Source organism: Amblyomma mixtum, chromosome 3 (assembly GCF_055824585.1).
Source record: "Amblyomma mixtum isolate Tamu chromosome 3, ASM5582458v1, whole genome shotgun sequence".
NCBI lineage: Eukaryota > Metazoa > Arthropoda > Arachnida > Ixodida > Ixodidae > Amblyomma > Amblyomma mixtum.
In genome coordinates, this window is record NC_143014.1 from 165,984,950 (window position 1) to 166,228,742 (window position 243,793).

A 243,793-nucleotide genomic window follows, 5' to 3' on the forward strand; every position below is an offset into this window, starting at 1 on the left:
AACGTGGAACGTTTGAGACGGAATGAAGGTGGCAGTAGAAAGGATGGCTCGAGCGACTGGGCGAATTTCAAGGTCGGCAAGAGTGAATGCGCGAAGCTCGGTAGCCATGTGTACGGGAACAACGGCCTGTGTTGTGAAGTTATAATTCTTTGTAATGCATTTTTGTTCGTGCTGTGTTTTTTCCTTCGAAATGCGCGTCGATCCCAGCGGAAGCGCCTTTGCCCTTGGGGCTCGGACCGGCGCACGTATACAGGACTTGCAGGCCAGTGGCCTTGGCCGCAGAAAGCCGGCGCGGTGATCGCATCAAGCTTGATGGCGGGTAGGGTTCATATTGCGGTGTAAGGAAGTGACAAACACCCGTCACCATGCTTGGTGTGAAGGAGACGTAGAGGGTTCGAAGAGAAGCGAGGAATTTTGGTTGCCTAGTTTGCCGATATTGACTGCCCTAAGTGCTGGTACAGAGGCGTGTAAGCTATGCTGCCCGATGCATCTCAATGAGATCCTCGAGTCTGCAGGTGAGCCGGAGTTCAAGGAGTCTGTGGACGGAGGTGTGGAAGGGAGGCCCAGAGAAAGTGTGTGCGCACGATGCAAGAGAGGGGACATTCGGGCCATCTCGATCCGCGTGAGGTTGGCGTAAGTGATATGCTGCAGCAGGCGAGAGTGTACCAGGGGTCACTAACTGAAGAGTGTGGACTTTGCGAAGACCACGTCACCGATTCTTTACGCGGGCGAGCTTATGCAGCACCTGATTGCACTGGCTGGTGAGGGCATGCACGATATGGTATGTTGACCCGTGTCCCCAGGATACGAATGGAAGACTGGACAGGGATGGATTCACCGCTGAGGGTGGCAGACGAGAGGAGGCGGAGGGCCGCGGCCGCGCCTGAAGACCACAAGAAACTCCGATTTCGCGGGGAGCCGGTGAGGCCACCGCACAGGACATCTATCTCTGTGCTGCAGGTTGCCTGTTGGAGTTTGGTCTAAATGTGACTGACCGAACCCCGAGCGACCCTCATCATGATGTCGCCGTCGGTAAATCGCGTGGCGAATGTCCTCGATCCCACCAAGGAGGGGTCAATGAAGCGGCGCGGTTGCGCAGGAAGCTGCGTACATAGTGCACATCCTTTCGCCGCAGCTCGCAGGTGCCAACTGCTCAAGGACCAGGCCGTGTGAATGGTACGACCTGGCCGATCACGAGAATGACGCGAAGTTGGGCTGAGTTGGGAGAGTCAAGAATCTCAAGGTGGAGTTGAAGGAGAATGCTCTGCATGGAGATACCGCGCGCTATTCGTACAAGGTGTCAGGTAAGGCGTGAGTATCGCGCAGGAATTTGAGAAGGTGGGTTTGGACGACCTTTTCAGTGTGTTTTCGAATACAACACTAAAGTGAGATCGGACGGAGGTTGTCTAGTGGAATGGCTTTGCTAGGCTTGGGAATGAGAATTACGGTGGCCTTCTAATTTGAAGACAGGATTCCCGTTTTCCAAACCTCGTTCAGGAAGGCAGTGAGTTGCTGGAGGTCGGGTTCGGTAAAATTGCGGAGGAAGTGGAACGGACTGAATCGGGACCCGGAACGGTGTTGTGCTGGCTGTCCAGTAGCGCCGCCCGAACCTCGGGAAGATTAATAGGAGAGTTCAGGTAGTCGAGGTGATTGGAAGCGCCTGAGTAGTCAGCGTTCAGCGTAGTTCGGGGTGTCGGGGATAGGGAGGTAGCGGTTTGCAAGCTGTGCAAGGCACTGGTCGTCGGTGAAGGCAGTGGTGCGCAGGAGACAGTGCACCTCGCGGCCACGTGTGGGCAGTGCTTAGTAAGCTGTTAAGCTTTTCGCAGAGAGAATGCCAGTTGTTGCAAGTAAGTTGGTCTGCATATAAAGTAAGCTCCTGATAAGGAGGGTGATACATTTCTTGAGGTGCTTTTTGCGTCGCTGACGGCGTTTGGTTAGCACCCGCCTCGCCTCCCACAAGTGGAGGAGGTGGGGATCCATGTCTGGAGCTTCCGGTGTTGCCTTAAAGGGCACCTGCCCAGGGTCAGGACATTTTTTAAAAACAAGCCCACTGCATAGATGAGGCATCGAAGATAACCTCTGCAAAATACTAGGGCCATGCGCGCCCCGAAAAGCTGCAAAAATTCAAATCAAAGCCCGCTCGTTCTTTCCTTCCTCAAGCAAAAGTCCACATCATCTACTCCGGCTCGTTTGACGTCTTACGGGCAACTATCGCTGAAGGCATTCCATTGGTGCATCGTTCTGACTGACGGGAGAAGGTTGGGCGTAGCCGGGGCGTCGCGTCGTCTGCGCAACGCTTTCCGCAGCACCTTCCGTTTTGGCACATGCCTACAAACCCGCATGAAGGAAAAAAAAAAACTGGGGAGGTAGCATCCGGCGACAGCCTTGAACCTAGTCATAATAACTAAAAAATAGTAGAACTGAGAGAGTCGGTCCCCCCCCCCCCCTCCCCGCCGTGATCACGTCACGAGATAGAAGAAAGGACAACACATATGTTGTTCGTTTTACTCTTTGTCTCCGCGCCGTTGCTTGAATAGTCACTTATGTTGCTGCTATGCTGTGCTTGATTGGCTGCTGTCATGGAGGGAGTTGTGCTGTTTGATTAGCTACCGCCCTCGTAGGAGGGGCTGCGCATGAGGTGTTTTGAAGGCGATGCTGGAGAAGAAACGACGCTCTGGGCCCTGGGAAATAGGCTCATCCAGCCGCTAATCGCAGTGAACTCTTAGCTCTTGTCTATTGCTCTTGAAGCTTTTCATCGATCATGTGAATAAGTTTCCGTAGCGGCGCCACTAAACCTTTCGTTTCCTCGTTTCAAAGTTCCAGTCTTTCCTGAACCCGAAGACCCAGACACGCTACCGAATGGAGCCCCCGCTCGAACTACCCTGAGCACCACGACGCAAGGGACGATTCTGTCGTTGTACGCGACTGTACGCGTGTAGCTCTCTTCGGCTTCATCAGGCAGAAGCGACTCGATGCAGCGTCCACATTCTTTAGCTGCGTCTGCAGGGCGCCAAATCTCGTTGACAGTATACGTACAGTATTTTCATTCGCTTGCGGTTCTAGCGACGAATCCGCCCTAGAAACCAGTTTAGTCACCTGCGATCCCAAAGCACCTGCCATCTTTGCGAGCCGACCCATTGCAATCCCGTCGTAGTGACAGTCATGGCCGTAGCGTCAAGCCATGGCTGCAGGTGTGAGGTCTCTAGGCTTCGTCTTTACAGCGTCGGAGTGGCTTTTCCAGGCTGCTTTTATGGACCCAAGGCGGCTGCACCTCGAAGTATCGTTGCAGTGATGGCCCAAAATTCTTTGTGTCTCCGACGCTTGTGGGGACGCCTTCGTCCCCTGCGTTCACTTTCCCGCACTGCACCCCACTGTTGTTAGCTGCCCCCGAAAAACACTCCCTTTAGTTTGGTGACTCTAGCTAACAGGGGAGGGCGCTCGCGTCGCAGCGACAGCAGCGCCACGGATGGCGTGTTTGGCCGCTCGCGCGCGGGGGTAGGCTAGGTCTCTTCTGCTCGGCACCGGGGATAGCTCGCGGACGTTTCGCGAGCCGCTCCGCTCTGCGCCGGCTGGCGCGAACCCTCGTGGGGAGGAACGTTCACCCCGCATCTCGTCCTGCCCGGCCTCGGATATTCCCTCTGCCCTACCGTGGGCGAACATTCGCTCGTAACCGTGCTGGTGAGTCGGACATCCTAGATTCCTCAGTGTATTTTGTTGCTAGCTGGCGTTATTGTTGTTATAGCAATAAATGCCTTGTTTGTGTCAGCCAGTGTGTCGTTCCTTTGTTCCCATAGAGCACGGTCCGCCGTGGTCGGCGTGCGCTCAGTAGCGTACGCGACCACGGAGTGGGGTCCGCGCGGTTTTGAACTGAGTCAGCCGCGCTTAAACGGGGAGAACGTATTTATCTCCCCTATTTAAACCCCACAAGCTTGATGGAGTCCATGTTACAACTTTTTAACTTTTCAGTCCCGGGTTTCGTCATGAATAAAGTGTGAAAACTCACAAATTAATGGACTATCGTGTTTATTGTTACATATTTTAGATTAAAAGCGAGAATTAACAGTTTATTCAAGGACTAAAAATGAATGACCGGCACACCGCAACTGCGCGTGCTGGGCCTGCATTTAACAACACTGAAACCTCTTGAATGACGCGGGAAGAGTGTCTGCGAAGGCTTTGCCACGAGCGGCAATGACGGGTGGATTTGTATACACGACTTCTGTTGCGCATTGCGCTAGTGGTTGTTAGTGGCACGATGTTCTCCTTCTTTCCTTTTGTAACAGCAGCAGCTTTACAGGGAACGCTCTGTGGGGTGAATGTCGCCGCAGTCATATTTTATATTCTATAACTCCCGCGTCCACCTGCTGAGCAGACAAAATGCTGTCCATGTGGACTGGTGTACGGATGCTCTCTAGTAAGATTTATACGTGAGTGAACGAAGCTGGCTGTTAGTCCGAGTATTGCAGCGTTCGGAAAATGCTACACTAGCTTTTCAGAAACGTGCCGAGAACGAAATTAGGCCTACTGCCTGAAGAAGAACTTATGTTTATGAGAAGTGGTTTCCCACTTTGTATTGTTTTTGTCTTCAGCAAGGCTCTGGGAGAGAACTGTCAAGGTTTTGAAATTGGAATCTTGAGAAGTTTGGTAGCGCTTGTACCATTCGGTCCTGCGGTCCCTTCTTGAATTTTGCAAATTCTGGGATCTTGTGGTCCAGGTGGTCCTGGGAGTGTGCGCACCCAAGGCGGATGCGATGCAGCGATGGTTCATTCCTCTGACGAAGGGCTAGGAACACGGGACTTCGCAGAAGTGTGGATGGGCCCACTTTTTCCGCAGATAGTCATATTCTGAGTTCTTTCAGCCTCCGCTTTAAAGTGCTACTGTTCAAAGTGTTCGCTGTTCTCGAAAACCGGGCGCTTGTACACTATAAGGTACTAAAGCTTGCACACTAAGGCAGAGAGCACTTGTTCTGTTTTTCTTCGTCTCTGTCCTCGTCGTTGTGATGCCTCAACAGCATAGATCCGTACCAACTCGCCCAATTTTCCACCATTTTGCGAGGTACTGAACAATGTACAAATTGCAAAATCGCAGGAAAGCTGACGTACAGGAAGGTTTCTTCGAACCAAAAACCCTTTTACACAGAACGCGTTTTCACTTCCTGCTCTGCTGCTGACTGAAGGAGTCAGCTCGAGGGGAGATGTGTCAGTTGCCCTGCACTGCATCTTTCTTCGAAAAGGTGAGGGCGACAGCCCCTTAATCTGCGTGAACCTGAAGCTCCACTGGTCGCCACCAGCTTTCGAGATAGAGTGTAAAGGAAAGTTGTCGAAAGGTTACAATGTTGCATTCCCTTGTCGAGTACCTGTCTCGACCCTCTCCTCGCGTTCGCGCCCCTGCTCAATTGTGTGTTTTCAACAACTTCCCTCTCATACAGATAAAGGGGCATCACCCGACTCCTTTTTCTAACAAAAATGCGAGATTGCCATCTGCGAAAGAGGGTTTCTGGTGAGAAAATTATAGAGGCCACTCGGATGTTCTGCAAGGTGTCATTTGCTTCAGTATGAACGCATGAAACCTTTTTGAGGGTGAGGCCTTGATCCGCTCGATGGAAATATACTTTACACAACACGTAGGGCTTTGAGATGAAACTGAGATGGATGTTACAGTTCGCCCACTTCACGGTCTTGCCCAAAACGTTCTGTAGAGGGGCATGCGGAATATCACGAAATCAGGAGTAGACACGCAGTTTGGCAAAGAGGGAAACACAAATTCAGGCCAAAGCTTTACTGCAAGCCGCCTTAAGGAGATTTATGACCGGGGTGCTCCATCTCTCGGCCTGTATTAGAACAAGATACAAAGGTGCCGGGCGGTGTTCCTTGGTTGGTAAATGAGGTTGAAGCAGAAGGAGGTGAACCCTGCTGCTACCTCGATGGAAATTAGGTTGTTTCCGCTCGCCGAAAGCCTATAGATGTGCACCGACAGGGAAATGTGAATCCTGAATCAAATTGGGAAGGGGAGTCACCGTATGGACTTCGCAGTTCTTAAAGCAGAGTAAAAGTAATGCATCTTCTGGTATTGCTGCGAGAGCTTTCGGCCGCATCTGCCGCTACCTGCTACTAGAAGCAGCGGGAGCTGCATCATTAGTGAGGTTATGCTAACCGAACGTCCGCTCAGAAAATGACTTCGCAGCTTTGAAATGCTAGACTGAATCCTGTACTTAGCGACGGCTGAAGTGATATGAGCCCGTGTGAAAATGGAATTCATACTTTTCAGGCTTGGACTTTCTACTTCAAAATGAGATGATCACGCGCAGCTCTTGCTGTGGCTTTTTAAAGTCCAGTTCTCATGCGTTATTTTTGCTAGCAAATAAACGCCCGCACTTCTCGCCCTCCACTGAGGCAAAGGACTGGCAGCGGTAACTGTACCACAGCCCTGCCCCCACGAGTGCAGCCGTTCCCGGACCCGCCTGGGCATCAGTCTATTTGGGCGGCAGCTGCATGCGGGAGTTGACGACACCCTACAATACAGACGCCGTTTACCTGTTTAGAAAGTCGCTCATTGGGCTGTCGCCGCAACATTTTATTGTTTCAAAATGAAAATGGCGGACGCTTTCGTGAAAAAATATGTGGACGCGTCCACGTGTGCATCTCACAGCCAGTGCCAATAGCGCTAGGCACTTCGTTGTTAGTTATTTTCGGCCCCGTTAGGTTTGTCGTTCGCAGGAACGCATATTGGCAGCGCGTGCTCAGACCAGCGGTTGCCCACGCAGAGGATCCTCTCGATGGGAGGCTTCAGCACAGTTCCGTTCCTGCAGGAGAGCGTGATGCTGTCGCCCAGGTCGTAGACGTCCTTTTTCCCTTCCACTTTGGGTCCACCGGGCCAAGTGTCAAAGTTGCCGCAGCCTTCAATACCTGAAGGTGGAATGTCGATTGCGCATAAGGCATGCAATATGCAACAACTGACAACATACAAAACATACAACAGGTACTTTAAAGATTCTAGGGAAACAGCAACCAGAACGCACCACCCATTTCTATAGCGTGGGACGCATTTAAAGTAATTCATCGACGTTAACAGCAGCTCGTGTGAGGACGGGTTGTGAAAAGGTTCAGTGCGAAGTTCGAAGGGAGTTTTTGCTCCACTCTCTAGCCAGAGTTGGACGTCTTGCGCAGAGCTCGAAGGAGTAATTCAGCAATAGAGTTAGAGGTGCACTAAAGAGGAATCTGAACTCGGCTTTTTACCGCGGGAACTCAATAAACAAGTTCCGAGCATCCTTAAAAGCTTCAAATTATTGTCCCGTGCGGCCGATTTCCCCAATTTAAATCGGATTAAACGTCCCGGCTCCCGCCTTTTTTGAACTCATCGCTGACGGTAGGATGTGTCATGCAGCCTTTCAGCCAATCCCGCGTCGGCTTGCCGCTCTGCCATCGGCGGAGTGATGCGTAGCGATCGGAGAAAGCAAAGAGTCCACGCGTATTTTTATTTACGTGGGCCTAATTTGCAGTTATGTTGTCTCTCACTGGATCTATTTATTTACGGGAACCTAAAAAAACAAAATAAAAGCGAAAGCGAAGCCGCCACGCGACTGCCTGAAAGCCACTCCACGCGTTAGTTGACTTCTCCTACCTTCAGCGGTGAGTTAAAAAAAAAGGCGGGAGCCGGGACGTTTAATCCGATTTAAATTAGGGAAATCGGCTCCACGGGACAATAATTCGAAGTTTCTTAGGATGCTCGGAACGTGTAGAGCGAGTTCCCGCGGCAGAACGACGAGTTCAGATTCCTCTTCAGTGCACCTTTAAGGCATATATGGTTACAATTAGGCAAGAGTGAGTTAATGCATCAGGAAGAAACGACACCATCGAGAAGAGCACATTATACAGGAGGCAACAGGCAAAGTATCTTTCTCAGCAAAAGTTATCGGAAAGCAGCTGTATGATAAGAACATGCTAGTATAATTTTTTGTGCTCTCAAGGCACACATTACCGAAGGTGTACTGCCGCCCACAGAATTAACACGAATGACGGAATGCGTGGCCTGGACTGTTGTCAGCGCCACGAAGCGATAGTCATTGGCGCGAGATAATGCTCTCGGCATGTTTACAGCCGCTGACGACAGCTGGTGCGCAGCTCGCTTTGACTACTTTTTTCGCTTCTGCCTGATCACCGCGGGGACAGCGTGCTCGTCACGGGGGCGTTCCTGAGCATTTTGCTCGCCGCTGCGGCTGCCACGACCCCCGCAACGCTCTTTGCAGTTTTCTTATCGCGGGAACCAGAAATTGCGCGCTAAGCTGGCGAGGTTCGCACCAGCTATCGTCAGCCACCGTAAACATACCGAGTGCATTATCTCGCATCCGAAGACTATCGCTTCGTGGCGCTGACGGCAGTCCAGGCCATGCGTTCGGTCATTCATGTTAAGTCTGTGAGTGGCTGTACAGTTGATTAAAATGCCCTGAGGAGTGCTGTGCTCTATAGAATGGCCTTTTCGGTCTTGGGTTTCATGTTGACTCTGTATACAACACTGAGGGCGCGCAGTTTATCAAAAGCAACTAAAAATACGCTGTGCTGTTTATATATGTAGCTGGCCACTCCATATCTGCGAATTGTGAATTACGTCAGTCAAAGCGAGAAAAAAAAGAACCTTTGACACGAGAAGGACACAGAAAAAGAGGTGTCTCCAGAAACAAACCTTTAAGCAGATATTTGAAGAGTCATAAAAATCCTTGTCTACAGCGGTATTGGCGCTTGATGGAACAGTTAGTTTAGTTTCTTGGGGTTTAACGTCCCAAAGCGACTCAGGCTATGAGGGACGTCGTAGTGAAGGGCTCCGGAAATTTCGACCACCTGAGGTTCTTTAACGTGCACTGACATCGCACAGCACACGGGCCTCAAGAATTTCGCCTCCATCGAAATTCAGCCGCCGCGGCCGGGATCGAACCCGCGTCTTTCGGGCCAGCAGCCGAGCGCCATAACCACTGAGCCACCGCGGTGGGGCGCTTTATGGAACAGTCAAATAAAGAAAGAGTTACCAGTTAGGAAGAATCAAATCTGAAGTAATTAATGGAGTATGATGACCCCTGTCTCACACCAGGCACTGGTACTTATATATTAACTATAAGCTTCAAGGCACTGTATAACGTTCAAAAGACGACGTTTGACGAGCCATTGATGATTAGAATATATATGCCAGGTGCGCAGTGCGACCCTCTCATTCTAGAATATGCGTTACACATGAATAAGGAAAACTCCGATAGAGACCACATCGCCCAACGTTTCTGGGCCACACGTACGAATCGCTTCCTGAGTCCCATGCCCATTCTTCGTTTGTCCCTGCAAGCTATACGGGGAACAGACAGTGCATATTTAGTTTCCAAAACACCTATAAAAAAAGCGGACGATCAGACGCCAGATGTACCAATTCAGTGAAAGTAGTTGCATTTACTCTCGATGATTACTTCGATGCTCTTATGGCTCATTCACACTTGGGCACTCGGCGGCGAGAGCGAGCGAAATCCGCCGCTGCCTCACTTACTCGCACAATTTTCGGCCACCAGGTCGCTGCTTCGACTGCGAGCTCTCGCGTTAAACGTGTTCCTCCGTGTATCGTTGTCTGCTTGTCGTCTACTCGCGGCGTACACAGGTGTGGTCAGAAAAGAGTGTAAATCGACGCTATGTACTATAAGCGCACGCATGCTTACTGCGCTAAACGCAAGAATTTTACTGGGTGTTACGCCGTTTGTCACGTTCGCGATTTTAGTTGAACACATGCAAACCAACCGCCGCGGTGTCTCAGTATTTACGGTGCTCGGCTGCATACTCAGAAGACGCAGGTTCGATCCCGGCCGTGGCGACTGCGTTTCGATGGTGTGAAATGCTAGAAGCCTGTGTATTGTGCGATTTCAGTGCACGTTAAAGAGCCCCAGATGGTCGAAATTACCCACAGCTCCCCACTACGGCATCCGTCACCACCTGAGTCATTTTGGAATATTAAACTAAACTAAACTAAACTAAACTAAACTAAACTAAACTATGCAAACAGAGACGCAGCGATCAGCTCAGCTTTGTGGCTCCATCCGGTTGTCAGAATGGGAAACATCGTTGCCGACAAACTGTCGGTCCTGTTCAGGCCTAGAAGTGTCAGAATCGTCACTCTGAATAAGAAATAAAAGAAATTTATAGCTCATACGTTTTGCTGTAGGTGAGATGAAAGGTTGGTTGGTTTATGGGGTTTAATGTCCCAAAGCGACTAAGGCTATGAGAGACGCCGTAGTGGAGGGCTCCGGAAATTTCGACCACCTGGGGTTCTTTACCGTGCACTGACATCGCACAGTACACGGGCCTCGAATTTCTCCTCCAAAGAAATTCAACTGCCGCGGCCGGGATTGAACCCGCGTCTTTCGGGCCAGCAGCCGAGCACCATAGCCACTGAGCCACCGCGGTGGCTAATGAGATGAAAGGAAGCGTAAGTCTTGTGCCCCATTTACGGCCAGTGACGCTACTGAAAATGGCAGTAATAACGACGAATTTAGTCCACTTTTAGGCCCTGGGGCAATAAATATTGCTTCACTAAAATTCAGTCAAAAGTTAGGCGTCCTGCTTTAAAGGGCACTGCCATGGATGTCATGGCGGGAACGCAGCTCCCTGCTTGCTTTCCTATAGACCTATTCAAGACCCTCGGGAAAACAGGTTTTCTGGGCTGTGGGGAGAATGTGGTTGAGCTTAACCCTCAACTCTTTCCTGTACTACGAGTACAGCCCAGTGCCCAATATGGCGGCGCCCATCGACCTCGTTTTGAAAAGGTCTTTAGGGATATTCAAAATTCCGCAAGTGCGCTTTCCCGCATAACGATGTTGCCCAACAAAAGATGGCTGACCGTGCGTTTCCAGCGGAAACAAAGCAAGAAGGACTAGTTTTTAGTTCGATTCTTCCAAAATACATTTCTTACATTCTATCCACAACCTTAGCGCCTGTCCTGAAGCCCTCGGAAGTTTTTAGAGCGCAGCTCTTTGGCGTCCGTTCCTGGGTTTCGCGTCGTCGTCGGCGTTGTCGTCGGCGTCGGCCTCGTAACCAGCTCCGCCCCCCTTTCATCCGCAGCTGGGGTTGACTCACTATCGGCGTCAGCGGCATCAGTCAGTCGCTGCTATCTCTTCCCTCCTCCCTTTATCGTGTTGTCCGCGTCAGCGGCATCAGTCAGTCGCTGCTATCTCTTCCCTCCTCCCTTTATCGTGTTGTCCGCTTGCTGCGCGCGCTTCTGCCCCCATCGTTTGCCGCTGGGTGTACACGCCGCCCCCCTCCCCCCTCTTCCTGCGAGTCTCCGGTTGTCAAAGCGCCGGCTCGAACTTAATTCCTTTCTTCGCTCCTCCTCCAATGCAACCCCTGTGCGGTGGCAATCAGAGAGCCAGATCGGTGGCGGCGGATCTGTATATGTGCACCGCCCGAGCCGAAATTGCCGCTGCCGTTCGCCACTGCGAAATTATCTGCCAGTTCTTTCTGAGCCATGAGCGAGACGACCGATGGAAGTCCTCCGTCTGCTAAAAAAAAAATTCTGTGATAGCGCATACATATGTTGCTCGATTTCTTTGCCTCAATCTATCGAAAAGGTGAAACAGCTTATTTGCTGCGCTCAAATTTCGCATTAGGAAGTAACGTAATCGTCGGTAATTTTTTATGGAGATGTCGGCCATCTTGCCTTTGGCAACCTAGTTAAGAGAGAAAGCGCACTTGCAGAATTTCGAATATCGCCTATTGGCCGATGGAAATCGGCGGCACTTTTCCGGCAGCAGAAATCGGTCCTGGACCGATTGGACTTTCGCTGGGTATTTCGGCGGAACTTCACAACAAGCGGGCGTGAACTTCCGGGGCAAGCCTTCATAAGCAAGCTGCGTTCCCGGACCTCATCACAACTGCGGGCAGCTCAGGCACACGCGCCTCGGCACCTTACGTCGTTGACCGAATTGATTTCTTTGCGCAGATCGCTGCTCATCGCTCGGTGAAAATTCCATCTTCATGGCTCTGCGATAACTTCGTCACCTTGAGCTGGGACCATTATCAACTTAGCAAGGTGGAAGCTGCAATCAAAAGACCGGAACAGGACGGAACCACGTCCCAACAAGCGGGCGTGAACTTCCGGGGCAAGCCTTCATAAGCAAGCTGCGTTCCCGGACCTCATCACAACTGCGGGCAGCTCAGGCACACGCGCCTCGGCACCTTACGTCGTTGACCGAATTGATTTCTTTGCGCAGGTACGTGCTTTTCCTGAGTTTTACACGAGCGCGTTCCTGAGCTGCCCTGAAGTGTTTTCTTTTTTTTTTGCCTTGAGATGGGTGATAAACAGCCATCAACTATTAAAGAAGTAGCAAAGATGCTCTCAGAACTTTCCACAAAGTTTGACGACCACAAAGCTAACGTTGTGACAGAACTGCAAGACATCAAACAGTCACTCTCGTTCATAAATGATAAATTTGAAGAATTCAAGTCCACCGTAGAAGACATGAAGCGGGAACAACAGACACTGAAAGCAGAAAACAAAAATCTTAGAGCAGCCTTAGAGAGTGCAAAAACTGAGATTGTAGAGTTAAAGCAGTATTCAAGACAACAGAACATCGAAATCAAAGGACTACCCCTCAGGACTGACGAAAAACTTGCTGACGCCTTAATACAGTTTGGTGAAACGCGCAGTGTTCCAATATCCAGCTCTGATATTGATGTGATTCATCGCGTACCCGGAAGGGCAAGATAAAACCAAACGTGATCGTGAGGCTCACATCTCGCTCCGTGCGTAGCAGAATACTACACGCAGTGCAAAAGATCAGTTTGTCTCCGGTGGGCTTTGGCTACGAAGGCACAGACACAGTCTATATTAATGAGCACCTCTGTCCTGAGTATAAGGTTTTGCTTGGAAAAGCAATTGCACGAAAGCGAGAAAAGGGCTGGAAGTTCACCTGGGTCGCTAATGGAAAGATCCTTGCTAGGAAGGCCGAGAACTCGAACGTGATTCAGATCCGTTCCGAGGCCGACTTAGCTCTGATCTGTTAAACCAAAATCGACAGTAAATCATGGACAGTGTGCAGCTAGCAAACCAATTTATGAAAAAAAAATGCATGTGCCTCTCTGCTTCATTGCAATGTTCGAAGCTTGAATAAGAACATAGATAATGTCTGCTGTCTAATGGCTGAGCACTCATTTACGTTTGACTTCATAGCCGTTTCAGAAACTTGGCTACATGAAGGGGATTCCACAATATCCAAGGGTTCAATTTTTTTTCCTGTAGTAGAAAAACCTCTACGAGAGGCGGTGGAGTTGGCCTATATATAAAAACATCGTTGCATTCCTCCCTTCTTCCTGGGTTGACAAATTCATATTCTGCTGGTTTTGATTTTTTGGTTGTTCAGTGTATGAACCTTACAATTGCTGTCGTATACCGTGCTCCAAATAGCTCTCTATCACTCTTCCTTGACCATTTTGAATCGCTGCTCACGAACTTATCTAATCTAAGAGTCAAAGTATTAATCTGTGGTGATTTAAATATTGATTCTTTAAGTGATAACAGTGTGGTATCCCTATTGAAAAATCCGGTATCGCGGCAAACCGGATTTTACCGGAACATATCGGTTTCATACCGGTCCGGTATCACTCTCATACCGGCGAGACCCGTCCGGTTTGATGGTTATACCGGTTCATACCGGTCCGGTATCGATCCCAAACCGGACAGACCGCTCCGGTACGGAGCTCATACCGGACAGTCCATTCCCGGTTCGAAGCTCAAACTGGACAGACCAGTCCGGTACGGAGCTCAAACCGGACAGACTAGTCCGGTACGGAGCTCAAACCGGACATACCAGCCTGTATTCAGAGCGATATGTGCCGCGGTTTTGGTGCTTGGTCTGCAGATTGACTGTTGTATGCCAGCAGATATTTTTTAGGGGAAAGGTGGGGGCAGCGCGCGCATAAGTGCGATAATCAACACATACACGGTTTTGTTGAAAGGGCTAGGAAAAGAAAAGGGCTAAGCGTGAGCTTCGCAGTGGCAAAACATGCAGTTTGTGCATGATTTGGTGATTTGAGGGCAACCGCCATATTGGCTTCCCGTGCAGCACCCTGACAAAGTCAAGGCGGCTGTGTGCGGGCACACGGCTAGTATATATCCGCCAGCAGCCTTCGTAAGTCCTGCGCAGATTACTCTGGATTTCACAGTGCAGAACTTCACGACTGGCTGATAAACATGGCGAGCCTCCGGTGACTGCGCCAGAGGCTCCAAAAGGTTTGTTACTGTCGCGTTCATTGCAGCAGCTGTTCGCTAGCGGCAGTCTGTAGCGACGCATCGATGAAGAAAGAAAATTCTTGGTTTTCGTGCAGGAATTCTTTGCACTTCTTCTTCGTCAAGTGATTGCCCATTGATAACGCAACTTGTCCAAGTGCCATCCCGAGCGGCCCCACCCTTCACTTTATCAGGAAGGCATACTAATCACAAATCGCCCAGAACATTTCTATCGACGAACAAGATATCAACGGAGCCGGCAGCTTGCGGTGTTCCCTTAAGGGCGACGCTTCGTTCTAGCTAGAAGATATAGCGCTCGAGAGAACAAAATAAAAACAAAAACCACCTGTAGAAACCTTACACGAGTAACCCGTCTTTACGCAAATTTTTTAAAGCTTTTTTTTTTTCTCTCATCACCGCCTTCTCTGCTTTTCCTGGGTCTGTCACAACAAAAAAACCGGCGCATTCCTGGTCTTTCTATCGGGCTTTGTTCCTTCCCCTTGGGCTCCTCTGTGTCTGTCAACCCACGACCGAACATTTTAAGCCGCCCTCCCGACCACGCTTCCCGCGACTTCCATGAAGTGGCGAGGAGGTTCCGATTCTACTTGTTCACTGTCCCCGGCCGCTTCGCGGTGACTTTTTGCAAAAGTGCCCCCCCCCCCCCCCCCCCCCCCGCCTTTCCTGCGTTTGCTTGGAACAGGTTTTTACTTCTCTCTTGAGGCTGGGTTGAGTGTCAAGCGATGAAGGTAGCTGGGAAAACACGCTGGCACTCGCTCGTTGGCGTTGAATTTGTGTTATACAATTTTTTGCGACTTTCTTCGTGTTGCCTTGATCAATCCATGATCAAAGATGACATCGCCTTTCATGCGTACGTCCAGTGCAAATATGGTGGAAGCCTATCATCCTTGTCTCAGTGATGAATGACTTCGCTCCGAAAGACGTGAGTGGTGAACATTTGACCGGTGGAAGGCGGATTTCATGACGGCGACGTCGTGCTGCTAGGACGTAAGTACGCATTTTAAATCACTCTGTTCTTTAAGTACTGCCTCCGTCTCGGTTATATGCTCGGCGTCAACAGAAACGTTCTAACTGTTCAGTGTCTTTTTAACTAAAACTTTGTAGACTGCACAGCGTAGAGGGACGAAATAGCGCAAAATTTTCTTTCAGTTACATACCGAAATTGCTTGTCCTTCATGATAGCACGACTAAAATTAGTTTTTGTTGTGTCCCCGTATTGCTTTTGTGTGTGTGCGCCCCCTCCTAACGACCACTCGCATTCCCCTCCTAACGACCACTCAATCCTCCTCCTAACGACCACGACAGTTGCCCCTCGTCGCACGCTGTCACCAGATGCCCCCCCACGGTGCGTCCCCGCACCCTCCTCCTGTTCTGGGAAGCCACTCCCTCCCGTGGACGCTTCTCAGCTCCCTCCTTTCTTCGGGCGGTCAGTTCGGCTCCTGCCTCGGTCGACGCTGGTCGCACCCTCATCGGCTTTAAATAAACGAAGTCTAAAAGTACCGTGTGCGTCTTTCGCTGCATTCAACACAGCGACCGGACACGACAGTGGCGACGAGAAAGTGGATTCGACCCGCGCTACGCAACGCTATTGACAAGCCATGGCTACGCGAGGGTTTCCCAATCAGATACCAGAGTTCAACGGCTCATCGTGGTCATCGTGGGTTGGACGCCTTCAGTTCTACTTTGAAGCTAACAACATCACAGACCCAGCCTTGAAGAGGGCCAACCTGCTGACGCTGTGCGGGGAGCAGACCTACGATACTGTCTGCGCCCTTATTCAGCCAAGCACACCAGCGGCAGTGTCTTACGGCGACATCGTAAAAGCGCTGCAAAAGCACTACGACCCAAGGCCATCCGAGGTCTACAGCCGGGCTCGCTTCCAACGACGAGATCAACTGGGAGGAGAAACTGTGAGCGCCTACGTAGCCGCGCTCAAGAAGCTCGCTGCCGACTGCAATTTTGGAACGCTGTCGACAACAGCTACCGGGCAGGAGGGAGACGCAGCTTCTTCTGCTAACACCACCATGCTTCCCTTGGACGTGATGTTACGCGACAGATTTGTGTGCGGACTGAGTGACGAGTCACTGCAGCAGCGCCTGTTCGCTGAGAAGGACCTCACATTCAGCAAAGCTTACGACATCGCCGTTCGAGCGGAGAGCGCCGGTCACCAGCAGAGAGGGATTCGCCGGAACACCGAGCCGGTACACCAGACAAGCAACCAGGTGCGCAAGCCTTCTGTTGTTGTAAAATCGGTCAAAAAGGCACAACGCTGCTGGCGGTGTGACGACCAACACAACCCCCAGGGATGTCGATTCCAGTCAGCCACGTGTAATTTTTGCCACAAGCGAGGGCATATCGAAAGAGCATGCATTACGAAACGGAGACTTGCCAAGATAAAGTCACCTTCCCAGCCTAATCACAGCGTCAACGCCTCAGAGAATACGCCGCTATCTGATCTCCATGGAACAACATCAGCAACACCATCTGTGTTGTACGACCTGAACACCATGAATCTCGGCACGCGACCGAAGATTTTTACAGAAGTAAGCGTACATCACCAGCTGATTAAGTTCGAGGTGGACTCCGGCGCAGCCTGTACTCTGATCAGTGAGGACACGTTCCGAACTTCATGGCCATCTGACGCACCAGCCCTGCAACAAGACGACACGCACCTGCGAACGTGGTCAGGACAGAATCTGCCACTATTGGGCTCTGCCAACGTGCAGGTTAACTACAACGGCCAGACCCATACGCTACCTCTGCTTGTTGTGAAGGGCACAGGATCAAGCCTTCTAGGGAGAAACTGGTTTTCTCCACTAGGCGTGATGATATGCGGCATACACCAGACGCCGAGCCAGAACATGGTTGAGCAACTGCAAGAGAAATACGAAAGAGTATTCTCGGAAGAGATTCCAGGAAACGAAGGGCCCCCGGTCACACTGGAGTTGTTGGACAACGCGCAACCCAAATTTCTGAAGGCCAGGCCGGTGCCGTTTGCTCTCCGAGATTCAGTTGAAAAAGAGTTGGACAAACTGGAGCAGCAAGGTGTCATCGAGCCGACGCAGCATTCCATCAAACTCTCAGCGTACGACTACGCTCTGGTCTACCGCAATGGGAGTAAACATCAAAACGCCGATGCGCTAAGCCGTCTGCCACTAGACGCAACTGTTGACGAACCATTTCCACCAGGAGACGTTCTGATGTTCGAAGCACTGCCAGAACCTCCGCTTACAGCAGGCACAGTTGCAGCATCTACGCAGAAGTGCGCAGCTCTCCGGCTAGTTTACACAGCTGTTCAACAAGGCAACGTGCATAAACTCAAAGGGGACAACTTCGACGCTTACCGCAGGCGAGCTACAGAGTTGAGCACCCATCGCGGCTGCATCATATTTGGGTCCCGAGTTGTGATGCCGAGAGAACTACGCGCACAAGCTATGTCTCTCATCCACGCCGGACATCGGGGCATCGTTGCAATGAAAAAGTGTGCCAGAAGCTACATGTGGTGGCCTGGCATTGACAACGACATCGAAACAGTGGTGCGAGAATGCAAGCCTTGCCAGAGCAGCCGGAGCGCCCCGCCGAAAGCTCCTGTCCCAGAATGGGAAAAGCCAGACACACCATGGCACACACTGCACATTGATTTTGCAGGACCAATTGAGGGCTGCACTTTCCTTGTGGTCGTAGATGCCTACACAAAGTGGCTTGAGATAAGGCAAATGGGACAGACGACTTCGGCAGCAGTCATTGACAACCTCCGATCACTATTTGCAACGTTCGGCCTGCCGCGCAAGGTAGTGTCGGACAACGGAACACCGTTTGTGTCTGCGGAGATCCTCAAGTTTTATCGCGACAACGGGATCTCATCAGTTACATCGGCCCCCTACCACCCAGCGACAAACGGACAAGCCGAGCGCTACGTAGCCGAGCTAAAACGCGCCCTTGAAAGAGATCAGACAGGCTCGCTGCAGCGCCGCCTTGCGCGCTTTCTCTTCAAGCAGCACACGACGGTTCAGAGCACAACAGGCGAGACCCCCTCGAAAATGATGTTCGAGCGTGAAATGCGAACCCAGCTCACAGCCATCCTCCCCGAGCCAAAGGCAGAGACGTTCCGGGAAGAAAAAGCAATTCCGCGCTGCGGCACGCTTAATGAGGGGCAGCGCGTCCTCGCCCGACAGTTTCTGAAAAAGCCACGCTGGGAGGAAGCTACAATTGTCAGACGCATAGGCCTGCGCTCTTGGCTCGTCAACATACATGGCACAGTAGCACGCCGACATCTCAACCAGCTGCGTAGATTTACGACGCCGTCTGAGAGCTGTCCGCCAGCGGAGAGAACACGTGCACCATTTTCCCACATAGCCTGGCACCTCTTCCCGGAAGAAGAGACTTCGCCCAGGACGGACCTAGGAGACACAGCGAACAACAGCCAGCCTACAAGTGTTTCTCCCCCGAGCGCACAAAGCCAGCGCGCCTCCACGCGTGAGCGCCGACCCCCTGCACGATACCAGGCAACTTTCTAAGGGGGAAGGAAGTGTTGTGTCCCCGTATTGCTTTTGTGTGTGTGCGCCCCCTCCTAACGACCACTCGCATTCCCCTCCTAACGACCACTCAATCCTCCTCCTAACGACCACGACAGTTGCCCCTCGTCGCACGCTGTCACCAGATGCCCCCCCACGGTGCGTCCCCGCACCCTCCTCCTGTTCTGGGAAGCCACTCCCTCCCGTGGACGCTTCTCAGCTCCCTCCTTTCTTCGGGCGGTCAGTTCGGCTCCTGCCTCGGTCGACGCTGGTCGCACCCTCATCGGCTTTAAATAAACGAAGTCTAAAAGTACCGTGTGCGTCTTTCGCTGCATTCAACACAGCGACCGGACACGACAGTTTTATAGTTTGTATTATTTCTTTACAGAGGCACATGGTGTATACGTGCGAGAGCAATCATTGATAAGCGTCCTGAGGGGGAGCGGCTCAAGACCTTGAACAAACATCACGCATCGCATCAATGCTGCGGTATGTGCCGTAAATAATGGAGGATGACCACGCAAGCATCGCAATCGTCTGAGCAACCTGTTTACACACCAACAATGTTACGACGCAGATTTGCAATACATTATTGATTCAAATATGGAAGGCGGTAGGTGCATTCACGATACTGAGCATTGCCAATGCTCAGGGCCTGGCGTCTTGAGACGCCTGGCTTGTCTGTGGCTTGTCTGGGCCCACGGGGGCCCGCAATTCAGAGCCCCGTTTGTGTTACTGGGGTATGCATTTGTTATTGCATACAGGTCCACCTCGGGAATGGAATTTTTATTCCTTCGGCAACGTGCGCAGCAGTTATGGTGGCACCCAAAGATTCGCGTTTCTGTAAAGACGCAGCCTTTGGACGACTCCACAACTCCTGGAAAGGGGCGTTACAGGGCAAGCTTACCATCGGAACCTGAAGTCAGAAGCCTCCACAGTGGGCAGAAAGTAATGACCCCTGAAAAGCTACAAGCCATTGGCCGTAAGTTGCATGTCACAGTGCTCAATGCATTATGTTGTGTGTCAGTGCGCAATTAAATGATAAGCTGGGGGCATTATGTACTACCAATCATATTTTCTTTTCTGCAGGTGCTTTTGACTACTTCATTGGCCAGCACCCTGTAGAGACCCCAGCGCCGGTAGATCGTCGCAAAGAGTTAAATTATTACCTTAGTGAGCTGGTTCAAGACATGCGGAAAAAATAAACATCTTTTGGAGTTTTTGATGCATTATAATACTCACCAAGCTACCAATACTTTGGTAAAAGGTGGGAGCAAATAACACAATGGCACATCGACTGCAATGCGAGTTGCTGATAATCGCAGATTACCAGTTTCTGAGGCTCTGTATATTTCAGCTTTTGGCATGTACACTTATGGCCCCAGTTTTTGGGCAGATTTAGTCCAAGTGGGATATATTTGAAGCATTTTATTCTGCCTTTGTCCTGTGATACAGGACCTCCTGTATAATACGGGCCTAGCCTGTTTAATACAGGACTGTCCTGTATTCCGGTATGAATTTTAAACCGGAACCGCATACCGGGTTATTGTACAGGATTTGCGATACCGGAGTATCCTGTACAAAACAGGAGAGTCCTGTATTATACAGGACTGTCCTGTTTTATACAGGATATTCCAGTATTCCGGTATCGCGAATCCTGTACAATAACCCGGTATGCGGTTCCGGTTTAAAATTCATACCGGATTTTTCAGTAGGGATATACTAACTTATTACACTCATATGGCTTCAGTAATGTAGTTATAGGCCCTACACGTGTGACTCCTATTTCTTCGACGTCATTGGATCATATACTCTGTAATTTCGACACATCATCTAGTTTGAGCTCCATATATAAAACATACCTTACAGATCATTATCCTGTTGCGATATTTTTTCCTCTCGAACAAGCGGCTCCGGGTAAAACATCTGACCCCCACTGCAGAATCGATGTTATTCAGTTAAGGGAATGTCTTCAAGCGGTAGATTTTAGCTTGATCAACTCAGCTCATGTTAACGACGTATACCAAGAATTTAACGACAGGCTAACCACGGCAGTTTTGCAATCTTCTACACCTCAAATCAAAAGATACTATAGTACGCCTATCTGTCCCTGGATGACACAAGCTATTATGAAACTTATTAAGGAAAAAGATCACTGGCATACCAAATGTAAACAAAAGCGAGGTAATTCATATTACTTAGTAAAGTTTCGGAGAGCAAGAAACTTAGTTACTGCTGCCATAAGGTCCCGCAAGAAAGAGTATTACTCCCAATTAATTTTGAAAAATGCCCACAGTACGAAAGTCACGTGGCAGATCATTAACTCTGTTATTAAACCCGTAGCAAATCGTTTTATTATGCCTGACATAGAAATCTTGGGGATCTCCATTGAAAATCTAGTTACAACGTTCAATGTATATTTTTCCACTATTGGTGCAAGTATAGGAAATACTTGCCCCTGCACTGAGTACCTCCCTCCTCCGCAAAACATTGTAGTGACCTTTGCATACCATGATATTACAGTGGATGAGATTGTATATACAGCTAATCATTTTCCATCGAAATTATCTACTGGATGTGATGGCGTTGCCTCTATTGCGCTGAAGGAATGCATTGATATCTTATGCCAGCCACTTGAAAAAATCTTCAACTTTGCCTTCTATTCCTCCACCTATCCCGATCTCCTTAAGCTAGCTAGAATAGTACCGATTCACAAAAATGGTGACCGTAACCACGTTGAGAATTACCGCCCAATTTCCATTTTAAGCTGCATAAACACACTTTTTGAAAAACTCGTTGCAAAGAGAGTGAAAATATTTCTCGAGAAAGAAGCCTTGCTATGTCCGCAACAACACGGCTTTAGACCAAACAGATCAACTGGTACGGCCGTCATATCGCTAACAAACACGATCAACACTTTCCTAAATGATAATAAAATAGTCTTAGGAATTTTTTTGGACATTAAGAAAGCATTTGACACTGTTGATCACGAAATTTTACTGAAAAAGCTGGTGCATTACGGGTTTGGAGGTATTAGTTTAGAATTCTTCAGAAGTTATCTCAATAATCGGCGGCAAATGATCCAACTTAGTGGTGTAAAATCTGACTTTGAAACAGTTACGGTTGGTGTGCCTCAGGGTTCAGTCCTTGGTCCGATTTTTTTTACCTTGTATATTAATGACCTGCCGCATTTCACACAACACTTCTCTGTTTTTATGTATGCTGACGACACTGCTCTTCTATGTGCTCATGAATCTACAACGGATCTTATTAGCACCCGCAAACCGAGAATTGGAAACTTTGTGTAGCTGGTTTATTTCAAATAAACTTGTTGTAAATGTTAAAAAGACAAAATGCATAATATTTATGGGCTCCAGAAAAACAATACATGAAAACCTGCCTTCCGTGCAATGGCTGGGAACACCTATGGCACTTGTCAATAACATCACTTATCTTGGAATAATTCTAGATGAGAACCTGCACTGGAAACCATACATTCAGGCGCTTTGTAAAAAGTTAGCTGCAGCATGCTTTGCACTCTACAAATGCTGAGATTATTTTGGTAATGACATACTCAGAACTATTTATTTCTCAATTTTTCAAAGCCAGTTATCATATTGCATTGAATCATGGGGCCACACCTACCAATCTTATTTGGAACCACTTAGGGTCTTGCAAAAAAGGGCAATTTGATTCATTTCACATTCAGGATACAACGCCCACACTGCTCCTCTTTTTAAACAGATGGATATACTGCCACTACAATCATTACTTGAATACAGGACTGTCTTGACAATACACACATGCCTTACAGACAATTACCCGTTACACTCATCGCTATTCTGTATCCCACCACTATGCACTCGCAACGCCAATCATAGAAATTTCCTTCTTCCGAAAACAAAAAATGTCTATGGAGAAAGAAGGATGGCCCATGTTGGTATTAAGCTGTGGAACAAGCTTCCAAGTGAACTCAAACATTGTAAAACTTTTCCTGTGTCACTGAAGAAATATTATAAACAATGAGTGAAGCCACCGCTTTTTTTTTCTTTTCATGTATTTTTGTGTGTTTGTATCTGTTTGTAAAAGAGGCTTGGTGCTCTGAATATTGTTGCTCTATGTACCCATTTATGTCTTTCTAATTACATGAGCTTCTATATGAATGTAATTAATTTTTGTTATGCCTGCAATTTTCTTTGAAACTGAATTGCATGGATCCCAACTAGCTTCCAGCTAGGGATCCAGATGTTTTAACAAGCATGCCTTGTATGAATGTTGAGAAATAAAAATTGAATCAATCAATCAATCAATTCTGCCGCGGTGGTGGATTCCGCTCGCTCTCGCCGCTGAATGCCCAAGTGTGAACGAGCCATCGCTCTACTGAATGCTTTTACTTTAAGCCGAAGCTTAACACACGCGACAGAATTATTTTGGAGGTTGAAATTGGGCGGAGGTGAGTCGAGGTAGGCGGTTGGTGGGTGGCAGCCCCCAGCTAAGGGGTGGTGGGTAGTCCGTGCTTCTGGAGGGCAGCTGGATTTACCACTATGTCTTCGAATTCGAAATCGCCATCGCTTTTTCGTTCCTATGCTGCTGATAGTGGGTGGGGGCTTTATGGAAAGGGAAGGTAGGTGGGCTGGTGGTGGGCGGAGCTTCTCGAGGGAAAGCTTCGGCAGGCGGGTGGTGGACGACGCTTCTGGAGGGTGAAGGTAGGCGGAGGTAGGGTGGGACGGTGGGTACAGGGTGGCAGTGATTGGGTGGGCCGCACTCTAGCTTATAGGGTGCGGTGAGTAGGTGGCTAGTGGGTGGTGCTTTTGAAAGGTGGCAGGTAGAGTGGAGGCTTCTCGCCAGTAGGCTAGCGGCTCCACTTCAACAGACAAAAGATTTCCGCGAGAGGGTTGAGCGGCTACAGCAGCACTATTTTCACGGTAAAAAAAATAATTTGTAGTGAAGAACCTGAGGCGGGCGTAATGCTTGTCAAGCAGGAAAAGCGCTTAAGTTGAACGCAGTCAAGAACAAAGACAAAACAGATGAAGAAGGACTAAAAAGAATAAACCTCAGGAACTATACTAAAAGCCAGCATCGGGTTGAGAGGTTAACATTGCTCCACGGGCTGAGTGGATTTCTCCTGACTGGCATTAGTGCACGGAAACCTCGCCAAGTCGGCAGGTCACGTTGGGATGGTACGAGCAGAAATAGGTACAGACCTTGAACTTCGATACCGCGTGAACGCGCCAAGATTGGGAACGGAGTTTGTAAGCCCAGAGTAACCTTCTTGATCACAAGTGCCACAGTCATCACGAGTGGCTTGACACGGTGGAATGAAGTTGATGTGACTTGGCGGTTCTTATATCGGGATGACCTTGGCTGGCACGTCCTTTTACTCGACTTAGTGCTGTCGATTTCATGTGTGCTAGCGTAAAAATGTTTATACTGAGTTCAAGTTAAACCACAGTTTTCTTGTTCATGCATGCGCAGCCTTTAAAGATGCACGGGGCGTGGGTTTGTGAGGTTTTGTGGTTGGTTCAACTTCCCGCTTTCTGAAAAACTCTCCGGCAGTTCACTAAGTGTGCAGCTAAAATAGCGTGAGTTGATATTAAGTTTTCTTTAAAAGGATACTCACAACTTAATAGGTGCACTTGTGGTTACTATTCATCACTCGTCACCACAGTCTGGTGATTTAATTACAGAGCTCGGTTGTTAATCGGTAGTAGCTCAAATGAAGGCTCACACAAATGGGGTGCATCAACACGGGGCAAGTGTTTCGTGGGTATGCACGGGGCGCATTGCTGTTATTCGGGTTCCCGCTCGCGGTATTCTTGCTTGCTGAATTCTGTCACCGCAGAACCTTCGCACGTGTTGTACCATTGACGCCTTAGCCTGGTTACTTGAGTTCTTTTTTTACGTGACATACATCGCATTACTTTATAAGCAAGCTTTGTTGAGGTGGGTTGCTTTGAAGGCATGTTTTTAAAATTTTGAAATATGCAAAAAAGGAAAGACCGAATAATGGACCTCCTGGTAGGATTAAAGAAAATGTCGCCCAACTAAAAACATCCACAGATAGGTCGTGAAAGATATATCTGGTTGCCATCACGACTGTTGAGGTTACCATGAACGTAGTGAAAATGGTGACAAGCCGTTGACGTCGTTTTCTTAAATTACCACTGCTCATTGAAGTGTGCACGGATCACAAGGTATGACTAGCATCTTTCGAAGCAAACGGAGATTGTTGCACGCTTCATGCAGGGTTCTAATTCCTTCGATTATTCTTGTAACCAATTGGTACAACTGAAACTAGAACACCCACTGCATGGGTACTTCAGACAATTTTACATACATTTTTAGGAAGCGTTCGGGTCTGACACATGAATGTGCCATCAAGTGTCAAAAATTGTTTAGAGTGAGAACAAGCGGTTATGTATTTGTGAAATCGCTATTATTCCACGGCGCTAATGTGTGCTCGCACGCGAAACTGCGAAGCCTAAGGACTGCATCTTTGAGGTGTCTGTACTCTTGGATGAAGTTCATCACAGCACAGTTGTCTCTTATGGTAATGGGCGATTCCTCTTTTCTCTATTTCTACATGTAGCATATGCGTATTTCGCTCGACGATAAACTCTAGCCGCTCTGACGCCAATGAAAACCTTGATTCCTGAAGGGGCTGGGAAACTAACTTTTTCTTCAGCTTCCTCGAGTGCAGTGCCATGTCAGGAGCTCCTTTTCAACAGGTCTTTCTTGCTCAGCTTACCAGCCGTCCTGCCTCGAGTTGTCGTTGCTTTCAGTTTCTCCTACGGGGGTTGGGGCTCCTACTTTGACAGCCGTTTCACGAAGACGCCAGAATGTATGCAGCTTGGGGTTGATATTGCAACGAACAGGACAAAGACGAAACGGCCAGTGTCGCGAGACGGAGCGCTCGCGCTAGGTCTGCAGCCATTAAACCATATTTTATCCTGTTATCATGTCGTCCCATTCTTTGGCTGACCATACAATATTTAGTGGAGGTGCGGATGTTCATTATCTTCCTGACCCTGGAGTTTCGATGCCTTCCAGGGCATCGTGGTCGTTGTCGTTGAATGGGAGCCTCTGGATCCTGCCGCCCGGCACAGCCACAGCCCGACTTAACCTGACCTGACCAGCCGCTCTCCCTCCTCATCCTCAGCTGCGTCCACAAGGCACGAAGACCAGGAGAAGACGCAATTCGGCCAGACCCTTATGACCTCATAATGACGACCTTACCAGACGATGACATGGACCTAGACGGCACCCTCGCCCAAGCCATCCGGCGCATCCGTGGTCCTTGGCCTACGGCGCATGGCTGGACATGAAGCTCTCCAAGCTTTCCATTCTCTTCTGTCCTTTCCTGACCATCCCTACCGTCACGCCATCCCTCAAACGCTAAGTAATCGATCGGGACGATCGCTGAGTGGCGTCGGGTAATGTCACGAGCATGACAACGACGAAAACTGCAGGGGCGCGGGACGGAGCGAGTGCGCTATAGGACCGCAGCCATTGAACCACATTTCATACCGTCATCATGTCGCCCCGGCCTGTGACTTGTCACCGGGCAAAGATATTTTTCGACCACTGCGATCGCTGATTAGGTCTTGGTATCACTTTATCAAGAGCGCTACCGGGGGGGGGGGGGGGGGGGGGGCTCATTCGTTCGCAATGGCAGTGTCAAAGACGTGGCCAGCTTCACCTCCATGGAAACGCGGCCGCGTTTCCGTGGAGGAGAAATACAAAAGGCGCCCGTGTGCTGTGCGATGCCAGCTAACATTAAAGAACTTCAGGTGGTCTATATTAATCCGGAGCACTCTACTACGGCGTCCCTCATAACCCTTGTGTCAGTTCGGGATGTTAAACGTTACAATTGACATTTTGTTTTTCACTGAGATGCAAGCACGCAGGATGGTTTTTTTGGGTTCCTCAGATGTCAGCTTCCTTTTTAGTGGCTTGGTAGGCCATAAATAGGCGGTTAGAAGGCCGGTGACGTAAAGGCGATACGCAAGGTTTCCGATTGAGACTGGCAAAGTGCCTTTGGCTGCACACTGCGGCGGTGTAAATAAGGTTGCTGGCATGCCATGTGACTAGTATTGGTGCTTCGGCTGCGCTTTACCAAAGCCTAGTGCACTTCTTTCCGAATGGTGTAGGAGGCCATAGGTTGAAACGCCGGACGCATTTTCTGTAGCTCCTTGTGTAGTGTGGGTGAGGGCTGAAACACCTTACGCGATGTGTCCACCACCGCCAGCACATAGGAAGTAGTAAAAACATCAAGGCAGCGCTCTGGCAAGATCTGAGGCGACCTGGTGTAATCTGGCGTGTATGTTTAGAACCCTTTTAATCACTAAAGCTTCGGATACGAATTTGTCCACCGTCTTTGATGTGTTGCGGATATCCGCAATTCCTGGGAACATCTGTTCTCTCAGGCTTGTCATCAACAAATCCAGCCTTTTGTCCTTAGCCATGTAGGGATCTGCGCGGCGGAACATTTGATCGATTCCTTCGACGAAGATTGCAACGTCCTGATTCGGCTGCTGTAGACTTGCTTGGTGTGGCACTTCGGACGTGAACAGATGTGAATGTTGCGTACAGTTGTGTTTTGGATGACTTTCTTATGCAGCGAATCTGTTCTGTCGGTTCTCGATAGTAAACACGCCGGGGGTTATATTCGTCACTACATTTACTGAGCGCTGCTATGGTCTCAAGAACGCTGCAATCAACTTTTAAGCTATACGCACCGATGCCCACGGAATGCTGGGAAAACTTGCGGTTGCCGCAGTGTAGTACTGCAGCTGCCAGCAGGGCCACCCGGTTGTGCACTGTGGTCGGGGCGGAGTCCGCTGTGTCGTATTTTTTTTCCCGAAGACGCGAATGTTGTGTTGATAGCCTTCAGACGTTTTGCACGCATTGTCACTGGGCGGTAGCTGAGCGCTGATAGGCGCGGTATGTTCAAAAGACGTACTTCCCTGCGTGTGTTCTTTATTTAACGTGCTTTGATCTGAGAATGATAACTTTCTCCTCTTGTGCAAAGTTTTTCCAAATGAAGTTTTTAATTGGAGTCCGTCGTTTAGGTACACCGGTTCAAATTCGCGCAATTATTCAAGTAACTGATCACGTTAGGAAGAAGTAACAGTTACCCTTTCATGTTACACGCGACAGCCAACCACTTCATCCACATCTCACAGCCGCAACATATATTGTTTCTCTTCTTAACTACCAGTGCTTGCGTTGCGTCACTTGCATGGCATCTTGTGTAGTGCACCGACGCAGATGCGGGAAAAAATGATGCGCCTATTATTCGACGTGCTCGAACACAATCACTGCGGGCATGACACTCACAACCAGCAGTAACCCCGACATGCACCGAATGTGAGCAGTGTTCACGTAAGCATACAAATTCTAAAGAGCGAGATGTGTGTATGTGTGCACGCCGACTGCACGCAGTACCATCAGGCCCCGTTGTAGGAGCAGGGCAGAGGAATGTTTTACATCGTTGCACAGAGTAGCGCGTTGGCACGATCTCAGCGTAAGCGAGGAACGCAAGTTGCCCGGCACGATGCGGTAGCTAGATATATGCAACGTACTCAGCAGTGGGACCACGCACCCATTATTTCCATGCTGCCCCGTTTAGCTGCAGTAAGTGCAACTGTAGTGTCCTAAACGACACGGGAAATTTTAGAACCTAATAGCATTGCCACTACGTGTTTGGTTGCGTGCAGTCGTTTTTGCACAAATATTAATCGAAATTTTAACTCAGGTACTTAGGCAAGGTTAGTTGTGTCGTTTAAGGAGCTACAAGTGCTTAAATGGAGTATCATAGGGCTCAGCGAGGTTAAGAGGGCAGATGAAGCCTACAGGATGTTAAGGAACGGGCACTTATTCTGTTAATAGTGTGTACAAGACAGCAGAGAACACAGCGTCAGGTTCTCTTTCAATAAAAGCGCAGAAGGCAACATTCGTGAATTCGTCAGCATTACGAAAGGGTGGATGTAATTCCGATCAAGCCTAATGAAATGTATAAATAAGGCTTGTACACGCCTTTGCACCAACAGCTAGTTGCAATAACGATAGGTTATATGAAGATGTGCAATCGGTGGCGAAGGAAGTAAAAGCAGAGCACACTGTTCTAGTGGGCGAGTGCATTGAAGGTATATGGAAGAGACAGACGGGCAGGCTAGCATTGGGAAACTACGGCACATATTCCGGGAGCAGCAAGAAAGAACTATCAGTAGAGCTTGTAGAAAGGGATAAGCTACTTATCACGAATACACACACACAAAAATGTTGTTCCACAAACATAAAAATAAGAACATAACAAGAACATAAGGCTGGACATAATAGATAACAGATGTATTGTCAGGGCAAAAAAGTGGATCCCAAGGAAGGCAACACTTTTTCGAGTGCAGCCGAAAGTCGGGTATTGAGATGAGGTGAGGAAGCTGGATGGGATAGAATAGCCGTGTTTAGCGTACGTAACAGATAATTGGAAAACACTGGTAGTGGCGTTTTCACGCATTGGATGTGATGTCGCTGATCATGACGGTGATGATAGCAAACCAAAACTTCAGTGACATTTGGGTCATCTGTGCCGAACTCGACCTCGTTCTTAAAAAGCGGACCTGGATGCTTAAAATGCAAAGAAAGGATTAGGACTGTGTACGCTCGAACTATTTTTAATAAAATTTTGTTTCCTCTACCCGGATGCGTGCATTGTGCGGTAAAGCATGAATAAGTGCCAGCAAAAGTGGCGTATTGAGCAAAAAAACAGCTGTAGTGGCTTACATTTCATGTGGGGCGGAATGCTCCAAGAGCCGTCGGGGAGGCAGGTTACAGCGCTCACATTTCCCACCAAGGTAGAGTTGACTTCGCAGGACGCCCAGAAGGTGCTGTTTTCCGGTACTCGAGTCTCGTCGTTCAGAGTAATGACTAGCCGAGGAGGGGCAATTTCGGAGAAATTTTTCCGCGAACAGTTGTTCTCTGAAAAAAAAAACAACAACAAAAAAACAAGGACCCTGCTTACAAACCTAAAAGCATGCCGTGCGAACTTTCCTCGCCCCGGCGCAGGTGACCTTTAGACCTCCTGACTTAGCACCCATAGTAGCGTCCCGCAAGCGCCGCCATTCAGTGCAGAGACGCTATTTTTGTTCGAAGACGTGGCCATGCATCACTGCGCTACTAAGCGGCACTACTGGCTCTGTTGGCCAGGCCGGCGTAGTGAACGTTTCTCCGTCGTGGCGGAAATAGAAAAAAAAAAGACCTTTTTTACTCAGATGGCGCATAACAACGGGTTTGGTTTGGTTCCGACTCCGGGCAAAATACTGGTACGGTTTCGAACCTCGGTTCGGTTCCGCTTCCAGTGCGATGATCTGGTTAATTCGATTCGAAAAGGTTTAACGTCCCAAGCGACTTAGGCTGTGAGGGACGCTGTAGTGGAGGAGTATGGACAATTTAGACCACCTGGGGTTCCTTTACATGCACTGACAGCACAACGCACGGGCCTCTAGCATTTCGCCTCCATCGAAATGCGACCGCTGTGGCTGGGATCGAACCCGCGTCTTTCAGGACAGCAGCCGAGCACCATAACCACTGAGCCACCGCGGCGGCGGAATGAAATAACAATTTACTTATTGCTTATTGCAATTTACAGGGCATTATATCAATGAGGTGTTGTAAATAATAAAAATACCCTCGCCTTGGCTGACAGTCGCTTCATGTTAGTAGGATTGAGTCTTTTAAATGAATTTATGTATTTAACGAAGGAGTTAATTGAATGATGTCTGTTTGAGTAGCTGAAACCAGGCGAGAACATTACTGAGCTGCAAATTTTCAGAATATGCAAAGAAGCCACCAGTGGCGCCGTTTTCCCGAAGACAGCTTTATTGCCAAGCCTTTCCAAACCCTGGACAGGAATACAACGTTTACGCGGTATCAGAATGAATTTAGGGAATCCTGCACTTGGCATTAGTGTATCAGCGCGCCGTCTTGGTGCAGCAACAGGCACAGCAACTGTAAAGGTACCAGCGCTTACTAGAGAGCGTAATTTCGCATCACTGAATGGTTTTACGCGCCTTCCGCATGCTGTAAAAGCTTTATAATTAATAAAGAAGTGAAAGTTCAGAATGGCGATTTCTTTAGATATTACGGCAATTCGTGGTTCTTATACAACTCTGACTTTTAAACTCATCGCTCATATCTGGAGCAGTGGGAGGTGACGCTGACCGGCGGCACCCTGGGAGACCAGGAGGCGCTAGTCGCCATCGCCAAACCGACGGTGGAATATACTGGAGTCCTGGACTCAGGACCCCACCCACAATCCACTCTGGTCTCCTTCTACATAATGAAGTTTTATTCTCTCTCTCTCTAACGAATGATAATATGTTATCTTTAACCAACTTGCAGGTTAAAAAATAGATATACTACAGTTTGCGCGACTTTGTACACCGTAACGACGCGACAGCTAACAGAACTGTACAGCTTTGTTCTTGTACTGTATCATCATCATCATCACCCCCTGACTACGCCCATTGCAGGGCAAAGGCCTCTCCTATATCACTCCAATTTAACCTGTCCTTGGCCAGTTGCGGCACACTATTTCCGCAAACTTCTTAATCTCATCCGCTCACCTAACTTCCTGTTGACCCCTTCTACGCTTGCCTTCTCTTGTAATCTTCTTTGTTGCACTTAACAACGATCAGTTATCGTGCCTTCGCTTTACATGCCTTGCATAAGCCCATTTCTTCCACATGGTTTCTACTAGGATGTCATCAACCCGCGTTTGTCCCCTCAACACTCTGCCCGTTTCCTGTCTCTTAACGTTAAACCTGCAATTTTACTTTCCATAGCTCGCTGCGTTGTTCAACCTTTTCGTTAGCTTCCATGTATTTGTCCATAGGTAAGTTAGTTTAGTTTATGGTGGTTAACGTCCCAAAGCGACTCACACTATGACAGACGCCGCAGTGAATAGGTGAGTACCGGTAAAATACAGTTGTTGTATACTTTTCTCTTGATGGATATTGGTAAACTGATAATCATGATCTGAGAGAACCTTCCAAATGCGCTCATACCCTTCTTACTCTTCTAGTTATTCACTCTCGTGATACGGATCAGCGGTCACTGCCTGCCCTAAGTAGACGTATTCCTTTACCACTTCCTGCACCTCGCTACCAATTCTGAACTGCTCTTCCCTTCCGAGACTTTTGAACATTACTTGGGTTTTCTGCATACAAATTTTTAGAAACACTGTTCTGCTCTGCCTGTCTACGTCACTGATCATGATTTGCCGTTCAACTCTTGTGTGACTTAGCAAGGCAATATCATGAGTGAATCGCAGATTACTAAGGCATTTTCCATTAACTATTATCTACAACTGGTCCCCATGCAGACCTCTGATTGTCTTCTGAAACAGGCCATGAACAGCATTCGGGAAATCTTGTCTCCCTGCCTGATACCCTGCCTAATTGGACCTTTATCGCTGACTTTATGGATGACTATGGTGGCTGTGCACCCGTTATCGATATCGCCGAGTATTTTTACATAAGGTTGGTTGGTTTATGGGGTTTAACGTCCCAAAGCAACTCAGGCTATGAGGGACGCCGTAGTGGAGGGCTGCGGAAATTTCGACCACCTGGGGTTCTTTAACATGCACTGACATCGCACAGTATACGGACCTCTAGAATTTCGCCTCCATCGAAATTCGACCGCCGCGGCCGGGATCGAACCCGCGTCTTTCGGGTCAGCAGCCGAGCGCCGTAACCACTGAGCCACCGCGGCGGCTTTTTAGATAAGGTTTTTTTTTACCCCTTCATTCCGCAATGCCTGCATGAATACTGAGGTTTCGACTGAGTCAAATGCTGTCTGGTAATCTATCACCTAGTTGATAGCGTGAATATGGTCTATTTTCAAGTAGCCTTTACGAAACCTACCTGTCTGTCTGTTCATTTGGTTTACTTATGTCTGGCATGTTCTTGACTCTAATAGAGATTACCTTAGTAAGTACCTTTTACGCAACGGGCGGAGTAAAAGTTCTCAAAAAGGTTCTTTGCCTCTTTTTCTTTCTTGCACCAGGGGTGCCCCGTCGGATACGGCTTTTGATGTCTTGAAGGCTGAAGGTCTAGCAGACAATACTCGGCAACAACAGAGAACTTGCAGAGGATATGAACTGCTGCTTTATGTACAAGGATTTACATATTTACAACGAGTTGAGCAGTGAGCACAACATGGAACTGGCTAACATTAGGGGAGGCCCCTACTCGGCATAGCCGAAGATGCATTACATTTCACCGTAGCCCAGAACCCTTTTCCCGGGCTCCGGGACCCAGTTTTAAAGACATATGGGCTCAGCCCACATTCTTCAGCATCCAATCGTGTCAAACTCTTAATACGATTGGTTATTAGCCGTGTTGCCTGCCCTCCAGTTTCCTTAAGGCACATAACCCTCTCTCAAATTTACATAATGTAAAAACGACATCATTTTCATTTCAAAATCGTACGTTCCGAGAACGGACACACAAACGGATTGGCTCCCTGGATTACGTGCCACGCCCCACACTTTCACCGTATTAGACAAACTCTCTCCCCTATGGAAGAAAAAGCAAAACACACAAAAACAACATAGCAAAACACTTCCATGGGTGCGCTGGTCTCCCCAGGAACCGTGACCTTGACGGCTCTCGGAATTAGGGTAATTATCGGTCCCAAACGCGAGCCACAACCGTCGCGCACAACAAACGGGAGCGCCGAACACCGCCCCATGCGAGTCAGATTACCCTGGACTGCTGACCCAGCAGCCGTCACCCTGGGTCCGGGCGGTGCCATAACTCAATTGGCCGTCACTGTCTTTAAGCAAGCGGTGGCCTTTGCTCTGTCCGGTGGCGTCTCCTGCGCACGCCCGTTTCTCAAGAACCGCTGATGTTCCGACTTTAGAGCATTGGCGCTATCAGCGAACTCCAGCCAGCCGCACTCTCGACGACAACTCCTATTTATATGGGCGCTCCCGTCCCCACTTCGTCTATCAGTGTTCCCTTTTCAAAAGAGCTGTGCAACCTTCGAACGAAGCGTTCGCAGCTAGGTTGAACAGCATCTGGTATCCGTCAAGACGCGGTGCGCCGTCGGCGTGCGACACAGTGTCGGCGCTAACACTTTTATAGCCCCTTGTACGTCTGGCGCGACGCGGCCCTGTCGCGAAACAAACCCGGCGACTCGTGTCTCTCACCGCGTCTTTACCCGAAAGGGGACAAAGGGAGGCTTGGGCGAGCTGGCCGCTCCCTCTCTGGCTGCTGCCTGCATTGAGCGCTCCTTGCCGCCTCCCTCCGGGGGGGCCTCCGGTAGCGGCGGGACACAGGAGAACGAAAGGCGGACGCTCGTAATGATCTCCGAAAGCCTGCCTGCAAACTGCCTCCCTTCCTATTTAGGTCAACAATATGACGGGTGCCAGCAATCGTCACTAACGCTTTCTTCGGATCGGCCGAGGCCTGCTGAACCCTCACAGGCAGTAAGGTTTTTGGTCTGTGAATCTTAGTCTTTGACGCCTCCTTTCTTATGAATTAAGATGATGTTAACGTTCATCCAAGAGTCTGGTACGCTCGAGGTCGTAAGGCATTGCGTATACAGGGTGCCTAGTTTTTCTAGCATAATTCCTCTACCGTCCTTCAACAGATCTGCTGTTACGTGATCCTCACCAGCTGCTTTCCCACTCTGCATTGCGCCTAAGGCTTTCTTTACTTCCTCTTTCGTTACTGGCGGGATGTCCCATTGCTGTGTGTAACTGCCTCTCTCATTAACGTCCAGATTATATCGGCTACTGTATAGATTTCTGTAGATATCTTCGGCTGCTTTAACTATCTTGTCCATATTGCTAATGTCATTGTCCTCTTTGTCGGCTAACGCATACATCTGATTTTTGCGTATGCCTATACTTTCCTCTTCACCGCTTTTAGGCAACATCCCTTCTTTAGGCCCTAAAGTTTAGGGCATGCTCGATTTTCTCCATATTAAACTTCCTTGTGCCTGTTACCTTGCGATTAGCATTAACTTTGACAACTTTGCCAGTTCTATTCTCTCTGTGGGGTTAGATACTTTCGCGCTTTTGCGTTTCTTAATCATATCTTTCGTCTCCAAGGAGAGCTTGCCGGTATTCTGTCTAACCATCCTACCGCCTACTTCTACTGCGCTCTTCGAAATAATAGCTGTGAAATCAATAATCAGTGCTCGTACATTAATGTCGCCGTCCTCAGTTGAAGCCGAATATCTGTTCTACAACGAGGTCCTGAATTCCTCTGCTTTCTCTTTTACTGCTAACTCGTTAATGGGCTTCCGCCTCACTAGTTCATTCCGTTCCCTCTTTAAGCCTAGGCTAATTCGAGGCGCATGGTTCAGAGGACCTCCACATCTTATGCCATAGTCACCTACTGCCTGGTTTCCAGCCTGCTTCTTGCCTACCTTGGCACTGAAGCCGCCCATCAGTACAGTGTGCTGTGATTTCACTTTGCTTATTGCGGAGGAGCCAAGTGTGGTGAAATTCGGTGCTGTGTAAGGGTAGTGACATGTCGCACGCACCAGCCGTCACCGCGAAAGCGAATATACTTATTACCCCACAGGTATCGCCCCAGGGCCTCATGATCGAAAAAGCCTCTCGATCATGTTGGCCATGTCATGTCGAATGTCGTTCCGCCGGCTCCACGCAGTCGGCCCCTCCGCCGACCGCCGGCGCGCGTGGGAATTCCCCGGTGGGCAGAGACAACGCCTCCTACACTGGTTTGACGTCGACGGCGCTGGCGCGGCCAACCAATGATGGCATTCCGCTGCTAACGTAAAGAGCGCTACAAGACTCAATGCGCGTTGATTAGGGCGAAAGCTCGGCACCGCTGGTCGCCGCGAGGTTCGGAAGCGGGAGTTCTTAAAATTGTGTAAATTATCGGGTCGCTTTTGAGGTCTTGTACGCGGCATGAACGCTCGGTGGCCTGTACTCTACATAATGCAAGCATTTTATAGCAAACCTCAACCACCGCTTTCTGGGGCCTTTTAAATGCCACCAAAGATTGCTGTTCACGTGTAGCAGAGCAAAATAAGCCTTGCTGCATGCAACACAGTCTGCCAGAGAATACAGAAAAACAGGTGTGACGGCGTACTTTCCGTCGATTTGGGCTTAGCCAACTTACCATTGGATGACAAATGCTTTGTGGCTTCAGCCGAAGTGCTCATGGTAGGTTGGTCAGTAGCCGTTGTAGGGAGGGGCTGCTCCCCGTGCGGCTGCTGTGTACTAAGCTCCTGGTGTCTCGAAGGCTTCTCCTGTACTTGAGTCGTGTTCGCGTCTTGTCCCGGTCTGCCCGTTGGGGGCTCAAGATCAGTTGCACTGCTGCCTGAGGAGTCAATTGTGCTTTCTTCGTCGCGCTCTGTAGAAGCGCTTACATTATTAGTAGTAGTACTGCGGCCTACCGTGAGTTCTGCATCACGAACTCCACCACCTTCTACTGATGGGCCATTCCTGTTTCCATTATCGCTACAGCTGCCTGAAGGGGTATTTTGCCCACAAGTATGTGAGTTCACGGGTTCAGAATTAGATATTTGGTCGGCGTCCTGCGACGGCGTCCGATCTCTCCGTCCAGGCATTGCTTTCGGTTCCATCGTCGGATCAGTGTTGCTACCAGTATTAAAATCTTTAGCCACTCTGCTTTGTGCGTCAATTTTTCTTTGCGTAGAATGCGGATTACTCGAATAAGGACTCTCCGTCGCTCTGTTTCCATGCTGTCCTGTACTCTTTCGCGCTTCGTTTCCGTTAACTGCGGGTGCACCTGACGTATCGGCATCAACTTTGGCAGTTGTCTCAGGGGGTCCAGCTGCCGCACCTTCTCTCGACTGCGAGTCTGCAATCAAACAAACAAACAAACAAACAAACAAACAAACAAACAAACAAACAGACAGACAGACAGACAAAATTTCATTAAAACGTAAACAATAAAAAAAGAGTACTTGTTCACGCTTTTCAAAAAATTATTTGTAGGGGTGCGCGAATATTCGAAGTTATTGAATACATATATTGAATATCCTCCTATTAGATCAGCTGAACAAATCAAATGCTGTAAGTTCAAAATTACTCGAAACAAATCGAATCTGCTCTCAAATTCTCGAATAGTCTTCGTGTGATCGGCACAAAGTTCGATTAAGGCGCGCCATAATTTTCCGCAAGGAGTGCTTCAAAAGCGGGGTTCATTCCTAAGCCAGACAGTATGATGCTGCGCCCCAGTCTGCGTGGGATGGAGGTTTCAGCTCCGTGACGCGGTTCATCCGTGTGGCGGCGTTCACACACTCACACAGGGCCTCCAAGACTGGGCGACGTGGAAGCACTGAGGCAATTTTAGCAATCCGTTCCTTGATGCCCGTTCTCGGAGACCACGACTCGAATGTAGTTCCTGCCCCTCTCGTCTACTGAGATGTGGCGCTAGTTTACCAGCTGTGGTCGTCAACAACAAATGCTTTCTTGTAGTAATGATAAGATGGTCAGACACTTCTTAGTTATTAACTTGGCTTAGTGTTGCGTATCCCCTAATGGAGATGACTATTGCGTCTTTTGACAGCAATTGCTATAACTGGACAAGTTATAACACTGTACCGCAGCGCCACCGCTAGCTCTTCGCGGTTACGCACGAGTTTTCGTTTTGTACGAATATTCGCACAAATAGCGAATATTTGTAAAACACTATTCAATTTGTGTTCGATTTGGTTCTCTCATTATTCAGTTCGTATTCTATTCGGTTTTTAGCTACACTATTCATATTCGATTCGGTTTTGTACTGCTCGCACATCCCTGGTCATTTGAAATGAGTCAGCCGGCTTAACATAACAAACGTAAGCATCATTTGTGAAGGCCAATAGAATTCTCAAAACACGTTCTCTTCCTAACAGCTCTTCGCAGATGAATTATGCCGTTGCTTGTTCTTACTAAGGTAGAATTGAAGGCGGTTCATCCTCGACTCGCTTCCTAACTGGGTAATGAGGTGACGAGTTAGCTAATCGATCTTTTTTTTTCTAATGCAGTGTTTAGGTCTGGAGAGCTCGCTGCGACTATGTGGCTCCTTTAACGGCGGTTCTTTTGCGGTAATTTCGGAGCTTTGGTTCCGGCTTCAGGAAAATACGGGTGCTTATGAGCGCTACAACTTTCTAGCACGCTTATCTGGCCGCCGGCAACCGCTCCCTTCCCCTAACTGACCGAGCAGAGATTGTGGACACGATGACACTTTTTCAGTTATTGTGCCAGGTAGAAAACGCCGTAGCCTGCGCGTGAGCGCAACGGCACCCAACGCTGAAGGAGTGCGGGAGTGCTGGGAGCGCCTTTCGATGAAGTGTACGCTTGTCCCATGTTCCACTCCTTCTTCCTGATCAACGCGCTGCTGCAGAGTGCACGCCACCTGCAGGAGTGGATATACTCCTTCTATTACGAAACTGTTGGGGAAAAAAAAGTGCTCTGGAGCGAGGAACTGAACCACGAACTGTGCGCTGCACGCCGGGCGCACTATACCTCTCGACTGTATACTATTGGGAAGAGCGTAGGTGCTTCTGAACACTTTCATATGCTTTCATCCTTAGTTCAGAGGCGGCTTCCTGCATACATTTCACGAACTTCTGTCGTTCAATTTCACAGATCACTGCCACATTAGAGTTGGCACAGCTCAGTAAACGATGAAACAGTTCAGGCAAGAGCTGCTCGCCACAGATAATCTTCGCTCAGAACCAATTTTATGGTGCACAGTATATTGAAGACTCGCTCTTGGTGAACGAGATAACTGGTGCCCCGTTCAATGATTTTTTGCATCAAAAATGATGTGTAGCTTCACTTGAGCATTGGTCGAGCATTTATACACAGTGTAAAAGCACTACAATACGAAATGTATAGGCTGTTCGCAGCGAATCGAGATGGTTTACGGGGTATCACAGAAGCACCGCTCGTTTCTGCGAAGCGTTTTTCCTCGGAAGATTGCTGTTTTGAAACAAATGTGCTAGGACGTGAATGGCGGCTCTGGAGGGCATAAATTAATTCGAGTTAGTGACAGAGCTATGTTTTGGATAAATTGCGACAGTTACAAGACAGTTCTCATACGCAGTGATGTGATTGGCCGATGTCACTTTGGAACAGCTTTTGGAGCAGCCAGAAGTGCTTTCTGGCACAGAAAAACGAGCGTGTGGCGCAGGTGCATAGTATATTTTGCCGTGTATAAGTCGGGTTTTTGTTGCTATTTTTTCGTCGGTGCGACTTATGGTGAAAAATTACGCGCCACCGTGCGCATTTCTTGCCTTCCCCAGTAACCATATCTGAAAAGAGAATCGACATGTGGAAAAGGACTAGAGTCGAGTTATTCGAAAGCTTATGGTGCAGCGCGATCCGCCACCGTGATCCGCTTTAGTGGAGACCCGTTGCACCAGCTCGGGGTTCACACCTGCGGAAGCGGTTCACGGCAGCAGAACGCGGATCAAGCTATCCTAAACTGTGTTTTTAAAATGTTATCTTACGGGCAAAATGGGAGTAGTCTGGCAACAGCCGGGCAAAATGCGGCGGTGGCACGAAGCGCGCGCCGCTGCCGCATCCAGTAGCGTCATATTCTCAAAAGTTTTGATTTCCGCGTCGTATTCTTATGGCGTCTCGTGCCTTGCTTGTTGCTTTCAACGTGACGCCGCCAGCGAGGCGAAGCTACGATGCAAAACTGAAGTTACGTGCTGTTGAATATCCGCTGCAGAATGGGAACCAGGTAACAGGGATATAGTTCGACGTGAGTGAAAAAACTAACCGGGACTGGAGCAAGCCCGCAAGATTGCTCTTATCGATGAAGCCAGCAAAAAAGGCGCGCCTGGGGAAGAGTTGAGGTACGCTTGTCAGGGCTCGAAGATTGTCTGCGCACGGCAGCGGCCGCTCGCGCGTGTCTATTTTGGTCACTTTCACCTCCGAAGCGATCCTCACTGCGTTTTCATAGCGCTTACCGAATTTTGTCGAACGCGTTTTTTTTTTTTGCCGCGAATCATAGAGGCTAAGCTACCCAGCCATTCCCTTGAAATCAGTGGCACCTCGGCCTTTTATGTAAGGGCGTCAGAAGTTTGAATGAACTAGCGGCAACATACTTAGAGTTTTGTCGGTGATTAATGCGTCTTTTGCTCCCGGAAAAATGAATAGCCAGAAAGAGTCACAGAATCAACTTTTACAGAGAACAACAATTGGGTGTCGTCCGGTGTGTCCCTTTATATTGGCTGTCCATCGCTAGACGCATGCTCGCCACACACGGCTTAACCGCCTCTTTTTGATGGGGCAGCGAAGCGAGCCCCAAAACCGACGCCCATTGAGCACTTCGTGGTAGCGTGTAGTTTCCCCATTCCGGCCGAGGAAGGGCGTTAAAGTCAAGAGCGGCGCCATTTGTGAAATTTTGTGTCATGAACATTTTCCTGTACCCCACGTGATGAAGAGAGTAAATGCCTGCGTGCTGTAGGCCTGTTTCGCTTCTGTTTTTACGAGAGAGCTTAAGGGCCTCAATCTGCAGAAAAACCAGCGTCGGCGTTGCCGTCGTTGTCGTCACCGAAAAATTCCGGTTGGTCGAAAAGGTCACTGTTAGAAGAGGCTCCATAGATGGCGCCAGCAACACTAGCGACGCATCAGATCTTCAACGATCACAGCAACCGCGAGCAACGCTCCAAGCGCGCGGGCCGTCGGCCGTCATCTTCCTCCTAACCTCATATAAACACGCAGTAGACGACGGCTCACGCTACCAGCGTCGCCTCTCAAGCTTCTACGCAGCAGACCCATCGCTGTACCCCCGGCCTTTGGGTTTCGAGTCAGACACGCTATACCGCTAACCACGCAGGCACGTTTGTACGGCTTGGCTAAAACGGGGTTTTATATGTATGTCGTGTTTTCTTCCATATATTATTCCGACGCACACTTAGCCTCCACCTTTCCTTTCACTAAATTACTTTCTCTCTCTCTCTATGAGGCGGAGTATAGTTAAGTCAGGAAGACATTGCTTTTAACTTAAAATGTAAAGACGAACATGTGTCACAAAGACGAAGATGAACATGCGCACCAGCAGCATCGCTATCGCCGTGTGTTTTCGGTGGTTAATCTGGATGATCTCGGACTGCTTTGCCCTCTGCTCCCGCCGTACCAGTTCCTTTAAATAATCCCCCGCCTTAAAAAATAATGTAATTTTGTAATTTATAACCAACAAAGCGGTACAGTGCGTTCATATTGCGTCTCTCCCGTCTTGTTTGCCTCTTCAGTCATGGCAAACAACAGCAAGCCTCGCCTTACTCCCAGGGGTTGTTGGTCTCCATGGAAAAAAGGAAGCTTATAGAGAGGCCCTCGGTATCCGATGCGAGCCAAAAAGTGGGCTGGCAATCACGCGCTTTCGCGAGGACTACTGCCAGTTTTTGGCCGACTGCGCAGCCAGTAGTATACGTTGGGCGCAGCGGCGATCTGCTGCATTTTCTGCTGCGCATACGGAAGCGTGCTGAGATGCCGGCCAACTCGCGAGGGGGACCCCTCACGTCAGGCTTCAAAAAAAATGTGACGTAACGGTCTCTCCTAAATTCTTTCCTTCCTCTATGGTCCCTCTTCCTCGCCAGGGTTGCCAGACGACTCCACTCTTCCCGCCGTGTGTGCTCGCCGCGCATCACGCGGCGGAAGCTAACTAACATCGTCATTCTGGCTTCTGAAGCGCCCTCGATTTCTCCCGATGGCTCTTCGAAGTCGTCAACATGTTGGTATGACGTGGACCACGCTTTTAGCGAACTGATGTGGGCCGTTGTGGCGTAGTGCTGCTTCGTGGCCCTTTCAGTGTCGTCACTCCATAGGTGTCGCTTGGAATAACTTCGATGCCGACTAGAGGATCTTCGTAGCGAGGCTGCGTCGTTGTCGGTTCGCCGTTATGCTCGGGAACACATCGCGTGACGACTACGTCGCCAACCTTTAGCGCGTTCCGACTGCAGCGACGCATGTCGGACCGTTTATTGTACGTTGCCTGAGAGTCCAGTATTCGTGATGGCACTTCAGCTTAAGTTGTTCTAGATCCATCCATATGATATTACCTCCTGTCTCCGCGACCTTGCGCAACGCTCTGTCGTGGAATTTCGGGTTGTAGCCAAGCAGAAATTCAAACGGAGTCTTTCCGGTCCCCTTGTACGATCTGAGGAGGAAAGTTCCGACAATTTTCAATCTTATCTCCCTCCCATTCTCGCTGGTCGTTCTCGCCCATGGTCGTCCTGACGGTCGGAAGAAAGGTTTGGTTGACTCTCATAATTTGAAAGTTAGCGCGAGGGTGTCTTGCTGAGTTCATGACGTGCTCGATTCCCCTGGCGTTGCAGAATTCTTCAAATCCTTTTGATGTGAAGCACGTTCGTCATTCGGTTATTACCCTTTCTGGCAGGGTGCATCTCTTCGCAAGACTTGATCACACTTTTTGCTGAAGTGTCTCGTGAAGGGAAAAGCTTCACGTAAGTATTTTGTTAAGTTGTCGACGATGACAATGATGTACAACAAGTACATCCTTGCTCCTTGCATCTGAGCCCAGGCGATCGGAATGAACAGTCTCGAACGGTTGTCGTCCAGGATTGATGGGGTGCAGGAGTATATTTTTTTTTACCACTTAGAATCTTGCAGATAAGGCACTCAAAGCATCTTTTGACGTGCACATCGACGTATCTGCGCATCCCCAGGGACCAGTATGGCTCCGTAACATATGCATTTGCCTGATTAAAGCCGAAGCGGCCTTCCGAGTCATGGAACTAACTTACAGGGTTCTTCGCATAGATTTTGGCATAACGTAGAGCAAACTTTTCTTGACGTTTCCCTCTTATTTGCGAAGCAGTCGTCCCTCCTTCAGCCCGAACTTAGTTGTCAGGGCGCATTCTGCTGCAGTAAAATCGCCTGACCGCTCATGCGTGGTAGCGATACGACGAATTTCTTCGTCTGACCTCTGAATGATTAAAGCTTGGTCCTACAAACTGATCGTCAGCTATATATCTAGCTTGTCGGTGATGATGTTATTCCATAGGCAGCTTCAGTCTTCAACTCCAGCACGACTCATTGCGCCAAAGTGCTCCATCTCCGATCCCGGTTGATGGTCTATGTCGAAGGTGCACTCCTGAAGCATGTCAAACCATCTCACTATCTGCGGATTGAGCGTCTTCATAGCATTTAGGCAGACGACAGTCTGTCCCAATGGTGAACTCTATTCCAATCAAGAAGGGTCTCAGCCTCTCTACGGCCCCACGATGGCAAATAGCTCCAACTTACTCGAATCGTAGAACCTTTCAACTGTGCGGGCCTTCTTTCTGGCTTACAATAGATATAAGTCAGACTGGGCAAGGAAAAGAAAGAAAAAATTGCCCGACTGAGATTGATTATAAGTGTGAGTACAGTGCGGGTCCATCTTGCGTTTGCCTAGTCTTGCTGTTAGGGGTATGGCTCCCACTTCCTTGCCAGGGCTACCAGACAACTCCACTCTTCCCGCTGCGCGCACTCGTCGCGCATCGCGTGGCAATGGCCCGCTAACCTATATGTGACTAACTGGACAAAGAGCGAACAGCCTGTTTTCGTGCCGCGTTCGCGGTGGAAACGTCGCCGGGCGAAGTTCCCTCGTTATTCGCAGGTTTTTCGCTCCATGGAGGTCGGCCTTTGCGCTGCGATATGCGAGTGCGATGCAAGTACGTACGCTGTTCTGCTGCGATTGTCGCAGAGTGTTTCAGAAAATTTATGCCGAGGCGTTAATAAACCTCAAGCGCTTTGTGCCGGTCGTATTAGCGCAGCAGTGTTCAGAACCCCATGGTTCAAAATATTTTATGCCGATTCGTCGAACTGGCTAATTCACAAGCAAATAATTTGCAATTTTTTAATCATTTGTGCTCAAATCTTCTAACAGAGAATGCTGTTGCTCGTATTGAAAACAATCATATCGCGTCCCTTCCATCAATGTTAATATCGTCTGGCTGGTTTTTCTGTGCACGCAAAATTAAAAAAAAAACATGAACGAGTCTAGGCGCTACAGGCGCCATTTTAGTGCCCTCAAATGCTTTGAAGGAACGCGCGAATCCTCTTGCGCGCACCTGATGACGAAGCAGGGTTTCGGTGGCTGCGATGGATACGGGTGAGGGCCAAGGCATACCGTTTTGTCACAATAATGAATCCGTTGCCGAGTGAGCGCCGCGGCGTGCGATGGCAATAACCCACTGGCAGCAGCAATTGAAGCACCTTTCGCGTTTTTTCTTATCAAGCAGCGAAGACGACGGAAAGGCGAAGACGACAGCAGCCTTTTCAGCGGCTGTTTCAGGATGGGCTATATGCATGCTTCATGCTTCCAGGATAGACAACCAGGGTCCTTAATTTGTAATAATTCACTCAGCCTTGCATTTCATTCGGCCATGACGTCAATGTGACGAAACTACAGCAGGTAGGAAAGTATACTACTAACCACAGACACAGCCGGTCTGGTCGCGGCGCCGCCGCATCCGGACCGGTTGAGTCACACGAACTCAGTTTCTTTGCCGAGACTGCATTAGCAGTGATAAAGCTCGTCGGGCGCGTCAAACGTGTCGTCGTCCTTCGCCACTCGTGGGCGTCGGTGCCGGGCAGTGCGACATGGGTTCGAGACGCGTTAATTCAAGCAGGTGGCATCTTGGGCGTGTGTCTGTGTCTGTCACAACCAGCATGACGTCTTGTCTAGCGTCCCACGACAATGGAAGCAGAGACCAGTGGCAGTGGGCAAAATGGATTGTAAAGGAAATGGATCTTTACAGAACATGGCCCCAGGCCGAGAAATGTCCGAGTAAGAATCCATCCTTACGATACCAGAACGTACGGGCATGTTTGTTGGCCTCGACATAGCGAACGGCGATATAGAAGCAAAACGGCACAGATATTTCACAGTGGGCAAGCAGGAACTCCGGCAAGTGGTATGCCATACTCCGCAACTATGACACACTGACAGAAACTGGTAGCTTCAGGAAAGTATACGCCAGCGCAGTATACGGGTGTCAGCCTAGGAAGCGACGAAAACCGCTATTCTGGCTTTCATGCAAGCTCACTTCCCAAGCAAGTGCGCTTAACGTGACCACCCACACAGAGTTACGTAAACAAGCGTGTGGGGAGAACTCTAGAGAATATCACGGGCATTGCATACGCATTTAGAAGAGAGGGATTTGCAAACCCGCCTTGACTACTTGAATTAAATCTTCATAAACAAGAGAGCAATCTGACGTCCTGAAAAGTGTAGTGTGGTCAGATGACGGGAGCTTTTCCCGCATTGCTCAAGACAATCTTCGGAGTGCCAACTAGGAAGGCGCCTCAGACTCAGCCTCAGGTGCTCTCCGCTACATCGCGTGCGGCTGCGTCTAGCTGCAATACACACGTACGGTAGAAATGGGCTCTGTGGGTACGAAAGAAATGGCGTGAAATTATCAACGACAGTTGCAGACTGCAAATTGCTGATCGCGTTCTCGCGCCTACACAAGATGTTTCACCTAAAATTGTCAGCAATTTTTAAACCTGAGCGTTTTGAGTTAGAAGAGCGCTTTTTTCGGCATAGCATTGTCTTTGGTCAAATGTTTAGGGGAATCCAACAAAGGAGTAGATTTGTAATAAGGGAGTAATTACTCATTGGAATCCACCCAAGCGCAGCCATACGGCTACAAAGGGCATCTATACAGCTTTCTCATTAACTTCGCAGTTAGAGAATAATTCGTCCTGGTCCGAGGTCCGAACCCGCGACCACTGCAAACAAGCTTGAGGCGTTACAATACTCCAGCTTATTATTTCGCCTTGTGATACGCTTCTTGTTTCGGTCCCAAGAAAACTTTTTAACAAAGGGCTGCCTTTTTCTCGCGAAGGAATTCTGTGTGGTGATCATAAATGTTGGCGGAGCTCCACACATACTTATTTTATCCGGCTGTAGTTCGTCTCGCTCTGAATAAAGTCACCAGCGCAACAAGACAGGCCCGATATAGAGAAAAAATTCAGGGGGGCACTTCATTGACCTAACGTGCGGTGAGGCGAAAGCCTTAAGCGCGGTGTTGCTGCTTGTGTCACTGATGCGTTGTTAAGATGTTAGGCTTCACCACTAAGAGTGAAACGCGACAGCGTCTTACAAAGCTGTCAGGGAGTCCATAGAACGCCATCGCCCGTTCGGTTCTACGCCCTGCTCGTCGGTAAATTGGTTTTTGAGGAAAGGAAATGCATCTGTCTCGCATATCTGAGTGGACACCTAAACCTCACCGTAACGGGAAGGGAGGAAGATGGGAGGGAACGAAGACACCGTATTGACTACGCGCCTTTGTTCATTCCAAACCATCGAGCTAGCATGGCGGAGTGGTTAGCATGCTCGTCTCGCACTCCGGAGAACGGGGTTCGATTCCGGAATTTGACCAATTTCCTACTAGGTTTTATTTATTTATCTGGCCTGACTAGAATGGTTAATTATGCTAATGTGGTAATTAAGCAATTAACTAAACTCGGTCCCGCTTACTTGGAGCATCACTATACGATCGCTTTAATTGGTTGCATGGTTACTAGCCTAAGTAGAATTGGTCCCATTTGAAATTCGCGCACTGTGACGTCACGACCGTTTCGACCAATTGAAAAGCGTGACATTTCTGTCGACAAGTCCTGCTTACAACGACGAGGCATTAAAGGCTTCCGCCTTAAAATGCACTACGGCTGCTGACTTCCAAATGTTTAATCAAACAAAACAAGAACAAATTTATGTATAGGAACACATGCGTTCCCGCCGGCCGACTTTCCTCGCTGTTGAACCAACTAGTCCGCAAGCCCTTACTACTAAATGGCATTTTTTTTTCTGCTCGGGAGTGTGCACCGAGTATGAAAGCTCAGCAGGATGCATGGTTTGAAGGAGAGGAAGCTCAAAAAAAGAAAAAAAAAGCAGAGCGCACAATCACCGAAAAACTATGCCACAGGAGCATGTCCCATCGCTTTTCCTCTACAGTGTGATGTCTTTTTTTTCTTTTGCGCTTCGTCTCCTCCAAGATATGCACCAATTTACCCTTCAGCTTGTTTAATTAAGGAGGATGCACCTCTCATAAATTTGAACATCATTACCACGGCTATCTGTCAGTCACGCGTACTGGCGTGCGCTACAGCGAATCATGTGGATGCTTGCGGTCTTGGATATTTTTGTTTTCTGTGCGTATATAGCTGCGCGGCATGTCACTCACCGGTTCCTTCCGGAGTCGAAATGGCTGCACCCGATGGTCCTGCCGGATTCGGGGTCTGCGACCCAGTCTGCTCACTTTGGGGCGAGGCGGCATGAATAGTTGAGGCTCCCGATTCGGGCTCGCATCTGGGAATGTCACTGCTCCATACTCCGTGCCCAAGACAGTGCACGTACTGTTTTCCGACTATTTTGTACCCCTCCACGCACGTGAAATGGTATGTGTGTGGATTCCTTCGCGTTATTTGGAGGCCTTCCGCATTGCTTGTGATGGGGGGACACCTATAGGAGTCTAGCGCAATGCAGAAAAAAAAAGAGAAGAAAGACATAACGGTTAAAAATAAAAGACATAATGGTCTCAGAATCATAACCTTATAAAAGAACTAACTGTGCAGTTCAGGCTTGTTTGTTCGTTATGACGGAAGCGTACAGCGGACCAAGGGGAGGAGGACACAAGAAAGGCACAAGGGGCACACGAGCGTTGACTTAGAAAAACTGCTGTAAGTCAGCGCTCGTGTGTTCCTTGTGTCTTCCTTTCTTGTGTCCTCGTCGCTTGGCGCACTGTACGTCTCCGTCATAAAAGGAGCTCTGATTTACATCACTACAAAGATAATTAAAATCGTATCAGTTCCACATCTGCTCGAAGTACTGCACTGCCAGCGGTGTCTGGGAAAAAAATATTCCACTCGATGGTGAAATTCAAGTGGGGGGTGCCACGACATGCATAGTGCTAATGCTAACGAACGAAGAACGTTTTGCCGATAGTTCACACATGGGCTGCTATGTGTGAATTACAAAAAAAAAATGTTGCGTTACCATGTGCAGTATCTGTGTACATAGAGGGACACGAGAAACGGCTCTTAACGCGAATATAAGTAGGTTTCACTGTGAAGCGGACAAAATGCGCAGAGAGTTCAAAAGGAAGAGCCTGAAGCCATACTCCTACTTCGCGGTGAAGCCTGCTTCTCTCCGCGTTAGGAGCCAGCTTAAAGGGGCTCTGAAAGAGGCTCTCAAAAAGGTGCGATATTCCTGGGATGTTAAAGGACGCCGCTTCACGAATATACTCTAGCAAGAATTTTTTAGATGCGCTTCGTAGAAGTTGAGTTATCTCTAGTCAAAATTTCTATTCAAGACGGTCCTCGCGCCTTGCCCTCGCGTCTCATCACTTTTGCATGAGCAAAGGTCGGTGCTCCTTGCGCGGGAATTCCCCGGGGAGGGGAGCTTCGTGACCTGCCGGAGCGACGCTGCTGACTGGCCGCCGCCACGGTAGCTGCGTGACGCCTGACAGGATCTAACCAATGGCCATACCTGAACCGAATTACGCAGGTGCGTGCGACGGAGGAGGGCGAGCACGAAAAAGACTCCGGAAAGGATGTCTGCTGCGTGTAGGCGTGTATTGTTTGGCTCAGGCGTTCAGGACGAGAGAAAGGAGTGGTTCGGCCAGTTTATATACTCTCTTCAGAACATGTTTAAGAGTACCTTTAACCATTTCTCGTGTTCCCATGAAGTGTGGCATAATCTACATATATTGCAAAAATTTAATCAAGTAAAGACTAAAAGTCAGCAGTTTTCTGTCGTCGTCTATTTTTTCTTCATCGCTGTATGCGCTTGCGCTAGCACAATGCAGTCTTAGCGAAAACTGACTGCTTGCCACTCTTATCGGCAGAAAAGACGCACGTGAACAGGAAACGCGATATCTGCAGCTAATAGATGGATGGAGGGAGCAGCAACGTTGTAGTATTTGGCTGAAAAGGTGGCGCAAGTCGATTCCGACCTAGGGGGTTGTTTTGTGCGGAGAGAGCAAACTGCAGAAATGACAGCGCAACGGAGCACCATAAACTAGTACTGTGGCGTCCATCATACAGGCTGTTTCAACGAAGGTGACCAAGCATATTTAAATATAGGCTTTTCGAGGTGCAAGGATGGCGCCTGCGGCATTGTAATACCTGTACTTGTGAACATAAGAAAATAGGTGAATCTTGTCAACTATTAACCTAGTTAACTGATTTTTAATTAGTCAACCGCAACATTCCGGCGCATGGTTGCAATTAGAGCTGTGTAGCTGGCAGTTAGTATTAGAGATTTCACTTTATATAGTTTCAAAAACGCCATTATCTTCGGCACTGTGGCTCAACAAATTATGGCCTTTGAGTGCGTGCTTCAAACATCGCACGTCTTTGGCCCCCAGTGTTTTTTCCAACCCCTGCTGCTACAGGGCTCTTGTCTGCTCGCTGCTCCAGAGCAGGCTCGAGACAGAAGGTCACGTGACGCGTGCGTCACGGACTGCCGTCAAGCGATGGGCGGTGCAGATGTGCAGGGACACTGAATTACATTACGTGTGTGAATGCGATAGCCCAGAGCCTTGTCTACGAGCGCGGGGATTCCCTACTACACAAGTCGGTCTTGCTTATGGCTCCATGACAACTGTATATGCGGAGCCGTACATCTCCAAGCGCCCCTTCCGACTGTCGCGGTGCCGACTCGCCCGCTGCGGAACCGCCAGAGCTGCTGCAGCCGCCGTTGCGAGCCTACGGTGATCACGTGAAGCTCACGTAACACCCTGCGCCAGCCATTGACTTTCCAGACAGTCGAGGCTCGGTTTTTGCTCCGATGGTGCTAAATTTTTTTGAGGCACAGAGCTGAAGGTGTTCGCGCATTCGAAATTTTGTAAATGAATGAGGCCATTATTACCTGCGGCCAGCTACATATCTGCAATTGCTATCTGGTATAGTTTAAAAGTTGATTGCTAGAAATTAGTTAACGAGGTTACTAAACCGGATTCACCTGGTCTCTGATGCTCGCCGACACTAGTACTGCAATAGTACAACTAGTACTACTAATAGTACTAATACTAATAGTACTAGTAGCAATAGTATTAGTATTAATAGTACTACTAGTACTACAATAGTAGGACACTAGTACTAGTACTACACTAGTACTACGCGTCAGGTGCCCATCGCTATATCTCAAAAAGCCGATTATTAAATATTGACGCGACAGCATTACCTTGCTCATTGTGCGAAAACCCCGCCGTCATCAGAAACCCGTGGTTGAAACGCGGCACGCAAATGACGTCATCACCCCTCCTGGAGCAACAGGCCGGCGACGTCCCCACCGCCACATACCTCAAAGCGCGACTGAGATGTCCACTGACCCAGGGAGCCAGTTATGCGCCTTTCTTTTCCTAGAAATCAACTGAGTCTAAACCATCCGCTTGTTTTGAGATAAGGAAGGGCGCATGACTGCTTCAATTTGTAGGTGGACGCCACCGCCCACTCACAACACAACTGAGGTTTCCGCTCACTCAGTGAGCCACTTACACTTGCTCTCGCATTTACACATCGTAAGAATTGCTTAGGTCCCCACATCATTTTTCTGGTTCACTTTCGCTGTAACAGCCAGTATACCTTTTGGTGTAAATCTAAGACGTTCATTTCATTAGACTGCTACGAATATTTTGGTGCGAAAAAAGGCTGGCGACGCGACCGCTGACAGTAAAACTAAAGTCCCTCAATGAAGTAAAAGTAGCGAAAAGCTGTGAACTTTCCGACACTCCTCCTCTCTTAACGCGCCGCCGGGAAATCGAGCCTCTCATTGGCTGAGGCGCCGTGGTCACGTGTTAGCGCGCGCTTTTTGGCTCCGCAGCAGGCGCCGGCGCCATCGTCGGGGGTAGAAATCGCGCTTCGTTTCCTTTTGGTGCAACACACTTTTGGTGGAAGCGTTTCCCCAGCTTTGATGGTGTCTACACTCTGCGGCGACGCCAAGCGTTTGTTGCGCTTGCGGGTACAACAACCGAGGAGGCAGTGGGAAAGCTTTTTCGTCATTCTCTCTCTCTCTCTCCGTCCACAAAAAGCAATGCGGCTCGCCGAAATGTTTGGCTGCATAGGATCGGCCGGGAAAACATTGATAATGAGCTGGATCCGCATCTTTTCGATGCGAGTGCCGCTCTCCATTTGTGAGTCACGCTTTTTTCGGAGGATTTGGTGTGAAGCGCGAGCGACTGCAGTCTTTCTTCGCTGTTAATGCCGTTTGGCATGGTTGTAGATTGATTCGTTCGCTCGCGGGCTACAAAAGCCTTGCTTTTTGTTGTCTTAGCCCCGCCGTTCACTCTGCTGGCTCTGCTACGGTCTGCAGGCGTAGCTTTGATGTAGCGCGCGTTACGTGGCGTATTCGTGGTTGCAGTCAGACTCGTTCGCGGGCTCGACACAAAACTTGCGCTTCATGTTGTTTGAACTCTGCTGTTTACGCTGCTCGCGGTGCAGTTCTAGCTTTCATGTTGCGCGCATCGCTGGACGTATTTGTTTTGTTACAGTTGGACTCCTTCGATCACGAACTCGATACCAAAGGGGCGGTTCTCTCTGTTCATGCTGCTCGTGGTGCAGGACTAGCATTCATGCTGCGCGCACTGCTGACCGTGTTTGTTCTGGCAGGGTTCATACCAAAATCGGTCGTTAGTGTGCATAGGCATAGTAACCGTACTATCGCTTGAATACTCGATATCTGCTTGGTAAATACCTGAGAATGCATGCGAGGACCTCCGTGAAACATAGTTGCCCAAAGCGATTAGTGAACTGCGGCAGTCCAGACTGCTACACATTATGCATGGCAATTACACGATTGAAGACAACGTCCTCTTATAATGCTATTATTGCGTATGCTGACCCAAGATAACAATCACTTAAACAAACATTCTAGTGAGTCGTGCAGCGCTGTAGCTGCGCCTGATGCAGCGGTTAAAAGCCTTTTTGGGTTGCTGTTATGCACCCCAAACAATTAACCCTACATTAAAATTCTTCTGGTCCCAACCGCGTTACAGTGCGTAACTAGGGCACCGTAATCACGTAGTTATTTACAAACAAACAGTAAGGGACTACCGTCAGTCGGTTCCTTTTAACGTTAGCCTGCGAAGTGTCCGAGATATACAGTAATTTCGAAATAATTTAAGCTTTCCTGCACTGAAAAAAAAATTAAAACTGCGACGCAGAACCGATTGCACGAGCAAACGCGCTTTCGAGAAAATAATATATTATGGCAGCATTACGCCGCCATCCATTCATATAAAGCCTAGGCCGCACGTCTAGTCGTATGTCGTACCACTTCCTATTGGCGAACTTAATTTTTGATTAAGATTTGGCAAAAGACGCCGGTCGAAAAACAACATTCCGAGGATGTTCACTGCTGTGCCTCGAGCTCGCTCGCGCATGCTATTTCCACTGTTTGCGCCGCAATCAAAGCAATCGCAGTACAAAAAGTTCCGATGAAGGAGTGCAACATAGGTCGGGGCAGTTGTTTGAGTATACCTATAATTTGTTTAATCTCCCGTACCATGGTCGCACTGCGGCTGAGTGGAAGGCCGAAAATGGAAACAACTGATTCGAGCCCGCGGTCCACTGCGTGCCAAAGCGCGAGCGTTGGGAAACAACACTCTGAGGATATTCTCAACCGCGTGCGCCACCACCATCGCTTGCACCAAATCAAATCGATCGCAGCACAAAAAAGTTTCGATAAATGAATCCAACGCTGCTGGGGGCAGTTATTTCCGTAACTAATTTTTTAATCTCCCATGCCATGATCTCATTTCGAGCGAAGCCAATGCAGAAAACGCACGCGCCGTCTACTGCGCGCCAAAGGGCGAGCGCTGGGAGCGTCTGCTAGCTTCACACGGCCTAGGTGCCGCCACCGTCGGCGCCCGGGAGGAGCCGAGAGAAGGAGCGCCGGCATCGGAGGAGGAGGGACGAGATGTCGTTGCATTTAGTTTGAGGGGCTTTAGGTAAAACTAGAGTTACTGTATATGCTACCAAAGGTAGCAGAGTTGCGCGTCTGTTTTCAAAACGCCGCTCGCGACTCCATTGGTAGAGCGCCATCACGTGGTGTCCAAGCAACCGTGTACTGCGGAGAAGACGACGCTCGATGGGCAAAATCGTCCACTTTCCGGTTTTACCGGTGTCGAGTGCTCTCCCGCCGCCTCTGTTCCCCGATTCGAGACGGCCTGCAGCCTTTCTTCTCCCTGTAAGAGCCTCCTCGGTACGGTGCATGTTTTGCCCATCGGACCAGAAACACGTGCGCCGATGACGTAGGCCGGGAGAGGTCTATTCCCGACGCCGCCGCTGCAGCGAACTGGATTGACAGCCGGCCAAGTTCGAAGCGGATCCACTATATCCAACGGCTGTTTACGTTCGCTGCTGTGGGGTGTCTAGCGTGCGTAGCTCACGCCTTTTTTTGTTTTTTTTTTCCCCTAAAAGTTGCATTGAGGTTTCTTTACCGAAAACAGGCTGGAGTTGCGGATCTGCGCTTTTTCGTGTACACTGTTGAAACACTAAAATAGAGCTCCGCGTTGCGTATTTATCCCTGTTGGCATAAAACCTGAATGGCAAACAATTTTTAATCGAGGGAAACATGTTTAGGCATCTGATTGTTTACTTCAGATGGTAACGTTCATACAGTTTCGAGTAAACTGTATTTTGGATTTTTATACTGTCCTTTCTATAACTTTTTGCAGGGTTTCGTATTTAGTAAAGGAGACTATAAACAGGTTTTTTAACGCAGGTCCGGTGAATAAATGTTGCCGCAAAGATGAATGAATGCTGGATTTGCACGGCGTATTTAGAATACTGAGTCTGCCCTTAGGTTATCGGGTAAATAGTTCGGGGAAGTTGACTGTGGGAATCGCTTGCTGCCGCAGCTCACGTAACTCTAGGTAAAACTGCACCGCCGCCCCATCTAACGCGGCACTTGTGGTGCGGTCGCCTACGGCAAACGAGCTGGCGACATGCAGTACCAAGCGCGAGGGGTCGCTGTTTTTGGCCATCAGGTTGCGTGGGCACTTCGGCAGGTACGACGGGCGTTAAGGTTGCGGTGGTTAGGCAGATAACGAATCTCACCTGTCCCTGCGACGAACAGGCGCAGCATGCATTGTTGCCTCGACTGATTGCTGTTTACCTGGGCTGAAATAGAGCGCCTTATCTACAAATAAAAGCCAGCACTCCGAAAATGAGGCATTAAGGCGAAAAACGTTGTTTCTTTTTTCTCGAATAGTCACATATATTTTCGAAGCTGCGGGTCGTGAACACGATTCCTCCAGAGTAACGGGATCGCGTCTGGCGAAAATGAACTGCAATGCGTCCCATGTGGTTAACAAAAAATATGGCCACTTGCGAGCGACGCTATACACTAGCGTCAGTGAAAGGATGAATGTTAGAAAACGGGATTTAGTCCGAGTGGAGGTTGGGGGAGAGGGATGACGATCAGTAGTGTGTTCGATGTCTTTGACTAATTCTCCCAATCGGTAATTCGTGTGACGTAGACGCGGTTCCTGCTGGGAAGAGCGGGGTTTCTATGGGGATGGGGGGCTGTTTACCTGCAGACGACTCGCGCCATACAACTTGGTAAGGGGAGTGCGGGGGGGGGGGGGGGGGGGGGGCATAACAGGTATGGGGGAGTGAAGAGCAGTGGAGGGAGTGGGAAGTGGTTATGTGTTCGATTTGCGTGACTAATTATCTCGATATCATGCCTCAGAATTCTCAAGATGTTGTGACGGCTTCTGTGGGAGGGAGAAAGGGGTGGTCGTTTTATTAGTGTCAGCCAGTCTACGCTGTAAAATTGGCGTGAAATCTATTAACAGCAGGCGGACGCTGTCAGACATAGGACAGCCTGGTGACAATATATCATCTACTGTTGCGAATCGGGTCCGGAGTGGTTTCCTCGCAAGAGCAAGGACGAGGAGTCAGGGAGGTTGAGCAATAAATCAACAAGGCATATCTGTTTACACTAATTACATCGTGTAGCAAATAAAGAAAAAACTGTACAGGAAGAAACGATATGATGAAGGAAATACGACGGACGAAGCAGTCGGGCGCTCTCAAATAGCCGTTTCGTCTGCACTTCCCGCCTTTTCCGCCAATGAGCAGGGCTCCTTCGTGGGCGCTCCCTTTGGGTCGCGACGTTTAAATTTTTCTCAGAGCTGTTGCTGGGGGGACTTCCTTTTTTCCCTTGACCTTCGAGAACATCCGGCATGAATCAGACGCGAACGCAGTGGTTCTTAGATCCGCCTCGAGCCTCCAGGAATGGCAGCACCACGGTGGTTATCTAAGCAATGCCATGGGTGGTTCGAACAAACCACAGCTGTAGGACGATCAGGTGACGGCGGGCTCCCGGAGAGGGGAGGGGGGGGGGGGGGGGGTACGTTGTCATGTCTCCCGAACCCAGGCAGACACGGTGCGTCAGGCATTCGCTGCTCGTTAACTAGCCTGTTCGGAGATTAGCATACAAAGGAAAGAAAAAGAGGGGCTCTTTGTACATGACGGAAGCCAACAGTCACCGAGACCATGGAGCATAGAGGATGTTTTTATTTAATTTTTATTTTTATTTGTGGTGTTTATTAATGGGAGATTGATAGGGTATTTATTTTTAAAGATAACTGATTAGAAACCAGAAGAAAAAACAACCACATGCCGCCTGCGTGGAACCGGCGCCATGAAATATGATAAAAAACATCCCCTTTCCTCCTTGGTCTCAGGTGACTGCTGGTCTGAGATGGGCTCTCGTGGCTGTATTAAGGCGAAGGCCTTTAATGGCTCATACTTTCGTCCATTAACAAAGCTTGTCAAACGCGTTTAACTCGCGAACTAAAAAGGATAGAAGAAAACCAATGGTTGCTTCAGGTAGAGAAGGAAAAAATGAACCTAGAAGCCAAGTTTTGATGACTGTCGATTAACTAGTTAATTAATTATTGGCAAAATGTCAAAATTGCGTCGAAATAGCGCAAACGATGATATAGCCACGGGGACGGTGTTACGTCACATCCACCGGAAGTCGTGACGGCATAGCGTCCTCGGATTTCGCCTCTCAGCAGTTAAGTTGCCAAAGTGTCCTCGCAATTTTTTGTGTCACTCCTCAGGTGCAGAAATCTCTCGGACGCTTGTGACAAGCGGGTTTTTTCGTAGAAGCGGTCCCCTGTGACTCGCCAGTCGTCGGCTAAGTGGTTCGGGCGTTAAGGCAACCCGGATGAAGGTAGGGTCACAGCGCTACCCACACCACAAATACACACCACACACACCACAATGCGAAGAGGGCACGCTTCATCGCGCGTTGTGCCTCGCCGAATTGCACCCATGACATGGTGCGCTTATTGTTGGATATCAACGACTTGCTCGCCGGAAGCGCAGAAACACACACTGCTCAACACCACCCAACACCACAGTGCACTGTTAGAAGCGCGGCGATGCAGTTCTGCCTCTTTTTCACAGCTGTTGCGTACCCCGCCTTATTTTGTGGCCTGTTTTATGTGCATTCTCCTTAGATATCGCAGGTAAACTCCGGTTGCTTGTTACCTTCTCGCACGAATCCAGCACACTTGATGTATGTTGGACTGCTCTAAAAAAAAAAAATACTGAGACTCATTTCGGCACCGCACGAATGAGGTGCACAGACCACACTAGGTATGTCCCTGTTATGTGTGAAGAGTGCAGGTAGACGGGGAGAAAGACAGCCTGCTTTGTTAAGAAAACAAGTCTTCTGAACGTAATTGACTCTTCACCCTTAAGCTATTACAAGCCCACGAAGTCTGCCGTTTCCCCAGACTTACCTGGACACGCCAGGATCTCAGCGAAGATGGGTCGTACCCACATGTCTGCATGCCTGAGTGGGGCTTTATTGATCTCATGGTAAGTCGCCGAAACAGCATGGCTGGGATACTGCGCAGCCTGACGCATCTCTGCAGTTACCGGGGGTGCCTACGGACCACCGTGTCCAGTACTGCTCACGTTTGTTAACGTGATGTGATCAATGAACAAACATGATATCAATTTGCTCCCGTGGAGTGTCGTTGCTCGCTCGAGCTACCCCCTCCTGCACCGTTGGCCTTCTGGCATGCCACAGGGACCTTTCACCACGCTCCCCTCAGCTCCCGCTTCTTCGCTCCCGCGACCTGTGCCGCCATGCTTTGCGGCGCGACGTCGGCAATGATCCGCCGCTGTGGTGTGCCTATTGCATGTTAATAATTATCTACCATCGTCATCAGCCTAAGTACATCCACCGGAGGAAAAGGCCCCTTCCACTCAGCTTTAATTAGTCCCGTCCTATGCCAACTGTTGCCACCTCATCACATCCACGCAGGCTTCCCAATCTCGTCCGCTCGCGTAACTCTGCATCCCCTTGCTACGTTTGAGTAGCGACCAGTATTGCCTAGAAGGATTCAAGTTACCCGGTGCGTTTCTGCTCAAAAAGATTGACTTCTTGGTACGTCGTCCTCTCAAAGCTATCGTTACCTGTACAAATAGTGAAGTAAGGTGTAAAATGATGTGCATACTTACGCTGACCCAGCACAGTGATTTGCCGTGAACCACTCGTCGCTGTTACGTGACGGTGACGGCAGGTGATGTTAGCCGACGCGTTCCAGGTAAGGCTGAATTTCATCCACACGGTATTTTTTCCCTTCCAGGTTGGGAAAGCTACAGGAGAAGCAGGTTTGTTCAAGCATAAGCAATAGTCCACTTTAGAATAAAAATAACAAGGACATGTCAATGACCCCCCCCCCCCCTCCATTCAGACAGATATGTACAGTTGAACGTCATTACAACGACCTTATGTGACAGTGTTTTCAAGTTTTTTTCGTCGTGACCGTATCTTGCGTACTGATGGCGGGGTGCTGATCGCTGCACGTGATGGTTGAGTTCTTGTATTTTAGATATGCCTTTGAAGTTAGAAATAGTGTGTGTACGTATCACTCTCAATTATCGCGATTTTATTTTTCTCGTATATTATCGCCCACTCAATACCTCTATAACATTATTTCTGAGCTACATGAGGTATTAAACCAGATGATTGTCCCATTCCATTCAAGTCCATTCTTTCTTCTTGATGATTTAAATTTTCCAGCAGTTAACTTGGATGAACCTCCACCCATATCTGACGGTTAACCCGAGTGCTTGTATTTCATTAACTTCTGCCAGTATTTTAATTTTAGGCAGCTTGTTGTGCTACACAGCATTCTGTTAACGTCCTTGATCTCATTCTGATTACTACACCTCACCTTGCTTCGTGTGTAAGGTATATGACTAGTTTAAGTGATCACTGCCTCATTTATTTCGAACTGCACCCTTCTGTTCTCGCTACCGAAACGCTAAAACTTCAACGTCAGACTAACTATATACACCGCGAACTGATGAATTTCATCGCTGACTTCATTCCAGGTTCCCAGGCTCACTCTGCCGAAGAAAATGGGGCTTTGTTCAAAGAAAAATTAAATTTCTTGATTAATAAATTTATCGCTCAGACACGCATTATATCTACCTTTGATGCTTTGGCTTAACGCGTGCCTGCGACGCCTGCTGAAGAGAAAGCAAAGACTATATGGGCGGGCCAAGGCAACACAAACATCTGATCGCTGGCAAGGTTATTCTGCCGCCAACACGGAGTAAAAGAAAATTGTGCCTGAGAGAGAAAGAATTCCATCAGCTCACGCGCCTTTCTATTCTGAGAAATAATTCATGAAAAATTTGGAATGTGGTCAGCGCGAGTAAGAAGAATACAGCAGATCACTGCGATCATAGGAACTTTTTGCCTCGTGTCTTTCATCCACTTAGCCGACATTTTATCCTCGTCCTTGTACTTCCGACTTTCTGTCCATGAATCTGATAATCATCGACTCCAGTGGTGGATCATGTTTAATTGAAAGAAGATTTCAGCTTGCTCAGGTATCGATGGCATAACGACAAGGAGGAGGAGGAGGTAGAAGAGGAAAGGCAGGGAGATGCAAAATTCCTGAACAGCGCATCTGCCGGCTCGTCATTGACTCTTCGTGAAATCTTCGTACAACCATTAGAGTTGTTCCTTCCCTCTTGATTAGAAGGCGGGCAAGGTGTTTCCTTTACATAAATAAGGTAGCACTGATTCAGTACCTATTGGCCTATATCGTTACCCAGCGTGCTCTGCAAACTTCTTGAGCCCACAATTTACTCTTACCTTTCTGCTTTCTTTGAATCTCGGAACTTTCTCAATTCTTGTGAACAAGGCTTCAGATTTTTTTTTCGTGCGATACACAACTCTAATCTTCCTCTAATGATGTATTTCGCGCTATGGGTGCTAACGTTGTTGTGAACTGTATTTTTTTTTCAGATTTTGCTAAGGCGTTTGCCTCTTTTTCTCATGATTTGCTGCAATTTAAACTCAGTGCTTTCAATACGGACGACCAGGCATTAGGCTGGAAAAAGCAAGAAGTGGTAGGCGTTTAAGCACGAAAGCAGGTGTTAATTTTTTTCAGTTAGAGGGAACACTTTAGCTCCGCCTTAAAGGTAGGATGCAATCTTGGTTAATGCACATATATGCAGAATTGGTCATTCTCTACTTAACATTCGTAGATGGCGGCGAGTCCTCACCTGACTACCAGCGCAGTGGCCCAGCAGTTAAGCGATGCGCCACTGTAGTGGTAGGTGACTGTTTCTATCACAGCCGCCGGTCGGTAGGGGAACTTCGCGACCCATGTTGCTCTTCCCGAGCAGCTTTTCGCGCCGCTGGCGCGGCGCTGCTCCGAACATACCCGAGTTTACCCGAGTTACTACCTGACCTTATCGGAAGCTCGGGTAAGCTGCGTCCCTGTTGCTGGGCAACGGCACAGGAAAGAAAGATCGGACGGTTGACAAGATTTTCGGTCGCTGTTGGTGAGCGTATGAGCGCTATCGCACTAATATTTCCTTTCCAACCGTAGCCAAGAAGTCTCAGTTAATGATTATGACACAGCTATTTCCGCTAATTCTGGGGTACCTCAAGGTTTTGAATTATGTCCTTTCTTGTTTCGAAATTAACATTGAATGATCTACCTAATAAAGTTATCTACCGTATAAAACATTTCGCAGATGACTGCGTGCTGTATCGTTTAATTATTAATCCCTGCGATGAAGCATGGTTACATCCTGAGAGAATTTCTTCCCGGTGCAGCGAGTAATGCAAATACATGGGTATTTCTGGGCGCCCTCGTGTTAACACCTCTCACTGTCTTCTTAATGGCACTCAGTTATCGGCTGTTTCATCGTACAAATATCTGGGTGTTCACATAACACACTACCTTTCCTGAAAGATGCACGTGAGCGTATATAACCAGGCTAACCACAAATGCGGATTCTTGCGCCCCCATTTAACAGCTGCAAATAGCTTCGTGGAGATTAAAGGGGTGGAGACACCAGATTTTTGGCTGCATGGCGTGTTCTTTGTTTCAAAGGTTGCATATTGCCCTAGGACGCGTGCTACGCAGTACGCGGTTCATATATGCGCGGTAAATAATTTACTGTAGCATTTTTTACACTGAGCGATTTCGGTTTCGGTTTCTGAGTGCCGGGGTGTGTTACGACATCACGACGAGGGAAGAGCAGCAACCCTGGTCACATGGGCCCCAGAAGTTGTGACGCACGAATTGCTGCGTCGTCGGCTCTCGTACACATGCTGTGCATACCAGCGGATTTAGAATGCCCCTAAACTTGGTCGGTACTGCGACATGCTGAGAAAAGCCAAGCGCGCGAGGGACGTCGCAGAATTCTGAAAACAAGCGGCTCGCTTCGGCCGATCTCAGTCGGCATACCGGGTATGCCAACGCGGTTTCCGCGTTGTATTTCACTTTGCCCCGTTACGTCGACGCTGATGCTTGGCGGGCGTCTGTGTCGGTAGCTGCCAGCGCGCCAGTCGGCCGACCCCATAACACTGCGACACAAGGCCTCACTCTTCGTACCGACCAATACCCGTCGCTGTCTTCACTTGGCTCCGCCCGCGCATCCGCGCTGCGAGACTGCTCAGGGCCCCGTGGCTGCAGATTACGATGCATCGAGTGCCTTAAGTATATATCTACAAGCTAATTGAAAAACCGTTCTTCGCGGCAATGAACACCCATGTTAATTTGTCCACTCCATTATCAACTAGGCGCCACCACAGTTCAAACATTTCTCCACTTTACGCGCACTGACACGTATAAATACAGCTTCTTCCCAAGTACCACCGAATGCTGGAATTCCCTGCCCTGTGAAATTCGTTCACTTGTATTTCGGCAATTTTTTGCTGCCACTGAACGTCACTGACACCCTGTTTTGTTCCTTTTATATCGTATTTTGTTTGCACTTTTTTATGCATGCACGCTTGTATTTCACCAAACATTTTACACAATTTTTAAAGATATGCTTTTTCAGTGAGAAGTGCGCTTTTTCCGGCATAACACTGTCAGCGGTGCAGTGCACCACAATATAACTAAGACGTGCTAACCAGCAGGCTGGTTAACTTATATTCAATAGTTCACTTTTTAACTATTCTCTTAGGCACCTTAATATTGACAGGCGTGTATAGCCAACCGTAAGCAATATTCATATCACTTTCTATAATTTCGAAAACGCGGTTATGCTCGGCGCTGTTGCGCAACAAATTTTGGCTACATCGTACCTAAATACATGCGCTTTCGAGAAGCTCGCAGGCAAAGCAACCTCTCCAGTGCACATAAGTCGTCGAAATAGGTGAAATTTGTGGGAACACAGCGCCGAGGGTAAGCATGTTTTCGAAATTCTAAAAACTGATATAGATATTGCTTGCGGTCGGCTACAGGCCTCTAAATAATTAAGGAGCCCAACGGAATGGTTAGAAGTTAACGATTCAATATTAGTTAACCGACCTGGTAGCTCGCACGTCTTAGCTATATTCTGATGTATTGGACCGCCGACAAGACACGCAAAAAAAAGCACTCTTCTAATTCAAAAAGGCTATTTTTAAAAACTTTTATGCAGTCTTAAGTGAAACCCCTTGTATACACGTTTTCATGTATTCCATATCCCTGCTCCTGCCATAGCCCCTGCGGAGTGGCAGTATATGCGAATAAATAAATAAATAAATAAATAAATAAATAAATAAATAAATAAATAAATAAATAAATAAATAAATAAATAAATAAATAAATAAATAAATAAATAAATAAATAAATAAATTGTTGCTTGTTTAGCACACTCTCCATGTATTCGCTAAATGCGTGCCTCAAGTTAATTGTACTGGATTTAGCATTTGCCGCGCGAGTACCTACCTCCCCCAGGAATCCGCCTATGACGACGGCTGCATCTCAGCTCTGCTTCTGTTTACACATCTAGCTACGCCTGTAAAATCGGCATGAATTGTGAGCTGCGTTTTACTTAGGTGAAACAATCCGATCTGTTTTGCACCGGTTGTGCGTTTACTTGTTTAAGCAGTGCGATACCTCGGCAAGAATCACCGAAGAATGCGAGCTTCAGCCTGTGGAACGCTTCATAGCCAGGTTGTTGACAGCGTAAGAAAGGCGTTTCTCGCCCGTTGTAACTGCGTTTTGCGAAGTGTGCAACACTTGAATTTAAATTGGTTTATCTAGAAGTATGCTCGGCGCCCATTTTCGATGCTTAAAATGGCTTAATTTGTTGTCCTCAAGCGACGCCGGCGACTGCTATAGCTGCAGCCGCGGGTGCCTGCAGCATTGGTCGGCAGGCTGGGTCACACCGCCTATCAGCGGCGCTTCCCGCTCGATGTATTTGCGGCTTAAGATGCAAGCGATCCTCGATTTCATGCCATTGTTGTCAAAAATATGCTCGATGACCATTTGCATCCGCTAAAACTTGTGAACTCATTCTCCACAATCCCCGACACTGCACAAACGAACGCCGCGGACTCTCCATGCCTATCCATACCGCTGGTTAGTGTCGAAGAGTGAACACATGAAATGTAGTCGATCATTTCGCTTATTCGCACTACGGAGAAGGTGTGGACAAGAGCAACTAGTAACCGTCTCATCGACGTGAATGTTTCGCTCGGCCGCGCGCCGGCTGGTGCCGCAGCAACGGCATATTTGCCGGAATTCAATAATAATTAGAATGGATTGGAATAGATTGGCGAGTGGGACAAGAATGCTACTGCATTTCTTTCGCATCAAGCCTTCTGATCGCTCCGAATTTTTTTCCCGATAATTTTAGCAGGAAAACTTCGCGGAAAGAGAATTGTCTTGGGTTTTCAAGGAGTGTGAAAATCCGATTTTTTTTTCATTTTTTCCAGATTTCTGGACTTTCTAAACTGGTGCAAAGTACTGAAAAAATTGCCAGAAAGAGAGAATCTGGATTACTGCATACAACATCACTGAATGTTAATGCGAAATGTATACAATGAACACTGTAAACGCAGATTTTTCGTAACACGTCGTATGATCACCCGCCAGTTTTTTTTTGTTCTTTTGTTTTTTTTGGTGGGGGGGAGGGGGGGCGATATTTGGGCTACTTTGTTTTTTGGGGTTGTTTCCGTTTGCGCCTGTGCAAAATGGCAGTGGAGTTCCACGAAAACTGTCAATGTTATTTGGCCTAAATGGCTTAACGATACATTCGAATATTTTGGCGAATTCGAGCTTCATATAAGAGAAGCGTAGAAAACTCATTCATATTCGAACACCTGACCGCAGGAATGCGCTTAAGGAAGCAACGAACCTGCAGGAAATTTTAGTGACATCAAGAATCCCGGAAACCGGTGGTCTGATCAGATTCGAAGTTCGAACATTGTGGTGCTTTGTTCTACACCGACAGCGGACTCGATTTCGGCCACGTCTGCAGTCCGTGGAGTCGAAAATATAATCGCACAACGAATCGCACAAAGCTACGAGAGAAGGCATGCGCACGAGATGGCCTGCTCACACCCGTTTTTTTCACTGCGGGGCACGTTCAGCCTCGCCAGCAGGTGTTGGCAGACTGGCCGGCCGCCTGCGCAGCATTTCACTCCGTCAGTCGCGATGGGAAAGCCGGCGGTAACAGAGACTGCCGCAACATATCAATTACGACGTCCTGGACACCGGGAAATAAGGCAGCGAGCCTGCCAAGACCTCGAACTTCGCGCAGAGCACAGTGCGAGGACAATAGGCGTCGGCGTCAAGGCCCCGTTGTGCGCGCCGCACAAGCCGAGCAAGCAGGCGTCGACGAGAATATGCGGAAGCCAAAGGAACCGCGAAGGCGTTTCCCGGCACAGCCCGTTTTCTTACAGGGGGATCGCCTATATTTCCGCAATGACCTCAGGACATTACCACTGACTGACGACTCTACTCCGCTAGAGCCGCTTCAAAATATTGCAGTTTTGTACCACCTGTCGCTGAACATCGCGTTACATTGCAGTAACCATGGCGTGAATTTCATGTGAACAGTAGGGTTTTGTATTGGGCTGTGTTACAGTGAAATGTGCTGTTATGCTGCAGGTTATCATTGTACCGCGTTAGCACCGCGTTAACTACGTTGAGGGCTGCAGTTCGAATCTTCATTTGTCACTGAGGTCTTTTTATTATTTTTACTCGAGATCTTCTGAGGCCGTGGTTTATCTTTTCGGCCTGATATTGATAATAACGTTCTCCCGAAAAGCTGGACACGTTTCGGCCTCGTTACCCATTAAGATTCTTTACCACAGGGAAGTACGCTTAGAGACGAAATCCGCAGCAAGCATCACGAAAAATAAAAAATGGAAGCTCTGCACTTACCAATCGGTTGTCCAGCCGACACGAAGGAGAGGTAAACTGGGGCATTGCTCCAGCACTGCACGACAACTTCCGTATTCGGCTCCATGTATAATATACCACCGGGGGCAGTGTAGGCAGCGTTAGGAAAGCGTACGAAGATCTCATATGGTTTTAAGTCGTAGCAGTACGGATCCTGTGGAGGATCCCATTTTCCATCGATGCATCGAGCTGTGCGGGGCCCTCCGAAACGCAGCTCCCCAACAGGTTCACAGTGAAACACCAGCTCGGTTCCATGCTTGAAAGTAGCGTTAAGCTCCACGGGAATGCCTTTGTGATGTGCCTTGAAGCGCTTCTGTCTTTCAGAAAATTTGCAACCTTTTCTCTCGTGGTAGGTTTCATCATCTGCAGAGAGAAGGTTACAGTCTTCAGTTAGTACCCTGCCGAATTTGCTCTCCTGGGTATATGCGATGTCTGAAGAGGCAAACAACAAAGAGAACAACAATTCATTAATAGAAAAAATGATAGCCGATTTGCTTATATAGGCGAAATGCGAATAAGGTGAGCTAGCAGTTTGGTTTTCACCTCGTTCCGATGTTCAGATCGAGTGTTCACGGACGACAGTTGTTCGGACAATGATAATGGGTTAACGGCCATATATGTGGAATTGGCCATTCTCTCTGTTGATACAGTAAATATCTTAAAGTATTCCTACCCCTCCTGGAGCAGCGGTCAAGCCGTGCCCCACTGCCCTTCTTTGCCAGCTGCTTTCATCGGTGGGACTTGGGTTGGGATGCGACCCAGGTTGCTCTTCCCTGGCAGACTCTAATGACTGAGTTGCCTCCTGACACGGAGGGCAGACGAGAGAAGAGAAATGAGGAGCACGTTAGACATACATATGAAGGAAGCCAACATCCACCGAAACCAAGGTGAATTAGGGAAATGTTGCTATATTTTTCAATTTGGGGTTTATCAACGAGAAATATTACTGATTAATCTGTCACTTGAAGACAAAATAATTATGGTTCAGAAGAAAAAAACTACTGCGCCACCGGTGTGGATCAGAACCCACGACCTCTGAGCTGCAGCGATGGCTGCAGCGACGGCTGTGCAATAATCTGCTTTCGGGGGTATTTATGTGTTGCGTGTAACCGAACCTTGAGAGTGTTCACCCGCCGGCGGCAGGTTGTTTTTCTTCTGCTTCATAATTATTTGTCTTTAAGCGACAGATTAATCGCAGTATTAATTTCCCATTGATCAACACCACAGATTAAAAATATCGAAACATTTCCCTATGCACCTTGGTTCCTGTGCTTGTCGGATTCCGTTCGATGACCGTTCGATGACGTTCGAGGACCGTTCGATGACGTTCCACGTCACACACGCGGTACTACCGGACGTACTACGTCCACCATTATGGACGAGGGCGGCGCTGGCGAACACTCTCGAGGTTCGGTTACACTCAGAAGCATAAATAATCCCGCAAGCAGAAGATGGCACAGCCGTCGCCGTAGCTGAGTTTGTAGAGCTCGGGACGCAAAATTCACAGGTCATGAGTTCGGTTCCCAACGGCCGCATGGTTGTTTTTCTTCTGCTTTATAATTATTTGTCTTTAAGTGAGAGATTATGTTTAAAAAAGCATATAGTTAAGTGCACGCTTCGCTAAAGAAAATATTTTTATTTGACTGGTCGTTTCCATCGGAGGCTCGATGTTCTTCAAGAGTGATTTGTCTTCGCTGCGGTTACCCAATTTATAAGGGTTGTACAGAACAGGCGAGCGAGAAATGGATAAAGATTACAGAAATAAGTAGATAGAAGTAAAAAGAAATAAACACAAGTAAAAATAAAGAAATCAACTTGGATACGAAACAGCAGAAAAGGGGAGCGGGAGCCGCATGAAAAAATGGAGAGTACGCAGAACATGTGAGGAGCAGGGAAATACAAAGTCGAGATGTATCAGCCTATTCGCCACGACGTTATTCTAAAACTCTCTACTGACAGGCGTGTTGACCTGGGCTGAGATGGGCGACATAGTGACCGGAGGTGTAGCTACCTTCATGAAAGTATGCGGGAAATTCTCTCTCCTTATGGCCGGGAGGGCGTTGGGGAAAACAATCTCGACCCAACAAAAGAGAAAGCAGGGAAAAAAAAGAAACGATAAAGTAGTGTGTTTTCTTTGCATTGGGCAAGATTGCACCCGCCGCATGGTTTAACCGCTTAGGCTGGACCGCGAAAGGGAGAGAAAAAAAAACGGGGCGGGGGGGGGGGGGGGGGGGGGGAGAAGGGTACCCGAAGGAATCGAAGGAATGTTACCAGTATAAAAGACGAAAGGATGAATGGTAAAAAAGAGAGAAGGAGAGAATTAGAGCGCCCATGTGCCCTTCTCGAGACCACAAGATGAGCCGAACGGGGGCGGAAGTAACTGTCCAATTCTGGCATGCAAAAAGGAATATGGCATCACACGACGCAGTCAGTGGCGTGCGGGACCGGGCTGAGTTCGCGGCCTTGATCACATTGTGGCACCTCTAGTGCTGTGAAACTGTGTTAGGAGGTGAACCTGAGGTGTTCCGCAGGGGTCTCGGGCCTTAATATGCGAAAAAGTGCAGCGAAAAAGTCGGTTTTCCAAAATCACATTCTCGGTATGCTTACACATTAAACTTCTGCTCAAACAACATCAGTAGATAACATATACCCAGTAATACTATTCGCTATTCGGTCAGCTCTTTCCTTTCCGATCGCGGCCATTTTAGACAATTCAAAAGCTTGCATACTCCGCCATGTTTTGACTGCTTGGACCGTGTGGGCGCCGAGAAAGGCCGTGCAAAGCGCAAGCGACTCTTCTTCAGGCAGCCGATTCACTCTCCGCGGCTGTGGGTAAACGAAGCCCTTCTTGCTTCTCCGGTTTGCACCTTCGCGCAAGTCGCTCGGGGTTCCCGGGCGAGCGCGCCGTCTGCTTCGTTCGCTGTTGTTTTCACGGGCTTTTTCATCCCGCTTGCTTAGCTAAGTTTCTCATTATGTTCTTCATGTTTTTTACGCTTCTTTGGTTTTCTGCGTCGCGTACTTTTGTGGGCAGGAAAGAACTGATGGCGGTGCCAGGGAGACGCACTTTTGAAGACTTGCGATGCGTCATGCATGCGAGGAGAGAAAGCGCCGTACGCTCCATCGGAAGTCGCGTTGTATGGTTAAGGGTTGTTCGATGCCTCCGCTAGCGCCGCCTGCCCCTTCAGCTGATCAGCCTCACCTAATAACCGATGAATTACTAATAAAGTGTTGCCATCGTCTTGACTAGACTTGCAGCCGAAAATTTTTGGTTAATTCCTAATGGCATACTATTTTGGACGCAGATAGTCTGTAGTATCTTCAGTTTCAGTTGAGATACTCAGGCTACAGTTTTGGAAGTGTGAAGAGCATATCAATCTAAATGGGAAATATCGCAGTTTCAGTGGGCCGCATTTTATAGCCTTTGAGGTCGCGCGATCACAGTGTTCCGGAGGACGCCCTAAGTGCGGTTGGAACCAAAGCCCTTGGTGAGGGCTACTGGAGACCGGATGCTGGGAACACGTGCGAGTCTTCGCCTCTGGCCGGAAAACAAGTTTGACCAGAAGCACTACGCACGTGCGGGGATTTCTGAGTGTTGACACCGGTTGGTGAAATGTGGCGCGCGAGTAGTTGTGATTTTATCAGTTTTCCTAATGTTTTATTTCTTCGGGAGAGGGTGGGATTGTTGGACTGTAAAACATTTATTTCGTCGGAAAAGGCCAAATGCAAATGATCCTTGCTAGGCGGCTATTCGACCATTCCAGCGTGGCGCGCCGGCAGTTCGACAAGGCGGACGAAGCGGTGATTGCGCCGCTGCCTTGGCGTGCCCATAGTAGAAGCAAAGCGGCTTCTTAACGTTGTGGCATCTTTCGTGGGAGCTTTAGCGCCTAGATAAGCAGCCATAAGTCATTTGCAGTTATTAATAGGAGCCCATTCTTGAGTTTGGGTGCATTACAGGCTCGAAATAAATTTTTATCTATATGAGCATGAGCATGGAATTACTATTTCGCAAGTTCTGCAAAAACTTCGTCAGCGTTGACACACGCACCAAACTCTGCATCGTAAAGTGCGGCATACACTCTGAAATATTTTTTCCCGCGCTTTCTCTCTTTTTTTTTATTTCGGCGCGTTTCTGTGCGGCGATTACCGGCTATACATAGGTAAGGGCCTGACTTTTATTCGCAAGTTTCGTTGTTTTCGGCGCCAATCCGAAAGGGGAATTCTACAGTACAGTTTTTAAAATAGTGTCTGAAGAATCTACTTTAATGACCCAGATAGGCTGGCGCTATACTTGGTGCCTACACGAGTGCGGCCCTTACAGGCATAAATACGGAGAGCATTTATTTCGCGTTGATCTTTAAGAACACTATTGAAAAAAAAAAACCGCAGTTAGTAACACTGGGCACTTTCTGCGGCGTACTATACTACTCCACTTACCAATTACAGCTGCAATCAAAATCAGCATTTTAATGGTTGGTTCTAACAAACAAGCCATATACATAACAGACTTGAGCCTACAATTTATGTCTTGTAATTAGCTGCTTGTTTAGGTAAAAAGGAAAGCTTTCGAAGCAGTATACTTTTTTCCCACGGAGGAATTCTGTTGGGCGGTCCTGAATGTGGGCGGAGCTTCTCTGCAGATTGAGTTGTGTCCGACTATAGTTTATCTGCAGCGTGCGTTGTATACTGCTACGCAATATATACTGTTGTTTGAAGCGGCAGCCAGATGGCCATTTCCGCTTAATGGAACAGTCGAAACTTGAGCTCAAAATGTATTTTCGACGAGCGGAATAAAAGCGCTGTGATAGAGTGAACTGTCGAATATTGTCAAGAAACGTTCGGAATTATTCAGGCACTTTGCGCATTACATCCGAAAAAGGTAGTACACATTGTGAAATTCCTTTCATTCATATCGCCATTCCGCAATCGCACTATGGCCAGAAAGCCGTGCTTGATCCAGACCTGAATGAACTGAAGCTCAAAAAAAAATCTTCGTTTGCTGCAAACGTCCGCCACAAAATATAACCAATATACTTCCCATCAGCTCAGCCTTTAAGCAATGCACTGCTTTCATGAAGCTGCGTTACGCTATGAAGGGGGTATAAACAAAACAGCCGCCGCGGTGGCTCAGTCGTTATGGTGCTCGGCTGCTGACCCGAAAGACGCGGGTTCTATCCCGGCCGCGGCGGTTGAATTTCTTTGGAGGAGAAATTCTAGAGGCCCGTGTACTGTGCGATGTCAGTGCACGTTAAAGAACCCCAGGTGGTCGAAATTTCCGGAGCCCTCCACTACGGCGTCTCTCATAGCCTTAGTCGCTTTGGGACGTTAAACCCCATAAACTAAACTAAACTGAAAACAGGAACGCAATGGCGACGTGGTGTTGTGGTACCAACAAAGTACGTCACTGAGGAACACCCTTGTCATGCGGTTGAAACACCTTAATCGGCCGAACACACTTACTCACTGCTTTTTGCATTCTTTACGTGTTGGTAGAAATAACATGTCTGCTTTTTCGAATGTACGCACATCGTAGAATAGCATAATATTCTCATTTCTGACGCGTATCTTCACGCTCCAAACCACTGCGATCGCACGCGCCACGCAGAGAGATCACCGGCTGTCTGCTTCAGGAAGAGGCAGCGTGGCGCCGCCACCATCGCTGGAACGACCGACTCAGTCCACGGCTGACAGTGACCTGAGTAGCCAATTCAATGGCCCGGGTTTGAACGCCCAGGTCTGAGCTGACCAACACGGCCTCCCATTGCTCGAGAGTAGGAACTTGTATCAGAAATTCCGGTGGCGGCTCCTGTTTACAGCTCTACAATGTGTGATCATTAGAGCGGGAAGACCAGTGATTGGTTAGAAGTGAGAAATTGGCGCGAAATGGACGGAATGCACGCGCTCGGGAGAAAGCTAGAGCATATGTGTTGCGGGGGCCGAATGAGACGGTCCGATCCGGTCGTGACTCAGAGGCTGACGGAGATCCGGCTTGGTGCGAGTATCTGCATCGGAAATCAATTTCTGTTCGGTATCTTGTACCGGTATCGGCAGTACAGTTTTTGAGTCTATCGGGTATATTATTGACGGCCAAAGTGAAATCAAAGCGTGTACAATGAGCGAATAACAAAAGTGTGTCGCACGCAAGTTTCGCTGCAGCGAAAAGTGTTTCTACACATAGTGTTTTACACACTCGTCTACAGCTCGCGAACGGTGTACTGCGGAGTTCCATGGCGTTAATTACCAGCGATCCTTGGAATGTAAGAATACGTTGCAATGCATGAGTTTACGTATGGATCCAGGCTTACCTCAGATGCCAAAAAAATTTTTCTGGCCGATCACTCGGATTGATGTGGACGAAATGTGACAGTATTCTTCTTTTACCCGCCAATCTTTCCAGTTCTTATTCTATGGCAATTTTGTCATCTCCCCACCTCCCATTGTGCCATCTCCACCTGTTTGCTAAATCCGGCTGAGGTAATTACGCAAAGCATGTCACACTCATACATCATGACGAGTACTCATAGCACTACCGGAGCAGATGTGCAGCGGTTAAGTGATGCGCCACCGGCAGGTGGCTGCTTCAAACACAGCCGCCGGTGGGACTTGTGAGACCCAGGCTTCTCTGCTCGAACAAAGCAGAGAATAAATACCTCCCGCAAGCCCAACAGCACTTCCACTGAGCCACCGCGGCGAGTACGTCCCTGGAGCTGTCTAGAGCGTTATCTTGGCCCGTAAACGAGGGAATAATCCACAGGTGTGGGTGACATTGCAGCCCTAAGAAAATCAAAATGGAATCTCCTTCCTTGAAATGATTATTGGCACTTTCAATGTTATGGCCTCTGTGCGATTGGCTTGGGAACTTTTAATATACCGGAGCACGAAGCAGACGTTACTTGCTAGACATCAATGCTGACGTCACAGGGCGGCCGTTGCTTGTGGGAAAGGAGGCAAAAAATGGATAAGAAAATATCATTTCAGAATACGACTCCAAGCGATATCATTTTATGGATTCCCCAACTGGTGCTGGAATTGCTGTTACGCTTTCCTTTTTCAGTGTTGGATTTGGCTACATATGCCCAATAATTTTATATGTCACCTTATTTTCGATTAAGCATTTTAGGGGGGAACACCTTGGCATGCCTTCTTCGTTTCTCCTGCACCACTTTCCCGCCAAGGATAGAAACATTCGGTATGCTTCATCGTTGTCATCAGCCTGACTACACCCACTGCAGGGAAAAGGATTTTGCAATGTGAATCTATATGGTACCCTGGGCTGGCTGCGTTAAGTAGTTGCGCATTTACGGATCTCGAATGCACTCGTACATATTACCATCAGCTCGAGACGAGTTTGAAAATCGGAAAGTAGTGAAATCTGGAAGAGATCACAATTGCCAGATTCATTAACCAGTCGGCTGTACCGTCAATAGGGATCCAGAGCTATAATGAACTTGCTGATACTTTCCTAAATCTGTGAAGAAAATATCATCGTAGGGGCTGTTAACGAGCAGAAAATAGGCGTCAAAGGGAGTCAATGTATTATCCAAAATTCCCGTGTCATCACTGTGCGTGCTTTTTCATTCCTCACAAGACGGTCAAATTTTAGGTCACGCCTAGCGGTAGGTTTGCACAAAAGAGTGATGTGGTCGTACTTCCCTCAGTAGTTGCGGTCGCTTGCAAGGCAGCAAGGAAATATTGACAATATGTTTGCAACGCAGTGTGGTTAACCCGTAATCTGAACCAAATAGCCGTGCGCCAACGTGTCTTATACTGAAGAAAGGTAGTTTTAAAATGGCATTTTTCTGGTGTATATCCTGTGATACCAATTTAGCGCCTGTTCAGCAAAAGAAATCTGCGCGTGGATTCATGAAAATTTGAGAACTTGCAAGAATTGCGACATTTGTGGTTGCAGTTTCTTCTGTATTGGTAACCTTCTTTTCCTTTTGATGGCTGCGGCGCATATGGGTGCCCTGGTCTTAAAAATGATATTAAATGGTATTCGATGTTTGCATCTCTTCTTATTGAGAGTTTGCCTTCATATGTTTTTTGTAGTTTGACAGCGTAGTTGCACAAGGGCCTTTTTACGGCTATTCTGAAGTCTGCCCTCAGTGCACCCGTTGGTGGGGTACAATTGGACTATAAAATAACCCAGGGAACTTAAGGCTACTTACGTACTTTGAATGCGAACGCATTGTCGCTTATTTTTAAGGCGTAAGCCTTACTTGCCCCACTGAGCGAAAACCCGTCTTTCTCCTTCACATTGTTCGTGTGTGTTAAAACTCGATGGCATCCATAAAAGATGGCGTCCTCATGCAACCTGGCAAGTGGGGGTTTAATTAATGATTGGTCGCGCGGGGTTGCCCGTGAAAAGCAACCTGGATCGCACAAGTCCCACCCGTGGCAGCACGTGCCAACCAAGGGGCACCACTTAACCGCTGCGCCACTGCCGGTAAGAGGACTCCCAGGGATCTATGAATATTAAGCAGAGAAAGAACAATTCTGCATATAAGGTCATTAAGCCATTAGCTATCGCGTAATGCCATTGAGGCGGTGAGGAGGCAGTGGTACGGCACCGACTCCCTCCACGAAGTTAGCGCGCACATCAGAAAGGGTGCGGCGGCGCAGCGGCGGCGGCGGCTACATAGAGCTATGCAGAGGTAGAATTGCCAGCTGCGTGGCAGCGGGTTACATCACGCCGCAGCGCTCGGCGATTGCGTTCACAAAGTGAGCGGGTGGGCTTACGCCTTCTCACACGTAAGCAGTCTTAAGTGTCTCTGGCGATTTCTTATTTCCTTTCTAACTTTCTTTATGCATTTCTGATGGCACACATATTTATTACAATACAGTCGTAAGGCAGCGCATATATTACGTTCAGCTTTGTTAGCCAAGAAGCAACGCGGTTTTGTGGCCTATTGCGCGCAGTCTGTGTTCCTCACCACTAAAATTTATTACGTCCTGCAAATTTTTTATTGCTCAAGACCTTATATCCAACGTTCCCACGGAGTTTTCGCAACTTTTGGGTGGGATTCGCCTTTTGAATCAATGAGGCGCGATAACCTTTTCCGGCCTGTCAGCGCTTGCGGCCTTGGTTTAGTCCACCTGTATATCCGGCAGATAGTTTCACGTTTCATGTTTTCCCGGGGCACTACACACCCAATAGTGCGTGCATTCTTGCAAGTTAATTTAGTTCATGCTTTATCCAGCCTCATTGTGTCTTCTAATATTTCTGATCGTCCCTGTTTGTGGGGATCCATGCATTAGGTTTATTTGGCTTTCCGTTTCCTACTTGTTCGTTCTCCCCCTGAGTTCCTTCTTTCGGAGTCGAGGAGGCGGTTGTAGAAGTGCTCAGTTTTTACGCTCTTCTTTCAATTAATGTATCACTCAGTGTATTTTGGTTTACCGGGGCATGACGTACTCAAGGGAGTACGTAAAATGCCCCTCTCGCCATGTACAAAAACATTTTTCATGAATCTACACACTGAGACATTACCAATTAAAACGTAGCTAGAGAGAAACTGTACTTTTGTGCGTACATTTAATTGCCGCCGCCGCGGTGGCTCAGTGGCTATGGTGCTCGGCTGCTGACCCGAAAGACGCGGGTTCGATCCCGGCCGCGGCGGCTGGAATTTCTTTGGAGGAGAAATTCTAGAGGCCCGTGTACTGTGCGATGTCAGTGCATGTTAAAGAACCCCAGGTGGTCGAAATTTCCGGAGCCCTTCACTACGGCGTCTCTCATAGCCTCAGTCGCTTTGGGACGTTAAACCCCATAAACTAAACTAAACTAAACATTTAATTGCCGCCTTTTTGATGCTCCTGAAACGACTGAGCATTATTTCATCAATTATAAAGATGCAATACTCTTCTGGGACATGACGCAACGGACATTTAGAAAAAAGGCTCAATTTCACGCCGCATTCTGTACGATATCTCACTGCACTGCCATTTGTTGAAAAACTCTCAGGTATGTTATATTAATTAGATTACACACCCTCTGGAAAACATCCATGATGGATCGATATGTGAATCTGTTTATTCTGCTAAAGAACATTTCAGTACAATGATGCAGACCTGCAAGAATTGCATGCCTAGACCGAGTTTGAACCGGAGTGGCACTCACTCTTAGTGATGTGCTGTTCATTGCCTTTCTTCTAGTTGCTTGCTGCTTAGATGTGTCGTATTATGATGTACTGGCTATGTGCTCTGCATCGACTCTTTTCTCGCGCTTGTTTGCTTAGATGTGTTGATCTGCCACTGTTTTCTTAATGTTTGTAGATAGCTAATGTACATAAAACATCGCATCATCTTAATAAATATCGTGTTGAAAAAAAAAGGTCTTGTGGCCTATGGGATGCGTGCGCGCTTCGCGATGTGAATGTTCTAAGGTCAACTCCCCGCAACTTTGGAAGAAGTCTTTTTTTTTTAGCAGGGTGACGTGAGTTTTTCGGCTGCACTTTTTCTGGACATCGGGTTTCGTTGCCGTTGGGACATACGAGTGTACTGCTTTCGCATTAAAACTCACGCATTAGCCTGCTGGCTAAAAAGGGCGTGACGAAGGTGGGCCTGAGTATTGTATTTAGAGGAATGGGTGCTGTGATGGACAGGGTGCGGTACAATTGTCGCTGTCACCTGTTTGCCTTTTGAGGAGGTCAAAAGGCAGAGTTTTCTTTCTACGCTTTCGCAGCGTTGTGCAGTTGAGACTGACTTTGCATGCATTCGGTGCTACCTTAGAATAAATGTTCACTTGAGAGTGGAGCTCTTGGTTCCTCTCTTTCTCTCCGCTTTCTCTGTTTTATCGGGCTGATCCGCTTCCTGGATCAGATTACGTTAAATCAGATTATTATAGGTCAAATACACCTCGCAGCAGAGAGCAGACGAAGGCGCTGACTGGTGGGCGAAGTCTGCTTTGATTCCTGCGTTTGCTATACTAACAGTTATCTAATGTGACCACGTAGAAATCATAGCGGAGAAAAAGCAGCGGATACTGCGAGGCTCTTGAAAAGAAGAGGCAAACAGCAAACGCGGTACATAAGCATAGCAATACCGTATCAAGCTGGCTCGCTGAACAGGCGTCGTGTGAGGCTTGATAGCAGTTCAACAAAGCCGAAAGTCACTCCAACTTTACGTATTGCAGATAGCTGTAACCTTACGCTGGCATACTGAGAAATACTGCGCAAAAGTAAGTGCAAGGAGTCCACAATATGTGCCTCAAAGGCAAGGAGGTGGCGATTATACTGAAAGAGTCTAGCATTTTCAACGTGACGTAGGGCTTATAACTGCGTGCGCAAATGTGCAGGCTGGCTTAGAATTCTCTTAGTTCTTATCTCACTTACGACTTGGCTAATCATCCATAACTTGTTATAGCACATAAGAGGGCGATCACTTCGCTATTCAGCAGGCTTCTTCTTTGGTAGGCAACCGACTTTCACTTATTCTTTATCTACTGAAATTTATGATCTCCGAACTCATGTACCGCGATGCATTTGCTGAATCAAATGTATCCTGATCAGGCTTCAACACTACTTGCTGAAAGAAGTGTTGCGAAAAAGACATTGAAAAAACAATCTGACTAAACTAGGCGACGGGTAAGTTAAAGCATTATGCAAGAGCCTTTATTGGTCGCAGCTGGCAACTTGCAAAATTTCTCAGCTTCAGAACACTCGCTCAGAGACTCATTTTCACTCCTTGCAGTTCCCGCCGAAAATGGTTACCGCGAGGAGAGATGCCCCAGTCCCCGCCATAGTATCATTTTTTTTTAAATAAAAGGCTTGCTCTCTCCAAAGAATATCTTATTTGATAAAAATTTTAGAACATGAAGTGTTTGAATATATTTTTTATAATTGTAAGTTTTAAATGGCATTCGAAATTGAATTTCACTTAAAACATGAAATTGCTAAGTATAAAAGTTTAAAATTTGCACATTACTCTCAAATAGCAGTCTTTTATTTTACTATAAATTTAATTTGAAATTAAAATCTCAGTATTTCATGCTGCAATATTTTAAACGTTTAGATCTTAATTTTCAGCTCAATTTTAAAATATAATTTTGATTTTAACGTGAATTTAAATTGGCAAAAATCAAACTTTAGAATGAGGACATTTAAATTTAAATGTATATTTATTGTAAAATTTAAACGTATATTTCACCTAAAATTTAAACGATAAATGTTCAGTTTTAATTAAACGACTTAAAAACTGCCAAGCAGAAAGCCAGATCGCTGCCCCCCTGTCAAGGATTCGCAATTATCGACCGATCAGGAAGGCTCTGTAAAATGCTGTCAAACACCCCGCAACAAAACAGGCGACATTTCAACTCACTTGAAACACATGATGGCGCCGGGCCACGCCAGAATCCTTGCTGGCAGCGAATCCTTCCTCCCCCTTCAAGTTGAAACGGGGGCTGGCATTCATACGTGCCCAATGAGTTGGGCGTGACGAATTCATCTCCTATGGGGCGGCCGTTCTTAACGTGAGGCAGGTCCACTCTGCGACAGCCATCTGCGGGGAGAAAGAGGGCCACACAACGATCAACGGTCCACTGGAGTTGTCAGCACTCCACTCTAACACACTCCATTGACACAGGTCTCTCCCTGGCCTCCTACTCTCTACTGGGGAAAGGGAAGAAAAGAAAAGCGGTCTTGACTCACTATAATCACGAGAGGCGACTGTACACATCGACGAGGTTTGAGGCTGATCCGACTTCTGCTCTTACTTGATGCAGTCGTCTGTACAGTGTTTTTTTTTAGCGAAGTTTATTGCCTCAGGGCATAAAACAGTATGTAATGATGGATGACGAGGATGCTTAAATAAATGAGAAAAGGTTCCCTGATCTAATGAAGTCGAGGAGTGAATGATGATGTGGTTCCTGTGTCCAAGCGGTGTATGATGCAGGATTGTTCGGCGAGAGACCCGCTGCCGCCAAGTCCCGAATTCTTGTCGGCTTCAGAGCCGGGCAAACCCACAGCAGGTATAGAAAATCGGCCTCAGTATTTCTATTCTGGCAGACTGGACACCCAAGGCGGGGATATGAGCCTTCAAATTGCGGCCACTTTCTTGTCACGGCTGGAGTTAGGGCAACCCCGACACGGATCCTCCGAAATGCAACCTCCTTTGCTCGGGTAAGACCACGGGGGAGGGTTACCGCACAAGGAGGGATGAGAGCACGTGTGCGGCGCCGGAGGTGTTCCTTTATTGTTAAAACGAGGGTGGTGTCATTCAGAGTGAGGACTCGATGCAAACACGAGGTTGGGGTCGCTAGGCGGGTCGCAGAATCTGCACGGTTTGTGAGATCAGGAGGTCCCGTGGGATCAACTCAATACGGATTGGCTGCGGCATGCGTGCCGCCAGACGATGGATGGATGGATGTAGTGTTGTCCTACGTTTACAAGAGAAGGACAGACGCTAGCTGCCAGTGATTTGGTAGCGAGAGATGCGTCTGCGATGTCCCTCGAAACCGATGCGAAAGTCTGTCCGCAATCGATGTGATTCCCCCCTGCACGTGGCTGCATTCGTCGTCTTCGAGTGGGGGCGCGCTCAACCGTGATCAAGGGACTATGCGTAGCTCTTCCCAACGATCAGGTGACCAGCCCTTCGATGCGTACCATACCTCGCACCTACCGCAACCTTCGTTGTCCTTGGGTGAGACGCGCTCTAGGAAGATGGTGCCAAACTCTTCGAAACGCCTATCGCACGCTCTCTGCGCGTCTGTGCTGGAGTTATAACTGGTTAAAAAAAAAGTCGCAGTAGCAGACTTACAGGGGATGGACACCTGGATCATACCGTTTCGCGACATTCACAGCATGGAGTAAATATAGCCAATTTTTTAGGTTTATTTTATTTTTTTCAATGACAGTATTTAGCTGGATAGAACACTGATCAACCGAAAAAGAAATTGCCGACTATTACGTTACTTCCTAATGTGAAATCTGATCGCAGCTCGTCAGCTGTTTCAGCTTTTCGATAGATGCAGGCAAAGGATTCGAGCAAGACATGTATGTACATTACAGACAACTTGTTATTTTTCACACATATTCCTGCGTCAACAAACACTCCACTAACAGTTCTTGACTGTCATGAAGGAAGCTTTGTGGACGGAGAAATAGATGGATATATGCTCGACTCGCTATACTAATGCCTGGCTCTCAAAGACGAGGTCTGCGCAAGTATTTCGGGAGGTTGTCACAGCTGTGGGAGCCGTTACGAGCGAGAGGAACGGGATGTTCTCCCGCAAAAGTGGTAAGAAATTCCCGTTTGTCTTTACATCTACAATAATTTCCCCAATCACATTGCTAACCTGGCAGGTGGCAGCGTTTCTGGCACAACGTTGTCAATGCCAAAGCATGTAGCGCACATCCGTCACTACCGCCACGTAGCTTAAAGCACTACTGAGGTGTCCACTGTTTCAAGAGGGCAGTTATGCACCTTCCTTCTGGTACAGGTGTCCACCGCGATATGTGAGACAGATACTGCGCATTTCCTTTCCACAAAAAACAATTTACAAATTTTACCCCCTGCTTTCCAAGCCCTCGCTGCTCAATGGGTTTCGCATTGGTGGGAGACAGATACTGCGCATTTACTTTCTTCAAAAAAATACCGAAGACACTTTGGAAATTCTAAAGTTTGCTTTGCGAAAGCCTTGTGGTCAACCCACTGCCGCTTCCCCGAATCGCTTGGCGCGGAAGCACTGGGCCGCTTCGGAGCCATGCGTCTCACTCACTCGACTGCAACGAGACGTCTTGCGAAGGAGCGGCGGTGTAGCTGCCACCGCCGACGTGCGCACGCTCGTTCTACCGCTACTGGGTGACGTCACGGTTGCTATGCACAGCTGCGCCACCCATTGGCGCGCCGGTTGCTAAAGAGGGTAGGAGGCTGCTCTTTTACCCTCTACTTTCCAAGCTTCCGCTCCACTGCTTTCGCACCTTAAAGGGTGTCCACCGCTGGTTAGAACGGACAACGGTGACGGCGACGCCGCGAAACGCATAAACGGGCGCCAAAGAGCTGCGCTCTAAAAAGCACTGCAGTGGAAAGGAGGACGGGGGCATGAAAAAGGGCGCGTTTCGAAAGGAAGCACATTCCAGGGCACCCTGGATGTCACGTTCTATTGCGGCTACCTCTGTGCTCCTGCTGTTTGTATACTGTTCCTTAACACCTTTTTACACGGCCTACAGGCTGTTGCATAGCTCAGAGCGCCTGATAAAATATTTCTCACGGCTAAACCACTGGTATGTTCGGACTCAGATTTCGCACACCGTGCGGATTTGGTCGTAATTTCCAAAGTCCGTATCGCATGCCCCGATGCCGGGCAGAAGAAGACGCTGCCCCAAGAGTTGTACCGGCAGCGACATTTCTAGCACAATGAGGCTTGGGGAGCCCTCGTCGCTTCGCCTCTCGCGTTCGTGAGTTTCCGTCGTTCTGCTGCTTAGAAGATTTGGGGCTACCAGTAGGCTACCATTACAGCTGTTGCAAAAGCGTCTTTTTTCGCCGCATGCGGTATGAAATTTACCATTTTTTGTCAATAAAACAGGCAGTTACGCGACCCAAACAAATTCTGACGCGAAATGACACCGCCATGCGGAATTTTAACGCAAAGAATCGAGCTGTTTAGGCTAGAGCAGCATTTTATATTGCGCTGTTAGCGACGGAACAGCACATATATATATACAGGGTGTCCCAGCTAACTTGGACAAAGATTTAAAAAAAACTTAAGCGTTCTTCAGCACTGAAATCGCGTGGATGTTGTTAGGGTTTATCTAAAGTTACAGCCCCATTTTTTCGCTAGTATAATTTGAATAATTAGTCGAAATAAATAAACGAACTTTTTAAATATAGCTTGAAACTTCCAGGTGTCAATCGAAAAGTTCTGGAGCTCCACAAATATTGTCCAACCCAGGCACTTCCAACGACATGGCCATTTTTATTCGGGAAAAATGAAAGCCCGCGGAGTTTCAAAAATACTGCCGCGAGTCTTTGTAGGGTTTGTTTGTTGTGTTTATTTGTTCATGCTTCAAGGCTGCCGGCACGCCGCTTTATCGCTTCGTTTGTGACGCAAGACGCGCCTAGAATTATCTCGATGGATCGCATCCGGACGGAGCCGACTCTAGTTTGTGCCAGAATGTTCTAGTAACTTCTAAAGCTTTATCTCGAAGATTCGCTATCGGCTTTAAAAAGAGCACGGCCGACAGCGGCGGGCATTCTGTCCGACGACCGCCGAGCACGCTTGTTGCTACGCCGCCGCCGAGTGATTCAGTTCTTTGCGGGCGCAAGTGAGCCCGAATAAAGAGTTTCGTTTCGAAGACGTTCTCGCTGTTTTTCTGTTCGCCGGACTGCAGTAACCACTACGTGACAATACCACGTGCAAGCGCGCTCCGAGCGCCCGGACGCGCAGCGATTGCAGCGCTCTCATCCGTGTTTTGTTAAAAACATCACTCGCTTCGAGCCTTTCGTGCTGCCCACTAGCGCTTATCTTTGAATCAAGCGCGTTGCGCTTGGTTCTAAGCTAAGCGCTAGTGGGTTCTGGTGATCGTTGAAGGAAAGCGCGGCTCCCGTTTCTGCGGCGATAATTGCGCTCTCACGTTAGCAGAATGCATGCGGAGGAACGACGACAATCTCATGAGTTCGAATTTGGGAGCAAGATCCCAAGAAGCAAAGACGCATACGACAAGGTTGATAACGTCGTGTGAATTACGCTGAAAAACGGGAGCCGCAGTTTCTTTGAAATGCCGCCCGAACCAAATGGGGCTTTACTTGGAACCCAGCGCAACTCGAAGCCTGTCTTTGGCTGCACGAAAGGCGCGAAGCGAGCGATGTAAAATTTTTAAGAAAGCACGGATGAGAGCGCGGTAATCGCTGCGCATCCGGGCGCTCGGAGCGCGCTGTCACGTGGTATTTTTTAAACTCCGCGGGCTTTCATTTCTCCCGAATAAAAACGGCCACGTTAAGTCTGTGTTGTTGGAAGTGCCTGGGTTGGACTATACTTGTGGAGCTCCACATCTTTTCTATTGACGCCTGAAAGTTTCAAGCTATATTGAAAAAGTTAATTTATTTATTTCGACTAATTATTAAAATGAGACGAGCAAAAAAATGTTGCTGTAATTTTAGATAAACCCTAACAACATCCACGTGATTTCAGTTCTGAAGAACGCTTAGGTTTTTTTAAAATCTTGGTCCAAGTTAGCTGGGACACCCTGTATATAAAACGTAATTCGGTTGACACACGGTAGAAAAACAACAACTTTATGAATAAAGTTGCCGTTTTTTTACCGTTTTTCTACCGTGTGTCAACCGAATTACGTTTATGTTCTACCGGATCCATCCGATCTTCACCCCCTTCTTATATATATATATATATATATATATATATATATATATATATATATTATGGGGTTGAAAATGGGGGAGATAAACACGTTCTCCCCGTTTAACCGCGGCTGACCCAGTTCAAAACCGCGCGGACCCGAACCTGTGATCGCGAGCGCTACTGAGTGCACGCCGACCACGGCGCGCCTGCTCTACAGGAACAAAGGAACGACGCACTGGCTGACACAAACAAGGCATTTATTGCTATAACAACAATAACGCCAGCTAGCAACAAAATAGACTGAGGAATCGAGGATGTTCGACTCACCAGCACGGTTACGAGCGAACGTTTGCCCACGGTAGGGCAGAGGGATAAGCTCCGAGGCCAGACGGGACGGGGTGGCGGGAGCGTATTCCGACCACAAGGCGCCCGCGGCGAAGAGCGGAGCGGTACGCGAAACGTCCGCGAACGTTCCCGTTCCCAAGGAAAAGAGACCCGGCTATCCCCCGCGCGCGCGCAGCAAAACGCCATCCGTGGCGCCGGTGCCGCTGCGACGCGTGCGCCCTCCCCTGTTAGTTTTAAAAGTAACCGAACCGAGAGGAGTGCTTTGCGGGGCAGCTAACCACAGGGAACTAGTGCGTTGCGGGAAAGCGAACGCAGGGGACGAAGGCGTCCCCACATTCCCCCAACCTTAAATAGACCCCCGCGCCTGCAAGTTACATGCTCTTAAGGAGTCTGCCGGTCTGCATGCGCTTGAGGCAGGTCGTGCAGCGGAGGGCACGCCGACAGCTTGCACGCAGTCTTCCGCGGTATTCCGAAGGCGGCGTGAAGGTCTCCGCTGGGACGTCTCGCTTGGCCCGCGGACTACGTGTCCGCAGGCCCGCGAAGAGGAGGGCCGGTTGGAAACTACAGGCCAGGATCCTGCAGTAGTCGCCACGGTAACAGCAGCCGGAGGTGGCTGCTGTCTGGTCTCGCCACGGCTGGCCCGGATGGATGCGGCGAACAGGATACAGGCCACTCCGTCGCAGAAGGCGGCAGCGAGACGATGTGCACAGGACAGCAAGCCGGAGTGGCTCCCCTGGATCTGCAAAATTTCCGAAACACACTCCGCATGCCTTTAACGTAGGTCACGGGAGGAGAAACGGCGTACACAAGGGCCTCGTGGCTCAATGCTCAACTCGCTAGCAAAACGTGTCGGGCGGCTGTAAAACGCAAAGTTCGAGTGAACAAAGCCCTTTCTTGAGTTGAACGAGAATTCTCGGTTCATGCGAGGTTAAAAAAACGGGCGGCCAGCAAAGTGCGCCCCCTCTCAACACCACGGTCCGGTGGTCGTGTCACTTTTGACATGGTGCAGGCAGCTCTGAAAAGCCTTAAGCCTCACTGCCATTGTGACGGTCGACGACCCCCAACAAAAGAAAGACCCGAAACGGGTTTCGTGCGCGCAGCCGCGAGGAGACATCAGCTTTGTGGAATGGTCCTAACCCACTCACTGCACGAAGCAGCTTCTGAGTGATCGGCACCCACCGTATCGGACGGTGTCGGAGCGCCCGGTGCCGAGCTGCAATACCAGCGAGCTCGTAGCGGCACCCGTGGCCCCAGGCTACCTGGCTCCCGGAGCCGCGACTCCCAGAGTCGAAAAAGAGACAACGAGAAAATATATGCAGAAAACTCGGACCACCCACGCGGCTTCCGTACTGACTCGCTTCGGGCTCGGCAACTCCGAGGGCGCTAGGCCTCGCGCTCCCTCGATGCGGACCAAGTGGTTCTCGTGCTGAAGAAACTTAAGAAAACTTGACGAAAACATGCTGAGCATGTCGAAAAATTCAAACATGCTGCAGCGCAATACACCTCGCACTCAAGAAAGCATGCCGCAGGTCCTAGCGATCAAAATTCACACTAGGCCTACCACTTGTCAAATCCGGACAAAGAGCGTTCCTCGAACCGAACAGACAGTCGTCCAATGTTCCAAGAGCAGGCCCCACGTTGGGTGCCAGATATCGGGTTGAAAATGGGGAAGATAAAGACGTTCTCCCCGTTTAACCACGGCTGACACAGTTCAAAACCGCGCGGACCCCACCCCGTGATCGTGAGCGCTACTGAGCGCACGTCGAACACGGCGGGCCTTGCTCTACGGGAACAAAGGAACGGCGCACTGGCTGACACAAACAAGGCATTTATTGCTATAGCAACAATAACGCCAGCTAGCAACAAAATACACTGAGGAATCGAGGATGTCCGACTCACCAGCACGGTTACGAGCGAACGTTCGCCCACGGTAGGGCAGAGGGATAAGCTCCGAGGCCAGACGGGACGGGGTGGCGGGAGCGTGTTCCGACCACAAGGCGCCCGCGGCGAAGAGCGGAGCGGTACGCGAAATGACCGCGAACGTTCCCGGTCCCAACGAGAAGAGACCCGGCTATCCCCCGCGCGCGCAGCAAAACGCCATCCATGGCGCTGGTGTCACTGCGACGCGAGCGCCCTCTCCTGTTAGTTAAAAGTAACCGAACCGAGAGGAGTGCTTTGCGGGGGAGCTAACCACAGGGAACTAGTGCGTTGCGGGAAAGCGAACGCAGGGGACGAAGGCGTCCCCATAATATATATATATATATATATATATATATATATATATATATATATATATATATATATATATCAAGCAAACAACGGAAACGCAATGAGGGGCTCGTTATAAATATGAGAGAAGCCAACAGCCACAGAAACCAAGTGGCACAGGGCATTTTTTTTAATTAATTAATTTATTTGTGCTATTGTTCGATTTAGAATATTACTGCATATATCGCTTAAAGTTAATTGATTAGAAAAGCAGAAGAAAAAACACCCGCATGCCGCCGGTGGAATCCGTACCCACGACCTCCGAATTACGCATCCGGTGCTTTACCGCTGAGCTACGGCGACGGCAGTCAAATCTTCTGCTACCTAGCCTTGAGAGTGTTCATGAGCGCCACCCACGTTCTTAAGCGGCGGACGTAGCACGTCCGTAGTTACCGCTGATGTGACGTAGAACGTCATCGAACGGCGAGGGTGGAAGCTGTGTGAGAACCCTCTTATGCTTCCTCGACAAGGCTGCCAGAACCGAGGCCCTCGCTAAGCAATTAAGCAAACAACGGAAACGGAATGAGGGGAGTAAATTTCAGGTTCTCTATCTTCCTTCCTCGCACCAGAGGTGCCCCGCCAGAGACGGTTTGTTCACTTGAAGACTGAAGCGTTCCTTCGCACCAGGGGTGCCCCGTCAGAGACGGTGTCGCGATGAGGAGTTGAGATGCAGGGGTAAGGCGAATACTTGAAGTTTATGTACAGCTATTTACATTGCATACAAGTTCAGGCACTAGAGACAAATTAACAGTAAAGAGATACACAACAACAAAAAGGTGGAACTGGCTAATACTAGGGGAGGCCCCTACTCGGCGTAGCCGAAGATGCATAGCATCTCACCTTAGCCCAGAACCCCGCTTCCGGCTCCGGGGCCCGGTTTTAAAGCCCTAAAGGCCCGGCCCACATTTGGTAGCTTCCAATCATGTTGCCCTCTTAACATAATTGGCTCTTCAAGGGCATGGCCAGCCCTCCGGCTTCTACAAGGTAAACCACCCTCTCTACCACAAAATAAAAATAAAAAGAAACACAAATACACATTCGTGCCGGCACGTGCGCGAATCGGTAACGCGGGGCGGGGGGACACCCGTAGTTCCCGGCGCGTTCGCTAGCGGCCGCGTTCCAAGAAAGGAGACGCTTCGCTTTGAGCGCCCCCAGCCGCGTTCCGATGACCCCGCGTACACTACCGATCCCTTACACGCCCTTCCCAAGATTCTACAAAGGGCTCAAATGCCACTTTTAGAATTACAACAAAGAAGGGATCGGTACGGGTCACAAAACTACCCTGTGGGTGACATCCCACAGCTACACCAGCACTGGCATCAACAAAACCAAAAGCAAAAAATGCACACGGGCACCAACACAACATTACGCAAAATGCTTAGGGGCACACACAAAACATAAGCAAACATAATGAAACATAAGCAAAAATTCAGGGGGCACTTTGACTGTCTAAAGTGGGTAGAGGCGAAAGCGTTTTCCGCACCACCTTCGCTGTTTCTGTGGCACCGGTGGCGTCACATATAATTGAGCACTAATTACTAAGTGATGACAAATCACTAATTAATGGTTAATTACTGATTAATGCCTGAATACTAATTAACTGCTAATTAATGACGCTTAAGCTTCGCTTTTAGGAGTGGAACGCGACAGCGCGTTGTAGCACTGCCAGGGAGTCCAGGGAACACCACCCGTTCAGCGCGATGCCTTGCCCTTTGAACGCAACGCTTTTTGAGGAAAGGAAATGGCGCAGTAATTCTCTGTCATCTCAGTGGACACCTGAACCGCACCGTAGAGGAAGGGAGGAAGTGGGAGTGAAAGAAGATAGTTAAAGAGGAGCCGTAATGAAGAAAATGAAAATTGTATTTGAGGAAAGGAAATTACGCAGTAACTGTCTCACAAAATACAGGGGGGCACTTTTTTGACCTAAAGTGTGGTCACTGATGCCCCTAAGAGTGGAACGCGACAGCGTTTTGCAACGCTGCCAAGGAGTCCATAGAACGCCATCGCCCATTCGGTTCTACGCCTCGCTCGTCAGTAAATTGGTTTTTGAGGAAAGGAAATGTATCTGTCTCTCATTTGTCGGTTGACACCTAAACCTCGCGGGAAGGGAATGGAGGAGGATGAGAGTGAGTGAAGACACCGTATTCACTAGAAGCGCCTTTGTTCATTCCAAACCATCGAGCTGGCATGGCGGAGTGGATAGCATGCTCGTCTCTCACGCCGAAGACCGGGGTTCGATTCCTGAGCTCGACCAATTTCTTAATCGGTTTTATTTATTTATATGGCCTGACTAGTAAAGCTAATTAGGCTAATTGAGTAATTAAGCAATTAACTGAGCTGAGTCCCATTTAATTGGAGCATCACTATACGATCCCTTCAATTGGTTGCATGGTTACTAGCCAAAGTACAATTGGCCCCGTTTGAAATTCGCGCACTGTGACGTCACGACCGTTTCCACCAATTGAAAAGCGTGACATTTTCTGTCGACAACTGCTGCTTACAACGATGAGACATTAAAGGCTTCCGCCTTAAAATGCACACTCAAATACACACAGTGGCATGCCTGCCGTGCGCCGTAAAACGGCGTCCAAGTTTGTGGGTTGCACCCAATTCACCACCTCCAAGTACACACTCGTTCTCGCGAATGGGCACACATGCACAGAGACACTCGCAACCGGAGCGTTCATTGGCACTCATATTGGGTCCGCAAGCGGCCACGTGAGCCTCCTTGGTCGCACCGCGCGTCTCCGTGTGCGTTCGAGCCACTACGTGTTAATCAACCCGATTAACGCCTGATGGTCACTCACTCATTAGGCTGGCGCCACAATGGGGTGATAACTAAAAACTTGCTGCCCTCCAGGATCGAAAACGTTGTGGTACTCGATGGGTCCAAATCCCTGATCACGCGACGCCCTTGAGGGCACGCTCTCTTCGGCGCACCAATACGAGACGCGTGCTGCGTAAGGAGCATAGCCCCTGTCCAGTCTAATCATATCAGTGCGGCCGCTTTTGCCACACGGGATTTGGCGTACTGCAGCACGGAACGTACTGCTCCACACGCTAACTTTCAACGTGAAGGCCACGCACCTGCCTCCAGCTACTCTGCCTCACTTGGAGCCATTTGTACCGTTCCTGCAAGGGCAAACATTGAAATTGCCGCTCCCTACTTTATAGGAGCTTGCCGGCTTCACGGCATCATCTGACTCTGAGGCTGTATGAGGTGACTCGTAGTCACTTGATCCGAATTTGCCTTGAGTCAAGTCGTCACGTATTTCCTTCTCCTCGAAGGACCTGGTCGGACGCCCATCGGGTGCATTCGACAATTGCGCGGCCCTCCGCCCGGTAGGCACAACAGGCCCACCTCCGTTCTCTGGCTCGGATGGAACGCTCCTGCCATGACTGACGCTACGAGGCACTTCCTGCCACCTGCCCGACACCGTCTGCCGTTGCGGCAACGTTATACTTCCTCCTGACACTAGCTCCGTGTCGGAGGTCACACTCTCATTCATAGAGCCTGCAGGAATTATATCGCAGCCCTGATTGCTATCGGACAGCTTGGTCTCGATTGCCCCCGGAACATAGGAATTTGGTTGTTCCTTATCGCTGCTAGCCACTCGCGGTGGCGGAGGAGCTGTGACATTTTCGCTCCCTTCAGGAATCTTATTTTCACTTCCTGCGCTTTTCGCCGCCTTTCCTAGCGAAGAGGCGTTCTTGCATATCGGCTTCTTGTTTGCAGCCACCTGGCTGCTGCTTCCTTCACCTGTGCTTGACGAGCACAAGCCTTTGCCTTCCAGCGCAGGCTGTCTGGACTCGGAGCAGTTCCCCCTAGCTAGTTCACTAGCTCTCCTAGACTCTTTCAGCTTAGCCAGCTCGAGCTCTAGCTGCTGGCGCCTTGCTTCGAACACCTGCAAATCCGGAGGTTTTTCCTCGCATAGCGGCGCCTTTCCATTCACTTTTGCAAGTTCAGCCTGAAAATAAGCTAAGCGCGCCTTCGCCAGTTCTACTCGGTACCTCACATCAATTGAGGGCCGGCATGGATAACTCTCCATACCGCCGTCTGTATTCCTCAACTGTCCTACCGGCTCGAACACATGCACAGGGACGCTAACAATGCGACGAAGGAAACTCAGTTTCGATGCGTCGATCCGCATTGCCAGCTCCTTGGCGTCGCAGTCCACCGCCACTTTCACCGGACGCTGCGATGAGTTGTCGCACGCCGCTGGTCCTGTGCACGTTGTCGTCACTTGCTGTGACCCGCCGGTGACCGTCAAGTTCTCGACGCGCTCCTTTCCTTGACCGGATGCAGTCCCGCGTCGCTGGACTACTGCCGTGGTCCTTGCGTCCTTGCCGCCGTCTCTCCGCAGGTCCTTTCTCGAACGCTGCTGTTGCCTGATCGTCGCCTTTCTCCCTGCCTTCAGTCTTTTTCCTGCGCCGTCTTCTGATGGCCGCAGGATCCTCGTCGACTGCGCCAGGTTCTTTATCCTCGCACCAGAGGTGCCCCGCCAGAGACGGTTTGTTCCAACTGGAAGACTGAAGCTTATTTCTTCGCACCAGGGGTGCCCCGTCAGAGACGCTCTCACGATGAGTTGACACGCAGAGATCAAGGGAAACTTAAAGATTTATATACAGATATTTACAGCATATACAAATTAAGGCACCCGAGACAAATTAAACGGCAAAAAGAGACAAAACAACAGAAAGGTGGAACTGGCTAATACTAGGGGAGGCCCCTACTCGGCGTAGCCGAAGATGCATAGCATCTCACCTTAGCGCAGAACCATTTTTCTGGCGCCGGAGCCCGGTTTTCAAGCCCTAAAGGCCCGGCCCACATTTGGTAGCTTCCAATCATGTTGCCCTCTTAACATAATTGGCTCTTCAAGGGCATGGCCAGCCCTCCGGCTTCTACAAGGTAAACCACCCTCTCTACCACAAAATAAAAATAAAAACAAACACAAATACACATTCGTGCCAGCACGTGCGCGAATCGGTAATGCAGGGCGGGGGGACACCCGTAGTTCCCGGCGCGTTCGCGAGCGGCCGCGTTCCAAGAAAGGAGACGCTTCGCTTTGAGCGCCCCCAGCCGCGTTCCGATGACCCCGCGTACACTATCGATCCCTTACAAGGGGCGCGTTATAAATATGAGAGAAGGCAACAGCCACAGAAACCAAGAGGCACAGTGCATTTTTTTTATTTATTTATTTATTTTGTGCTCTTGTTCGATTTAGAATATTACTGAATATATCGCTTAAAGTTAATTGATTAGAAAAGCAGAAGAAAAAACAACCGCATGCTGCCGGTGGGATCCGGCGCACCACACCCCCACCGCACCACACCCGTCGCCAGGTCGATTCTACTTACTACCGAAAATCCACAAAAAGGATAATCCTGGCCGCCCTTAGTATCTTGCATTGGCACGATTACGGAACCAATTTCCAGTTACATTGACACGTTAATCAGGCATATTCCAACAACACACCCATCCTACATACGAGACACAAACCATTTCCTTCGCGAAATAGCAGGCCTTAAACTTCCGGAAGGAGCCTTTCTGGTAACATTAGATGTAATCTCACTCTACACTAACATTCCCCATTCCGATGGCATCAGATCTCTGACCGAAGCATACAAGCAAGATAGAAAAGAGGAGTCCCCTGCCCCACGTGTTTTAGAAATACTTGCGAAAATCGTACTCGAATACAACAACTTTGAATTTAACGATCAACACTACTTACAAATTAATGGCACAGCCATGGGTACAATGATGGCCCCCACCTACGCCAACATCTTCATGCATAGTATTGAATATAAATTTTTGCAAGATTCTCTCATCATCATCATCATCATTTTATTCCAACATCAACATTACAGATGCTGAGGACCGTGAACAAAAAGCCTCTAACTGGGCTTGACGGTGTTCACGGCCCCTAAAAAGATGGCATTGGCAACAAAACTAGAATACAAACAACGCATCAGACATGGGAGGATGTGGCACAAAATCAAGACATAAGCAAAGACAATTACAAGATTAGGAGAGTGTTTAATGAAGTATACAATGTACGGTGCAATACAGGAAAAGGTAGAAAGTGCAATTATTGTGGCTGTGACATATTCACAAAAAAAAGAGAAAAAGACAGTATTGTGGCTATGAAACAACTCGTTTGTTTAGAAGCGACGGGAGCATATTACGTAGCATCTGGTAACCATAGTTAGTGCGTGCTCGAGGTATTTCCCACAGTTCAGTACTGCGGGTATTCCGTGTTTTTCGTTTAGGTATGAGGTTTGCTATGCCGCCTAAAATGTTTTTATTCTGTTTAATTCCGTTAGAATAACACTTAAGGAGCATTGTTTTATAAATGTCAGGAAGTGCGATAATGTTTAGTTCCCTAAAGAGAGGTGCAGTGTGACTATCGTATGTAGCGTTTGCAACTATACGAATTGACTTTTTTTGTAGGATGTGAGGTTTAGTAATATTTGACAAAGTAGTTGTACCCCACACTAGGTGACAGTAGTTAATATGTGAAGTAAAAAGGGCACTGAAAATAAGGCGTTTAATGCAAACTGGAGCAAAATAACGCAATTTGCACAGGATCCCTGTAATGAGAGAAATTTTAGTTGCAACTGCATCTATGTGAGCATTCCAGGTCATATTTTTTTCGAACAAAACGCCAAGACATTTAACATGCGACGCTATCTGGATATTTGCAGTGCCGAGATGGAGTATGGCCTGCGTGTGTATGCTACGGTTTTTCGGGCTGAAAAAAACAGCTTTTGTTTTACTGTTGTTTATGGCAAGCGAATTAACGATACTCCAAGAATGTAGTTTACTTAGAAGTACATTTGCGAGTGAGATAAGAAGCTCGGCATCAGACCCTATTAAAAGTATGCTGGTATCATCAGCGTATATGATGAATTTTGCTGTGTTGTCAATGTTTACCAGATCATTGATGTAAAAAGAGAACAGCAGAGGCCCCAAAATACTTCCCTGAGGTACTCCTGCGTGAACTGCTCGTACATCAGACAAATGATCATTGATAATGACTTGCTGGCGGCGGTATTGAAGACAGGATTTTAGCAACTGAAGAAAAACGCCCCGGAAGCCATAATGTTGCAACTTTAATAACAGGGTATCATGGTTAATGGTGTCGAAGGCTTTAGAATAATCTATAAATATGCCTAATGCGCACATTTCTCGCTCTAAAGCGTCTAATATTATTTCCTTCTGGGTCCTTCTATTGTGCGGCCAATCTTAGAATATGCCGTAATGATCTGGGACCCATATACCAAGATTAACATTAACAAATTATAAAGGATTCAAAAGAAAGCAGTAAGATTTATTTATAATTCCTATGGCCGCACCTCTATCACTAATCTTATTAAAAAGAGTGGCTTACCAACCGTTACTGATAGAAACCGTATCTGTCGTTTGAAATTCTTTTTCCAGTTAATTCATGGGCAATACAACATTGACATCTCGAAAATTGTTAGTTACTCTAGTGGTTATGCAACACGCCTGAGACATTCTCTTTCCGTAAAACCTTTATCCACAAGAACGAACTGCTACAAATATTCCTATTTTCCGAGAACCATTACCGAATGGAACAACCTTGCTGGTCATATAGTCGAAGAGAATAATTTGTCCCATTTTGAGGAGCTGCTGCAACAAGTGAAGAAATTTTGAATGTTCGGTTGATGAGTAATTTGTTTAGATTTACTTAATTATATGCTTGGCTCTATGACTGCAGTATATATATTCTGAGGTTGTGAATTGATACAGTACAGTGTGATGTAGTAATTTCGTTGCTGTGACGCCTTTTCTGCTGTATTTCCTTTTCTTTGTCCTTTGGTGTTACACAAATCATGTACCCACCTGCGATGGTCTTGTAGTTCAAGACCGCAGTATTTATAAATAAATAAAATAAATAAATAAAAAAGGGCTGTCTCGGTAGACAGCCCTTTCATAAACCCAAACTGCGCATCTGTGATTAGTTTATGTTTTGTTGCGAATGACATTACGCGAGAATGGATTATTTTTTCGAGACCTTTTGAAAAAACTGGCAAAATTGAAATAGGCCTGTAATTTGTGAGTTCGTTTTTGTTACCGCCTTTGTGCAAAACTGTTACCTTTCCAAGCTGCAACTGTTTAGGAAGAATCCCATACTGAAAAACGAGGTTAAAAATATGTTCGAGTATAGGAGAGATTAGGTCTAAGACATGTTTGACCGGACGTATTTGAAGCCCGTCAATGTCACATGAGTTGCTATTTTTGGCTGACATGAAAGTGCTGAAAACTTCATTTGTATCAGTTGGCGCTAAAAACGCACTGTCGCTCGTCCCTGCACCTAAATATTGCACGCAGCTTGAATCATGAGTACTGCTTGATAGCGATACGAAATATTCATTGAATGAATTTGCCAAACGTGCGTTTGATATTACTTCGCCTTCTAAAGTAATCGAGTGTGTTTTGCTTGCACATTCAGGGCTACGATTGAGAACGCGATTAAGGTGCTGCCAAACGAGGTCAGGCTTTTTCATTACTTCAGTATTGAACAAGTTGTGGAAATACCTTCTTTTTTCGTAGCGCAGTAGGCTGTTTACTTTGTTTCTTTGTGCTTTGAACTCTTTGAGCTTTGAACTCTCATCATGCCCATCCTATACAAACGCTGTTTAGATGACATTTTTTTAATTTGGACTGACATTTTTAATTTATTGAACAATTCAACCTTGTCCACCCCAACATATCGTTCACTCACGCGTACTCCCACACCACAATTAACTTCCCAGATGTCGAGATTTCGGTAAAGGAAGGCTCACTTAACACCACCGTATATAGAAAACCGACGGACCGTCAACAATACTTACATTTTCAAAGTTGTCATCCTCGTCACTCCAAAACAAGTTCTCAGGCACATCGATTTAAAAGAATCTGTTCACAAGATCAAGACTTCGTGAGGAATTCCAATCGCATGCGAGAAGTCCTCACCAAGCAAAGATATCCCCCCGCCATTGTCGACGATGCAATTCAAAGCGCATCTAAATTGAACCGAGAGGAAATACTAGATGGACGTCGACGCAGTGAAGAAACAGATCACCGGGCAAACTTGGTACTCACCTTCACAAATAATCCCCCCAACGCAAACAAAATCCTTAAAAAACATTTCAACATACTCGAACAAAGCGAGCGCCTCGCCAAAATTTTCACTACTCCCCCCCCCCCCCCCCCCCCACGTAGTCTACAGACGACCGAAAAACATTCAAAACATTCTCGTACACTCAAAAACACATAAGCACTTGGGGTTGGGTTGCCGACCCTGCGCCAAAAGTAAATGCCAGGTCTGCAAACATATGCAAACAACAAGCTGCGCAATAAGCACAGCCTCAGGCTTTAAATGGAAAATCAACGGCGACTTTAATTGTGACTCCTGCAACGTTATCTACCTCCTAGAATGTGGTGTGTGCAGTATGCAGTACATTGGACAGACGGCTAACCCTCTACGAATTCGCTTTAATAACCACCGCGCTCATGTCCTGTCTCTACCTAACCTCCCCTTGTCAAAACACATTAATGACAAAAAACACCCATTTGAAGCATTTAAATTAACAGTCTTACAGGGTGGGTTCAACAACACCCGGGAACGGGAGCAACGCGAGTCGTACTTTATTTATAAGTTTGGAACAATCGCCCAAGGCATTAATGAGAACCTGGGCGCTTTGTCTTCAATACGCCCCTTGCAAATCCAGCACTGACCTTGCAGTGCCGGCTTGACAAACCTCGGCCGTTCCTTTCCCCCATACGCTTACACCGATGTCTTCATCGCACACCGCGCTCTTACCTTCCCCCGTTCGATCATCTTGACGAGAGCGGCACAATGAAAGAATCTTAAGCACTCCCGCCATTCACAGTGGCCCCACGCGACAATTCTCCCCCAAAGTCGCCTCCGTTTCCGGCCTTTTCTTTTCCTTTCTTTTTTTTTGTTGCTTCTGTGGGTGTGCGCATGTGAGCGTATCTACACCCCACGTGTGCCTAGTTGAATTCCACTTTTTCCGCCTTGACTCATCCTGCCAAAGGAGTTACACATGGCGGAAGTTCCCCCGCCCCCCTCTTTGCTTCTTTGTATTTGTTTACTCGCTTAAGTGGACAACATTTGAGTGCATCTCAAATCTATTCTGTGCTTCGGGCACTGTCTGTCTCCATACATTTTACTAGCTGCTCGCTGTGTTGGGACTAAGTTCGCCGTCCATTCTCCCCTCCCGCTTTTTTAAGCATGAAATGCTTTTAGCTCCCGTTGTCGGCACTGTGGTGACGTCACGCCGAGACCGAGAGCCATCATCAGGGCTCCGAAACGAGAACATGCGGGCACCGTACGCGACTTGCCGAGATTCAACGAGACTCTCCAAGCCCTCCTACGGGACCGGCATGCAAGCGCCGGTTGCTCTCCAAACGAGTCACAAAAAATAACTGCTGCCAGTGTCTTCTCAATGTTTATCAGATATCAGTCGAGCTGTGCATTTGATAATGCACGGAATTATAATTTCCGATTTCTAATAACGCGTGCAAAAAAGCATTTACATGCCACAATACACTTCGTTGTCATACGTGATCTGTTAGGGGCTTTGAGAGAAGGCCGCTTAGAGAAAGAGGGGAGCTCGAATTGCTTTCGTGCGCTCCCCAAGGATGGCGCTGCGGTCCTACACTCACGCATGTAAAAGACCGGCCGCAGGGTCTTCATGCCCTTTCCCCTTCTGGCAGGCAGATGTATATAGAGCACTGCACGGGCCTCAATCTGAGGCCCGAGCCCGGCCCGGGCCCGAGACCTGAAGCCCGAGCCCGGCCCAGGCCCGCGGCTTCAAGCCCGGGCCCGGCCCGGGCCCGCTAAATTATCGCTCTAGCGAGCCCGGCCCGGCCCGTGAATCCCGGAGTGAAGCCCAGCCCGGGCCCGGCCCGGCCCGTTTCACAGTAACGCTTCAGGTATACTGCTCACTCTGAGCAAGTAGACCGCTACTACACCGATAAGAAACTGGCCGACAAAGGTTCTGAAACCGCAGTTTGGCTTTCAGAAAGTTGGTTCTTTTTAACCCAGAAGGAAGTGATGAAGAGTAGTGCTCGCCAGGCCCGTCTTTTGGACAGTGATCTCGTGTAGGTGGGCAAAGATAAACTCGGAAGTACCGAGAGCTAAATAAAAAGGGCCGCATACACTCTTAGTAGTCTACTTTGCGTTCCCCCCTGATTTTAATCAGTTATATTCTGCCGCCCGCAAGGTATAAATATTAAAGCTGCCTAGAAAGCAGTGGGATCACATTTCTTTTAGTGAACGCGACCTCATAGGTTAACCTCACAGCCGAACTGGTCGCCTTTCAGCAGAAACGAAAATCTAAAAGGCTTGAGTATTTCACGGTATGTGCTTAAAGACTATAAGCGTCCTAAACTGATACGTTCTTCCCGAATGCATTTCTAGTAGTGTATAGGTATGTTTTGGGATGACGAACGATCAATGGTCAATTAAGGCCGGTTGAATTTTACTCGTTCTGCACCGCGGCGTGGAAATAAGGAAATAAATAAGTCAATGAATAAAGCTTAGTTTTTTTTTTCTCGGCGCGTACTATAACCCATAGCTCATCCGTGTCGCTGCTTTAATGCCGCAGTTGTGCACTTCACTCTGCAATAGCGAATGAAAAGTAGGACACCAGCCGTTTCTGTACGAACCAAAGCCCGACTCGGGCCCGCAGCTTTAAGCCCGAGCCCGGCCCGGGCCCGCAACTTCAGGCCCGGGCCCGGCCCAGGCCCGGCAATATAAATCACGTCCCGGCCCGGCCCGGCCCGCGGGCCGGGCCCGGGCTTTCGGGCTGGCCCGAGCCCGTGCAGTGCACTAGATGTATACACGCTCGCGGAGTATTCGAACGCGCTGCATATACGTTCTTGTCAGGCCTGCGTCTCGTCGTGTCCGCGTACGCTTCTGCATCGTCCTGGATTTCAATGCCGCCACCGTCAAAGCTGCTTAAGCCGAGCAATGGATCCTGTGTTAGGCCCGTAAACAGTTCATGCTTACTCTACTCTCGGTTACGGGAGAGGCGCAATTTTTTTTTCTCACTTTTCTTCTCCTTTTTTTCGTCCTTTCTCCCCGCGACCGCATACGTGGGTGGCGGGCGGCGACATTTACTCTCCCCCCCTCCCTGTTCCGTTTGTGTATTTTTGTTAACTTTTTCTTTTCTTCTGTCCCTTGAGCCATTCTTCCTCCTGCATCGTCTGCTTGTTTTGGCTCATGTGTCGAACACCTGTACAGATGAAGACCCTTTAAGAAGAGAAGCAAGAACCATGTAACTTCAGTCTTGAAAAAGGACAGGCTCTGTCCGAAACGCCGACTCCCAATAAATGTTTACTTAAAAGAAGCGTTTCTTAATTTCCCATATATATATATATATATATATATATATATATATATATATATATATATATATATATATATATATATATATATATGTTTTATTCGATCTGTCGTATTCTCTCAGACTGCCTGTGTCCTGTCTTCTACTTTTTCCGCCGCGGGGAGTGCAGGCACCCAGCGCTCAGTAAGCCAGTTATGCTGTCCGTAACCAATTTACTTCTTTAGTCCTGAAAAAAAAAAACTACTATTGGACGCGCCAGGCAGACACCCGGAGCTGACGAGCGCACGCTGCAGAGGCCTAGGCACACGTTACTCGGCGGTGCACATGTCGTGTGGTCTTCTAGATCTGTTACGGACAGGCTGGAGCACGGTAATATAGGTAATATAGAGCAGCGGACAGCCATTCGGGCTCTTCAGGGAAGGTCAAGACTAATAGCAATGGTATGTCTCAAGAACTATCTTTTCACTTCAGAAAGCCCAGTATTTCAAACTACAAATTCGTTGTAAATCTTTGAAGAATTATTCTTCGCTTGACCTAACAGCTAGCGACTAGCTGAAGCAAAAAATGCCAGCAGTTAGTCGAGGTCACCTGGCCAGTTTGCTGTGGTCTATGGTCGATATAAGGTTATTCGTCCTAGTCTAATGGCGCTACGGTACTGGCACAGTCAGAATACTCAAGGAAGCGGAAAATCATTCGATACACTTTCGAAAGAAATAGCAAGTGCAACGTAGCTCCTTCAGTTTTGCTGGCCTTCATAAAAGGTTGGTTGATTTGGTTGGTTTATGGGGTTTAACGTCCCAAAGCGACTAAGGCTATGAGAGACGCCGTAGTGGAGGGCTCCGGAAATTTCGACCACCTGGGGTTCTTTAACGTGCACTGACATCGCACAGTACACGGGCCTCTAGAATTTCTTCTGCAAAGAAATTCACCCGCCGCAGCCGGGATCGAACCCACATCTTTCGGGTCAGCAGCCGAGCACCATAACCACTGAGCCACCGCGGCAGCTCTTCATGAAAGGGATATATCAATAGTTCAACAATGGTAATGACTGGTTATGGTTATTAGGAAAGGAAATGCGCAGTAACGGCCTCACTCAGGGAGGACACCGGAAGCGCGCCGTGTGGAAAGGAATATAGGAGGGGGTGAAAGGAGGGAAAGAGAAATAGTCGCCTTATAGTAGAGGACCCTAGATTGATTTCGTCAACTAAGGGTTCTTTGAGGTGAGTAGAAATTGCCAAAATATGTAGATTTTTGGTTTCACGCCACTCTCGAATGCCGAAACATTCTTGAGCATCATACAGTGACTCACATCCTTTTCCGCCAAGTAGTGACACAACAGCGCGGGTAGGAAAATAAGGTGGGAAGCGCCTTTCTTTTTTGAAGCTCCCTCTCACTCGCATTTCTGCCGAGAGAAATACCTTGGGATTTTTAAAAGCTCAGCTGATTCTTACAGTTGTAAGGCAAAGCAAGAAAGATGCATGGTAAGTCTTACTAAAACCTGCCGCGTTTTTACTCTGTGCTCCTGCCACTTGGGAAGCACACGGCTTCTTCCAACATATGCGGTTATTTTATGTTTTTTTTTTTTGCTGGAGACTTAATGAAACCTGCGTAAGGCTCTTTTAGCCATGCATTTCACATGTTAGCTACCGACATCGAACCTTCTCACGAGCTGTGCTCGAAACGCTCGGACACTTGGCGTGCATACAACAGCTAGATGAAGAATGACTGACCAAAGCAGTTCTTCGTGTCATAAAGTGGGTTTTTCAATACTCAGCTCAACCATCGCTTCTGAAGAGGTGTCTCCACTGAAAACGAAAATTCCAACGAGTCAGTCAACCGCGTAATATGGGAGCGGGCAGCAATGAATACCTGCCTTTGAATGAACATCCACCTGTACCATTTTTAGACGCAGCACTCGCAGTCAGAGAAGGTAGCATGGCTCGGCTTAACGCCCTGCGATATCCCAAGGCATTTATAATATGCTCGGGATGCTACATTAGGGAGATTTAGCATAGCTGAGACCAGTGGCGTAGCCAGAAATATTGCTCGGGATATTTTCCATCGAAAAACTTTGTTAGATAACGCTACGGACTTTGTAGACAAGTGAAGTATATATTTTTTAAAATAAAAGAATGCATTCGTATGCCTTAAAAGCCGTGGCAGACATAACTGATACCAATGCTTCTATGCTTTTGCGTATTTAATAAATAAAGAAAATATCACACGAAGTCTAGAACTCTATCAGCGCGAAATCTGCAAAGCAGTGCATGTCGCTGTTATGAAAAACGTAAAGGCCATGAAATTAGCAAGTATAGAGGACAAATAATTTAATGAATCTTTGTCGTTCAAGAGTCTACATTTTTGTTCATATGCAACGGCAAAAAAAAAATCTCAATGACGCTGTCCTTCGTTCCAGTGTGCGCAATACGACAGCGCAGCTGTCGTATTGCGAGTAATTGCACCGAAATTTCAGTCAGAACAACGAGCACATGTATAAACGAGGAGTTCGGCAAAATATGCATTAGAAGTGCGAAGATAAAATGGATCATTAGAAATGCGAAGATACTACTTCATAAAGGACAAAAAAATTGGAGGCTTATCAAGGTTAAGCCCAGTGGATGCGAAGCATGCCCTTAGCGTTTGGAGGCATCTTGACCGCATACACGCCCGGCGCAAAGACGCTGGCGCGGTTGCGGGCAGAGACTGACGCGACGGCGGGCGCGCGCCGCATCATCCCTGGCGTGACGTCACATATCACGTGATGCAGCGATGGTGGCGCCACCGCCGCGTCGCCCGCGACGGCGCGAACCGAAGCGTGGAGGCCTCCGCCGGGCAACGTCCGACGGCACGATATAAGGCCCCATCTGCAGCCGGTGTGACGTCATCACGTGACGTCACATCATGTGATCTCACTTCAAGGTCAATGGTGGCCACCGCCGGGAGGCGACCGACGGCGCGATATGAGGCCCCATCTGCAGCCGGTGTGACGTCATCACGTGACGTCATGTCACGTGACCTACTTGAAGGTCACTTGAAGGTCAATGGTGGCTACCGCCGGGCGTCGAGCGAAGGCCCGAAACCTACGTTAATATGCTTCGCATAAAAGTGTCAGTGGAAACAAAGTCATTGTATGTACGAGGTCTGTTAGAAAAGTATCCGACTTTATTTTTTTTTTGCGAACACCTGATGGATATGAAACAAGCGCGCTTACAGCAGCCGACCTTGAACCCTCGTGCGCATGCACGAATTTTTTCCCGCCTGCTGATAGCGTCAGTCGCTGGGAAGCAGCGTTTGAGTGAGGGAGTGCGCAGTGCTTTCGTCGGTTTTTTGTTGCAAGGAAAATGGCGGAGCGAGAGGAGCAGCGCTACTACCTCAAATTTTGCCAGAAACTTGGCGATAGCCAAGTGGAAATTATTCGAAATGTTCAGACGGCTTTCGGTGATGATGCTATGAGCAGCACACAGATTAAGCAGTGGTGCAACTGGTTTAAAGACGGCCGCACATCCGTGGAGAGAGAGCCACGCTCCGGCCGGCCATCAACATGCCGAAATGACCAGGTAATTGCCGAAGTGAACGCTGTGGTGATGCGGGACTGTTGTGTGACTATCCGAGAAATTGGGGAAGAGGTGGACATCAGCAATTTTTCTGCACATTCCATTATCACCGAAGATTTGGCCATAGAGAGAGTTGCGGCGAAATTCGTGCCGAAGCTGCTGACGGTGGAGAAAAAGCAGCTTCGTGTTGAAGTCTCACAGGAGATGCTGGATTCCACAAACAGTTACCCTGACTTCACCGACACAGTAATCACTAGTGACGAGTCTTGGGTGTACGGGTACGACCCGGAAACCAAATCCCAGTCGTCACAGAGGACGCATTCCACGTCACCAAGACCAAAGAAGGCCCGACAAGTGCGCAGCAATGTCAAAGTGATGCTGACTGCTTTTTTGACTCCATCTGTGTGGCACACCACGAGTACGCACCCCACAGGGTCAAAGAATGACTAAACAGTACTACAGGGATGTCCTCCATCGCCTACGTGGTGCTGTGCGGCGCAAGAGACCGGAATTAAGGTCAACAAGAAATTGGCGCATCCCTCGCGGCATTGCTCCTGCACATTCCTCGCATTTGATTCAGACTTTTCTGGCGAAAAACCAGACTCCTGTAGTTCAACAGGCTCCTTACTCTCCTGATATGTCCCCCTACGACTTCTGGCTGTTTCCTAAAATCAAGAGGTCATTGAAAGGAGCGCGATTTCAGAAAAGAAAGGACATTATGGCTGCAACGACAGCAGAGCTAAATTCCATTCCGAAAAGGGCCTTTTCGGAATACTTCCAACAATGGCAGCACCGCTGGGAGATGCATATGGAGCCCCAAGGAGACTACTTTGAAGGTTATTAGGTTTCTAACGCTCCAGTTATGCCAGTTTTTTTTATTCGGCCAAAGGTCGGATACTTTTCTAACAGACCTCGTATACAGAAAACCTCGCAACAAGATATTTAAATACACGCATGTCTGCATTGAATCTACGTATCTAAGCAAAATTCACTCTAAACAATGCGTCAAACAAGGCAAATAAACATCTTGCGCAATCACAGATAGTAAACTTTACACACGGAAAGGCAGACAATCCAGGCAAGAATAAAATATGATAGCTGAAGTCGCGATATGTACTTGGGCCATGCTGCGGGCGCGACAGCACCATATGGCTAGAATAATAGAGGAGCAATGCAGAAATCCATAAGAAAATACGTATTTTTTAGCTGCCTGCACGGCAACAATTATTCTGTACCCATAATTACCGGAGGGTATTTCTTTGGTTCAAAGAAAAAGGAACAGTAGTTAGCTAAAAACGAAAGAGAAGGACAAACGAAAGCCACGAATGCTGCCGCAAGTGTCAATAACCAATATCTGAATGCGCATGTTGCGAAACACCGCGTGGGCAGGGCTTTCAATAAGCAAGGTCAATCAAGATCGGTTATTGATGTCCTCAAAATTTTCATATTCGCATGGTAATTTTGATCATGATGCTAATTGATGCATGCGTTACGTGACTCCAGGTGCATGGGCGTTGCCAAGAAATCCAACCCGAGTTAGCAATGCTCGCGCCAAAATGTCTTTTCCAGTCTGAAAAAGACATTGTAAGTGACAAAATCCAGAATGACTTCCGGCGCCGGTGGTTGTTTTGGTCAGCGGTCAATGACAGTTCGAAAAAATTTCAGGGGGGGGGGGGGGGGGGGGGCTCAAGCCCCAATACAGCGAGCTGTTAAAACAAGTATACTGTATATGTGTTTGATCTGCCCGCGCACTGAAAATATTATTTAAAAGTTATGAACTTCCAGGATATCAACACAAAAAGTTCTTTTCCTGCGGAAATGCGAAATGCGAAAAAAGAACGGGACATTTTTGCGAAAAAACTGACCTTAGCATACCTGAATTTAACTAATTTTGATCATGTCCAATGAGGATAAACTTGAAGCAAATACTCCGGCGCTTGCCGCTGATCATGAGCGAAAATCTAATATACTCCCTCTCCTGCCAATGTAGCATTACGGCCGAAAAATTTCTGGGCTGTTTTGTCGTTAGGGTTAGTGTTTGCAAGAATTTAGCTTTTAGCAGGCCTCCTGCGTGCATCTCTAGCAGCAGACATTCTGACTTTGCTTAGCAAAAAATGTTGAAAAAAAAAAGTTTTCTCAAGCATGTTAGCAATTCATGTAATTCTGAAAGAACAAATGAAAATTATTCAGATGGCGACATTCTCTATTGCCGTTGAAACGCCCGGAATCGCTGGGTTAAATATGTTAAAATATTTTTTTGCCACGTTTGGCCCATTATCACAAAAGCATGAATCTTGAAAGCATAAAAGCATGAAAAGCATGAAATATTAGGTGCGTGTCATTTATGTGAAACACATTTTGTGTTACTTGACGTCAAACTTTAAACTCGAAGAAAAAATTGATAGGGGATTAACATATGAGGTCTGTTAGAAAAGTGTCCGACCTTATTTTTTTTTCGAGCACCTGATGGATATGAACCAAACGCGCTTGCATCAGCCGACAAAGAACATTCGTGCTCATGATCAAATTTTTTCTCGCCTGCCGATAGCGTCAGTCGCTGGGACGCAGCGTTTGAATGAGGTAGTGCGCAGTGCTCTCGTGGGTTTTTAATAGCAAGCAAAATGGCGGAATGACTGAAGCAGCGCTACTGCATCAAATTTTGCCAGAAACTGGGCGACAGCTAAGTGGAAACCATTCGGAAGATTCAGCACAGTTACCCCGACTACATGAACACCATAATCACCGGTGACGAGTCTTGGGTGTATGCGTACGACCTGGAAACCTAATCCCAGTTGTCAAAGCGAAGCATTCCACGTCACCAAGACCAAAGAAGGCCCGCCACGCGCGCAGCAACGTCAATGTGATGTTGAGTGCTTTATTTGACCCACGCGATGTGGTACGCCACGAGTACGCACCACAGGGCCAAAGAATCACCGAAGAGCACTACACGGATGCCTTCGTCGCCTACGTGATGCTGTGCGGCGCAAGAGACCGGAGTTGTGGTCGACATGAAATTGGCGCATCCATCACGGCAATGCTCCTGCACCTTCCTCGCACTTGATTCAGACTTTTTTGGCGAAAAACAAGAATCCTATAGTTCAACAGCCTCCTTACTCTCCTTATATGGCCCCTGCGGCTTCTGGCTGTTTCCCAAATTCAAGAAGGTATTGAAAGGAACGCGATTTCAGACAAAAGAGGACATTATGGCTGCAACAACAGCTGAGCTGAACTCCATTCCGAAAGAGGCCTTCTCGGAATGCTTCCAACAATGGCAGCACCGCTGGGAGAAGCGTGTCGAGTCCCAAGGAGACTGCTTTGAGGGTGATTAGGTTTCCAACGCTCCAGTTATGCCAGTTTTTTTTCTTCGACCAATGGTCGGATACTTTTCTAAGAGGCCTCGTAGTTAAACCGAGTAGTCCAGCGAAAGCAGGTGTTCATTCTTCAATTGGAGGGGGCACTAAACTCCTCCTTAGTTGTGTGGCATGATATCTTTAGTGGCTTAATGTCCATGTATGCTGAATTGGTAATTCCTACTTAAGATTCATAGATGGCGGCGAGTCCTCATATACCACTACCAGCGCAGTGGCGCAGCAGTCGTGCGATGCACCTCTGCACTGGAAGGTGGCTGTTTCTATCCCAGCCACCCGTCGGGATTTTGCTCTTCCCGAGCAACCTCTCGCGCAGATGGCAGCGGCGCGGCGCCGTCTGTTGGAGCGCAGCTGAAGCAGTTGCTAGGCAACGGCGACTCAAGGTCGTTTGGTAGCCATGGCGCCACGAGCATACGCGACGAGCCGAGCTGGGCTCCAGTAGTGTTGCTTTCACAACAAAACTTCTCGCAACAATAATCGGATGCTATTTCGACGGTGTTGTACAGGGAAGGCATGAAAGACACTATTGTCGTCGTCCATTGCGCACTGTCCTCATTTAGGCAGCTGACAATCAAACGTCCGAGTTCAGCTCGGAATGGCAGCGGTCCAGCCACAAACACTGCCATAGATAGCTCAGTCGTGTTTCTTGCACCTCTCCGCCCTTTCAGAATCGGAAGGGGAAGCGTTCTTGAAAAATAGCGTCAAAATTAAGCTGCTGTCAGATAGCCGCGGGTGAAAATGTAGCTTCACCGGGGTGATGAAGCTAACAACTGAGCATGTATGCAAACGTCTCGCATAGAACCGCGGAAGTTAATAGGTCTTCAGTCGTGAACACTCATGCTGCGCATTTGTTTTCTAAACGCGGGCATTTTTGACGGGATATCTGCGACAGAATCTGCATAGTTTATTAGTTTAAGGATTAGGTTTCACGGGCACGCCGCTGCTTAGTTTGGTGTCAGTTGTTTGACAGCCCTAATGGAGGCTGGCTTGACTTCTAAGAGGCTGCCTACACGTTGAAGTTCATGCGAACAGTAATCACGCTTGCTGAAGACCACTGAAACCACAGAGCCGCTGTGGACCGATCCTGCCAACAGGGAAGGGGGGGGGGGGGGTGACGGCGTCACTTTAGATTTTTCGAATCGAAATACCCCCACCCCCCTTACCCCCTCCCCTAACCCCCCACTTCAGGCCTCGCGTCCTTAAAAAAAAAACGGTGGTTAGAATCGAGTAAATACGGTAGTTCTCCCACAGCGCTACGGTGAATCTTCGCGACCAGTAGAAGTATTGAACGGTTTTGGCATTCTCGTTTTTGTTGTAACGAACTGACTCACCTTCAGTGCACCAAGGCGGTGGTGGCTCCCATGCACCATCTTTGCAGGCGACTTGAGCCTCTGCTTGCGCGGTGTTTAATAAGTGATACCCTTGTGTGCAGGTCACGAAAAGGTTTCGGTCTTGTTCTGTCACTTGTGTATGGGGCGCAACGTCAGTTCTCCGAAAAGCCTGTGAGTGAAGACATGACAAAGAAATGAAGCTTGTAGCAAGCATGCTTTGTTTCTGAACGCTAAAACTGAATAGTACCTAAACAGGTCCGTCAGTTAGGGAATGCCAAACTGTTGCTTCCAAAATAACGTTTTTGTGCCTATGCGACACGGTATAAAAAGGAAAACGACAATCAACCCGCTAATTACATGACTTCAATCGATTCAATGCTTAGCTGCTGCAGTGAACACTAAAGTAATGCAAGAACAACACAAGAGAACGTGCTCCTATTAACAAGTTTAATTTTGTCGCTTTTCATATCTATATGTGGCCGTTTGAAGATGCCCATTGTGGATGAGACTGCTTGAGAAGACACGAAACGACAGGTGGCGGCCGCCTCCTACCAAGTGATTTTATTGAAGCTTGCAGACGGTGAATTTATAGCAGGCCATCACCACGTGGTAACCAAGCAGCTATGAAACGGCAAGAGGCGAAACAAGCTTTATTTTTTTTTTGTCAAACCGAATGATGACAGTACATGAGATACTGTGTAATCCAAACGGCCAAGGTTGATAATAAATGGCAGGGTGGAGACTGGAGAAAAGCCGGATCAAAATGACAAGCATAAAACAGGATTTCTCCAGGAAAGTGGTCTTTAAAGAAGCAGATCCGCGCTAAGCACGGATTCAGAAATCCTTGAATTAAAGAAAAGCTTAGATAGATAAAAGAAGGCTAAAAAGGTTAAGCGCTACGGAGCGGATACGCAGGCAATGTATCATAGAAAACAAAAACCATATCAAGCACAGGATGGACAGAGCGCACGGGTAAAAATATAATACAGCAAAGTCGTAAGTAAAAAGGGGTGCAATCCAGAACAAGGTGAACATGAAGCATCAAGAAACGTAAAACTACAGGAGTAAAACCGATAACAAGCACGGCGTGTATACAGCCCTAAGGTAAAAACAGTACAGCGGTGACACGAAGTAAAAACGGGTAAAATATTTACAACCGAGATTAACATGAAACAATCAAAAACACAAGGCTGCATCAAAAGGTACACTACAAATGGCCTAGAAAAGGTACACTCCAAAACAGGCAGCCAGTGCTGACGCACTCGCTGCCTGCTTTATTTCTGAAAAACGCTTCGATAATTTCTCTTTCTGTTCTGTCATAAGCCCACGCCAAGAATGTAGTCGTCGGTGAACGTGACCTGCATGTGTTCTTGCGATCATATCGCTTGCAGTGCTCCGACAGATTTCTGCTTGCGTTGTTCCGGATTGTCACTGACTGTTTTTTTGCCCTTTCGTTGAAGCTACACCCCCCACCCCGCCGCCGCGGTGGCTCTGTGGTTATGGTGCTCGGCTGCTGACCCAAAAGACAGGGTTCGATCCCGGCCGCGGCGGCTGGAATTTCTTTGGAGGAGAAATTGTAGAGGCCCGTGTACTGTACGATGTCAGTGCACGTTAAAGAACCCCAGGTGGTCAAAATTTCCGGAGCCCTTCACTACAGCGTCTCTCATAGCCTGAGTCGCTTTGGGACGTTAAACCCCATAAACCAAACCTAAACCAAACCGAAGCTACACCCCGTTCGCCCGATGCAAACTCGGCCACAAGTCAGAAGAATCTCGTAAATAGGCTGTTTTTGCACTCGGTGTATCTGATGGCGTGCTTCTTCGAGCATGACGGCCTTTTCCGGTGATGCTTCGTCGGATACAATTTTTTTGCAAGCTAACAGGGGTCAGAGAAAACTACGTGAACAGATACGTTAATGTAGAAAGTTGGTAAAAATTGAAAATTGGTTTTTAAGGAAAGGAAATGGCGCAGTAATTGTCTCACTTCACGGTGGACACCCGAACCGCGCCGTAAGGGAATTGAGGACGGTGGGAGTGAAAGTAGAATCCGACCACCTGAGGATCCTTAACGTGCACTGGCATCGCACACCTCATGGGCGCGCCTGCGATTCGCCTCCATCGAAACGCGGCCACCGCGGCTGGATTCCAACCCGGGAACTCCGGCACAGCAGCCGAGCCCCCTACCCACTCAGCCAACGCGGCGGGTGGTGTGTTCGGATAACAACGGTAATCGAGGTCCCATCACTAGTTTTTGTTTTCAATAAAATTTTTATCTGTGATGGGCAAATATGCCGACGGGAGGGAATCGTAATTAGTTTGACAAGAAAGTGTGTAGTTTTTTTGGAGAAACATCGTATATCCCGATAGCTGGAAAAGGTCGATTTCACGAAATCGCTAGTTTGGATCCCTGCAGATAATAAAAATATTTTTGTGGAACCTGATTATTTTTTAAAGAGTTGTATGCAAGCTTTCCTGTTGGAAGCAATGCAAAATTATTTTTTTAGCTTGTATAGTTCTGCAGGAAAGAATCGCAAACATTGCTGCAAAAATAAGGCATTTCAGTAAAGATAGTTTTTAGGAAAATAATGGGGCAAGAATAGGTGATAACTTGGAGCTGAAATTTTTCTTAGTATTAATTCGCTCTTTTTACTATCGCTGGAGAAAATTCGTAGTCCCAGAAAGGGCAGATGATTTTTAATTAGACGTTGAAACCGTCGAAAATACGAGAATTTCGAAAAAAGGCGAAATTTGAAGGACATTAAAGAAAAAAACCATCTCAGATTTCCTTTAAAATTTCTCTGAACACCTTCAATTCCTTGTGTTTCTAGAGCAAGAATAAAGTGTTGCATTATTTTGCTTTAAACTATAAAATTAAAGGCCTATCATTGCTTAAAAGTAATTACCATTAACGGTGGTTTGAGCGCCCGCTTCGGCTGCGGGAGGTGGTTGGTTCGAAACCCACCGCCGGACACCCACCGGTAAAAATGGGTAATGGGTACAAGCGACCCCCGGCCTGGCGCTCGGCTTTCTTAAGGGGCGTACGTTTGGGAGAAGCTCCGTAAACCCCGCTGCGCCCCTCGCGGGCAAAGGCCAGTTTTTGACGACCTCGCAGCCTGCTAAAGCCCTTCGGCCAACGTGGTTCGGACGCGAGCAAAGACTTGAAGCGCTGTCACTGGGCGCGGGCACGCCCTAGCGCAACGGCCTCTCTTCCACCGGGAGGACAAAGCAGCCCTCCCGCACGGAAGGCAACTCCTCAGCGCCGTGGTGTCTATGCGGTGATGCCTTCCTTCTCGCATGAGCAGCATCAGCCGCAGCCATAAAAAAAAAAGTAATTAAATTGACCATTACTGGATATTGTGCGTTAAAAAGAGCAACACCCATGCATTCGATTTTCAGCTCGGAGCATGTTGTTGCGTTTTATATAGCACAATGGCAGAGTCTCAGAAAATACATTGGATGCATGTTTTCGCTGTCAAGCGGTTTTTATGAGTCGAAACAATTATACGTTTGCTTCTCTACGTGGCTCCTATACATGTGGTTGATGGGATTCAGAATTTTGCTCTATTTCAAAACAATTTCAAGGCAATTTGGCAAGAAATAAGGTTTATAAAACACTCACCCGAAACTTTTATAGCGTTTAGATGAACGATAATTCGTATAATTAAACTTTAACTAAAAGCGTGCAGAATGGCATATCGTTCATAGAATGGCATAGTTATGCTTCTGATGCTCCAAATTGAGCCAGGCAAGCCCTGTCTCCCGGAAACAAGCAGATTCTGTGCATATATGTCGGCAGGCTAGTGCCGCCTGCGCCTCCGGTAAGGAAGGCGCAGGCGGCACTAGCCTGCCGAATATGCGCTATATGAAGGTTACCTCACTTCGAAGTGAGGTAACCTTCGGCACAGAAAAAAAAGAATATCAATTTTTTAGTGAGCGCGAAAACCAAACGGCATCTTCGAAGTCGAATTAGATGGTTAAATAGCTGAGACTTCTGTATTGATATTAAAATAACTTTTAAGGAAGGCCCCGAATTACTCCACACAAGCACACAACATCTATTCCAACAGGATTTACGAATGAAGGAAGACAGAGCTATCAGTACAAAATATAAAGCATTGCATTTTTTATTTTTTTTAGTAGTGAACAGTTGGGTTTCCAAATCCTGTCAGAACATACTATTGACACAAAAAAAATTACCGTTCTTGAAATGCTCTGTCTGACGAGCGGGCGCCTGCACGGCTGGCTCTGTCGAAACCAAGGTGCAACATGCATGAACCCAGCGCGTCTATCTATATGATAAAGACAACTTTTGCCAATCAAAGGACTCCCAGTTGCTGTCAGAGCAAATATTGGCTTCATGAACTCATACACAACGAATATCATATAACAAACCTCATGTTTCTGGCCACAGGACGCAGCAGAAGTGCGTGAAACGGCGATGCGGGACTATTTAGCACATGGTACACACCTTGATAACGACTGGGAATTAAAGCTTAGAAAGAGCTAGGGGCTTTGCAGGCGCGCTCAGAGGAAAGCTGAATGATGTTAGCATCCAGGACTTTCGGCATAGTCAGCTTATTGACTTTCTTAGACAGGATGGAAGAGAGCTCAGAAAGTACACGGCAACCACATGTATCGAAAGTAAAGATGGTGGATCGAATTCAGGCAATGTTTAGATGGCCTACACTACTGTTTTGGAGTGGAATCAGTTTTGTACTGATTTATCGTCTTGTGCAGGGCCACCCTTTGTGGGCATAGCGACATGAACAGTTCCCCTTAATTTGGTAACAAAGTTTACGGAAACGGTGTCATCCGCCTACAACAGCTTTTTATTTGGAGAGGTTCGCTCTTCGGCTAAGACATTGAAATTGAAACGATGTAGCGCAGAATAAGTTTTGTCAACAGAATTAGACGTGCAAGACCACCACAAACCTAAAACGCTATATACGAAAGAGACGATAACGTTATTGCCCTGAAGCGCGCTACCCGTGTGTAAAGAAAGTCCATAGGGTAACTGAACCTGCTCCGGCTCGTGCCTCAACCTAAATTAACCGGCCAGTTAAAAGATCCTTTTCACATGTAAGTAATGATATTTATATTTGAAACAAATTACTCGTCTTAAAACGCGAAAATAATTTCTACGGACAATCACTGGTCGTATAAAATTTATTAAAAGACAATAAATAAAGAAATATTATGACTTAACAATACTCACAATAGCTAAAGAATAAAATATTTGAAGACTAAAGTTAGGAAGAACGGAATATTTGTATTTGCCGGCATTAGCGAGACCTGGAGAGATTACGACAAATACAGGGCGTATATTAAAGTTTAACGTGATCAAAACTGGACTTACAAGCAAAAAATATTTACCAGATATGTTATGAGACTTTGCCATTGTGCTGACTACAATAAATACAACCACATGCGCTGAGTTCCAAGTCGAATTCATGGCCGTTGCTCTTAATGGTAACTGAACGAAATATCATCTGTGTTGGGCCTTTAATTTTATAGTTTAAGACCCCATATTGCAATATTTTTTCTTGATCTAAAATTACAAGGTACTGAAGGTGTTCTAGGGAAATTTTAAGCAAAATCGGAGTGGGCGTTTTTTTTTTATTCTCCGTGAAAGCTCGCCTTTTTTATGTTTTCGAATTCTAGATGATTTCAACGCCTAATTAAAAATCATCTGCCCACTCTAGAAGCACAGCTTTTGCCCGGAAATAGTTTAAAATATGGTTTAATACGTAGAAAAAATTTCAGCCACAGGGTCTCATTTCTTCTTTTCCCATTATAGTTCAAAAACTGGCCATATTGGAATGCTTTACTTTTTGAGAAATGTTTGCGATATTTTGCTAAAAATTTATAGGAACCAAAAAACATTTTTGCATTGCTTCCAACAGAAATATGTACATACATTTCCTGAAAAAATAATCAGGTTACACACGATGTTATTTTGGATTGTGCGGGGAAACTAGCGAATTTGCGAAATCGCAAAAAATCGACGTTTTCCATCAAAAGTGATATACGATTAAAAAAGAAAAAACACCAGCGGTTCTTGCAAAACTAAGTGCGATTCACTTTTGTCATGACATTTTACCATCACATATAAAAATTTAATTGAAAACAAAAATGGTCACGAGACCTCGATTACCATTCTCTCTACACACCCATATATATACAGAGCGTGTAAAGTAAGACTTCACACAATTTTTAAATCTAAGCTTTTCGAAGTACAAGAGCGATTAGGCATAACACTGTTAGTGGTGTAGTACACCAGAATACAGCTAGGACGTGGTAACTAGCAGGCTGTTTAACTAATATTGAATAGTTAACTTTATAACTGTTACTGTTCGGCCGCTTAATCTTTTAGAGAAAGACATATGTACCCGCGAAAAGCTCATTTCTCAGCCGGAAAAATTCATTCGGCGATTGACACACGGGCTGTGCACATTCCTGCGACAGCGGAAGTACGGCCATCGGCGACGCGAACAACAGCGGAGTGGGCAGGAGTCACTTTCCTTAGGCGACGCAGTAGACGGGAATTCGTAACGGAGACGTGCGCTCCTGTGTCGATGAGAGCGGTAACAGGGATCCCGTCCATGTCGACGCTAAGTGCAAGGTCTGTTAGAAAAGTATCCGACTTGATTTTTTTTTTCGAACACCTGATGGATATGAAACAAGCGCGCTTGCATCAGCCGACCTTTAACCTTCGTGCGCAGGCACGAATTTTTTACCGCCCGCCGATAGCGTCAGTCGCTGGGACGCAGCGTTTGAGTGAGGCAGTGCGCAGTGCTCTCGTCGGTTTTTTATTCCAAGGAAAATGGCGGAGCGACAGTGGCAGCGTTACTGCATCAAATTTTGCCAGAAACTGGGTGACAGCCAAGTGGAAACCGTTCGGAATACTCAGTACGGCTGTCGGTGAATATGCTATGAGCAGCACACAAACTAAAAAGTGGTACAATTGGTTTAAAGACGGCCGCAAATCGGTGGAGAGCGAGCCACGCTCCGGTCGGCCATCAACATGCCGAAATGACCAAGTCATTGCCGAAGTGAACGCTGTGGGGATGCGGGACCGTCGTGTGACTATCTGAGAAATTGCGCAAGAGTTGGACATCAGTAATTTTTCAGCACATTCCATTATCCCCGAAGATTTGGCCAGGGAGAGAGTTGCGGCGAAATTCGTGCCGAAGCTGCTCACGGTGGACCAAAAGCAGCTTAAGCAGCTTCGTGTTGAAGTCTCACAGAACATGCTGAATTCCACAAACAGTGACCCCAACTTCATCAACACCAAATTCACTGGTGACGAGTCTTGGGTCCAAATCCCAGTCGTCGTAGTGGAAGCATTCCACGTCGCCAAGACCAAAGAAGACCCGCCAAGAGCGCAGCAATGTCAAAGTGATGTTTACTGCTTTCTGTGACTCCTTCTGTCTGGCACACCACGAGTACGCACCCTACAGGGTCAAACAATGACCAAAGAGTACTACAAGGATGTCCTCCGTCGCCTACATGGTGCTGTGTGGCGCAAGAGACCGGAGTTGAGGTCAACAGGAAATTGGCGCATTCATCACGACAATGCTCCTGCACATTCCTCGCACTTGATTCGGACTTTTTGGTAAAAAACCAGACTTGTGTAGTTCAACAGACTCCTTGATCTCCTGATATGGCCCCCTGCGGCTTCTGGCTGTTTCCCAAAATCAAGAGGCCATCGAAAGGAGCGCGATTTCAGACAAGAAAGGACATTATGGCTGCAGCGACAGCTGAGTGAAACTCCATTCCGAAAAGGGCCTTTTCGGAATACTTCCAACAATGGTAGCACCGCTGGGAGAAGTATGTGGAGTCCCGAAGAGACTACTTTGAAGGTTATTAGGTTTTTAAGGCTCGAGTTATGCCAGTTTTTTTTTCTTCGGCCAAAGGTCGGATACTTTTCTAACAGACCTCGTATGTTCCGTCGGGCATGGAGAGTCAAAGAAGGATTTTCTAGTTCGGTCGTCGGAGCAGCATCACCTCCAGACGCTGCAGCCATCAGATTTCCGAACGGGATCGAGCATACGGGCCAGGAGATGACGGGCGGCGAGATTGGGGCGACGGAGATCGACGACGGTAAGGTGACGACGAGCGGTTGGTGGGAGGGGCCTGAGCGTCGGAGTTTGCGAACTGTGGTTCAGTGGGCGACGACGAGCGGCGGGAATAGACAGAATCAGGATAGCGGCGGTAGGTCGATTACGGACGGCTTCGGCAGTGTCGAGAGATGGGACCAACTCGGGAGCAGTTAAAACAGATGGGCCTGTCGTCAGGTGTCCTCCACTCAACTGGGTTGCGGCTGCGGCGAGTGTACGGATGTCGGGCACCGAGCACCGGAGACACACGACGAGCATCTGGGCAACTAATGGAGCATACAAGTCGGATACCGAGGTTGGCGAATTCTTGTCGGACAACAGCCTGTATAAGAGATACTGCAGGGGCACTATCCGGTACCGATAAATGGGAAACTGTGGGAGATACTGCCTCTAGTTCTCGGCGCACAAGTTGTGTAAAGCTGTCGGATGTTGGCAGGGGGCACATTTGGGGTGAGTCTACGCAATCAAGGCGGAAAGCTGGGCTAGTTGGTGTGTCATAGTTAATTAAAAGACTAGCGCATAAAACTAGGACAAAGACAGAGAAGGAGACAGGACGAGCGCTAATCTACGCAGGACGACGTTGCCGCCGTGTTCGGCAACCGCGTGAACTGGGGAAAAATACGGCGGCTCTTCGCTTGTTCAAACCGGCGGCATTCTTTTAGGATTGCGTCAACCGTTCCACAGTCCTTGTACACCTGCAAGTAAGGCGTCGTCTGCAATTCCCTTTAGAACGTGACCGACTTTGTCACTCTCTGGCATGGCGGAATCAACTTTCATGCAGAGGGCTAAAATGTCCTGAATGTAAGTCACATAGGACTCTGTGGACGATTGTGCGCGGCATGCAAGCTCCTTCTTCGCGGCCAGCTTACGTCCGAATGGCTTACCGAACAATTCGGTAAGCTTCTGCTTGCACAGGTCCCATTTGGTGAGTTCTTCCTCGTGGGTCTCGACCGAGACCCTTGCGGTGCCCGTCAAGTAGAAAATGACGTTGGCCAACTTCATCGTCGGGTCCCACCTGTTGTGTGCTCACACGCTCGTACAGCGAGAGCTAGTCCTCGACATCCACGCCATCTGTACCGCAGAATGTGCCCGGGTCGCGAGGGTGGGCTACAACGACAGTTGGCCTGGCAGGCGCAGACGGGGAGCCGCATTGGTAGCTATCTCGACGAGTCGGCTAGTCGGCCCGTGGGCCGAAACTGGGAGATGTTACGTAGATGTACGCACACAAGGAGTCGGCGTAGTCACAGAGAGATAGCTGACAGCAGCTAAGTCGAACCACTGCCGGCCAACGGCGCACACACTTCGTCCTCTTGGCGCTCTGTGCACGATGATGATGATGTAATCGGATGTGCACGAGCCCCGCACTGTCTTCGTCGTTGTCCATTGACAATATATTCCAGCCAGTCGATTCAAAGTAGGGATGTCTTTACCGAAAAGGACGGATTGTCACCACTTTGTAATGAATGGCGGTGTGGCGTAACCTCTGGGACCCGCACCCAAAAATTGGTCGTGACGCACGCATTTTACTTGCAAAATCTGGTGGTGATAAAAAGAACTGCATTTCGTTTTTTTGTTCTTTTCTAGCTTATCAGGCCACCATTTTAGGCGAGAGTGGCTCTTTGTGATTAGAACGTGGTGCCCTATCGATTACGCAGATAAGGTGGCCACGGCTGGCACAGGACCAAGTTAATCATATGCGAGAGGCCTTAGCCCTGTAGTAGGGGTAGTCAGACTGCTGCTGATGATGAAGACCCTACTGATACAGGGAAACTTCTATTTGTCCTCATTGTCCTTTTGAAGAGCGCCAGATGGACGAAATTAACCACGAGCACTCAAGTATGGGGTCTGTCACAGAAGCGGCGGCAACCTGTAAATTACTTTTGTTTGGTATAAAACTGATGTGTCCGCGTTTCTTTAACATAGTGTGACCGTGTAACCTGTATATGTCTCGGGAAGAGCACGAATATGCACGCTGTTTCAGTTAGTTAGACAACCCACTCGCATTGCGCAAGCGGAGGCATACGTGCTGCTTGTTTTGTGTATCTCTTACTTTTCCCGGCTCAAGGTCGGCAGCCATACCGCCGAAGCCTTGAGCTGACCATTAGCAGGGAAGAGGTTGCGGGCGTACGTGACACCCTTTTTGATTGTGTTTTACTTTTTTGCTGTTCCAAGGTCACCGCATCCAGAGTCGAAGCCTAGGGCTTCTTTTTAGTTGTCCGTTAATTTTTCTCCCTCCAAGATGGCGGCCATGCAGTGTTAAAGTGTAGGTGCCTACGTGCTCTTGTTGCGCGTTTTGGTGTTTGCTTTTTCGACACCGACTCTGTGGTGCCGCAAGGCAGGGGCCGTATGGGCACGAACTTCAGTCCGCTCGTCGGCGGAGACGCTGCCGCCGCGAACTCCCGGGTCTCCGAGCCGCCGCACCGCATCCTCGAAACCACAAGCTGCTCTGGAAGGACGTCGCCTTCGGGGGCCGCACTGACTGCATGCTTGTGGATGGGCTGCAGCCGCGCTCCCCGATTGACTGTATGTTTGTTTCCTTTCTGAACTTTTATCGACTGTAGCTAATTCGGCTCTCACTTGTGTTCTGGCCTGTGTAGACATATTCAATGTATAACTTAATTCGGTGTATTTAATGCTTTTTGTTTCCCGCCATTGTTTTGTAGGATGTACAGCCTTTGTCAAAAGTTTAGAGCCCAGGGGGTTTGCTTCTGGGCTGCATTGCTTTGCTCGTAATGCGACCTCAATGTCCCAAATCTCCTGAAGGTAAGAAGATTTTTGGTCCTGCTCCCTCCGATGCGTAGGACTTCCACAAGTGCTGTAGGAGCGCCAGAATAGTGCTTAGAAGCAAACCCCCTGGGCTCTAAACTTTTGACAAAGGCTGTACATTATGCGTCTGTGAAAGCTGTCGTATTCTTCAATCGAAACTATAAACGTTGTTTTGTTAATGCAGAAAGTTGGGCGAGTTGGTAATACATGTAATATATGTTGTTGGTAATACATGTTGTTTTGTTGTTGTTACCTCTTAACACGCCTCGGTCTCATTCACTACGTTTGCTTCCCGGCTACGGCGGGCATCAAACGGCCACCCCCTTCATTGTCAGGACTCGGTGATGACGTCGCGTAGTCACCGAACCCGTGACAATTAACTGGCGTCCGCTACAGGACGTTTGATGCATAGAAAATGTGGTGAACTGAGGAGACTTGTTGAGGTGTTGAACTGTGCCGACGTCTTAGAGAGGTGTCGTGTATGAACGGGATTTTCTTTTTGCTCAGCTTCTAGCTGTGTTATTGAAAGTGTTCTTGGAGATAGAAGGATGGATTTGGAAAGGTTGATAGCGATGGGTAGCCAGTTGGGGCTGACGAGCACTGAGCTCAGAAAATGGGTGGAAGATAAGCAGCGCGAGGAGCGGTCGTTTGCCCGAGAGAGAGCGGAGCAGGAGCGCGCGGCCGCGATGGCAGCTGCCTAACGTCAGCTAGAGATTATGCGTTTGAAAATAGAGCGTCAGCGACTAGAGAAAAAGGCTAGAGAAAAGGAAGGGAGGCAGGACAAAGGTGATTTGAAGTTGAACACAAGTAAACTCCTGATCCTATTTGACGACCGGAAGGATGATTTAGATGCCCATATAAGGCGTTTTGAAAGCATTGCGAAGAGCCAGAAGTGGCCAGAGACCCAGTGGTCTACAGCGCTGGCTACATGTCTAAGTGGGGAAGCACTCAGTGTTTACGGGCGTTTGCGCCGGGTGATGCAGCTGATTATACCAAGGTGAAAAGCGCCCTTTTGAAGCGATTTCGGTTCACCGCGGAAGGATTCCGAGAGAAATTCAACACTGGAAAACCGGCGGATGGCGAATCCGTGGCTCAGTTCTCAGCGCGTCTCAGCCACTATTTTGACCGCTGGATCGAGCTTTCAGGTATCAAGACTGAGTTTCAGGAACTCAGAGAACTCCTGATTAAGGAGGGGTTCCTACAGGGGTGTCATTCTAACATGGCACTTTACCTGAAGGAGAGGAAGGCGAAATCGCTAGGAGAGATGCTGGATCTAGCTGACCAGTTTTTAGAAGCGCAAAGAAGCCGGAATCTCTCCAAATTGTAGAAAGAGAGCCGAGATGATGCCGGGAGGCCCGAAACTCAGGACAAAAGAATCAATAAGAAGCACCGCCTCGCTGTTACCTTTGCAACCGCATTGGGCATCAGGCTTCACAGTGCCGTACCCACACCAATAACAACCATAGCGTCACTTGTTTCAAGTGAGGGGACAAAAGGCGGATGCGTGCCGCTCAGCGGTAAAGGACATGCCACAGGCATCGTGCGTCTACTCACCCGCCAAGAACGTTAATGAGGAGAGCATTCGCGATGGCTACCTGGAGCTAAAAAAATGTAGATAAAATTCCCGTTGTAAACGCGGTCATGACGACGCGACCGAAGTTGCTCGTTGAAGGACTGCCGGTGGTGACTGGAACGTTGGGAGGAAAGAGCATAACGGTATTGCGGGATACCGGATGCAATACGGCTATCGTGAGACGAGAACTCATCGACGACGACCAGCTCACAGGAGAGAAGAGGCCAGTTTACTTAGTGGATGGAAGAGCTAAGATGCTGCCTGAGGCGCGAGTTGACATCGACACCCCGTATTTTTCTGGGATTATCACGGCGCTCGACATGGAGGAGCCGCTCTATGGTTTAATTCTTGGAAACGTAGAAGGCGCAAGAGCTCCATATGACCCGAAAGGAGTGACTGAACAACCGGTCAGCAACGAGCTTGCTGAAGAGTAAGTTGTTACAGCGGTTGTAACTAGAGCAAAAGCAAGGGAGCAAAACAAGAAATTCCAAGCGCTTAAAACCCCCGACGTCGCAGTGGAGCCGCTAAAGAAGAGTTATGCAGAGGAGCAAGCAGAGGACCAGTCGCTCAAGCAGTGATTTTCCCAAATTGGCAAGAAACTGACGTGCAGGGATTCGGAAGGCATAATCGAATTTAAGAAAGAGCGGGAAAGCCGGCCGGTAGAACGCATCTGCCACGCGATCTGCGGCGTCACCGAATCGGACAGCAAGGGAGCCATTCCTGTTCCGGCGCTTGAACAGTCAGAGGGCGAGCGAGATGTGAAGCTTTCTGATGATTTGAATGCAGATCAATGGAGGCAGCTCCGAGAGGTGATTTCAGAACACTCTCGCATCTTCTCCGACGTCCCGGGCAAGACGGACTGGGCCAAGTGCCGGTTAGAGCTCACTACCCGCACTCCGGTCCGCGTAAAACAATACCCACTTCCGTTTGCGACGAGAGGAGCCGTAGAAAGAGAGGTGCAGCAGATGGAGCGACTGGGAATAATCGAGAAGTCCCAGTCACCGTACAATTCACCTGTCCTCTTGGTGAATAAACCAGACGGCACGAACCGGCTCTGCATTGATTTCCGACGCCTGAACGACGTCCTTGTTGCCGATTCGTAGCCAATGCCCAGAGCGGACGCGGTCTTCGCTGCAGCTGGAGAGAAGAAATACTTCTCAAAGGTAGACTTTGCCAAAGGATATTGGCAAATTCCATTGACTAAGGAGTCCAAGCCCAAGACGGCGTTTTCAACGACATCGGGGCTCTTTCAATTCCGTTTTATGCCGTTCGGCATAAAGACTGCCCCGGCAGTATTTTCAAGATTGATGCAACGAGTGGTGGAGGGAATTCCCGGAGTGCAGCACTATTATGATGTCCTCGTTGCCAGTGCTACGTGGGAGGAGCATCTCTCTTCGCTGAGGCAGCTGTCTGCGATAATCGAGACGGCCGACCTGACAGTACGACCAAGAAAATGCGAGTTCGGGATGGAAAGCATCGAGTTCCTCGGGCATCGCATTGGCAGAGGTGAGCTGGCACCACTCGGGAAAACGCTCGACAAGATACAAGCGGCGCCAACCCCTCGAACAAAGCGTCAGGTACGCGCCTTCCTTGGCTTGTCGGGGTATTACCGCGACTTCATCCCCGACTACGCAAGAATAAGCGAGCCCCTCACCCATCTGACGAGAAAGGGCGAGAGGAACATCCTGAAGTGGACGCCGGCCCATCAGGAAGCCTTAGAAGAACTCAAGTGTCGGGTCTCGAGCCCTCTGATACTACGGCTCCCGGACTTCTCCGAACAGTTTGTGCTGCGCACGGATGCCTCAGATGCCAGCCTTGGCGCGGTACTAATGCAGCGGCATAACGGCACGCTTCACCCGGTGGCATACGCGAGGAGAAATTTGCTCCCCGGGGAAGCAGCCTACAGCACAATCAAAAGAGAGTGCTTAGCGTTAGTTTGGGGATTATGGAAGCTTTCCACCTACCTGTACGGGGTGCCCTTCATAGTTCAGACGGACCATCAACCACTGAGCTACATCCAACGAGCGAAATAGCTAAACAGCAGAGTCTTGCGCTGGAGCTTGCTGCTCCAAGAATATCAGTTCAGCGTCGAGCACATTAAGGGCAAGGACAACGTCGGTGCTGATTTTCTTAGCAGGCTGTAGATTTGTCGCGCGCTATTAATTTTCACTGTTAAGCATTCAAGTATCATAGTGCATGTATACGCTGACTTGAATTATGTGCTAGTTTTAAAAAACGGTTATGTTACGCGCTGTATATTTGCGCACAGGCCTGCTCGCTGACTTCTGTGGGTTTTGAATATTATCCGATAATATTCTGAAAGTGGGGGGCCGTGTCACAGAAGTGGCGGCAGCCTGTAAATTACTTTTGTTTGTATAAAGCTGATGTGTCCTCGTTTCTTTAACATAGTGTGACCGTGTAACCTGTATTTGTCTCGGGAAGAGCACGAATATATGCACGCTGTTTCAGTTAAACAACCTACTCCCATTGCGGAAGTGGAGGCGTACGTGGTGCTTGTTTTGTGCATGTATTACTTTTTCCTGGCTCACCGTCGGCCCCGATACTGCCGAAGTCTTGAGCTGACCATTAGCAGGAAAGAAGTTGGGGGCGTAGGCGACTCCCTTTTTGGTTGTGGTTTACTTTTTTGCTGTTCCAAGGTCACCGAATTCAGAGTCAAAGCCTTTGGCTTCTTTTTAGTTGTCCGTTAATTTTTTCCCTCCAAGATGTCGGCCATGCAGTGTCAAAGTGTAGGTGCCTACGTGCTCTTGTTGGGCTTTTTGGTGCTTGCTTTTTCGACACCGACTCTGTGGCGCCGCGATTGCCTCGCCCGCTAGCGCCCGAGTACTTTAAAATGGGCCGTATGGGCACGAACTTCAGTCCGCTCGTCGGTGGAGACGCTGCCGCCGCGAACTCCCGGGACTCCGAGCCGCCGCACCGCATCCTCGAAACCGCAAGCTGCTCTGGAAGGACGTCGCCTTCGGGGGCCGCATTGACTGCGCGTTTGTGGATGGACTGCTGCCGCGCTCCCCGGTTGACTGCATGTTTGTTCCCCTCTGAACTTTTATCGACTGTAGCTAATTGGGCTCTCACTTGTGTTCTGACCTGTGAAGACATATTGTATAACTTATTTCAGTGTATTTAATGCTATCTGTTTCCTGCCATTGTTTTGTAGGATGTACACTAGGCGTCTGTGAAAGCTGTCGTATTCTTCAATCGAAACTATAAACGTTGTTTTCTTGTTGTTACCTCTTAACACGCCTCGGTCTCATTGACTACGTTTGCTTACCGGCTACGGCGGGCATCAAACGGCCACCCACTTCATTGTCAGGACTCGGTGATGACATCGCGTAGTCACCGAACCCGTGACAGGGTCCCTCATAGCACACGGTTCGCTTTGGGACGTCAAACCCCGTATGTCTTGTACTACAGCGAAAATAATTCCAAACGACGAGTATGGGCATCGTCGTCAGCCACAAATCGAAGTGGAAGTCACTGTTTCAAGACGCATAGCCTCCCGATGAATCGGAACTCGCACCATTGAATTCCCAGGGCATTTCGAGAGTACGTGCGCCGCAATGGTCTCGAAGGCAGGTTTGCGCCTTCCTGATTTAAATCTACCACTGCAAAGGCTGTCTTATTTGTTGTTGCTGTGACTATTGAGGGGAAGGGTACGGACACTAGCGCTTGTTTTTCTTAGTTCAGGAGGGCACCGTGGTAGCAAGGATTGGGATTGGTGGCAGTTCGGTCAAGTTCAGGAAATGGTGATTTGCAGACATTGCGCAGCTAACAAAATCGAAGACAGCTCAGTCGTGTCCAACTGGAGCTCGAGGAGCCGAAGGGCTGGGAGGTGTTTGCTACTGGGGAACAGGAGGTGTACTCCTGTGTCGGCAAGTAGGCCCAGGTCTTGGAAGCGGGGCCTCCGGTTGGCGTGGTGCGCTGGACACTGGCAGAGGAGGTGGTCCATGGTCTTGTCCTGGCCGCACACCGAGAAGGCTTGCGACTAGGCTCTGACATGGAGGCAACTTCCGTACGCTGTCTAAGAACAGCCGATGTGTAAGCGGAGGAAGAGAGAGTGTTCTCTTCGGGTCAGCTTCTCAGGTAGCCGCTTCAAGCAGGCATGAGATGCAATCTAATGTCTGGATGCTGGCTGATGATGCCTTTTCTTGAAGGCAGTCCTAGAGTAATCGAAGGACATCACCGCTGTGGAGATGGGGGAGGGAGGCGAGGGATTCAGGACCATGAAGTGCTCTGGCAAGCGTGTCGGCTTTCTAGCTGCCAGGCACGCTGATGGGGCATATAAACCATTTGCGGTAGACCCTGTGGCCACGGTTTTTCAGCGATTGAGTCTAGGAGAGTGGCCGTTGCCACGCACGGTGGTGTTCTGTCGCTTGACGTTTTGGAATGCTGCTAACCTGCGGTCGCCTGCGCAGTACATAGGAGAACCAAGGCATCCGTGAAAACACTGTAAGATAGGCTCTCCTCTTGGAGTGATGCGGTTGTATGTGTCATTGCAGAAATGAGATTATGGCGTTTGAATCGGCCCTGCAGATCCAAATGAACCGGGATGAGAGGTAGTCTTTCTTTCTTCCTGTTTTTTTTCATCTTCCACCCTTGAGGAGGGAAGGTGCCTCAGCCTAGCGAGGAGGGAAAAATTGTCAGGGACATGCTGCTGCCTGTCGATGAAGAGTAGGCCTGTTCGGAGTAGGAGAAGGGAAAAGGCAAGTGTTCCCGCCTCGGTCAAGATGGCAGAGACCGGGGCTGACTTCGGAACTCCCGGGCATCTTCGGATGATAGAGTGGTATTGAGTCTCCAGCCTATTAATCCGAAAGGCATGGGGGAGACCAGAGCCAAAGCATGCAGCAGGTTGGTCGCACGTGCATGATAGAGCTTGAGGGGCGAGGCGGGGTTGCAGCCTTTCCTGCCGGCTAGTATCTGGAGTACTGCCCGGCCCACTCGACGGAGTCGTGAAAAAAGGGCCATCTCCACCGAGCGCACTGGACGTTGCCTCTCACACTAGCACTATACCAAGCCGTAACGAAAATTTCCCAAAGTAAACCCCAAACTCTCTATTGCAGACTCTTTTCTCTGCACCAAAACACGAACAATCTGAAAAAGTTGAGAATTTTCGTTCTTAAAATTTTTTGAAACTCCATGAAAGTAATGTTTTCAACAAATTTTACCGCTCATATTACCCTAGAAAGGGAAACTTTTCCGAAGTATTCTGGAATCAAACTGCGTAGATGGGCAAACTTTGCACCAGCTTCCAAAGATTAAAATCATGGTCAGCCAGTAAGACTGTGTGATTGCAAAAAGGGGAAAGCTCCTGAGCCGCCTTCAGAGGAAAGAAAAAAATATTTATATATGATCACGGACAACTTTCTGTGTCGCTACTGGCAAGGCTAGGAAGAGAAAGGAAGGAGACGGGTTTTTGTCGTCCCGGCTTTGTCGCTGCGCAAAGTAGCCAGGGTAGTAAATGAGCAGAGGGAACACATTTTTTAGGCCACTTGCTGCCCCCAAAACTTCTGCGAACTCACCCGGATTGCATATAACACCCCTTTCTCTCCTACCGCTTATACCTATAAATGCGAGGGACGACTGGAAGGGTCGACCAATTGTTAAACACGAGAGAGGGGTCGATTCTTTTGTATGAACTTGTTGGCCTCACCCCCGTGGTGTTCAGGACTATATTATGCCGTGAAATGACACTTGCGCATCGGCGCTGCAGCCTTCAAGCAGACTTCACAGCGCTGCAAACGACTTGAAAGATGGTGTTGGGAGGCAGGGGTGAAGGGACCAGCAATTATCGAAATGTTAGGAAAGGCCATCCAGCTGACTCAAAACAGGCGCGTACATGCCCTTCCACTCAAACGAAATAAAGAAAATAAAAAGAATACCGACGCGCGCAGAGGAAGAACTTGGAAGTGCAATAAGCATGGATCGTAAAACACTGTACCTGTTTCCAGGTTCCGCTGCGCTGCACTTTCGTGCCGTGGTGCATAGGCACGACACATTTCTCTGAAAAAAAAAAAGATTGTAAGACGATTAGTTTATTCTGGAAAGATTTTTAACCTTGCATGTTTCAAAAATACCAACAGTGTAACAGCACAGACTTGCGTTTTATATTGCTCGTTTCTCTGTGTTCGTCACTGCGCCGCATTCATCATTGTAACAAAAAGAGCTTAGCCTGTGAACCCCTCTCCCGACACCATATTATCCAATTGAGTTTATGAGAGTAAAACTCTGAATTAGAACATATACACTGCCTCATACTTAGCCGCTCCAGTCACTAACAGAATCGGTTACGCATATATACAGTAGATTACGAGAGATGTGATGATAGGGCGGCATCACGCGAGAGGGGGGCTGTAAGGCCGCGCTTTATTATGGGCTCGTTAGTTGATTTTAACTGCAGTAACTTGAGGTCACTGCGCGACCCGACGTCCCCCGTAAGCATCCACAAAAGCGCGGAAGTGAGTGTAAGCATCGCTATGACGGCCGATGGCTCCTAGCATTGTGAAGTGTACTCATCCGCCCGCGCGTCAAGATGGCACTCGTGGCGCACACAAAGGGTAGTGGTGGGCATGTGGCGCCGCTCTGTCCTTTGCGGCGTTCCCACGGCAGCGGATCCCCACGCCACTTCCTTGGAAATATGCGAACCTGCCTCGAGTTTCGCGAAGGGCCCTTTCGTTTGCTGGAATTCTTGAGAGCACCGAAGCTTCGCGGGGTTCGTTTCCTGCCTCCGCTACATCCGGCACTTCCACGATGAGCCAGGAAAATAAACTCTCCTTGTCGGGCAGCTAGAAAAACTCGACATCCTTCGAGAACCGACACGCAGGTGTGGCGGCAAAACGGTAAAGGAAAACAGCACCACGCGATAAGGGCAAGAACTACCGCGGGGAGAAGTTGTTCGGAATGTTTTCGTTATGTGTTTCCTTTTTTTCTATAGCCGAGCGCTGTGCTCGAGGTTGTACCCAACCTTCAGGGGCGGTGGTTACCTTGTTTTAAAATCTCATTGGTTATAGAAGTTCAGGGCGTGCTTCTAAACATGACCGCCCTAACTTCTTTGTTTGGGAAAACCTATAAAAATCGAAGAAAAAGCAGTGGACACCAGTATTGTCTAGCCTAGCTAGAGGCTCCGTGCTTGGCACGTACTTGAAGAATACCTAGGCTTAAATTGAAACCCTTCGGTCGATAAGTAAGGTATTCGAGTATTATCTCTGTGTGAGATCGCTTCGTTGAAGCTACAGTTATTGAATTTGTCTTTGTGACTTCGTTTCTGTAACTTGAGTTATCACATTTGTAGATTCTGTAAATATATTTCCTCGTCTTCATCATCTCCATCACCGAACGTCTCCTTCCTCATCACTACCGAATTAACACGTTTGGCGAGGCCTGTGCCCCTCCGAACAAAGAAGGCAACGAGCCATCTTGAATTTCCTTGGACCTTGTGCATGCGTCTTCAACTTTATGCGCACTTCCCCACTACTTCTATGTCTCATGCAGGGTTTATTAGATATTGTCTCACCCTTTCTGTGTTTCATGTAGCACTTGTTAATTGTCAACATGCAGTTTAGAGCATGCTTGAGGGACTACCTCAACACTGCATCTTGCAGTTATAAGTGGGTAATATTTTAATTTATAGAACTTTGACTCAAAAAATGGTCATGAGTAGATTGACCTCATTTTGTAGAACCAGCACTGTCCCTAGGAAGAAATGTTAGGTACCAAAAACGCAGGCTAGACCACGCTTAGAGGCTTCGCTGCCCTGTCAGTTTAAGGGTGGACCCAAAATCCCCAGCAGCACAGCTAGGTGGCCCAATACTGGAAATGTATTGGCAAAGGCCGGTCCTATAAAGGAACCAGGCTGACACCAGCCAGTTGCAGTACTGGGCCAATTACCTGTGATGCTTGGGATAATCCTTGATGTCATGTATGTGACACCAAGCTTGCCGTATTCTATATGCTATACCTCAAGCGGAATCTTTATTTCCGTATGAAAGAAATAATTCGCTTTAGCCTTGAGATTGCAAAACAAGAAGAAAACTTGCAACTGTGTAGCATTGCGCTAGTAGATTTGTGTCTTGCTTCAGTCTGCGTACTTGTGCAAACTGTGTGAAATTATAACTCATAATCATTGCGCGCCCGTTTAATGGTCAGTGTGTGCGTGTGAAGTAATTTTATGTCCATGCAGGCCTGGGCGACATCCACCGAGTTATCATTGTTGTCGGCGGAGAGAAGTGAATCTCGTCAGGCAGCATGGAGGAGGCATTAGGACTCCTTGGAGCTTTCTTTGTATTTAACATATGTTATCCACCCGGCTGCCCTGTCAGTATGGAGTTTTTGCAGAGGTAAATGATTATGAGATAATGGTAAACATCCTTTCGATAAAGTTTGGAATTTCAGTGCCATAACAATTTTGTTCAACTAATAAGCGTTCATGAAAGGTAAGTGCTTTGTCTGCCAAGGCAAAATGGAACCTGACCTCTAGGCATCCTTCTTTCTGCTATGGCTTCATATATATTGGTCTTCACGGTGAATAGTGTAGGAGTGAAATCCTGTTTCTTTTGACGATTTCTTTATCGCGCATTGGTTTCATGGGTAATGAGTAATCTATAATATTGGCAGCTTTTATCACACCTAGAATGCGGTATTTCAGCATCATACGTCGAAGGATACGACGCCTATCAAAATTTTTAAATTTTTGTTCGTATGCTTATGATTTTTTAAACGTCAAAAAGTTTCTTAGAATATACGATTAATGCTAATTTCATGATCAAACCGGTATCTTCTATTCACTTTGCTGAACAGAAGGCACTTGATTTGTGATTGAGCTCTAATAGTCTCGCTTACTAAACTTCGGGACATGTGTGAAATATTTCTAGAAAGCGCAAAAACAACACGGACAAAGCACTTTCGAAAAATGTCAAACGTGCACCAGCTAACCCGATCCGCCACACTTCTGAATGTTTGAAATACTGTGCAAAATGAAATGACTTTTGCAAGGCATGCTAGCGTTAGAAATTTGGCAGGGCTATGGTGTGCACATCTTTTTTTTTTGGCCGCATGAAAAGGTAGCACAGTGTCCCTCGGCAATATCATAAATCTCAGATGATTTCATTCAAGGGGAGAACTACTAAATGTTTAGTTCACTCATCAAAGTATATTTATTATTAGTATGTGTTATTTATTTGTCATGTCAATACCAAGTGCACATAACCAATGGAAGCTGTTTTCGCAGCTTGATGTCCTGTGTTGCGGGCTGGAATGTAAGGTAGTAACTGTACTAATACGAAAAGCTTCTGTTTTAGTGTCATCTCACAGGAACATATGTAGAGGCTGCTTTAGTTTCTTTGCCTCGTTTTTTGGCTGCTACACCATCCTGACGTCAATTTCGTCTCTTACTGTATCAGTAATCTGCTCCCGGGAAAGGAAGTCATTGCGGCCCTTGAACTGTATGCAGAAGCAAATGGTCGAACATTCAAATAATGTGAAATTATCTGCTACCAGGATGTCATAGGAATGAGGCGTTGTTATTATTGTACTGGCCACGTGGGCCCGAGCAAGCAGGAACCGAGAACAGTTGACAAGGCCGACAACCTCGCGACGGCGGCAGACCAGTGTAGTGCTTGTGATGCACCCCCCCCCCCCCCCCCCCCCTAGGCTAAGTGGATTAAGGCAGCAGACTCCCTCGACCGGGGTGACCACGGCGGCAGCGGCGAGGGTCGAGGACCGGCGAAAGCCGAAGATACGGCGAGGGCTGGTGAAGATTAGCAGCGGCGGAAATAGCGACGGAAGCAGCGCCGACGATGGCGGCGTCAGGTGGCCGAGTCTACCCTCAGGTCGCCGAACGACGGAGTGGTGCAAGGTCAAGCTGTTGCTATTAATTGAAAGACGGCTGTGTCCTCGACAGAGGTCTCATGTTTTGGACACCCGGCGGGGAAGCACGAGGACGTTCGTTCACCTGCTGGTAGAGTGCGGGAGATTCATTTCCAGCAGTGTTTGATTACTCAGCATCTACCCCTTCCCATCGACCGAGCTGCGAGAGAGCGGGACAGTCCAGCACCACCCCTGCCGTTATGGTACCACCGGCATCCACATCTGCCCATGCGATTGTACATCGTTCTTCGAACTTTATTTCCCAGTCAGGGATCTGGGGAATCCGAACCCTATTTAACTCGGCTGTGAGTGTGGCCGAGAGACGCCCGTTAACTACGGTCGACTCCGGTTGGCGAAGAAGTTCCCTTCCACTGAGAGTCACTCTCAGTCGCTCTTTTGTAAACAATGCAAATAATTGTATAAAGTTTTCTTTGCCTTCCTCCTAACCTAGTCTCCCATCCTCCTCGTCCCATCACCGGTCAGACCATGTTACCCGGGTCGCAACAGCTGGTTGGCAGCGGTAAGATCGTCTGCGTGTTGTCCTGGCTCCGGTTTTGGTGAGTGCATTGCCTTCTCTCCTTGAGTATTGCCAGGCTTAGCATTTGTGCTGCTCTTCCTGGTAGTGTGCGTTGGTTGTAGTAGCCTATTTGGATTTGAACCTTGCTTTGCACCAACATCCTTGAGAGACTAGCGATCACATTGTTAGCGAGCACTTAAGGGCAGTCATGGACTGGCGAAAGCTGCGTAAGATGGACCTGATCTCCTTATCTGGAGAATTAGGGATTGATTGCGGGAAAACAATGAAGAAACTGCATGTTGTCAGTGCGGTAGAGGACCTCGGTTTTGAGGACGAGGAGATAGTGGAGCACTGGGAGGAAATAAAAAGAAAAGAGGAGTTAGAGGAACAAAAAAGAAAAGAGGAATTGGAATTGGAGGAACGAAAAAGAAAAGAGGAGTTAGAGGAACAAAAGAGGAAAGATGAGGTGGAGCTAGAAAGGAAGCGACTAGAGGTGAAGCTAGCTGAAGCTCAGGCAGAAGCAGCAAAAGCGGGCACGGCCTCTTTTGTGAGCAGTCAGTCATCGAAGCCGCCCAAAATGAAAGACCCTCTGTCACCTTTCAAAATGGGTGAAGATATCGGACTGTTCACTGTGAACTTTGAGCGCGCGTGCGAAAACCATAGCTTTCTTCGTACAACTTGGCCTCAGCACCTTTTGACGGTTCTGCCATGTGAGGCTGCCGACGTGCTTGCTCGGCTGACAAAGGCGGAGGCGGATGATTACGATAAAGTGAAGGCCACCTTGCTGAAAAAGTACCGCCTGTCAGCCGACGCCTTCCGTCGACGGTTCAGAACCACGGGGAAGCGGCCCTTCTGAGTCATTCTCAGATTTTGCCTACTATCTTAAGGCAAATCTGATCGAATGGCTCAAGGCCGCGGAGGTTTACGAGGACCGTGGCAAAGTTGTAGAATAAATATGTCTAGAACAATTTTACCACTGTGTAAATGAGGAAACGCGGCTCTGGGTGCAAGACAGGCCCGAAAAGAAAAGCTTAGAGCGCGCCGCCGAGCTCGCAGAAGAAAGAGTTCCACGCCAGGCGCGAAACAGGAAAGGAAAGCTTAGGGGCAGCAACAAAGCCCTACAGGGAGTTCGGGGAGCGCCCTCTGCGGAACGAGAATAGAGCGGCCCCGCCCAGAGTAGAGAAAGGGGCAAATGAGGGGGTCCGCGAAAAAGACTCCGTCGGTAGAAATGACGCAGACAAAGAAAAAAAGAGAAGGATCGTGCTAAAGCCTTCGAGGCGAGGAAACCGGCAGTCTGTTTCCGCTGTAACGAGCCCGAGCACATCGCGAGTGGCTGTCGAAAGACTAGGCTGATTTTGTCGCTCCATACTCTCGACGAGGAAAATATGCACCTACTATAGTCGGATCCAACTCAAGAATGAAGCGGCTTTTCCCCGTCAAAGGAACCCCTTCCAGCCAATGGCGTCCGGCGATTCTCATGACCCTGCTAGCGTGACAATGCAGGGAGCGGCGCCACAATGAAGAGAGGGGTATATCCCCGACCATGAAAAGAAGGGGCTGTCCCCTTTCATCTGCCACTGCGTGCATTTTCACGTTACCGGGGTCATGAGAATCCGCCGACGCCATTGACTGGAAGGGGGTCCTGTGGCAGGGAAAAGCCGCTTCCTTCTTGAGCTGTATCCAACTACAGAGCCGTACATGCGTGAAATGACAGTGAATGGGCGACGGTGTCGCGCCCTGCGCGACTCCCCCGCCACAATGGATGTAATGCATCCTTCGCTCGTTTCACCGCAAGATTTCACGGGGGAAAGCGAGTGGATCCGGCAGGTGGCTCAGGAGGACAGTGTCTGTCTGCCTGTTGCACGCGTCACCATTGAAGGCCCGTTTGGGGTGCTGCATACCGAAGCGGCGGTGTCAGCGACCTTGCCAGAACAGTACCCGTACCTTTTTTCAAACCGCTCGCAGGGCGAGCTAAAGGCCGTTGTACGATCGCTTTTGAGCGGATCCGCCAGGCAGGCGGACTGGCGGACCGAACGACCAGACAATAGGCATTCGCCCCGTTCGGCAGGCGAAAGGAAAGTTGGTGAACTTCAACTTTGGGGCGGACGAGCGAAGCGCCCGGCGACCGAATTGCAGCGATTGGCTGCTTTTTACGTGACGTAGGCATCCGCTCCTGCCGGGCAAGATGGCCGTCCGTCGACTGAACTGGGGAGCGAGGCATAGGTCGTGGCTGTAGTGGTGGCACCTATGCCGCGAGGCATACTATATTGGCCACATGTTAATATTACGAGTGTTCAGAGCGACTGCGAACTTCTCCGCGTGCAGCAGCGGCGAGCAGCGACAGCTTCCCGAGTTGAAATCGACGCTGATGTAGTTGACAGAGCGCCTCTTCAAACCGACGCAAGACCTACGTGTTGGCGGTGTCACGAAGTGTTTATATGGAGCTGTTTGTGGTTGCTGCAAGCGTTCCTAATTCCTGCGAGGATCATCACGCACAGCGGCGGACAACAGCTGCTCACGGTGAACTTTTGTGCGTGCATGAGCTGCGTAGCACAGTGACTAGTGTCCGCGTAGTGAAAGTGATTGCGATCGAAGCGAGTGCTTTTACGTCAAGGCAGTGAAATGTGCGCCTTCGAGAGCTCACTACGCACGCCGTGCTTTCCGAATGCTGAAATGAACGTGGCGTTGTGCAGCTAGTCGCATTCGTTGCGATGGTTGCAGTGATCGCGACCGAAGCGTGCACATGACGTTGTTGCTGGCTACGCATTCGTTACCATTTTGTTGGCGATTCGTGTTGGCACTGTGCATGAGAATTGCCGTGTGTGCGACGTGACGCGACGCGAGCTTGGCTGCACGGCCGTAGGACTGTTTTGCGGCGACAACAGCGATGTCGCCATCCTTCTGCGCTTTGGTGCTCCATTCAGTACGTTTTGTGATGATGGGTGCTCGGTTTACGACTCGCCGAAGAAACTGTGTAACCTGTGTGAAAACATCGGTGCAGTGCAAACGTATCTTCGGGAGCGTCATTTATTTTTATTTCCTGCCGGCTGTGCGCACATTTGCCTGCAATAAACATATCGGCGTGATGAATGGGTGACTGAACACTTCCGCTAGCCATTTCGGTTTAGGTTGTAACAACATGGTATTACGCGATTACAAACAAGAATCATTGCCGCTTTTAAATCATGACTGATTGACAGTGTACAAATCTCTAATGTGTGCCAACTCATAAGTCTGTTTTTCATGAGCATTTCAATTGATGTAGCGGAGAAAAAAAAAGTGTGGCAGCAGCTTATGCAATCAAAACTGTCCACAGAGCAAGTTGAGCATAACGAGTCTTGATGGAAAAGAAGAAAAAAATATTGAGAAAACCTTTGCCATTGCTTTTTCTCTGTTCTTCTTTAGCAGTGTTAAGTCAATATTGACAAATGCTTGGCAGTATTTAGTTTAAGTGGGATGTTGGTTTCCACTGCAATCAGAAAAATACAGTAATCTTGAAGCACCTCATAGGCAATGACAGTGTCTGTTGTTGATTTTGCTCATGGTCCTTTTCGATCCGGAGATCAGTGGTACGAAACTGGATGTGTTCGCAATGCTATTGTTGCAGAGCTGCTCACGAAATCGGCTTTATTGGTGTTAAGCGGTTGTTCAGCGGCGCTTCCTGGGTCAGCCGCAGCAGTTTGTTTAACGAGACATTCTCGAAGCTTTGAGAAGATCTCGTCGATGCACTTGCATATGTCTGTCTGCTACCACCTTCATTTGCCTGTGACTGCTTGCTGCAGACATGACTACTTGCAGACTGCATAATCAGCCCTGTGGAGCTGGTAAAGCTACGCTAGGAACAAAGACGATGGTAACAACATCACTGCACAGGGTAGCAATTCTTGCTCTGTTGTCGTCCCTTAGCACAGTTTCGACATGCCAACTTGCCACCGGTGCACCACACAGTACGCTATGATCAAGTTCTGTGAAATTTACAGAAAGCAACAACGGCAGAGGAAGTAGGTTGTATAGGCATATCTATAGTGCATGCTGTACAGATAGCTTCCTGCCTTATTAGAGCCTGGCCCCTCTGTTTTTAATCCTTCATCACCCAGCACCTATGGCCCTATTTGTGTTATTGGCATGTGCTGCAAATAACCAAACACATTTCATACTCTTGACCCTGCTAGATTGTTTTGGCCCATTAAGTTGTTTGATTCAAATCGGCAAGCTTTTAGAAGACATTTCTGCAATAGCCAACTTTTTCTTGTTCTTCACGACATGCACCTTGACTGCAACATCCCCCTATGATGCTTTTGTTCTTTGCTTTGAAAAAGCATGCGATTCCCCTATTTATGTGAGGCTGGTTTTCTCGTGCTTTAACTTGCATTCAATAGCTCTAAACTGGATCCAAGCTTAAACAGCCAGCCTTCGGCAGATTTCCCTTGCCAATTCTTATGTATCTTGCCTTTTCCTGCAATCTCGGACGTCCGCCAAGGCACTGTTTTGGGCCTCATCTTTTCATTACTTGCATTATTACCGTCCCTTCAGTGTTTTGTCATATGCCTTCACTGACAGCCATATGGGGTGTGCCATATTGCAATCAATACCAGCATTTCAGTTGTTCAAAACAACAATTAGCATGTCCTGGATTGTCCTGTTTGCTAATGTTACTAAGAATGCAGTAATATTGTTTTTTATTGTCAGCATTACATTTTGCCAACTTATAAGGCCTTCCGATAAAGGTATATTCAGTGTATACTGGTTCAAATACCTAATAATCCTCATACACCCACCCACAACCTAGGATATTTACAACATGACGTGTTGTTAGTATCACCGTCTTCCAAGTTACTTGTATTCAATTCCCCTGTGTGTCATCAACTTGGGTATTCTAATGGCACATGGCACAAATCTAATTTAACTAGAGTCCTTGAATTAGTTCAGTCCTGAGCCGCTTGTTTTATTTTCTCACGCCATTTTTGAAGGTCCAGTTTGACAGCACTAAAAGTGCATATTTGAATGTCTTCATCTTATGCAGGTTTTTTTTGCTCCTTACCAACACGTCCCCAACTAATCAGTCCCAACTTGTAGTCTCTCGCGCACTAGGTGCACTAACACTCTTGTGCCTCATTTAGCTCATATGCCACTGAATTTCAAGATTCGTTTTTGTTCGTGCCACAGAAGGCTGTAACGGTCTTGCATCCCACAAGGCTATGTATCTTACTGTCCTTTGAAGTGGTTACTACATAAATCATGCTATAAATTACGAACTCACTGAGCTCCTACCTGGCACACCATTTTAAAGCTCGCTACTAAACTAACGTCATTTAGGACCACTGAGGTGTGATAAATATGAAAACAAATAGATCTGATATAGTGCTCAGTCACTCGGTCACCTCGGCAAACCAGTACAATGCTCTCTTATGCATAACGTGTTCATTGAGAACTTTGTTCATAATTTATTTCAAACTATATCGGGGCAGATTTACACAATAGTAGCATTTGGGCTAACTTTGCACAAGCTAGCTCTAGCTACCTACATTCGCTCACTGCAAAGCTAAACATGCATTAGTGCACCCACCTGTTGTTGACCAGGCTTCTCTTTGTGCTTGTCTGTTCTGCTCAGCTGAGCAACACACTGACTTCATGATGTGGCTCAGTGAGAATTCTACATGTGTATGCTTATGCATGTAACTTGTATATAGTCACATGCACTAAGGATAGTATTAACTGGGCAATTGGTTCAGCTTAAAAACTCTCATCATCAGATTGCAGCAAAGAGATAGCAATAAAAGACAAAAGTCATCACTGCCTTTCTGTTTTTCTTCGTCATCCTTCGGCCTGACTTCAACTTGGGTTTTTTCCAACTTCCTTATGAATACTGATGGCTCAGTTAATTCGTTTCCTTGCAACCCAGACTGGCAGTGGAATAAGGATATTTTGCTAAGAAATTGGTAATTAGTAACTAGTACGACATTATTCTATATATAACAAGTGGTGCGGATATCGATTAACAAATACAGATTCTCTCTTTTGCTTGCTGCTTTGGGAATCAGAGTTGCCCTTAAAATTTCTCATATTTTTTACTGATCAGAAAGGACGTACCTTCAAGATTGCTGTAGAGCTTTACTGGAGAACTTAAGCATCTATGGCCCACACATACTTCAATGGCTTATTTTTCAATTCATTCTGTCCTGAGACATCATAGCTCTTATTTCTGAAAATTAACTTTTTCGCATTCTGCTTCATATGATTGTGTTTGTTTGAGGTAACTGCAAAATATGAAGCAGTTCCCGTTCCCTTGACTATACAAAGCATTCTATCCTAGTCTCCGCCAATATTTGCTATGTAAACTTTCCAAATCGGTTTTTGCATTTCTTTAACCTCTAGGCCAGTGTACTTACTCTCTTATCTAATTATGTATGGATTAATGAGGATGGCACATGTATACTTTTCTGAAATACGGAGCAACCACTTTGTTTTAAATTCATGGGACAGTTAAGAATGCTTTGTGGTTGTACGCACAATACGCCACCTTGTTTCTGTGCATGTCAACATTGATTGGCTCTCAACAGAACTTTCCACACTTGTTTACTATGCTGCATACTGGTTTGCACAATGTTCACTGCAATGTCACCTCAGGAAGCACTGGTAAAAGGAAGCGGCCTGCCCACTGTCACTGCAGAACAAAAGCGTGCGCTTTAGTACAGTGATGCGCACCATATCCACTTTGAAGCCACTGAGTGGTATTTCTATTTCGATTTCCGTAATTGTGTGAAAAACATGACGAAAAAAAATCAGAAAAGAAATCAGTATTATTGCGTCGTCATTTTTCTGTGATATTGTAAACACCTGCAGTTAACACTGATCTTCCATATTAGTAAAGGTTGGGAACATTGTAATTTCCTCATGTATAGATGCATTCATATCTGATGGTAACATGCTAAAATATGCAGATTTTTTCATGCATGCATAATACACACATACACATACACCTTTTCTTTAATGAGAGACAGTGGCGTGTTTGATGTCATTTGACCACACATACTATGATGTGGATAGAGTTGAAGTGCGGCGGGAGTGAACACAGACACAAGAAGAATGATATACGGGTGATGCTGGATTTCCCACAGCTGAAGAACCAAGCTGGGCAAAAATGATCTGGTTTGGTTTATGGGGTTTAACGTCCCAAAGCGACTCAGGCTATGAGAGACGCCGTAGTGGAGGGCTCCGGAAATTTCGACCACCTGGGGTTCTTTAACGTGCTATGACAGAGCATTGTTAAAGGCTGTGAACAAGCAGTCCACATCAGCAGCAGCAGCAGCAGATGCCCTCTCTACAGATGCAACAACCAATCTTGTCAAGGTCACCTTGACATCAGAAGCAGTAGCATGGACTAAGCCTTGGTACTATTCCCTTTTATCTAAGAGCACACAGAGGCATCTGCTCTACGTCACCTCTTGTGTAGGACAGTCCAGCATACACTGTTCGTGATATCGCTTTGGACAGTTGGCAGTATCAGTGAGGTGTTCGTTGCGGGTTGTCTCTTTATGTTTCATGTTAACTATGTGTATCTATTCCTACAACAAATATTTTTGTTTGCATTGAATTGGCATCTAAGCTCAGCCAACAACCAATGTTCAGTTTTGGTTTTTGGCTGTCAGAACATGTTATCACCGAACACTATAGTCAGATTCAATTTAAGTCTGCAGTGAAGCTCTGCCATCTGGACCGCCGCACAGAATTCTTCCGCGCCAAAAAAAGTAGTCCGCTGTTAAAACTTTTATTGTATACTACCATAAGAAGCTTATTACAAGAAAAAATGATAAGCTCTAGAATTCTGATACCTGGATAGATTAATAAGGTCAAACATCGAACAACTTATTTTGTTTACTGTTATTGGTTAGTGGAGTAATACAGGATGCCTCGGGCCATGACCGAGTGCTAACAACTGCTGTTTCTTTTAAGTTTTATCCTACTATACATGAGGTACGCGGTATGTGAACCAGAATCATAAAATTTCAGTCACAGCAATTTCATCTTGTTCAGATGTTTGATGTGTGTTCCACAAGGTCACCATCCTCAAATCCAGCAAACCATTGTCATGAAATGCACCATTATTTTTTTACTTGCAGTTATGTTGTAGGTAGGCAGCCAATGTCTGTGTTAAAGTACTCCACTCAGGATGTCGGTTTGCTTCTGCAAACAATGGAAACTCATTAAAAGCATGTGTTTGATTGCACAGACGGTTACCAGTTCAAAATAATAACAGTCATATTCACCCGACATCACTGCTATCATTCAGCAGCACAGAGAACCCTACGCAACGTCGTATAGGCTTGCGCCTACGCTTACGCTGCTGCTGAATGACTGCGTCGGCAGCGACGAACTGCGCGACTAATGGCCAGTTCACCCTGTTTGTGTTGCCCATGTAAGCAGTCAAAACCTCTACAGCCGAGCTACTCATCTGGTAGCTGACGAGAGCCGCGTACAAGAGCAAGAACTTCAAAAACCACGCCATGGCTCAGCCTAAGTGCCGGTCGCCGAGGGGCAAAAAAAGACCACGTTTTCGCGCCGTCTGGGTTGCCAACAGGAGCATGCTACTGGACAGACGGCAATGCCGGGTGCGCCAATCGGAACGCTTTAAACCATCCGCCTCGTCCGCCAGCTCCAAAATGATCGTACAACACCCATTCCGCCCCACGCCCGAGCGAAGGCCGAAAGCGAGCGGTTCGCTCGCTGGCGGATCCGCCCAAAAACGATCGTACAACGGCCTTAAAGGGCGGATCCGCCAGCGGATTTTGGGCGGATCCGCCAGCGAGAGGACCACTCGCTTTCAGCCTCCGCTCGAGCGTGGGGCGGAATGGTGTTGTACGATCACTTTGCTGCTGGCGGACGAGACGGATGGTTCGAACGTTCCGATTGGTGCTCCCGTCAGTGCCGCCCGTCTAATCGCGTGCGGCGGTACAGACGTGTTTGTAGCGAAACATGCAGATATATTGCGATAGAAATTACCCATATTAATTGCGGCGTATTCAAGACAATATCCGTTACGTCAACGTTTCTTTTGCTGCGGGATTTTCGTCGAAGGTAGACTCGTGGTCGGCTGTGATTCGGGCTGGGACGGCACGAATCTTGGTTCAGACGACCCTGACGGCCGCGAAACAATTCGCGACAAAACTTTGCAAGATCGAAGGCGAGTCTGCTCATCTGAAGCGATGCCGTCGGAAATGATACGTGTTTGGATCCTTTCTACCCAAGAGACTGAAAAACGCGTCACATCGCGTCCCCGTTCGACGATACGTTCTCACAACGGACCGTGATTTCCGGCCCCAAAATAACAGAATGCTGCCTGCTCTGAAAGTTACGCTGCCCTGACGATCTCGCTGCGACGACGCGATTCTTACTGCGAATTCTCGATCGGGCCACACTGCAGTACAGGCTGCTAACAACCGTCCGTAATTACTATCGGTATAATCCCATTTTTTAAAATAGTTACGATTGCATACTTAAAATATTTAGTCAGTTATTCAAAATAGCACACTTCAGAGTTTTTGCATTGCTGACAGAGAAAAAAAATAATTGCACTAGCAGCCTTTCCCAAGCAATTTGCACAGTCACTGTAATATGTAAACGGCCTTCTCCTTGGCTGCCTATACTGTTACTGGAAAATACATGCTTACCTGTTCAATATATAAGGTGTGTGCGTGCGTGTGGGGGGGGGGGTGTTAATTGTGCATGTGTTTAACATTCACAATTTAGCACAACACTGCTGTCAAACACTAATGCTAATGGACATGAGAAGTTATGTTTCCAGCTAATTGGAACAGGTAAAATCAGTTGTAATTAAAGCAGTTATGCATTTCACAGAACAGTGAAAATGCAACAATAATGATTTATTTTTGTCATGTTTTTCACGCCATTATTAAACCCAACATAGAAATAGCACTATGTGGCTGCATAGGGGCTAAGACGTGCATCACTGGGCTAAAAGGGTATGGCTTTGTTCTGCACAGTGACAGCGGGCCATCAAGTTGTGGTTTAGCATTCCATCCTGAGCTCATATTGCAGTTGCACAAGCCAGAATGCAGTGTTGAAAACAACTATGGGAAGTTCTGCTGAAGGCCATGTCATTGTTGCCATGTACAAAACAAGCTGGCATATACTCTGTGCAACTCCAAAGCATTCTCAAATGTCGCTGTGAATGCAAAGCAAAGTTGGTGCCTTCGTATTGCATAGAAGTCTGTGCATGCCATTCTCATTAATATAAATATAATGAGATGTCGGAGCCAGTAAACTGAATTACAGGTTCAGTAAATGCAAGAAGCAATTTGGAGGGTTTACATGGCCACGGCCCCCGGCTTAGGCTGAGAAAGAATACCTGTATAGTCAGGGGATCAAGGTACGATGGCCATATTATCTGGCTATCTCGAGCAAACACTAACATCTCAAGCAGAATTTGTAAAATTGGATTTCCAGTAAGGGAGCTATGATGTCGTGCTATAAAATGAAATTACAAATAAGCCGTTTAAGTATGTGACAGGTATATATGCATATGTTCTCTCATACAGCCTTAAAGCAGAAAGCAGTGTCTAAAGTTATTTTCACTGATCAGTAAAATGTGGAATGGCTGAATGTAACGATGACCACTTCCCAAGGTAGCAAGCAAAAGTGAACATTGCTAACTGTTAAGTGATGTTCATACCACTTAACATATGCTGAATTTTAGAGTGCTATTAGTTGCTGACTATCAACATGTTCAGCAAAATATACCTATATCACTGCCAGTCTGCTTTCAAAAAAATAAATTAACTGAGGCATTGACAGGCAACAGAAATTTGGAAAATAGCAATATGAAGTTAGGCCGAAGAACGCCGAAGAAAAAACAGAAAAGCAGTGATGGCTTTTATCGTTTCTTTCATCTCTATAATGCAACTTGAAGTTGACGGCTTTTGTGTTTAAGATGAACCAGCAGTCCTGTAAACACTATCCTGATTATATAAAAGTCACATGCATATGTATGCATTTGCAGCATTCTCACTGAGCCATGTTATGAAATCGATGTCTTGCTTACCTGAAGATACGATAAGAGAGAAGCGCCAAGAAAAGACTGACACAGATAGGCACAGTAATGCGTGCTTAGCTTTTCAGTGCACGAGTTTAGCTGGCTAGACCTAGCTTGTGCAGTGTGCAAGTTAGCCTAAATGCAACTGTATACCGTCCGGCAAAACTGTTGTGTAAATCTGCCCCAATATTACTTGAAATATATTGTGAGGATAGTTCTTACGCATAAGATAGCATTGTATTAGTTTCCTGAGCTGAGCAAGTGGCTAAGCACTTTATTACAATTACTTATTTTAACATTTATTATACCTAAACAGTACTAAATGACAATACTTGAGTGGTGAGCTAACATGATACGCCAAGTAAGAACTTAATGAGTTTGTAATTAATACTAATAAGAAGTAATTAACCATTAGCATCCAAGTACAGCCATACCGCTACAAAGGAAAACTTTGTAGGTTTTCTTTGTAGCCTTATGGCTCCACTTGAGCGGATGCTAATGAGCAATTACTCCCTTATCACAGATCTTCACCTTGGGGGATTTACCTAATTCAGTGGATGAACATCATCATTTACTGCATGGATTTCTGCAGTGACTAGCTCAAAGGACAAGAGGTTAGTAAGCCCTGTGAGTTGGAAGGCCATTCCAGCCTTTTGTGGCAAAAACAAAAATGAATCTTGAAATGCAGTGGCATGAGCTAACTGAGGCACAACACTGCTTGTGCGACTAGTGCAGAAGGAACCATGACTCAGAATAGATTAGTTTGTTATGTGACAATCAACAGTTTAAAAAAATCTGCAGTTTCTACATGACATGCAGAAATTTGAAGATTCACTTTTAGTGCAGTTACACTGGAGCTTCAAAAATAGTCTGAGAATAAAACAAGCGCCTCAGGTCTGAACTCATTCCAGGATTCTAGTTAAGTTAGATTTTGTGGCAATTGCCATTCGAATACACAAGCTGATGCCACACAGGGGATTTGAACGCAAGCAACTTGGAAGACGGTGATACTAAGGACACGTCGAGTGTAAATATCATGGGTTGTGGGTGGGTGTATGAGGATTATTAGGTATTTGAAGCAGTATACAGTGAATATACCTTTATCGGAAGGCCTTATAAGTTGGCAAAATGTAATGCTGACAATAAAAAAACAATATTAGTGCATTCTTAGTAACATTAGCAAACAGGCCAATCCAGGGCATGCTAAATGTTGTTTTGGAGAACTGAAATGCTGGTATTGATTGAAATATGGCAGACCCCATATAGCTGCCAGTGAAGGCATGCGACAAAACACTGAAGGGAGGGTAATAATGCAAGTAATAAAAAGCTGAGGCCCAAAGGAGTGCCTCGGGGCACGTTCGAGATTGCAGGAAAAGGCAGGATGCACAAGAATTGGCAAGGGAAATCTGCCGAAGGCTGGCTGTTTAAGCTTGGATTCAGTTTAGAGCTATTGGATGCAAGCTAAAGCACGAGAAAACCAGCCTCACATAAATAAGGGAATCGCATGCTTTTTCAAAGCAAAGAACAAAAACATCATACGGGGATGTTGCAGTCAAGGTGCATGTCGTGAAGAACAAGAAAAAGTTGGCTATTGCAGAAATGTTTTCTAAAAGCTGGCCGATTTGGATGAAAAAACTTAATGGGCCAAAGCAATCTAGCAGGGTCAAGAGTATGAAATGTGTTTGGTGATTTGTAGCACATGCCAATAACACAAATAGGGCCATTGGTGCTGGGTGATGAAGGGTTAAAAACAGAGGGGCCAGGCTATAATAAGCCAGGGAGCTATCTGTACAGCATGCACTAGATATGCCTATACAACCTGCTTCTTTTCCCGTTGTTGCTTTCTGTAGATTTCACAGAACTTGATCATAGCGTACTGTGGGGTGCACCGGTGGCAAGTTGGCATGTCGAAACTGTGCTAAGGGACGACGACAGAGCAAAAATTGCTACCCTGTGCAGTGATGTTGTTACCATCGTCTTTGTTCCTAGCGTAGCTTTACCAGCTCCACAGGGCTGATTATGCAGTCTGCAAGTAGTCATGTCTGCAGCAAGCAGTCACAGGCAAATGAAGGTGGTAGCAGACAGACATATGCAAGTGCATCGACGAGATCTTCTCAAAGCTTCGAGAATGTCTCGTTAAACAAACTGCTGCGGCTGACCCAGGAAGCGCCGCTGAACAACCGCTTAACACCAATAAAGCCGATTTCGTGAGCAGCTCTGCAACAATAGCATTGCGAACACATCCAGTTTCGTACCACTGATCTCCGGATCGAAAAGGACCATGAGCAAAATCAACAACAGACACTGTCATTGCCTATGAGGTGCTTCAAGATTACTGTATTTTTCTGATTGCAGTGGAAACCAACATCCCACTTAAACTAAATACTGCCAAGCATTTGTCAATATTGACTTAACACTGCTAAAGAAGAACAGAGAAAAAGCAATGGCAAAGGTTTTCTCAATATTTTTTTCTTCTTTTCCATCAAGACTCGTTATGCTCAACTTGCTCTGTGGACAGTTTTGATTGCATAAGCTGCTGCCACACTTTTTTTTTTCTCCGCTACATCAATTGAAATGCTCATGAAAAACAGACTTATGAGTTGGCACACATTAGAGATTTGTACACTGTCAATCAGTCATGATTTAAAAGCGGCAATGATTCTTGTTTGTAATCGCGTAATACCATGTTGTTACAACCTAAACCGAAATGGCTAGAGGAAGTGTTCAGTCACCCATTCATCACGCCGATATGTTTATTGCAGGCAAATGTGCGCACAGCCGGCAGTAAATAAAAAGAAATGACGCTCCCGAAGATACATTTGCACTGTGCAGCGATGTTTTCACACAGGTTACACAGTTTCTCCGGCGAGTCGTAACCCGAGCACCCATCATCACAAAACGTACTGAACGGAGCACCAAAGCGCAGAAGGATGGCGACATCGCTGTTGTCGCCGCAAAACAGTCCTACGGCCGTGCAGCCAAGCTCGCGTCGCGTCACGTCGCACACACTGCAATTCTCAAGCACAGTGGCAACACGAATCGCGAACAAAATGGTAACGAATGCGTAGCCAGCAACAACGTCATGTGCACGCTTCGGTCGCGATCACTGCAACCATCGCAAAGAATGCGACTAGCTGCACAACGCCACGTTCATTTCAGGATTAGGAAAGCACGGCGTGCGTAGTGAGCTCTCGAAGGTGCACATTTCACTGCCTTGACGTAAAAGCACTCGCTTCGATCGCAATCACTTTCACTACGCGGACACTAGTCACTGTGCTAGGCAGCTCATGCACGCACAGAAGTTCACCGTGAGCAGCTGTTGCTCGCCGCTGTGCGTGATGATCCTCGTAGGAATTAGGGACGCTTGCAGCAACCACAAACAGCTCCATATAAACACTTCGTGACACCGCCAACGTGTAGGTCTTGCGTCGGTTTGATGAGGCGCTGTGTCAACTACATCAGCGTCGATTTCAAGTCTGGAAACTGTTGCTGCTCGCCGCTGCTGCACGCGGAGAAGTTCGCAGTCGCTCTGAACACTCGTAATATCAACATGTGGCCAATATAGTATGCCTCGCGGGATAGCTGCCACCACTACAGTCACGAACTATGCCTCGCTCCCCAGTTCAGTCGACGGACGGCCATCTTGCCCCGGCAGGAGCGGATGCCTACGTCACGTAAAAAGCAGCCAATCGCTGAAATTCGGTCGCCAGGCGGTTTTAAGTTCACCAACTTTCCTCCCGCCCGCCGGACGGGGCGGTTGTCTATTGTCTGGTCGTTCGGTCCGCCAGTCCGCCTGCCTGGCGGATCCGCTCAAAAGCGATCGTACAACGGCCTTAAAGAAGAGGGGCTTGAGCTATGGCGACCGCTCCGTTCACGCGCTAACGCGTTCTAAAGACCGCAAGATCGCGGCCCAGTTGAGCCCAGAAGGTAAAGAACCGAGCTCAGACAAAATCGCTGAGGTGTCCGAATTGTCAGAGAAGCTGTTACCATGCTGTTACTTAGCACTGACAGCGGGGCTCAGGCAGTTTTCCCATGCGAGGAAAATTCCGCACGCGATGAGCCTCCGGGAATTACTGAGTCAGCTTTTGACGCTGCGGCGAGGGCCGGCACCTTAACACGTGACGGCACCGCGATAACAGAAGGCGCGCGCAACAGATCCACTGGGGCAGCTTCCAAAAAGCGGCGCCATGCAACGAAAACCGAATTGTGTGGTGTTGCAAAGCAAAAGTGCAGGTCGGGCTTCTACAATTGAGGTCTCCGCGTAACTTCTCGGAGTTGCCACTCTCGGAGTTACGCGGAGTTGCGGCATTACTTCTCGGAGAGCTCACAGGAGTCGCGTGATCGACTAAGCGGGCACATGCAGGGCGTAAGCCACTTGCTCCATCGTTGGACCGCTGCAAGGGTTGTCATGAGACATGTGACGCCTGCTGCTTGCTAAAGAAAGGAGCGCGCGGCCACCAGATAAAAGGGCGCCGCCGTGCGCGCGCGGGTCCGATAAAGACGAGACATGCCGGGAGCCGAGAGAGGAGGCAGCGCCCCCCTCGCGTAGCGCTTTTCCAGCGATGCCCGGGCTTTGCACGCCAGTAGCAAAGAGACAGAACTAATCATGGAGGAAGAAAAACTAGGAGGGACCATGACGTCACAATCTTGAAGCCTAGTCATAAAAAATATAATGGAAAGCATCATGGGAAATAGGCCCTCACGTGACAAGGCAGTGGTAGTTCTTAGCTGGATTTCGGTTTCGGTTTCGCTCTCTCGCTGTACGAGCAACTAGGCGACCATCTGCTTGCGTTCACTGACGGCTCCGTGGTGAGCGCAAACTGCTCGCTCGCCGCAGCGGCCACCATCCCCGAGCGACGCGTGCGCTGACTGCGGCGCAGTGGAGACACTTGGAGCACATGCTCCTTCGCTGTGCCGCTTCTGCAGTGCCGCGTCGCGAGATTCTCGCGGCCTGCTGGGCGCTGGGAATCATCCCGGACAGTCTCGAAGCGCTCCTGTGGCCGCGCGGCACTGCGCGCACCCGTGATATTCTAGCCTCTATACCCGTGACAGGACAGTGGTGAGCCTCTGTGCGTTCATCGAACAGGCGGGCTTGACTTCCCGCTCGCTCTTCGCCAGGTAGTGCACGCGTGACACGAACGCTCCGTGGGTGCTACCTCCGACGGTATACGCGGCCGGGCGCCCCACCCCGGCCGCTAGTGCAGTATGCCGCGCGCGCGATTAGTCCGAGACAGGACGCTACGAGCGCGCGGCTATGTATACATACAGTTTACTTCTTTTTGTAAGTGATTGCGCGCAGTGGCCGGGAGACCCCGCGCAGGGGCAGACGTAAAGCCGCCGGCGCTCTCTCTCGACAACGAGAGAGAGAGAAATACTTCACTGCTGAATTTCACGTCGGAACCGCCTATGTGCGCGCGCGTATTCGGCACGACTAGTGCCTTGAGAATAGCGGAGAACGGAGGGCCCATGGGCGGGCCGAAGTCCGCCTGCCCGAGAAATAGAATCTTGCGCAGCGCGCCGGAGCGCTCGTTCAACACGTCCGTCCGCCGTGAGCGCTCTGGAAGCCGCTGCGCCCTTTTTTAGAGGCCCGTTTCTTCGCCTACTCTCGAGTTCTCCGCTCATAGCATGCGCTGAAATAAACGCTCCGTATGCGTGTATAACGACGAAAGGAATTCCTCTCCATTCTCTTTATGAACCACAGTTGAACAGTGACGAGGTCGCGGCCGCACCCTTTGATGAAAAGTTTACCCGCAGTTCTCTACAGTGCACCCAAAAACTCGAGTGTAATCAACAGAGACGCGGAGCCTGCAGACAACCTCGAGCTCGGTACGCATTCCGCCAAAGCGCTGCGCTGCGCTACTTCGGAGCACGGACGTTCACTAAAAAGCACCGCTGGCTGGCAGTCTGGTAACTGTGGAGGAGGGCCTATTTCCCATGAGTCAGTGCGCAAAAGGGCCCTCGGCAGCGGCGTCAGAGGAGGATGGCTTGCAGAGGCTGAGCGCACTCCCTCCTAGTTTTTTTACCTCCATGGAACTAATCAGCCCCGCAGCTTTTGGGAAACGTTAGCTGGTAGCCGGCCGCCCGAAAGCGCAGGGCGCGGCTGAAGTAGGAGTATTCCGGGAATACATGTCTCTTGTATTTACTGTTCTTTTTTATTTATTCATTCACTCCGGTAGAAAAATGCAAGCGATGATTTGAGCTTTTATTTTTGGCTGGAATGATGTGGCTTAAAGACGCTTGTTAATTCTCTGCGTAAAGAGTTTTTTTTATGACAGCATTTGAGGCTTTGTAATGTATAGTTGCAGTGTGTGGGTTATCTTTGCTGTCGGTTATGTATTGTTCAGCGGTTGAGATTACATGAATAGTAGTTGAGCTCTACTATCCTCTCAACTGATCTATCGGGCGTCCGTCTGTGGACCGCAACGGCAGGTGTAATTTATTCCAGCATAAAACCTGATTCAAAATTGAAAGATGCGGTGGCATTGAATCGCCCGCATAGGTCTCCTCCGGAGATCACCCAACCAGACCGCCTGAGGGAGGGGGGGGGGAGGAGGAGCCAAAAGGGGAGTTAATCTAGCAGCACAGCTTAAGGCCTTGTTCTTTGTTTTACCTGGCACGACTCGAAAGAGGGTGGTGCTCTTGCCTTGCCGGGGCGGGGGCATTGTGCCCACTTGATCACTAATGCTATAAGGGAGTAATTACTCATTGGCACCCACCCAAGCGCAGCCACACGGCTACAAAGGAAGGCTATACAGCTTCCTCAGAAACCTCGTAGTTAAAGAAAAATTCGTCCTGGTCCGGGGTTCGACCCCGGGACCACCGCTTCACCGGAGCAATCGCTCTACCAACTGAGCTAACCGGGACGGCAAGCTTATAATAGGGCGAGAGGGAATTGATCAATAACTCGAAGTGGGAACAGTGTTGGTCAAATGTTTAGGGGAATCCCCCAAGGTGGAGTAAATCTGTATTATATGAGAGTAATTACTCATTGGCATCCACCCAAGCGCAGCGATACGGCATACGGCTTTTTCTTTAAAAGGACACTGAGGAGAAATTGAAGTTGGCTTGTATCGATAGAATACCAGCTCCTGATTACAAAAACGCTACTCGTACTGACAACAAAGCTCTTGTAACGTAGAAAAGAGCAAGAACCAAAATACAGGTATCGCCGCCACAGGCCAAACTCGCAAGTACAAGCGTGATGACGTCATAGGACAAAGCAGTGTTGCTAGAACGAATGGTTCTATAAACTCTAGAACCCGAGAAGCTACAAATCACTGAGGCGCAGCCAATGCATGCGCAAATCTCCTTGACGTCGCCAGATGGCGCCATGTGCTCGGCAGCTACGCGCGCGCCTGAAGCATCGGGACCAATCAGCGCCTGCTCATCGGCGTTAGGGGGGCTCCCGGTATTCCGCTAGCGATAACAAGGTACACGGTATGCTAACGGTATCTATTTGCGAGAACTTCGTTGACGACTTCGAGAACGAGATCCATCATAACGCTGGCAAAACGCCAGTGAAACGTAAGCGAAGCGACTGTAGCGACGGCCGCAATAGCCTATAGATGCCTTCAACGTGCGGCCGGCGGTAGCTTTCGTTTCGGCTGCTGCTAGGCAGCGCTGGCTGCTAGAAATCACGGAGTCTCCGTTACGTCATGTTTCACGTCACTTAGTCCTGTGTCGTCATAGGAGAATCCCAAGTTCGAATCAGAGCGGCGGGAAAAACTTTTTCAAATTCGAATCCAAATTTCTTAGAAATAAATGCATCTTTCGCTGCCGGCCGAGTGGCAATAAAGCCATAACATGCCGAACAATCGGATTTTGGTATAAAAAAATATTGATAGTGCTCTCCTCACTGTCCCTTTAACTACGAAGTTTCTGAGAAAGCTTGGTAAATTGGTTTTTGAGGAAACGAAACGACTCAGTATCTGTCTCATACATCTCGGTGGACACCTGAACCAGAGGGAAGGCGCATAACTGCCCTCTTGGAACAGTGGACACCTCAATCGTGCTTTAAGCTACGTGGCGGTAGTGACAGATGTGCGCTGCATGCGTTTGCATTAACAACGTTGTGCCAGAAACACGGCGCTGAAGCCACAGGCCGTTGGCGTTCGTTGCGTTCATTGGCTTTGGCGTTGACAACGTTTTACAGTAAGATCATTTTAATGAAAGGAAATGCGCATAACTGGCTTCCTGGGAAAGTGGACGCCTGAATCTCGCTTAAATATGTACGTGGGGCGATGAGATAGAGATGTGGGCTGCATGCATTCGCGCTGAAAACGATGAGCGAAATGTCGCGATCAACCATTAACTGCCACCTGCCATGGTGGCAGGGTGAGTGGGGACTTTTATGCAAATACACAGACAAACAGGAATTTCTAACCACTTATGCGGGACAACATCCCGTTCTTCTCGCTCGTAACACCTCCCACGGCTTTAACAACATCGCGGAATACTTGTATAGTCCTCGTCTTTGAGAACGAGGCATTGGTTAGGCAAGTCGAGCATATATCCACCTATTTCTCCGACCACAAAGCTTCCTTCATGACAATCAAGAACTGCTGTTAGTGGAGTGTTTCTTGATGAAGGAATATGTGCGAAAAATAAGTTGTCTGTAATTGTACATAAATGTCTTACTCGAATTCTTTCCGTTAGTCCATCGAAAAACGGAAACAGCTGATGGGCTGCACTCAAATTTCGCATTAGGAAGTAACGTAATCGTCGGTGATTTTTTTAATGGCTTTATTGCCTATTTTTTACGGACGTGAGAGTATATTGTGCAAGAGAAATTTAAAAACGCAGGTGACGTTAATACTCACTTGGAACACATAATGGCGGCGTGCCCTGCCACTGTCCCAGATGGCATTGAACCCCTCCTTGCGGTTGAAGTTCCAGCGAGGTGTTGCATTCGTAGATTGCGAATGACCCATGAGAGACACTCTGATATGGCCTGGGCTGCCCGTTTTCCACGTGAGGGAGGTTCTCAATGGGACAGTCATCTGCAGGAAGAAAGAAGTCCGTGTTCCGATATTTTGCCAGTCTCCTTAAGCTTTGCCAGTGGTTGACGTTGGAGGCTGACCACCTTCTATACGCCTGCCAGCAGATACCGACAGCGTCGTGCTGCTTTCTGTTACACAAGCAAGCGCACTATTCGCATTGTTCATGACTCGTGCTGAAGGGCATTGTTTTTGTTTTAAAGCTTTTTTTTTCGTTGCTTCGTTTTCGTGGTAATACAATGTATGATATTCGTAGTACAGGAATGCGTTTTACTAGTACAAACTAAATCACTAAAGTTTCTTACATGAGCACCAGGCTGTTTGTTTTTCTTTCGTTACCAAGGCTTTTGCGAAAAGCGTTGTAGAAATTGGCTTTCACAAACAACATTTGTTCCGGCATAAAATTGAACACCAGAACCCAAGGTCGCAGGTTTAGCGCGGCCACTGCTGCAGCTCCGTTGCTGTGCAAAGGAAGTAAAAAATCCCTCTTGTACTGACATTTCGGTAATGGCGAAGTTAATCTGGAGCACGCTGCTACGGTGTGCTTCACGCATGGCTGCAGTGTTGCTGTGGCATACAAAACATTCAGCTGAAGACAAGAAGATGAAATTATGAGAAGTGATCACACTGTGCTTGCGCATTTTACTCACCAAGTGATGGAGCTGGCCGCTACCACTTCGTACTACGTCTCGTATACTCACACAACGAAAGAGTGCATGTTGGCTTAGGAGGCCTTCGGAAGCAACGAAAGGAAAGACCGAGCTGAACTTGCCCTGCAGTCCCGTGTACAGCGGCCAAATGAGAGCGTCGCCATGTTCGTAGAAGACATGAAGCGGCTCTTCAACTGCGCAGCGAAGAAGGGGCGTCACCTTATGCGATGGGTCAAAGAGCAGCTTTTCGCCGGGCTTGTGCGCGACCCTCCGAGCACTGTGGTCGACTTTGCTCGGGAGGGGACAAGTCTGCAGCGCAGCCTGCAGCTGAGGTTCGCGCATTGCGGCCGTCCGGCGCATACATCTCCTACGGATGCCCACGTGCCACTGCCCGGCTCCGAGAGTAGGCCCTCCTTGAGCATGTCAGGAGAATTGTGCACGACGAGCTACATAAGCTTCGCCTTGTCGAGCAACACCCGGGCGTCGGAGCCATCTCGGACGTCGTTCGTGACGAAGTACGTCGAGTGATGCAGCCAATGGTCTGCCCCAAGTCGCTGCCTGCGCCGAATGTAAGGGCGTCCCGCTCTGCGCCAGCACCACCGACGTGTTACTGCCCTGCTCCTCCCGCACCGTATCAACGATTCCCGACTTCGCCTGCTTTGCCTAACGCACGACCACTTTTAGCAAAGCACACCTGTGGCGCACGTCGAGCAACCGGCCCCTGTGCTTCCCCTGCGATGAAGCCCGCCACATCCTGCGGCACTACGCGTATCGTCGGAGGGACCTGCGAAACTTTTCACCAGACGCACCCCGGCCACGTTATGGTGAACGACCCCGTAACATCGCCCAGTACCTGACCACCAACGTCACCCCTCCTGCTCCTTCACCACAGCGCCAGTCCAAGTCGCCGTAGCCCCGTAGGTTCTCTTCCCCAGGTCGCTAGTCGTCCCTCCGGCAGTCCTCTAGTCTGAGCCGGAAAAATTGAGGACGGCGGCCTCTGGGGGTAGGGCCGCCAGCGCTCCGCATTTCGAACAACATTCTCAGCTCGCCGACGTGACCCTTCAACCCGACCTTCCACCCAAAGCTCCAATCACCTTCCAACGCCTAGAGCAGCCTCTGCTCCACTCCCCATTCCGACGAACAACGCCACCCTCAAGTGCAACCCCTTCCACGATGCACGTTCCAGAAAGTGAGCTCGTTTCCGCCGAAATCACAGTCCCCGCTTACAAACACCATGTGACTGCCTTCATATAGATATCGGCGCGATTTCTCGGCTATCAGTCATGGTCTTGCCACTATATTAAGAAAAGTCCAGACATCCTGGCACGGAAGACAAATACGGGCAGCTGGCGCCCATGTGGTGACGCCGCTCGGGGTCTACGCGGCGTGGATAAAGATTCGCGGTATCACCTTCATTGGCTGCTTCCCTGTGTTGGCTCAGTGCTCCAAGATGCCCTTCTACCCTTCTTGCAACAATCTACCAGCTATTGGTGACAATAATGTTTGTATATAAACGAAAGCCGGTTCTTCCTTTCCATCACAGACGTAGAACTCGGGTTTAGGGAAGCAGCACCAAAGAGGAGCCCACAAGGATCAGCACTTCCTGCAACCAAGCATTTCATTCTCTTGCAGCGAAATCAGAGGGTGCTGGAAAGCCTCAGTGTTCTCCCTTTCTATTCTATTCCATGCCAACGCCAAGAATTTCGTACTTACAAATAATGAAAAGCTTTCCGGAATTTTCTGCTTGGAAATTATGAAATTAAGCGGTTTTCTTGGAATGCATTTGATTGCTGGTTCTCATCAATCGCCAGTAAGTTTATAACCACGCTTCAGTTAAATTTTAAGCCTCTTGATATTTGTGCTTTTCTTTTACTTGCTTCTTTGTAATACGACTGCACTGCTACGGGTCATGCCCATTTGTCTTCTTCACCCATTTTGGATTACTTTTAATGGTTTTCTCTTCCTTGATGTTTTTTCTTATTTTACCAGGTTACTTAATGACTTTCTGGTAGTTCTCATATTTTTTTTAACACTCATTTTACCGATACAAACCCTGCTTTTGCTTCGCAGGTTTTTAGTTGTCTTTTTCCCAACTCATGCCCGTTGACGGCCGCCCTTTCTGTTTCCCTTTTTAACTCACATGCGCCATGCTAACCTTTTTAGGCTGTGTCTTCGACACCGGCATTTGCTTCGCTGTTTAATTGTTACGTTCACGTGCAGGCTTCTCAGTTTACCTTCGCGTTAGGCCGCCGCGGTGAAACATTGGTTTTGGCGCTCGGCTGCTGACCCGAAAGACGCGGGTTCGAGCCCGGCCGCGGCAGCCGAATTTCGATGGAGGCGAAATTCTAGAGGCCCATGTTCTGTGCGATGTCAGTGTGCGTTAAGGAATCCCAGGTGGGCGAAATTTTCGGAGCCCTTCACTACGACGTCCCTCATACCCTGAGTCAACTTGGGACGTTAAATTCCCATAAACCAAACCTTATCTTCGGGTGCACCCGTCTCAACTTTTCCTCCTTTAGCTTGAAGACGACTGCGCTTTAAAAATTGCTTGTTTGCTGTTTCGCTATAGTCACCTTTGGGTTCTAAGTTCACGAATTATTGTACAATTAGCTTGTGCCTTGTGTTGTTGACCATTTTTTGGTTCATGTTGCAACGTCCTCTTATATTTGTTTCTTTTGTTTAGGTTCGACTGTGAAAGCATCTGAAGAGGTTTATTTACTCTGTCAAGGGGTGTTTCAGCGAACACTGCAAAAAGTTTTCAAAAAGAGGATTTTAAGGTAAAAAAATATAGCTTTTCCGGCACAGTATTATCAGTGTTGCAGGCCACCAGAAAACCGCTTAATCGCCTTCATTAGTAAGCTGGGCAACTAATTTTTAATAATTAACTTTTAACTATTGGAGTTTGGTGCCTGTTCGCAACTGGAGATTTGTAGCCGGTGGTTAGTAATAGCCATATTAGTTTTTAGAGTTTCGAAAAACGCGATTACTCTTCGCGATGTATCTCGATAAAATTTGGCCTTTTCGACTTGTTACGTGCACTGGAGGGGTTGCTTTATTACATGGCTTCCAAAGGGCCTGTATTATCGCACGATGCAGGCAGTTCTCACAGTGTTTTTGCGGCAGTAGCAGGCGGTCAAAATTATCACATGCTATACCTTGTGCTGGCCGACACAACAGCAGCCAGATGACAAACATGTGGTAACCGCAGATTAAACTCTGCGCAGTAGTGTTGATGGCGTGCTCGCTATGCGATAACCTGCTTTCCTCACCTGGCTTGCAAGAAGGATAGCGGCGATCGAACTCTCCAAGGAGGCATCGAGGTTGATGTTGCTCGTAGTCAGCGTCCTCCATCGTGTAGCCGCTCTTGCACCTGAACCTCACCTGCTGGCCGTGAGGCACCTCCCAGCTTTGTTCAGCTTCAACCCCTTCCGGGAGACGTGTAGGGATTCTACAAGGCTCTGTGACAGGCAAGGTGAAATCATGATTCAGTATCTTGCACTTGCCTATTCAGTCTGTAATAATAATTTTGGGAAAATCGGGAGCGTGAACCAGTTGGGTTAACGATGACATTTCAGTGCTCAACACTGGGTCCCTAACCAGTTCTGATTGTCCTAGTTATTTCTTTCTTATGGTGCATATCTTCGGTGACTTGTTGGCCGCGATAGATGTTCCCCCTAACATTTTTTGATACCTCAACGCCCATTCCAAACCGCTGTTTGTTCCCAGACTATCCAACATTACCTTTATAAATATCAATATTCTAGTCGGCCATTTAAATTTTACACTTTAGGTCCTTAGTCACGAAGCTAAGTAATTGTGAATGAAACGGCACGCGGAACAGTCGCATTGTGCAGTTTCTCGACTTTCAAGGTATTGATTAACTTTACAAAATGTTCAGCCAAGGGCGGATTTATAGGGGGAGGCAGGGAAATGGTCCCTCCCCCAGGCGAGAAATCTAACTTAGGAAAAGCATAACGAACCCCATTTGTTGAAGATATATCCGAGAAAATACATGGTTCAAATACAACAGCACCTACCCAACCCCCCCCCCCCCCCTCCCTCCAAGAGTGACCCACAAAATCCGCTCCTTTGTTCGGCTGAGAAACATCATGAAGGTGAAAGTTGAATTATCGGTCCGCATGACAAAAAACTTCCGATATTATTATGCACAGGAGCCGAAACCGTGGTTGACAGCAGGTAACAGTGTTGTATTATTTATCTTGTATGTACACGAGCTGTCACACCCCACTCCTTGTGGTACGCTGCAGCTTGCTCAAATTTAATTTTATAAATAGTAAAATTTGCGCGTTGGGTTTGGCGACTAGGATGTTGAGCACTAGAAGTGTAGAATTGGTCTATTTTCTTTGAGTTTACGATGAGACATGAAAAATTGAAACCGCCGCTTGCAAGGGCCGCTTCTAAGTATCGCTGCATGCGTACCATCTGATTCGACGTCATCAAAACTTATTTATGACGCACCGCACAAAACAACGCTTTGCAAACTTCTGTGGGTAGTGATGGACACATTGTTCGGCCCAATTTTTCAAACGTACGTAATCCTCGATATCCTGAGTCGCTTGCAAAACGAAGCCCTTGATGCCGAAGCCTTCTTATATTTCAAACGAAGAACTCTGAAACCACCGATCGCTGCTGTATGCAGTTGTTTCTGCCGTTACTTTACGCTTAAGTACATTTTCAGAATTAAGGCAGGGTGGCTGTTGAGGATGGGCCACGGCCAGGCACCCAAAGACTGAACTCTTGGACGGTTTGAAGGGGGGCGTTATGAGCGCACCCTAATCCAAGATGGACTCGAGAACGCCCAGCGCGTGTCGCCTTGCGCACACTCCCAGCGGTCTTCCTCTTCTTAGCGCTGGCTGGGCAGCGAAGACGATGAAAAAATTGATGCCCAGGCTTCGCTTGGTTAAGCCAAGAATGCGTTGCATATTGCGTGGTCTTTTTATTATTTTTATGTATTATTTATATTTTATTTTGTTTTATATTTTTTGTTTTTATTTTATTTTTGTAATTTTTTTATTCTTTTTATTTTTTTCAATTTCTCTTTCCTTTTCTTTTTTCTTTTCTTTCTGTTTACTGTGTTTGCAATTCTCACCAAGAATCGCCATCGTCTTTACCTACGGTTTTTCCTCCGGCTGTCGTGACGTCACGTCACGTGGTTTGGTGGCTGCCCGGCCGCGCCCAAGGGCTGAACTGAGTGATTGCAATATGCTACGCATAAAAGGTTCAACAGCGGCAAAACCGTGCAGGTTGAACTGCTTATGGTCCTTGTTCTCCACTACTTCCTTTTAACTAATTGCACACGCCGATAGATATTAATATTTACCAGCTGCGGGGCCAAACTATCAGCAGCACTCTGAGCGCTGTTGGCATGTGTGGCAGAAGGATAGATTCTATGCACCCACTTACTTTCGGTGCACCAGGGCCCTGGTGGTTTCCACTCGCCGTCCTGGCAGCTCAGTTGCAGCTTTCGTTCGTCTCTGCGTGGACGCAACTGCTGTACGAAGGCATACCCGGATGCACATTCCACATAGAGGCTGCTGTCGGATTCAGACACTTGGGTACCCGCGTGCACCCCCGACCACTGAAAAAAAAAAGAAAAAATATATATAATGAGATTCTAGGAGCAGGTGCAGGTGTAAATTTTAAATAGGTCGGTTTACTGTCCCGAAGGGACTCATGAGCTATGAGGGACACCGCAGTGGAAGGTTTGCGATTAATTTAGACATCGGGGGTTCTTTAATGAGCGCTGTCATACCACAGCACAAGGGTGTTTTTGTAATCCGCCTCCACGCGCGGGCCTGGGATGGGCAGCGAAACACCCAAGTCACTGAGCCACTGCGGCGAGTGAAAGCAGTAATGTAGAGCTAACGTTTTCCGCATGGAAAGATTTCCAGCCGCGGTACAAACCGGTTATTCACATTGGCTGCACAGCGGCGGAATTTCACATCTACTGTATTTATAATGGAAGGGGCACCCATTAAAATTAAAATGATACATCTTATTCCCGATGTGCATCATGGAATATCCATCATGGTCACACGCTGACATCTGCTTGTTCCTTGTATTCCCTTTAAATTCCTCTTAACAGCAGCATAGCAATCCAGACCGATGATGGGAATGCTGTAGGTCTGGGGGTTTCACCTTGCTGTTTACGATTATATCATTGCAAGCAAGAGTAAGCCCAAGGCAACCAACATTTTCATATTTCGAAGACTTTAACACAAGCCCAGGAATTAGAATGACAAATTAGAAAATTGGGCTTATACATGTAGTGCTTTCGGCTGGTTACGACGCGTAAGCTAGCGGTATTGGGGGACTACAGTCAGCAGTGTAGGAAGCATGGGTTGCTTTAGCTGTACTGGAGCAATAAACCTCCATAATAGAAGTAATACTTTGGTTTAGGCAAGTTTGTTCACAACTGTAAAGCATACTAAAGATGGCGCAAAAGAGAACAGGGACATAGAAGGCCGATGAACATGATGGGCCCGGCCCCACATACAACTGAGCTTTATTCCTACACGACTGCGCATTTAAAATAAAGCAGAGTGATATCGCAGATACCCTTCAACAAAAACATCTATAAACTATAAGATCGCAAAATCTTGGAGGGTATCTGTGATACCACTTGACTGTATCTTAAATGGGCAGGCATGTGCTAATAAACCTCGTTTTAAGCAGCACCAAGTCCGCCGTGGTGGCTCAGTGGTTATGGCACCCGGCTGCTGTCCCGAGGGATGCGGTTTCGATCCCAACCGCGGCGGTCGAACTTCGATGGAGGCGAAATTCTAGAAGCCCGTGTCCTGTGCGTTGTCAGTTAAAGATCCCCATGTGGTCGAAATTCTCCGGAGCCCTTCACTACGGCATCCCTCATAGCCTGAGTCGCTTTGAGACGTTAAACCCTATAAACCAACTTAAGCAGCACCGGTACCATCGTTTTAATGTGTCGTCTTTGCCCGTGTTTCTTTTGCACAGTCCTTGGCACAAAATAAATTTTGCCCACTCTGGTAAGTGATCTAACTTTATATCGTTCTCGATATTCTCGTGTTTGCATTCATGCTTAACTGCCGAACTCTTATATTATGGCATGTTATGGGACGGTATCGTACTGCGTGGAGTGGCGCGGTGTGGCGTGATGTGGTACGGCATGGTATGGTTCGTAGCGTTTACCGTATTGGAGTGGCACGTGGATAGATGAGGGACGCCGTAGTAGAGGGCTGCAGATTAATTTTAACCACGTGGGGATCTTTATCAGGCTCTGAAGCCATGAAGTGCAGGGTGTTTTTGAATTCGATTTAAAAAAAACGGCCTCTGCGGTCGGGCCTCGATCCCGCGACCTTGTGCCGAGCAGATGAAAGTCAAAGCTACTGAGAACTGCCGCGGATGGTCTTGATCTGGATCCCACTGAGAGTCGCCTTCGCACGCTGCTAGCCCACCCGTGCAAACCGCTACGTGCTGCTTTTCTTCCAAGATGTGTTCAAAGTAACCGGTGTACTTTTTGTCCAGGTCGTCGTTGTTTCTTAGTAGAGTATAGTATATGAACTTAGGCAGGTACGCCTGTTGTAATGTATGTCCTGTCCACAAGGATTGTTGTCTATCCGCGTAGCAGGGCGTGGCACTCCTGCAGCTCCAAATGTCTGGCGGGTGAGTAGACCTCTCCTCAGCACCCCTGGCAAGCTGCGCCGATTGAGGGGTGCCGTAAGCATATCAGTACAAGGCACCGAACTCTGTAGGCCGGACAGCTTTGATAAATGCTGTACATATATTCGCAGGCGTTGTCTTGCATGAAACCTGAGACGGCGATCGTCAAAGTGTTATTTTTGCACCCCAATACGAAGCTTGTTTACACTTCGCGCATGCTGTGTTTAGTGGTGTTTTCTGTGTCTGTATTTAGAGGCAATACATTGTTCCAGCCCCTCTCCTGCCCCCCCCCCCCCCCACACACACACTTTCTGTTACATTTTTTCCGCGTTTTCACTTCTAAATACTTAGGCGCAACACTCGTGCACAACGAAAAAATAACTCCCTTGATAGTGCAGATCAGGTAGCTTTATGATGCTGTAAATTTTCAACACGCCTCACGGGATTCCAAACGTCTTAATGATGTTTACCATTCTGCAGCTAAAACAAACAGGGAAGACAGCCTTTCACATTGCTCAATTTGTAGAGTGCCAGAATTGACATGCAGAGTTCATAGGTTTTGTTTATACCTGATGGAATACTGTATTTTCTTCCCTTTTCTAGCAAATAACTTCATGCAAGTGAAGAAAATGCTTATAGCGAATGCTTACGGTGGAGCAAAGCTGAATCGTTTTGCTTCACTGTAAAAATTAAAATCCTGAATAATTCAATTTGTTTGAAAGCCTGTTTTTTATTTTGTAGATACTCTAACGAGCTCATTCTTTGCCTTCCTCTTTTCTACTTGTAACATTCCTGTGGCAATGTGAGCAATCTTCTTAATAAATGTAGGACTCGCAGGCGATGTTGAAGGGCTCATTGTACGAAACGTGACGGGGGCCATGTGATACTGTCGCAAAAGAAGTAGTAGATCGCGACAACAGTTGTGGCGTCGACAATACGATTTCCCCTTGTGAAATCCGATAATGTTTTGACGTAGACAAGTGTCACAAAAGTGGTACGCATTTGTACATTCTCAATTTCGGATAATTAAGCACCTGTAAGTTCTAGAGTTGGTTGATAATCACATGTCAATGTATCCTGTATGTCTGTGCCTTGTTCGATCGTCGCAAGAGCGCGAGTACGTGCGCGTCGTCTTCGCGTGTTAGTTTCCGTCCAGTTAGGCAGACCCCCCGCAGTGCGCGAGCGGGGAAGCACACCCGGCTTGTTGTGTATATGTGTTAGGTTTTCGAGCTCAAAGTCACCCCTAACAGGCATAAACCTTTGGGCTTCCTTTTCAACTTTTCAACTTTCCTCGCCTGCAAGGTGCCGCCTTGCAGGACAAAAGATGTTGGCGTACGTGACCATTTTTTTGGTTGTCCTACTTTTTTTTTTCACCCTCAACATGGCGGCCATGCAGAGTGGAAGGAGCGGAGCCTACGTGCTCCGTACTGTGTGTATCGACTACTTGGTGCGCTTATGGGTATTTGTTTTACGGGGGCTGTCCCTTAGAGTGAATTATTGGATGGGAGTGTCTTGTGCGTTGACAACCGACGGCTGGACAAGAACCCGAGTCCGCCGCAACAGTAGTGCGCCCCTCGCCTCCGAGCACTCCGGACTCCCCGAGCCGCCCCCCGCATCGCACTCCGAAGAACGCCACAGGACTCCGGAAGGACCGTCACCTTCGAGAGATCCCCTTCTACGTCGTCTTTGTGAGTGGACTGCCTCCGCGCTCGCTGGACCGTTTCCTAATTCACTGTGAACTTTCCCTCCACTCCTATTCTGTAATTTTCGATGTCAGTGTGCAACCTGCATGCAACCTGTTAGTTCAAATTCGACTGTTGTATTGTTAATTACTAGTTTTCCGGTCCGTTACTTATTGTGCTTTGTTATTTTCACTTTTTTTTGTAAATGCTTGCGTCTGAGTCTCCTGGGGTTGATACTGAGAATACATCTTATTTTCGGAGACTGACTTCGTGGTTCTCTCCTCATTCGCGACGCTGAACATAAACCGGCTACCGCTGGGCGTCAAAGCTCCAACCCTTTGCCTCCGTTCGGGAAGGTGCCTCGCGCTCCTTTCGAAGCCGTGACAACAAACAAAAATTACGGAGGGCACATACAGCTGCTTGAGTTCTCTAAATAAGAAAGCATGCACACGGGGCGTTCCGCTGCGGCGATTTTGTACTACTCTTATGCGATGGCCAGGGAAGCTCATCTTTTCGCGCTGCCCGAACGGAAGTTGATGAAGACGACGGTACCGAAGCCTAATTTGGCTCGTGGGGTTTAGTGCTGCTGTGGCAACGGCAGGGGGGGGGGGGTGTAAATATACAGGTGGGATTAGCCTTACAGTGACCTGTCGGAACTGCTCTGCCTCAGTCACTGATTTAAGTGATTGCGCCTCTATAACTGTTCCATAAGGTCAGTGTCCCCTAAAAACTTCAGCACTGATCGTGACACTAATCGCCGTTCAGTTCGGGGTCCTCAGGGTAAATGATGCGTGAGACGTCGTCCATGGGAAAGTTCAGACTCCCCAGGTTTTCCAGGAGTGCCTCACTCTCGTCAGAAAAATGCGGGAACGCTAAAACGAAACGGTGCACATCACTCACAACATCTTGCGCAACCATACCGGCGTGTAGGCAGAGTTCATGCGCAGTAGAAAAAGAAAGTGACTCTGTCGCTCGACAAGCCTCGCGTAACGCAAGCGAGGCGCAAATATGGATGAAGTGGACAAAAGTGTTGCACCACTAGGTGGCTAGCGAAGTTCTCGCCCTTTGGGACAACCACTGAAGATGGATATGACCGGGCTTCTTGAACAAAGGTCTCTGCCGTCTTACCAGCGGCTACAACGTGAGATGTTAGACACTAGAAAGAAAACTGTCAATTCTCCCTACTGTAGCTTTACCAACCTGCACTCAGGCGCTGTAGTGTAGACTTGGAGTCCGACAGAATAATGATTATCTGTGGTCTGCAGAAACACGGACGTTTAAGCGACCTTACAATGGCGAATGATTCAGCCGAAGTGCACGACACGACACTTTTCAGGCGCCGAGCCCAAGACATTTCAAGGTACGGCACTACGAAAGCGGTTGAGTACAGGCTGTCGAACCGGAACCGAACCCGAACCCTAAACCGGAACCGAACCCGAATTTTCGCCCGGAACCGGAACCGAACCGAACCCATAATTTTTTCGCCATCTTGGAACTGAACCCGAACCGGAACGATTCAAAGGAACCGTTCCGAACCGGTTCGCTACCCGGTTCAGCCCCATTTTTTTTGCATCTCGGCATACTTCTTGTTTCCGGACAAAATGAGATGATCCAGAGCATAGATTTAACCACCCGTAGCTGTCTGCGCTGGGAAGTGCGAAAATGGTACCCATTATATCCGACAGCAAACTTACAGGAAGTCTGGTGCCTGGGGAGATGCCTAATTGACGCTTCTGTAATGTACTACCGCCAATTCTTTGTACTTCAGGTTTAGGTGAAATCTTGAGCTATTATTCCTCCCCTTTTACATATTTGCGTAAATCTTTAATCAAATTGTTAGCACTTCTCTAACTCAATGAAGGACTATAGACACCAAATTTTTGCTTGCGTGCTTTCTTCTTTCAAACGATGCGTTAGACATTGGTGTACACGGAGCACCACGTGGTATTTCACCAACACATAATAAATAATTTATATTTGAATTTCTTCATGACCCTGTTTCGGTTTCACCAACGTAACGATGGCTGTGACGTGTAGAGGAAATTAGGTCGCGTGAGGTGCAATAAAATGGCAATACAACTGCTGATACGTCGTATGGTGTAATTCTAGGTCTTGGAGCCGCCGGCTGATTTAAGTGCTAGAGTGAGTCAAAACAACGTATCAGCATTTGTATTAGTTCTCCCGTGCCTCACGTGACCTAATGTTGATTTCCCATCCCAGCCATCATCCGGTTGATGAAACCGGGACAGCATAGAAGAAAAAAATATTTTCTAAATTATTTAGTGGCATAGGCGAATACCACACGGTGATCCATGTGTTCTAATATCTATGACGTCATTTGAAAGGAGAAAACACGCATTAGAACTGGGTTTAAGCACCGATTGAGAATGCCTTCCTTTTATTTGCGTCATTTCTCACAAATAGATGAAATATTAGCGCGAGGATCCAACAACATTGTGATAGTGGTTTTTGAGGAAAGGAAATGGCGCAGTACCTGTCTCAGTTCTTGATGGAGACCTCAACCATGCCGTAAGAGATGGAGGAAGGTGGGAGTGAAAGAAAAAAGAGAAAAAGGTGCAGTAGAGGAGGCCTCGGGAATAATTTTTGCCAGCTGGGGATCCTTAATAAAGAGCAACTGCATAGGTTTTAGAAATGGACGAGCTTAAAAGGGTCGAATGTGTGAAATTTCCAGGTAAAGTATGCGAAGTCCTTTTGGCCTAGCATTTGAAACGATGACGTAATCACCCAATTAAAATTGGGACGGCCTTCAAGCTTCTCCGCAGCGTACAACGCTAGGTGGGGGGACACATGATGACGTCATCGAAGGCATCGGTACATTTCCAACGCATAAACGCCTGCTTTGAAGGAAAAAAAACAACGCCACCGAAGGCAAAGCCCGCCGAACGTTATTCGGCCGCGTCCAACGAGGCACGGCAGGGCGTGGCTGACGGCAGCGGTAATTCGAAATCATACCTTCCGTGACGTCACACTGAAGTTCCCCGCGCTCCTCCATTGCTTTGCGAAGTGCAAAATTTAATCGTCGATTACTTCACTATTTTAAATGGTTGGTTGGTTGGCTTATCGGGTTTAACGTCCCAAAGCGACTAAGGCTATGAGAGACGCCGTAGTGGAGGGCTCCGGAAATTTCGACCACCTGGGGTTCTTTAACGTGCACTGATATCGCACAGTACACGGGCCTCGAATTTCTCCTCCAAAGAAATTCAACCGCCGCGGCCGGGATCGAACCGCGTCTTTCGGGTCAGCAGCCGAGGACCATACCCACTGAGCCACCACGGCGGCTTACTATTTTAAATGGTAGTAAAAAAAAATTAGCATGTTTTACCTACAGCCTATATAGATTTGAATCCTTGAGTATCTCGATATTCTCAAAAAGTGGTGCAGTTGCCCTTTAAGGTGCACTGACATCGCGCAGCACACGGTGCCTTTTGCGCTTCGCCTCCGTCGAAACGTGGCCCCCGGGGCCGGGTTCGAACCCGGATACACCGAATAAGTAACCGAGCGCCGTAACCACTGAACCACCGCAGTGGGTAGTGCAACATGTACTTTTGTAGGCGCTCATTGTCTCAGGCAGCAGGTTCTAAATAAAGCCCCTCACGATGTAGGGCAACAAAGAAAAAAAAATGGCTCAATGGCTGTGGAGCTCGGCTGCTGATTCCAAAAATACAAAAAACAGCGTGCTCTGTCGCACACCGAAAATCCCCAGCTGATCTCCGTTAATCTGGAGCCCTCCACTACACCGTCTATCCTATAGCCTCAATGTCTACTCGACACGTTAAACCTGCGATATTACTACTAGTATTACCAAAAGAAGGATGTATAAATTGGTGCAGCTTCTTTTTTTTTTTTTTAGAATCCGCATATTCTTGTTTGCACGCGACGGAAATAAGCAACGAAAGGCGGGTTCTTGGCAACGGCGGAGATGTATTAATAAGAAAAAAAATTAAATACCGGATAATCAAAAGGGCAATGCGGAAATATATGCGCTCGCTGGCATGCGTTAGTGATCACGCCCAGAAAGCATAGCTGCCAGAAAGGGGTTGTTTGTAGTTTTGAAAATAAATGCCTGAAACAAGTTGGTGGACCAATGGTGCACGCCAGATTAACCACTCTTTATCACTCTATCAAGGGCGCAAAAATTTCTGTTGACACAAAGATTGCCCTTGATAGCGCCCCAGGAAAAGTCTCAAATATTAAATGTAGTGCAAGTATACGAGGGGGTACCCAAAAGAAACCGGACTTATTTTTGTTTGAAATTATTTGTTCAGATTTTAAGCACTGACCTTCAATATCCCTCAAAGTACTCTCCACTTGCACTAATACACTTGGCTAATCTTTCATTCCACTTTTCAAAACATTGTTTAAATTCATCTTTTGCGATGCTTGACAGCGCCTCCGTCGTTTTTTTCTTTACCTCTGCAACATCAGCAAAACGCTTTCCGTTCATGTGTTTTTTCATTCTGGGGAACAAAAAAAAATCACACGGGGCAAGGTCCGGTGAGTATGGGGGGTGAGGAACAGGGATCATACCATTTCTGGTGAAATATTGTCGTACAGACAAGGCTGTGTGAGCAGGGGCATTGTCATGGTGGAGAAACCAGTCACCCGACTGCCACAAATCAGGCCGCTTCCGCCGCACACTGTTGCGCAATCTTTTCAAAACTTCCAAGTAGAACGCCTGGTTAACTGTCTGACCATGCGGAACAAACTCTGAATGGACGACTCCTCTCACGTCGACAAAACAAACCAGCATTGTTTTGAGGTTTGATTTCACCTGAAGAGCTTTCTTGGGGCGAGGCGAACTGGGAGTTTTCCACTGGCTTGATTGTTGCTTTGATTCAGGATCGTAAGCAAAACACCAAGTTTCGTCACCTGTGATAATTTTTCAAAAAAAGTTTGGATTATTTCGGGACTCTTCTCTCAAAGCACAACATGCTTCCAAACGACCTTGTTTTTGTTCAGGAGTCAGCAGTCGTGGCATGAATTTGGCAGCCACCTTTTTCATTCCTAAATCTTCTGTCAAAATTCGCTGCATCGAACTCCAAGTCACTCCCGACAGCTCCACAATTTCTTCAATTGTCCGTCGTCGATCTTCATTGATGATTGCACGAATTTTTTCATCATTTTCTTGTGTTCGGATCGTGGAAGGACGACCAGAACGAGGTTGATCATCAATTGACATTTCACCATTTCTGAAACGGGAAAACCACTCAAACACTTGACTTTTCACCGTAGCATCATCCTTGTACGCTGTTTTTAACATTTCAAAAGTTTCTGTTCCATTTTTACCGAGCAGAAAGCAGAATTTCACCGCCACACGCTGTTCACGAAAACCAGCCATTGCAAAAACGACACTCACAGAAAACTGTTATCACTGTAAACGCAGACGACACTAGTAAGTGTGACCTTCAGCGGTGCCACTCGGCTGACTGACTCTGGAATGTTCACTCTCTGCGCTCCTAGCGGGAAAACACGGTACTACGAAAGCGCTGCCCACCAAAAAATTAGTCCGGTTTCTTTTGGGTACCCCCTCGTATCTACTTCCTCGCACAATGCTGCACTTGAAAGAATGCTGCAGCTCAACGTCGCAACAAACATGTTGCCAATTTGTTTGGTTTGGTTTGGTTTATTGGATTTTAACGTCCAAAAGCGACTCAGGCTATGAGAGACACCGTAGTGAAGGGCTGCGGGAATTTCGACCCCTTGGGGTTCTTTAACGTGCACTGACATCGCACAGTACACAAGTCTCTAGAATTTCGCCTTCATCGAAATTCGTTTGCCGCGGCCGGGATCGAACCCACGTCTTTCGGGTCAGGAGCCGAGCGCCGTAACCACTGACCCACCGCGGCGGATCTGTTGACATTTTGTGTCCGTGCACAAACGAACCGTTCTCAACCCATCCAAGCGTGCGTTTTTTATGATATTATTTTTATCAGAAGAGAGGAGGTTGACGTCATCATAATAAGTCAATGTCGTAATTTCTTACTGTACTATAGTGAGAAGCCACGATTAGCTGTGTTTCTGAAGATACTGAGCTATAGGGATTCGGGATATACAACGGGAGTCACAAAGGCGATGTCGAATAGGTGATTTAAATAAAATATGTTTGGTAAGTTCTGGATGTTAGGGAGAGACTGTGCTCCCACGAGGCTCTCGTTGGGTGGTAGATGGGCGGTGTAGGGATTCTCGCACATTTTCTTACCATTTAGTAAAGGAGGGGGGACTGGCAAGTCGGTTTCGGGGCGACGGAAAGGTGTCCGTCTGTATGTAGGTACCGATACATGGCAGTTTCGTTTCTCAATAGTGCGCGGGAACGTAGAGGGTGCGTGTGGCGGCAATCTTGGGGCCCCGTAATTACACTGCGTACGAGAAAGTCCCAACTGACTCAAGCTTCAAGGGAGACCTCTTACTCGCGCAACGGGGTCTCCCAAATTGCTCAAGCAGGGGGGTCTTGTAGATGCAAAATCCACCGGCTTTTCGCCTTACACCTCATAAGGTGAATTATAGCGTATACATAGCCGATTTTCATCAGTTTCGAGTTCATTTCATTTTGCGGCTCTTGCCGTAAATTCGTCTTTGCTGCGGACAATAAGTAAAATGGGTAAAGTGATAACATCTCGCATTAAACAATTTTTCATGCTTAATTAACGCAGTAAACACGGCAAAAGGAAGACGGGAGACGACACGAGCGCTGACTAACAGCTGGCTATTTTATTCTGGGAAAAGTATACAAAGGCGCCGGACTCAAGGAACAACCCTAAAAACAGAAGAACAAAGGTTAAAACTTAAAACCATACTGCGCATGCACATCACAGTCGAGTCATGACGTATTTTTCATCGAAATTCGAAGACTATCTTCCATAATATACAGCAATCCGCTATCTCCTGGACCTCACACAGTTGCCAAGAAAGCCTTACTCCTTATCTACCAAATTGATAGATGGTGAAGCAACACACTCATCAGCTTCCTTCCTGGTCATATAGGTCTCCACCAACTCTCTACATATGCAAACAGGGTTATTAACACGACACTTGCCTTATCTACGGGGTAAGCAATCGTTGCACTCGCTGCAATGCAAAGCCAAGTTGTACGCCACCGCTACTTTTTCATCCATCTGTGATGTTCGAACAAATGCTCATTGCTTCCCCATTTAGAAAGAAAAGTCTCCTGTTTATTCACCCAGATCGAATTTGTAGGGAGATGGTGGAGGCCTTTATAATCAGGAAGGAAGCAGATGGGCGTGTTGCTTCACCATCCGTCAATTTGTAGAGAAGGAGTCAGGCTTTCTTGGCAACTGTGTGAGGTCCAGGAGATAGGGGATTGCTGTCTACTATGGAATATTGTCTTCGTATTTCGTTGAAAAAGATGCAATGACTCGACTATGCTGTGCATGCGAAGTATGGTTTTTAGTTTTAATCTTTGTTCTTCTGTTTTTGCATTGTTCACTGTGTCCTGCTAGTCAGCGTCTGTGTCGTCTCCAGTCTTCCTTTGTCCTGTTTATTGCGCTGCTTAAGCATGAACCCTTACCAACTAGCCCAGTTTTATGTTCTCGCAAACAAATCTTTGCATTTTCTATTTTGTATACCGATGTGCCGGAAAAATGAAAACGCATAGCAGGATTGACAAACTCATCTGCGTTCAAATTTTTTTTTGTCGTGAACCCGTTTGAACCGGTTCGGGACGGTCCGAACCGGTTCGAACCGGAACGAAATGGCTCTCTGGAGCCGAACCCGGAACTGAACCCGAAAGGCGTGAACCCGAACCCGAACCGAACCCGAAAAAATGCCGGTTCGACACCCTGGTTGAGTATGACTGTTCATGCCTGCTCAGAGTGCAGACTTGTAGGGGGCGATCATAAACGCTGTTGAGATGCTCGAGAACGAAAGATCTTACTTCCACCAGAGGTAGCGGTCCTTTTGTGCGTAAGCCAAGGATGCCGAAGCCGCAATGAATCTCATGATAAAGCCATGGCGGGTACTGCTGACACCTGTGTCCTGTGGGTGGCCAACCTACTCTGTTGAGCTTAGGGTGTGAAGGGTTGCATAAAAGTGACTTTGGGTCCTAGCTCGTAATCGAAAAAGCAGCACCTGATGTGCCCGGGTCTCTCGAAGGCAAACTAATTGTAGAAACAGTTTACTGGAGGTCTGTAAACGTAAGAGAAGGCAACGGCTTCTCCTAAGAGTTGGTACGCTCTAAGAAAAAAGGGGGGGTAAGAAAGGTGCATCTTCACGATTTATGCTTTCTGAAGACGCATGGACTAACGTTACACTCTGCTAACACCCACGTTGAGACCGTTAGTCTCTTTCAGAAAACTTACCCCCTTTTTTACTCTTCAAACCAGCTGTGTTCCTTCTGCGCGAAGACGCTGTACAGCAAAGTATGCAGCCCTCACCGCCTCCCCTCCCTCTCGAAGACGTCCCCCTCCCGAAAGCGGGATGGCGGAGTTATTTTGGGGACAATAGTTAAGAGCTATGGTGGCTTTGCCTAGCCAGAACAGCTAGGCGTGAGTCATCCGTGAACGCACGCTCCCCCACTGCATTGATCCTTTCGTCCATGCTGGCGAAACTGGCCGCGCCTCCTCGCTTCTGCGAGGGACCAGAAGCACTTTCTTGGAAGAATACGTACAGCGATCTTCTCCCCTTTTCCGCCTGACATGGTCGGCAATAATGGCGGACGAGGAAGCTTGGCGGGTGCGCAGAACATTACTGGAAGAAGGTCCGTTGGCCGCGATCGGCCACGACAACCATCATGCCTGCAAACATGCTCTTGGTCGCTAGCGATCAAAATAATCCATAATATTCAGTGCATGTGCTGCATACTCATGATTGGATATTGTTTTAAAAAAAAAAGCAGCAAGTCTGCAAAGGCACACGGCATGATAGGTGCTGTGTTACTCCTTTGACCAATCGCAGCTCCTAACGAAATCAGCATTTTAGCGCTTCACTGTAGCAAACATACCAGAGGCATTAAAATTATTTCGGCTATAATTTAGGCTTTTGATTAACGTTTCATTAAAGCAGTAATAAGAGCTTTAAAAGGAACCGTTTTGCTTCAGAGCCAGCTTAAGCTGTATTCGTTAGCGCTGTTATTTTTTTCTAATAGCGTGAGATAAACACCAGGCCGCTTAGTTCCCCCGTGCAGTTCCGAATCACGTGTACTGCATTTCGAGGAAACCCTTGTTATGTCATGGCACGTGTTCGTGGTAGTGTTCATGAAATCAGCGCTACGCTCTCTCATGAGACACCATTCAAATCGCACTTCTTTGCATATGTCAAGAATGTCCTCGGCAGTGCGTTGCTCGTTACAGTCGCTCGAGTCTTCACTGCAATATCAGCGATGCCAGACGAAGAACAGAAAGGGTTCAGGTTAGCATGCATACAAGTTAATAAATCAAAATCGGATGAACGAGCGAGATTGTTGACGCAGTAATTTTGTGCTAGCTGAAGATGTATTGTAAGGCAACGCAAATCACGAATAAATTTTACTGTCATATTTCTGCTCCATTTCAACAAAAACGAGCCCTACTCGCTGATAAATGTCTCTCCACCACTAATACTAACAACGCTGGAAAACAAAAATGCTAGAAACTAGGGAAAGCGTAATTCTGCAGCTGAACTGAATTGTGAACGTGGACTGAATATTCTATATAGTATATACGTTATTTTTGCTTAGAGCACTTTTATTATGACACGAGCCAGGTTTCGGAGTCAGTTTTGCTGGTCTATTATGAGATCACCAGAATTTGTACATCCGCTCGAAAACTTCTCCACGCAGCGTAGAAGCCATTTCGGCGTTTGCTTTCCAACAAGTTTATGGATCCTTTCTCTCGGCACAAGACAGCGAAGCTCACAGTAATCAGTTTTAGAGATAACTGCATTTCCTGGTCATGTTTTGGCGCGTACAAGTGTTTCACATAGAAGCAGACCGATTACATCTTATTTTAAACTGATAAACAGAGAGCGAGGCGACCAACGCAGTTTAAGTCTATTACGAACTTCTCTTGCGGCTGAAATTGTGCTGCACGCTTACAAGAGCAGAAATTAGCTTGAACTCGGTGTACGTGTACGCAACTTTTAGCATTTTGGTTGTTTCGCGCAACTTTAATGCAGTCAGGTAGTGTGTCCCTCATAGCCTGAGTCGCTTTGGGACGTTAAACCCCTATAAACCAAAGCAGTCAAGTAGTATTGATAGACAGAAATGGAGTTGATTGCCTCCAATTTTTTTTTCCGAACTGTAGCGCTATGTAAGCATCGAATTAAGCAACAAACCGGTTTCCACAGGAAACAGTAATCAAGGCGCTAATATTACACAGCGCATTGTGAATTCTGATTGAATGGCTCAAGGGTCAAAAATAACTCTCTCTTTTAAAGGCTGAACGCACTAAACAGTACATTGCAATGGATAGACGCAACCCGAAGACCTAAGCTCGAAAATAAGTGAAACTATGGCATATAAACAGACAGATTTTCCTTCATCATCGTAAACTGCTACGGATGATTGAGACTGTTATCTTGTACGCACAAATAATATTGAGCTAAAGGACACATTGTATCGCACTGATGAACCGATCTTTAACAAAAAATAGATAAATTCAGCGGTGGTAGTTGCCTATATTGAATAAAATGAAAACGCGTATAATGGACGGAATCGCCCTAATCACCCGTCGGTTGAAGCGTCTTAACTGGTGCTTGGGCTGGTATAACACTGGCAGCGCTCAATTTTTGCTCAGTTGACCCATATTTAAAATTTAAAAATATTTCGGAAACTTCGCGTACACTCGGTGAGAACTGCTATATCAGGAGTGGTCGACTGTCGTTTGAAACCCTCTTCTGCTCCATCTTCTTTAAAAGTTGAAATGTCGTGAATCCCATTTCTTTGCTTGAAACTTCTCATCACTCGGTTTCTTCGGATTCTCCTAACACGTGCGACCACATAAGCAAAAAGAAAGTTGAAATGTCATATCAATATTGCAAACTATTATTGTATCTGACGTGGAATCAGTAATGCTCTAGCCGCTTTGGGACGTTAATCCCCATAAACCAAACCAACCAGTAATGCTCTAGCATTTACATCGCTTTTTTAGCCAGTTCTATGAATGACTTAGAAGTGCAGGAAGGGCAGTTTATTGATATTTATTTCGCAGTGCCTTCCGCATGCGGCAGTAAATGACAGCTGACGAGAACGTACGTTCCACTACTCTGAAAACTATTCGGTTGCATACACCGCAGATTTACGGCAGCATCTGCGTAATAGCCGGCTGCACGAAATATTTCAAAAGCATACTGCAAGGCGCTCGTCGTATCCGAGAACGCAAGAGCTGTGAGCACGCGGAGAGCGCGGAAAAATTAGTACCACATGGCCAGAGCGGCGCCCGCAAAAAGAAGCGAGCAACCCGCACATTGCAAGCTCCGAAGGCTGTTGCCCCGCGCGCGGGCGGCATGACCTTGGAACGCTGGTGAGAATACTGACATTCCTTCAGTCAGCGGAGAAAAGGGAAAGAGGGGAAGCGCGTCGCCTCGTCGAACAAAAGAAGGCTCAAAGCAATGGCAGTGGCTTGTAGTTTTTTCCTTCTCATTTTCGGTCACGTGCCTGTCTATTTGGATTGGCTATTTCCTCCCCTACAGTCGAAGACGAAGCCGCTGTTTACACGTGACGCTCGTCGTAGCAGTTGCAGTGTGTCGTGCGTGCGAGTCAGGGCGCGCGTTCCTCATTTTGAGCTGTGTGGCCCGTGTGCGTTTGTGTTCGCTTGTGCTCAGCGATTACTTCATCGTGCACGCTCCATCGATGTGTGACGCTGCAGTGGGCGACATCTTCGCGACAGAGTGAACGCCTGGAAGAAACAGCGCACGCCAGGTCGTCGCGGCGCAGCTCATCGTACGGATTCTTCGCGCCAAATTTCAACCGCACAAGTAAGTTACCTTTTCGTTTGATCATACGGGTTGTTTCCTGCCATTAAATTATGGTGTATTCTGTAAAGATGCTTCATCATGGATTGTGCGCGCGAGCCGCTACTTGTTGCTATTTCTTGTTTTGAGCCGGTCGCGAAGCGGCCGGACGGTGCCGATTCGTGTACAACGCACGACCGCAGCGGCGCAATGTGCAAGCATCTTTCCCATACTTTCTTTCGCTGCAGGCTCTGATCCTTCGTCTCTTGTGCTCAAGAACATTGCCGGTCGTCTCGTCGAGGCAACGTATATATACCTGCTCACGACCATTCAGTCAGGTAAGTCCAAAGCACAGTCTCCGTTCCGAAAGGGGCGAGTAAATTAGTGTGCGCGCTTCTGTGGCACGTACTGCGCGCAGTGCTCACATTTACTGCAGCACTGTATGTGATTCTCATCGGACAGTAATCCTGTTATAATTTTAGCGCTACAAGACGACTCCTCCTGCCAGGTCGCTTTTTTGGGAGTGAATAGACGGCGCGAATTTTTATTTTTTTTTACCATCGAGTAGAAAGCGAACGATAAAACTGTAAACGTGAAATGTTGATAGTGTTGTGTCTCTACCCCCCCCCCCCCCCCCCCAACTCTCTTTGTGTGTTCCAGTCACACCTGTATCCACTTAGGCCATGCCCAGAGGCAGTGCGTGGTTCTGCGAAAGTGGTGGTTCTCCGTGCACGCGCTCCCATGCGACCTGAAAAGAAAGGTGGAACCGAACACGAGGGACGCATTCGACTCCTGGATTCCACGTACCTCCACTTCTGCCTAACTGCCACGACGTGTTTTTCCGGAGTTCCCCTTAAACGGCACCCAACGCAGCAGTATTGAGCCTGCGACTTTGTGTATGCATCTGCCAGGGTGACATGACTCAACGCCTGCTGCCACCTGCGGAGACGAGCGTCTGCCATTCAACCGCGCCTCGCTCTTTTGTAAACAGCGGGGTGACGCCGCAGCAGGTGTTCGCCTTTGGGGCATTTCCTTGAAACAAGATATAGGATCCACCTGGCCGGAAAGCCGACTAGCCCGACAACACGCTCTTCTGGACACTTCCGAGTATCCAAGTGCCTCAGTCGAGGAAGACGACGAAGCGGGGAACGACCTTAAGGAGCACCCGGACGAAGTCCCTACGATTGGTCGGAAAAGGCGGGAAGATCTCGGGAGGGTCTATTTAAAGCGCTCGACACGTTCATCAAAGAGCGTTTCCCTGAGCGATTCCCTCAGCGTTTCCCTGAGACTTCTCAGCTTTTACCTTGTTGGTCTCTGCTTGTAAATAACTTTGTAAATATCTGAATACAGTTTTTCCTCCACTTCTCCTACTCCCCGTCTCCGGCCCACGTTCCTTCCTCCGTCGGCACAGCGGTGGTGCTCCTGGACCCGATGCCTGGTGGAACACGCTACTAGCCCGGCAAAACGTATCAACATCAAGAAATTAGCAGCTCATTTGTGCTCGTTGTTTCCTAGCATGCGGTCATTTTCGGACACAACTTGCAATATTCTTTGCTAACCCAGAGAGTGACTTATCATGCCAGCGGTTTTACTGCATTGGAATGGCAAGGTGAGCGTGCTAATGGTATTAAGTTGATATGTAACTTGCTGTTCACTCAGGCTGAGGACTAATGGCGAAAAGTAGATTTGTTTAGGTCATTTTACTTGTGAAAAGGTCTGGGCTAGTTGGTGACCAAACATTAGATCATAAAAGTGTACAGTCTACGTCACCTCTTTTTATGCTCTTGTGTACTCTTAGTTCAGTTGTGAGATGAGAGTGAGACTAAGTTTGATGTAACTCTGAGAGGTTGAATTGGAGAATATGCTAGTCCCTAAACTTTTTTTTTCTTCTGAACAGTACGGATTTTGGTCTGGGCTAGTTTGTTTTTGGTCATTGTTGGTCATTATTTTTTGTCGACAGATTACCACAGTGCTATGGAACCCGAAAAAAAAGAAGACATGCAAGACAGGACAGGCGCTGTAGCCTTAGTTTTACCAAGGAAAAAAAAACAGCGCCTGTACTGTTATGAATATTGTCAGTCTCATCAGCAGTAATAGTAGAGTTCTTTCTTGTTTCTGCAGTTGCTGTTGTTAGAAATTATGTTAATTATATTAACAACTTAGTGACAATTCTCTGGTACTCAGCCATTGTGTTGTAGAAGTTTGTCAAAGCTTCCTGTGCCAGCAGCTGTCTGGTATGAACTACTGCACTGAGTCAATCACGCCTCTTATGGCAAGTGCTGTAATGGATAAAATTTGGATTTAAAAGTTGTAGGTTCTCATTTTCAACATATTTCTGTTGTTTTTGTGCATGTGTGATACCATTATGTGGTTTAATGAACATATAAGTTATCACTGTTGCACTAATGCTATCAATGATGCCTCTATTGCAGTGCACCTTGCAGAAGAAGGGATGCAAAGGTGTGCAAGCACTGTCACTCCTAGCACCGAAGTCCAACATGGCTCCTTCAAAACTGCACAAGTGGTCGAGACTAGATTTGTGTGGTATGTATGTTATTATGTAATTGTGACATTGTTGCAAGGTCATCATTGCTTGATGTCAATCAATGAACAAAGTGTGCTGTGTTGTGCAGCTACAGCCATTCTATTACGCAGATTTTGGAGCTGTTCAATGTCTTCAAAGACTTAGTTGTGAAAGAGTTTTTGAATAATGATTTGAATAATTATGGCCTCTTTTTATTGTGTGAAGTATCAATGCACTTTTTTTTCGGCAAAAGTAGGCTGTACTTCAAAAGTAGGCAAAGATTTCATATTGAATTAGTTTGAGGGGTGCTGCGTACAATTCATGTTGCTGGAAAAATCATGCATCTTAATATGATGAGCAGCTATGCGAGGCTGTCAACGTTCTTTGCACTGTTCACACTTTCTTTTTGAGTGGGAAGGTGATGTTTACAGATGCGGATAATTTCTACTAACTCACATGAACCCATATTAGTTTTATTTCAGATTGTAGTGAACATAAAATTTAATTAAGCTCACGTGGCCTGCACATGACAGCAGATATGAAAGGCAACTGTTTTAATAACCATACTTGCATGCTGTCAGCCAGTGCTTACAGTTTCATTATGCTAGGCATCTGAAAAGATGTTATATAAATGTTGCATTGTACTGTGCCGGCAAAATTTAATTCATGAGAATTGCTGCTGCATATGGTGCAAGCATTGGATGAAGCATAACTACCTATAAGTCGAGGTTTGCAATTTGCTCAAGCAAAAGCAGTGCTTTAGAAGGAGATTGTTTTATGCTGCTTGGATAGTTAATGTAATCTTTCAGTGAAGGCCGGTCCATAACCAAAGCTTTTTGCACAGGCATAATGTAGAGGTCATGATGAAAATTTGTGGGCGCGAACAAACAAAAGACAGAGAAGAAACCACAGGACAAGTATTTGTTGCCTTCCCATTAAACTAGTTGTGAAAAAGACGCTTGTCCTGTGGTTTCTTCTGTCTTTTGTTTGTTCGCGCCCACAAATTTTCATCATGAACAACCTACAACTAGCCCAGCTTTCCATTCTGTTGAACAATAATGTAGAGGTGCAGTATGAAACAGGATATGGATGGGAATAAAAGTTACCTTTATTATAATGTGGCCCATATACTTTTGAGTGTATGATGTTACCTCATTACCACATTAGTGAACACAACTCTTTAGATGTGTAAGTTGACCTTGCTATTATTTCACGTTTAGGCCGAAGCTTTTCCTTCTTTTCCAAAAACGGTACACTCAAATCTATAGTCCATCATCTTTATGTCATGTCCAGGCCTTTCTCCAGGAATTTAACCTGTATCAAAAGGCTGGGACAATGGAGTGCATCCAGAAATGCCATCACAGGCATATGCTCCCTGCTGTTTACTAATAGGAAATGAATTCAAAAGTAATATACGCAGGGAAAGCAGAACACAGTGAAAATTACAGCTGGTGGTATCACTCATTGATGCTCAGATAATCACCTCACCTACACGTCTCTTTAAGGAAGAAAATTCACACTATGGGCAACAAAACATACAGTGGCATCAGAGACCAGAGCTATATTAGCAAGGGCTGCATGAAACCGTAACCACTCTAAATATACAGAACTAAACGCATGAGAATGGAGGGAAGGATTTCTTAAATTGCATTTCATTTTTTCACTTTTTAGTAACTTCCATTTCGCGCACGTGTTTTTCTTTTTCTTGACATGCCCCTCTCACTAGTCTGGCATCCGGGATGCTTACAGCTTGACCCTGCAGATGGGAACAATATTCTGGATTTTTCTGATTCCTTAGTGTTTTTTAGTTTTGTTGGCCACAGCATTAGTTTTTTCTTGAGAAGCCAGTACGCTTGTGAATATGTCAGCATATGTGAGATGATTAAGTAGCTGTCATTTAGGATATGTTTTGTTTTTCTTGCATATATTTTCTGATTTTTGTTCTCATCAACAAACAGAGCCCTGCACTTGTGGCATGACTTTCATGTGTCTCCCTTTATCCCTGCCTTTTGTGCAGTTTTCATTTTTAGTCCTGAATTAACTAAGCCCATGGCCACGTCGTACTGAGGTTTGTCGTTTTGAAATTCCTTAAGGTTTTCTTGTCTGCCCAGGTCACATGCATGGTACTATCAGCGTCAAATGAAATGCGAACAAAACAACTGGAACGCGAGCAGAAAAAATCAAGCATATCAAGAGACGAAATACAGGCGTGGGCTATTAACATTTCAGAAGAGTGGTCTTTCCGGCTTCGATGGGAAATTCAACTGCTCATGTATTTTGCCTCCCTAGTATAATATCTGCGAGTTGGGCTGTTCGCGTTTCAATTGGCTTGTTCGCGTTTCAATTGACGCTGATAGTACATACTGCCCCCACCTGTTCGAAGAAGACTGCCAGGCTCATTTCTGTGGTATGGTGTAGCCTGTGGCAAAATAAATACGACGGTATGTTTCTTTCTCAAATTGTTCGATGAATCCTTTGTGTGCATTCTGCAGTCGTACCTGCACCTGAATACAAGATGACACAGACCACCTTACATGAAAGATTCGTCACAACATTTTGACACTGCTTGCACTTCCCGAAAAACTACGGCTAATACCATATGGGTCAACTTTAGTCCTGCATTCAGTGGGCAGGTTTACGCTACAGAAGGGTAATAATACTCTTGTGCGGACAGTATAAATACAGCACCGAATAGTGCACAGATACCCTTTGCAGTAGGGCATTACCTTGTACCACTAGAAGGGTAACTTTATCCATCATGTAAAGGTATAAGCTTGCACCACAGGGGTGCAAACTTTGCTCTGTTTATGACGGTATATGTTTAGTCTTTGACAAAGTAATTTTGCACTTCTAGGTGTAGCATAAATTTACCTGCTAAAGGTGCAAACTTGCACCTTTCATGCTAGGATATGTTTATGCTTTCCTCAGACTAACACTTACCCCTCTTAGAAAGGCGTAATGTTATACCTAACTGGTGTAAAGTTACTCTCCTTATGTCAGTGCAAGTTTAGGCTATTAGAGCGTAACATTACACTATGTGCAAGAGCATAAATACTTAGTCTCCAAAAAACACCGTAACCTTACCCCCAAAAAGGTGTCAGCTCAGCGACAAGTGATTTACCCCCCAAAAGACTAAGATCACACTTTTTTTTTTAGAGTGTAGGAGCCTGGAGTGGAATTCCCAGCGCGGCCTTTAGGCCTTTCATGTTGGCGATCTCAAGGCGCTTATATTGGCTGAATTGTTAGCACACATATATGTGATAAAGTGAATATATGCGCTAGGTGTGAAAATTGTTAGCACACATATATGCTCCTTACACTTGCTTTGCTCTTCAATTTTCATCGCCACTTTGTTTCATTGGTACTATACGTACCAAGGAAACAAATGATTTCTCCTGAAGGCCCGGTGTCACCATATGTGTGCAGAACTTGTTTTTATGGTTTCGGTTACTGCTGGGATATAATCTGCCACACATAAAGTTAACAAGGGCATGAGATTGGGCTAGTTGAACTGCACTGTATGAGAGCTGCGCTGCAAGTGCATAAATACGCTTAACCGATCCTGTCTGTCTCTTAGTCTTTGTCGGTCTATATCCTAGGAGCGGAGCATTAATCATTGCCACACATGGCTACAGCTTAAACTTCCAGCTCTCTACAGCATGCCGTGTAGAAGAATCTCAGTCTAGGCATGCAAATTGAACTCTGAAAACCCCTTTAAGAATACCGCCACTGGATTGTAGGTCAGTGTGGGAATGGCTCTGGTGGAAGTACTTTGGTTTGGGCTAGTAGGTTCGACGTCATGTTTGAAACAGAAAGGAGAAAATGGGAAGATGACAAAAAGGAATGTGAAGCAACAGGACAGGCGCCATCTATCAACTGAGGTTTATTGCACCACTACCTTCATTTATACGTAGCACCCAGCCCTATCACAGAAGGCAACGTCGTGCGTCGATCGGGACACCACTGCATTTTTTTTGTGCTGAATACTGTACCACTCAAAGAAACTTCGACACTGCAAACTCCAATCGAAGGCAATCATACCTCAAAATTGGATATTTTTGTCCCATTGAAACAAAACTATGCGTCCGAGGAGGCACTTAAAAGCACCGCTCCAAACGGAAACAGTCGCTCCGGTATCAACTAAAGCCATGGCAGGCACACCATGAACTAGCACGTGCACTTTGTTCCGTAATGTAACTATAGGCGGGGGCATCTCTCCGGCGGCAGGCGTCCAGCGACCTCAACTCCATCGGTCGCGCCGAGTAGTTTTCCGTGGGAGGCGAGAAGGAGCGCTTTAGGGGTGATGGAGACCGACACGTGCGGGAAGCTCGAGGTGGCGTCACGCTTCTATCCGATGCCGGTGAACGAACCCGCAAATGCGAAGACCAGGGATCCACGGAATTAGGCGGGTAGGATGCGCGCCGAGAAGGAACTTGGGGATCCGACCTCGGAGGATAGGCTGAAGAGCCGCAACGGGATGGATGGCGGCGAGAACAGAGTCACGAGGTGCGACCGGGCTAACCGCAGAGGTAGCCGAGAAGAGAGCGACCAGGAACAGGCTGCAGCGGTAAGTAGTCACCGTACGAATTACGGGGCCAAACGTCCTAGTCAAATATGTGATCAGCGTATGCTTGTAGTAGCGGTACCAGTGCTCCGGGGCCGATCGCGGTATGTTGCTCGGCTGCAGCCTTTGAGATACCTGGTGCTCCACAAAGTCCGCTGCGTTAACGGCCGCTGCCGATGGAGGGCGCGTGGGATACGCAGGAGGGAGCGCTGAGGGGCTCCAAGTGGGTTCCAGCGACCTGGTCATTTCTTCGCGAAAGATCTGGCGGATCGTGCATGCCAGATCACAAGACGATGTTCAGTCACCAGCTGCCACAGTCGTCACTCCTCCAAATGTCTGAAGGGGGGGGGGGGGGGGGGGGAATGCGACGCATTTTCAATGTCTCAAACGTGCGCCAGTGCGGGATGATGTCAAAAATGGACTCGAGACCTGCTTTCCCGATAAGAAAATTGCGGATGTCTTCAGTCAATACTTTAAGCAAGCGGTCAACTTTGTCCTCCTCTGTCATGCGAGTGCAGACAACCTTGCATAATTTCAAGCATTCTTCATTATATTTCGTACATGTCTCACCGGGAAGCTGAGCCCTTTGCGCTACCGCTTGTTCATCCTGCTCCTTTTTCGAGACAGAGTAGCCGAAGCCCTTCTAGAGCTCGTCTACAAAGTGATCCCATGTCGTTCGGGAAAGAATCCTCGTGGTTGTCATACCAAGTTAGGTTCGTGTCGGTAAGGGAAAACTTTGGCAAGGCGGGCTGAGGAGCCACACTTATTGTGGCGGCTCACCCGTTGGTAGCGAGTAAGCCATCGTCCACGTCGTCACTGTATGAGCCCGCGAACGACCTTGGCTACCGGTAATGCTGCCACGAACTGCTGGTCACGGATTACGGAGCGTCTCCGTTCAGAGACATCGTCAGCACAGAAGGCGACAGACTACGAGGCAACGACTGGCGAAGTTGCAACTGGGGATCTGTGTTCGGGCGACCTGTATACCCAGCATTTCCGCTAAGACGTTATGAGCAGGGGTTTATGCAGACCAGAACGGGCGACTGAAGACCGCTGCGTCCTCTTGCCGTGCATTAAACGCATCTATCTGATTCTCTTTATATTAAGGCGAAAGCTTTTAATGTCTCATCGTTGTCGACGGAAGGTTGTGTGCAGAGGTGTCACGCTTTTCTAGTTAGACCGGAAAAAAAATTCTTTCTGCCTGATGGGATTCGAACCACGATCCTTCCGTTCCGCAGCCGAGCGTGCTAATGGCTCGCTACTTCCTGTCAACGCACATGTAGTGCTCCTTGTCTAGGACGCTGGAGAGTGTTTGCAGAAAAGGCGTCGAATAAGACGGATGCCTCCCAAACGCCCTCCAGTGTCTCCAGCATTTAAGGTTCACAAACAACTGTGCACTTAATTAACATCTTAACCACACATCAGTGACACAAGGATCAACACCGCGCTAAACGCTTTCGCCTCACCGCACTTCAGGTCAACAAAGTGTCCCCCTGAATTTTTCTGCGTAGTCAGAGATGCCGACCACCTCTCAGGAGAGGCATCTGCTCTTCATGTGCGTCACAATATTATTAGTTCCTCTTTCCAGTGTCCGTTCGGATGACAACAATCACTACAGCAACGAATAAGGGAAGTATGTTACCCGTTGTCCCCGCCAGCTGGATGTCAGGCGTTGGACTTGAGAATCAGGCCCAGGGGTTACGATACATTTTGCTGTAATAGGAAAAGGAAATATAAGTTCCCCATTTTGTCCCAAACAATATTACCGCGAACCTTTGTCGTGTATTTTTTTATGTTCCTTGTTGGATGCCACGGAAGGCACCTTATCATTTTGTTTTCCATGCAACAGGCGACCAGATTCCGCTGGAAGGACTGTAACCGCATCCAACGGCCTTTTAGAAATCAGAGATCGATTTCGGTGCTATGCTGTCTTCCTCACCTTTAAAGTTTTTTTTCCGAAAGCTACGGTGATTCTGATCTTCGACGATCGCCGAGCACACTTAATGCTACAGACGCCTCCAAGTTGCTTCTCTTTACCGGTATAGGTTAGCTTAATAACAAGTATGAGCTTCGCGATGGTCTTTTGTTTTCTCCGAACGTATTCGCCCACGCTGTAAACACAGCCACATGACAATATAATCGATTTGCATGAGAAGTTTAACACTACTAATAGCTCAGAGATAGCCTATTGGCTATTATAACACTGGATCATATAATATCTATTCTCATACAGAATTTAATTCTGCTGTAAAACTCCGCCCGCATCCAGGACCACCATACAGAAGTCCTTCGTGACAAAAAAATAGTCCGTTGTTAAAGCTTTTCCTCATAACTAAACAAAACCTAACAATCAAAAGTCGAAATTGTAACCTAGCCTAATCAAAAGTCGAAATTGTAACCTAATCCTAATCAAAAGTCGAAATTGTAAAAAGCCGAACCTAATCAAAGTCGAAATTGTAAGCTTTGGGATTTGGATGACGCTGGCTTGTCGGATATAGTCGAACATTAAAAAACTGATTTATTTCAGTGTTCTGACTTGTCAACGGACTAATATCGGACGCCACGGACCAAGGCCCACTGCTACCAACTTCTGTTTTTAAGTTCAATACTATTATATTGAACATCGCATTCGTTGTATTCACCCTCATTAATGCGCTCTCTCGAAAAAACAAGACGCACCCACAACCAGCTTTTCTTCTTTAGCTGTTATGTATGGTGACAGCAATCAAAAGCGCCCTGAATGGTTACTCCCATGAGGCGTGCAAAGTTGGTTTGAATAGTTAATTTCTTAATAACGAACAAAGTAGGCATATGGAGCCTTTCCCGATTCACAGAAGCTGTAACTGGCTGCAGCAATAGAAAGCAAGAACAACAGTAAAAAAGTGTGAAAAAATTTAGGAAAGGAAAGAAAAAGATTATTTTGCTGCATATCTGCATACGATCATGATTAAACACGTGAATCTAGATTTCTTCAAGTTACAGCTGACTGTGCGAATAGTACTTACACAAAAGCGAATCGAATACGTATAGTTGTGGCTGAAAACCGAATCGAATATGAACCGAATAGTGATGGAAAGGAGTGAAATACGATTTAGATATTTTTACCAATATTCGCTACTTTTGAGAACATTCGTACAAAACAAATTGCTAGTGGTTTAGCATCGCTAAGCACGAATTATTGTGCGAAAGCAGCGAGTGGACATCACCGCCATGTATCTGAAAGCATGATTAAGGTGGTCGCTGACCCAGGGACACAGTTATGCGCCTTTTCTTTCCTCAAAATCAGCGGAGTCTACAGCGATGCCAACGGCAACGCCAATGAACCCAATGAACGCCGCGGCCTATTGCTACCAATACCGCGTTTCTGCCAAAACATTGCCAACGCAAACGCAAGCAGCGCTCATCCCTCTGTCACAACCGCCACGTAGCTCAAAGCGCGACTGAGGTGTTCACTGACCCATAGAGAGCCAGTTGTGGGCGTTTCCTATCCTTTCGTGACTTCTGCGCACAGATGGAAGTTGATGAAGACGACGACGTGCAATGCACAGAATATAGATATAGAAGAGAAACGAGAATAATTAGAGTAGACTTTGCACAGCGCGAGAGCGTGTAGCTGTTTAACACTGGGCAGTTTAACATAGTGCTCTCGTGCAATGACCAGCGAAGCTGATCTGGTTTGGTTCATGGGGGTTCAACGTCCCAAAGCGACTCAGGCTATGGGGGACGCCGCAGTGAAGCGAAGCTGATCTATTCGCGCCGCCGCGGGTTCGAAATTGAAAGACGAATATATTTATTTTATTTTTGCAGGCATCTCAGAGGCTTCAAACAAACCTCGGCTTTTTCAGGATTGCTAGTGAAATATTGCTTTCGTACTAATAATCGCGCGAAACACTGAAGCGCCAGCGGCGGCACTGGGTGCGGCGCTATAGCTTTTGGCACTGAAGCTTGTGGAGCACTACTGACACTTTTAGGCGTTCAAACTGCGCGCGCTGCGCGCGCGCGTTCTTTCCCCGCCACCTAGGTGCGTGCGGGTGCAGCGTAACTGTGCATGAGCGAATTGCTGCTCGGGGGCTGTGGCGTCATATCGATGCAGCGAGGAGGCCTGGTAAGGGCGGTGGAGGAGACACAGAGGAGGATTCTGGCAGGAACGCTGCTGAGGCGCTGCCTCGCTGTAGGCGGCCAGCGCGAGCCGTCTCGATGTGCAAAGAGGGCGGCGCTTTACCGGGTTGTAGAGAAAAGATGGAAATGATATCTCCGAATTCGGCCTGAGTGGCTGCTGCGTGGCCTGGATGGTTACTTGCAGCGCTTCGAGCCCTGATTTGTGGCACAACACCCCATTCACGCCGCAGTGGTTTTGTTTCGCCATGTTCAGATGCTACCGCCCGGTTACCTCTAATCGCCGCATTGCGTTCTCGACAGCCTAGACTGCATGCTCTGCTGTTTGGAAGCTTTCGTTGGTACCGAATAAACCGTGTCTTTTACACTGACTGTGGGTGTGTCACTAGTGAGGCGAGACCATGTCTCGTGGACTTGTTCTGGTGCGGCCATAATGTGGCAGCCCTCGTTGGGCGCCAGTGAGCTACGCTAAGGAGTCCGCGAGCCGCTGGCCCCAAGACGAACCAGCAACTCAAGGAATAAAGACTGGTTTTTAAAGCGGGGAGCAACAAAACAATCCCCGCAACCTGGCGGTAAGAAAAGAACAGGTAAAACTAAAACGCAAGCGTCTGGACGGCGAGGTAAACGAGCTTGCTGTGAACGAAGATCAACGGCAGAACCAACTTTCACGAGCACTCCCGAAGTAAGCGTCGTAACTCCGCACAAATATACCCTCGGGAAAACTCTGGGTGGCGCAACGCTGTCGAATGCCAACTACAACAAACAAAAGAGTTTGCGCCCACTTTCCGCTCTACATCATAACTGGCATTAAGAGCAAAGCCAACACCCCCGGACCAGCACCTCATATACTTTGCCCTTGAGCACACCTCTGGATGCTACAGTGCGCACTGCCACATCTACACTGATGGTTCTGTCATGCCCGTCTCATCAACAGTCGGCGTTACGGATACCATCAGCTCGCACCACTATCTTGGCGACGCTGAGTCACCGCACTTCGACTTCTGCTACCGAGCTGGCTGCTCGGCGAGCAGCTTTTACTTTGCAACAACCCCCAGCAGCATGGGTTGTCTTCACTGACTGTCGCGCTGCACTAGTAACGTTAAAGTCTTCGCGCACTCAGGAGAGGCTATGGCATTCGCCCTTTACGGCCCTTGCTATGGCACTCCCCTTTTAGATGCCGTAAGGAACGTGACCTCGGCTTCTCTGTTGCAGTATCCTGGACCCAGCATCGTGAAACCTGTTCTTCGCATGCAGCCCGCACGTTATCGTGTGGCATAACGCCACCAAGCGAGACCTTCACTGGCCCTAGGAAGCCTCTTTCAAAGGCATCAAACGGCACCGGAAACACCTCGTGGGTGGCCGTCAACACTCGGGGCGATAGAGCGCCTCCAATATCTTTCCGCATCTACAGAGTAAAAAAAATTGCACCCTTAAAGGTGTAAAGCTAATAACGACACCCTTTCCACTTATATTTATTTTTTTTAAGGGTGCGCTGAGCACGCTTGCGCCTTTAATGCACTCATGCACCCTTCAAAGGTAAACGGGTGCAAGGGTGTTGTAGCTCCTGCGTAAGGGTGTTGTAAGGGTGTTCTTTGACTTGTTGAACAACATTGCAGTAATTCAATCAAGCGTGCTCTTAAAATGATATCAGCTGCTCGAACTTTCTTTTAAATGACAACTGCAGCCTTGATGCGAGCACTGTGACTGCGATTTGTACCCGCATAATGTGATAATTAAGTGAATTAATTTAGCATCACTGAGCTGAAATAGGGGCCTGCTGAAATGTCATATATAAATTTTGAGAAAGTATGCGCGCCATGGGCAAGTAAGTATTGCGCGCAGCAGTGGTGTCTTCTGTGTTCAACTCTGTCCCCCCATTAGCTTTGTATGACTCATTCCAAGGACGCTTACACCTGTCTAGGCTCTTTGGTAAAAATACATCGCACATTATAGCATCGTGCTACTGTGCGAGCGGGTTGGCTGAGGTTTGGCCTCCTTTAGCAAGTCCTTTTTTCTTTTTTGAATGTATTTTGAAAAATCACGCCGTGGAGATCATTTAGACGTCACAAATGTGACTCCGCTGCGGACAGATTCAGAAACACCGTGAAATACGCATCTGGGTATTATAGTCGGGGATGCCGTAACTGTAGTACGAAGTTAGACAGGTCGTCGGCAGCTTTCGTAGGGAATATTTAGCTTCCCTCCAAGAGTGGACCCAAACAAAAATTGATCAGCGTCTTTTAAATCAAACAAAACCTTTGTAACTGTAAAGCGGTAGGAAAAAGGGTGCAACTGTAACGTTCCCACCCATACTATGGGTGAGACAAGCATACTTTCTACACTTTTGGGAGGATGCAAGGGTGCGAGTTATATACACGGAAATTTACCCATAAGGGTGCACTTTTTGTGCAGTGTACTCATAACTTGTCGTCGAGAGCTGCGTCAGCCCGCGACTTCATATCGAGTTCGGTTCAGTTCGATGTAGCGGCCACTTCCGCAACAACTATATGTCAAGACGGGGTCGTTACTTGATTTTGCGGCCGCTCCTCTAGTCGCAGGGCCCTTACCAAGTGTCTGCATAAGACTTGGAGGCAGAAAATGCAGTGCTTCGGCTTGCTTTCCGGGCCTGTTGCCCATCGTCGCACGGCTGGCGATCCTACATCTGATACACGGCGATACAGGACGATTCTTGCGTGACAAAAATACTAACAAAACAGCACTGACACAGACGGTTTGCTAACCTTCCTTCCTTCTTCGGAGATAGGCTCCAGAAATTTCCACTCAACGGCTTGTCGTATCGCTTCAGATGTGCAGCCGCTCAAAAAAATGTAGAATATATCACGCTTTGCCCGTCGACTCTTCGCTGTGCCTCTGTCCCCTTGCGTTTATTTATTTTGGCGATAAAAGGAAATAAGCAGCATATTTAAGTTGCCTAAAAGTCTCAAGAGACAATAGTTACGGTAGGTACCGGTGGTCCAGCTGTAACGATATAATAACCACAACACCGTAGGAGCGAAAAAATAATTTTTACATATATAAGTCTCTTCGTCAAACAACTATCCTCGTTCGATGTGATCGTCGAAACCTCACGGGCGCGCCAAGCTGTGGAGAATACCAGAGCTTGCCAGAGATGTGTTCACAAGAAAGCGAAGTAGGCCAAAGTATTGTAGATAGCCTTGATGAGAGAGAATACAGGAAAAGAACTGCTGCTAACTTTTCATCGTTTCTTTTATGTGGCCCCAAAGCCATGCGCAGACGATTCAATGGAAAACCATGAAACAAATCCTTCGCTACACTATAACATGCAAAGAGAGGCAGTGCCTATTGGTGTGCCAAGCCCTTATTTTTTCCCCCTAATTAAAGCCCATGGATAAAATAGAACTACGGCTATTGCCGTCGTTTGTGACAGATTTCATGACCATAATGTACGCTGCTCCTATTTGGCCCTTCCCCATGTCTGGTGGCGAACAGAGGTCGGAAGCTAAATGAGCCAGAAAGTACTGCGACGTAAACGAGTTGTGCCTATACACCGCTTGTCACTCCAATGTAGTCCCTCATCCCCAACCTCTCCTGGCATACCTGGCTGGGTTTTCTCGTTAAGAGGATCAGCTCAGCCTGGTGTGGCAGGAGATGCGCGTTTTGAGCACCTGATTTGCGCTCTGAAGTAAAGCGTTTTCCTGCTTCTACTGCTAGTCTGGAAAGGCACCTCTGAGGTAAAACTTTCTCTGAAGCTGCGTACAATACTAGGTAAACAAGCTTTCAGATTGTGTTCTACGGAGAATGACATACAGTTGCTCCTTTATAGTCTGAGCTATATACTTACCCTTGCAAGCCGGAGGATCGAAGAGCCAGGCCCCGTTTTCTTGGCAGATGTTAATGTCGGAGCCGACCAGGTCAGTGTTCGCAGGGCAGATGTAATTAACCCTGGTGCCACTCCGTTGGCGCCCAGAGATAGATTTGTTGCCCACCACCATTCTGGCACCTCGCTTGGTTGACTCAGAAATCATCTCTTCCGGGCACCATATTTCTGCGCACAGAAAGTTGACCAGGTCAGTTAAATAGACTATATTTCATGCGGATTGAAGCTGCCGGCTATCGGAAGATGCCGGACGCCTTCGAAATTATTTGACAATATTTTATTTCGCCTTTAGAAACATGTGTTCTGAGTTGAAGCATTGAAACCTATTTAGTACTTCCTTTGGATTTCAACCTTCCGTGCTATTCTTCTAGGATAACACATCTCAGCAGCATTTGATTTCTCGTTAGTTGGCTCATTGTTCTCAAGGTTATACTCGGCGCTGTAGCCGCACGGAGTCTGGCCTTCCCGCAGGCACACATCAATGGAGGCGCTCATGTCTCATTATCATATCTGTCCGACCCGGCTGCGCTGCTCCGGGTCGGTGGGGCAGGCGCGATAGTAAGCGCGCGCCGACGAAGGAGGAGCGCTTTCCTTGCGCGGTCTCTGCGTTCAGGCGTTGTTGACGGAGGGGATCACCGCGCGGACGTCCTCCAAGGCTAGCGGAACGTCGGTACTAGGAAGCTGATGAAGGGCGGTGGCGAGATGGTCGGCATCCTCGTTGCCACCGTGACCGGGCGCCAACTTGGCATTGATAGTGAATACCGCAAATTTGGCGCTAATGCTCAAGCTTGTGACTTGAACTTGCAGCATGGGCCGTGGCGCCGTGGGAAGCAAACGACTCGCCGAGCCGGGTTTCCGTTGCAACGAAGCGCAGGCGCAGAAAGCATTGGGAGTGAGAACAAGTGATAAAAACCTAGTTCTTCTCTGGCGGATGTGGGTCAGTGCGTTCCACAGCATTACGATTTTAGTTTGGCGCGCCGGGATGGCCAGAATTCGTGGCGCTACAGCGTTGAGCGTATTAGGGTTTTTGACGTTGTAAAAGTTCTTATATTTATTATTATGGCTGCCTAGAAATACCTAAACACAAGCAGGCGCCTAAATGTAAGAGTTAAAATTCAACTACAAACATTTAATTAACCAGCATGCCAGCTGACATGATGCTCCTGTTTTCTGATGTCCTCCATTGTTGGTACCTCTACCCAGCAAAAGCTGTCTTTATTCTTCAAAAAAAAAACCTGTTTTAAATATTTCCAGCGCTATTAAATAAAGTAGCCTGCATAATCTAAACCGCATGAAACATAACCCATCTGGTACCCTGACAAGAATAATTTTTTAACTACCTTTTGCAAAGAGCCGCTACATGAAGAACTTGAGGCATTGCTTCTCGTGTTCTGCACGTACGGGAATGCCCACCCACCTTCACAGTGCGGATATTCGCCAGTCCACTGGCCGTCGGCGTCGCACGTGCGTGAGCTGATGCCGACCAACTTGAAACCGCGGTTGCACGAGAACTCGGCCTTGGAGTCAAACACGGTTCCCGAAAGTCTCACAGAGCCGTTGTCGATGCTTTCCAGGGGACCGCACTCCACGACTGCAGGTAAAGAACGTAGCTCGGCTGAGAACGGATGAGTAGGAACGAGGCAGCTTCACAGTTCGCCCCACAAAAATGCAACAGGAGCGAGGCAGGTGGGTAGTTCACTACAAAATAAAAACAGAGAAAAACTGCCTCCTGCCGGATTTCGCGCAGTACATCATTTCAAGGCACAATAAAGGGAAATAGGAGGGAAATGTACAATTTAGGATCCTGACACCATCACGTTATTAAAAGAACTAGTGGCAGTGCAGAGTCCAAGTGCCCGTTTATCGTTGGAAACTACCATCGCACCGCCAGTGCAACAGAAATGATATCTAATCTCAAATTTCCGTTACTCTCCACTCGCCGCAAGTTTTCACGCCTTTGCCTTTTCCTTAAAATTTACTTCCACAATACTTGCCTGAAAGCCATCCGTGTAAAGGCACCGTCTTTCATCTCGCCTCGCATAGACCAGAATCAAAAAGTAGCTGTTCCGCACTGCAGCACAGTGACCTGCTCTAATTCCTTCCTCCCTAAAACATGCCGTGACTGGAATAATCTTTCACCCACAGCCACTTGTATACTAGCGACCTTGCGCGTTTTAAAAGCAAATTACTCGCACTGTTAGTATCAGACCAATTGTGATATGTTATTTACCTATATATAGACTATAATCACGGTTTTCTTTTTGTAATCCTTTTATTTACTTCTGTACTTTTGTTGTCAATGTTTTGGTCCTCTGTCTTACGCATTTTTCAATATTGTTCGTATTATAGCACTCTTTTGATCGATGTATTGTTTCTTTATCTTTTTTCACTGCCCCACCCCCTATGTAATGCGAAAGCCCTGATGGTAAAATAAATTTCATTTATTTATTGTTTGCTTAAAGGCCCGAAGGCATTACATAAGGGGGGGACATATTGGTTTACAACGGCGAAAGTGATGGGAACATGCATAACAATAAAAAACAAACAAACATACAGACAAACATAACAGGGGTTGTAGTCATGCTTCCCCAGCAGGTGATACATCGCTCATTAAAGATATATATGAAACGAAATGAAACTAGGGAGAGAATATTCTTCGGAAGTCCCACAAACGTTTCTTTGTGCCTGCTTGAAAAGGTGGCTGCGTTGCTGAGAAAATGGCAAATGAAGTTCCCGATTTTCTAATTTCACGCGGTGATGGCGTAACCTTATCCGGTTTCAACAATTTTGTCACGGAAAGCACTCCGCAGGTCGCAAGCTGAGGCCCTACGTTTTTAGATAGGGGTAGTTGCAAAACAGAGCCGGCGCGCTAATGAGCGGAGCGCACCAACGCGATAGACGCCTGTGTGGTGGCGCTGCCGTTTCTCCAGGACTAAAGCCCCTAAATTGAGGAGCTTTATCCAGGACTATTCGGGACAGGCGCGTCGTCTGCTACTCTAAGCTTGAGGAGCGTCAGCAGATGCATGCGTGCCAAAACGTATTTAAGGACTACAAACGTAGTTTTCTCCATGATCTCTTTCGCATTAATGAACCAAGACGGTATAGTAGCATTTATAGCCATAATTTTAGTCGGGCACGTTAAAGGCGCTGTTGTGACTTCCTAGCAGGGCAGACTTTCAGGAAGCCGATATAGTGTGGGAAGGCTGTGTTCTATCATGGGAGCTGAAAAGCTCGTCGTTCGGGCTTCTTAAGCCGTATCTGCATGTATGCCGAGGCAAGTTAGTTTCTTTAGCCTCCTAGAAGCCGGTTTTGGCGGCTTTTAAACGTCCGATCTCGTATTGAACGAGGTGATTTTATGAACGAAATGGGAGTTTGCACCCAGGCCGAGGCTGCGAAATTCGGTAGGTGTTTCAGTTACTGCTGAGAATGCCAATCAGTCAGTCTTATATTCCGTAACACAACTGTTCAAAGAAGCCGAGGGAAAGTATTCTAATATGGTGCCTTTCTGCTGCAGTCACTGCCAAAAGGTGAGCTCTAAGGGGCCCGCACTTCGCGAAATTTAGCGCTGTTACTGTGACTTCAGCCACAGTTTTAGAGGTGTTCTAAGCGACGTGTAAGAGTTGTTGCGCTTCGCATTGCCAGTAAGACAACGAAGGTCAGCATTAACACCTACTTTGCACAGCCGCATATTACCCACGCGAAGAACTCTATCAAACCAAACTGCGAGAAGACAAGCGGCACGCCGTGTTTCTTCGATTTTACCGTGTGGAAGTAAGAAAAGACGGGCTTCCATTCGGCAGAGATCTACACCCAAAAGCTCAACACCGAGCATCATTCCTCTTGTACCACAGGCGCAGAGCGCAGGCGAAACGCGAAGACGAAATCCCGCCAGTGAACATCAATAGCGACGCGCGGTTACAAGCAGCCGCACCTGGCGCAGACGATGCTAGGCGCGGGCCAGCGTAACCAGCTATGCAGCAAGATCACCACGTGGCCGAGAGCAAAGGGCGTCGCGGCGGCGAAGAGAAATCTAGCGCGGTACCGTCAGCACCCTAGAGGTGGCGCTCGCCTCTCTTTGAGGTTAAAGCGGTGACAGAATGGACCGCATTCCCGGAGCAAGTTTTCCAAGTGCTCTTATCTAAAAACGTCGCTGAGGCCGCACAGAAGCACACGGATGTAAACTGCAAAGATGGTAGATGGGCGGCTTTGCTGTTTTCTTTTCTTTTTTATCGTGAAGCGCAGTTTGCCGACACACAGCCACCCGCCGCGGTGGCTGAGGGGCTTTGGTGTTGAGCTGCTGATTCCAAGATCGCGGGTTCGATACCATCCGCGGTGGCAGTATTTCGACGAAGGCAAGACTTAAAACATTTCACAAACGATCAGTGCTATTCATGAGGCAGCGCATGCATTGTAGTCGGATATCACTCAAGAACGAAACGGCCTTTCCCCCCCTTCCAGCCAATGGTGTCGGCGGATTCTCGTCAGCCTGTGAGCCTGACAATGCAGGGAATGGCAGATGAAAAGGGATAGTCCCCTCCGCGCCCTGTCACGTCAGCAGGCTCATGAGACTCGGGCGACGCCATTGGCTGAAAGGGGGTCCTTTGATGCGGAAAAACCGCTACGTTCTTTAGCTGTACTCCGGAAGAGTTGTATTCCGGCAGGAGCGACTGTCGGGCTCTGAGCGTGCGATCGGTTGGCGTAATCCACTCCACCAATCACATGTGACACGCCGCACCCTTCTCCTCTCTCTCCGTCCCTCGACTCTGACTGGGGACCGCGGTGCTCCCTTAGCCACCCGCCCTCTATTCCTCTTCTCTCTCCCTTTCTCGTCTTCCCTGAAAGTGCCGAGTCACGAATAATCGTGTCTTGCAAAGTTTTGCTTGGTCTCGACGCGTGCGAGCATACTGCCGCGAACCTTTCTAATGTTTGTTCGCACTAGAAGCCGCCGGCACGTGGCTTTAACGCTTTGTTTGTCACGGGAGAAGTGACAAGACTTGTCTTGAATTATTGTACTGAGTAGAATATAGCGCGTATGGCCACAGTGAATAGCTGCTCCACTGAGGCAGATGGGGGCCACCCAGCGTTGTGCATAAATAGCTCGACATCTTTGGGAACCGGGAATCAATCGTGGAATCGCTGACTTTGCTCTTTACCGGCAGTGAAACGAACCAACCGACGTGTCAAGTAGTCGTCCCTTATCGATTTTGAAGTATTCGTTGTCCGCATCCCTTGGCGTTGTTACAAAGATTTCTTGTTAACAGTGCCCTCTCTAGAATCAGTTGTACCGGGTGCTGTTGCCTAGCGCCTAACAGATCAGTAACAGCGAAATCCATAAATGTCTTCTCCGTTGAACTCAGTCTCAGTAAATCTCTACCTCGGGAAAATATAGCGAAAGAAATATGACGTTCTTTCTCTCTGTCATTCTTTGGTCTTGACGCTAAAGTTCGTGGCACCCACTATCCCCTCACCCTCCTTATTTCTGCCCATTTCTCGGTTCGTTGCAAAGGTATATATAGGACAGTGTGAACAAAACACGCACGCTCAAATGCTGGTCGCTTTCACTGTGCCAAGGCAGAAAAGAACGGCGAACCCAACGCCTTGCTTCTCGCGGGTCTGGCTGCATCGTTTGAAGCCCCTGAAGCAGCTCATTACTGCTTCGGCGGTACTAAGACACCACCTTGGCAGGATCCGCTCAGGAAATCTGTCGGGCCTAAAGCCCCTCAATAAACTTGTGCCCAGTGGCAACGAGCGCAGCCGAGTACCGCTGCGCCCTTTTTGCCGGTGCAATCTTGCGAGGCTTCTGTGAGCGCTAATGACAGGTTTTGAACTCAGAAGTGTACCATCTGCTCCTTCCGGACCTTAAGCGGAGCCTTGAATGTTGCGGCTTCGGAGATTCTCGGGACGCGTGCACTCCTGTTTACTTCTCGTATATTCGCGGAGAGCGGCAGGACGGCAGAGGGCGCCGGCAATATCGGACACACGGTCATTACTTATGTCCATATTTTCCAAACCAGACCCAGGTACCGCATGTCGTTCCTGCTTGCGAAGCACCCTACACAGAATGCGATAGACCAAAGCTTTGCTGATACAAACAGCCGTCGCACATTCTTTAAAAGTAATTTCGAAGTAATTGATTAGTTTTTCTGCGAAATTACTGTTCTATAGTACTTCATTGCAATACTAAGTTGGTGGACCAAAAAATTAATTCATCAAGTCACAAATCATCGAGAAAAGTAACTAATTTACTATAATTTCATTGCGGTAACTTAATCTTGCCATGGAGAGACAGAGAGAATTTCGACGCAAAGGACATGTTAATCGATTTCGAGGTCATGACATTTGGACTTTCCACTGCACCAGCGACATTTCAGCGGGTTATGAGCACGGTGTTGGCAGGTCTGAAGCGGTGGACGCGTATTGTTCACCTGGACGACGTCGTACCCACATATAGGCCGCCGCGGTGGCTCTGTGGTTGTGGTGCTCGGCTGCTGACTCGAAAGACGTCGGTTCTATCCAAAACCGGAATAAAGGTGTCATCACAAGCGAATTTCGCGAGTAAGCCGCGTGCGTTCACATTGAATTTTGGGCGCGGATCCGAGAGTCTTTGCTACATCGCCCCACTTGAAAATGGTGGCCACGATTCCTTCTTGGTGCAAACGTCACGTTCCTGAGTTGAATGACGGGAAAGTTTTAAATTTATTTTCCTAAGCCATAAATGCGTCTTGCTGCCGGAGAACGTCCACACTACATGCCAGAGAGAGCCAAGGAATCAATTTTTACTTTTAACCGCAGTTCAGCGGAGTTCTTCTCAAGGTCTCTGTAATAAAGCTGTCGATTAATACCTGTCGATCCTCAGTAAAAAAAGTAACTGCTGGCGTACCTCAGGGAAGTATACTTGGACCATTTCTTTTTAGCATACATATATATGATATCGTTAATCAATGCCTGCATGTGAAGTGTGTTATGCATGCAGATGACGTCTCACTATTCTTCTCATCAAGCGCATGTGAAGATGTGATAAACGAGGCAAATAGGACACTAAGTACACTCCATCAATGGTCCCTTAATAATCAGTTGAAAATTAATGTAACTAAAACTATTATATTCAAACCAAAAAATAAAAACACTATTCTACCATGCGATCTTAAGCAAGGTTTGGAAACGATAGAGGTTGTAGACAATATTAAGATATTAGGGGTACATTTAAAAAGCCAGCTAAGCTGGGTCAATCATGATAACGCTGTCATCAGTTAGCATTCTTGTGTCATAGGTATCATTAACCGGCATCGTCACTTACTTCCATGCAAAGTTCAACTCATGTATAATTCGCTCTTTATGTCCCAAGTGAACTATGCGCACTTAGTTTGGGGGAACAACTACAGGTACCTATAAAAATAAGATTTACATTTTACAGAAGAAGGCTCTACGTTCTATACTAAACGGCGGTTATGATATAAACACATGCGATTTGTTCCACCAGTTCAATGCCGTAAAAGCGTCTGAAATGTATAATGTTTGGCTGTCTGAAAGATATAAGAAGGACATAAAACAAAATGGTGAATTACTTGCGTGACACAGCACACCTTTCACTAAATGTACAAGTTTAGCAGACACAGCGAACTGCGGCATATTCTAACATTGGAAGCCTTTCACATAAAGCAAAAGGCAGCCTTGTGCGTGAGTGACACTTCAGCTAAGTTGTATGCGGCGGAGTATGATTTTCTGAGCAATAATGTTTGTGCTAGGCGATAAGTCACGGCTACGATAAGGCACGTGGTGTGTAAATGTGGGCGTTGCCTGAGGCTATAAAAGAATGTGTTTTTTTTTCGAGCAATAAACAGTTGGAAGTCGGCGCCAGTCCGTTGTCTCCTCGTCTCTTTTTGTCCTTGTGAAATTATTTGCGACTGGGTGGTTTTTTCCAAGTTTCAAAATATTCCAACATGCCTCACAATATATGGTACATATAGCCTAGGAAACACGTTGCCTCATCTTTTAAATAAGTTTCAAGCTGCAAAAGTTGATATATCACGAGCATTCCTCAAAGATATACAGGATGTATGTGCTACTTTTTAGATTTCACCATGCTTTCCCTGCTTCTTTATCTCTATCATTCCATAAAGTGTGGACCTGATTTGAAAAACCAAATTCCTGTTTTTCTGTGAAGTGCATTTTTTCTGTTCCTCTATTGCTATCATTTTTTGAGTGCGTTTCATTCCTTATTTTTTTTCTAATGATGTGCGAACCGTTTTGACAACCATTGTTTGCTTTTTTGCGATGTTACTTGTTTACGAAATTTGCATGTTACCTTCTGCCCTGCAGTGTAGGGGCCGATGGGCATGTCAAGCCACAATTTCTTGCTTTTTTCCCTCGACCCTCACCATGTGCACGAGGGAAAAAATAAATTGAAATTGAAAGTTCCCTCTACCATCCACCTTACCAAGACGGTGGTCAGTGCAGAAAACCGGCCAGCTATAAGGGCTTAGTATTTTTTTTCGTTGTGGACCTCCCATCAGCCTCGCTGGTACCATCGGAGCGCATTACCTTGCACATGAAACCTAGTCACATGGTTGCGTCAATGACAGTTTAAAAGACGGCAACCTCACAAAGCTGCACTTGGCAAGTCACATCTATCCCCTTTCCACCTCTATTGTGTAAAAAAAAAGGTCTCCCGCCTTGCTGTGTACCCTGAGAACGTGAGGTATGCGATTAAACAGCTTCTTTTGTGTTATATTCATTGAGGAATCGCCAACTGAGAGGCACGTTGTAGGTCAGCCACTTCTGATGATTCGAGCGGACACTTGCTTTCTACTAGTGGCAGAGGTAACCTTTTCTTTTTAATGCGAGTCACAGCTGAAACAATTGCCGTCATGGGTAGAGAAATGCGAACGTCGCCTGCATCTTAACATCACCGGCGTAACAGGCCCCGTCCAAAACCTCTGATAAAACATGGTTTCTATGGCAATTCTCTATGGCAGTTTTTATGCAGTTCTATGGCAAGACAGCACAACACGAGCAACTTTTTTAACAGCTTTAATCTACTGCGGTCGTAGTGTGCCTGGTCAGTATAAAGCAGCCTTTTGGCAGCCGTCCTTCCGGTGTTGCCCGCCGCTAAAGCGAATTATCCTAAGATGACCTTTGCCCTCGTGGGTACTCACTGCGGCACTCGGGCTTCGCTCCACTCCACTGGGCGTCGCTCTGGCAGTACAGATCGGATTCTCCTTCCAGCCGGTAGCCCCTGTTGCACTGGTAGCGCACGCGATTTGGGAACACGAACACGTGGTCCAACAGGCGGCCATAGCGGATGTCTCCCGGATGGCCGCACGACACCGCTGCAGGAATGCAGTGAAGCATAATTCAACATAGTCTGCCTGCATTTTGGGCTAACGCTACTTGTCAATATTAGCAGTGAGAGAACTGTATGCCCACTATCTCTGTGATGTGCTAGGCTGTGTGTGCTATAATACTTCTTTAGCATGCTTTAGTTACAAGACGTAACGCCCATGTTCAGGCTAAGATGGCGAGGGGCTCGTCATTACGCAAGACGACGTCAGTGTTTTGTTCACTTTTTCATGCGAAGGTGCTCCTCTGACAGATTCGAGCTCAGAACTGTCTACATCCGAAATACACAGCGGTTCCAGTCGCCAAAGGAATTAAAGGAAGAAACAGCGCGACGAAACACAGACACACGAAGAAACGACACACACACGAGCGCTGTGTGTCCGAGCGCTGTGTATCGTTTCTTCGTGTGTCCGTGTTTCGTCGCGCTGTTTCTTCCCTTAAATGCATTACCAACTAGCCCGGAACCTTGCTCTTCTAAACCCCGCCAAAGGAAGATGCTGCACGTACACCAAATGTTCCCAGGTCACAGAGTCTGCTTCTGCGCGGTGTAGTAGGGCATTCACGACACCCTCGAAGCTCAAAATCTCTAAAGGAAGCAGCAGAAGCATTATTCTCACCTCTGATAGCCTTGGAGCTTTAAAGGCGTGTTAAGCGCCAGAATATACTCCTAAGAACCAGACCCTGCGGCCTGGAAACTTCTGGCGCACTCTGTACCTGGGTGTGTAAAAAATGTACAGCACATGGCCAAGGGATTTACTTCTCAGCCCTGCAGCGCCACAGTCTTTGCGTCCTCGGCGACTTTAATCTCTCGAAAGCGGTGATACTCACTGCCTCCACCCGCCCAAGCATAGGAAGGCCATGTTTGCTCCAGTTCCCCGCTACACGCTTTAGAAGCAAACTCCTTGGGCTGTATATTTTTTACAAACGCTGTAGTCGGATTTGACAGCAGCAGTCAGAGGACATCAGCAACGGGTTTGCCCAGATTGGTAGAAACAATTCCAATCGTTAATGAATTAAGTGATTATATTTTCCCATAGCAGTAGGCAATGGTGAATTTACAACACTTGTGACAACAGTGCCCACCGGATAACGCCTGCCTTTACAATATTTTTCTTGTCTGCAAGAGCCTTTTTGGACAGTTGTGGAAACACGTAGTTTCAGTGAAGCCAGGCAGAGCTCTGTCATAGATAAACACTTATAGACTCGTGCCCACAAAGAAAATTTAGAAACTGAGGACTATTGTAAGGTTACTTTCAGGGTCGTTATATCGGATGCAAATGCCAGCAGACCTGCTGGAGGTACAGCCCAGGGAAGGAGTAAACACATGTCCTCTCTCTCCCTCTCTCCCTGCTTAAAGGGTCAGTCTACTGAATTATATCGGCCATATTCTCTTCTCGGCAACCGATAGCTCTTTACTCAAATTACCGTTTAGCCAGGTCTGGTGCCAAGAAGTGCGGTAGAACATTTTAAAATAGAATTTATCGATGTGTAAACCCACCTGTATGAGATGGTAGACTCATCTGGCAACGATGAAATGCAAACGTCATAGCAATTTATAAAGTGAAATTTTCGAGTGCTGAGATGATTAAAAGAAATCGGCACTGAAAGCACATTGGTTATATATGTCGCAATTATGAAAAGTCGCATTTTGTCATTAATAAAATAGAGGAACGTCAGCACCATGACCCTGCGAGGGTGCGGTAATCAATCCAATCCAAGACGAAGCGGCAACGCGGTGCGTATCTTGTTTGGCAGGCAGTATGTAAAGCTTGCAGTATCTGAGCGAAGTTGAAAAGAGAATATTGTCAAGGATGAACGAACAAAACTTTGACCCATATGAGTCAACTCCACGGTGGAAGATATTCTTCCACCGAAGTCAACTCCGGATAAACCAACAGCGGAAGTAATGACTAGAGTATCGACGATCCCGACGGCTTCCACCACGCGGCGACAAACATGGCGGCGCCCTTCGAAGCCGGACCTCTCGCTTCGGACTGAATTCTCGTCGTTGCTGTCTTTTTCAGTGCGTTCACTGGCCATAAATGGCGCGCCGGTCTTTCACTTCATCTCACTTCGCCTATAAGAAAACGTATAAGGGACAAATTTGCGTATTTTTTTAAAAATTAGAGAGACGAGTTTGCCGCTTCTAGGCTTAACAGGAGAGTCATTTTGTTTACAGTAATGGTTTCCTTCCTGACAACCAGATGGTGCCACTATAGGCTCAGTTTATTTTTGCGTCTCTGCTAGCATACGCTGAACTAAAAGTGGGAAGGCGCCTGCGTTTAGCGTACGTATAACTATAAATATTAATGTGATTTACCCAAAAAGCGAGCGGTACGCCTTTAACAGTTTGCTAGAACAAAACGTACGTTTCTGCGAAATTGGGGCATACTAACGATACGTAGTATATACACTTATGCTTCTACAAAAAAAAGTCTACCACCTGCTGCAACGAAATGAATGTTTGGGGTCGCCACCATGCATTTTTACGCGACTTTTAACGCCAAATTAAAATATAAGTTCTTGCCTAAACAGGGAGCAGTTCCCTCGTTATTGACGTTATAGGGTGCCAGCTACCAGAATGTGCCATTATTTTATACACAGATCTTCGTGAGTAGACTAACCCTTTAAGGTCCACTGCGACACAACGTACTTCAAAGTTCTCTGGTCTTTGTTGTGCAATTAACTTCCAGCTGACGCCGCTAACGCAGAACGTGACGTCAAACATTCATGAAGTCGCAATTCCTGCAGTGCCCATTGGTAAGTTTCAGCTGATGCGATATTGCATCCTGCGTTAATGCAAAGTTTTAGTCCTTCCACTGCCCACTAGGAGTAATGGGTGTAGAGCGAAAGTTTATACTTCTGTTGAAGAGTGTGCTAGTGGGCGGATTAAAATGCTAACGCTTTTAGGTATTATCTCTGAGGTCTGTGAAAAGACATCGATGTGTGACCCGTCGTTGAAAATTTGTAATGTAAAAACGTTAATGAATCTAAGTGCTCACTCTAAAGCTGAACCGAAAACGATGAATGATTCGTATCTGCTTCCAAGCGGTGTTGGCACTTAATTGCGGCCTCATGAGCAGTAAATATGGTCCTTGCAGAGGTTTACCTCAAACCCGAGGTATGTCTGGAAGCTTCTCTCTCGCCGGCATAATACTCGTATCTAGGCATTGAACTGTTGTGTCGCATGAAAACGCAACGCGCTGACGCTAATAATGCCACACTGAGCTGGAAGCACTTCATTATTGCTGTGCCTCAAAGAAAAAAGATGGAACCATCTCACCAGTACTTACAGCGGCAATGCGTGCAGCTACGGTCCCAGTTCATGTAAACATTATATTTTAGGCGTTCAGTTCCAACGTTTTTAACTTGTTTATATGTGGTCCATCGTATCCAATGACAAAATCTAAAATATAATAGACTGCACTGCGTTCTCGCTGCCTTTGCAAAATTTTATCTCCGCTCCCTGATCAAAAACTCAAAGTAGTATAGACACCAAATTTTTGGTTCCGTGTTTTTTTTTTCCTTTCGAACAACGCGTAAGACGTTAGGATACATGGATAACAAGGTGGAATTCGCCTACAACGGGTAAATAATTTTTATTGACTTCGTTCTCTCATTAACATTGGGTTTCGGTTTCAGCAGCCGAGTGATGGCTGTGACGTCAAAGTTCAGCGTTGATAACGTGACTATATTGCAAATTCAATGCCACTAAAACCCGGTGTCCTAGCGCCATGCGTCAGTGTGGGCCAAGTGTGGCGGTGGGCGCTTAAGCGGGCCATATGTCACACAAGAGAATGGACCCTCCTTTTGTAACACTGCAGATTTCCTGAGAAAAACAGCATGCAGTTGTGCCGCGTCAGTATGTACTGTCGGAGACAGAAGTGCCCGGGACGCGCTGTCGCTGGTTCAGATGCATCGCTGCTTCACCAGCGCCACCTAGTGGTCTGAGAATGGCACGTGTGTTTATCGCGTCAAAGATTGCTCGTATGGAAGCAAGCTGCATTTCTTTCTGGATTTTACTAGCAGCTCGGGATGCCGGAGCGCTGATTCGCCTATCTATCTGAAGGATCGGAACACCTTTCTGGGGACATCCTCCCTTCTAGCGGGAATGGACACGGCGATAAAAATTGTAGCGCCGCTATCGGTATGTTTTAGAGCGGAAAACTCTACTCCTTCCATGCTGAGCCTGAAGGTCATCTTGCTCTTAGATCTGACCTCTAATACGAGGCGCGCCGCATCTTCTTCATCGACGCCATAGCTGCGCGCTTGGCAGCCACGTCCGCCGCTGCGCTGGCTGCTGCTCGGCCGCTCCTTCTCGCCAGTTGGAGCATGCCATCTGTCACGCGATTCGGCTTGGCAGCCACGTCCGCCGCTGCTCTGGACGCTCGCTCTTGCACTTGTGGCACGTGGTGCTTCACATGATTTGCTCTCGCTGAAGTCTTGAAACAATAAAGATTAGCCAAAGCTAAACCGTGTCTAACCATGCTTAACAGAGCTTTCGCTCTGTACGTACATCCTGGCTCAGCTGAGTTGAGCCACAGCCACTTTTATATTGCAGGCGCTCGCGCGTCCTGGCGACTTCTGTCCCAGATGTAGTACACTTTGGTTCCCGAGCAATGCTTTGTATAAAGCGAGTTGCACGTAATAACAAATCGCGAAGAAAAGATATTGAGAAAAAAACTTCCTGATTTAGATCTGCTTCTCTGAATAGCGGTGACCAGTGAAGTGGAAATTAGACTCCAAGTCTGTTTTCTTGCTCGCCATTACCTATAAACTAATGTGGTGCTGTCTAAAACACTTAGTGGTCTATGAGCAACACGATGGCGTTTCATGGCATACGACTGCTCAAATGCCACGAACCACTAGTTCATGTCTATAGTAAGTCGCCTGACAGCAGCTAAAGGCGGCTTCCAGCGTAGCGAAAGCTGCAGAGAGAATATCCTTCTCAGCCATTCATGCAATATGACAAATGGTAGGCGCGCCGACGGGGGCCGTCAGAGCGGAAACCACGAAAACACAAAAAAATCCATAATTATAGCATTTGAACGTTCACACTGCCATTCGCTTGTGGCCAGCAATCAAGATACAGGAAAGGAGATATCTCTTCGCGGAAACCGTAATTTTGTGCTCATCGCTGTCTTTATTAACACGACAGAAATACGAGGTCTGTTAGAAAAGTATCCGACTTTATTTTTTTTGCGAACACCTGATGGATATGAGACAAGCGCGCTTGCATCAGGCGACCTTGAACCTTCCTGCGCATGCATGAATTTTTTCCTGCCTGCCGATAGCGTCAGTCGCTGGGAAGCAGCGTTTGAGTGAGGCAGTGTGCAGTGCTCTCGTCGGTTTTTTATTGCAAGGAAAATGGCGGAGTGAAAGGAGCAGCGCTACTGCAACAAATTTTGCCATAAACTTGGCGACAGCCGAGTGGAAACCATTCGAAATATTCAGACGGCTTTCGGTGAAGATGCTATGAGCAGCACACAGTTCAAGCAGTGTTACAATTGTTTTAAAGATGGCCGCACATCGGTGGAGAACGAGCCACGCTCCAATTGGCCATCAACATGCCAAAATGACCAGGTCATTGCCGAACTGAACGCTATGGTGATGCGGGACTGTCGCATGACTATCCGAGAAGTTGAGGAAGAGGCGGACATGAGCAATTTCTCCGCACATTCCATTATCACCGAAGATTTGGCCATGGAGAGAGTTGCGGCGAAATTCGTGCCGAAGGTGCTCACGGTGGAGCAAAAGCAGCTTCGTGTTGAAGTCTCACAGGTCATGCTGGATTCCGCAAACAGTGACCCCGACTTCATCAACATCATAATCACTAGTGACGAGTCTTGGGTTTACAGGTACGACCCGGAAACCAGATCCCAGTCGTCAGAGTGGAAGCATTCCACGTCACCAAGACTTAAGAAGGCCCGCCAATTGCTCAGCAATGTGAAAGTGATGCTGACTGCTTTCTTTGACACCCTCTGTGTGGCAGACCACGAGTACGCACTCTACAGGGTCAAACAATGACCAAAGAGTACTACAGGGATGTCCTCCGTTGCCTACGTGATGCTGTGCGGCGCAAGAACCCGGAGTTGAGGTCAACAGGAAATTGGCGCACCCATCGCGCCAATGCTCCTGCACATTCCTCGCACTCGAATCAGATTTTTTAGTGAAAAACCAGACTCCTGTAGTTCAACAGACTCCTTACTGTCTTGATATGGCCCCTGCGATTTCTGGCTGGTTCCCAAAATCAAAAGGCCATTGAAAGGAGCGCGATTTCAGGTAAGGAAGAACATTATGGCTGCAACGACAGTTGAGCTAAACTCCATTCCGAAAAGGGCCTTTTCGGAATACTTCCCACAATGGCAGCACCGCTGGGAGAAGTGTGTGGAGTCCCAAGTAGACTACTTTAAGATGACTAGGTTTGCAACGCTCCAGTTATGCAAGTTTTTTTTCAACGGCGAAAGGTCGGATACTTTTCTAACAGACCTCGTACATGGACTCCAATCGTCACTATGAATTTTTACCGTCCATTGACCGGACAGCGAGTTTCTATATTAGCAAGGTGTAAATACTTGAAAAAAGTTTGGTACGCGGAAAAATTCCCCACATTTCTAGACGTCCCTGTAAATGAGGTTCGTATAAAGGAGCACGGCTGTATCACAAGAGGCGGATGACGTCGCTTTTGAGATTTCACACAGTCACAAGTTTGGATCACCGAAGAAAGAAAACGAAAATTTTGTGGAAGGTGAATATTTTTGGTGTGATTGCAAGGAAACTCTTCTGTCAGCAACAGTGCAAAAATATTTTTAGCTCCTATCGTTTGGGACACCGCGGTGGCTCAATAGTCATGGTGCTTGGCTGCTGACTCGAAAGACGCATGTTCGATCCCCGCCGCGGCGGTCGCTTTTCAATGGAGGTGAAGTGCTTGAGACCTGTGTACTGTGCGATGTCAGGAATGTTAAAGAAACCCATGTGGTCGAAATTATCCGGAGTCCCCCACTACGGCGCCCCTCAGAGCCTCAGTCACTATGGGACGTTAAACCCCAGAAACCAAACCAAACCATCTTACAGTTTGGCAGAAAACATGACGGTCGATTTGGGTCGTTAGGCCAAATGCGGTTTAGGTGCGCTAGCACTTCGTTTTTCACTTTTAGTTTCCGTGTTCGGATAGAGATAATGGGTTACTACTCATATACGCGGAATTCGTCATTCCTTACATGCATAGCTCCCTAGGAGGCATCATACCACTCCCGGTGCAGTGGTTGAGCCATTAAGAGATGCGCCACTGCCCTACGATGGCAGGCGCCGCCATCGGTAGGGCTTGTGAGGCCCAGGTTGCTCTTCCCGAGCAACCTCTGAGGACCAATCATTGATTGAAGTGCCACGTGCCGTAGTGGGCAGTTTGCCCACAACCAGTTGGGGAGTAGCAGGTTTCCCACTTCGACCTCGGTCTACGATGAAGACGGTTTCGAAGGACGTTTAGCCTACTTCGCGCCGACGTTCCCCAGTATGGCGACCTTTAGGCGTGAGCAACATAGCGCCCTCTCACTGCAGCGCCTTACTGAAGAGGCAGAAGGACGAGACGAGTAGACTCAGCGCCATTTACTTTCAAAGATGGTATTTTGTTCAAGACGAACTATTCCGTTGATGGTGCTGCTCTGCTTTTAGTATTCTCCCTAGGTTATTCTACCTTCTATTTGCTATATGCCGGAACTCCCCGCGCTTTCCTCGATACCATTTTACCGTTTCTCCCCAAGGACAACGCGTCTGTTTCCCAGATACTGTGCCGTGCCGAAGATGCCCGTAGTATAGCCCGCTTACGTACACTGGCCTCTCAATGCCGCTCGAAAGAATACTACGACTATTCTGATTCCGTGGCACGCGTTGGGGCTGCGGCCAGTCCTCAGATAGATGATAGGTCGCAAACACAAGGAAAATCGAACATTTATCCAGGCATTTACAACTTGTAAAAACGCGCTGCTGCCACAGTCGTGCAGCGCGGTAGAAGGAACGAAAGAATCACGAGTTACGTAACATGACACCTCCGGAGGGAGGTGTAAAGCACGCGGGCGAGAGGGAAGGCGCACGGGGAGAAGGAAGAGAAAGAGCGGGGAGGAGAGAAGTCCAGTGTTCGCAGATGAGGCTGGCGCCCGGGCGGGAAATTCAAACTGGACTCGGGACGGCACACTCCTCGTCTGGTTATACATCTAACCACTATGTGATGTGTTCAGTCCTCACATGGAATAAGCAGGACTGTCTCAGTCACAGGACGGAGAAACGTCTTAATCACTCCCCGTGTCATCGTCTTGATCTCGACCTTTCGCACCCTGCCGTCCGCACTCGCGATGGCGTTCACAATGAGTCCCATGGGCCACTCGTTGCGATGAATCTGGCTGTCTCTCAGGAGCACGAGGTCACCTGCCTTGAGATTTCGAGCTGTCTCCTGCCACTTCCGACGACTCTGCAGGGTGGTAAGGAACTCGCGTCGCCAACGGCACCAAAAGGCGTCGGCCAGCCACTGAACCTGCCGCCACTGTCGCCGATACACATTCTTTTCACCGAAGGCTGGTGGCACTGTGTTGCCGCCGACTTTCTGGGTCAGGAGTGTTGAAGGAGTCAGCACTTCCCAGCACTCGGGGTCCGTTGAGACAGGAACGAGGGGTCGGGAATTTATGATCCCCGAGACTTCCGCCAAGAAGGTTACGAAGACTTCGTGAGTAAGGCGACGAGAGGTACTCTCAAGAAGCATGGAGTCCAAAATTCGCCGTGTGACTCCTATCATTCTTTCCCACACTCCTCCCATGTGAGAAGCATGAGGGGTTTGAATACCCAAGTGCATCCTTGGTCTCACAGGAATGTTCCTATCTTCTCGTGGTCTGGGCCACTGGTGTCCAGTTTTAGTTCTGAGCACGCTCCAAAAAAGTTCGTACCGCAATCGGACCTCAGCTGCTTTGCCGGGCCCCTTATGGCGAAGAATCTCCGGAGAGCATTAATAAAACTTGAGGTGTCCGTGCTCTCGATCACTTCGATGTGAACAGCGCGGATACTCATGCAAGTGAAGAGCACGGCCCACCTTTTGCTGTTGGCCTCACCGCCTCTGGTCCGACGAGAAGCGACTTGCCACGGGCCAAATACATCTAGTCCGACATAAGTGAAAGGCGGCTCGGTGCTTAGCCTCTCTGCAGGCAGGTCTGCCATCTTCTGCTGCAGCTGCCTTCCTCTGAGCTTGCAACACGTAACACAACTGTGTATGTATGAGGCGATGCTACGCTTAGCTCCGACGATCCAGAACCCAGCTGCCCTGACTGCTCCCTCAGTGAAATGGCGGCCTTGATGTTTTACCAGCTCGTGGTAATGCCGCACAATCAGGGTGGTGACGTGGTGCCGTCCTGGCATGATGATGGGCTTCCGTTCTTGCTGGTCGAAATGGTTTGCTCTGTCTAGTCGGCCACCAATTCTCAAAAGACCGTCGGAATCAACCCATGGGTCCAGCCTCCACAGAGGGCTTGACTTCGGAAGTCGCTTTCCTCGTTGCAAGCTTTTCAACTCTTCTGAAAACGGTTCTTTCTGGACAGACAGAATAATGACTGCCTTCGCTCGGGCTAGGTGTTCTGTAGAAGGTCCTAGTTATCGAGATGAGCTGTTATGCGGGCAGTCTGACACGTTGTGAGAGGTGCCCCGAAATTTGCTCACCAGCCGCGCGAGCATTGCAACTGCGCGAGTCAGCTTCATCCAACTCGAGAAGCGCTCGAACCGCCTGCTGCCGAGTTCTTGCACGTCTACACTGGTTGCGAGAACATTTGCCTGGGGCCGCACCTCCGTGTCGGAATCAGCATCGACCAAGTCGAACTTGCCCTTCAATACCCGCGAGCAGTGTTCTTGATGATACAAAAACTCCGGGCCTGTCAGCCAGGCCGATCTTGCCATTTGGGCTGCTGGCACAGACCTTGTTCCGAGGTCCGCAGGGTTCACGTCTGAAGGAACGTAGTGCCATTGCTCTGGCCGTGTAGAGCTCCTGATGCGTTCGACCCTGTTACTGACATACACATAAAACCTCCGAGTCTCATTATGTATGTAACCTAGGACCACCTTGCTGTCAGTGTAGAAATTTACAGCATCAAGCTCCATATCTATTTCACGACTGACTTGCTCTGCTAGCTCCACTGCCAACACCGCGCCGCACAGTTCAAGCCTTGGGATGGTGTGTTCCGGATGTGGTGCTAGCTTAGCCTTTCCTGTGACGAACCCAACATGACACGCACCATCTGTATATGTCACTCTGAGGTAAGCCACTGCAGCCACAGCCTTGGTTGATGCGTCGGAGAATATGTCCAGTTCCTTGAGCTGTGCGGTAGTGAGTGAGGCAGGGGAATAGGTGCGAGGTATGTCCAGCTGCTCGAGCAATTGCAAGGAGTCTTTCCACGTCTCCCACGCGGCCCTCTTGTCTTCAGGAAGTGGACAGTCACAGTCGCATGTCCCAACGACCAGCTCTCGGAGGAGGGACTTCCCTTGAACGATGACTGGAGCCACAAACCCAAGTGGGTTGTACAGGCTATTCACCACTGACAAGACACCGCGTCGAGTGAATGGCTTCTCTTGAATTGGAGTCGTAAATGTAAAGACATCCTTCTTCAGGTTCCAAGAAATTCCCAGAATGCGTTGGATTGGCGGCGTACCACTGCACAAGTCAAGATCCTTCAAATCCTTGGCACGGTTTTTTTCTGGAAATGCTTCCAACACTGTAGGGCAGTTAGAGGCTATTTTGTGGAGCTGGAGGTTTGACGCGGCCAACATCTTCTGTGTGCGGCGTATCAGGCTGATGGCTTCCTTGTCTGTAGAGAGAGACTTCAACCCATCGTCCACATAGAAATCCCTCTCGATGAACTGCCTGACGTCGCTGCCAAATTCTTCCTCTCCTTCTCGTGATGTTCTCCGCAGCCCATAGGTTGCAACTGCTGGTGAAGGACTATTTCCAAGCACATGTACTTTCATTCGATACTCCACCCTGTCACTGTAGATGTTGTTGTTGCGGAACCACAGAAATCTCAGATAATTTCGGTGGTCGTCCCGTACCAGGAAGCAGTAGAACATGTGCTTAATGTCCACAGTTATGGCGACGGGTTCCTTCCGGAATCGGATGAGCACTCCGAGCAGGCTGTTGATCAAGTCTGGACCGGTAAGCAGCACACTGTTTAAAGACACGCCTTTGAACTGTGCACTGGAGTCGAACACAACTCGTGTTTCGCCGGGTTTCCGTGGGTGGCAAACACCAAAGATGGGGAGGTACCAACACTCTTCTCCTTCTTGAACCGGTGGAGCTTCTTCGGCATGGCCATTCTTGAGCATCTTGTCCATGAAGCTCGTGAATTGTTCCCTAAGTTCTGGCTTTCTCTTCAAGGTCCGTACGACAGCTGTGAGCCGCGACTCGGCCAAGCACCTGTTATTCGGAAGCCATGGCCTTGGAGAACGAAAGGGGAGAGGCGCTATCCAACTGTTGGATTCGTCCTTTGAGAACTCGTCGTCCATCAGCTTCAAGAACTTCCTGTCCTCGACAGAAAGTGAACGTCTGTTGTCATCCTCCGTTGTCTGGAACAGCGTTTCAGCGATCCCATCGTCATAGCTGTGTTTCCTAACAGCGTGCTGAGCTGGTTGAAAGCAGTGTGTCGACCCTTGCATGGCAGTGAGTTTCTCCTTGACCAAGAAATGGTTCTCACATGGCTCGAAAAGGGAGGGACGTCCATTTTCGAGGACGTTTGTTTTCAGGTTGCTGACACAGTCCGGTGTGCGACTTCGACTTATGCAGACATTTCCTACGATGACCCATCCCAGATCCAGTTTCTTAGCAAATGGCGCATCAGCCGGTCCGTTGCGCTGTTGTCGAACCTTGTGTATTCTGAGGATGTCTCTCCCGAGGAGAAGTAGAATCTTGGCCTCCGGGTCCAAACAAGGAATGAATTTAGCAACAGCTCTGAGATGAGGGTGATGTAATGCCACTTCCGGTGTTGGAATCTCGGTCCTGTTGTTAGGCATTTCGTTGCATTCGAAAAGTGTTGGCAAGGGAAGTTTTACGGAGCCATGTATGTCTTCTATGAGAAAGCCAGACGCCCTTCTTCCTATTGCCTCCGTAGTTTCAGCACATGTCCTCAGTGTGTAGGGGGAACTGTCACCATTGAGGCCGAAAATGTCGAAGAACTCTGTTCTTGCAAGGGACCTGTTGCTCTGGTCGTCTAAGATTGCATACATTTTTGCAGTCTTGTGAGGCTGAGTCGGATGACTTACTTTCACCAAGCAGATCTTGGAGCAGAATTTCACACCGTTGCTTTGACCGCAGACCTCTGTGCACTTAGATGACACCTCAAGTGGAAAATCCTTGTCTAGAATTGCATCTTCAGCATCGTTCTGAGCTACAGGAGGCTTGTGGCTGACATTTCCAGCATGAAGCGCCGTGTCATGCCGATCGCTACCACAATCGTCACATTTCAGAACTGTTTTGCAGTCTCTTGCAAAGTGGTCTGTCGAAGCGCAGCACCTGTAGCATATCCCAAATTTTTTCAGCAAAGATCTTCGTTCATCCAGCGGCTTTTCCCTGAATGCGCGACATTTCCGGAGGGGGTGAGGCTTCCTGTGCAGAGGACAATACTTGGTTGCATCATGCCACTTTAATGCGTTTGAGGGCGGATGGTCAGTGCTTGCTTCCACGTCCGTCATTTGCACTGAGATGGGCGCTCTTCTCGGGCTTCCATCCGTTGCCCATCTGCCTACTCTTGTGAGCCTTGAAGGGGTGCCGCTTTCGGAGCTGAGTTTGAAGCTAGGATCGTTTCTCGTTTTCGCTTGGTCCCTGATAAAGCTGGCAAAGAACGAGAAAGGGGGAAAGGCGACCTGATGATTCTGTTTGTACTTGGAGCCTTTCGCGATCCACATGTCTTGCAAGCGCTGAGGCAGCTTTTCTACAATGGGGCTTACCCCTCTTGCGGTGTCGAGATAGGAGAGCACAGTCAGGTGAGGGCCACATTTTGCTGCCTCAACTTCAAGAAGGAGGTCTCCCAGCTCTCTCAATTTCTGGGTGTCTTTGTCGGTCAGTCTGGGGAAGTTCGAAATTCTTCGAAAGATGGCCTCTTCTATAATTTCTGGGCGACCATAGCATTCCTCGTCTTTCCCAAACTACCTTTAACCCGGCCTCTGGGCTGTCGACGTGCACGGAACGCAGCCTCTTCGCGTAGGCTGACAATTCGGTCCCAAGCCATTTCACGAGAAGGTCAAGTTCCTCGCTTGCCGTGACTTCGAGAGTCCGAGTCATTCCCTTGAACGTAGATTTCCACGACCGGTAGTTTTCAGGGAAGTCGTCGAACTTCGTAAGCGAGGTACTCACAAGGTCGCGCCGAATCAGATACTTTGCCATGGCGGTCAGTTCAGGGGCGTTAGCTTCATCTCCTTGCTGACTAGCAATGTTCTGCGTGATGCCTTGGTTGCGAGTGCTTGGTGTGCATGGAGCGCGGTCTTCAGGTGCTTCATTGGCGTTCTGACAGACGTTATGCTCCCCGCCGTCATGCTGCTGCGATTGCTGGCGCGAGCCGATGCGCACGTGAGCCTGGTCAAGCACGTAGTCAAAGGTACGTTGAGCGCGGTCTTCGGATGCCTCGGAGACAGTCCGACAGATGTGATGCTCCCCGCCGTGCTGATCTACGGCAGCCTCCAGGACGTCCGCTTGCGCTTCCGCGGCGGCCGCTTCTCTTTCCAACTGCATGACTTGTAACTCTGTGTCTAGCTCGGCTTTCTTGCGTTCGATTGCCGCAGCCGCACTTTTCTCTTGTTCTTCCAGTCTGGCCTTTTCCAGTTTCACCGCGGCTTCTTTCCTCTTGAGAGAAGCCTGTACTCGCGCCGCGGCGGCCTCCGCTCTTGCTCTGGCGGCCGGCATGCTTGGCGTTGTCGAGACGGCCGAACGCTCCGAACGAGCTGAGCGCGACGAATGCCGTGACTGCACATAGCTTGCTGTGTTCTCAGAGCATGCAAAATGAGACTGGTCCGGACTCACTTGAGCAGCGGGCGACTTGCGGTCCTGTGACGCCATGTAGTCCGTGGCTGCGATGCGAAAACGAAACTTCTGAAGAGCGGAGCCAGCCAGCGGAGCCTAGGTGCTTTCGAAGATTGCGCTAGACACCGACTCGACGTTCATCGCGTTTTTACTATTCTGATTCCGTGGCACGCGTTGGGGCTGCGGCCACTCCTCAGATAGATGACAGGTCGCAAACACAAGGAAAATCGAACATTTATCCAGGCATTTACAACTTGTAAAAACGCGGTGCTGGCACAGTCGTGCAGCGCGGCAGAAGGAACGAAAGAATCACGAGTTACGTAACATGACACCTCCGGAGGAGGTGTAAAGAGGGCAGAGGGAGAAAGCACGCGGGCGAGAGGGAAGGCGCACGGGGAGAAGGAAGAGAAAGAGCGGGGAGGAGAGAAGTCCAGTGTCCGCTGATGAGGCTGGCGCCCGGGCGGGAAATTCAAACTGGACTCGGGACAGCACAACGACCTTCATCATCGTGCAGTAACTTACACTCCTGGAGATTTTGTCTGGCTTTGGACGCCAATTCGCAAGAGAGGATTGTATGAGAAGTTTCTGTACAAGTACGAAGGCCCCTTCGTCCTGTTTGACCGACTGCATTTACGTCGTCGCCAAGGTGACGAGGGATAAACACCGTTCCCGCAAGACACAAGTCGTCCATGTGGCTCGCTTGAAGCGCTGCCATCGTCGACCTGCCTAACTTTCTCGAGGACGAGAATCGCCTGTCCCTGGGGAAATTGTTACGCCACGTATATCGGCTTACTGAGGAGTTCGAGGAAGAAGAGGGGGGCGCGCGCGGTCTGATCTGGGCTCTGAGCCGTTTGTGGCCAGCTTTGATCCGTCGAGCTCTCACCTGTATTGAAACCATTTCATACGCTACAATATACTATATGCACACACCTGGGCAGGTCGCTCGCAACTAAGTGGGCAGGTGAGCAGCCTGCCAGAAGACAAACAAACAACGGCTGAATTCGGGGATCGCCAATGTACTAACGAGCTAAAACGAAGTTGCAAACGTTCGAAATTTACCTGTGCCAAAACGTTGGCAGTGGCTTAGCTCGCCTATGCCAGGATATACGTAGCGAAAGCGAGAACCCGCTGAAGACTCGTGGTCACATACTATCATTCATCACGGGCCGTCTTCAGTGAAGCCGGACTCAGGTCTCTCCTCCGGCTGCTGTCGCTGCTGCTAGCGGTCGAGGCATCGGACGTTAAACGTGCTTGTCTCGCGGCGGCATACTCAGGGCGTTTAGCTAGTCATTCGGCGCGCTGTTTCTCTGTTTCCTGAGTGTTTCGTTTCCTGTTCATCTTGTTCTGATGTCGATTCCAGGCCTCATTCTGCTTAGCAGACTTGTCGCCGCCCATACTGCCGCCTCAACTGTGGTTGCGGCGCAAGCGAGCTCTCCGTTTCAGTCCTCCGTCATGTTATGAGGTATGCGACACAACTGTCGAAGAGAGCGGAGGCGAGCGAAACGACGAGGCAAGCGATGTGACGTCATACCAAACGGCGGCGGCGAGGCGCGTGATGTGCCGTCATGCCAGATGGCGCAGCGCGCGCGCGGCGTCCGCTAGCTGCGGCGGCTGCTAGGCAGCGGCTCAACGTCGGCCTATGTGCCTCCTCGGAGTACCGCCACAGCGAAATCGCAAGTTCGTGTCCAATGTAGCATTCGCTACAAAAGGGCACTTTTCTAGATGATAATAGGACTAGAAGGTTTGAAAGCTTGAGGCTGATATTTTTCTCGGCATTTATCTGTCCTCCTTGCTACCGTCAGATAGAGCAAATTCGTACTTCTGGGCATGTACGTTTCTTTTAGTGAAGTTTTTAAATCTTCCTAAATTCAAGAATTTCGAAAAATGCCAAGTTTGACCCGGAATAAAAAAAAAACCATCGCCGCTAATTTCCGAAAAAAATTCTCTAAAAGACTTTTAGCACCTGGTAATTCAAGGTCAACACTAAACTGCCGATTTTATGCTGTTTCAAAACATAAAATTGGATTCCTAATGCCGACCATATTTCGTTCAGTTACCAGTGCTGGATATTGCCCGTTGAAAAAAATTATCGGTCACGAATTAGACCGAACTGAGTCCATGTGGTTGGTTGCATTTTAGTCAGCACAATGATAATATCTCAGAAAATACCGTTGGAAGCAGGTTTTTGCTTGTTAGCACCGTTTTCCATAGGTTCAGCACGAATAAGACTCTTATTTTAAGTACTCTCTCCAGGTCTCCCTAATGGCAGCACAAACGAGTATTCTTTCTTTCCGAACATGAATATCCTAATTTCATTTAAATATTTATCTAGGCTTTATACTGCATAATGGCTTCACTTGTTGATTTATCCCTGTGTATGAATTTCATATCACCTCTGACTGTTCATAAAAAATATCATATATGCATTTTAAGACGTCGACTTTTCAGTACCTCGGTGTCAAAAGGCAATATCAACTGGTCAGTGAATTTAGGCTGAGGTACAATACGGCTGAGGTACGCTCTTGCCTGTTATGTATGGGTAAAGTGGTGATATTAGATGGCAAAATCTGTCGACAAAATTTATTCTACACATAGGTAATCAATTCAAGACAAAGAAGCCTTACAGAAAACGTCAACATCTCCGAATAAAAAGCTTTTTCCGGCGCAAGGTCCCGTTTCCGTAAAAAGTATTGCCAAATAAAGAGAATCCATTCATGATGTTATTCACACAGCGAATGGCCCCGCAGAGGAACACAAACTGGTCCAGAACTGCTCCCACTCCTGAACAGCATAGTGTAGGCCGCATAAGCTTTGCATACAAAAGATTTAACATCCCTATGTTATCGGGTATACTTTCTTTTCCCTCTTCCACTTTTCAACCCTGTCCTGAGGGTCAGTAAGCTGACTGTGCGAAAGGCCCTCAACGCTGACATCGTTCAACTTGCCTCTGAGTGCGCCTAAGAAGCCACTCGCCGTTTCTATGCCCTCATATTCAATCGAGAGCAAATTCTCTAGTGTGTCTTAACCTGCCCGCCATCGCCGTTGCACGCACTTTTGCTGTGCCCAGTGGTCGGAAACACCGGCTTCGTCACTCGATAACCCTCGTATTGGGGCTCGTTTAGCTCATATTAACGCGAGAGCGTTAAAGGTCCCGTCATCAAGAAAATCCGGCGTCGGCGTTCTCGGCGTCCAGAGCAAAAAAAAAAAAAAAATAGGGTGGCGTAGGGTGGAACAGCTGGCCACCCGCCGGGGAAGCAACCTAGATGGGTCACTTAGCTCATGTGACCTTGTGGCGCCATCCCAAGCTGCCCATCGGATTGTGAGCAAAACTGACCACCGTGGCAGGTGGCTGTCAAAACAATGATTGATCGCAAGAGGTTGCTCAAGCCCCACCGGTGGCAGCGCCTGCCATCGCAGGGCAGCGGCGCATCTCTTAACCGCTGCATCACTGCGGAAGGATATGGTGTGAGGACTCAGGATTCTTTGAATACAAAATTGAGAATCATCAGTTCCGCTTATATGGTCATCAATTCATTAACGCCATCGCGTCATATCCTAAAGGCGAAGCTTACGCCTAAGTGTCCCCTCCAATTGTTTGCTCCTACAGTGAGTGCGAGTATTGTTAGCGGCAAAAATTGCCTTGGCACATACATGGCCCCGTTACGTTGAAGGCATTCCTTCATTTCTGCAGAGCCAAGCACGCATGCGCCGGTTCTCAGAAATATTGTCGTATATTGAAAAAAGATTATATTTTTTTGCCAATGGTATGATATTACTTCATTTGAAAGCTATCTATTGAATATTGGGCCAAGTGAAAATGCAGAAACAATGTTTTATAGCCACAGCTCTACCTTCTTTTATGCACAGATCCTGCTGAAATAATAATAATAATAATAATAATAATAATAATAATAATAATAATAATAATAATAATAATAATAATAATAATAATAATAATAAATTTTTTATTTCCTCTTTTCAGTACAGATGCGGGCCTGCCAAAGCCTCAGGAGGCTTGAGTGGCAGTGCCCGGCAGCAGACAGCATATAAGCCACGCACCGAGCAGACAAGTTGCAGAAAAAAAAGATGGGAGAGAAAAAAGGAAAGGGAAATAGATCGTGCGTAGCTTTTTCGAGTGATTATGCGCTCTTCGCTTTAAGTTATTTAAGTGAATATTCGGCTTCAAAGTTGCCGTTAGCTTTCCCTGCTCATCCGTGAATTTAAATTTATTTGCGGAAAAAGCTGCACCATTCTGGCAATGCATGCACTGGCACCCAATAGCTTACAGACACACGCAGATAATCTTCATATTTCTGCGATTAAGAGGCTTTCCTGGCAAATTTTGTGTACCAGAATCATAAAGCACAATTATACCAGTTTGTGTACCTTTAGTCTAAGTATTAGTGAAGCGGGTGCACTGGATAAAAATTCTCTGAAAGGTGGAGTTAAGCGTTTTATAAACCTGAAGACGCGGCAAAGTATCTGGAAAAACCCTTGAAGTACGGCAAAGCCATGATTCTCATTAGTAAGACCTCTTGAAGCCACGTAAAGAAGCAAATTGATGTTTCGGCTTGTTAACAAAGTTTATACAAGCAAAAACGTGCTTCCAAAGTATTTTCTTAGATTGTGCCATTAGGCTAACTAAAATGCCACCATATATGCTCAGTTAGAAGGCTAATTCGTGACCGTTACTCTCTTTCGTATGATGACAACTGAAAGAAATGGGTTATGTATTAGGCACTTATTTTATAGTTTCAAGCAGTATAATGCACCGCTCTAGGGCTTGCCAGGCAAAAAAGGTTTTTAAAAAATATTTTAAAAGAAATGAGCCATGATAGCTCATTTGAAATCGAGTTAAAGTTGGTCATTTTTCAAGAATTTTTTAATTCCAGAGGATTTCAACGCCCAAATAAAAAGTACCTTATCCGTATAGAACTACAAATTTTCTCCCGCAGTAGTTGCATGGTGCTATAAATACTGCTAAAAGATTTCACCCTCAAATTCTCCCTCTTGTCTCATTATCGCGCTGAAGAGTGCCCTTCTAGGAACACATAACTTTGTTCATGTTTTCGATTTAATTTATGCCAAATTACAAGAAACAAAAAATATGCTTGCCCTGCTGCCAACAGAGGCACTTTCATGTATTTACTGCCGAAATAGTCAGGTTCCACAGAAGTTTAGTTTTCTTTCGTTAGTGATCCAAGCTTACGATTTTGTGAAATCACAAAATCGACGTTTTCGACGTCTTGCGATATACGGTTTTGTCCCTAAAAAAACCACCGCGTTTCATGCAGAACCAAGGACCATTGCCTTGTGTGGACGCATTTGATTATCATATATGAAATTTTTATTGATGAAGAAAAATGCTCATGTGATCTCAATTATTGTCCTTATGTAAACACGACAATATTAATTGCTTCTATAGATTTCTGCCACACAATAAAGTACTCATTTTAGGAAGCGAACCGCCGAAAAACGCACCTTGGCATAAACTTTCGTTTTTTAAATTTTATTGCGTCTCTTTGATTGTGGTTAGGAAGAGTTATACTGGCTTAGTGTTACGTGCCCCTTGCATAACTTCCACTAAAAAGGAATGTTGGGCAAATTCTGAAGTCACCACTGAACTGAGAAGCAGGCTTACGAAGTTAATCTGCAGATATGAAGTATGATTGGATGGAAATTATCGCCAATAAATAATAAACGAGCAACCAACTGCATCACACTGAGTGAATTTAACCCAGTCCTCCCGAACAAACCGAGCTGAAAAGTTTATGACGTCGAATCGGCTGCAAACTGGATGCTCCTATAAGCATAGCAGACGCTTGAGGGGAGCGTTGGTGTCATGACCAGCGCAGTAAATGACCTGCAGTAGCTAATATTCTTTTTTCACAAAAATATATTACGCGATTGGGCTGGACTAAAAATGAAAAGGCGATGCGCGACAAAATTCTAAGCACTGCGCTGAACGGCCAGGACCCCTTCCCTCAGTAATGTGCACTTCACTCAAAGTGCGTGAAGCGGAACGTTAAGATATTTGAAGGAACATAAGATTCTGATATTCTAGCATTACGGGGCATTGTTGTGTCCCATGAATCAAACCGTAGACCAGAACTTCACAGGAATTTATGTGAGCGCCTGACACGAGGCTAAAGTGACCATCAGTGACATCAGTGGTAACTCAGGACGTGCTACGTCCGCCGCTTAAGAGCGTGGGTGGCGCTGGTGAACACTCCCAAGGTTAGGTTATTTGTAAACATAAATACCCCCGAAAGCAGAAGGTTTGGCAGCCGTCGCCGTAGCTCAGCGGTAGAGCACCGGCCGCGTAATTCGGAGGTCGTGGGTTCGGATCCCACCGGCGGCATGTGGTTTTTTCTTCGGCTTTTCTAATCAATTAGGTTTAATCGATGACATATTCAGTAATATTCTAAACCGAACAACAGCACAAAATAAATAAATTAGAAAAAAAAAATCCCCTGTGCCCCTTGGTTTCTGTGGCTGTTGGCTTCTCTCATATCGAGGTTATAGTTGTGTAAGTTTGGTTTGGTTTATTGGGGTTTAACGTCCCGAAGCAACTCAGGCTATGAGGGACGCCGTAGTGAAGGGCTCCGGAAATTCCGACCACCTGGGGTTCTTTAACGTGCGCTGACATCGCACAGCACACGGGCCTCTAGAATTTCGCCTTCATCGAAATTCAGCCGCCGCGACCGGGATCGAACCCGCGTCTTTCGGGTCAGCAGCCGAGCGCAGTAACCACTGAGCCACCGCGGCGGGCAGTTGTGTAAGTATTGGGCTTTGCAATGCAGAAAAACGTAAGGTCACAAATGTAGGCAAGCATATCGAATTGATTACCCAAAGCAATAAAACCACGCGTGTTAATTTTACATAGCACACTGAAACAAAGTGACTCCAAGCAATGGGCAAAGCCTAGCAGTGACATTGATTCACGGGAAGTCGGACTGAAATGGGCTCTGAGCGACGATAATTAACAATGAAGCGAGCGGAACAGTTGCTGTAGTAAAGTTGCACGCGATGAAACCGTCGCGACGGTAGTCGTGGCGCTCTAGACCGATTTTTATTTTTCAGCCGACCCGCACACAGGCTCCGTTGCCGACGCAGAGCCCTCTGGAAGACTCGTATCACTATAATGCTTACTGCAGCGTGCGGCTCTCGCGAATCGGCGGCTGCATGCCGCTCAGTCCTGTGGCGGCACGGGACAAGTGACGTTATACCACGTGGCTAACTGTGGAGAGGCGCCGCAGCTGCATCCGCTTGGAGCCTCGCCGCTGCTGACCACGGGACTAGCGGGGTTATAACAGCCGCTTCGCTGGCGCTCGGTCGTTCAGTCGCGCCATGAATGAGGCGCGCGGCGGGCCGACTGCGACGCCAAACCATGCGTAACCGCGCTTAACATAGCTTTCGCTCGTATTACTAGGTTTAACTAGCACTAAAGTTTTTTTTTCTCTCCTAAAAAAAAAAGGATCCGATAGAAGTCACTGAGAGAAGTCTCCATGAAACTAGTGATCAAATGGGCTACATTTTATATTTTTACTACGAACGCCTCTGTAGGAAATTTATGGCCGAAAACGCGGCACAACACACTTTTGTCGAAGTTTGAAATTTTTTTCTGGAATATATTCTGTTGTAATATAGCTTAAACCATTTAATAAGAGAGTGATATTATAGAGTAGCGCTGAAACATATGATGTTGCTTACCACTGTAGCGAAAGGGTATAAAAAATAGCAGAAACGATGTTTCTTTGGGGAAAATTAACAGATTAAAACAACAAAATCTTTGTGCTAAAAATTTCTTTCCTGTGCGACAAAAACCACAATGCATATGCATTATCTCCAAAACTTATCGAGCGCGAAAGTAAAATATTTGACTTTTTGTAAAATTTTTATTGAGTCCAACTTTTGCACTCCTCTGAGAAATTTCAAAGGGCTGCCGCATGACCAGGAAATTTTTCTCCACTGTTATTAAAGATAATTACTTTAAACCGTTCAATAAAAGTGTCACAAATTTTACCCACAAGATTCGAGCGCAACCTCTGCTACGTTTGACATGGAATGACCATATATGGCGGTCGCTGTCGGTGGGAGGAGTTTTCGACCATGATTTCGGTCGCGTTTCTTGAAATGTACAGCGCGTCCAGGGCATTCAAACTTTGGAAATATAATCACATGCTCTTTAATTATTCACAGAAGTACAAAACTGCAGTACGAAGAGCAACCATGTCATGGTCGCTATGAGCATGGCATTTTGAGGTGCAAACGTGCGCATCAAAACCTTCGATTTGGATACATAAAATTGTCAAAGAAACTAGGCAAGTATTTAGTTAAATTAATCGGAGAGAGGATGCAGGCGGCGGATGCTTAGCGCTGCCGCTTCCTACGCTCTCACAGCTGCATGGCCTTCTCAACACGATCCTCGTCCGAGATGGCAGCTCAAGGTACGGCCACTTCGGCGAAGGAGCCTCTATGTGTGTCCGTGCCCGTGCGTGCGTGCGCGCGCGTGTGTGTGTGTAGGTGGGTGGAGACCAGGGTGGAGGTGGGTGATGGGTACGTGGGCAGCCCACCCAACGCCTACGAAACGCAGCGGATCGCGGTAATTGTCGGGCATCTGCCAAATTCTACGCATCACGGTTACACGAATGCCCAGGGTGAGCTGTGTATAACGGCTGTCGTCGTATTAAGAAATCTCGTGTATAGTATAGCGAACTGTTACTTCATGAAGCCATTCAAGTAGCCGAAATGGCACAGCGTTTGGCTTTAAATGTCTCTGTTGTTGGGAACAATTGTGGCGCAAGTGGCGTGGTTATGGCGGACGAACTTTTTTGTGCCTCTCGATGCATTCAGAACCACTCATCAATGGACATTTTATAAGCCGTTGTACTCACGTCTGCAGTCGTAAGGGCCAATGTCCCACGTTACTGACCCGTCGTCGTTTTGGACGCAGGTTGCAGTCCAGGTTTTGATCGCCCTTGAAATGTATCCAGACCCGCAGCTGTACCTGCACAACGCAAATGGGACGCTTGCACTGCAGATCTGATTGACTCTGCAGATAACTGGACACAATATGGTGGTGTGTTCCCGGAAACCTCAAAAGGTTACGACTTAACTACGACGAAAAAGCTAAGATTTACACAAAGACGGCATGCAAGGCCTGTTGTAGGATTCGTTGGGGACAATGTGCTACGCAGGAGGCGTGTGGCGCTGATAGAACCGGGGCGCACATTAAAATGCACATCGCTGAAAGACGCATAATTGGCACTAGTGCGTGTACGCTGCAAGTAGCGGTTGTTTCTGCTAAGTAGGACCAGCTTTAAAAATCCAGAACACGCTCCACGAAGATTCAACCAGAACAGGGTTGTCGGCTGCGTCTCGGCAATGTCAGCATACATTTTAAACGTGACTAAATTGATAATTAACCAAGATAACTTAGATAACTTTCTATAGTTGTTTTGAGCGCAGAATTTTTAATGTTGAAGTTTTAGAAAGTGCTGAAAAAACCCTTTTCGCTTGTTTTCTTCAAAGTAATTTTAGGTTGGTTTTATTTTCTTTCAATTTAAAATAAACTGCTTGAAATTGCAATATTGTCATGTGTCTACGAGCTCGCACGTGATGATGTTAGCACCCTCAAGCGCGTTTCGACTGAAGGAACTTGTTTACATGAAACCCCAATGAAAAAAAAAAACAAACCACTGCTGACACTGAGGGTTGCGTAATGAGCGTGGGCACTTCATTTTCTTTGACTTGTGTTGCTGCAGCCCGAGTTCTACCACGTTGTTCTTGAGTTGGTGAATTTGTGGTAAAGTGCGGGCAATAAATTCTAGGAGTTTAACACGGTCGCACCAGCGTAGAGGGGTGCGGTTCACGCACGGAGAAGACTCAGCACCTCCCTACCAACACCTAACGAGGCGTGCTTTCGGCTTACGTTTATAAATTTGCTTCACAAAAGTCGAGAGCAAGAGCGCAGAAATTAAAAATGAAAACGATTTTCAGTGCGCTTCGTCCGCAGCGAGCGCTATTATTCTGTCAAATGGCTACTGCCTCAAGCGAGACAACGTCGCACCTCCCAAAAGCATGTTAGGTAAAAGAGACTTTTTAGGAGCCTGCTGTGGCATTCGTGTTTCCTGATGATTTCAGTTTTCAGGCTGATGAAGCATTGCTTAGAAGGGACTATGTTTAACTCTGCCAAAGGTCACGCTGCAGCATGTGACTTTCCTGTGAGCTAAGGGGCAAGACTATTTTTTGTTTGGAATAGAATGACTGGAATTGCGCTGGCGCAGTTGCGTTTAACAATGGGTGCATAAGGTTGCATGAAATGATAAACTTTATTCTTTTTCTTCGCTAAAGCAAATTATTGTATTATTTTGACTGGCAATGTTTTGACTGTTGATTGGATAAAAATAAACAATGAGGTGGTGAGTTTTGGGTGCGTAGTAATAAATGAGCAAAGTTCCTTTTCCTTCCAGCACGGCGACATAAAACGGATATTAAGAGTAAAACGCAATTATTTCAATCTCCAAAATTAAGATGAGTCGAGTTTAATTTTCGAAGGAAAACTCTTCACTTGGGATTTTCAAAACATGAGCCAATTTCCTTTCCAAAAATATCAGCTCGCTCCTGAGACGTTTAGCAAATTATTTTTGTAGCGACCTAATTTCGGCTCAATCTTCTTATAAAGGCGCAGCGCAACTGATACAGGACGAAATAAGTAGATAGACACAGCGCTGACTCACGACTGATGATCTTTATTGCTGTCACACAATAAATAGGCTAAAAACTAGCACAACCAGGAAGTGGCATTGCATCAAAGATTGACTACATAGGACAAAAACACTGGTGAATGTGAACAAGAAACAAATGTGGAAAAAATGTAGTAAAGCCACCACGCTTCCGTCTCAGCTGTTGAGATGGTCTAGTTCTTTTCGTGTGAGCGCAGCAGAAGGTTTGCTGATGCACTTGTCTTGCTCCTGATGAATAAAAAACGCTTGAACGATTTCCCGCTTGCACTGGTGCTTATGCTTCTACAATGTGGTCGTCCGGTTGAAATCAGGGGTGCAGTTTTTGCACGACAGCTAATGTATGACCTGATTGCTCTTGGCGGGTGGTTTCAAGAAGCACTCGTATTCTCTCAAGCGGTAATTTAGGCATCTTCCTGTTGGGTCGATATATATCATAGCGCACAGGATAGCCCAATTTCATTTTCAATGTGTGCCGACTATTTCAAGAAAGTATCCTTTTTCAGTTTTCCCACCGCACGACAAGGAAAAAAAAAAGAATTGAAAATGTATAGTTACTTGAGAGTGGTGCCTACGGGGATCTCCTCCTGGAACTCCCATCCTTGCACTCGGGAGTGGACGTACAGGCTTGGCGGCGCCGTACATTCTGCACGGGAGAAATAGCGGCTCACACCAACACAGCAGCTGCTCTATGCTGAATAAAACTTCCCTAACTGCTCTCTTATTGCACCTTTCATGACAAACCGTCGTTTGCCACCGAGCATCAGCTTACTTTGGTCATAAACATCCACCAAGAAATAGTGTATCCAGAGGAAGCAGCTTTTGTCCTTACTGGCATGATTTCAGCCAACGACATGTCGTCACGCCTACATCGGTGCACATTCGTAAGTCTCTTGGTTAAAAGTGTTCGCTTTATGGCTCCTTGCTTTTGTCATACGCGTCTTTTCACCTGAGAATCCAAAGAGTTACCTTATACTGCAACCACTCATTGCTGTTAAATCCAAGGTAATGAAGGAGCGTGAACTGTAGTATGGATGTTTGCCAATATATAAAAAAAACAAGGAACTGGCGACGCTCTACGGGAACAGTTTCTCTTGTGGACGGGATTCGCCGCACATTTGCCAAGGGGTCATAGATTCTGACAGCCTCACTCACTGAATTAGTCTCCGCCGAGCGTTGAGGAGAGCGTTTTCCCAGTTTTCTTCCTTAGGCTTAGAGAGGAGTTCCGTCATTACCGAGAATTAAGGACAGCACCCAGCAAGAGTCGCTAAGCTTAGCGGCCTATAGCGTTGCAGTGGCGGCCACTTGGTGATTTTCATTTTTTGTTACATCAAGGATGATGTCAACGCTCTATTTTTGAATTTTCAAAGCCATGAGCCTCGTGGTGGACGCCGAGAAGAGTAGAAGAGCTTGTCTCGAATTCTTGGTAGTATCCCCTCTTTCCGGCGTTGGAGGGCTAGTTAAGAAACGCTGGAGAACTTGCTCTCGAGTGAATATGAGGGCATAGAAACGGCGAGTGGCTTCTTAGGCGCACTCAGAGGCAAGTTGAACAATATCAGCATTGAGGACCTTCCTTACAGTCAGCTTACTGACCCTAAGGACAAAATGCAAAAGTGGAAGAGGAAAAAGAAAGCATACGCGATAACATAGTGTTAAATCCGATGTAGGCAATGCTTATGCGGCCTATACTATGTACAGTCGGGGACAAAAGTCTCCGGACCACGTGTTCCTCAAACGAAGTTTATAACTCTACTATCAGACAGCGGCTGGAGACCGCACTTGTGGATATGAAGGAACAAAAATTTAACTTTTACCTTCACAAATGTGGTGTCCAGCCGCCGACTAATAGCAGAGCTATCAGCTTCGTTAGAGGAACACGTGGTCCGGAGACTTTTGTCCCCGACTGTAGTTCTGGAGTGGGATCTGTTCTGCACTAGTTGACGCTTTTCGACGGGGCCATTCACTGTGGCAATGGCAGCATTAATGGATCCCCTTTATTTGGTATGTACTCTCTACTGAAACGGGGTTTTGAGCCTGAAAAATCTTTTAATTCGGAGACGTTCGCGCTTTCTGTAAGGCTCCTTTGTCTAAGACATTGCAATTGAAATGATTACCTATGTGTAGAATAAATTTTGTCGACTGCTGAACAGTCGAGCGCTCCCTTTATTCGGCATGCAAAACCGTGTATGACTGCAGATTACGAGGGTGCTTGCTGACTTCCGAGTTATCCAACTCCACCGGCCGGCTGTAGCACTACTGCCGCCAAGAACATGCACGTGGTTCATGTATAGAAAAAATTTGCACTCTGTTTCGTCGTCGAGAGTAGGTGCAAGCATGGATGCATCGCACATTAATAGTCGGCTCAGAGATGGGGTAGTCGCACTCGGGTATTGGCCATGTGCTTACGCTGCTGGACATGCCGCCGCCTTCGCGTATACGTCACGATGCAGTGCGCGCCATGGAAAAGGAAAAGCCGAATAACAAACACACAAACCAAAATGCAGTGGGAAAGCTTACAGGTGCGAGGCACACCGGAACCATCTATGGTCGCCTCGGGGTGCGGCAGGCAGGCCGAAATGCCAACGCGCAGACCTACCATATGACGTCGTGATGTCGAGTTTCGCGTCCCTGCACAGCCGAAGTGGAGGACCAGTGCTCTCGCGGTTCGCTTCATAGCCCGTCCGAAGACGGGGCTAAAATATTGTATGACGCCTCCGAATCGGATGCTGTGTTTTTTTCTCTTGCTGTGGTTCAGAACGTGTGAAGGTGCCGCTTGCGTTTGATGTGGAGTTTTTTTTTTCTCTTCATAGTGTCCCCGACTCAAAGAAAACGCGGAACAATCGGCTAATGGCTGGGCTGGCAGGCAATTTTGGCGGGTGGGCATATTGATCATGTGGAGCTGAGGTTGGTCCGACCCGTAGAGTTGGAACGGAGATTCTTGAGCAGCGGCCGGATACGTCGGCCTTGTGTGATGTTTTACATTCCACGAGCAGAGAATGCAGTTTCCCTGCCAGCGGAATACGAATTTCTATTTCATTAACAAAACAAGTGTAACCGCCGCAGCTGTCTTGTCATCAACAAAGAAACCGGCACTAGCCTCTCTGAGAACCGCGAGAGCGCTGTGACTGATGTTTTTCGGCCCTTGGTTTCGTTTCAGTCAGATTGTGGCACAAAGTACAAGGCACAGGAAAGATTGCACGAAGCATCTAGAGGGGGAAGCGTGGTGATATTCTTGCCTTCATTAGTTCGTGCAAAAAAAGAACGCTGAGAAAAATATTCTGTAAAATATAATATCGACTCATGGTATTCAAGGCATTGCATGCTCCATTTTACTAGGTCAACGCTTGAAGAGAACACCTGACTGCGCTGATTGCGCCACTGATAGGGCGAAATGCGTTTATTCTGTTGTTTTTGGAATGAGGACTGCATTGCGCCTCATTTATTAGGGGAACAACTGCCGTTACAAAATTTGGGAGCGAAGCCAATTGCGTAGGCTCCGGCTGAAAGGTTGGTGGGAGCAGGAGGAAGCCGGGCGCAGAGGTGGCGAGAAGACTGCTTTCCGGGGTTGTCATATTCGCTCTTCCCGATGCCTCCTCGAGTCATCTGATGCTGCTCTCGTACACCATTGCACGTGTAAACGATACAATTTTGAGCGACACCTTCTGTATACTATAGTGCAGCGGCGGTACTGGGCAACCACTGCTCGAGATGCGGCGCTGAACTTAAAAAAAGTTTTTTTTTGCTTGAAACAAAGAAAAAGTTGCGATAAATTTATGTGCTAAAAATTAAGGTGAAACTAGCTATCAATCGTGCTACAAAATTTTACTAGAATTTATGACCGAAAACGCGGCACAACACAGTTTTTTCTAAGTTCAAGTTTTCTTTTTTCTGAAATACATTGCCTTTTTATGTAGTAACTTTAAACCTGATTCAGTAGAGTGGAGAACAGGTCGAGTCGGTACGTGCTTGTCGAAAGAAACCCGGCGCAAAGGACGGGGACACAGAATAAGAACACAGGATGACGCTGGACTATCGACTGGTTTAAGTAAGGTCATATTTATACCCTTCAGTATCAAACCACGCTTGCGCACACATGACAAATTTACAAGAGAAGGCAGAATGCAGCATGAGAGACAACCATTAGGAACGCAATCACTCTGCAACGCAGTGACGTTAAGGAGTTCAAGAAACTAATTTTTTATCGAATAGGCTCACCGTCGTGTCACTTACTCTGAGTTTTACCGCGTCCAAAAATTGTAGTCTTCTTGAATATTGGAGTGCACTTGTGCGTTCTGCAATGTTTAGGCAAATTCGCCCTGTCATCTGTGGAAAGCGACCTTTCATGTTTTCTAAGCCGGGTGTTAAGACAGCGGCTAGTCTGCCCGACGAACTACATTTTCCCACAGGATAAAGGCATGCAGTACACTATCTGGGTGGCACAGGTGACGTGCGGAGTGAAATTTTATTCTTCTTATCGTCATATCTTCTGCACAAACTGGCCAATTTTCGCGGGGCTGAGAAGGCTACATCGACACCTTCTTTGTGTTGTGCTAAAGTGCGTGCAAGTAACGCATGACTTCACACTTCCTTTTGTCCTTCCTTTCTTCCGTCATCTTAGGGTTGGCTTTCATTTTTTTGGGAAGCTTTTCAGAAACACCTTTGATAACATGCGTAGGAAAGCCTGCTTCTATTAGTTTTTGCTGTTGCTGCATAAAGTTTTCTTGCACAGTATGGAAGCAGCTTTTCTCTAGCGCGTTACTAGGCATAAGGTTGCAATAACCCTTTTGGTAAGTTAGGAGGGGCAGGTGCTGTGTGGAAGTCAGACATTCTTGGTTAGTGGGGCGTAGGTCCAGCAAATATGTTCATTGCAATTAAAAGTTACAACAAGGTTTAAATACCTTATACGATTGTCGTCTGGTAATTCATGGTTAAAAGTCAATGAGCTAGAGCACCAACTAAAACAATCTAAAACGCTAGCCGCCACATTCTACGGATTGTCATTAGGTAAAACATTCAGAAGTACAAAAAATCATCAACATACCGGAACACCTTTGCCACATGGTTCATGTCCAATTTTGCTCTCAGTAAGATGCCAAACCTAGACAGGTAGATGTGGGTTAAGATTGGCGCCACACAACACCCAATACATATTCACTTTCTCTCGACGTACGCGCCACCATTAAAGTCAATCACTGTAGAGGACAAGTAGGCCGTAAGAAGTTCTAAAAAATCTTCAATTGATCAACCACACTTTTGTGGAAGTCAATCGTGCAGGATTTTTATATTAAGTCGCGCAGTGCCTGCAGCATCTGGTCATGGGGCCCTGAGTAGTACAGCTCCTGGATGTCTATGGACGCACCTGTGCTGGCTCCGTGAACTCGTTGCTTGAGCGCCGCTGTCAAATCTTGAGAATTCCCAACAGAAAATGGGCCAAAGGGCTCCAGAGTAGAAAGCTTGGATTTTAGGAACTGTCCGATCACTTTTTGCCTCTACCTTCGTTATGTGATTACAGTCCTCAGCGGGCAATCAATTTTGTGTGTTTTAGCAATGAAAAAGACGTGGAGTCTATCACCTTTGCAGGAATTGACGGCCTTGTCAAGCCTCTCCAAGTTGAGTTCGTGGAAAAGCTTCGGGATATAATTTTTCTCCCCTGTCGGTTTTTTCTTAAACTTGGTGAAATTCTTGTTGAGAGCATCCAACGCTTTGCCATTGCTCAGTTTCTTCAGAAGAACTGACGATAGGAAGAATAAAATTTCCCTGTGCACGATCAATCATGAGTTCAAATACGTCGCCTGTGCCACCCAGTTAGTGTACTCCATACCTTTATCCTGTGGATTGAATATGTACACCAAGCAGACTGGCCGCTGTCTTAACACCCGGCCCAGAGAACATCAACGGTAGCTTTCCACAGATGATAGGGCGACTTTGCCTAAACATTGCAGAACGCACAAGTGCACTCTGCTCTTCAAGAAGACTACAGTTTTTGGACGCGGTTTGGTTTGGTTTATGGGGTTTAACGTCCCAAAGCGACTAAGGCTATGAGAGACGCCGTAGTAGAGGGCTCCGGAAATTTCGACCACCTGGGGTTCTTTAACGTGCACTGACATCGCACGGTACACGGGCCTCTAGAATTTCTCCTCCAAAGAAATTCTAGCCGCCGCGGCCGGGATCGAACCCGCGTCTTTTGGGTCGGCAGCCGAGCACCATAGCCGCTGCGCCACCGCGGCGGCGGACGCGGTAAAACTCAGAGCCAACGCAAAATTCTAGAGGCATACAACATCGTTAAACAAGCAGATCGATATGTAAGTGATACGACGGTGAGCCTATTCGATAAAAAAAATTAGTTTTTTGAACTTGGAGTAATAATAATGTATGAAAACAACGCCAAACCGTTTTGCTGAAAATCTCGCTGCTGTGCGATAAAAAACCACAATGTATATTCATTATCTCTAAAAAAATTTTCGGCCATAAAAGTAAAATATTTGATTTGTTGTAAATTTTTAGTGAGGCCGACTTTTGCACTCACCGGAGAAATTCAAAGGGCTGTCACATGACCAGAAAATCAGGAAATTTTTCCCCAAACTTATTCAAGGTAATTACTTTAGATGGTTCAATAAAAAGCCATAAATATTATGGAAACAATCATGCGATCGAGGGAAGCCTTGTTCATTTGGCATGGAATGAACTCTATATGACGGCCCCTGCCCGCTTGCCCTTTGTCGGAACCCACTCCGTTATCAATAGGGGCCATCGGTTATCTTGCTTTCTCATTATATGTCTTGCTTATGCCCTTTTCTTCTCTATTTCTACTAGGAGATCATTAACTCGTTTTTTTCCCTGACCCGCTCTGTCCTATTCTTCTCTCTTAACGTTACACCTATAATTTCCCTTCCATTGCTCATTCCCTTACCTGCTGCTCGGCTTCTCTGGGTTAAAATGCGCCTTTGACCAGGCATGGCGCTCTTTGGCCAAGGATGCCCTGGCGCCACTAAAATTCGTCGTCTCTCATTCCCTCCCATAGGTCGCTACGTTGTCCTTAAGTTGAACCCTTTTCGTTATCCTCTACGTTTCTGCCCCAACAGGTTCGCATCGGTAAGATACCACTCTCATATACTTTGCACTTTAGGGATTCTGCTAAGCTGCTATTCATGACCCAATAGTACCTGCCCAATGCGCTCCACCTCATTCTTATTATCTTAGTTATTTAACTCTTGTGGTCTGGATGTGTGGCCGCTACCTGTCCTAAGTAGTTGTATTCCCTTAAAATTTTCAGTGCTTCGCTGTCTACCGTAACGGTTGTTTCCGTCTCAGACTGCGGAACATTACTTTATATTTCTCCATATTAAGTTCTGGACAAACCGTTGTGCTTCGTTTGGCTAAGTCCTCGACCATGCATTGCAATTAGTCCCCCGAGTTTCTTACAAGATAATGTGATCATCGAACTCAACTCTTTCCAATCCAGTTCGCAGCATACCTCCTGCAAACACGCGGTGAATAGAATTGGAGATAAGTGCCTCTCTGCTTGACACCCTTCTTGACTGGCATTCTATCATTTTCTCTGCAGATTACTATGATCGCTGCGCAACCACTATACATATTTTGCAATACCTTTACATATGTCTCTTCTATACCTTGGACACTCCATACCTGCATGACTGCTGTGGTTTCAACAGAGGAAAATGCTTTATCGTAATCTATAAAGGCTATAAACACATAGGGGCTGGTTATATTCTGCCCCCTTCTCTATCATCTGATTGATGGTGTAAGCACGGTCCATTGCCGAGCAGCCTTTTCGAAAGCCAGACTACAACTTTGGCTGACAGAAGTTTAAATATAATATAATGCTATTTGCGACTACCTTAGTAAATACCTTGTAAAGTACAGACAGTAAGCTGATCAGTCTGTAATTTTCAAGTCCTTAACGTCTGCTTTCTTAAGGATTAGGATGATGTTAGCTTTCTTTCAAGATTGCGGTGCGTTCGATGTCGTGAAACACTGCATATTCAGAGTGGCAACCTCTTCTAGCACAACGACCCCACCGTCTTTCAACGCGTCTGCAGTTACCTCACCCTTACCTGCCGCTTTTACTCTTTGGATTGTTTGCTAAACATTATTTACTTCCCATTTCACTGCATTTGGTATTTTCAACTCCTCCACACTATTGCCTTCACAATTAGCATCCTGGTTACTAAGGCTACTGCTGAGATTTGTGTAGAATTCTTCGGCTATTTCAACTATCTTGTCCATAGTGGTAATGATATGGCCCTCTTTGTCTATTAGAGAATACGTCTGATTTTTTCCCAATGAATAATTTACTCTTCACCACTCTTAAAAAAACTTGCCTTCTTTAGAGCCTACTCGATCCTCTCCATATTATACTTCCTGATATCGTTTACCGTAAGCTTATTATTAGCTTTGACGGTTATGCCAGTTACGTTCTACAGGCTACAGATACGGGTGAAGAGGCCTAATCAAACTGTCTGGCGGCTTCGTATATTGACCACAGCAATGTTCAGGCTCGCAGTCTTGCGACACGATCAGCTGTGCGACGAAAACTTTCTGACAACCACTTCATCTGCTGCGACTTCGCTCAGCCGTCTAGCCCGCTATCTACTGCGAATTAAAAAAAAAGAAATTTCTGCCACAGACCCTAAAATATTGGACCAATTATTAGCTTAATACTGCAGGCAGAATTTCTTTAACACTGTGCCTCCAGGCGAGATGTATGAGCAATTCGTTAAAGTTTTCAAAGGATTTAAGGGGGCCACCGTGCGGACTTTCCAAATCAAGCAGCGTGATCGGCGTGATGCTGACCGCAGACGGATGCCAGCAGAAATACTGGGAGCAATTAATTAAAAAGAATTACTCCGGATGAATAACACAGTTAATAACACTTCTGATCAATTATCCCTCCAAAACAACCTTAACAAGGTTCAGGATTGGTGCTAAATTTGGCTAATGGAGCTTAACCCTTCCAAATGCAACGTACTCTCTCTTCATCGCCGCCGTAACTCTCTCGCGCCCTTCTATTATATCGACTCTGTTCCCGTGCTGCCAGTAGAATCATACAAATATTTAGGCGTAACCTTGTGCGCTGACCTCTCCTGGAAAACGCGTATAACTAACATTATTTCTTCAGCTAATAAATGCACTGGTTTTCTAAAACGTCATCTATGTGATGCGCCCGTGCATGTTAAGTTATTAGCCTACGAAGTACTTGTGAAATCTAAATTAGAATACATGTCCCCCATTTGGCACCCACATCAAGCTTATCTGACCAACTCATTAGAAGTTTTGCAAAACCCCGCCATCAGATTTATTCATTCTTTATAGTATTACAGCACGAGTGCTACGTATCTGAAATCGCTTTCAGACATACAGCCACGCGAGCTGCGCCGCCGCACAGCCAGTCTTTTAATATTTCACAAGTTTTTTTACAGCAATCTACGAACTGCACCCTACATGGTCCCTCCGGCACGCATATCTCATCGCACTCTCAATTCACTCCAGATAAGCCGTCCACGTGCACGCACCGTCGCCTTCGCGGCTTCATTTTTTTCTCGCACCGCCGCGGACTGGAATGGCCTTCCCGCTGAAATTGAAGCAATAACCTGTGCCGCGAACTTTGCGCGCAGAGCCTACAGCTATTTGCCATCATCATAACGCATGATTACTTTGTCTCACCAAACGTTGTACCCACCCCTTAAGTAATGCCCCTGAAAAGGGGTCTTTAAGGAAATAAAATTGATTGATTGAAAGTAAGGCATGCATCGTCTTGTAACGAGCTGCTGCTCAAGTTTATTATATGCAGAAACATAGTTAATGCAATAATTATTATCGCCAAGCGAATATATTGTCGAAAAAAATGTTTTGACGCCCGCTATGATAGCAGACGAACCTGGAGGCTGGTCAATGACTCACGACGAGATATCACTGCCACAAGGAAGAACAGATCTGTTCTGGGACATTTTTCGAGCGATGGTGAGACCGTTGAACAAGAATTAGTTCGTTAATTTTCTCGTGTAGTCGGCGTAGCTGTACCTCGCCCCAACATGTGTTCCCTACAACATTCTTTGGCACACTCTGCATACCTACCTTTTATTACCGAACATAACCTTTAATCTCAGATGGCCATCCTCAAGCCTAATAAATCTCCTGGAATCGATGGAAACTTAATTGCTAACTTGTGCAAAAATTTTCGTGTACTTAAATATGTGTTACTGACGCTTTTTAATTATATTATTGCAAGTGCCGAAATGCCGCTCATAATAAAAACTGCCATTATTGTTCCGTTTTTTAAAAGGAGGAACCGCATTAAGATAGAAAATTGCGGACCAATTTCAATTTTGCCAGCGGTAACCAAAATACTCGAAAAACATTTACTTCCGAGTATGCAGGGAGTTTTGAATAAGCATAATATCATTTCTGCTGCCCAGTATAGATTCTTGCATGGCAGAGGCACCCAAGTTCTTCTGGAAGATTTCGTTGAATCTCTGAATTTTCATTTTATTATTTATTTATTATTATTGATAACAATATATATATATATATATATATATATATATATATATATATATATATATATATATATATATATATAACCAACCGCATGTGCTGTATTTCTTGATGTGAGCCAAGCGTTTGGCAGCATTTGCCAGAGCCTACTTTTAACTAAACTTCATATGTAAGGATTTAGAGGCTCGTTTGTGCTATTACTTAATGATTTCTTACAGAACCGAATGCAGCTCGTTTCAGTCGCTAATTTTCGCAGCAGTTTATATTAATTCTGGTGTTCTTCAAGGGTCTATTCTGAGCCCTTTGCTATTTAATATTTTTGTTCATCATTTAGTTGACTCCGCACCTGGTCGTTTACTACAATGTGCTGACGATACGTTTACCATTTCCTGTGCAAAACACTTCTGCGATGCTATTAATGACCTTTAAAGTACTTCAATAAAAGTTTGGTTTGCATAAAATTTGATCAACATTAACGTATCCAGAATTCAGTTTATATGCTTCTGTCACTAATTAAAGAAACTGACGCTTTATCATTCTATTCTTTTAGATACATTTGAATGTGCCATCTGACTGTGACTGCGACACTGGTATAAGCCTCCCGTGTAAAATATTTTGGTTTGTTGTTTGATCTGAGACACTAGTATATGCCTTCCGTGCAAAATATTTTGGTTTGCTGTTTGATAGTGATTTATCATGGCATTCTCACTTAACAACGTCTGTCAAAAATTGCGTGCTGTTTCTTGTCTGCTGTTGAATGTTTGATACTACATGCCACTTTCTGTTAGAAAAACAACCTATACGTTTATGGTTACAGCGTTTTAAGATCTGGTATAGCAGTTTACGGGCACCGTGCACTTCGCTGGGAAAATAAAACTCCATCTTGTGCTCAATCTTAAAACGCAGTGCTTGCCATTTTCTACTTCCAAAGGAATGTTATGTTTTTAGTTTTTGAGGGCTCCCAAACTTTAATTCTCTTCTATCTAAAGCAGCTGCGCTAGAACATTTTTGCTCAGGTGTGTATAAAGTTGAGTACATTCCGAGTATATGCCATCAGGCCGAAAGATAGATTTGTCATTCTGCGCTGTTCAACTCGTCATGGAAAAAACTCATGCATTCGCATTTTATGTACCATCATTCTTAAAGGGACACTGAGGAGAAATTGAAGTTGGCTTGTATCGACAGAATACCAGCTCCTGATTACAAAAACGCCACTCATACTGACAACAAAGCTCTTGTAACGTAGAAAAGAGCAAGAACCAAAATACAGGTATCGCCGCCACAGGCCAAACTCGCAAGTACAAGCGTCATGACGTCATATAACAAAACAGTGTTGCTAGAACCAATGGTTCTAGCAACGCTAGGACACGAGAAGCACAAATCACTGAGGCGCAGCCAATGCATGCGCAAATCTCCTTGACGTCGCCAGATGGCGCCACGTGCCGGGCAGCTACGCGCTCGCCTGAAGCATCGGGACCAATCAGCGCCTGCTCGTAGGCGGGCTCCCGGTATTCCGCTAGCGGTATCAAGGTACACAGTATGCTAAAGGTGTCTATTTGCGAGAACTTCGTTGACGACTTCGAGAACGAGATCCATCGTAACGCTCGCAAAACGCCGGTGCAAACGTAAGCGAAGCGACTGTAGCGACGGCCGCAATAGCCGATAGATGCCTTCAACGTGCGGCCGGCGGTAGCTTTCTTTTCGGCTGCTGCTAGGCCGCACTGCTGGCGGCCAGAAATCACGGAGTCTGCATCACGTCATGTCACGTCATGTTTCACGTCACTTAGTCCTCTGTCGTCATAGCCGAATCCCAAGTTTGAATCACAGCGGCGGGAAAAACCTTTTCAACTTCGAATCCAAATCTCTTAGAAATAAATGCATTTTTCGCTGCCGGCCAAGTGGCAACAAAGCCATGACATGCCGAACTATCGGATTTTGCTATAAAAAATATATTATTAGTGCTCTCCTCAGTGTCCCTTTAAATAAGGTGCCGAAGAATGCGTCCTGTCCCAACTGTCCCAATACTAATTTCAATCTAAAGAAACTCTTCCGCTCATCTGTCTTCACCTCACCGTTGAATTTTATTTGGAATTTTCGCTATGCAGCATTTTCTCGAATTTTTCGTCTAGTTAGCCCTTGTATGGTCACTTTTCTCTGTGCTCTTAACCCCCGCAGGTGTTGACATACTGTTAGTGTTGATATGCTTTATCGGTCCGTCTCCCTTTGTAGTAAAATCATAAAATTTTTCACTTAAATTTTGCTGTTTTTGTCCTACATTTATGTTTGCTTTTTATAACTTACTTGTATCATTTTTATGTATATAAACCATTGCACGTGGTTCTTCGCTGTTTTCCAGGTGCTGCCATGCAAGCCCAATGAGGCTTTTGCCAGTCTGAACTTGTAAAATGTTTTTCTGAGTGCGAACAAAAATGATTGGCTGATTGAGTGATTGATTTATTTATTGATATTTTGTCGCTTCTTAATCAGGACTTTTGTCTCCTGAGAGAGCTTGCTAGTATCGTGTCTGGCTCCACCACCCCGACTTCTGCTGCGCACTCCGCAGTGAGAGATCATTATTCTGCTGTACACCAAGCTCAATGTCCTCGGTTAAAAGCAGTGACTCTCATTCTGAATTATTCTACCTTATAGAGCTCATTTTTTTTGCCCTCTTCGCTGCTTCGCTGTGCGGCAGCTACAGGGCTTCTGCTTTGCGCTCGGACAGCCGATGCGCGTGCCTAAGAGTGGAGGTCACACGCCTATAGCTGCAAAAAATATTTCTACCGGCTCTTTTGATTTGTCTCTCAAATTTAACAAGCAACAGAGCGTGCAGTTAGGCGCTGCCTCAACTGTATACAGGGGCGATAAAACTTTCGAGCCTGTGTGCCATAAAAAACAGGATCGGCATCGCCTTAACTAATTTGTTGGAACACACAGGAGAGCTTTCGCGGCTCGAAAACTTCGTCTTTAACAATGACGTTCTGCGAGGTGTGCCCACAAAGTAATACGAATCTCAGTGCACGTTAAAGAACCCCAGGTGGTCGAAATTACCAGAGCCCTATACTACGGCGTCCCTCAAGGTCTGAATCGCTTTAAGATGTTAAACACCATCAAACCAAGCCATGGGCATTGAGAGTATACGCAAAGCGTGTCTAACGTTTCATCAGTTTTTGGTAACCCTGCTAGAAATTATGAACATCGAGCTTATTCAGGCCGTGTATTGCGGATTTGTTGGATGTCCTCCACACACGCTAAATGGTGACCTTTGAAGTGTGTCGAAAGGTTCAGCCTGAAATTAAAGTGTGCTGAACCAATATCCCGGTATGCAGTGGATTCAAATTTGCAGGTATCATTATGAAGAATTCATGAACTCGCGATGTGATCAAGGAGGCGCGCAGCTCCCTTAATGCCGTTGCGGTTGCTCAGTGGTCATAGTGCTCGGCTGCTGACCCGAAAGACGCGGGTTCGATCCCGGCCACGGCGGTTGCATTTCGATGGAGGCGAAATTCTAGAGGCCCGTGTACTGTGCGATGTTAGTGCACGTTAAAGAACCCCAGGTGGTCGAAATTTCCGGAGCCCTTCACTACGGCGTTTCTTATAGCCTTAGTCACTTTGGGACGTTAAACCCCATAAACCATACCAAACCATGCTCATTTATTAAACGACCGAGAATTTGGTGGATCAAGACAATTACGCAGTGTTCCACGATTGAACGCACACCAAAGCGCTTTATTCGAATTCTTTGCCATCGGCACTTAGGCACGAGATACTACTTAGACTACAACCGCCTGTTGTCATCCCTAAATCTTGTCTCACTCTCTACACAACGCGAGTTGCGTGACACTGTTTCCTTGCAGAAATGTCTGCATGGTGTATTTGATTATCCCATGCTGACAGCAGCGTTTTTTTTAAATGTCCCTAGATCAAACGCCCAAACTGTCGGCCATTCTGCATAACCGGTGCAAAGTGTTTATGCCAAATGATGCGCATCCAGCACATGTTTAACAAATCTGCCATGCTTACACGAACTGCTGGCGACATTTTTGTGGAAAACAGTTTTGCGCTAAACAAGCTTGTGTCTCTCGGCTTAGCTTCTTTTAGCGCTCAATTTTTATTTTTCTCTTCCTTTGACGGTGACACAATCTCAGCTACGCATGTCCCTACATATGGATTCTATTTTGACATGTGTGTGAGCGCCAATTGCAAGCTGACTTACACTTGATTCATGAATGTTCATGAATCACAGTGCACCGCGGTTCAGGCAGAACTGCTGTTTGTGGGCACTTAAAGTATTCAGTCACTAAACAAATAAATAAATAAATAAATAAATAAATAAATAAATAAATAAATAAATAAATAAATAAATAAATAAGGGCTTTCATGCCATTTTTGACATGGGGGTGAAAATTTCTTCTGAACGATTTCCTCCTAGGAAGAAATGAAGGAGCTGTGTGGCAACCAGCAGCTTGCATTTTCCTCATAAGACCCGCAAGCGATCACCCAGTGTTCATCTCGAGTGATCATTACACCCAAGAAATATGGTTCCTTTATAAAATAATTGAACACACTGTTGCCTATTTTTATTCCAGCACTTTCGCCACCGTTGCTTTTATTCGGCTGCGTTTTATCGCGTTAGAAAATTTTAAAAGGGCTGCCTTAGTAACAAAACATCTATGAACTGTTGGGGACCGAACGCAGCAAGAAAAGGTCCTGAATTTTCTCTGGAACACTTAGGTAACTGTTCTCGTTGCATTTCTTGCCAGACAAAGGAGATAATGAGGCAACCATTTTAAGCTCACTGCTTTCTGGACGCACTGTGCATATCATCGTTCTCTTTGTACTGGTTCATTAACTCCCTGAAATTTTAATTTCACTCTTGACCAAGCTCACTACATATACTTTCTGATTTTCATGACCTCTTGTCCCTGAGTTACTTGCGGGATTTCTAAGGGTCCGCTGGCTAAAAAAAAACGGAACTGCTACGCATAACGCATGCAGCTATATTAATATTGGGATCATCATCATCATAATCCTCATAATTTATATGCGCTTAAGAGCCCCTTTGGGGCATGACATGAGAGGGGCGGGTTGAAGAGATGGTAATAATGGCTCACAAAAAATAAAAATAAGGCACATAAACATAAATTGAAAGCATAAGTAGACACTATTGTTGACGCCATGAGACATGAAAATGAAAAATGAAACAAGGCCATAAACGGATAACAAGAGGGCATAGAACCGGAACTATGGCGAGAAATAGTCTAACAATAACTGCTTAAATTTTGCGAAATTTCTTTCACTGAACACATCGTCGGTAAGTGCGTTCCACTCCGCTATGGCAGTAGCCAAAAATGATTTGGTGAAAGTGTTGGACGAATTATGAATGCGCTGAACGCTTTGGCATTTGAAGGTGTCAAGGGGGACAGAATCAGGCTCTGACGCAATTGGGGCATAGCATTATACAGGTTCATTTCATTTCATTTTAATACCTTAAAGACCCACTGGGGGTATTACATAAGGGGTGGGTACAAACAGTCAAATGAACAAGTGTTATGTTGAAAAATGGTTGGTAACAGCTTCGGCGAATGTGGATGGGCATGAGATGGTAGCGATGTCATTGGAGAGGTCGTTCCAGTCTACAGAAACACGGTGAAAAAAAGAAGCGGCACAGGTAACAGTACGGGCACGGGGGCGAAACACTTGGAAAGGATGACGAATGTGGTGGGATATGCCGGCTGGTGGGGCAATGTAGGGAGCGCAGCGCAGCGAACTATGGAAAAATTTATGGTATAGGCAGAGGCTAGAAATACGACGACGAAGTGAAGGGGGCGCTAAACTGGATTCCGCTTTTAAAGATGTCACACTGATGTCGTACGAATAGGAGGAATGAATGAATCTGGCTGCTCTGTTTTGAAGTGACTCGAGCGCATTGATAAGGTAAACTTGATGAGGGTTCCAAACTGGCGATGCATAATCTAACTTTGATCTGACGAGACATTTATATGCTAGTAATTTTACCTGTTGTGGGGCGTGGCGAAGATGACGTCGTAAGAATCCGAGAGTTTTATTAGCCGAGGAAATGATGTTAGTAACGTGTGTAGCCCATGATAAGTTGTTGCACAGCGTGACGCCTAAGTATTTGTATGATGAAACAGACTGCAGGTGAACGTTAGCGACTACATATGGGAAATCAAGCGGGTTACGGCGGCGGTGGAAGGACAAACGTTTACATTTATGAGGGTTCAGTTCCATTAGCCAACGGTCGCACCATTCCTGTATGTGGTTTAGGTCATCTTGAAGGTATGTTGGGTCGGAGGCATTAGTAACTGCGCGATAAACAACGCAGTCGTCAGCAAACATGCGAATATTAGAGCACACATTGGTCGGTAAGTCATTAATATAAATTAGGAATAGAAGCGGGCCTAGTACAGAACCTTGAGGGACACCTGATGTTACTGGTAGCGGATTGGAATTTTGATTGTTAACAACGACAAACTGTGAGCGATTAGTCAGGAATTCTTCTATCCATTTTATTATGTCGGGTGGCAAGTTCAAACGGGAAAGTTTTAGGATTAAGCGTTTATGAGGTACAGCCTTTGTCAAAAGTTTGGAGCCCAGGGGGTTTGCTTCTGAGCCACACTGTGTGGTTCGTAATGCATCTGCAAAGCTCCAAATTTCCTGAAGGTAAGATGATTTCTGATCCTGCCTCCTCTAATGGGTAGAGCTGCCATGAATGCTTCAGGAGTCCGACTACAAGGCTTTGAAGCAAACCTCCTGGGCTCTAAACTTTTGACAAAGACTGTACCTTGTCAAATGCTTTTGCAAAATCCAGGAAAATGGCGTCGGTGTGTAGGTTAGAATCGAGATTAGCATGTAAATCATGAATGAATAGGGATAGCTGCGTTTCACAAGAAAAACCTTTCCGAAAGCCGTGTTGAGACGAATGGAAAAAAATTGTTCGAGTGGAGGAAGTTTATGATATGAGTATAGATGACGTGTTCCATTAGTTTGCAGGGTACGCTAGTAAGGGAAATGGGTCGGTAATTTAACGGCGAATCTTTGTTACCTGATTTGTAGACTGGAACGACCTTTCCAGTTTTCCAATCGTCCGGTAATTGTCCTGTTGAGAGTGACTGGGTAAAAAGTAAGCATAAGAACTCGGCACAAATATCACTAGTGTTCTTTAGAAGTTTCGAGTTAATATTGTCTACACCAGATGAAGATGAGATTTTCATGTTTCTAATTAAGGACGCAATACCCAGTGAGGAAAATGCGACTACCGGCATAGCATGCTCAAAGAGTAAATTAGATGTATGAAGTTGTGTTTCGGTTTCATTAGTAAAGACGGATGAGAACGCTGCGTTGAATAAAGTAGCGCACTCAGAGTTGTTCATAGCCGCGCCTGATTGATCTTTGAGGGTAATTGCGTGTTCATGATGAGGGTTAACGGCTTGACAGAACTTCCTGAGGTTATCGCGGAGCATATTAGGAAGGTCTTGATGAAAGATGTTGTGCTTGGCGTCATGGATAGCAGTTTGATATCATTTTTCTGCAGCGCGGTACTTCGCCCATGCGCTTTGCGTTCCATGGGCTCTTGCTGAGCGGAACAGGTGCTTCTTTTTATTTTCCAACCTTTTAAGACTTTTAGTAAACCATGATTTGTGTGGATTAGCGTGGAAAGTTATTTGGGGTATGAATTCATTGACTAGGGCATCAAGTTTTTTCTTAAATGCTAGCTAGTTCTCATGAATACTTCGTGAATGAAAACTTGAGGAAAAACTTACGAAAAACGCTGTCAGTTCGGCATCCATTATATCATAATTACCTTTGTTGTAAAGGCGGATTGTTTTATTGTATTTTGGGCGCCTAATTGCTTTAAGGTCGATGTTGACATGCATAGTTTTGTGATCACTTATGAAATAGACAAAGTCTTGCTATCTTACGGTGAGCTGACAGTGAAGTTAGACCAGTGGAAGTTTTGATGTTAGTAATGTTACGCCGGTGATGATATTGGGATGATATGAAACATGATGCCTGATTTTGCACTGCCTCTAACGCCTGCATTGGGTACTCTCGAAAGGGGGTTCCATGTAGTCGATGCTGTGGGGACGCCTTCGTCCCCTGCGTTCACTTTCCCGCACTGCACCCCACTGTTGTTAGCTGCCCCCGAAAAGCACTCCCTTTAGTTTGGTTACTCTAGCTAACAGGGGAGGGCGCTCGCGTCGCAGCGACAGCAGCGCCACGGATGGCGTGTTTGGCCGCTCGCGCGCGGGGGAAGGCGAGGTCTCTTCTGCTCGGCATCGGGAAGCGTGTTGGACGTTCACGCGCAAAGCTCCGCTCTGTGCCGCGGGCGTCCTCGTGTGGAAACTTGTTCCCCTCAGCTCGTCCCGTCTGGCCTCGGATCTTCCCTTTGCCCTACCGTGGGCGAACGTTCGCTCGTAGCCGTGCTGGTGAGTCGGACATCCTAGATTCCTCAGTGTATTTTGTTGCTAGCTGGCGTTATTGTTGTTATAGCAATAAATGTCTTGTTTGTGTCAGCCAGTGTGTCGTTCCTTTGTTCCCGTAGAGCACGGCCCGCCGTGGTCGGCGTGCGCTCAGTAGCGTACGCGACCACGGGGTGGGGTCCGCGCGGCTTTGAACTGGCTCAGCCGCGGTTAAACGGGGAGAACGGATTTATCCCCCCCCCCCCCCCCCATTTAAACCCCACAATGCATATTCAAGTTTACTGCGGATGAATGTTTCCTATGCAATTAGTCTAACTGTGGGAGCAGATAGTGTGAGAGACAGTCGAATGAATCCTTGCGATTTAGAAGAAGCAAGGCAGCAGAAAGACTAAGCTCGTGTAGCGGCAGTGTTCCGTGTCTCTAAATCGTCTTCTCGTGTAATGAACCAGAAATCTCCTGTTTGTTCGATTATAGGCACTCTCGTGTGGGCGGAGGAAATTCTTGAATGGAATTTGCCGGATAGAGCTGGCCGAAATGTACTACAGGGTTTTATCCCAGTTACTGCATGCTTTCAATGTGACATTTTTTTCCGTCAAAACTAAAGCAATGCTTTTCTCAGACACCACCGAAAATATCACTGCGCACGTGTCTAGCTCAGACTGAAGTTGCGGAAAGTGAATCTTATTGATTCCTATCTAGTCATTCCGCTTCTGCGCTTGCCAAGAACATGGATCATTGGTCTACTTGGTAAAGACAATGACGCCACTCTGCAGCGGCTCGAGTCGTTGACTCAGGGCTGCGCAATGTATACTCTAAAGGGGGACCATTCTATCACTTTATCACTGTAAAAGCTCTAGTGACTTGAGAGCTGGGATTGCGCTAGAGCTAAACTCTAACTCGTTGCCCCATGGGGTGACAACAACAGGCATTATCAGCGAGATTACACATATGCGCTCTGGCGGGAGCCGTAGGCACGCGCTCTAACATTTCAAGCAAGGTCACGGAAAGGTCAGCTGCATTTGTCGCGATTGGGGCCCAACAACACATGGTGAATGAGTAGTAATCCTTCTGGATGTGTTGAACCTACGATTGGTCGCCATGGTTTATCGGTATTTTTGCATGCTCATGTGCGAATCCCGCATTTGGCGCTAAAACACTAGCGGAACAGCATCAACGTTCGTGGACGCGGCTTTGCGAGCATTGTTTCGAAGAACCGAGGCATGTCTTCACGGAGTCAGCGATGCCACCAACATTTTAAATCCCTGCTGTATAGGATGGTAGGGTCGTTTCGTGCCTAGAAAAAAAGGATACGCTTTTCAAAATGAAGAACAGATAGGCGTAGCGAAGTTCTCTGGTGCGCCTAATTAAAGTGTAGCCTGGTGCTGTAAGTTTTTTTTTTGCGAAAACAATACTACTCCCAAGAACGGCCTTTCGCGTAGCGGCGGCCACTTGCCACGTTAGACCTTTAGAAGGACCCCTGACGTCATACCATGGCTAGTGACGTCACAGCGTGACGCAACACCAGGAGCGAGAGACGGGCTACCAACTCGGCTCATCGGGTAACGGCGGCCGCTTGCCACGGCGCGCCGCGCTCCTCCCACTAGAGGCGCTAATGACGTTATAGCGTGACGTCATACCAGGAGCGAAAGACGGGCTACCAACTCGGCTCGTCGGGTAAAGGTGGTCGCTTGGCACGGCACGCCACGCTCTTCCCATTAGAGGCGCTGCATATGCAGTATAAAACACCTGCTTTCGCAACCAACCAAGCTTAACCAAAGCTAAGCCCCCCCCCCCCTTCCCCCCATTTTTCTTGTTACACATGGTGGAATGTTTTACTAAATAATAATTTAGCTCATTTTTCTTTGTTGAAAAAACCCTGGATTAAAACAATAATTATTTTCCACAAATGTGGTATTTTTAGTAGGGCTGGAATGCCCTGAGTGTGCTAGTGCGCGGGGCGTGAATTATTCAAGTTTTGAGTCGTTAATGTTAATTTCGTGCACTAGTGGGTTGAAACTTAAGCAGAAAAATTTTCAGACTTTTCTCGACTGTAGAACATAATGTGTGTCTGAAATGGTTAAATAAAGTGGGTTTTGCACATCGCTGATTAATGCCGGTCGCTATCGCCAGACGGTGTCGAGGTGACTGGCGGCCAAGTGCTATCGTGTTATGGTTAGCAGTAAGAGCTCTGCGCCCCTAGACATACTGTCTTTGATGTGCTGTTGGCTAGAAAAAAAAAGAACGTTTGATGCAGCGATCACTAATTAGCTTTTATCCCTCATAGCGGGACATATCTCTCTGTGACATTCCGTATTACACACTTCGGCATTCAGAACTACAGGAGCACTGCTGAGAAGTATATAAAGAGTAGTTTACATGAATCGTACGTCGTACAAGGTATTTATGCATTTGCGACACCTCTGTATTTAAACTCAGCCTTTGGAAATTGCGAGAAACATCCAAATGAGCCGAGATAACAGTTATCCTTCCTCAAGAACGCCGTATAAATGGCAGGTCTTTGAAGTGCATTTTCAGGTAAATTTCTTGCGCAAACAAAGATGAGATGCTATTAAACATTTGCGAAGATCGCGTTTTGAAGCGAAATCCGTACGAATTAAATTGGCACGCCAATGTTCCGCATACTGGGTGTCTTAGATCAAATTAAGTAGATAGATTGAATGCTTTGCGAATAATGAGCGGTTACTATTTGGAGCAAGAAGTGCCTCCAGACTTTATTCGCAGTATAAACTTCTGCACCTCGGCAGAGAGCGCAGGAATATCTTGTTATTTTTCTTTAAATACTTTTCTGCGTGGTGCGATAATGTGTGCTGGGTGACGACATTATGCTTCTCGTGTCAGTAACCACAAAAATGTAGGCGATTACTTGAAATGAAACGTCTGAACACAGAAATCAAGCCGAAAAATTAAGATAATGCATGCAAACTAAATTTATGCAGTGGCCGTTGGAAGGCAGTACAGGACGCTCAGATAGCGGGTAAGATTTAGAAAGGTGTACGCATGCCATCGCAGCTAAGGTCAGTAATGACTACCCGCCGTGTCGTCGTCGTGACTGAGAGAAGGATGAAAAGGAAAATGCAGGGGCCTGCCAACTGGATTGAGCCGAGCCACCACCGCTGCCACGTGCATATAGAGGAGATTTAAAAGATGAGAAGAGTGAAAGTAGACGCGCGTCTCAACATCTGCGTCCGCCGAAGCGAAGACGCTGGCTGAAGCAACAGATACCCCCATCTGCCCGCCGTCTCAGTCACCACCATAATATCTATCCTGACTGGCCAGGGAACTGGAGCCGGCCAGTCACTCACTATGTGAATCTGCCGCCTATGTGCTAGTGGTGAGTAGTTCGATCAGAGAGGAAATCCCGGCATATCTGCACCTCACAAATTTTCCTACAAGTATAAAACGAGGATTATTATAAACGGTGCATAGCAACATGGAAAAACAGTATCCCCTTCGGCAACGCAACACGCCTGTGAAATTTCGCCTGGTCAAGCATAAGAAGTAGAAAAGAATACGACACACAGTCACTAACCAATTAAAAGGCAAGAATGACGCCTCGGAGCTAGTATAGGTTCTTCATCTCACTGAGGTGGACAAAACGAGACCTCTAAAATGAATACGAAGCCTGTGATCGGAAATGAAGCTTGAGGTGTCATCTTGACTTCGTCAGTGACTGTTTGGCTTCTAACAAGCACTGATTTGGCTTAAATAAAGTTCGGGCTATGATATATTGCAAATCTCAGAATATGTGTTTAAACTACATTGTCGGATTATGTCCTTGTGTTTTTGGCTGCTACTTTTGTCTTTGTTCTCTTTTTCCTGGCAGAAGGAAAAGACGGCTGTCAGAATCAGTTTTGCTTTTATTACTAGAAAAGGGAGCAGGAGAGAATGGGAACTGTTTGAAAAAAAATTGTATTAGAAAATTTCTCATAATTGCGAAGAGCGACTAGTGCAGTCCATGAGCAAATCGAGTACAAGAACACTCTCAGCATTGTCGAATGTTAGTTCCTACTCTCCTGAAGACTACAAATATAAGTTTTAAGGCGAAAACATTCAATGCTTCATCGTTGTCGACAAAAGGTTGTCAGCAGAAGGTTGTCAGCAGAGGTGTCTTGCTTTTCTAGCCAGACCGAAAAAAAAAGAAACTTTGTGCACGATGGGATTTGAACAACCATCCTTCCGTTCCGCAGCCGAGCGTGCCAATGGCTACGCTACTTTCTGCCAACGCATATGTAGATCTCCTTGTCTAGGACGCTGGAGAGTGTTTGCAGAAAGGCGTCGAATCAGACGGATGCCTCCCAAACGCCCTTCAGTGTCTCCAGCATTTAAGACTCACAAACAGTTGTGTACTTAATTAACATCTTAACCACACATCAGTGACACAAGGAGCAACACCGCGCTAAAGGCTTTCGCCTCACCTCACGTTAGGTCAACAAAGTGCCCCCCCCCCCCGCCCCCCTGAATTTTTTAAGCATTTCATCACCGCACAAAAAACCAAAAGCAGCGCGCTCCTTCAACCCCTATCGGCTCAAGCCGTGCCCTCTTTGTAATGAGGCTCTTGGCCAGCGGCGTCACGACATTGATTCACATGCAATGGCATACGCTTCGCTCTGCTCAGGGCATCATTGCGAGCGATGCGTTGCTATCTCTTGCATTTGTTCAGCTGCCGCGGGCAGCATGTGCCCAACAGTACATATCTAGAGAGGACCACGTAACCCTACCGCATTTTCATTAAGTAGGCGACTTTAAAGTGCCAGCTGTTCAAAAAGCACTGAACACATAATTCCCGAGGTGCAAAACCGACCTCGAGCCAAAGGCCGATTTAAGAAGCATGGCGGAGAGTTTGACATTTTGACTGGATTCACGATAGTTCAGTCCGAAAGAAGGCTGACAACTCGAGGAAAAAGTTGGAGCTATGTTGCTCAATGTGTTTGACCTACTGCTCCCAACGAGCTGCGGAGCGTATTCGCAGGCCACAGTGCAGTCTTCACAACAGACTTCATTAAAATATAGATCGAACTACAAAATCATAGTTGTTTGCCCCGCCGTGGAACAGTAACCACCGCGGCGTAAACGAGTACATGCTACAAGTGAAAAGAGCAATAAAAATAGAAAGCGACGTGTCACTTACTGGCTTCTTGGGAAAACGCTAATCTGGCGCAGACCAGGACTGCCGTGGCGAGGAGCAATGGAGGCCCCATGCTTATGCGTGGGCCACGCGCAGTTAAGAGGGCAGAAAGAGTGGCTCGCGAGTGCGAGCCCTGTTCGAGACAGAGTTTCTTGGACCTTGCGTTCCGCGCCGGCCTGCGATATGAAGCTGAGGAACTCAACTCCTCGCCTCGACGCCGAGATAACGAATATCCGAGGGGATGGCAACGCCTCGCCGTCTCTCATTTCAGACGGTTGGTTGGTTCCGCTTTTGCAGCCAGCAACTAGGAGCTATTGCTCTCCGATTGCTACTGTTAAGACGCGGAACTTTTCAAAACAGCGCACTGATGCGCTGGCGACAAATAAGCGACGTTGCTTAAAGGAAGGCAAAACTGGTAGGTGAACGCAGAAGTTTTCGTAACAGACCGTTTCAAGTTGAGCGCACTCGTATTAGGAATCAAGCAGTAAAAGTAAAGAATTTCTTGGCGTTGAAAATGCGCATTCCGACGTTCCTGGGTCTCCAAGTATGCTAGCTATAATGAGGGACAAAAATATTTCGGTCACCATCAACATCAACACTAATCGTTGAGTAATAACTGACCAGAGACAACTATGCTTCAATTCGTATTCAGACCTGCACCAGCTAGTTTCCTTCAGAAGTCTGCGCTAGATTAAAAAATACTTGTAT

The 243,793-nt window shown here is 47.5% G+C and overlaps 1 protein-coding gene across 2 annotated transcripts; it reads right to left on the reverse strand.

Annotated features, from left to right (window-relative positions):
• Positions 1-6,552: 6,552 nt before the first annotated feature.
• LOC149352617 (sushi, von Willebrand factor type A, EGF and pentraxin domain-containing protein 1-like) lies at positions 6,553-243,298 on the reverse strand. 2 transcript variants are annotated; one of them, XM_089581799.1, is made up of 19 exons: positions 243,089-243,298; positions 219,542-219,629; positions 217,136-217,248; positions 194,020-194,193; positions 186,282-186,455; positions 184,829-185,032; positions 178,532-178,602; positions 153,984-154,158; positions 151,829-152,017; positions 147,733-147,912; positions 123,424-123,485; positions 105,013-105,181; positions 76,788-76,967; positions 64,461-64,841; positions 57,283-57,420; positions 46,977-47,264; positions 35,936-36,640; positions 29,562-29,756; positions 6,553-6,905 (listed from the first exon to the last, which is right to left on the reverse strand). In XM_089581799.1, exons 1-19 carry the CDS (start codon positions 243,156-243,158, stop codon positions 6,679-6,681), a joined length of 3,783 nt encoding a protein of 1,260 aa, XP_089437925.1. In that variant the 5' UTR covers positions 243,159-243,298; the 3' UTR covers positions 6,553-6,678. The 2 variants fall into 2 exon arrangements, with proteins under 2 accessions (XP_089437925.1, XP_089437924.1); XM_089581798.1 differs by lacking the exons at positions 217,136-217,248; positions 219,542-219,629; positions 243,089-243,298 and adding an exon at positions 202,445-203,026.
• Between the last annotated feature and the right edge of the window lie 495 nt (positions 243,299-243,793).

What these genes read in the sequence shown, in the direction of transcription:
- LOC149352617 (XM_089581798.1), bottom strand. Translation starts at nt 203,009, where the DNA reads ATGGGAGGAGTGTGGGAAAGAATGATAGGAGTCACACGGCGAATTTTG. An exon ending in CTATCCTTCTTGCAAGCCAG is followed by an intron (nt 147,913 to 151,828) that starts GTGAGGAAAGCA and finishes TTCTTCCTGCAG; the next exon opens with ATGACTGTCCCATTGAGAAC. An exon ending in AATCACTGTGCTGGGTCAGC is followed by an intron (nt 47,265 to 57,282) that starts GTAAGTATGCAC and finishes GCATTGCGCTAG; the next exon opens with ACTCCTATAGGTGTCCCCCC.